At 44.3% G+C, this 288358-nt stretch overlaps 4 protein-coding genes and 2 long non-coding RNA genes across 11 annotated transcripts; 3 read left to right on the top strand and 3 right to left on the bottom strand.

Moving 5' to 3' along the window:
- Positions 1-1375: 1375 nt before the first annotated feature.
- WDR59 (WD repeat domain 59) lies at positions 1376-60475 on the bottom strand. Its single transcript, XM_069966275.1, has 26 exons — positions 60403-60475; positions 53417-53466; positions 50339-50474; positions 48156-48241; positions 47981-48061; positions 46535-46572; positions 45150-45238; positions 44843-44959; positions 41790-41867; positions 38625-38781; positions 35561-35640; positions 35267-35387; positions 30934-31058; positions 29663-29827; positions 26570-26665; positions 23523-23679; positions 23374-23443; positions 17093-17246; positions 10509-10642; positions 10143-10224; positions 7598-7710; positions 7369-7504; positions 7218-7290; positions 6411-6534; positions 5225-5367; positions 1376-3813 (listed from the first exon to the last, which is right to left on the bottom strand). The coding sequence occupies exons 1-26, from the start codon at positions 60454-60456 to the stop codon at positions 3578-3580; spliced, it is 2895 nt and encodes a 964-aa protein (XP_069822376.1). The 5' UTR covers positions 60457-60475; the 3' UTR covers positions 1376-3577.
- A 3887-nt stretch (positions 60476-64362) lies between these two features.
- ZNRF1 (zinc and ring finger 1) lies at positions 64363-96360 on the top strand. Its single transcript, XM_069968588.1, has 5 exons — positions 64363-65019; positions 90620-90715; positions 93076-93181; positions 93898-93987; positions 95565-96360. The coding sequence occupies exons 1-4, from the start codon at positions 64692-64694 to the stop codon at positions 93953-93955; spliced, it is 588 nt and encodes a 195-aa protein (XP_069824689.1). The 5' UTR covers positions 64363-64691; the 3' UTR covers positions 93956-93987; positions 95565-96360.
- Positions 96361-99164: 2804 nt separating this feature from the next.
- Positions 99165-116220, bottom strand: PLLP (plasmolipin). The gene is made up of 4 exons (XM_069966274.1): positions 115932-116220; positions 108079-108252; positions 104992-105111; positions 99165-100379 (listed from the first exon to the last, which is right to left on the bottom strand). The coding sequence occupies exons 1-4, from the start codon at positions 116064-116066 to the stop codon at positions 100281-100283; spliced, it is 528 nt and encodes a 175-aa protein (XP_069822375.1). The 5' UTR covers positions 116067-116220; the 3' UTR covers positions 99165-100280.
- A 114-nt stretch (positions 116221-116334) lies between these two features.
- Positions 116335-153257, top strand: LOC138788421 (uncharacterized). 2 transcript variants are annotated; one of them, XR_011362601.1, is made up of 3 exons: positions 116335-116438; positions 151950-152072; positions 152871-153257. It is a non-coding gene; the product is annotated as an uncharacterized lncRNA (long non-coding RNA). The 2 variants fall into 2 exon arrangements; XR_011362600.1 differs by lacking the exon at positions 116335-116438 and adding an exon at positions 150251-150340.
- Positions 125980-229149, bottom strand: FHOD1 (formin homology 2 domain containing 1). 5 transcript variants are annotated; one of them, XM_069966268.1, is made up of 26 exons: positions 228631-229149; positions 192303-192409; positions 167996-168060; positions 167593-167660; positions 167162-167267; positions 166939-167033; positions 166601-166712; positions 166152-166246; positions 162737-162760; positions 162436-162579; positions 159172-159539; positions 158579-158689; positions 153656-153679; positions 151890-151943; positions 146942-147117; positions 145893-146036; positions 142472-143343; positions 139741-139896; positions 139473-139655; positions 138573-138692; positions 135858-136019; positions 133191-133381; positions 131341-131533; positions 131071-131245; positions 129003-129179; positions 125980-128163 (listed from the first exon to the last, which is right to left on the bottom strand). In XM_069966268.1, the coding sequence occupies exons 1-26, from the start codon at positions 228793-228795 to the stop codon at positions 128081-128083; spliced, it is 4170 nt and encodes a 1389-aa protein (XP_069822369.1). In that variant the 5' UTR covers positions 228796-229149; the 3' UTR covers positions 125980-128080. The 5 variants fall into 5 exon arrangements, with proteins under 5 accessions (XP_069822369.1, XP_069822373.1, XP_069822370.1 ...); XM_069966272.1 differs by lacking the exon at positions 145893-146036; XM_069966269.1 differs by lacking the exon at positions 162737-162760 and having other exon boundaries at positions 228631-229148.
- LOC138788422 (uncharacterized) lies at positions 127764-131566 on the top strand. The gene is made up of 3 exons (XR_011362602.1): positions 127764-128187; positions 129440-129638; positions 131465-131566. It is a non-coding gene; the product is annotated as an uncharacterized lncRNA (long non-coding RNA).
- Positions 229150-288358: the final 59209 nt, after the last annotated feature.

Genomic DNA, 288358 nt, shown 5'->3' with positions numbered 1-288358 from the left:
TGCCAGTGTGTGTGTACCTAATGAGGCCGTACCACACCTGCATAATACTGCTACAGTGTGCATGAGTAAGGATGCCGCACCACACCTGCATAATACTGTCACAGTGTCTGTGCCTAAAGATACCGCACCACACCTGCATAATACTGCTACAGTGTGCATGAGTAAGGATGCCATACCATACCATACCTGCATAATACTGCCAAAGTGTGTACCTAATAATGCTGTACGACACCTGCATAATTTTGCCACAGTGTGTGCCTAATGATACCGTACCACACCTGCATAAAACTGCCAGGGTGTGTGCCTAATGATGCCACACTGTACATGCATAATACTGCCACAGTGTGTATGCCTAATGATGCCGCACTGCACCTGAATAATACTGCCACAGTGTGTGTGTGTGCCTAATGATGCCACACTGCATCTACATAATACTGCCACAGTGTGTGCGCCTGATGATGCCGCACCACACCTGCATAATACTGCCACAGTGTGTGTCCCTAATGATGCTGTACCACGCCTGAATAATACTGTTAGTGTGCGCCTGATGATACCGTACCACACCTGTATAAAACTGCCAGGGTGTGTGCATAATGATGCCACACTGAACCTGCTTAATACTGCCATAGTATGTGCCCCTAATGATGATGTTGCACTGCACCTGAATAATACTGCCAGTGTGTGCACCTAATGATGCCGCACTGCACCTGACTAATACTGCCAGTGTGTGCGCCTAATGATGCCGCACTGCACCTACATAATACTGCCAGTGTGTGCGCCTAATGATGCCGCACTGCACCTGAATAATACTGCCAGTGTGTGCGCCTAATGATGCCGCACTGCACCTGAATAATACTGCCAGTGTGTGCACCTAATGATGCCGCACTGCACCTGACTAATACTGCCAGTGTGTGCACCTAATGATGCCGCACTGCACCTGACTAATACTGCCAGTGTGTGTGCCTAATGATGCCGCACTGCACCTACATAATACTGCCAGTGTGTGCGCCTAATGATGTTGCACCACACCTACATAATATTGTCAGTGTGTGTGTGTCTAACGATGCCGCACCACACCTGCATATTACTGCTACAGTGTGCATGAGTAAAGAGGCCATACCACATACTGCTTGAGGCTGGGTTCACTGCTTGTGGTCCTCATATTGCAACCAAAACCAGGAGTGGATTAAAAACACAGAAAGGATCTAAAGCCGTTGTCTTAAAATAACAGCAAATATTTGCCATTAAATGACGGCCATCCACTCAATTTCAAAATTGTGTGAACAGAGCCTTTCTGTGTTTTTAATCCACTCCTGGTTTTGGTTGCAATATGAGGACCACAATACTGACTGAAATATACATAGTGTGAACCCAGCCTAAGTGTGTACCTAATGATGCTGTACCCCAGTGTGTGTGCCTAATACCATATCTCACCCAATAAATATAACACATAGTTTGCAAGCTTTGTATAAAGCAGTGAGGAGGAGGTTTATTTACCTACAGGCATCTGCAAGTTGGGTAACCTACAGAAGCTGTAATAAGGGCCATTTACGTTTCTAAGAAACAGATATAACTTAGCAGGACAGTAGTATTTTAGTATTACTAAAAAAGATGATGTCTTTGACCTTGGGTTACAAAATGCTACTGAAATATACAATAAAACATGTTTTAACTATTTTTCACAGAAATTTATTTAATTTTATTTATTAATCTATTATACAACATTCTCGCCTAATGAGGTGATGTATAATACAATGGCAGAAGCAATTGTTGTCATAGACAGTAAGGGACAAATCAGGAGTTAAAGGTCATATCTCCAGATGGGATTCGAAGTATCGACCCAGCCCATTTCTGAGAAACGCTTGTGGTTCTTTAGTTCCAAACCATTATGAGACAGCTATGACCAGTGACTCCAGCATCGTATGCTTTACACTGAAGCTGTACTCTATAAGGGCACAGTGATGATCAGTGACTCCATCTTCACTGCATTGTCTAATTACCTCTGAAGTAGTCAGAACAACACTTCCTATGTAATGAGAGGCTCAGGCTGCTGCTCTGTCCCACCCCCATACTTTACAATGCAGGTTGTGTTTTTCAGAGTGGCTGTTGTGTATAAGGAGGTCAGTGCATCGAGAGCAATGGCAGAATGACTACAAACTAAAAGCAACAAAACCACCAGTAAGAGAATAAAGATCGTCAAATAAAGACCATGCATATAATGAGGTGCAGGAAAGCATTAGGTAGTGCAATTTTGAAAACGGGACCTGTGACCACCTCAAAAAATGTTAGCCGACATGATCCACGTGCAGGTTAGTGGGACAGATTTGTGTTTCCCAACCCCCCTCTCTCCCCTCTAAGGGTTGGTTCATACTATGGAATCTGCACGGATAAGTTCCTGCGGATTCCGTCCTACATACCCCCTCATGGCCACGTGCGTCTCCGCCCATGCCATAGACACCATTCTGCCGAAAGAAGTGACATCAATTCTTTCGGCGGAATGTGAAATTCGCCCGTCCACAGAATTAGATTTATGGGACGGGCAGAGGTAAAGGCGACGGAACCCACCAAGTTATCAGCACTGCTAGCTTTGGCACTCAACATGCTAGTTAGGCCCCAGACTGCCAACTAGGCGGCCAGCACTGCTCAGCCCTTTATAGGGGAGAGCACTGTTGACGATTGAATAGTGGTGACCTTGACCATATATAAACATCTTTGCAGTCTACGGAGCAGTAACCTCTGCATAGCTGTCAATCAAGTGATGAAGAGAGTTAGGAATAATATAAAATGCCCATGAATTTGCAAAGCTTATGACATTATGATCACAAATTTGTTGATGCCACAGGACAGTAAGTTGCTTACTGTCATGGCCCCTGTTTTAGGACCTAACTATGCTCAGGAAAATGGCAGTATTTGAAAGAAAAAGTATGAAACATGGGAATGAGGTAGATGACAAAAAGCCAGGAAAAATGTGAGAAAGAAAAAAACATAACGTGAGATTGTCCACAGCAATTATTTACGACTGGTCACTAAGAAAAAAAAAATTGCCAGGAGATGTAGTTTTATAACACTGTCCCATGAAAGTCATTCAGATCATTAAAAAATATTCCAAGAAGCTTCAGCCAAAAACGGTGGATTAGTGCAAACCCATCAAACTAGGAGCAGCAAAGTCACATATATAAATTCATATAAAGTCCAAGGAAATAGATTCTAAAAGGAAACATTCTCTTAAAAATGTATGGTCATTGTTTTAGAGATCCTGTTTTTCTGACAATAGGTGTCCTTTAAGATGGCAGCCTTCATCTGTGTAGCTAAAGGGCACGACTGTGAAGCCAAGAAATCAGGGCATCCAATTTACTTACATGCAGTTATTGCAAAATGTATAGCTGTTCCCATTGTGATGTAAAATGTCCCAAGATAAAGGCCTTGTGAATGAGGTGAAGAAGTACATAGTCCAACACACGCTGATAATAAAAAGCCCTTGTAATGGTGGGCAGTTCTCAGTGTCACTATGATGACGCTTGGCGAGGATAAGATTTGTATGGAGCTGCTGTGATGGTTTATCCCTGTGGGAGAGATATTAGAAGGTGCTTTCCAAAAGGCAGTGGCAGCCGCAGCCCGTGGGACAGACCTCTTGTGAGCTAAACCATTCAAGCATGTGCGCTGTGTGGCCACCATGTCCACAACTCAAGCAAAAGTTAGAAGAGCCCCGAACAGCTACATGGCAAATGGCACACTGGAAGGTGAATCCCTTACAAATTGCACATTGTGTTCCCCGGACCTCACTGCGACAGTGACTGCAATACACTCCAAATTCTGATGGAAGGGAAAAAAAAGGATCATACAAAAACAAGGATATACAAAAAACATAGTAGGCTTCTAATATACAACCTAAAAAACAACAATGTCTACAGGGGGGGGAAGAACTATACAAATTACAGTAGTTATAATCTTGTACATGGGGGGCAGTACTACAGCAGTTATATTTTTACATAGGTAGCAGTATTATGGTAGATTATTGTACATAGGTAGCAGTATTGGGCTATGTTCACACTACGTAGAAAACACGGCCGTATTTGATAACAGCCGCTGTATTTGCACAAACAACGGCCGTTATTTTGCATATACCAGCCGTTGTTTGCGCAAATACGGCCGTTGTTATGAAATACGGCCACGTTTTTTACGTAGTGTGAACCCGGCCTTATAATAGATTATTGTACATAGGTAGCAGTATTAAAGTAGATTATAGTATATATGTAGTAGTATTATAGTAGATTATTGTACATAGGTAGCAGTATTAGGGTACAAACACACACACCGTATACGCAGCAGATACGCAACAAATACGCAGCAGATTTGATCGTGCAGATTTGATGCTGTGTTCAGTTATTTAGATCTAATCTGCTGCGTATTTGCTGCGTATCGCAGCAGTAAATACGCTGCGTATATGGTGTGTGGGTTTATACCCTTATGGTAGATTATTGTAAATATATAGCAGTATTAGGCTGGGTTCACACTACGTATATTTCAGTCAGTATTGTGGTCCTCATATTGCAACCAAAACCAGGAGTGGATTAAAAACACAGAAAGGATCTGTCCACACAATGTTGAAATTGAGTGGATGGCTGACAGTTAATGGCAAATATTTCCTGTTATTTTAAAACAACGGCTGTTGTATTGAAATAATGGCCGTTATTTACTGTTATATGGTGGCCATCCACTCAATTTCAACATTGTATGAACAGAGCCTTTCTGTGTTTTTAATCCACTCCTGGTTTTGGTTGCAATATGAGGACCACAATACTGACTGAAATATACGTAGTGTGAACGCAGCCTTAAAGTAGATTATTGTACATAGGTAGCATAATTATAGCAGATTTATTACTTTACATAGGGAAAGAGCTGTATTTGCCATTAGGCACACATGGTCCTGTGCTTAGCATTGTTGGGGGCAACAGTACGTTTCACTCCTTTTTGTGTATAGGGGTCAGATAAACAGTGAATCTGCCACATATACCAGTGATTTTTACTGCAGATTTATGACAGATCTGCAAGCAAAAAATTCTGATGTCTGTGGAATTGTCCTAATGGGTATATTCAGTTTTTTCTTTTACATAGGGAGCAGTATTAATTGTATATTTTTGGGAATATAGCAGGAATATTAAAAATATAGGTGGACATCAGTTGAGGCAACAACTCTAATATTGTGTACACTGTCACTACTCACCAATGCCTCGATGTGGCTCAGGAGGACAGGAGACAAATTTCAGAACTTCTGCTCGTTTCTCTTGAAGACCCCAGCGATATAGGATCTCTCCATAACACTTCTTAAAATCATCAAACTGCTGAGCATTTGCTGGGTCAAGGATCCTGTGCCAGCAACAAGATGGTAATATGCTAATTAAAGGAGAAGTCCAAGGAGTTTTAAAATCTGGCAGCCGGCAGAGACAGGGGGAGAATTTGATAACAAGTACCAACTTACCTCTCTCGTGTCCAGGGTGAGTGGCGGGACGGGCCTCCGGACCCCCAACAGGCTTTGGGATCTCCAAGTCAAAACCTAGCTGATGGACTGGCTGGTCAGCCAGTCAGTGACTGGGGCGGGACTTCACTCCAATCACTACCCGGCTGAAAAGCCAGTCCATTAGCCTGGACATATTCCCCCAGCCACCCAGGACCCCCCCCCCCCCACCCCCCACCCCACTTCCCTGAGTTGTGATGTCATCACAACTCAGGGGGGAAAGGGACTTCCAGTGGGGGTCCTGAGGCCAGTCCCACCACACGGGGAATGGAAAGTGGCTACTCGTTATCAGATGACCAGTATGTAATTAACAAGCATTGTGAATATGCACACTAGACTGGCTTATTCCTTTTCTGAGTTAAAACCATAACAACCATCTGATACTGAATAAAATGGTACATGCAGGAGTCACAGAGTAGCTCCCAATGCAAGTGCAAATTCAAAGGAATATTATATTCAATAAAATAACCTGACAATAAAACATTCACTAGAATGTTTAGAAGATGGAAGATATAAACTATAACTTGCTAAAGGCTGGAAACACACATGGAAGTTTTTTTTGCCAAAAGTGGATACAAAAGGGATGGAAGATATAAAGGGAGGACCTGCACTTATTTTTTCTGTTCGATCCTCATCTGGTTTTGCAGTGGCAGTTTTCAAAAAAAAAAAAAAAAAAAAAAAAACCTGCCAGGTGTGTTTCCAGCCAAAGGCTGGTGGTGATGAGGCCACAATTTGAGTTGTCCAGGTTTGACTAGAATAACTGTGTACTAGTGCCTAACAACATCTCCTGGAAACACAGCAAAGTAGCAACAAAACACAACTTGTCATAGTTGCACATAGTTTGACTCAATGCATTCTTATGGATCCCCATTGTTTTGGCCAGTATGGTAATCACCTCTTGTTCTTGTCATGTTGCTCTCTCTCACGTTCCCTGGGATCAACATAACTTAAATTACCGTAGCGGTATTCATCAGGTGATGCATCTCCCCAAGGAACACCATGATCTCCATCTTGACTGCCTGTCAAAAGGCAAATATGACAAAATACATAGCTGATTTTCTAGCGCACATGGATCAAAAGAGAACTTTATGGATGGTGTTATGTCATCCTTATCATAAAAAGCCTTAAGAAGTTTATATTATGGATGGGAAATAAGAAGGAACTGGTCAATCTTGTATAATACTTGAATTAATGCCACTGAGTTTTTTCTGAAATAACAGTATTTTTATTCATTTCCTGAATTTTTTAACAGTTTTAAAAGTACTTTGCTGCCTACTATTCCCTGCTATGGATTGAAGGGGTTTTGGCTTCCTAAAACATCACCTGACAGGTTCAGTGGGAGGGTCCAGTGTTTTCTTTGCAGTCCCCACACCCTCCGCAGGGGTCAAAAATGGTCAACAGTTCAGGAAAAGCAGTGGAAATTGCAGTGGCAGGGCACTGGCGTAAGCAAGTAATTTCTGTTTGTTATCTTCAAAAGGTCGCTGACATTTATTAAAAAAAAATGCCTTACTGGACTACCCCCTTTAAAGCCCTGTGGAAATCGATTGTTGCAAACATTGTTTAGCAGGCTTAAAGGGTTATCAACTAATACAAACAACTGAATCTATGTGTAAACTGTAAATTAAACCCATATGTGAGAAGAAACTTTAAGAAAGGAATGTAAAAGAAAAACTATACAATACAATATAATATGTTTTCTTACTGATGTTCCAACCACTATTGCTGAAGCCAGGGTCAGATATACTGGATCCAGAGCCAGAGGATGTAAAGCTTGGCTGTAAGTAGACAATGCACACTCATTAACACCATCTTTACATGCATATAGGACTGACAGAGTTATACCAGGGACTTACATAACGGCTGTGGGTGGAACGTGAAGGAAATGGGTGGCAGGACAGTCCATTGCTCTGTGGCTGCAGGGTGGCATCAAACACGCTACACAGCATGGCTAAGGTCTGAACATCGTGTAAGTGACAGTAATGGGCCAATCTATAGGTAGAGAGGATAGTGGTGGTGATGTGATGAGCTTAACAAAAACAGAAATAAGCAGAGAGGACAGAAGAAATAAGACTAGGAACATACAATGATTCCAGCAGCTGACGACCAAATGGGTGATGGGCCCAAGGAGTCTCTGTATCAGGGTCAGACTTAGGTGTGAGACAAATGTCATTAGCAGCAGCAGCCAGAGCCCAAACCTAAAAGAAGATTCAGCATCATTAGAGACATTTCAGAGGTTAACATGTAACAGGGTTAACAGGGTGCCAGTTGTTGCTGCTCCCAAAACGGTGTTGGTCCCCGCTGTCATCACTGCCTCTTTTCTGTCCCAACATGCACAAAATATCCACACAGACAATCTATAACCAAGACGTCACTGCTGTGGCCACAGATTGACTGAACTGACATTTTGTGTGTAAGCCCTGGGCCTTTTAAATGATAAAGTCATCATCCAAAATACACCTTTAAAATAGGCTTACCCTGCCACCCCCAACCAACTTCCACCATTGTAGTACAACCCTCACTATCTCTAAAATAAGCTTTCTGGCTTTATATAAGCTAGGGGCAAAGGGGTAAACATATTTAGGGTGCCTTCACACATAACAGATACGCAGCAGATTTCTCGCTGTGAATTGGCAGCGAGATCCGCTGCGGATCCCTGCTCTGTACACTCTATGGGCAGATAAACTCGCAGCAGGATGGACACCCCGCTGTGAGTTTGTCAGCAGCCCGCCCCGTTAACCCGCCGCCGCTGGAGCGTATACCTCATCTGAATAGCTGTGTGGGACGTGAAGAGGCCAGGAGCCCCGAAGCAAGCCGGAGCGGGGAGCAGCCGATGTATACGCTCCAGCGGCAGGGGGTTTAACTATTTATTTAACTAAATATTTGTGTTAATACAATTATTTAGCAAACATGCCTCCTTCTCCTGATATGCGGCTATTTTCTAGCTTTCCAACCACCACTCTAAAAGCAATGGTCTGGCTGGGATACGCAGATATAGTATACAGTATATATACACTATGGGGGAAATTTATCAAACATGGTGTAAAGTGAAACTGGCTCAGTTGCCCCTAGCAACCAATCAGATTCCACCTTTCATTCCTCACAGACTCTCTATAAGATGAAAGGTGCCTGTCAACAATGGGAGAAAAAGGGCGGCATATCAGGAGAAGGAGACAAGTTTGCGAAAACAAAGTATTTGCAAAAACTTTTAAAATTCGTGTCCTCTAAAATATTAACTATATTAGTTGAAATGGCAATACCCCTTAAATAATAAGAAATTTGGCTCAGCTAGTAGATATACGTTTATCATTTGTTCACAGTTTCCAAAGTTGCTGCTAGTGACTGGTAACATTCATGGTTTACATACACAGGGTGCACACCTGGCTTGATAATGTAATACTCTTAGGCCAGGTTAACACTGAGCAAAACTAGCGGAATTCCGCAGCGGAATGCCGTTAGCCTCCCTCTCATAATGGGAGTCTATGGGAGGCGCACGCTGCTGTTCTCACAGTGTCTCTCCGCGCTGAAGAATGAACATGTTCATTCTTCAGCGCGTACAGAGCAGGAGCACGTGCCTCCCGTAGACTCCCATTATGAGTGGGAGGCTAACGGCATTCCGCAGCGGACAATTCCGCCGCGGAATTCTGCTAGTTTTGCTCAGTGTGAACCCGGCCTTAGAGGAGCAGGACTTGTTACAGTGTAACAGATAACTTTCTGCTCCTGCACAACATGTTTTAATTCTCTGAAAGTAAACAAGAATACTTCCATTCACTCAAAGTAGAGAGATGTTTCATTCTCACAGGGGACTTGTGGGACCTCTGTTTTCATGTTTAATGGGGATCCCAGTGCTAAAACCACCACAAAGACTTTGCCTTACAGCACTAATCTAATAACAAGAGCAAAGTTCCAATGATTACCCTCCCAAGAATCAGTGTCATAATATAACTCTAGTTAGTACTCAAGATAATTCTTCTTTGTCTGGCATTGGACACAGGTGTAAACCCCTTACAATGTTGTCCATGTTGGCCAATTTACGTTAACAAAATCACAGCTTAAAGTGATACTTTCACCTCCCTTCTCTACACAGCTGTAAATCCTAAACTCAGCATTTTTCAAACCTTACTTTATTATAGATTTCTTGGTGCTTGGTCCAGTGAAGTGTGATTTTTATTGGTGGTGGTTTGTGCCACCTGGATGGAGCTTCAAGGCCACAGCGCCACTTGGATGCCACCCACATATGCACCATGGCCCGTCCCTCCATGGCGTCATTGTGTCTAGGCCATGCTCCCTCAGACCATTGGAATGGGCAGATCTAGAGAGGGTGGGGCCTAGACCTCTAGGGGAGCCCTTTCGAATTGCCGCCTAGGGGGAGGGCCTAGCATGCAATGAAGTCATTGAGAGGTTGACCCGCGCCCAGGTGGAACAAACCACCAACAATATAAAGAAGAAAAAAAAAAAAGCATTTTTCACTGACAAAGCAGCAAGAAATCTATAATAAAGTTATGAAAACTGCAGAATTTAAGGAGTACAGCTGTACAGAGAAGTCCTCATACAGAAAGGGGTGACAGTCTCACTTTAGGTAGAAAGGATATTTACCTTTATCACATATAAAGGCTTCCAGGGCACTGACCTGCACCAGATCTCTGCGGCCCACACTGAGAGCAGAAGCAGCATTCTTCTGACACATCTCTTGAAGGTCACCACGGTTTAATCTATTCAAATAAAAAAAAAAAATTAAGAAATCCAGGGACATGAAAAATAAAGATATGCACAGATAAGCATACAGTCATTAAAAGGGTGTTTTCATGTTTTCATGTTATAAAGTGATGGTATATCACTCTTGAGAGTCCAACCTCACACCAACCCATTACAATGAAGGAGCCAAAGTAAGGTATAAGGTACTACCTGCACAGTGACGTTTACCCCCTAAAAAACAAGAACTTCCACTGGGATGTTTAAAAATGAGTATTAAAAACACCACAGGCACAGCACTCACATGTACATTTCTCCCAGAGCCTTGTGCACGGACAGTAAACACGAGATGTCCTGAATGATCACTTTTCCGGCTGCTTTGATTGGCCGAGAGCTGGAGTCACTGCTCTCTCTTTTGGATTTCCATCTACGTGATTTCTAGGGGGACATATAAGTCACAGTCATTAAAAGAAATAATCAGAACACAAGTCATTGGGTTCACAACACGGGGTGGTCAGGGACTAAACAACTTGTATGCTGAGGGAGGGCTATAACATAGAACTCTGCTGCCCTCTAACATATGAGGATCTGTACTGCCAAGTTTATTATTGCTGCAAAAGTTCACGTACAGGCCCTTAAATACATTTTACCCTTTTCTGGACTAAATAAAATGCTGCATTTTGGCCCATTAGCTTGAGTCACCACTGAGGAAATGTGTCAGTGAATGATGCTACCGTTCCTAGGTTAATAATCAGACCATAGCATACTAAGGGCAATCAATAGAAGAGAAATCACGGGACTCCCCTATGTGCTTATCTTTAGTCTTTATTGTAGATTCATGGGGAAAGCATGCACAAGGGTGGAAGTAAAAATGCCACAGATGCTCTAAGCCGTTTTTACTCCCACCGTCACACGTTTTCCTCCGTCACACGTTTTCCTTATGAATCTACAAAAATGACTGAAGATAAGCACATAGGGGAGTGCCCTGATCTCTCTTCTAATGATTGTCTAAACATGTGGACTGATTCACATTGCTGAGTACCACTGTGTGTTGCCATCTGTATTATGCCCGGCAAGAGGCTTCATTCAACTCCTTTAATGCAGTGACGCTGTTCTATGAATAGTGCTGAGTGACTTATTTTATTGTGGTTGAGCCAACTAAGGGCAATGGTGAAAACATATAGTTACACCCAACCACAGTCAATGTTTCAATTCCTTGCCAATGGCAATGAAAAAATAAATCTAAGGGTAGCTTCACACTACTGGATCTGCAGCGGATTTGGCTGCAAACTCGCAGCATAAATTCCGCTGCGGATCCGGTACGTGTGAACGTACCCTTAGATAAATTCATGTTCAGGGTATTCAGGAATAAAAAGTGTGTGAAATTTCCCTATAATGAGGTTACAGGGTTTGGATGAACCTACAGCAGATTATTTGTTGCTGTTAAATCTATTGCTTTGAGTGGCTGCCCTTGTGGTCCTCTACAGTCAGTAGCTATGGCCCATGCTAGATGTATCTCTCGATTTCTAAGAAACGCAAGTGAGTTGTCATTCTTGGTCAGTCTAAAGTTAAATCAACTCAAGAAGCCAGAAAGCAGCAGAGCTGAACACAGGATCTGGACAATGAACCTGTTACAGCAGCAGGATAAGCCAACGTCAACCTGAAGCTGCCACATGTCAGATAAGTACAAATATGAACACTTACCTTATTATCGAAAGGAAGGGGGAAAAAAAGTTCAGGATTGATTTCCCAAAACACATTGAAAGCTAAACCCACCACAACGGTGACACATTTTAGACCCAATTAATGTTTTGTTATTAAGTCCTGGATCCCAAACAATGTGGCAATTAACCCCTTCAGTGCCTGCTTGATAAATTACGATAAAACCCATGAATCACCCAGTGATTGTAAGGCAGAGCCAGTCAGACACTTTACACACAAAGATCAGAGAAAAGAAAGAGTAGGACAGAGGGGTAAGCTGATATATTGCATGGTATAAAGAAGGAGGAGTTGGGGGGGGGGGGGGGTTGTAGCAAAATAGAGGTAGAGAGAGAGCGAGGACAAATGATAAACCAGAGCCAGAGAAGTGGACAAAGCATTTGGCATAAGTACACCAAAGCTCCACAGACCTAACACAGCAGAGGGGATAAGAAATAGCAGGAGGTACAACGCTCAAGCCCTTGTTAGAGGCAACATCAGACGGACATTCCCCACATTTATTTAGATTGTGCAGGTTAGACGGGGGTGCATTATTACTGGTAACCCTAAGAAGAAAGAAAATTCTGACTTCTGCAGCACACACTCTAGGAGATGCGGGACATAATGTTTCTCATGTCCTCAAAGTGTTCCAGTCATTTGACAACAGTTTTGACATGTGACAGAGATACGTCAAGGGTTTTGAATGGTCAGGGTCTGTGAACAAGCAAGGAGAAGTGTGTGGCTGTGTGCTTCATTCCCTGACTGGCGATCAATTACAAGTCTATGGAGTCCTTCTCTTACAACTGGACAACGATCGCTAAAGCCAGAGAGTAAAGCGCACAGCTGTGTGTTTCTTCCTGCTTGTTCTAATGATCAGTGTGGGTGTGACATGCCAAACGTTTTGTTACATGACAGGGATATTCATCAAAGCTTTGGTATAATCTATGCCTAATTCTGCACAAGAAAAAAATATCTGCCTTATTATTCTAACAAGCATAATAGCCATAACTGCATACTATGCCTTGCTCCCTTCTGCATAATATTCAGGGATATTTAGGTCTTTTATATCAAACTTACTGTATTTGGTGTAAATAATGCATCCCATGTAATGAAACAAAGCAATGCATGCCCCTTACAGAAACTGAAACAGCAGGTGACAAAGGTTACCATACACAGCATAGCAGATGGGATCCCCAGAAGTGTCTTTATAGTAAATGCAACACACAGAGTGGTAACAGAGTCTGAATTTTCCCTTATTCTCAGGATCCCTGTCAAACAACAGAGGTGAGCGGGCAGGAGCGGTGGTTACTTAGCAGAGGGCACTGTACCGGGAAGTCGTTAATCACTTGGATGGACCAGCGCCGGCGAGCAGACAGGGGGGACGTCTGCATATTAGAAGAGGAAAGGATGGAAAGTAAGAAGGAGAAAAAAGAGGGAAGAAAAAAAAAAAAAAAAAAAAAATCATCAAGAAAATAGGTAGAAATTGTCTGAACGGCCACTGAAACTTGTTGTAAATCCCTTCATCGCTGCCCCTTGTCAGGACAGGGAATAACATTCCAACATTCGATTTTGTGATTGCAATTTAAACAATTTTTTTTATATATCCATGAAAATATCTTCATGACAGAGCCACAACCAACCCTATCCTGTCATAGGGTGTATATGTACACACAACGCAAGCAGGGGACCATATAGTGTGGGCTAAGAAGGTAGGGCCCCTCCATACCCAGTGGCTGCAGTCTGCTTGGGCAGCTGACAGATGTGGTCAGAGACGCCAATGTAAGTTACAACCATTGCATCTAGGTGGTTAGAAGCCACACGCCAGTCATTTCCAGGGTCTCACAGCTATTCTGTGACATACTTACAGAGCACCAATCAGTTGTCAAATTCTATTACAGACTACCTATAGCAGGCTAAAACAGGATAGAAGTGGTTTGACAGTTCACTGCAATACTACACATGTATTTCAGTAAGCTGTACAAGTAATCAAGCAGTAACATCTTTTATGGTGACTAAAAAAAAAAGTTTTAAAATATTTAACCCCTTGCCTCTTCAGCCTGTTTTGGCCTTAAAGGAGAAGTCCAGTGAAATTTTTTATTGAAGTATTGTATTGCCCCCAAAAGTTATTCAAATCACCAATATACACTTATTACAGGAAATGCTTATAAAGTTATTTTTCCCTGCACTTACTACTGCATCAAGGCTTCACTTCCTGGATAACATGGTGATGTCACGACCCGACTCCCAGAGCTGTGCGAGCTGTGGCTGCTGGAGAGGATGATGGCAGAGGGATGCGCAGTGTCCCTCCAGTGCCCTGTGTCCCTCAGTGTCCCCCTGCCATCATCCTCTCCAGCAGCCACAGCCCGCACAGCTCTGGGAGTCGGGTCGTGACATCACCATTTTATCCAGGAAGTGAAGCCTTGATGCAGTAGTAAGTGCAGGGGGAAAAAAAGCACTTTATAAGCATTTTCTGTAATAAGTGTATATTGGAGTTTTGGGGGAGAAATACAATACTTTAATAAAAAATTTCACTGGACTTCTCCTTTAATGCCCAGGGCCTATTTTTCAAATCTGACCTGTCTCTTTTTATGTAGTGATAACTCTACGATGCTTTTAACTATCGCATGTCTCTTTTTATGTAGTGATAATGTGTTGCTTTTAACTATCGCAGTTATTCTGAAATTGTTTTTTTCGGGACATATTCCTCTTTTATGTTTCTGGTATATATTTTGGTTGATACACTCAGTAGTTTTTTGTAAAAAACACATTAGTGCAGAAATTTGTATACACTCAGTAGTTTTTTGTAAAAAACACATTTGTGCAGAAATTTGAAAAATTTACATTTCTTTATATTCAAAAGTCCTTTGGTGAACGTCCTTTTACTTGTTAGGATGTTAGAGGGCTTCGAAATTTTGCAGCGATTTTTCAAATTTTCATGAACATTTTAGCTCTGATTTTATTAGGGATCAGTTCAGTTCTGAAGTGTATTTGTGGGGCTTGTATGGTATTTACCACCATGAAACCCTCCACTGTAAAAACTGCACCCCTCAAAGTATTCAAAGTAACATTTCATAAGTTTATTAACCCTTTAGGTGTTTCGCAGAAATTTAAGCAAGTTGGACGAGAAATTAAAAATTTTCATTTTTTTGGCAGATATTCTATTTTAATAAATTTTTTCCTCTTACGCAGCAAATAGTAACTGAGAAATACCACTCACTATATATTCCCCTTATTCCATTGTTTCTACAAATTCCCCATATGTGGCTGCAGTGCGTCACCAGACTCAACCACAGGCCTCAGACATGACCGAGACCTGGTGAATTTTGGGGCCTTTTTTTATTTCAGGTTTTTTTTTTAGCCATTATACCATTTCACAGAGGTCTTGCATCGGTACCACTGGGGGGGGGGGGGGGGGGGGAAGACATGTGGCACCCTAATATTTTTTTATTAAATTTTTTATGAGGTGGTATGAATAAAAAACACAATTTAGCAGCTGTTTTTAACCTTTTTTTGTACACCGTTTACTATACGTCACATACGGACATGTTATCATGTAACATGTTATTTGTCAGGTCGGTACGATTACAGTGATATCTATTTTATATAGCTTTTGTTATAGTTTATGGCATTTATGCTATAAAAACTGTTTGTGTCTTGCATATTGTAAGAGCAGTAATATTTTTATTTTTTCACCAATGGAGTTATGTGAGGGCTTTTTTTTGCAGCATAAGCTCACGTTTTTAGAAGTACACCTTTTGGGTACATGTGACGTTTTGATAGCTTTTATCTATATTTTTATGGGGTGGGATTAACAAAAAAAATTACAGACGCGGCGATACCAAATATATGTATCTCATTGATAGGGGATCGTTTATAAAGGGGGATGGGGAATGTGTATATTTATTTAGATTTATTTATTTAATTTATTTTACTTATTTGTGTATTTATTTATTTGTGTATGTATGTATTTTTGTGTGCTTTTACTTTTACAGGTGTATATATAATACATTACAACACATGATCCCCCCCTCCCCCCAGAGCCGTGCGATCTCCCTTCGGCTGCCCCATAGACACTGCGGTCGCTTGAACCGCGGTGCTTATGGAGTTAACTGCCTGGAGGGGAGCGCGGCTCCGCTCCGGGCAGAGGCAGTGGGAGGAATCTTTGTGACACAGCCTCCTCCCGCTGCCTGATCGTTGTTAGGGACAGGGGGGGAGGCAGGGAGAGAATGACGCTCCGGTAACATCATTTTGCAGAAACTACCTGCATTACATGACGTTCCCGGAACGTCATTTTGCGGCAAGGATTTTTAAAAAAATTTCCTGTGCTAAAAAAATTTATATCACCCCCTTTTCCAATTTTTCAAATGAAAAACTCAAAGACTACACCACCACAGTAAACTTAAAGGGGTTGGCCACTTTATAGTAAAAAATTTTAGTATAAGTGTATTCACATTACTTACTGACAGCAGTTCCGTTTACCTCACAGAGCCAAAATCAGACTTCCCTTCTCTAGGCTGTGCTGTCCTACTCTGTGGCGAGTCTGTCCATAAGATGGCTGGCATGGAGGAACATGTGACCATGCCCTGCCTTCAGTGTCCTCCATAGGCATATTCAGGCACAATGATGGACACTGGGGGGCGGGGTATGGTATAGTACTATGAGGCACACAGGGAGCTGCTGTCAGTATATACAGCGAGTACACTTACTAATACTGTACACTAAACAATTTTACTATAAAGTGGCCAACCCGTTTAATGATGCCATTATAATGATGATGCACAACTGCTAAATTGTAGCCCTCATATATGGAAAATAAAAGACTAAGGTCTAGGTGAAAAAGAAACAAAAAAAAGTTCCCTAAAGACTTCCCTAAAACAATGCCATTTTGGGTGGGAAGGAAATAAATGCACTGGTCCAGTTTTTTAAAGGTTTTCAGGAAATCAGCAGGAGGGTGAAGAGTGATGTGGGGATGATATGCAGCCAGTCATGCACCATTCACAAGAAGCATGCTGCGGTGAATACAGCCCATTGGCCGAGAGGGAGGATCACAATAGGAACAGAGGCCTTTGCACCTTGCCTGAAGGTCATTTTAATGCAATGAGAGGTTAAGCAAGTGAAATTGTTATCGCCACCTTGGCGTACTTTGTTCAACCAGGGGAAATCTCTACTGATAAAGCAAGGCTCACATACCCTTTCCTTGTAGTAAAAAGAACTGATTGACACTTGCTCCTTTTCGCTACGTGTCGGACTGCCACTGTAAAGACGTAAGTTCCCTTGAGCCTCTGTGCGAATTTTCATGGGTGCTATTACCCCACTGTGATAGGCGGATAGGGCAGACAGAGATCTAAAGAGGAATCAGAAATCACACTTTAGTAGAAATAAAAAAATGCTTGTGTACACATACAGGTTGAGATTGGTCCAGCAGAGGACAGCAAAGTGCTACAGAAGTCCCAGGCCAACTCCACTACAAGATAATGACTTGCTGCAGGGATCAACTTCAAATTTTCCTGAAACATATTGTTAATTAATATTGATGATCTGAATACTCCATGCTGCCACCATGAGTGGCGCCACTAAGAGGCCTGAAGTTACACATACAACATTCTAGGTGGCAGTGGTCTTCTACATACCTCTATCTAATTAATGTAAAAACAATGCAGCTATAACATCAGGAAAGGCTAGAATTGTAAACCACATCACAGGGCAATTTATCAATGCTTGACATCAGAAAACTGTTGGGAAAAGGGCGCACATTTTTTTGCAACAATAGCACTTTTACACCGATCACTGATCACGTGACAGAGTCGGGAGAGGACTGTGCTGAATGCGGTCTTCTTCCAGTTTGTTCTCATGATAGGTATGGGTCAATTCAAAACTTGACGTTTGTTATGATGACAGTGACACTTCAAACAATCTTCCATTTAAGAGAAACAGCAGGTTAGAAGAATCTAACCTGCTGTTAGGTCCTCATAGCGCACAGAACGCTGAGAATGAAGGTGATTTTCTTGCCTTTATCCTTTCTGTGCAAAAAAGACGACAGGGCACTACTACTTAAATCAATTCAAAGAGTGAAGTATAAAGTAAGGGGTGCTCAACCCAAAATGACATAAAAAAGGCAACCAAATCAGGAAAAGAGGAAAAGTATGTCATATAAATATGGGTGGCACATCCAAGATGATAAATAACTATATCTCTCATAGATAAATGCAATATATCTTTATTAGTATATCAAAAAGCTACAAGTGCAAGACAAACATCTAAAAACATTTAAAAACAGAGAAAACTTCATTGGACCGGGCAAAATGGCCACAGTGCCAAAGCATCCCAACTGGGTGTGTAATCCCCCTCCTATGGATACAAATGATATGCAAGAATACAAAGAAAATAACAAATAAGTATAATTGTGCACAACTGTATCTCAATCTAGATCTGAGATGGACACAAAACCTAGGGTAACTCAGGAAAATAGAAAAAAATGCACATAGATATAACATAAGAGCAGATATCACCATAGGAGGGAGTCCATGTCGGTTTCCAGACTCCCTCCTATGGTGATATCTGCTCTTATGTTATATCTATGTGCATCTTTTTCTATTTTCCTGAGTTACCCTAGGTTTTGTGTCCATCTCAGATCTAGATTGAGATACAGTTGTGCACAATTATATTTATTTGTTATTTTCTTTGTATTCTTGCATATCATTTGTATCATTTGTATGCTTTGGCACTGTGGCCATTTTGCCCGGTCCAATGAAGTTTTCTCTGTTTTTAAATGTTTTTAGATGTTTGTCTTTCACTTGTAGCTTTTTGATATATTAATAAGGATATATTGTATTTATCTATGAGAGATATAGTTATTTATCATCTTGGATGTGCCACCCATATTTATATGACATACTTTTCCTCTTTTCTTGATTTGCTTGCCTTTATCCTTAGAACTGTTTTTCCTAAGGCTAGGTTTACACTGCATTTTGCTGTCCGTTTAACATATCCATTTTATGGATAAAAACAGATGCAAAAATGGATGGTAAAAATGGATGCAGTTGTATGTCATCTGTCAGGATGCATTGACTTACAGTATAAAAAAGGGCTTTTTTAATTATTATTATTATTATTATTATTATTATTATTTTTTTCTGTGGTACATTCACTTTAAGTTTTATTAAAATGTAAATTAGGCTGTTTGGTGCAGTAGGACAGGAGTAGCAACCTGAGTGCACCAATTCACCCCGCCTTATGGATAGTGAGGCAGCACTCTGCAGTGCACTTACCACTGCAATACCCCAGATGTATATTCATGGGAAAAGATGGGCCAGATTGGTACACTAAGTGTGCTAGTCCTGCCCCAAATTCACCAAACCGCTTAATAAACATATGTTCCATGCTCTACGGTAACATAAGGCTGGCTTCATACTTCCTTAAAGGGGTAGTGCGGCGCTTTACATTTACTCACTAAATAACACACATTACAAAGTTATACAACTTTGTAATGTGTGTTATTTAAGTCAATGGCCCCCTTCCAATGGCGGATGAGCAGCTGATAACGCGGCAGAGGGGGGGCGGCATGAGGGACGGCTGGAGCGGTTCGGCCGGCCTCCCAAAGATGACGTCGACCCAAAATGGTGGCCAGGGTCAGTGAGTATAATGCATCACACTTCCAGGGTAGGGGGAACACGGGGATGGGGGCCATTCACTTAAAGAGTCACTGTTGTGAAAATCTTTTTTGCAGAAATCAATAGTCCAGGCGATTTTAGGAAACTTTGTAATTGGGTTTATTAGGCAAATATGCTATTATCTGCACTTAAAAAGCCTTTTACCAGGCCCCCCCCTCCTCTCCTTTCTGTCATCCACTGCTCAGAATCAGGAAATCCCAAGCAGACGCGTCCTGTCTGTTCTATCAAAAGGGGAGGGGGGAAAAGAGACGGAGGAGAAATGTCAGCAGCAGAAAACAGAGAACAAAGGATTCCTCAGCTGGGAGCTATTCACAGTACTATTCAGAGGTCAAAGAGGTCTGTGGTGACATCAGAGGCGAGAGGAGAGGACAGAGGGTAATGTAGCTTTTAATTAACTCTTTGTTGTCCTGTTTTGGTTTCTCTTTTCCCTCTCTCCATAGGAGAAGAATGAAGACAGAGGGAGAGCTTCAAACTGCTTTTTCATGATAAAAAATTTTTTCGGCTAATAAACCCAATTACAAAGTTTCTTAAAATCGCCTGGACTATTGATTTCTGCAAAAAACTAATTTGACGACAGTGACTCTCACATTACAAAGTTGTATAACTTTGTAATGTGTGTTATTTAGTGAATAAATGTTAAACGTCGCACTACCCCTTTAAAATCCTAGACAAGGGAGAGAAAAAAGGCCAATCAACAGCGCCTCGTGTGATATCGTACAAACAGGTCAATAATGCAAGGAGCTGATGGGGTGCTCGCCTTCAAGCCCCTTGGGCTTTATGCATATAACCCAAATGGGTACTAGGTCTTCAGAAGATACCAGGATGCAGTGCTTTGGTAGAGAGTACAGGGCTGCAAGCCAACTCCCTGCTCACAGACTAGTCAGTGCAGTTGTACTACGTGACAGCTATATGGGGATTTCCCAGCCCCGCTCCTGACATGTTCCTGCTATTATTAAATGTCTGAATACAGCCCCTCATTGTACTAGCCACACAAACTCTAATATCTACAATGTATATATATATTTTTTATGATTATGTATGATAAACACTCTTTTGTTTGTTTGTGTATTTTAAAGGGGTAGTGCGGCGGTAAACAATTATTCACAGAATAACACACATTACAAAGTTATACAACTTTGTAATGTATGTTATGTCTGTGAATGGCCCCCTTCCCCGTGTCCCACCACCCCCACCCATATACCCGGAAGTGTGGTGCGCTATACATACCTGTCACGTGCCAACTCGTCTCCGATCTTCAGTTAGCGATGTCGTCTTCGGACGGCCGGGCCGAATCCCTCCGAGCGTCCTGAGTGCCGGCCGCCCTCTTCAGCGTCATCAAATGCTTAGCCGCGATTGGCTGAGCACAGTTATGCTCAGCCAATCGCGGCTGAGCAGCTGATGACGCGGCCGCGTCATCGGCTGCTCAGCCGCGATTGGCTGAGCACAGTTATGCTCAGCCAATCGCGGCTGAGCAGCCGATGACGCGGCAGAGGGCGGCCGGCACTCAGGACGGACGGAGGGATTCGGCCAAAGACGACATCGCTGACTGAAGATCGACACGTGACAGGTATGTATAGCTGCCTATTCACTACATTGTATGCACTACTATTCTGATGAAGAGGACCTATGTTCCTCGAAACGTGTAAACATTGTGCACTTCTAATAAATGTTTTAATTTTTATCTGCCTCTAACTGTTGGAGTCTTTTGGGCAGCGCTAACATTTGTGGATTAGCCACGCACCATTTTTGTACTTAGACTAGCCTTTAAAATCCTGTAAAAATGCCAAGAAAACCACAATGCAGAAACGCCAGTGGCCAGATGTCAGCTGGAAGTTTATGATTTGCCTTACACACATGGCATTTTTCTCCCATCTGGGGTTTTTGAGGCTCTGTGGCAGTTTTGTCAAAACGCAGCATTCTGACGCGTTTTTATTTGCAAACAGTGGTGTTTCTTCTCCCACAGACTTCAATGGGATTGTTTTGGTTGTCTCAAAAATGCCAATGTTGCGTTTTTTTCTGGCGTTTTTGTTACCTTTTGAGGTCCAGCAACTAAGTCATGTGATGGCAGAGGAAAAAAGTTCAGCACACAAAAACGCCTAACACAAAAACAAGAGTATACAAAAAGGTCAGTGGAGGCTCAGTTATGAGTTTCAAAACACGGGACTAGCCAGATATCCCTCCAGGGAAGGACCCAACAAAGAGATTACCCGTCGTCAGAGACCACCAAAACCACCATATTAAGTGGCCCCTTCAGTCAATATCGAAGAGAGACAAGCCTGATCAGTGATCTGTTTGCTGTATTGGTCTATTAGGCATTGCTACCCCTTAGCCAGAATCCTATTCCTCACTGATGAGGGGCAACAACCCAAAACAGCTGTATGTGGATGGATACCTGGCTTTGGTATTTCCCTGGTCTTATCATCAGACTTGAGTAAATAAGTTGGATATTGACTGAAGGGGCCACTTAATATGGTAGTTTTGGTGGTCTCCTAACAGGAGCCAGCCCTTGGCTGGGTCCTTCCCTGGAGGGATATCTGGCTATTCCTGTGTTTTCAGACTCTTAACTAAGGCTCTGCCAACCTTTTTGCATATTGATGTTTCCCAGGAGCCAATGCACTAAGGATTTCACTGTATTGAGCACTTTAACCAGCAGCCGACGCTTTGGCTGGTCTCCTCGAAATCAGTGATATGTTTGGAATAAACCACAAACAAGGTCATTCACACAAAGTCAAAAATCACTAGGAAAAAAATGCCAAAAAAGGGCACCCTAACAGAAGGTTAGAGTCTTCTAACCTGCGTTAGTTTTCCTTTAAGGGTGTGTTCACATGTACGTGATCTGCAGTGGATTTCACACTGCAAGTTCTGCCACTGTTTGGCTGAGCGGGACACCAGGGAGTCAGGAGCCTAAGAAGCAAGCGGGAGCACGGCCAGGTAACGTATTAGGGTTAAGTGGGGAGGAGCTTTACATTCTCGGAATGTAAAGCCATATAAAATGACAGTACACAGGATTGCAGCAGATTTCGCAGCATGAAATCCACTGCAGTTCCAATACGTGTGAACGAAACCTAACACTGAGAAATCTGCTTCTTTCTTTACTCTAGTGCCACCAAGTGGTGATGCTATGGCAGAAACTTTCGATTTACAGTTTATTTGGTGGAACGAAGAGGAGATAGGGATGTTTGGAAGTGTTCTCCACAACAGAGTTAATTTAACAGAGGCTGCATATACTCTTCACCCTAGTGAAACGACGTGCTCATTGGGAGGAGGTTTGGAAGGCCTTTAAGTGCATTTGTTAGAAATTACAGAGAATAAGAGATTCATTACAGAGCAATTTTACTTTGAGGAAGGAGAGAGCAAGACACTTCCTTGCAACAACTGCCAGATAACAAACAGATGTCTCATACACAGTTGTGCTGAAAACAGCAAGAGGATTTGGTGAAGGATACCAGGTTATGTTTAGTTCTGTGATTTCTTCTGCTGTTTGTTGTGATTTGCCAAACGCGGTTTTCTGCCATTGGTACAGATTTTTCTAAAATTGCTCAATTTTTTTACCCCAAATTTGAGGACAAAATTATGCATTTTTCCTGAGATTGGCGCAAATTTTTCAATAACAGATAATAGCAGAAATACTGTAGAGCCACTCGAGGGTACAAGATCAGCCAAAAGGTATGCCAAATTTTTTAAGGCTTCCCCTATATAGATATTATTGAGTTGCTATTGATGTGAAAAAAGACCTGCACAACCCCTTTGTTGAAAGACAAATAAAAGGGCAAGACAAAATTAGACCTGGACTACACTGACCTTGGGGTAGGCTCTGTGGGGGAGATGGCTCTGTGCATAGTCATGGGCCGGGTGAAGTAAACCAGATAACCTGGAGACACACGAAAAAAGTATGTTTTTTGTAATAATTTGTCCATCATTTATGCTCTTAATGTGGATCCTCATATTACCTGCTCCACAGAAGCGAGCACCAGAAGTACGAGGAAATGGGATGTTAGCATCTTGGTAAGACCCATAGGCATTGGTTACCCGGGCAAATGTTGGCAGTGGTGGAGTAACGGGGCTTTGCAGCGTGTAGGGATTACTCGATGGACTGGATTCCTGGTTCTAAAAGGAAAAAAAAAATAAAAAATTTTGATGCAAGACAGGTGTCACTAAAAGGCGAGCCACAACAGGATACCTAAATGACTTTAAGGTTACAAACCCACTTGCCGGATCTGCAGCGAGTCTCCTTGCTGCGTTTTTGCAGCGAGACTCGCTGCAGATCCCGGCCCTATACTTTCAATAGCAGAGAAACTCGCAGCAGGGATGTACATTCCTGCTGCGATTTTGTCTGCAGCCCGCCCCATTAACCCCCCGGCCGCCGGACATTATACATTACCGGGTCCCCGTTCCTGCTTGCTTCGGGGCTCCCGGTGTCTTCACGGCCCGCCCGGCCAATCAGTGCGCTGCGGCGGGGCAGCGCACTGATTGGCCAGGCGGAACGTGGCGGGAGCCGCTGAAGCAAGCAGGAGCCGGGATCAGGTAATGTATATCGCCCCCAGCCCCTGGCCGCATGATCGCCCCCAGCCCCCGGCCGCACGATCGCCCCAAGCCCCGCAGCCCCCGGCCGCACGATCGCCCCCAGCCCCGCAGCCCCCGGCCGCACGATCGCCCGCAGCCCCCCAGCCCCCGGCCGCACGATCCCCCCCAGCCCCATGATCGCCCCCGGCCGCATGATCCCCCCCAGCCCCCGGCCGCATGATCACCCCCGGCCGCACGATCGCCCCCAGCCCCCGGCCGCACGATCGCCCGCAGCCCCCGGCGGCACGATCGCCCCCAGCCCCGCAGCCCCCGGCGGCACGATCGCCCCCAGCGGGCGATCGTGCAGCCGGGGGCTGCGGGCGATCGTGCGGCCGGGGGCTGCGGGGCTGGGGGCGATCGTGCGGCCGGGGGCTGCGGGGCTGGGGGCGATCGTGCGGCCGGGGGCTGGGGGCTGCGGGGCTGGGGGCGATCGTGCGGCCGGGGGCTGCGGGGCTGGGGGCGATCGTGCGGCCGGGGGCTGCGGGGCTGGGGGCGATCGTGCGGCCGGGGGCGATCGTGCGGCCGGGGGCGATCGTGCGGCCGGGGGCGATCGTGCGGCCGGGGGCTGGGGGCGATCGGGGCTGCAGGGGGGCGGGCAGGATATACATTACCTGATCCCGGCTCCTGCTTGCTTCGGCGGCTCCCGGCACGTTCCGCCCGGCCAATCAGTGCGCTGCCCCGCCGCAGCGCACTGATTGGTCGGGCGGGCCGTGAAGACACCGGGAGCCCCGAAGCAAGCAGGAACGGGGACCCGGTAATGTATAATGTCCGGCGGCCGGGGGGTTAATGGGGCGGGCTGCAGACAAAATCGCAGCAGGGATGTACATCCCTGCTGCGAGTTTCTCTGCTATTGAAAGTATAGGGCCGGGATCTGCAGCGAGTCTCGCTGCAAAAACGCAGCAAGGAGACTCGCTGCAGATCCGGCAAGTGGGTTTGTAACCTAAGGGTAGCTTCACACGTACCGGATCCGCAGCGGATTTCACACTGCAAGTTTGCAGCTAAATCTGCTGCGGATCCTGGTAGTGTGAAGCTGAATAAGCCACGTACACGCAGCAGAATTTTCATTCCGTTGCCTGTATGTGACTCGGCCACTTTAACCTCCTGCATCCCCGGCTTGCAGCATACATTACCTACTCGGCGCTGTGGCTGTGTGAGGTTCCTGGCTGCCCCGGTCCCCATCAGCCAATCAGTGCAAGGCAACACTGATTGGCAGATGGGGACAGACGGGAGTCGGGAGCCTTACACAGCCGCAGCGCCAAGCAGGTAATGGATGCTTCAGGCCGGGGGCAGCCTTGGAGCATACATCACCTGCTTGCTTCGGAGCCTCTGGCATCTCCCGGCGGTCAGCCAATCAGTGTGCTGTGGTGGGGCAGTGCACTGATTGTCTGACCGCGGGGAGATGCTGGGAGGCCCTGAAGCAAGCAGGTGTCTGGAGCAGGTGATGTATGCTCCGGGCTGGGGCTGCGTGCTGCAGGGGGTTTAAAGGGCCGGGTTACATATCCGCAGCGGAATGAAAATTCTGTTGCGGATATGTAATCCCATAGACCTTCACAGTACCAGGATCCACCGCGGATTTCGCTGTAAACCCGCAGCTTAAAATCCGCTGCAGATCCAGTACGTGTGAAGGCACCCTAAAGAGTATTTGCAGCTTTATACCTTCCATATTAAAAACTTTTATTAAAAATGGTTTGTCTTGTAAAAAGGCAATGCCTTAAAAGGGGTAGTCCGGGCCAAATAGAAAACCTGACAGGCAAGGAGTGGTGGGAACATGACACTTAAAGTGTCACTGTCGTGAAAGTTTTTTTTTTTTGCAGAAATCAATAGTACAGGCGATTTTAAGAAACTTTGTAATTGAGTTTATTAGCCGAAAAATGCATTTTTATCATGAAAAAGCAGCTTAAAGCTCTCCCCCCGTCTTCATTGTTCTCCTATGGTGAGAGCTAAATAAAAGACCAAAACAGGACAACAAAGAGTTAATCTACAAGTCCCTCACCCTCTATCTCCTCTGACAGTCACCACTGACCTCTCTGAGCGCTGATTACAGCTGTCACCCAGCTCTGTGCCTGTAATCCTCTGTTATCTGCTCTCTGCTGTCGGCTAACTCCCTCCTCCCCCCTCCCCTCTCCCTAGAACAGACAGGGTTGTGTCTGATGCAGCAAGTCACATTTTCCTGATTTTTTGCAGAGAATGGAAAAGAGCAAGGAGGGGGGGGGGGGGGGACTGGGAAAAGGCTTTTTAAATGCAGATAATGGCATATTTGGCTAATAAACCCAATTACAAAGTTTCTTAAAATCGCCTGGACTATTGATTTCTGCAAAAAATAAATACGACAGTGACTCTTTAAGGATGTTTTCATCGCAACCTGAACTTTTTGTCGGCAGCCATGTCATGTCCAGGTACGATGATAGAGAAAAAGTATAGTTATTATACTCACTACAAAGCTCTCCAAGCAGGAGACCAGCTGCCGCAGACATGGCTCAAGACAGCTTTGATTTCGCTTGACTTTTTGAAAAGAAGTGTCTCTCAATATCTGAAAAAGATTAAATGTTAACTTGAGGGGGAAAAAAAGCAAAAAGTTCTTCTGTCAGCCTTAACAAACATCCCCTCCTTCCAAAGAAAATAAAGGAATCCTGCAGTGCAATGACAGATGTTCCTGCAAGCAGCAGCTGAAAGGCCTAAATTTAGTACAGGACATGATGACATCCTCCCATAATTAATGCATCTGAATTTACAAAAAAAGTTCAAGGAACATATTGCTAATTAATGCCACTTGGTTCTGTCATTCGCTGAGGAACTGTGAAATTTATGCATCATTGGACTTCTGGAAGGCATTAACCCCAGTATTTTTATCCAGCCTGCTAGTCCTTAGCAAAGTCTCAAGCATTTAGTGCTATCTACGGTACATGTATGGCATTGTAATGGTTCAGGGTAGTAGCCTGGGCCTTCTGCATTCTTTGGGTGGACTGCGGAATCTGCCTGACCATAGAATGATAGTAGATGTTTCTGCCCTGGGGCAGAAGAAATACCTTTATTTCCCCCAAAGGGATAAAACTTTTATTCATTAAAGGGGTTGTCCGGAATTTTTCAATAAACTAGCATTGCATTGAACTTTGTGGGTGTTGCATATTCTACATACACTTCTATTTATTTAGAGCGCTTACTGTGTTCTAAGGCTCAGTCACATGACCACTCTGCTTGTGTTTTCTTTACTTACTGTGAAATTCTGTTCCCTTCTGTTTCCTGTTCCTGCCAGTGAGGGAACAGTGAGTCATCAGGTGGGTGGGGTTATGCATATATTTCTTTAGCCACACCCCTAACATCTAACTGACATCTGAGCCCAGACGAAACTGCAGCAGTAAGGACAGCATGATACAATCTCTGTACAGCACTGCAGCGTAGGTTGGAGCTATAAACGGTAAATAAAGGAACTATGGGGTGATTTATCAAAATTTATGCAAGGAACAGGGAAGCAGTTGCCCATAGCCAGATTCAGCCAGCTAGTCAGATTCTAGGTTTCATTTTTAAAAATGAAAGAAGCAATCTGATTGGTCGCTATGGGTAACTGCTCCCCTGCACAGGCTTTGCTAAATCTTCACCTATATTGTTACTATTGTAGTGTAAAGATGTACAGTGTGAGGGCAGTGCTGCTGCTGCTGTGTGTAATATGGAGAGGAGAGATGCTGCTTCACCTCATGGCAGTCACCATGTCATCTATCAATTGCTGAGGTAAACTTGTAACAGAATGCTGCCTCATTGAGACCCCGCCCACCAGTAGGATGGCTACTGTAGTGTATATGTAATCCAAGACTACAACTCCTATCATGTACATGTGTGCTGGGGTTTGTAGTCCTACAACAGATAAAAGTGTGAAAAAACTAATTTATTTGATAACATAACTAATTGGCAGACAGTGAGCCACCATGCTGCTCAAAAGGACACTTGTTGTAATACAGACATTTCCTGCCTATGGGTAGAGTGGGTGGAGCTATAGGCTTGCAGAGCTGTGATGTCACTGCTGACCCCTGTGACCTGGAAATTCTTACAATTCATACAGTTTTGTGCATATCTCAGTTGGCTTATCCCACACTTACTATGCATGCAAACTTAATGGTAGCTTGTTCGGTGTAGCGATTATCCCTGAATGAATGAATGAATTGATTGCCTACTTTGATAAAGCCAGCGTTGTCTGGCGAAACTAGTCAGACTATAAGGTATGGTATTTTAACATAGCAGGTGTTAACTGGAAGAAAGTCCTATCTACTTTAGCAAACTAAACAGTAATAGCTATAGCTAGAAAAAAAATGAAATGTAGCCAAAATGACTTACTTCATTATTAGATCATAGCCTATCCTAGGTGCTATGATCTACAAAGTTGAGCACTGCCTTCCACGCTCTCAGAGACACATATCTTTGTAGCCAGTTAAAATAATGAGCCGACGGTGACCCACAACTATTAAAGAAGCCTTTTCCACTATTCTGTGCATGCATGACTTGCAACACTGGTAAGCTTTCAGACAAAGGGATAATCGCTAACCTGAATAAGCTACCATTAAGTTTGCATGCATAGTAAGTGTGGGATAAGCCAACTGAGATATGCACAAAACTGTAGGTACAGGGTAGCGTGTCACCACACTAGGGGTAATTGGCGCATGTTTTCAGCGAACCCCACTTATCTCGTACTTTGCATTCTATTGCCGTACCACCTCCCCATGGGGAGTGACATGCAATCGCACCAAGGGTAAACTACAAGCACCAGACTATTCTACAAAGTTAAACGTTGATTCTAGTCTGGTGAACGTACCAATACTACCAATATAGTAACTCCAGTTGCAATTTACATTACTCAGCCCTGAAAGTCAACTGTCTACTATAAAACTAAGGTTACTTACCAATCACTGTGCAGCATTCCCCACACATTTATGAGCATTGCAATATAGGATCGTTAGATTACGGTGGACTTAATGGAGGTGAAGTTAACCCCACGACTACCGTGACTCACAGATTGCAGATCCTTGTACAAATTGTCAAGCTACACAAAACATACTGAAAAGGACTAACCACGTTAGCGCTGCTATTTTTAATATAGCACTGTATATACATGTGCACTATGACAATATTAATAGTTAATGAATAAAAGTTAAGTTTTATCCCTTTGGGGAAATAAAGGTATTTCTTCTGCCTTAGGGCAGAAACATATACTGACACGCAAATACTTCCCAATAGGTGAAGGATCAATATCCACATCTGACCATAGAATGATAGCACAGGCCGAGAGTAAAGCGGGAGCACGCGGGGACGAGTGGAGAAATCCGCCGCAAGTCCTGTGTGTGTTTTCTTCAGTGTGCACCCAAAATCTTTCATCCAATGCAACATTTCATCATAGCTTGTCACCATGTATGAAGATAAAATACAGATCTGACTGCCTCCCACCAGTCAACATCACATCAGGACAATACATTCAGTATTCAAGTCTCATTGGCTCAATAACACATCTGTGTACATTAAAAAAAAAAAGACATTGACTTACTTTCAGCAACTTCCCTTTCATGGCAGATGTAATTGTTGTAGGAGTGACAAACTGGAAGGATGGAGCTGCGTTATTGGGATACTGGACAGGAAATGTGACAACCATCCGCACCCTGTGATTCCCACAATGGACAGACACTGTGCAGCTCCGGTTCATAGCATCCATCTGTAGGAAAAAGGGAATTTATATGGACACAATGAGGAGAGTCTACACACCAAAACCAGCAGCAGTTTGAAAGTAAATGGCAGCTCACAGATTCACTTAAAGTGACACTGTTACCCCCTTTGTGCATTCTGACTTCTCTACACGTGTAAAGGGTAAATTTAGCGTTTTTCATACCTTATTTCATATTGTACGTCATGGTGCTTGTTCAAGTAAAAAGTGTCCTTTTATCAACTGCAGATTGTATTAAGTGGCCGTTGGCCCCGCCCCCTTGACGCCCATTGGTTGGCCGACGTAAAGGGGGTGGGGTATAGACCTTTCGGCCAGCCTGTTCCAATGGCCGGCGACGGGGCCAACTGTGGCATGTGGACGGGGCTAAGTGGCACTAATGCTGCGAGGCCACGCCCACTTAACACAATCTGCAGTTGATAAAAGATGACTTTTTACTTGAACAAGCACCATGACGTTTGATATAAAATAAATTTACCCTTTACACCTGTGTAGAGATGTCAGAATGCAAAAAGGAGATGACAGTGTCACTTTAAAGAAAGCCAATCACTAGAAAAACATACCTCAAGCTAAAAGACAGTGCAATATAGCTCCCAGCACTGTTTCCAACCATATAAGTAATTGCTATCAGTGTTACTCATATGGCCTGAAAATGTACTCTGTAAATGTTCCACGCTATATCTACACCATAACCATGTAGGCATCGGGCGATCCTTAGGCTGCTAACTATTCATGGCTGGCAGGAAACATCCTGTGTAATCATGCCTCTAAGATTGTCGGTGCCTCTGGGATGCTGCAGGCTCCTATGGGCCGACACTCCAAGTAAGGCATGATTAGACAGGATGTTTCCTGCCAGCTGTGACTAGTTGACAGGCCAAGGACCGACGCGATCCCTACATAAGTAGGATTTACATACGGAGCAGGGCATTTACAAAGTACGTTTTGGTGCCATATAAGTAACGCTGATGTAATACTGCACTGCATTTTTAGCTGAAGGAACATTTTCCAGTGATTGGTCCCCTTTACAGCACTATGTAGTCAGATTAAAGTAAGCAAGTAGTTCACTTATTGCTTGCGGTTGTAGCCTGTTTCACACTTACCTCAATGTTGACATTGCGGATATGCACATTAATCAGTGAGAATTCTTGCTGTAATGTTTGTGGGAGACCGAGCTGCTCATTTCCCATCACTACAGGAGTTGAGGGAGACTCCTCATCAAATGCCACTGGGAGATAAACAGAAAGAAACAGACCTTAGAAATCATAGACAAGTGATCATTTCCACATGGTATATTATATTATTATTATTTTTTTTTACAAAACTGTTATTATTACAACCATCATAGCAATAGTCTAATAAAAAAAACTGACTTTGTAAATATACGCTTGAAATTTTTTCTAGTTTGATATGAATAAAACTTAAGGAGGTTTCCAGGCAAAGCAGACCGATGAGCTATCCTCAGGATAGTTAATCAGTCACTAATTGGCACTTGTACTATACAGTGACTGGGGCCAGAAGCAGCTGGCTCTGTTTATTGTGTATATGGCAATTTACCCCCTGGTTACCACCCTGCAACCTCCATGTCTGTGTTTATGTTCCTTATGCTAAGCTACAGTGTGGATGCAGAACAACAACTATACAGCTCACTGTAGCAAAACCTTCAGTAGTTCCCAGACCAGTAGTGAGCAGCCTGACTTGTGAATCCAATTTTTTCTCTGAGCAGAAAGCCTGCAAAGTTTTGTCTGCATTTCAGCTATTCCTGCTCACTTCTCCCCCTTGACTTCACCTCTTCCATAGGCTAGAATGAACAGTGCAAGCCTGTGCTCACTTAAAGGGGTATTATCATCTGAACTAAAATAGCCGTAGGACTTGTCAAGTTAAAGATTTATGCAAATACATTCATTAGCAAACTTGCCTCCTTCTCCTGATATTTTGCTCCCATTTCCGTTCAATTGTTGACAGCTCCTTGTCTAGGTTACAGACCACCACTCAGCACTAAAACAGTGGTCTGGCTGATGTATATGGAGCTATATGTATACGTAGCAATGTATTGTATGTATAATGTATAATAATAAATAAATACTATGGGGGAGATTTATCAAACATGGTGTAAAGTGAAACTGGCTCAGTTGCCCCTAGCAACCAATCAGATTCTGCCTTTTATTTCCCAAAGAGTCTGTGAGGAATGAAAAGTGGAATCTGATTGGTTGTTAGGGGAAGCTGAGCCAGTTTCACTTTACACCATGTCTGATAAATCTCCCCTATATCTTTATATACACACAGCAGCCAGTGGTGTCGTGCCACTTTAGACCCTGCCCACTCCCACTAAACTCTACTCATTTTTGTACCACTTTTCAAAACTTTAGAGTGGCAAGGAGAGTTGCCAATTTCTCTGCAAATCTGGAGTTTGCCATAACCTGCACATTTTTAATTCTATAAGACTGTGATAAATTTCCTGATAAATCCACCTACTTTGTGCATAGTAAGGAACCAAAAGACAAATATTGCTGCATTCTGTCAGTGATAAAAATAGCACTTTTATGGTAGATGCTACAAGGGATGCATAAGTAGTACTTGCACCCAGGCTCTGGTGCTTAGAGAGTATCCTAAACTATTTGGCTTTTGCTTGGAGGGGTTCACGGTCGCAGACCGGAATAGTGTTGTTTTTAGTGTAGGGACTCATGTGGGCCAGAAGGTACTCATGCACAAGGTACATGAGGCAATATGGTTTGATTAAATTATATACCAACATTCTGGCGTTGGTTTTTAAATGTAGCTGCGAGGCATTAGAATCAGCCATGGGTAAGCAGTGCAGCGACTTCTCTTTCTCTCTAGGTTTGCATGTATCCTAAACTAAGCAAGGTGCTTACAGGGGTATTTTAGTCATGCAGATCCAGTTCTCTTCTGTCCACTCCCCCAACCTCTCTCTTCTTCCTGCTTTAAGAGTGCAGGCTGCAGCAGTGTCCAGTCTGGGCCAGTGATTGGCTAAGCCAGCAGATCCTGCTACCAAGCACCCATCAAGAATAAAAGAGAGGATCGAGGGACCAGAAGCTACAGGCAGGGCCGTTTCTATAACCGGGCGGGCCGGGCCACCGCACGGGGCACCGAACGCTAGGGGGCGCACGGGAGGGCCCGACAAGCCACCCGGACTCACAGCATCATCAGCACCCCTGCCAACCCCCTTCCCTAAGGGCGATAAAACGGACCCCCCGGCGGCGCCCCCTCACCTCCCACATCTCCCCCCTCACCTCTAGGTGCCGCTTCTGCGGTCCTTGAGGAGGCGGCAGATTCTCAGGCAGTGTTCCTTTAAGCTGCGCGGTGTGCGGCCACACAGCTGAAAGGGAAGCCCTGCACACTGCCGCCGGCTGCCCGCTCAGCCGCTCAAAACTGTGAAAAGTAAGTGGCAATGCGTACAATGTACGCATTGCCACTCACTACAGTACAGGAGGAGCGAAATCCCTGCTCCTGTACGTACATTTCGTAGCTTATTACGTAATGTGCGTATAGAAGCAGGGACTCCCTGCTCCTGTACAGAAGAACGGCGCACGTCCTCTCCCGCGGGCCGTGCGTGATGACGTCATTTCATCATGCACCGCCTGTAGGAGAAGACCTGTAAGCCGCAGACTACAGGAGGATGAGGCCGATCAGGGCTGGAACGGAGAACAGGTGAGTGTTTTGGGTTTTTTTAAACGTAGACTTTGCGCATTACTGTGGAGACTGAGGGGTTAATGCAAGGGGTCCGAGGGGGGTAATTTAATATACATACAAGGGGGAGGTGGAGTTATACTGGGGGCAACCAAAGGGGAGTATGTATGGTGATATGGGGGCAGTACAGGAGGACATTACTACTATATGGAGACAATGCTGGGGGACATTACTACTATATGGAGACAATGCTGGGGGACATTACTACTATATGGGACAATGCTGGGGGACATTACTACTATATGGGGGCAATGCTGGGGGGCTTTACTACTATATGGGACAATGCTGGGGGACATTACTACTATAAGGGGGCAATGCTGGGGGGCATTACTACTATATGGGGGCAGTGCTGGGGGACATTACTACTATATGGAGACAATGCTGGGGGACATTACTACTATATGGGGGCAGTGCTGGGGGACATTACTACTATATGGAGACAATGCTGGGGGACATTACTACTACTATATGGAGACAATGCTGGGGGACATTACTACTATATGGGACAATGCTGGGGGACATTACTACTATATGGAGACAATGCTGGGGGACATTACTACTATATGGGACAATGCAGGGGACATTACTACTATATGGGACAATGCAGGGGGACATTACTAGTATATGGAGACAATGCAGGGGGACATTACTACTATATGGAGACAATGCTGGGGGACATTACTACTATATGGAGACAATGCTGGGGGACATTACTACTATATGGAGACAATGCTGGGGGACATTACTACTATATGGAGACAATGCAGGGGACATTACCAGTATATAGGGGCAATGCAGGGACATTACTACTATATGGGACAATGCTGGGGGGACATTACTACTATATGGGACAATGCAGGGGGACATTACTACTATATGGGACAATGCTGGGGGACATTACTACTATATGGGGCATTGCTGGAGGACATTACTACTATATGGAGACAATGCAGGAGGACATTACTACTATATGGAGACAATGCAGGGGGACATTACTACTATATGGAGACAATGTGGGGGGACATTACTACTATATGGGGCATTGCTGGGGGACATTACTACTATATGGAGACAATGCAGGGGGACATTACAAGTATATAGGGGCAATGCAGGGGACATTATTACTATATAGGAAGTGCAGGGGGACATATGGGGGGAGTGCAGGGGGGCATTACTACTATATAGGTTGAGTGCAGGGTGACATTATTACTATATGGTGGCACAGCATACAAAGGGTAACTCGCATACCTACTGACTTTACTGCACCAAACAGCACAATTATTACATTTTGAGACCCTATAAGTGGGAAAAGGGAAGAAAGTTGCTGAAGAAGTGCAAAGATTAAGATGTTTGTCTCGCAGGTTCTGAAGAGACGAATTCTAACTGCAAGAAATCATCATGAAGGTCCAGGCTAGAAGGAGAGGAAAACGAAAGTGACGCCTCAGATCAAGGAAGACTTCACCTGTGAGTCACTGAATGATGTTTTTCTATTCAGGAGAACATTATTTGTCAAGGGTGCAGAACTGCTCTATTCCATAATACACACACTGCTTCTTCCTATTAACCCGAATCTTGATAATAGCCCCCCTTTCTTCCCCAGGACTGAAGGGGGGGGGGGGGCGCTTTTATCAAGAGTCGCCCTGTTGCCAAAAAGACCTAGAAACTGCCCTGGCTACAGGGGAGCAGCAGGGGACAATATGTGTATATTTTTTTTTCCTATGGCCTTACCCTCTTCTTCTGAGTGAACAGAACTTTGCTCTTGGGGTTGTAGGGACTTTTCTTGTTCTGGCATCAAGGGTAATCCATCAATCAATTCATCAACTGGTTCCATGATATCATTAGCACACAGCTGGATTTCAGCATAAGAATTTAAGTTATTGAGGCATAATTAAATAACGAATAAGCATTTATTTACAAAATATAATTACAAGCAGTTTTAAAGGTGTAGATAGAAATAGAATAGAAAATAGATACTGTCGGACAAGATCTCTGTGCAACCGCCTTCTACTATCTTCAACTTACCCTTTGAAGCTGAGCATCCACCCTCCACATTCGCAATGTCTGGTCTCGTGACCAAGTCACCAATTGATAGTCTTTAAACCCTGGGAATGAAATAAATGTTCATAAATTAAAAAAAGATTATTATTAATTGATATTAATATCAAATTCCCAAAGAATACATAAAGCCATCTGTTCACCAGTTTACAGAAAATAAATGTGCACCTTTTACTTAAAAAAAAAGAAGCTATTGACAAGTTTTAGCAATGCAGCATGTACAGTGGTTCCTCAAGTTCACTAAGTTCATAATAGACTGGGACTGTCTGTAGCATTGTATGTGGAGTATGGTCTCAAGTTACAATATGTACAGGCATCCTGCCTATTTAGCAAATTAAAGCGGCACGGTCATTAAAAACAACCTTGCCTATTTGGACAGAGGCATCAATAGGTAACATATTTGTAATTCACTTCATTTAAAAAATATATATGTTTTCCGTGTGTAATAACACTAGCCACTAAGTGATACTGTTTCTGCTCATCTGTCGTCAATACATGTTTGTGTATGACAACTGAATGGCTTAGATGAAAATACAAGATGTGAGGGTAGGACATTCAGAGCTCTGTGCTTTCCTGTGCTTTCAATCACAGTGCAGTGAGCCCAGCAGCAGACTTCTTATAGAAGATCAGGTGACCAGCTATCAGGGATCACTGGAGATGAAGTGAACTACTAATGCATTAGATATTAATGCCTCTGTCAGAATACGCAAAGTTATTTTTAAAGACATTTAAAGGGGAACTCCAGGTAGAGGTAAAAAAAAAAAAAAAAAAAAAATTAACCTTCTGCAGAAGCAAATAGCATTACTTACCTATCTATCCCAGTTTTGAAACTACCAAAAATCCATTTGTTTGTTTTTTTTTTGTGGGGGGGGGGGGGGGGGGGGGGTTCTGTTTTGTGTGGTTGTACTTCCTGGTTGAGCAGTTGTACACAGTACTACAAATTCCAGAGTGCAATACTTTCCCTCAGCTGTTCATCACAGTTATCCACCCTGCCCATTCCCCAACCAGATCTGTTGCAGAACATCTAGGCTGTGTTCACACATTGCAGTTTCATTGTGTTACTGAAATATTTGCAGTACTTTATCATTTCATTATAGTCCCACCCACACAGCGCTGTATTCTCTACCTGTAACACCACACAGCACACTGTATTCTCTACCTGTAACACTACACAGCACGCTGTATTCTCTACCTGTAACACCACACAGCACGCTGTATTCTCTACCTGTAACACCACACAGCACGCTGTATTCTCTATCTGTAACACCACACAGCACGCTGTATTTTCTACCTGTAACACCACACAGCGTTGTATTCCCTACCTGTAACACCACACAGCACGCTGTATTCTCTACCTGTAACACCACACAGCACTGTATTCTCTACCTGTAACACCACACAGCACGCTGTATTCTCTACCTGTAACACCACACAGCACACTGTATTCTCTACCTGTAACACCACACAGCACGCTGTATTCTCTACCTGTAACACCACACAGCACGCTGTATTCTCTACCTGTAACACCACACAGCACACTGTATTCTCTACCTGTAACACCACACAGCAGGCTGTATTCTCTACCTGTAACACCACACACCACACTGTATTCTCTACCTGTAACACCACACAGCACGCTGTATTCTCTGTCTGTAACACCACACAGCACACTGTATTCTCTACCTGTAACACCACACAGCACACTGTATTCTCTACCTGTAACACCACACAGCAGGCTGTATTTTCTACCTGTAACACCGCACAGCACGCTGTATTCTCTACCTGTAACACCACACAGCACGCTGTTACTACCTGTAACGCTGATATTGGTATAAAGAACTTTTCGAATTTAATAAAAAAAAATAATAATTCTTTTCATCTCCATGCACATGTTATGATCAAGCATCTTTTATCTTTGAGGTTAAGCCCCACAATAAGGACTTTATCTAATATCATCTTACATGGGATACACTGTTTATGCCTCATTTTCGGACAGGTGGGATTGGCAGTGCCGGCTCTGATCCTCTCTGCCGTTTAGCCTCATTTAATTGTGTTACTGCATAATTTTTGTGAATATGATGCAGTACTGCAATGAAACTCCAACATGTGTGAACATAGCCCTAATTTTACTGCAGACTTTTGCACAATCAGTGAAGCAGGGGCGTAGCTAGGATTCACGGGGCCCAATAGCAAAAAATTTTAAGGGGCCCCCTCCCCTATGCACAACACAAAGCACTGTATGTATTATTTATATATATATATATATGCATATGCTTTACTGCTGGTGCACGGATATCCCCTGATCTCTGCACGAAGCTCTGCACATTTTCCTTTTCTATTTGATTGCAGCAGCTGGAGAACAGAGGTTATTAGAACAGTGAAGCAGAGATCTCTGTCTTCTGCTTGTTAACCCTTTTTTGTGTTGCAGCATGTAAGAAAACTTTTACACTGTAGTACATAAGGTGTTAAACAGAAGGACACACGCTCTTACCTTTTCACCCGGGGCCCCCCTCCTGCATGGGCCCCATAGCAACTGCCTAACCCTGCCTGTATGGTAGCTGCGCCACTGCAGTGAAGTTACAGCATCTGCTTCTGGCCGGTCTGAGATGGTGAATCAATCAGGGCATTGGGGGATCCAGCCAAGCCTCCTGTGACATTACCCCCTGCCCCCTGTCTGCATCATCAGCCTGCGCTCAGCAAACACAATGTGAGACAGAGGCATGGAATATTTGTCTCCTAAGGTGGGAGAGCAGTGGAACTAGGAGACAATGTGGATTGTCACAGAGGCCAGTTTTTTTCACTTCCTGGATTACAATCAGCTACCAGTGTGGCAGAACCGCACAGATATAGTAATACATTATATAGACACATGTATATAACTTTTAATGTACTTTTAATAGAAAACAAGTTTTCCTTATGTGCAATTCCACTTTAATGACCTTGTCGAAATTTTATTTTGCAATGAGTGTAAAGGGGTTTAAATTTACCATTACCACCATGAAATAATTATACATTATGCAGGACAACCAACCTTCCTTTTGTTTTCGCCACTGAAACTCGAGCACTACATCATCATGTCCCACAAAGATGTGCACTGGGGAATGAAGATCGTAAACATTCCATAGCAGAAGACTGTTTTCTCTCCGCAGCTGGGGAACCATGACTGTGACCAGGCCATTGCTGAAGGGCTGAGGGGTAAAAATAAATTAACAGATTGTGGGACGGCTGCTTGTCAGCTGCCTACACATGTCCATATGAAATTCTAGGATACAGTCATCGATCACAGTCACATTTCTGTAAAATGCTAAAAGTTTATAGAACAAGCCTTGATATAGGGCACAAGGTCCAGATAAATCTAACTGTACATGCAAGGAAAACTTCAGTTAATACAACCTCTGTTCATTTGCCCCATAAAAGGCACATGAAAATAATTGAAGAGAGATTCTGGGTTAGGGTATTTTCACACTAAGCAAAATTGGCGGAATTCCATGGCGGAGTGCTCAGTGTGAACTGGCCCTTATTAAGTAGAATGAGGGTGTTCAGTGCATTGAGGACGGTCCTTTAGCCCTCGCCACCACTAATCTGACCACACACACCAATTCCTGCAGAACACCTACTAATGAATATTTAGCTGGTGTTCTGCAGTAACGTCACTTTAGGCCACCATTCACTGCAGAGTGCTGGCTAAATATTCATTAGTACAGTCATGGCCAAAAGTTTTGAGAATGATACAAATATTATTTTTTAAAGTCTAATGCTTCAGATTTTAAAATGGCAATTTGCATATACTCCAGAATGTTATAAAGAGTGATCAGCTTAACAGCAATTACTTGCAAAGTCAATATTTGCCTAGAAAATGAACTTTATCCCCCAAAACAAATTTCAACCTCACTGCAGCCCTGCCTTAAAAGGACCAGCAAACATCGTTTCAGTGATTGCTCCATTAACACAGGTGTGGGTGTTGATGAGGACAGGGCTGGAGATCAATCTGTCATGATTAAGTAAGAATGACACCACTGGACATTTTAAAAGGAGGCTGGTGCTTGGCATCATTGTTTCTCTTCTGTTAACCATAGTTATCTCTAAAGAAACACGTGCAGTCATCATTGCACTGCACAAAAATGGCCTAACAGGGGAAAAGTATCGCAGCTGGAAAGATTGCACCTCAGTCAACAATCGCATCATCAAGATCTTCAAGGAGAGAGGTTCCATTGTTGCCAAAAAGGCTTCAGGGCGCCCAGGAAAGACCAGCAAGCGCCAGGACCATCTCTTAAAAGTGTTTCAGCTGCGGGATGGGGCTACCAGCAGTGCAGAGCTTGCTCAGGAATGGCAGCAGGCAGGTGTGAGTGCATCTGCATGCACTGTGAGGCAGAAACTCTTGGAGCAAGGCCTGGTCTCAAGGAGGGCAGCAAAGAAGCCATTTCTCTCCAGAAAAAAAACATCAGGGAGTGATTGATATTCTGCAAAAGGTACAGGGAGTGGACTGCTGAGGACTTAGGTAAAGTCATTTTCTCTGATGAATCCCCTTTTCGATTGTTTGGGACATCTGGAAAACAGCTTATTTGGAGAAGACGAAGTAAGCGCTACCACCTGTCTTGTCTCATGCCAACTGTAAAGCATCCTGAAACCATTCATGTGTGGGGTTGCTTCTCAGCCAAGGGAATTGGCTCTCTCACAATCTTGCCTAAAAACACAGCCATGAATAAAGAATGGTACCAGAACGTCCTCCAAAAGCAACTTCTCCCAACCGTCCAAGAGCAGTTTGGTGATCAACAATGCCTTTTCAAGCATGATGGAGCACCTTGCCATAAAGCAAAGGTGATAACTAAATGGCTCAGGGAACAAAACATAGAGGGTGCATGGCCATTTTGGGTCCATGGTCTGGAAACTGCCCAGATCTTAATCCCATTGAGAACTTGTGGTCAATCATCAAGAGACGGGTGGACAAACAAAAACCAACAAATTCTGACAAAATGCAAGCATTGATTGTGCAAGAATGGACTGCTATCAGTCAGGATTTGGTCCAGAATTTGATTGAGAGCATGCCAGAAAGAATTGCAGAGGTCCTGAAGAAGAAGGGTCAACACTGCAAATATTGACTTGCTGCATTAACTCATTCTAAATGGCAATATAAGCTTTTGTTACTCATAATATGATTACAATTATATTTCTGTATGTAATAAAAACATCTGACAAACACACATAAAAACCAGAGGGCAGAAGATCATGTGAAAATATAATATTTGTGTCATTCTCAAAACTTTTGCATATGACTGTAGGTGTTTTGCAGAAGGCAACGGGTGTGCAGATCGGTACACCGAATACCTTCATTTACAATTGTGTTTAACTTTTTTTTTTTTTTATTTACATAAAACAGAACAGTAACATACATTTAAAGAAAGCAAATTATGCAGCATAGTTAGTTGCTAACATGGCAAATCTTCATTTAAATATTTCATTTACAAAAGCTTATTCAAAACTATTGCAGTGCACCAACATAGTAAAGATACATGCAGCCTCCGTGTTTACTGCTCTATTAGAAATCAGCTGATTGATTCCCTTTAAAAGGAAAAGTCCAGCCAAAATTTATTTTTTATATGTTATTACTGATGGAAAGTTATACAATTTTCTAATGTACATTCAAAAATGTATTCAATCAAAAACACTGTATACTACATTTACATACACATCCATTGTAATTCCAATGGAGTGTCCAGCAGGGGGCGCACTATATATAGAAGTCAATGGTACTCATTGACTTCTATATATAGTGCGCCCCCTGCTGGACACTCCATAGGAATTACACCTTTCGTCGTGACGTCACTGCTTCAGAGATAATTCTAACACTTCCTGATACACTAAATTAAGGGAAATAGCAGTATATGAGCATTTCCCATAATTAATGTACATTAGAAAAATTGTATAACTTTCCATCAGTAATAACATATAAAAAATAAATTTTGGCCGGACTTCTCCTTTAAGGTTCCATGCGATAAAGAGGCCTCATCAGACAAAGGCCTCCTCTATATATTCCACATCTTACCACAAAAGGCCTTTACAAGAGCCAGTCTGAACAAGACAATTTTGGCAGCCTAGAAGCGAGTATAGCAAACAATGTTATTTCTTAACTCTGTGTTCTGATGTCACCACTTTGTATTATAATGGATTATGAAAAACTGACAGATAGTATACTTACTGTATAACGTGCTTTCCACACAGGCACTTGACAAGCTAAGACACTGAGACATTTCCGTGGTTGTCGTGAATCCCAGAACTGAAAAGGAGAAAAAAAAAAAATGGCATCAAAGCATTTGATGACCAAAAAGCTTACTGCAGGCCACATGGTCAAGACTAAATTCTGGATGGAAGCAACGGAATACACAAGTGGGCTATATTATAGCAACAGCTTAATAAAATGCTAATTCAACTTCCTTAAAGCGAAACGGTACCATCCCGACATCCCCCCCAAAAACAGTCAGTACTGTTTTACTGTACTATACTGTCACACGCATGTCCGGTCCCAGGGTCTGTCCTGGCTGGGGCGGGGAGACAAATTCACTTAAAATAAGTTTTCAGGGTACAAACCCACACACCGTATATGCAGCGTATTTACTACTGCGATACGCAGCAAATACGCAGCAAATTAGATCTAAATAACTGAACACAGCATCAAATCTTCACCATCACATCTGCTGCGTATTGGCTGCGTATTTGCTGCGTTTTTGCTGCGTATACGGTGTGTGGGTTTATACCCTAAAGGTACAACGGCCACATTCAACTGTGTCAGCATCTCCATGGGTTTTCAGAGTCTATCAATACCCCTGCAGCTGTTAGTGTTTGTCTCTCCTCTTCATTTCAATACAGATTGACCACCAATATGGTGCTCAGAAATATGCCTTTGGGGTCTAAGGAATCAGTGTAATTACTAAGCTGCTTTATCAGTAAGCCAAACTAAGGGCCAGTGTCACCACTGATGGTAACAGACAAAAAGCCTTTTCAGAATAATATATTACAGAGTATTTACATCATGGAGGCAAGTGTCACACATTGGAGACAGATGCTGAATTATTTTTTCTGATCTCTTTCTATTTTTTTATTGAAATTTTTTATTTGATATTTTTAAACATCATAGGAACGGCTTTTAAAACATATTTTTAAACATCATAGGTACCTATTACTTTGGGACCACAGCAGCATACACTGAAAAAATCCTGCCGGTTGGTGGTCTTATTATGACACGAGTGGGGTACAGAACTCAGAGAATAGCCGCTGATGCATTGTAATAAACACAAAGCCTCGCACTGCAGACTCCACTAGGAATCCCACCTGCCTCAGTGTGTGTCAATGCGATGCCTCACGCAGATCCACTCTCAGCCGCTCTCCGCTCAAAGAACTGACATGTCAATTCTTTGAGCGGAGCGCAACACATTACATTGACACACTGGGGCAAGCGGCATTCCGAGCAGAGTCTGCGGAATTTCACCTCTTTTACACAGTGTGAACAGACCCTTACAATACAGCCTACGCCACTTCTGGGAATTCTGTCCTTCACCTGCAAAAGTGGAGGACCACGCACCTTCAGGATTTTTTCAGCGTATCCTGCCGTGGTCCCAAAGTGATAGGTACACTTTAAAATCCTTCAAAGATATTATGTACAGCAGCCACATGGGCTGTAGGAAAAAATAGACAGGAATGACTATTGACCCATTTCTATTGAAGGTCTTCCTAGCAGGACAAGTCGAGCTGTGAACATCCCGTTTTGTGAATTATGTATTTGATTGTTATCTATACACAGGTGTCACCTTTTAGGCAGCGTTAACATTACCCTTGTGCCTTCTGAGGCACTGATATGTCAGCACCTTGTCAAAATCTAGGGCCGAGGTACCTGTGCGCAGACTGTTCTATGGCCTGATAGTGGTTAGCGTTGATTTTCTATCACACCCAACCCCGGCCGACATAAGGTGTATGGGGACCTTTAGTGACCTAGTCTGTATTTCAATACTTTCCCCTGTCAGCGTTTTTATCGGAGAAAAAAAATACTCTCTCTTCAATAGTCAGGCTCCTATCCAGCTCTGTGTGTGAACAAGTGAAAAAAGGCATTTTTTTTGGCAGAAACAGGTCATAAATAATGAGCATGTTCATTATTTCTACACGCATTTATCTCTACTGATGGTCAATTCCCTATAGACTTTAGTAGTAGACAGAGCACATTGAAAATATGGCCATATTGTTTACTCAAAATTGCAGCCATATTTTGCTTTTATTTTACTGTGTGTGAACATAGCCTCCTTCTGTAAAAACTGTACATCTTAAAATGTATGGAGAGGAGGTGGCAGAGTGGTTAGAGAAACAGAGACAGACACACAGAGAGGCTCCTGCAGCTTGTAATGAGTATACTGCACAGTAATGATCTATAATGCCATCCCTGCTGCTTCTGAGGGTGTGCTATAAAGACACACAGAAGCTGGATCCTTTTCTGTGTGTGTGTGTGTGTGTGTGTGTTTGTGTGTGTGTATAAAGTGTATAGAAGACATCATAACAGCTAGTCTCCATCCAAAAATACCATATTCAAGTTATAGAAACATCAAACTTTATTGAAATCCAGATAGGCAGTATCCAAAGCACTACCTTTATCACTACCTATTGTGACATAGTCAAAGAAATCGGTGAGATTCGTTTGACATGATCTGTGCTTATGTGCATCCATCAACTGTTTCCCTAATTTTTTTTTCCTATAACTATTACAGATGTCAAGCTAACTGGCCTGTAGTTACTAGCCTTTTCTCCACTACCCTTCCTTCTGTGGGCTATACTGTGGTTCCCCAATTTGTATAATATATTTTTCGATTGATTTCTTCTGATCACTGGTGGATGTGTATTATTACTAATATATATTATTAGCTCACAATGTGCTGTATACAATTATTGTCTGTGTGTCCTCTGACTGATCTGACTTTGAGTTGCACTGCTTTTGCTTCTTAAATTGTTTTAATATTTTTTCATATGATTATTGATAAAGTCCATAACAGATGGACAAATGTAACAGCAGAGCCAGAGTAGCTATTAAGTATCATAAAGGAAAATCACCACACATCATCAAATATAATGTGGGGACCTAACAAACACCTCCCCTACATCAGAGCTTTGAGAATGTGATACGCATTATGTAGTTGTACCTAATCACTGCTTTCCATTATTTACTGATATTTCGGTTTTCGGTGGCAAAGGCGGTTGATCCGGGAATATTACCTTAACAGAGTTGTCTTGGCTTGAAGTCGCTAGAACATATTCATTGTCTGGATGCCAGTCTAGTCCATGGATCTTATATAAGTGAGCGGCAATATACTCCACTGCAGTGCTGGGTTTCTACAATGATGGAACAGGATGCATTTAATTAGGATTGGATGCATTCCTCTGGCTACTTTTTATTTAAACACGATCAATAATAAAATGAAAGTCTGGATTCGGAGCCTGGTGAATTGCAGTGAGCCAACCTTTCACCCAACACCCACTGACTCCCAGGCTTCTACTTATTCAAGCTATGTGAAATACCAACCCTCCGATCCCAGATCCTCACATCCCCATCATGACTTGTGGCGAGACAGTTTGCATTCTTTTTGTTCCACTTAACCTGTGAGGCACCAGCTGTAAAAGGAAAAAAAAATATTATTATTATTGTTGTTGTTGTAGAATATAAACTGGGCCAAGTAATTTGTAGCAGAGCACTATTTATTCTTCCCTGCTAATGATGTCCGTACAGTCCTTGTTTTAAAAGGTGTAAGATAATAAAGATGTAGTTATTGTACCTGTCCACGCTCCCTCTGTGTCCTTTAGCCTTGTCTGTGGGATTTCCTGCTCACCGCAGACGCCACTGACACTTCTGATCTCACCAATCACTGACTGAAATAGGACAGTGCCACTGACAGTTATCTGCTGTGAGTGGGAATCCCACAGACAAGGCTGGAGGTTACTGGGGAGCATGGACAGGTAAGTACATCTTTACGATTTTCTATACCCAATCAGCCGTCAGCCAAGCATCAGCTATTACAAGGCCAATAGTGAAGCAAGGCCAATAGTTTTTTTTAAACATGTTGAAAGACAATGATCAGCTGCTGATCGAATCCTTGGCTGATCGTTGTCTTTAAAACATGAGGTGATAGCTGCCCAATTCTGCCTTTTAAGGCAGGTAATTGCCCCATGTAATAGGGTTCTTAAACAACTGACTACAAACTAAAGTTCTGTGCTATCGGCCTTTGTGGGCTGTGAATGTACTAATTTTACCTGCTAGTAACTATTGCAGGATGTGACTGTATGTATTAAATGAGTGAAAGGATGCATACAAACCAAACTGCGCTCCCACAGCCCCTCCCTCCACACACACATACATATACCTGTAATTTCTCAGAACTAGAAATATATAAGCTGAATACTGTAAGTTGTGTACATCCTGTCAGCATCTCTGTGGTTTAGCTTAGGTGTGTCTATTTATTAATCCCCAGCTCTATCTAAACTTTTAGGGCTAAAGAAAGCATGATGGTACAATTCAGATTGCAGAAAAAGGCTAAATTTGTAAAGGGGCTTGCTGGGACTCCTAAACTGATGGCTTAGCATTACAGTGACTGATTGTAGAAGTGTCTGGTACTGTAGTTTTGGTAGTGGCTGGTTTTGCTGTTCATTCTTATTCAATAGGAATGAGATACAGTGAACTGCTATAACAGGAACTACCAAACATACAGTGCTGAGGCTGGTAAACTAAGTACAGTGGTCCCACAAAGTACAATGGCCACTGGTCATCCTGGGACCAATAAATACTGCAACTGGATAACTGGCTATTTCAACCAGTTCATCAGCAGGTGGCCTAAAGGAAGGTCCCCACCAAACTGATATGGATTGTCCTAAACCACAATCCTCACTTGTGTGAACCAATGTTCCAATACTCACCTACTGCGGACAAGGAGACTGCTGGTTTTCTTGTGTCTCTGTTGAAAGGATGGGGAGAGAAATCACAGAGAAGTCAAAAATCTACATTTGAAAAGATAATTTAAGGGGTTGTAAGGTAAAGGGTCTTTTACACAGGTCGATTATCGTGCAAACAATTTGTTCAAACGTAACCAATAAGCTACTGGTGTAAACGCAGCAACAATCAAACTACGAATGAAAATTTGTCCGCATATCATTGATCACATCTTTTGAACTGACCTCTAATTTATTGTTAATCGTTCAAGTTTTCCAGTGCAAACACTCATGGTTTATAGTATATAGATAGGAACGCAATTACGATGATTCGCGGAATATATGCAAATGCAATTACGATCGCATTAAAGGGAACCTGTCACCCCACGAACGAAGATATCCTTGTCGGAAGCCCGGCGTGCGCTGCAGAGATGAGTCCCACGCCCAGAGAGAAGGACAGCTCTATTCTCTATGGACATGGGACTCATCTATGCAGCTAGCACCTGGCTTCTGACAAGGATATCTCTGTCCTGGGACTGGCTCCAGGAGCAGGACTTGGTGAGATAGGGTAAGTATCCGGGGCTCTAGAGGGGGGTCGGGCGGCCTTCACCCTGGCACGGGTGGGGGGGTGGGGGGGGGGTGCAGGGGCGGGGGTGACAGGTTCCCTTTAATGACTTTTAATAGCGATCTATCTTCGCATCTAAACACCTATCATTTAAAATAAAAAATCATTGCTTGTAGTTCACTAAAGGAGTGATAAATTACTTAATCTGTAAGTACATGTTATTTTTTTATGATGTTTTATTAGGGAGAAAATCCCTCAATGCAATGATTATCCCTGATCACTGGCAGGCATCTCAAGAATATTGAGGCTGGCTAATTTACATATAACTTTACCTGAAGGTTTTATGACAACTGCTTAGAGGGTGAAGGCCTAAAAATTACATTCATTTTCAGTGACCCTGGCATTATGGGACATAAAAGACATAGCGGACATAGGGGACATAAGAGTCTTCTACAGAGTTTTACAGGTAAATAGTAAACTTACTTTACTGCCTCCCCATGCACTGAAAAAATAAAAGAGTACATACATACCTCTGTAGTTCCATACCTCCGGTTGAACTCTCTCTCTACCAGCTTCCAATAATGTCCAAAGCTGTACAATTGTATGTGGGGGACATAATGTCATCAGAAGCCAGCAGAAGAGCAGCGCAGCCAGAAGATCTGACAGCAGGAGTAGTGGGGGTACGAGCAAGGTACAGCATCCATTTTCTGAAATTCTAGATCCCTTTAGAGACCAGCTAACTTAACAGTAGCCTAAAACAAGGCGCTAATTCTTATATCTACCTGCCATTTACACCTCAACTAGTATCATAGAAAGGATCATGACTCATATATATATATATGATAGACATTGCTGTAACATGTTCTTACTTGACATCCCAGATGTAAATATAGGTGTCGATAGAACTGGTGACTAGTATGTCTGGTTCATACACGGACCAGTCCAGGTCGCTGCAAAGGACAAAGACAATGCACTGTTATAGCAGGTGAGCTGAGTAGTAGTCCAGTCATGAAATTATCACTATGGCAAGAAAAACTGACTGACCTGATGACTCGTGTGTGTCCCTGCAAGGAGGCTGCAATGTCCCCACAGCTGTCCCTCCACTGATACAGGTCGACTCGCTGATTACTCTGCAACAAAGTATGGCAACAGGGATCAGATCACTTCTGACATCCCTACTAAAATGTACATCCAGTAGTGCAGACTACAAAAGGAGACAAGTGGCTGTCTCGCACCTCTGACATCCCATATCTCTAGAGGGAACATACAGTGATAGTCAGCGTTCTCTAGTGTTGTAACTGTCCAATATCCTTTTTTTTTTGGTCTTTTTTAAAGTGAAGGACAATTAAAAGGAGTCTGGGGGGGGAGAGTTAAAGGGAACCTGTCACCCCCCGTGCCGGGGTGACAGGCTCCCGACCCCCCGTTAGAGCCCCCTATACTCACCTAATCCCGCCGGGTCCTGCTTCTGGAGGTGGTCGGGTGACAGAGATCTCAGCTGCTGCAGCCCGTTGCGCGCGCTGAGAGATGAGTCCAACGCTCATAGAGAATGATGGAGCGCTGGACTCTCCTGTCATTCTCTATGGGTGTTGGACTCATCTTTTAGCGCGCGCGCCGGGCTGCAGCGGCTGATTCGGGATTAGGTGAGTATAGGGGGCTCTAACGGGGGGTCGGGAGCCTGTCACCCCGGCACGGGGGGTGACAGGTTCCCTTTAAGAGAAAAAAAAAAAAAAAAAAAAAAAAAAAAGACACTGCTTACCGCTCCCAGTGCTTGTCCTGCGCCACATCACAAAGCTTCCGGACCCCACTGCTGGCATTCTCTAACCCCAGACCTGGGTTTAACGTCACAGACGGGTGGGATTTGGTCCGCTCAGCCAATCAGTGTCCCGCCCCAGTTACTAACTGGCTGAGCAGGGCATCCGTCAGCTGGGTTGTGACATAGCCAGCAGGGAGCTCAGAAGAAGCAAGACGCAGCTCTGCGCGGGCAACGGGACAGGTAACTATTTGTAGCTTCTTTTTTATTTCCCCCACCCACTGCCCGTAATGGTCTTTTACTTCCCAGACAGACTTCTCCCATTACCGTTACAGACTTCCCCCATTACCGTTTTCTTTCTTTTGCTTTAACTGCTTGACATATAAGGTATAGTGGCAAACAGGGAGATGAGGGGAGGAGGCCTGAATGCTGCAGTTCGGCACAGCATCTATGACACTTAAAGCGTAACTGTTGTTTCAGGGCCATTTTTCTGAAAACATTAAATATCAACAGTTCAAGCGATTTTAAGAAACTCTATAATAGGTTTTATGTACTAAAAGAGTTTCCTTCTGTACTGAAAAAGCAATCTCCCAGCCTCCCCCCTCACATCAAATGAAGCAGGATTTCTGTCTCCATTATGTGGCTATGGAGAGGGGAGGGGCTGTTAGGAGTGACTGAGCACGGAGCAGTCCTGCACAGCACAACACCCTGCAATCTCTCTCAGTAAGTTCCTAGATAAGCACTGACCTTTCTGACCCCAGAATCCTGCGGTTTAGGTGCCCAGAGTCTACAAACAGCTGACCTTCATGTCACCTCTTCCTGCTCCCTCATCTCCCCCAGCCCCTCCCCCCTTCATAGGCTTACAATGGAGAGAGCAGAACCCGTCTTCACTGGCTTCTCTGTAATGAAGACGTGTTTGCCTGATAATGCACAGATAAGAAGTCAGGGGGGGGGGCTGGGAAATTGCTTCTTGAGGACAGAAGGAGGCTTTTCTGGCTGATGAAACCTATTACAGAGTTTCTTAAAATCGCTTATACTACTGATTTCTGCAATAAAAAAAACCATGACAGTTACGCTTTAAGCTTGAAAGGAAGATGCAATTTTATAACTGCAAACAGTCATGAGGTAAGAGGAAAACATCATTTATTTTACCTCCCAGCTATCATCTATCTACAGCTCTGAGCAGACTAATCAGAATAAGGCCTTTGTTAGGCTGCCATGGAAACAATTGGCACCCCACAATTGTATTGCTGGGTGCCAATGGTGTAACAGGAGATTTCTAGGGGAGAATGTTCTTTGATGCATTTATTAAACATCTACCTTTCATCATGTAAGAAAATTAAGACATACACTACATACTGCAATTTAGCCCAAGAAGCAGATGCTGGGTCCTTGGATTAGATTTTTCATATAAAGATAATCATTATTAATTGTTTCATCTTGGCTCTTACAGTTACCTAACATGCAGAAAACTTACAGAAGCAGCAAAGAAGTGTGTGTAACTCTCATGGGGATTCCACTGCACTGTGCCAATGTCCCACTTGCTTTGCCGAGCTATCTTCCTGGGGCCATCGTTGGGAGCCTCCAAGTTCACAATGTACAAGAAACGGCGTCTGTTACAGACAATATAAAGTGATATTATTACATTTACCGAAAATAGACATAGATCATCATATATGTACTTTCATATATAATATATCTCATGATTATGTCAACCAATGGTTGTTGTAGATGCTGGGAACTTCTGGGGGAACATTGTAACTGTAGTTGTACCAGAGTACTGCTGTGTACACAGGAGGTTCTGCAGCAGCCAAGGAATAAAGTCTCCTACAAATCATTAAGATTAATACAATATTTTTATCATTTACAACGCACATTGTGTATAGAGCATGGAGGATTATCCCACACATGCCAGTGTTCCCCGACCTGTGGCTTTCTGGCTATCGTAAAGCTGTTACACCCAAAATAACCCGACAACCGCAGGCTAATGAAACTTTGTGGAATAAAGGTCACCCTATACCTTTGCTTGACAGGCATCGATCCAATCCTTACCATACTCATGAACAATTGGCATGGCTGAACATTCCTGTGTTCTCTATGGGGAGGGATAAGCTGCAGCCAGACTGCTCTGGTTGTGACTTATCTCTTTGAGAACAAGATGTCTGTCCACTATCTCCTCTGACATGAGTTGGTAAATTGTCAGGAGACCCCCATACACCTTGTACAGATGGCTAAATCAGTCAACAAAACTATGGGGATCTATAAGGTTTAACCAGTCCAAGTATGTAAGGCTACCACCACCACAGACTGGGGGGTCATCCATCATTAGGAAAAGTAGACGGGATCCGAGATGCTTTGCATTAGCTCAGCAAAGTTTCTGAAGCATAGTCAGCACTGGCCTCCTCATCCTGCTGTACATTAAACTTATTACAGGCTCCTTGCTCCAGACCTGCTGCCCATGATGTGTAACAAAAAGCTGATTAAGAGCTTCAGGAACCAGACCAAAGCAGCAGAAGGATTGTAAAGTATCTACAGTCCTAATAAATTAGCTGTGGTTGTTAAGGAAACATTCTGAGAAGTCCAACATTGCCCCAGAGACATGCAATACATTGGCTCAGAAGACCGAATCACACATCACAGACTTAGATACAGTGATTTGGCAAGCAGTAACACACCTGACAGGATTAGATACAGCAACTCAGCAGACAGTATGGGACAGAATATTAGATACTGAGGCTCAGCAGACAGTATCACACATAACAGGCCTAGATATAGTGGCTCAAAACACAGTTCAACATAATATAGGATTAGATTCAGTGGCTCAGCAGGCAGCATTAAACACAATAGGATTAGATTCAGTGGCTCACCAGACAGCATTAAACACAATAGGATTAGATTCAGTGGCTCAGCAGGCAGCATTAAACACAATAGGATTAGATTCAGTGGCTCAGCAGGCAGCATTAAACACAATAGGATTAGATTCAGTGGCTCACCAGACAGCATTAAACACAATAGGATTAGATTCAGTGGCTCAGCAGGCAGCATTAAACATGATCTGGGGCTCATGATACAGTAACATACAGGATAGGCTTAAAAAGGGTCCTGTCGTGATGTTCCCTCACCTGGTCGGTGTGCAGTCCCTCCTGCTGCCAGCAAACTGCTCCAGCGTGCTCATATGAATAGAGCTGGAACGTGACTGTACCATCCGGCCCGGGCTGAAGCACAGGAGGCGGGCTGACCCACCCCCAGTGGGAGGAAACCCTAGCCCCTCTATGATGCGGTCCATTAGAATCAATGGATCCGTATCATAGAGGGGAGGGGGTTTCCTCCCACTGGGGGTAGGTCGGCCCGCCTCCTGTGCTTCAGCCCGGGCCTGATGGTACAGTCACTTTAAACATACAAATAGCAAAGTTCAAAAGTGTCAGCTCACCCACTCCTTCACTGAAACGCTCGGATCCACCTTCGGCTATGTGCTGCGACATCCAATAGAAAGGAAAAACGATCCAGCTCAATTCAGTAAAACCAGTACTTGCGCTTTATTGGAATTCTTTAAAAGTCAGGACATAATACAACATCGTGCTACACACTTCTAGGCTCTGCTGACATGTTTCGGACGCATGTGCCCTTGTTCACAGACAAGGGCAAGGGCACATGCTTCCGACACATGTCAGCAGAGCCTATGTCCTGTATTATGTCCTGACTTTTAAAGAATTCCAATAAAGCGCAAGTACTGGTTTTCCTGAATTGAGCTGGATCGTTTCTCCTTTCTATTGGACTTTAAACATACAGCCCCGTGCCAAACGGCCGTGGCCTAGAGTATCCGTGCCCTAACTTTGCCCCACCCCCTGTCCCTCCTTCTCACCCTCTTCATCATTAAGAATGCCACTGGCGGGATATTTCCTATTTCTCTGCAGTGAACAGTGCACAGGTGCCTTAACGATTCAGCCCATGTGCCGTGTTCTCATAGCTGATGAATAGGAGACAATCTGCCTGGAGCATTGCTAATGATGAAGAGGGCGGGGAGGAGGGACAGAGAGGGTGTGCCAGCCTAATGCACAGACACTCTAGGCCACGCCAGTTTGGCACAGGGCTGCAAGTTTTAAAGTTGTTTTTTAGGACAATAACTGCATCAAAAGCAGCTATCTGAAGGTACAAGCGGTTTGGAGAGGGGGCAGATTGTGGTTACAGTCTCTTTAATTTAAATAAAACCTGTGAGATCCTCAAGGCCTCACAAACTGGTCCTGAAACCTGACAGTTCAGTTTTCCAACAGTTTTCCTCAGCGCTTTGCAATTCGGCAGCATCAGAAAGCTGTTCTCCTGACTTTTCAGTGAAGCTCCAAGTTTGTACAGACAGTATCTCATAATATAGGCTTGAATACAGCAGCTGAGCTGACAGAACCGGGCATTAGAAGCACAGTGTCACATGATGGGCTTAGATAAAGCAGCTCAGCAAACAGTATCTCATACATTAGACAGAGGCTCAGTGCTAGAGGCTCAGCAGCACTGGAAGTGATCATTTGGCACTGGCACCTAGTAGCACTAATAAGAGACTCACCCAGAAAGCACTGCAAGCTGCCCCTGACAGTCCACCGACATCGCTGTTGCCTAAATTAAGCAATAACAAACATGAAAAGTTAAAGGTAAAAAAGTATCGATATTTTGGTGCATCACGCATCACTAGTACCACAGACACATAGTGGTAGTTGTAGAATGGAACACATATGCTGTTTTTAGTAAAGCAGCTTACTTCACTGTGCCATTTTTCTTCTCTATGCATCTGATTTGTTCCTGGTTTCCTCTTTGAACTGTGACCCTGCTATTGCTATGCCCCAATGCAGATACTTTCACACAATCCCCCTTGTTGCATATGAAGTGAAAACCACCTACAAGTACTAATCAGACAGATCATGTGACAGACAGATTAAACGGACTATGAACATTCAATGAAAGTGGATGCCTGGAGGGCCGTTACCAAGGGCAACAGGTTATGAAACTAAGAAGCAAATAAAGGGGAATAATGAGTCTATATCTTTCAAACAATTCATTTTAAGAAATGCTTGTAAATTTGGAATGTTAATTCAACATAATGTATCACTATAGACCTAGTTTTCTTCCTGACACAACTCTCAACTTCTTTGCTGCTGAACTCACACAGCTGTGACAGTACAGTGGCACAAAGTTTTAACCTTTTCTGAGCTCCCAGCATCATAATAAATCATAATGCTGAGAGTTCCATAAGAGGTCAAGAGTTCAGCCCGTGAGATATAGTCCACTTGCGGACTGTAAATCACAGACGTGTGCATGCCATCCACTTGCATCCGGCCCCTGAGACCTCCCGATGCGGCCCGTGGCTCCCCTGTGATGTGCACCACTCTGGTGGGGCAGGGGCCGGCATACACAGCATCCTCCGGTCTCTGTGACGGCTGCCAGACACAGGAGGATGCTGTGAGTGCCGTCCCCTTCCCCACCAGAACGGTGCACATCTTCCTTCTCCTGCGGGCCGCGCGTGAGACGTCATTGCGCCGCCTGCAGCAGAAGACGGGCACGGGCTATAGGGGAGAGAAGAGGACCTGGGCAGCGTGGGAGCGGACGAAAGGTGAGTGGGGGTTAACTAGGCTACCAGGGACATGACTGGGGGGGGGGTTAACTAGTCTACCAGGGACATGACTTGAGGGGGGTTAACTAGTCTACCAGGGACATGACTGGGGGTTTAACTAGGCTACCAGGGACATGACTGGGGGGGTTAACTAGGCTACCAGGGACATGACTGGGGGGGGTTAACTAGGCTACCAGGGACATGACTGGGGGGGTTAACTAGGCTACCAGGGACATGAGTGGGGGGGTTAACTAGGCTACCAGGGACATGACTGGGGGGGTTAACTAGGCTACCAGGGACATGACTGGGGGGGTTAACTAGGCTACCAGGGACATGACTGGGGGGGTTAACTAGGCTACCAGGGACATGACTGGGGGGGTTAACTAGGCTACCAGGGACATGACTGGGGGGGTTAACTAGGCTACCAGGGACATGACTGGGGGGGTTAACTAAGCTACCAGGGACATGACTGGGGGGGTTAACTAGGCTACCAGGGACATGACTGGGGGGGTTAACTAGGCTACCAGGGACATGACTGGGGGGGTTAACTAGGCTACCAGGGACATGACTGGGGGGGTTAACTAGGCTACCAGGGACATGACTGGGGGGATTAACTAGGCTACCAGGGACATGACTGGGGGGATTAACTAGGCTACCAGGGACATGACTGGGGGGATTAACTAGGCTACCAGGGACATGACTGGGGGGGGGGGTTAACTAGGCTACCAGGGACATGACTGGGGGGGTTAACTAGGCTACCAGGGACATGACTGGGGGGGGGTTAACTAGGCTACCAGGGACATGACTAGGGGGGGGGGTTAACTAGGCTACCAGGGACATGACTGGGGGGATTAACTAGGCTACCAGGGACATGACTGGGGGGGTTAACTAGGCTACCAGGGACATCACTGGGGGGGTTAACTAGGCTACCAGGGACATCACTGGGGGGAAGGGGGGCAGTTAAACTAGGCTACCCGAGGCATCACTGGGGGGGATAACTAGGCTACCAGAGCCATCACTGGGGGGGATAACTAGACTACACAGGGCATCACTGGGGGTTAACTACAATAGCAGGGGCACTAGGGGAACAATACTTTGCCTTGCCCCGGGTGTTGCAAACCCACGCTACTAACTGCTGTGCACAGTATGCGGCCCTCAAATGATTTTATTAATGCCCAACTGGCCCTCGACATGGAAAAGGTTCCCCACCCCTGCTATAGAGCCTAACTCCAGCAATAAAGGTGGGCATACACAATCAACAACTGTCAGTTATCTCTCTCATACTCCACATACACAGGAACGTTTGGCATGGCCAAGCGATCCTGTGTTCTCTATAAGGAGAGTAAGGGCCCTATTCCATGGGACGATTATCGTTTGCATAATCGTTAACGATAAACGATCCCAACAACCGCTATTACAAAAGACCTGAAATCGTTCACCCATTTACATGGAAAGATAATCGTTACTTATGATGGTTCTTGCGGCCGTCTTGTCGTCACTATTGCGTTCGTCACTACTGCGACTGACCGAACAACGTCTTATTCAATGCGAACGATTCGCGAACGAGCAAAGATAAAAATAGGTCCAGGTCTTATTAAACGATCAACGATTTCTCGTTCGGTCGTAAGTCGTTAACTGCTATTCAAACGAACGATTATCGTTTAGATTCGAAACGATTTGACGATAATCTGAACGATAATCGTCCAATGAAATAGGGCCCTTAAGCTGCAGTCACACAGCTCTGACTAGGCTTATCTCACCCAGAACAAAGGGGACGGGCAGTGATTTTCCATCATGCCTGACCTCTATCTCCACAGACATCAGTTGTCAGTAAGCGGTCGGGAGAGCTCCATACACTTTATACCCATGGCTGAGCCTGTGCCTAAGAATACGGTTATTCTTTATTTACAGCCATTATAATTTGGTTATAATGGTTCTGCATTACATAATAATGAAGCAGGTCACGTGAACTGCCAGCTTCACCAATCAATAGGTTGAGATGGCATTTCCGTCCCACACAACACATGAAAAGAAGATGACCACAGAAATGACCATAAGATTTGAAAGCAGAAAGGAAATCAAGGGAGGGATGAGTACAGCCTTATTGTTTTTACTGTGCCAGGAGTCAGATTATATACAAATTCTGGAGCTCATTAAAGGGGTTATCCAGCGCTACAAAAACATGGCCACTTTTCTCCCTACTGTTGTCTCCAGTTCATGTGCGGTTTGCAATTAAGCTCCATTTACTTCAATGGAACTGAGTTTCAAAACCCCACCCAATCTGGAGACAAAAAAGGGGGAAAAGTGGCCATGTTTTTGTAGCGCTGAATAACCCATTTAATTTACTATCAATGAAGAGAGATCTTGGGTATGGAATCAATATCTATTGGAAGGTTGCAGAGCTATTCCCCATGCACCGGTTTATTCTTTAGGTGATGACGGGCATCATGTTGTGTCACAGTTTTAAAGAGGATGTACCACCTGGTACATCCTCTTTAATCTAAATGCACGAATTGAACGGCGCCGGCACGGGGAAGCCGGTGTCGTGGTCCGTTTTTCGGACCAAGGCCCGGTTCCCGTGCACGCGCCGTTCTATGCACCAGAACCGGCCGGTGCTCAAGCACTGGAGGCCGGCCGGGCCGCCCCCAATGGGAGGGAATTCCCTCCCCTGTATGACGCGGCTCCCTTAGAATGAATGGAGCCGCGTCATACAGGGGAGGGAATTCCCCCCCACTGGGGGCGGCCCGGTCCGCCTCCAGTGCTTGAGCACCGGCCGGTTCCGGTGCATAGAACGGCGCCGTGCACGAGAACCGGGCCTCTGTCCGAAAAACGGACCGCAGCACTGGCTTCCCCGTGCCGGCGCTGTTCGATTCGTGCATTCAGATTAAAGAGGATGTACCAGGTGGTACATCCTCTTTAAGAACTGTACTTGGTTGTCATGATCTCTCAACAGTTGTCACTCGAAATCCTTACAATCTATGGATTGTCAATGACATACCTCCCAACTTTTTGGGACAGCCAAAGAGGGACACTTTTGGTTCACTCTAGGAAAAGTTTACAGACCTTTCTATACTTTTTAATTCAAGGATGCAGTCACACATACATGTAGAGATGTCCCAGAAGGGTCACAGGAACAACGAGAAACCCAGGAGGAGGGTCAGCGCAGGTAAACGTCCAGGATGTCGGCACAGTCACAGACATTTATCAAGCATCATGTTGCTTGATAAAGGTCCGTGACCCAATATACAGACTAAAACGCTTTGCAATAAATGGAATACTGAGTCACTTTACCGTGCAATGGTTTGATTTTGATCCTGGACGTCTACCTGCGCTGACCCTCCTTCTGGGTTTCTCGTGGTTCCTGTGACCCTTCTGGGACACATCTCTACATTTCTATACCCACCACTGGTGGTTGACTACCTGAGGGATGTCTGCAGTTCATGACATTACACGCCTACAGTAGAGTTGTGCCTATCTCTTGCACAACTCCACCAGGTGAGTGCGTCTATCTACTTTTTGATGAGACACCTATCCAACACCTTATTGCACTAGGAGGTGCCCCCCTCTTGCTTTATTTCTCCTTCAATCACAAATACAGGATCTGCTGCACATTGGTGCATTTAGTTACATTGATATCAGCAGATCCTGTATCTGCATCCTTACAGGAGAAGTCCGATTAAATTTTTTAAAATTATTGCATTGCCACAGCAGCCACAACCCGCACAGCTCTGGGAGTCGGGTTGTGACATCACCATGTTATCCAGGAAGTGAAGCCTTGATGCAGTAGTAAGTGCAGGGAAAAAAGCACTTTATAAGCATTTCCTGTAATAAGTGTATATTGGTGATTTGTATAACTTTTGGGGGGTAATACGATACTTTAATAAAAATTTTCTCCTTTAACCCTTTGAGGACCTAGCGCAAAATGACCCAGTGGACTGTGCAAATTTTCATTTTTTCCTCCTCCCCTTCTAAGAGCTCTAGCACTTTCAGTTTTCTATCTACAGGGCCATGTAAGGGCTTGGTTTTTACAGGAGTAGTTGTACTTTATAATGACATCTTTCATTCTACCATAACATGTATGACAGAACCACAAATTATATATGAAGATATAAATGGGTAAAAAAACAATGCAATATGGTAACTTTTGGGGGGTTCCTGTGTCTACGTAATGCACTATATGGTAAAAGCTACGTGATAACATTATTCTATAGGTCAGTCTGAACACAACCATATGCAGGTTTACACTGATTTTCTGTTTTATTTTTTTATGAAATCCTTTTTTTTTTGCAATTAATTATTAATAAAATGGGCCTATTGTGACGCTTATAACAGTTTTACATTTTCACCTACGGGGCTGTTTTTTATATATAATGTAACAAAAAAAAAACAAAAAACGGTAATCCTGGCACTTTTTTCCCTCTTTTTGTGTATGCCGTTCGCCGTGACAACTGTTATATTTTATTAGATCGGACAATTACGCACGCTATGGTATTATATGTTTATTTATTTTTATATGTTTTATTTATATAATGGGAAAGGGGGGTGATTTAAACTTTTATTGGGGGACGGCTTTGGGGCATTTATACAAACATATTGGGGGGATTTATCAAAGGGTGTAAAATTTAGACTGGTGCAAACTGCCCACAGCAACCAATCATAGCTCCTTTTTCCTTGCTGTGGCCAGTTTGCACCAGTCTAAATGTTACACCCTTTGATAAATCTCCCCCTTTGACTTTTTTTTTTTTTTTTTTTAAACACATTTTAAGTCCCCTTGGGGGACTTTTACATACAATTATCACATTATACACATCGATCATTGCTATGCCATAGGCATAGCATTGATCAGTGTAATAGGTGCTCTGCTGATTGAGCCTGCATGTGGCAGACAATCATCAGAGCGCCAATCTGACTGCACAGAGGAAGGTAAGAGACCTCCGGCGGTCCGTTAAAACGATCGGTAAGTGACAGGGGACCGCCCCTGTCACTTACACGCCGCGGTCATGCCAGAATCGCAGCGTTTAAGGAGTTAATGACACCCTGCAGCGCAATCGCTGCAGCCTGTCATTAACGGTGAGGTGCCGGTTATGAAGCGCGCTTCATAGAAAAGGACCTACCGGTCCTACCGGGGCATCTGGGAAAAGTAACCCATGGCGTACCGGTACGTCCAAAGTCATCTAATTACAGAACGATGGACAGGATTAGGGATGTGTGCCAGTAACTGTCCGTATTTGCAGGGGCCACGTAGGTGACATGGACCTATAATGGCGTAATCATTTTTTGTGGCACTGACCATGTCTCCAAAACAGACCCACAACTCCAGCTGTCTGTATAGGGCCAAAGAAAACAATCTGCATGTGTGACAGGGGTCATAATGTCACATGATTCATCTGAATAGAACAATGTTTAGGATCCAACTTTCACCACATGATGTAACTTTAGGTCTATTATACAGCAAGAAACCGGACACTTTCTAGAGCAACACAGAAAGTCTATTAATGTCAACCTCATTTCTAGGTCAAAACGAGGGACATGTAAGGGGCAAAGAGGGACTTGGATTAAAAGTAGGGACTGTGGCTCCAAAAGAGGGACCCTTGGGAGGCATGCTGACACTGGACCAGGACAGGAACAAGACGCTGCCAATAACTTGTGGAAAGTACAGCCATTCCTAAGGTTCACCCTAACACATGTCCTGTGCGGCTACAAGTCCAAGCTTAGGATTAAAGACTGCCATGCTGGGACCTGTAGTGGCTTAGCAGCTGAAGGAATTTTCCCGACATCCTCTACATTTCCTTCCCAATCCCATTGAACGAAGTATTGTGCTGCACATGCGCAGTGTGGCTTGAGTCAATCCTATCCTTATGATTAAAACACATGAACAATTCCCCACCGAAGTTCTCAAGCAACTCTCCGTAACGCATGCTTCTACTCTCCCACCGTCCACTGACCTGGGAGTCTCGGAACTCCACCACCACGTTCTCGCTGCTCCAGTGAGCCGCCATCTTTCCTTTCCCACCGGCCACCAGCAGCAACAACAACAAACGTTGTACGTCATCACGTAGCAATCGCCTAGCAACCTAGACACGCTTAGGCGCAAGGTGTTCTGGGAAGTTTGGTTCCCCCCCCCTTCTTTTTCTTATTGCAATAACCTAGTGTCACAGCTAGAGGTCAGGGAAGAGCAAGGCAGTGTTATACTGAGTTCTACAAACACTACCACATCTGTGTGTGTGTGTGTATATGTATATATATATATATATATATATATATATATATATATATATAAATATAAATATATATATATTATGTATTAGTATCTGAAAGATTTATCAGGGCAGGGTTTAATGAACAGAAGTTACTACATAAGTGTTAGCTACAAAAAAAATATGGAAAAATATGGATATGCATTGAAGCCAATGGCAACAAAGTCAAGTGCGACATGCGACCAAAACTCCATCAAGGATGGATTCTTTGCAACTGTTACATTACAGCTGCGCTGTTGTCATTGACAAATTGTGACGCCATTTACTAATGTGCAACATTGTTCGATCTTTGTGTCACATGACCAAAGTTGCAGCGTAGCCCCAGCCTTCACCCATACACCTGCATTCAATTTGGCTGTCAGTTATCTCTCCCACTCACTGTCCCCATACACAGGAATGTTTGGCACAACTGAGCATTCCTGGCCCTGGCTGCAGCTTATCTCTCCAGGAACAAAGGGTTTGAACAGTGATTTTCCATTACACCTGACCCCATTACCTCTGACATCACCTGTCGGTGCTTAATTGGTAAACTTCCTTAAACCTTATGGTGCGTTTACACAGACAGATTTATCTGACAGATTTTGGAAGCCAAAGGCTATGTGCACACTGAGGAAAAGGCGAGGAATTCAGCTTGAAATTCAGCTTGAAATTCCTCCTGTAAAATATGTACAGAGCAAAGTCCCATTGTGTTCGATGGGTTTTCTGCTCTGTTGTTCACACCGCAGAATTTCCGAGCAGAATTTTCTGCTGTAGATCTGCTAGAGGAATCCTATAGAAGCCAATGGGGGGCTTAAATTCTGCTTGAATTCTGCCTGAAAACTTTCCTCTACAATTCCTCGAGAATTCCTCAGTGTGCAAGGGCCCAAAGCCAGGAATGGATTTGAAAAGAGGAGAAATCTCAGTCTTTCCTTTATGAGCTGTTCAGTGGCGTAGCTACCATAGAGGCAGAGTAGGCAGTTGCTATGGGGCCCGTGCAGGAAAGGGTCCCGGGGGAGAAGGTAAGAGCGTGTGTCCTTCTGCTTAACCCCTTATGTACTGCAGTGTGTAAGTGACCCAATGTTTACTTACATGCGGCAACACAAAAAAGGGGTTAACAAGCAGAAGACAGAGATCTCTGCTTCATTGCTCTGATAACCTCTGACCTCTGTGGCAATCAAGTAGGAAAGGAAAATGTGCAGAGCCCCATGCAGAGTTCAGGGGTTATCAGGGCTGGAGCAGTAAAGCATATATATATATATATATATATATATATATATATATATATATATATATATACACACACACAAGCGCAGTGCTTTGTAGGGGAGGAGGGCCCCTTAAAATTTTTTGCTATGGGGCCCCATGAATCCTAGCTACGCCCCTGGACCTGTTCCCTGTTTATAGTCTGTTCCTGGCTTTGGCTTCAAATACTTGTCAGATAATTTTTCTGTGTAAATGGACCCTTATACTATCTGCTCAAATGAGCCCCGATAAGCAAAACTGGTGCTTGCTTGCAGTGCCTCTACACAGCACAATTAATCGAGAATCCAAGCTGCATGAACGATCACTGTATTGCTGTATTGTTTGTGCTGCCATTTAAATACATGTTTACACAGGGAGATGTATGGGCAGTAAACAATGATTTATAGGGCTGCTCATAAGATGCAACCAACCAATGAGCGGGTGTTTTCTCCCTCCAACAACGCTCATTGATGATAATCAGCCTGTGTAAAAGGGCCCTTACCCTAGGCCATCCATTTTAAAGAAGCAGATGACATCATGCTGTCTGCTAATCCACAGTGTCTATCTCTATTATGGCTTAGCCAATCCATCTCATTTCTCATGCTCCAAATGCCAGGAACATTGTGCCCAGCTGAGTTGGTTTCCTGATATGCCAGTCATCTGATAAACCTAATACATGGATTATAATGACACAACGTTATCAGCAAACAATGTCCAGGATGAATACAAACAGATTTACATCTCATAAATGATCACATATCCACAGGAACCCAGTCACATAGACATATCAAAAGTTTAATACTAATAGTAATTATACACTTCTGGGGGCACATACACAAGTATGAGACAATATAAAATGACACAATTAAGTATAAAGGTTCTGAGGCCGGAAGCCTGGCAGGGGTGGCACACAGCCACATGCTTCTCCCAGCTCTATCTAGCCAATGCTGGGGGTCACAGCGACGAGACCTCCACCCATCTAAGCATGTGACATGTTTGTGTGATGGTAAGGCCTAACCATGGGAAATCTTCTTTCCACCACACAGGATATTCCCAGCAGGCCCTTCTGGTTTCCTGGCAGCTATGACATCTATGGGCTATCTTCATCTCCTCCTAGTGTTCGGGCACCATGGGAATTGTGGTTGTGCAACAGTTGTCCAGTCACAGGTTGGGGCATAGGGTATGACCCCCTGATACTGACTGGTGGGAGCTCAACAACACGTGGACCTATCGTGGACTTATCATGTGGACCTGCTCTGACATTCACTCCCATAGGCCACTGGCACTTCATACCAGCAGCCTATGGGACGTTGGGACGTGACCTCTGCGGCAGGCGTGCTGATGTGACGTCATCACGCCTGCCGGAGGTCCAGTCCCCGCGGCTCACAAGATGGAGCCCGAAGAGAAGAAGAGCAGCCACACAGCCCGGATTATTTGAGTAGGATGTTTGTTTTTTTATGTATAGGTGGGGGCACAGCATGCAGGGGCCATTTATACTGAGGGGGCAGCATGGGAGAGAGGCAGAGCAGGGAGAGGGCACAGCATGGGCATTATTAATATATGGGGGGATACAGTATAGGCATTATTACCATATGGGGGTACAGCATGGGCATTATTACTATATGGGGAATACAGCAGGAGGCATTATTACTATACTGAGGGGCACAGCATGGGCATTATTACTATATGGAGGGCAAAGCATGGGCATTATTACTATGTGGGGAATACAGCAGGAGGCATTATTACTATACTGAGGGGCACAGCATGGGCATTATTACTATATGGAGGGCAAAGCATGGGCATTATTACTATATGGGGGATACAGCAGGAAACATGATCACTATATTGAGGGCACAGCATGGGCATTATTACTATATGGGGGTACAGCATGGGCATTATTACTATATAGGGGTACAGCAGGAGGCATGATCACTATATTGAGGACAAAGCATGGGCATTATTACTATATGGGGGGTACAGCATGGGCATTATTATATGGGGTACAGCATGGGCATTATTACTATATGGGGGGTACAGCAGGAGGCATCATGACTATATTGAGGGCACAGCATGGGCAGTTTGGGAGCCTATAGGAGGGAGAAAGAGAAGCAAGTTGCTAGAAATGTGCACAACCTAATATGTTTGTCTGGCAGGTTCTGAAGAGATGAAACGTAGCTGCAAGAAGTCGTCACTGAGGTCTGTACCAGATGGAGAGGAAACGGAGAGGAACATCTCGGATCAAAGAAGACGTCACCTGTGAGTCCCTGAATGGCGGTTTTTATATTGTGTAGAGCATTATTTAGTAGGGGTGCCCTGAGGTGGAAAAGGTTGGGAAGCACAGGCTTAGGGCACAGAACGTAAGGGAGTTAAAGGGTTAATGCACAGAGCAAGGGAAGGGGAGGAGCCGGCAGAGTCGCACATGCGCAGCTCTCCTCGCTATTGTTCCAACCCAGCAACAAGCAGCGAGTCAGACAGAAGCAGCGGATCTGTGTGATCGGGGATCGGAGCGCCAGGGACCCCCGCGGCCTCAGACAGTGGGGAGCTCGGCGATGGACACCCCAGGTCTGAACAGGTCTGATGGGCCCGTCACCCTGGAGACCTGAGTGAGAGAGCAGGCTCCTCACAGACAGAGAGCGCCGCCCGCAGGCCTCCCAGCCGCCCGCCGTGCCCCGGACACATGTGAGCTGAGGCCGGGCTCCTCCAGCTGTCCGTCACCCGCTCCTGTCCGCGCCCGCTCAGCCCTCAGCCGCCGCCCCATGGGGGGAAAGCAGAGCTCGGCCTCCCGCTCCCGGGCGCCGTTTCCCGGGGTGTCGTCAGATGACAGCGCCGTGCCCCCCACCTCACACTTTGGACATTACCGGCCAGGCGGTGCTATGGGGCTGAGGAGCCGCTCGGTCAGCTCGGTGTCCGGACTAGAGCCTCCAGCAGCCGGTCTCCCCTTCAGCCTGTACCGGGCCGGGCCTGAACCCGACAGAGGAGGCAGCTCCGGGGCCGAAGAGAGCAGGGGAGGCCTGTACCTGGGTCCCCGGGCCTCCCTCACCGACACCCTGCAGCTCACCCCGAGGTGGATCGGAGCGCAGAGTGGTGAGTGTACCCCGACACTGGTCCTCGCCCCCATAACTTACTGTGCTGCCCCCCCATATCTACTGTGCTGCCTGCCCCCCCATATCTACTGTGCTGCCCCCCCCCATATCTACTGTGCTGCCCCCCCCCATATCTACTGTGCTGCCTGCCCCCCCCATATCTACTGTGCTGCCTGCCCCCCCCATATCTACTGTGCTTCCTGCCCCCCCATATCTACTGTGCTGCCTGCCCCCCCATATCTACTGTGCTGCCTGCCCCCCCCCCATATCTACTGTGCTGCCTGCCCCCCCCCCATATCTACTGTGCTTCCTGCCCCCCATATCTACTGTGCTGCCTGCCCAGGCAGCACATATCTACTGTGCTGCCTGCCCCCCCATATCTACTGTGCTGCCCCCCCATATCTACTGTGCTGCCCCCCCATATCTACTGTGCTGCCTGCCCCCCCCATATCTACTGTGCTTCCTGCCCCCCATATCTACTGTGCTGCCTGCCCCATATCTACTGTGCTGCCTGCCCCCCCCCATATCTACTGTGCTGCCTGCCCCATATCTACTGTGCTGCCTGCCCCCCCCATATCTACTGTGCTGCCCCCCCATATCTACTGTGCTGCCTGCCCCCCCCCCATATCTACTGTGCTGCCTGCCCCATATCTACTGTGCTGCCTGCCCCCCCCATATCTACTGTGCTTCCTGCCCCCCATATCTACTGTGCTGCCTGCCCAGGCAGCACATATCTACTGTGCTGCCTGCCCCCCATATCTACTGTGCTGCCTGCCCCCCCCCATATCTACTGTGCTGCCCCCCCATATCTACTGTGCTGCCTGCCCCCCCCCCATATCTACTGTGCTGCCTGCCCCATATCTACTGTGCTGCCTGCCCCCCCCATATCTACTGTGCTTCCTGCCCCCCATATCTACTGTGCTGCCTGCCCAGGCAGCACATATCTACTGTGCTGCCTGCCCCCCATATCTACTGTGCTGCCTGCCCCCCCCATATCTACTGTGCTGCCTGCCCCCCATATCTACTGTGCTGCCTGCCCCCCCCATATCTACTGTGCTGCCTGCCCCCCCATATCTACTGTGCTGCCTGCCCCCCCCCATATCTACTGTGCTGCCTGCCCCCCCCATATCTACTGTGCTGCCTGCCCCCCCCCATATCTACTGTGCTGCCTGCCCCCCATATCTACTGTGCTGCCTGCCCCCCCCATATCTACTGTGCTGCCTGCCCCCCCCATATCTACTGTGCTGCCCCCCCCATATCTACTGTGCTGCCTGCCCCCCCATATCTACTGTGCTGCCTGCCCCCCCATATCTACTGTGCTGCCTGCCCCCCCATATCTACTGTGCTGCCTGCCCCCCCATATCTACTGTGCTGCCTGCCCCCCCATATCTACTGTGCTGCCTGCCCCCCCCATATCTACTGTGCTGCCTGCCCCCCCCCATATCTACTGTGCTGCCTGCCCCCCCCCCATATCTACTGTGCTGCCTGCCCCCCCCCCATATCTACTGTGCTGCCTGCCCCCCCCCCCATATCTACTGTGCTGCCTGCCCCCCCCATATCTACTGTGCTAACTGCCCCCCATATCTACTGTGCTAACTGCCCCCCATATCTACTGTGCTTCCTGCCCCCCCATATCTACTGTGCTTCCTGCCCCCCCATATCTACTGTGCTGCCTGCCCCCCCCCCCCCATCTACTGTGCTGCCTGCCCCCCCCCCCATATCTACTGTGCTGCCTGCCCCCCCCCCCCATATCTACTGTGGCCGCTTTTGGTTCCCATCCCTCTGTGCCTGCCTGCAGTATGTGACAGATGTCTACCTTGTACCGCATATAACGCCCTGATTGAGTGATTGTACTGATCCAGAGTTCTAGTCCTCTGGGGACGACCCCTTTCCTGCTCTTAGTATGCTGGCCACAGAGTCACAACAGAAGCCAGAGAATAGGTGTATGATCTAGGTGGCACGATGAGAGGCTTTCCTGTACAGTGTAGCTTCTGCATTGTGCTCATGCGTCACCATGTGTAGGAGCTCTGCTTGCTGTGAGTGAATGGGATTCCTAACCGACCTGACCTGCTGCTTCCCTCAGCTAAGGCTTTTGCTTCTGCTTTTACACAGTCCAGCCACCTGCACCGCTACATTGTAACAAAGTACCAGAACAAGTAGTAGCTGTAAATCTTGTCATCTGGGAGATGGCTCCTGTTCTGATGGTTTGCTGCCATGTATTACTGCAGGGAAATGTATCAGCCTCTAGTCCTAGTCTAATGCTGTGTTTACATGAAACGATTATCGTTAGAATTTTCACGATAACAATCGCATTTGAGCGATAATTGTACCGTGCAAACACAGCGACCGATCAAGCGACGAGCGAGAAATCATTCATTTTGATCTTTCAACATGTTCTCAAATCGTCATTGGTCGTTCGCTAAAAAATTCACAGATCGCTTCGTGTAAACAGTCTTTGAAAGATTCACCATATGTGTGAGATGGCCTTAAGTGATCTTAAAAACTATCGCAAAAACGATTTTTCTAACGATTTATTTGTCTAAACGCTGATCGTTATAAAAACCAAATTGTTGCTTCAAAATCATTAAACGATCGATTGGGTAAATTATCGCTCCGTGTAAACGGACCATAAGGGTGGTATTACATGGGACGATTTTTCAGCGATTAACAATAAACGAGCTCAAACGATCGCTATGACCAACGATCTTAATTGTTCACCCTATTACACAGGACAATGATTGTTACTTATGGTCATTCTTGCACTCGTCCTTTCCTGGCTGATTCCTGACTAGGGAATGAGCGAACAACGCCTTATTACACTGAACTATTTGTGAACGATTAACGTTAAAAATAGGTCTAGATTCTATCAAATGATCAACAATTTCTCGTTAGTCTTTTAATCGTTGCCTGCTATTACACGTTCGATCCGGACAATCTAACGATTTTTTGAACGATAATCATCCCGTGTAATAAGGGATGATCGGGTCATAAGGGTAAGCCAGAGATTTTGATTGATTGCAATTGTAGCAAACCCTCAGCTGTGAAAATTATAAGGTTTGCAGGGGTTATTTAGCCTCTTGCTGTTTGCAAAAAAATCATCGGTGGTCTTATAGTTGTAGAACTTTGTTCATTCTAAAGTGATGAAGCTTTATTGTCAGAAGTCATGACCCTGACCCTGTAATCCGTCACAGCATGCTCAGGGGTAACCAGTGCCAGGTTGATTGTTGTGGTTGTCACCTGGCAAGGCTTCATGAATGTTTAGCATGCCAGTCACCAGGAGGTGTCATGTCAACCCTCGGGTAAGTCACTGGTGGTCCTGTTTCCTGTTCCAGCTAAATAGACCTGCTGCCCTAGACCAGGACTGGCCCGTGCCTCTAGTTTCCTTGTAGTACCAGGCTTATGCTATATTGGTAGAAAGTTTTACTTGGTGGCATCATTCTTCTTACAGACTCTTACATTTGTCCAGAATGGCCCCCTCTCTGTGCTACATTATGCAGGGTCCTTGTAGAACCCAGTGACACCACCATATTGTAGGGATTTGTTATTATGGCTTCTGCTCTTGATTTTTGGCCTCAGATTAAATAAAATATGCCGTCACCCATGTGCCAGTGCTGCCTTTTATCATGCATTGCAAAGTACTGTATAGCCCTTACAGATGTCTTATAGGAGGTACAGCACTCCTACTCTTTGTGCCCCAGCTGTACATCTCTGTTGTTCCCTGTTATCAGCCATTTTTCTGCAGGTGTTCCTTTATCCTTGGTAGCAGGGTGGTTGCCCGCAGCCCTTGTGTGTTCTCTGATACCTGTGGTAATAGAGTAGTGTTGAGATGATGTGGTATGTTCATAGTACCTGTTAGGTTTCCTGTGGTCGGGGCATTGAGATATGTGCTCTGCGCTGTGGCTTCCTGGTAGTTTTGTGTACTGGGAACAGCTAATACCTTTTAGGACTCCCACACTTATAATAGTGCTTACAATAACAGTGGATAAAACAATGTGGGATTTTCCTTGTTGGGCCTGTGGCGTCCCCTGGAGGTGCCTGGCACCAGTAGATGTCGATTGCCACTTATATCCTTATTTATTGAAGAAACTTGAGTCGAGTTGTATAAAATATACCTGTGAATAGGGGGGGTTTGGGTGTGATAAGCTGACGGTGTTCTTGTTCTATAACTTCCACTGCTCATTTTACCAGCAGATTTCAGCTATGTGAACAGTTTGAGTGCAGATATCACAGTGTTTTGCAGGAAATCCCAGCATCTAACTCACTAGTTGGCAGACTATAAGCAGAGTCCTGCTTCTTTTATAAACCCCCCCCCCCCCCCCATCTCTTCATCACCTCCCACACACTGATGCTGCTTAATGTAAAACACCAGCATTACCATTTACATATATAAGGAACAGTAAATGTGCAACACCAGTGTATTTTGGAGTAAAGCATTATCCTTTGGATAGGTAATTTCTAGCTAGGTGAGCAACTGACCACCACCCTGGTCCCCTGTTCTCCCCAGCTGCAAGACTCTCAACAGGATTCCCAACATTCTGTAGGAATTATGGAGAGCACATCATTGTTTTTCTTCTCGGATTTGAGCACTGGATGGTACCACCATGCACCCAGCAATGTAGAAGAAACTAATTGTCCTGTGCATTAGGATAGGGTACCCTGGCAACTTTGGTCATGCAGTGTCCTGTGTAATGTTATATCACAATCACAATGTGACCATTCACTAGCCTGACTAGGATGCCACAGTTGCAAATAATTTTTGATCACCAGCCACCAGTTTGTTAATCCGGATTGTGAAGGGGAACTCTAGGTAGAGTTAAAAAAAAATATATATATATAAAACTTCTGCAGAAGTAAATAGCATTACTTACCTATCTATCCCAGTTTTGAAACTACAAAAAATCCATTTTTTTATTTTTTATTTTTTTTTTGGGGGGGGGGGGGGGTTCTGTATTGTGTTTCTGTACTTCCTGGTTGAGCAGTCATAAACAGTACTACAGGTTCCAGAGTTAATTGCTTTCCCTCAGTGGTTCATCAGTCCTCCACCATGCCCATTCCCCGCCCAAATCTGTTGCAGAACATCTAGGCTGTGTTCACACATTGCAGTTTCATTGTGCTACTAAATTATATGCAGTACTTTATCATTTCATTGTAGTCTCACCCACACAGCACACTGTATTGTCTACCTGTAACATCACACAGCATGCTGTATTGTCTACCTGTAACATCACACAGCACGCTGTATTCTCTACCTGTAACACCACACAGCACGCTGTATTCTCTACCTGTAACACCACACAGCACGCTGTATTGTCTACCTGTAACACCACACAGCACGCTGTATTGTCTACCTGTAACACCACACAGCACGCTGTATTGTCTACCTGTAACACCACACAGCACGCTGTATTCTCTACCTGTAACACCACACAGCACGCTGTATTCTCTACCTGTAACACCACACAGCACGCTGTATTCTCTACCTGTAACATCAAGCATCTTTTTATCTTTGAGGTTCAGCCCCACAATAAGGACTGTATCTGATATTATACTACATGGGATATACTGTTTATGCCTCGTTTTTTGTGCAGGTAGGATTGGCAGTGCCGGTTCTGATCCTCTCTGCCGTTTAGCATTATTTACTTGTGTTACTGCATCATTGTTGTAAAGACGCTGCAGTACTGCAATGAAACTCCAAAATGTGTGAACAGCCCTAATTGTGCAAAACTCTGCAGAGAAATCAGTGAAGTTGCAGTTGCTGCTTATGGCCGGTCTGAGATGGTGAATCATTCAGGGGATTGTGGGATACAGCCAGGCCTCCTGGGACATTACACCCTGCCCCCTGTCTGCATCATCAGCCTGATCTCAGCAAACACACACAATATGAGACCGAGGCATGGAAGATTTGTCTCCTAAGGTGGGAGAGCAGTGGGACTAGGAGACAATGTGAATTGGCCCAGAGGCCAGTTGTCTTCACTTTCTGGATATTAATCAGCTACCAGTGTGGCAGAACCGTGCAGATATGGTAATACATTGTATACACACATCTATTTCTTTTAATGTACTTTACATAGAAAACAAGTTTTCCTTATGTAGAGTTCCCCTTTAAATTATCAGATGCCAGAGGGGGAGGTAGACAGATTCTGTTCTGAAAATAATAGGACCTTCAGATGGATTTGACGGTGAAAGGGCTGTCTGTATTGTGTCTGCCCCAGGCCATGCAGTTTGTGGGTTTGTGTGAGGACTGTTAGGGTGGTATTACGCTGGCCAATGGGGGCCCGATAATACCTGTAAAAGAGCAGCGATCTGCTAGATCGTTGCTCGTTTACTGGACCCATTACACGGCCCGATAATCGTTAAACAAGGGCTACAGGGACATCGTTACCGATGTCCTTGCAGCCCTTGCTTAACTATATACATTACCTATCCACCTGCTGCTGCTGTGGTCTTCTCCCCGGGTCCCGCGTGCTCTAACTTCACAGTGGCCTGTCAGCTGACAGGCCGCTCAGCCAATCACAGGCCGGGACCGCCGCAGCCTGTCAGCTGACAGGCCACTCTGACGCTAGAGTGCGCAGGACCCGGGGAGAAGACCGCAGCAGCAGCCGCCCTGGAATGTGGATAGGTAATGTATATCGTCAGTCGCTGGCCGCGCACCGATATTACACGTAGCGGTGCGCGGTCGTCGCCCGACGAAAATAGGTCCACACCTATATCAACGATCGGCTGATCGTTGTATTTATTACATTACATTATTACATTATTTTCCAGTTTGTCTGTTTGTTTTTCCCTGCTATTTCTAAACTGTAGAAGACCTCTATGGATAACAGGAGTATAGTGCAAATACAATCTGGATTGTGGTGCATCCAAAAAGAGGTGCCACCTTACAGGTGATTTCAACATATGTGCCCCATACCTCCTCTCTTTGCTGTTTCCTTGATCTCTTTCCAGTCATGTGATTTCTTGTAGCAATAACAAGTGACCCACGATGTACAGACCTTCACTTTCCTGGTGGTGGTTGAAAGGCAGGCTGGTGAGGTATAGTTCACATGAATGGATGTTGCTGACGAGAAAACTTTCCAATAATCCCAGATGATGTCACTGAGTCTCGCAGCACATCCTGGAATTGACCAGCTCTGTCCAATTTCCACTGTTGCACAATAGAGGAAATACCAATGTCTCTGCATCGGAGGTGCAGTAATGATCATGAGGGCTAAGCAGGTTTCTACAACCTATTGAAGAACACACAAGTGTTAAATTTGCTTAACACTTTAACTGCACAGAATATAAGAATTTGGCTGTAAAGATGTCATCTAAAAGTTGGCATACACCTTCAATAACTGGCAGATGATAGTTATCTTTCCCATCCTCCCTATACACATTCACGTTTAGAAAGGTTGAATGTTCCTATGTTCTCTGGTGGTGGCTTATCCCTCTGAGATCAGATCAAAGGGGTCAGGTGAAATTGCACCATACCGAACCCCTATCTCCACTGACACCATCTGTTGGTGGAGTCTCGGGAGCCCCCCCTCATATAAACACCAGTGGTAGGTTCGCCGACATCACTATAAAGGAGACATTTAGCGTTCAGCACCATGGGGGTCTGCAGGGTGAGCCATCCGATAACTCTGATGGAAAGTAAACAAGCAGTGAATGGCATCCAACAGCTTGTATTGTTTTAAGGCTGTTGACAGCATGGTTTTAGAGCCAAGCTTGGGGTGTAAAACAGCTGTATTTTTTCCATTATATTAAAGGAGCAAAAAAGCTCTCTACACAGGAAAACATGGGTGTAAATAAGCCATCAACTGGATAGGACTATAGAGAATACAATTCTAGCCATGTTCTTATTTACACCCCTGTTTTTCTCAAGACACCTTAAATTTACAGCTGTAATTACCAGAAATGACTATCCAGCCGTTTACTTGTGAAAATACGTCTGTGTTTGACATGTGCTCCAACACATTTTGAGACTTCACGTATATAAAATTGCCATGTGTGGTTGTAGTGCATAGTGGGAATTTCTTACTTCAGACTACTGGCTTATATAAACACACTAGATGTCCTACATGCAAAACAGCAGTGTGTGCAACCTATACTAATACTGAAGCGGTACTAGGAGAAATATGAGAGTCTATAGCATAAGACTAATTTCTTTTCTGCGTTGCTGCTATAGCTTTCTCCACCAGTGACCTACTGGTTGGCACATCTCCCTTCCATCTCACAGACTGCTTGATAAGTATCCAGCAGGATGGAATGTTGGAGGTGTGTGATTTGTCTGATTTCCATAGTGTCGGAATAAATTCACCATTTGGATTACACATCACTTCGGGATTATGTTGCCCATTTTCTGTCTGACAAACGGTGGAGTGGATTTCTTATACTAAATATGCAGCTCTGGATGTGACTATAGATATCTGTCTAATAGTCAGATTGTCTTTGTTGCCCATAGCAACCAATAAAAAGCTTGGCTCTGGTAATAATAAAGCTGGGCTCCGACAAAGACAATCTGACTATAAAACTACTGGATTAATCTCCCCTATAATCTAAATCAAGATCAAAGCAAAATCAGTCCTTTTATTGCTGTCAATACTAATCCAGGATAAAGAGCTTGCTATCTGTGCCTGCCACCAACACCTCTGTAGTTGTCACCCACACCCACTGCTGCGGCAGGGAGCTGTTAGATGCTCCCCTTCCAAAAATAAGAGCTTCTAAAAATGATTCTAAAGGATTCCCTAAAGAAGGAGCTGTTTTTAGTGGAGTTTACCTTTATTTTAAAATAGTTACAAGGTAATATATACATCTATATAGATGTACAGTCACCATTTTAAATACAATTTCAGGATATCCATAGTGTGGATATGATGCAGCTTTTAGCTATTTATTTATAATTATTAAATCTGCAGTGTGGAATCTGTAATGAATCAAGTATGTGTGAACATGCCCTTAAAGGGGTTTTCCAGGGACCCGATAAGGACTTAACCTATTCTGCTTCTCTACTCATACATGTCTAGGAAATATACTTTCCAAGGCGAGAGGTGGCCAGTCCCAATCCTCTCATGTGGCCCAAACCTTTGCGTGTCACTGCGGTATTGTGCAGCTATTGGTCATCACGCGTGGGTATGGATTCGCCACAATGCAGTGTCGCAACTGGCAGCCATCTTCTGTAGTCTTTGAACGTATACTTCTGAGATGTGCAAAGGATGTCCGTGAGTGCCAGGGAGCAGAACAGGTAAGACGTGGACAACCTCTTTCATTGAAAAATGGAGCAGCAATGTTCTTGTCTTCCCTCTATATGTTGGTAATGAAAAGTTCTGCATTTTTGTAAATATGCTTTAAAAGGGTATAATTTCAGTGCCTTGGTGTTTCCAACATCTCATTTTCTATCATTGAATGAGGACAGAGGCTGAAACCCTTTCTCGTCATAATACCATACTACTTATTCTTCTAACATTCTAACAAATTTTCCTGTTCAATGACAACAAGAAGCTGTAGAAAATGTCAATTAAAACAGAATGTTTGTTACAAACTTCTGTAAGTTTCCTTTTTACTGTGCTTCCATGTAAATGAAGTGACTGCCTCCAGCGAGCCTTTTGGACAGTCAGAGGGGCTGAAAGGGTCTTGCGGATGAACAGAGCTCTGTTTATACACACACAAGACCTGCGTTGAGGGTGCAGTGGACCTAGGTCAGTACAGGGACAGATGTATGTTTCTAGGAGCCATAAGGTTTCCAGGAACCACAATAGACGTGTTTGGGTGACTGCAAAGGTCAAGTTGACATGCAAAGTGAGGAGTCAGGAATGGTGTATGGGGGGATGGTAAGATTGGCTTATAAATGAACAGGTGTCTTCTAGCTAATTATAACCCCTTTCCTTGACTGTTTCCATAAAGTAGAATCTGTATGCCATCCCTCATTCTGCCTTTTCTGTGCTGTGGTTGTCCAGACTAAAGGAAATGTCACCAGCTGAAGTCTGCCCCTTGTCAGACCACATTTGATTTATTAGCACAGCCAGTAAAGCCATAGATTGTACACTACGTATAGCGCTGTTTCACCCATATAAACTCTGCTGTTATCACACAATCCGTATAGCGGATGGGATGGACAAGGAGTTGGCGAGCAATAGTAAGGTAGAAAGCATACCATTTTGAAGGATTTTCTGCAGCTCCATTCAGTGAAAGCCTGAGACTCTCATCGAACCTCACACCACATGCTCTACTTACCAGGGAGAAGCGAGCCGAAACTAAGGGGCACAGCCCATTTCTTCATTTTGGCGATAAATGGGGGTCTCAGCACTTGGACCCCCACCCATCACAACTTCTCACATGTTAGAAGTTTACAGAAAACTTAAGTACTCTTTTTACGTTAACTGCTGTTTATCTTGCTATGGTATCAGGGTTCTTTTCCTATTTCATTAGTGGTGGTAGTGATGTATGTTGTCATCACCCCTGCCCTGCTGCTCTCTACCATGTCTGCTCCCTGCAGTGTTACATTATGAAGTTAAGGATGCTTATTTCCGTATCCTTTTTTCCAATTGTTTCCAGTTCATTTCTAGATGAGCTTCAGATGTACTCTGCACATACAAGTATAGAGCTTATTCAGTAGGACAGGTAAACCAAAGAAAGAGATGCTGAAAATACTATCGGCTACACACAACAGCCACCCACCTAGACTGACTAGTGGATGTGGCTGGAGCCTGGTCATCCCTCTCCTGTTAGTAGCCGGAGGCAGAGGGGTTGACCCTTGATCTGCTCCTCCTATCAAGACTTGTTAGGGGAAGTTCTGTTAAGCTGAGTAATTGTACAGAAGTAAGGATGTGATGAATTAGAAACTTTAGACATGGAGCACAACAGGAATCTGCCTCAGGGCAACACAGCAGAGAGATGGGGGGAGCAGGCAGAGCTGACACTGATCTGCTCAGTCACACTGCTCCATTTTCATGTGTTTGCTCATACGTTTCAGCTGCTCTCAGGCTGAGGGGTCAGGGGACTCTTTGTCCTGGTGCCAGTTAAAGGGACATTAAACCAGCCGTGTATCTTTAGCATTTGATTGGCAGCTGCAGTGTGATCCGTTGTTTCCTGCTATCTGCCATGGTGTGGTCACCTATAGTATAACTTGAGGGGAATGTATTCTCTGTAAAAACATCACAAAAATTTCTTAAGATATATTTAACATAAAAACTTAAAGGGGTTGTCCGGCGATAAAAAATTATTCACAGAATAACACACATTACAAAGTTATACAACTTTGTAATGTATGTTATGTCTGTGAATGGCCCCCTTCCCCGTGTTTCCCCCCACCCACGCTAGACCCGGAAGTGTGGTGCATTATACTCACCGCATCTCGTGTCGTCCACGGTCTCCGATCGTCAGCAGTGACGTCTTCGGCAGGCCGGCGGATCTTCCCGAGTGCCGGCCACCCTCTGCAGCGTCATCCGAAGCTCAGCCGCGATTGGCTGAGCATAACTGTGCTCAGCCAATCGCGGCTGAGCTTCGGATGACGCTGCAGAGGGCGGCCGGCACTCGGGAAGATCTGCTGGCCTCCCGAAGAAGACGTCACTGCTGAGGATCGGAGACCGTGGTCGGCACGTGACAGGTAATGTATAGCGCACCACACTTCCGGGTACACGGGTGGGGGTGGTGGGACACGGGGAAGGGGGCCATTTATAGACATAACATACATTACAAAGTTGTATAACTTTGTAATGTGTGTTATTCTGTGAATAATTTTTTATCGCCGGACAACCCCTTTAAACATTAGATCATTTTCTGATAAGTGCACTTTCTATGGGGATTTGCTACTGCTCTGCACAGTTCCTGTCAGGACATAGGTGGCAGCAGAGAGCACTGTGTCAGACTGGAAAGAATACGCCACTTCCTTCAGGACATACAGCAGCTGATAAGCACTGGGAGACTTGAGATTGTTTAAATAGAAGTAAATTACAAATCTATATAACTTTCTTAAAGTAGTTGATTTAAAAGAAAAAATTGCCGGAGCGCCCCTTTTACTAAGACAAAACTGTGACAATTGTAATGGTGAGATCTCCCTGCTGAAGCCATGTCTTTTAGCCAGCTTTCATCCAAAGTCTAATCTCCATCTGATGAATGCAGTTTATGGTCTCAGGCTAGGGAAAGGCTGGCTATATGATGTGTGTATTAATAAGAACCACCTCTCCTATTGTACTGTTATAGGCTGCCCAAAGTAATGGTTAGTGTCCCTTTAAGCATATAAAACGGGGCAGGAGTTGGGAGAGCATGTCTACCAGCTATAAGATGCCTGAAAATAGACACTGTGTGATGGGGCCAGGAATTTCGAGTTCCTCTGCTGAGCCTTCCACTGACACATGCTGTCTGATACTGAAATGCCTTGTCTTCTATCCTGTAGAAGCTTGCCTCCAATTATATTCATCTTCCTGACATACAGCTGGCAATGTGTGCATGTTTTTACAGCTTTTCAGAACAGTGCTAGGCAGCTTTACCCACCTTCCTCCATTAATGTGGAACTGTAAGTGCTAGCAGGCCCTTTTTCTGGTAGACTACTCCATAGGTATCCTGACCTTCAGACTATTGCAGATCTCCCCCACTGGCACTGCTTGGGGGACTTTCCCCTTAATACGCGTGTCATTCTCTTAAGTAATCTTTTTCTCATTGAAGGTCTAGTTTCCTGTACTTTAGAATCCTGTCCTTGCTTTTCATGCTGGATGGGTGGGATAGCTACCTCTAAACTCGACCACATTCTGTTCTAGAAGGCAGTTTAGGAACCAAGCAGTTTTTTCCCATAAGAAGTAATGAAAGTGTTTCATTTTATCCAGCATCAATCATTAACTATTGTACCTCTGTATTTAATTACAAAAATGTACAATTTAATCACTACAAGACAGTATTATTCACTTACACAAAACAGTGCACACAGGAACCCTAACATCCAATTTTGTATAAAGCAATAGAGCAGGCACATGGCATCAGCAGGAACTGGCCAGTACAGACAGTATAGTAGAGAAGGAATACTGGAGGATGAAGGCTCAGGCATGAGGCAAACAAGAGGAAACATGGAGCAGCTCAGCCCCACAGTGACAACAACAGCACCTGCACATATGTGGTGTGTTGCAGACTGTACATTGTTGAGCACTGAAACAAAGTTTTCCTCTAAAATAGTGGTTAAGAACCAAATTACTAGCATACTGAAGAACCACTATAATAAACAGCTCTAAAGGTATGTATTTTGCCACATGAATGCACCAGAACTGTCTTTATTAACTGCACTGTATTATAGCAAATAATAAATATATAGAAGTGATGTAGGTTTACATGTTAGCTTCCTTGCCAAAATCTTGGGCCAGATTGCTGCCAATGCAAGTGAATTTCTGCAACCCCATTCATATGCATCTGAAGATTTCCACACTGGCTTAAAGGGATACTCCGGCGCTGATAAGATAAAAAACAGTTTTTACACTTACCATCTTACCACTTACTTACTGAGTCTGTCCCCGTTTTAATTTCCCCCAGTTTGCAGGTCCCTGAAGCTCTAGTTGGTGGCTTCATTTTTTCTTTACTTCCTGGTTTGGGCTTTCCCATGATGCACTTTGTCTCCTGTGATATCTAACTGACTCTGTAAAACTGTTCCATGGCTTATATCTTGTTCAGCCAAATCAGCTGAGCAACCTGAGTTATCTGACAAAGAGAGGCTGGCTTAACAGGGCTTAGACTAGCCTCCCTCTTGATGATGTCACTGTCTCAAAATGGCTGCCACAGAGCAGCATGGGGTCAACAGTCATTTAAGTAAGAATGAGTTTACTTCACTTTCTGGTGGGGGATTGAGGGGGGAAAGATAGAGAAGGGGGCCAGATAGGTGATTGAAGCATATTACATAGTTATATAACTTTGTAATGTGTTTCGATTGCTGGAAAAAAGCTTTTCGCGGGAGTACCCCTTTAAGGTCGTATTACACTTCACAATGTTCCAGGGGAAGCAAGCAGGTTAGCACTCTGTTCTCCCTTCCCTGCTTGCTGCCTGTGCTATTACATTCACAGACCGCAAGATAGAGGGGAGGCCCGGATGATTCTTAGATCCTTTTACACGGAGCGACACGTTGCAGACGGTCACTGACAAAGTTGTGATCTTCGTGTTGAGAGGCCATGATCAGCCAACATTGTGCATGTCAGCTGATTGTTGCCTTTCAGCATTCACTGTTACGCTAAATAAATTATCAGCCTGGCTTGTAATCGTCCAAGTAATGGTGCGTTTACACTGAGAGATTTATCTGTCAGATCTTGGAAGCCAAAGCCAGAAACCTTGCTGTTTTTCTAATCTGTTCCTGGCTGTAACTTTTTATTTTGTACATTGTTAGGGCCCCGTCACACTATGGAATCCGCGCAGATAAGCTTCGGCAGATCGCGGAGGATCAGCTGCCAGTATGACAGCTGATCTCCCCCTTGAACTACACAGAGTGGCGAATCCTTCCCTCTGGGTAGTTTTAACCCGTTAAATGCCTCTGTCAAGTAATGACAGCGGCATGTTACTGGTTCCTGTGGCCGCGCGTCGAGGTCCGAAATGCTGGTAGTCTTCATGGTAATCCCTGGGGGCTTTTGAAGGCCCCCTGGATTACCATGCATATGCCTCTACAGAGGCATGGCTGTGTAAATTGCCTGTAAACTCAGTGTTGACATAGACAATACACTGCACTACTACTATAGTGCAGTGTATTGTATCTGTGCTCAGCAGAGCAGATCACTGATTAGTATACACTAGTGGAAAATAAAACTTAAATATATCCCTCATCCTTCCCCAATAATAAAAATGCTGTGTATTCCCACATATAATAAACAGTTATGTAACACACAAAACCTTTACATGTTTGGTATCACCACGTCTGTAACGACCCAATCCTTTTCCGAAAATACATGAAAGTCATATATATGTAAAACTTGGTATCACTAAAAACTACACATCAAAAAACTACACAGCAAAAATTCAGTCCAAAACTAGCTCCGTCACTTGAACGATAAGAACGCTATGGCTCTTTCCATGTGATGACAGTTTAATGTTTTTTTGTTTTTTTTTCTGGAAGTATACATTTTCCTGCAAAAAACAAGACCTCATGTTAGGGCTGGGCGGTATACCGCAAAAATACCGATACCGTCTCTGGCGTCGGTTAACCGACCTCAACTTGGGCAGGACGGTATCTGCGGTATTTTTGTATTTTTTTCTCCTGGTCTGAGCTGTCCGATCTGTTGGAGCGCCTCCTCCCCGCTCCAGTCCCGGCTTGTCAGTACCTTCCCCCTGTCAGAGCGTCCCCCAACATACACACACACGTGCGGCCCGGCGTGAGCGCTGCATGTTATGTGCAGGGACACCGGTATCAGAGCGGGAGGTGGAGGAGGAGCAGCAGTGGTGAGAGTGCCCCATCCTCCTGCACCCGGCCCACACAACCCCCCCCCCATTACCAATGCGCCTGCACCCGTCCCAGTATCCCCTCCCGGATCAGTACCGTACGAACGCCCCCGCCCCAGTCCCGTCCGAGCGCCCAACCCCCCCCCCCCCCCCCCCTGCATCAGTCCCGTACGAGCGATCTCACACCACACACACATGACCGGGAAGCGCTGCACCTGTTGTCCTGTGTGTGCAGGGAGGACACGGGCAGGATATGGAGGAGCAGCATTTGGGAGGCTGCCGTACTGTAGTTCCATCAGCATCATTAACAGTACAGTGCTGCAGCTTAGGAGGAATGAATGGGCTGCAGCACACAGCAATGTCTCCTATAAGTTATGTGTGTGGCATCCTGCCTGCTGCAGCCCATTCATTCCTCCTAAGCTGCAGCACTGTACTTCCCATACCCTCATCCCTATGTGCCCCTTATATAGTAATAAAGCCCTAATCGTCCCCCCTATAGTCATACACCCCTATCCACCATCTATCCCTTTGTGCCCCCTATATGGTCATACACCTCTATCAGCCCCCGTATAGTCATACACCCCTATCCGCCCCCCGTATAGCAATACACCCCTATCAGCCCCCCGTATAGTCATACACACCTATCCACCCCCGTATAGTAATACACCCCTATCAGCCCCCCGTTTAGTCATATACTGTTATCAGCCCCCGCTGTATAGACTTAAACTGCTATCAGCCCCCCATATAGACATACACTGCTATCAGCCCCCCTGTATAGTAATACACCCCATATCTGTCCCTCCCTTTAGTCATACACCCCTTTCCCTATGTAACCCCCTGTAGATACACGTCCAGGTCTCTGCTGAGACCCCCTAATAATGACGACATTACTTTTATTTTTTTTACTTTTTTAAATCAAAATATTGCTCGTTTGGCATAGCAAGTGGGTGTGGTTTGCAAAAAAGGGGCGTGTCATAATTATCGTTCAATTATCGTTACCGCAGCTACAACCGCGATATTGATTTAGGCCAATATCACCCAGCCCTACCTCAAGTGGCTATGTGGTCAAAAATAAAACAGTGCGACTCTTTGAAGGCAGCAAAGAAAGAGTATGAAAATAGCTCTGTCATTAAGGCCCAAAATAGGCTGGCCACTAAGGGGTTAAGGGCTCCATTACACACAGCCCAAACCACTGTGTAAACAAGTGCCGCCTTAAGCAATATATGTGCCCAATGACTTTACTATACTTAGCACGTGTCTGGAGGACAGGGTATACTCAACTCTGGAGTATAATACAGGATGCAAATCAGAAACCGCACAGGGCAAGTAATATATGTACACAGTGACTCAGGTCTTTATGTAAACTACTTGTATATGTAAACTGCTAAATGCTCCACTCTAGATGCAGCTGTGCTTCTCCTTATCACCATGCTGAATGATATCATAGATGGTGTCTCACATGCTTCCTGTGCTGCGGGGATTGGACGTCACACCGAAAATATGCAGTCACATGTGACATCCAGCATGAGTCAGGGACTGGTACTTAGTAATGGTTTAGGAAGTTTACCCCAACCCATGTTTTGGGTATGTGAATGATATCTGATTGGAGAAGGTCGAAATGGCTGACGACTTTAGGAGGTTGGGCTTTTTTGTTAAAAGTAAAATTAATGTAGGGTGAATTTATTGGGGCATTGACTTGAGTTAGTGAGATGAGCCTAAGGGTCCATTTACACAGATTATCTGCCAAAGATTTGAAGCCAAAGCCAGGAATGGATTTAAAAAGAGGAGAAATGTCAGGCTTACCTTTATGACCTGATCTTTGTTTATAGTCTGTTCCTGGCTTTGGCTTTAAATCTTTGGCAGATATGTCAGATAATCTCTGTGTAAATGGACCCATAGGCATGCAAGGGTGATTAGAGCTCCATTCCAGTCTCTCTCTTTTTTTTTTTAATTTTTTTTATTTTATGTCATGTCGTCTTTCCAGTCGATTTATACTCTGCACAGTGCGGTGGAGCTGCCACTTGCGTTGTTCATGGCTTGATCATCTCTCACCACACCCCTGACCTGCTTTAATGTATACAGTGCATACCAAAGATGAAGAGGTGTTGGAGTCTGGAATCAGAACCTATTTTTACCTCCGGCTATGTTTGCGCATGTATATTATACACTGTCATATAAATATTTAATCCAAAATGTTACTAGTTGGTTTCAGTTCTCTTGTCTTAGTCTCCATATTGTGTTAGAGGTGGAGTATACATCAGTAAATCTTTTTTTTTTTTTTTTTTTTTAAGTCCCCGTGGTGCACTCACCGAAGTAACTTGCTATTAAACGTCTGATTTTAAGAGGATGTGTATACAAAGAGCAAGTGTTTCGGCATTGTCTGTCCTCCTCCGCTGCCTAATACCACTGCAAACACTATCTCTTATGTAAGATAGGGTTCACAGTTGTATGAGGCAGCTGAAGAAGGCAGACAACGTCGAAACACGTCCGGTCTGTTTGTGTGCCCCTCCCCTTACAATCGGAATAAAGTTTACTTGAAAGTTACTTCAGTGGGTGCTGGGAAATTCTTATTCTACAATAGTAAAATATAAAACAAACCTATAATGCCATATTGAGGACAAAAAAAAAACCTTGCTTTTTTCAGGCCAAAAAATTGTTGCAAAATGTTTATCTAAATGAAGCCTTATTCATTTGTACAGGCCCATATGTACAGGCCCAATGTGATGAAAAAGTATGCACCAAGTTCCCTCGTGGTGGCTAAAGGCCATCAAATTTTAACATTTTTCTCTGTGCCATTGTATGACGGTAAATGAGTGGGCATTCCCTTTACAAAGTAGTATATAGGAGTGGGGACTTATCCACACCTCCTTGCTGTCATCAGTAATGTTGCCTGCAGCATCTAACTGTGTTTCATGAGCAGGTAAACAATAGTTCTATGGAAACTCTGATGCAGACTGTCAGGCTATTGTATTATGTCTCTGAACGCCATGATGAATGCTTGAGGTCAGAGCACCTGCACATGGAAGGACACAACATTCATGGTACCTGTCACAATGGCGAGTAGTGCAGATGGCGGATTATTTCCTTTTCCTTAATATGTCCCATGGCAGCTTGGTTTTATGCACAAGCCCCATTGTAACTAATAAGGCTCCTGCACAAAACTGTCTGCTTGGGACATATCCAGGGCTTTGCAATTTCCTGGCGTCGGCTTGACATTTTGCACTGTCCTTCATTGTGACAGGTATCCTTTAAAGCCATGGATTTTGTTAGCAATGTAGTGTTAAAGATGTCAAGACCCCATAGACACCTCTTTATTGATCACATAATCTCATTACTGCTATAATCCTTGTCTTGTATGTAAATTACTGAGACTTTTTGCCAAACCTATATATAAGTTGTGGGTTTCACAAATGTTCTGTATTACAGGATGCAGGTATGAAGTGAACAGCTTTCATTTGCCTTATGTGATTTCTGTTTTTTTTTTTTTTTTTTTTTTTTAGTTGAGGGAATTGGCACTTATGGAAGCTGCTTAGTGGACAGAGTTGTGTGTACTAGTTCACTTTAATCAGGCATTCTACAGATTCCCTAATTTAAAGGAAAACTGCCCTTGTAAGATCTACTTTTAAAAGAGAAAATAAGATCTTCTGCACTTACTGGTTATAAATAGAGCACTACCTGTCTCCTCCCTGGGGATTGTCGCAGCTGCTGCCACGGCTGAGACGCTATGGTTGACACTGCGGCTCTTCTGAGACTTCTTACTACTCTGCATTGTCTGTAATTATGGCCCCCAGCCCTTTATGCTATTTGGTGATTAATCCCTTTTATGTAACGGCAGATTCATCCCCACACCCTGTTCTGGCTTGTATCGGCCTAGTGACACCTATTGGGGCCCCTTGCTATTACATTGGCGCGTGTTTATAGGCCTGTTCCTGTCTGACAGAGCCTGATATGTCTAATATGTGAGTATTATTGCCCTGTATTCCCCCTGCCGTGTTCTATATCCTTTAGTGATTAGAGAGCCGCTTCCTGCAGCCGCTGTACATTGACATGATTTGCAGAGGACAGATAACAGCTGCATTGCACACAGTGTTTCCAATGAAACAGGATGTCAGTTAAAACCCCACAGAGACCACAGCTTCCTCAGCGTATTCCTGCGAAATATGTCAAGCCGACCGTGCCTGCTGCGGAGGCGCAGCTGCAAACTCTAGGTTTCTGGTGTAGGGGAGTTTCCCTTCCTTGTCCTTATTTATCACAAGGTAGAAACTAAAGGGACTACAGTAATTCAAGTTCTGGTTAGAGAATGAACTGGGGACATCTGTGATATAACCACCACCAAAAAAAAAAGGGGTCGATTTGTGTGTTGCTGTCTGCGGCTGTTCATACTGTATCTTTGGGGGCTTCTACTAAGTGTCATGGCTGTTGTAAATTAGGTCAGTTACAGGATTCATTTAAAGTGGCAGACCATGTTCCTTTTTTTTTTTCCTGCCTAATAGACTATATAGTGAATTTATGTGGAGTTTTTTTTCTGGTTTGCACTTTCTTTAGGATAAAATCACACAATGTTGGTGCATTGCAGTTGGCCATAAGCAGTAAGTACTTCTGAAATGCTGCTTAGAACCTGCCTGCAGGGCTGGCCTTAGGGTAGACGGCACCCTGTGCGAAACTTTTTTCGTCGCCCTACTTACCGCCCAACCCCACTCTCAGCTGCAGTGTTGCATGACCACAACCCCATCATACCCTATCTGGGTGCAAAAATCCAGTAATAGTAGCAAATCCTTGCACTACTTAAAGGACAAGTGCCATGAAAAACTTTTTCCCAGTAATTGAAGCACATTACAAAGTTATATAACTGTGTAATATGCTTCAATCACCTATCTGCCTTCCTTCCCTGTCTTTTCCCCCCTCCACCCCCCAGCAGGAAGTGTCCTGACTCACACAGACCTAATTACTGTCTTCACCGTCACTAAGCTCTTCTCTCAGCTCCTTCTTCTCCTGTTACACTAGCCTCCCCCCTCCCCTGCCTTGTCAGGTGACAGGCTTGCTCAGCTCCCATTGGCTAAACTGCAAGCCATCACTTGGACTGGGGAGGGGGAGGCTGCTGTAACAGGACCTAGAGCAGCCCTCCTGCTGATGACGCATCCTCACAAGAAGGAGCTGTGTGAGTTAGGACACTTCCTGGTGGGGGGTGGAGGGGGGAAAAGATAGGGAAGGGAGGCAGGTAGGTGATTGAAGCATATTACAGAGTTATATAACTTTGTAATGTGCTTCAATTACTGGGAAAAAGTTTTTCATGGCACTTGTCCTTTAACCTTGCCGGTCATCCAGCCAAGCGTACAGACCCTGGGGCACAGGAAGCTCATGCAGGTAAATGGTGGTATTACAGTGACACACAGCGGTGCTCAGTCCATAAGAGGTACTTACAAGAATACAACATAGAAATTAATTGCGAGATGACACTCACCGGATTCAGCTGGATGCTGTTTATTTTTAAGGCTACCTTGTATGCCATTGCATTTGTATTCAGTGATTTTTGCAAATAGCATCCAGCTGAATCCGGTGAGTGCCGTCTCGCTATTATTTTCTACATCATACCCTATCGGGATGATGGGGGCTGTGTTCATGTAACACTGCAGCTTTCAGGAGATGATGGGGGTTGTAGTCATATAACACTGCAGCTTTTAGGGTATGATGGGGGTTGTGGTCATGTAACACTGCAGCTATGAGGGTATGATGGGGGTTGTAGTCATGTAGCACACACCAGCTACCAGGGTATGATGGGGTTGTAGTCATGTAACACACACCAGCTATCAGGGTATAATGTGGGTTTGGGAAATACTACCAGCACTCAGCAGCCTGACAGACAACACATTTGATGATGACACTCCTGCTGCTCCTTTTCATAGTCCAGTCCCTGGTAGGAGGCCTCCAGCTGCCGCATCACTCCCCCTCCTCCCTTCTCACACACAGCAGGAGAGGGGGAGGGGCCGTCAGCAGCTCCGTGCAGCATGTGAGTGGGAGGAGAGAACCAGCCTGGGCCAGAGGCAGCATCCGGGGGCTGAGAGGGCCGCACTAGCCCGAGGGCGCTGTCAGGAAAGCAGGAGAGGGGAAAGGAACAAACCCCTGCGGAGGGAGGAGGGAGGCCAGCTGGGGGCAGGAGGGGGGCGCTCCTGCAGACAGAACATCTAACTTACAGCAGGAGCGCCCCCTAGCTGGCCGGGAGTGATGCTGCGCCCTGTGCGACCGCACTAGCTGCACACCCCTAAGGCCGGCCCTGTCTGCCTTTAACTCTTTAAAGGGGTTATACACCTAAGAATGAAAAAAAAGAAATGCTAGCTGGTCTTACTCACAGAGTCCCGCTAAGTATTTTGAGCCATCTCCTGTCTTTCTAGCTGCTGCCATTCCTGGGTTACAATTTTTTCTAAAAGCCGATCTATGTCCAAGATAGGAAACAACATTTCCCATCATGCATTTCCCTGATTGGTCTATTTGCATACTCACCCCTTAGCTTTCTTTCCTGCCCACTGCTGTCATTACTATTGCACACTAAACACGGGACTGTTTTTTTTCCGCTGATTTTGCATCACATCACCCCAGTATGTATTCCATACTAGCTGATGTAGCGGAGGTGACGTGCGCATGGTGTAAACTTTGCCTATTCCTGTGCTTCCGTAGCACCGCTTATTGGCGGAATCTGGGTACGTCAGGTATGCGGCTCTTCCGGCTGCAACGTCAAAGCCCAGCTGAGCGATTGCCCGCTCAGCTATTCAGTAACTGATGCGGTGTCATCCTTCAGAGCCTGTGGACCCTCTGACATTATGGGTCCACCCTGTTATGCGGACCTGGTACGTTATGGTTCCACCCTGCAACGCCTGATTGACATGTCTCTTTTCATACACACATAGTAAGAGACTTCTCAGTCAAGCTCAGCAGACAGCTGCCTCCTCAACTTAGAGATACTCCGGCGAAAATCTTTTTCCCAGTAATTGAAACAAAGTTATATAACTTTGGAATATGATTCAATCACCTATCTGCCCCCCCTTCCCTATTTTGCCCCCTTAACTCCCCACCAGGAAGTGAAGTAAACTCATTCTTACATAATGACTGACCCAAGGCTGCTCTGGGGTCAACAGCCATTTTGTGACAGTGACATCATCAAGAGGGAAACTGGTCTAAGCCCTGTTACGCCAACCTCCCTTTGTCAGGTTGCTCAGCTCTGATTGGCTGACCAAGATGTAAGCCATTTAACAGTTCTACAGAGTCAGGAAGTGAAGAAAAAAATGAAGACACCAACTGGAGCTTCAGTTCCATTTTTTTTTTTTTTTTTTTTTAAATAGTGATACGTGTCAGAGAGGTTTTCCCAAGGCCCTGATCTGCTGCAGGCTGGAATACCCCCTAACTACCCCTCCCTTACCTGACCTTGCTTGACTGACAATCGGCTGCAAACTCCTCACCTAGCAGGCATGGGAGTGGAGGATGGTTTACAACCCTCAAAAGATCAGACATGTTGAAAAGCCCCTCTGACACTTATTACTGGAAAATTAAAGTATTTTACTATGTTCTGGAAGCACAGCTGGATGTATGAAAGGTACCTAGTGCCTCACAGTGACATAACAGTTTTAGCAGTTTAAAAACTTAAATAACATCTGACGGATTTCCTTTAAAGGGGTAGTGCGGTGTTCAACATTTATTCACTAAGTAACACACATTACAAAGTCACACACATACAACTTTGTAATGTGTGTTATTTAAAGGGGTAGTGCGGCGCTAAGAAATTATTCACAAAATAACACACATTACAAAGTTATACAACTTTGTAATGTATGTTATTTATGTGAATGGCCCCGTGGACCCGGAAGTGTAGTGCATTATACATACCTGATTCATGTCGACCCCCGTATGCCGTCTTCTGACAGTGATCTAATCTTCGGGAGGCCGGCCGACCCGCTCATGCCGGCCCCCCTGTGCCGCGTTAGGGACTGCATGAGGGACGGCAGGAGCGGGTCGGCCGGCCTCCCAAAGATTACAGCACTGTCAGAAGACGGGGGTCGACACGAATCAGGTATGTATAATGCACTACACTTCCGGGTCTACGGGCGGGGAACACAGGGAAGGGGGCCATTCACATACATAACATACATTACAAAGTTGTATAACTTTGTAATGTGTGTTATTTTGTGAATAATTTCTTAGTGACGCACTACCCCTTTAAGTGAATTGCCCCCTTCCCCAGTTCCCCCCACCATCACTGTCTACCCTGGCCTCCATCTTGGGTCGAACACGTCATCTTCAGGAGGCCGGCCAGACCGCTCCAGCCCTCCCTCATGCCGGCCTCCTGAAGATGACGTGTTCGACCCAAGATGGCGGCCGGGGTTGACAGTGATTCGGTGAGTATACGGCATCACACTTCCGGGATGGGGGGAACTGGGGAAGGGGGCCATTCACTTAAATAACAGACATTACAAAGTTGTATAACTCTCCATGTCGGATTTTGTATTTTTCTCCCCTTTCTGGGCAGCTGGCACTCCCGTTTAAAAGACCCATGTGACCTAAGTCAGCAGAGCATATACCTGTGCTCACACGACCGTACCTCCATGTTTTTCCCATTCTGTCTGCAGCAGTTTTTGGTGAGTGTAATACCATATCCATACTTGTGTTGTTTGGGGGCAGCCTTCCTCGCCGGTGGTGCTGGCTGGGACTTTTTGGGGGGGCACTTTTGGGTCTGGTCCTGTGACATAAGGGTTGCAGGGCCATTCCATGGCCTCCCTTCCCTGCATGTGCACGCTTTGCGGGGGTGGCGGTCACTGACCGACACGGTGTGGAGTTAGCGTAGGGACCCGTGTGAACCAGAAGACCTGCACGTTGGTACACGGGGCGATATGGCTTGATCAATTTATATTCCAACATCCTGAAGTTGGTTTTTTTTAAAATTGGCCTAGCACCATTGGTATCAGCCATAGGTGTGATGTCCAGCCGCTCCTCTCTCTCAATGTCGGATTTTGTAATGTCTGTTATTTAGTGAATAAATGTTGAACACCGCACTACCGCTTTATGGGTAGCTTCACACGTAACTGATTTCACGCTGAGAGTTCACAGCGAAATCTTCTGCGATTCCCCGCCTTTCAGTTTCAATAGAATTACAGGCTTGTTCTGTGGCTCCTGGCGTCTGTACGTCCTGCTCAGCCAATCGTGGCCACAACTGCTAGTTAGAAGTTTGCGCTGAGAATGAAGGTCATTTTCTTACCTTGATTCTTCGCAAATAGATTTTCTGGAATCTATTCACTATGCAAATAGGCGCTGGGGTTGGCACTACCGCCCTCAATGTACCTCTCCGGCCCTCCCTAGTAATGAATATTCATTTTCTGCTCCGTAGTGACTGCAGAGCGCTGCCTCAGTATTCATTAGGAGAGGTGGGCAGGCGGGGCAGATCGGTGCACTGGGAGTGGTAGTCCCAACCCCAGTCCCTTACTTGCATAATGAATAAAGATTTTCAAAAAATGCCGCTAATAATGAAGGTAAAAAAATTGCCCTCTTTCTCTGCGCCTTGTGTGCTAAGGGAAAAGAACAGCAGGTTAAAGACTTTTAATATGCTGTTAGTTTCCCTTTAATACCCCATTTCTGGCTCTTTAAAACCGTGGGTTCTCAGAAATGCTGCAGCATTAAACAGTAAATCATAACCCATTGTAATAAGGGAGCCTGTGCCCTACTTTCAACTCTTTCAACTATTTTCAGTATGTCAGAGAGTTGTAAAACTCTACAGCGAAACTCACAACAGCATATATATACACCTTTGTGTTTTAGACACTTTCTGTGCCTCATTAGACAAGGGTCAATGTCTATATGAACAGTCTATATAACAGTCATAGCCTAGTGGGAGGAGGGCATGGCTGCAGATGCAACAGTATACGCCACCATTTCAGCATGAAATGTTGATATAAAGCCAGCCAACAAGTGAGTGGTATAAAGTTAGATGTAAAATGAGCATTACAAGTAAATAGCGCTGGCCTTAGGGTATCTAGCGATTGCTAGAACAATCTACAGCTGAATCCAGCATAGGAAACCATTGCCTAAAAAATCCTATATTCCTACAGTGAATGCACCCCCATCTTTTATCTATATTTTGTGTAAGCCTGTCAGTCATTGCCACTCACAATTGTTATACTCCTCAGTCCCTGATGTGTCTCTCTAGGTAACAATAGTCAAGGTATCTTTGTTCTTGTTCCTAGGTTTTCGCTGCCCGATATGCTCCAAGTCTGTAGCTTCTGATGAAATGGAGATGCATTTTATAATGTGTCTGAGCAAACCACGGCTATCCTATAATGGTATGTATCAAACATTCACGATTGTATGTGCTCCTTGTTCTAGCATGCTGTCCATCTTATGGAGAATGTGTGGCCCGCACCTCCCCACACCTTTTAACTTAGAATTGTGTGATGATACATCTGGTAGACATCTGTCAGTTGATATGGGTATAGAGGATAACTAATAACCAAATGCAAGACCGCTAGCTCCCCTCTTACCATTCCCAATGTCTCCGCTTGCTGTCAGTGAGAGACTCTTAAAGTGACTCTGTACCCACAATCTGACCCCCCCCAAACTGCTTGTACCTTCAGATAGCTACTTTTAATCCAAGATCTGTCCTGGGGTCTGTTGGACAGGTGATGCAGTTATCGTTCCAAAAAAAAAAAACCTTTTAAACTTGCAGCTCTGTGTCAAACTGGCGTGGCCTAGAGTGTCTGTGCATTAGGCCGGCACAACCTCTCTGTCCCTCCTCCCCGCCCTCTTCATCATTAGGAATGCCCCCAGGCAGGTATTCTATTCATCAGCTGTGTGAACACTGCACATGGGCTGGATAGTTAAGGCACCTGTGCAGTTTTAACTGCAGAGAAATAGGAAAAATCCTGCCAGTGGAATTCCTAATGATTAAGAGGGTGGGGAGGAGGGACGGAGAGGCGGTGCAAAAATAGGGCACAGATACTCTAGGCCACGCTAATTTGACACAGGGCTGCAAGTTTAAAAGTTGTCTTTTAGGACGATAACTGCATCACCTGCCTAACTGATACCAGGACAGATCTTGGATTAAAAGCAGCTATCCAAAGGTACAAGTGGTTGGGGGGGGGGGGGCGCAGACTGTGGGTACAGAGTTGCTTTAACATCAAGACACAAGAAAACTGTAGACTGCACGCAACTGTAACAAACCCTCAACTGTGTTTAGTTTTTTGGTTTTCAGCATTTAAATAATAACAAGCGGGTTCCTATTCACTGGTAGCAAGCAGAGGTTATGAAAAAATGAGGCTTTACAACTTAAAAAACAAAATAAAATTTGATGAATTTTACATATCTGCTAACTTTTTTCTTCCCCGGTATGTCCACAGTTCCTCTATTATAACATTATCCAAAGGGCTTATATGTATAGCCAACCTAATTCTAGATGGACCGTATCGGCCCACATGATTGCTCTGTGCAAATGGCGTTCAGATATTGTGTAGTGAATACAGACCACTAGTTATGTTTTGTAGAGTGGACACAACGTCATTGAGTAATCACCTCTGTAAGTATAATAACTTTGTGGTCTGGAAAGTTTTGGATTACCCAGATCACTGACATGGATCGGGCAGTCATGGTTTATAGCAGCAAGTAGTCTTCCGGTTGTGCCCACTGGTGCACTAGCTAGTTAGAGTCTAGTCTGATTCCTGCAGCAGCTGGTATCTATGTCACTCGTACTAGTTTTGTCTGCACAAGGGCTACAAATAGCTTGACTGACAAATGGGCTCCCAGCTACCACCTGCAGACTCACTGCTTCTCTCTACTGGAGACTAATGACCTAGTAACTCAGCCAGAAAAAGAGCCTCCCTCATACTCGCCATATTCGCTGAAGTGTGTCAGAGCACAGAGTGGCAGTTCCTGGCCACAGCTTGGTGTTACCCCCCCTTACCCTTTGTGCAGTTCTCTGAACCATACACAAGCTTAGATGTAGATAGATAGGGATATATATGTGTGTGTGTGTGTGTATGTGTGTGTGTGTGTGTGTGTGTATGTGTGTGTATATATATATATATAATATATATATATATATATATATATATATATATATATATATATATATATATATATATATATATATATATATATATATATAATTTATTCCTGAAAAAAAACAAGCCCTTACATGGCCCTGTAGATAGAAAACTGTAAGTGCTAGAGCTCTTAGAAAGGGGGGAGGAAAAAACACAGAAATGAAAACTGGCACGGTCCACTGTGTCATTTTGGGCTTGGTTTTCAAAGGGTTAATCATTTACATTCTCGGCATAGCGCCATTGTTCTTTTCAACTATTTAGTATAAATCTCCAGAATGTGTATTCTGGGAGATGTGGTTTCTGCAGAAGATTATATGGCTTTGTGTAATGTCTGCATCCCTGTCAGTATACTTTAGCTTGTACTAGGCACACTGGCTTATCACTCCTTGTCCTTAGTCACGGCTCATTTTGAGAAACTAAAGCTGAGCTATGATTGGTTGCTATCAGTCCCAGACAAAAGTGAGACGCATCCTTGTCTCTGATAAATCTGGGCCTGTGTGTCCAGCAGTGGGGAGACTACTACTCCCAGCTTTGCATCCTGGAAATTGCTTTGAAGTAAAAAGTGCAGTTGAGTTAGTCTTTATCTTGTTTTTCTTCCTTCCAAGATGATGTTTTAACAAGGGATGCCGGTGAATGTGTCATCTGCCTGGAAGAGCTCTCACAAGGGGATACAATAGCCAGACTCCCCTGTCTCTGCATTTACCACAAAAGGTAAGCGACCCTGCACCCCCATTAAACTTGCCACTTTGCACTTGTATTATGGGAACCTGACAGCTTCTTTTAAAGCATCACATGTTTCCTCCCAGTTTTATATTTTGAGCTCTTGCATCTGTTTTGGCCACCCCGAACTTCCTGATTCGGTAAACGCCATTGTGCTGGGTCCATAACCTGTTACCCTAGTAACCTGGCACCCATCCCAGCCTGGTGTGCGCTGGATGTTAGTGAAGTAACTTAGCTTGTACAGGCAGTCTCCTGTCAAATACACCTGCCTGGGGCTAATTACTTGTGAGTTATGACGCTCGCTGCTTAGTTCTTAACCCCTTAGTTCTTTTACTGTATTGGGCTGCTTCATCTTTATAACCAGAGACTTTTATTAAACCAGCTAGTTTGTATCTTAATCTTTTATCAATAAGATGCTGTTCACACCACTTTTATGGTTTGTTATAACAGCAGTGCCAGACCCATCAAATGATGGAAACCAGCAGCATCCAGTGGACTGGCTGATTTCCACCTTCCCTGCTGTTGGCACCATGACAGTCCAGTGTCAAGCTGAATCTAGTCTGACAGGTTGTAAAGCATACACTGCTTTGGAACCACAGTACATAAAGCTGGGCCAATGTCTTTTTAATGTGTCTTTTTTTGTCTGTCTATTCACTACTTAATTGGTTCTATGTTCTGTTTTTATGACATTTCTTTCCTTTTCTCAGCTGTATAGATTCCTGGTTTGAGGTGAACAGGTGTTGTCCAGAACACCCTTCTGATTGACCTGCGGCCATTCTGGCTGACTTTCTCTTAAGGTATGTTTGTATTTGACTCCTACCCCTACTCCTTCTCTTACATTGCACAAGTCTTCCCCTGAGGCTCCTAATCTCTGGCCAAGCACACAGGCAGTCGGTTCAGGCATGTATCGCCGGCTTATTGATGCTACATCTCAATAAGTCTCCATCTATATTGCCTTGGTGCAGTGTATTAAAACATTTTCGTTAGAGAGTCCTCTTCACCATTAGGCTTTTAAAGGACAACTCCCGCGGGACCCCCCCCCCCCCCAAAAAAAAAAAAAAAGTAAAAAAAAATAAAAAAACAGACACACACAGACACCATACTCACCATCCCTCCGGTGACGATTGACAGTGGGGGAGGGGGGCCAGACCGGGTATTTAACCACATTACAAAGTTATATAACTTTGTAATGTGTGTTAAATAAGCTAAAACAAAATTTTCGTGGGAGTTGTCCTCTAAGCTTGAGCTCTGCTTAGACTTTTTGTGGCATAACTGATTAATTTTGACCAGGGTGCGATAACTGCAGCTGTGTTGAATCTTTCTTCTTTTTTTTTTTTTTTTTTTTTATTGCCTTAAATGAATTGTAAACATGCAGTGTGAACCCATCCTTATTACTCAGTGGGGCAACATGTCTTGTATGATATTTTTTTTAAGTCAACACTTAGGGGGACATTAAGTCTGGCGTTTTCTGCGCCGGACTTAAAAATGTCCCTGCAACTCCCACAGTACGTAAATCCTGTGCGCACCAGTGTGTGCGCTGAGGAAATCCTGATCATTTTTCTGCAAGAAAAATGATGAATTAAGCGGACCATCTCGCCCCCTCAACGCCCCGACCCCTGGCGTAACAGGCAGAAAATGGCCATTTGTGAATAAATTTATTCGCATCTGGCCATTTTCCGACAAAAAAATAAGCCTTTTTGGCTTGATTTATGTCCCCCTTAGACACAAGGTTTTGTGGCTTAGAGAGTAATAATTGTTCCAATATTTTACCAATTAAGTAAGGCAGTATAATCACACTGCGTTTTTGCAATCCGTTTTTTCTCATCCGTTTTTGGGGGGGAAAAAAAAAACAGATTGCAAAAACTGATGAATTTGTGTGCATCCGTTTTGATCTGTTTTTCCATTGACTTCCATTATAAAAAAAAAAGGATCAAAACGGATCCGTTTTTTTTTTTTTTTTTTTGATGGACAGAAAAACGTTGCCGACACTATTTTTTGTCCGTTAAAAAAACCGGATTCATTAAACTTATGCTAAAAACGCAGTGTGAACCCAGCCTTAAACAGCCTGTTTCACTTGGTTTTGTTGCAGTTTTAAACTGTCTAGTATAAAACTATTACACAGTGTATTTGGACTGCAACTATAGCCAAACATTTAAAATGAATCTGTGCTGCAAAAATTCTCCTTGGTGCAGGGGTGTGAAACAGTTGACCACCTAGTTCTCCCAGGGATTGATGGATGGATCTGTGTGTGTTAGTTAATTGTCCATTTTTACTCCGTTGGCTTTCCTCTCCTAGATACCTGTATCATGTGACTTTTAACTTGGCTGCTGACTTCTTCTTTGCCCTCACCAGCGTCTTGTCTTTTTATTGGCAGAGCACTGGGTTTTACCCTCCTTAGGATCACAGAGACTGGAATCTGCGTCCTTCAAGGGTTGTCTAAACTGCTTTCCACACACGTCCCCTCCTTCATGCGCACCTTCAGTTATCCAAGACTGAAGATCTGGGGAATAACAAAAGCCAAACTGAAGACTCTTCCCATCATCATCTTTAAATGCTCGTGGGGAGAAGACATCTGGAAGGGAAGAAGGCAGAAGAGCCATGTCTTTTCCGAAGGCCCCTCCTACCAGGTCGACGATGCGGAGAGGTTCTGAGTCAATGCCACTTGTGCCCTTTATAGGTGGAGTTCATGGATGGGGGAGGGGGGAGAAGAGCAAGAAAGGTCAATGGAAAAGAAAAGGGATCCCCTCTTCAACCTTGGAGAACCCACCGGGGATGCGTCGTAACCTGATGCCATGAGATGAATATTTGTACTTTTACTTCCTGGCACTTTGCACTGAACGTTTCAAGAGTATAGAAAGGGCAGAACCATCTTGCTCAACGCCGGAAATGAAAAGGGGGAAGAAGTGGTGTTGGTGCGTTGGTTGGCTGTTCTGGTGTCTTATCTAAACCAGGGTTGTGTTTTATTTTATTTTTTTCTACCAGTGCTTCCCAGACAAAAGCTTTGTAGATGGCGAGCACTGATGGACTAGACTGGGCTGCCTTGCTGTAACGTCGTCTCCAGCGGAGTAAAGGTTTTTGCACACTATAAAGGACAATATAGGGTCCATTGTGACTATGCCGAAAGGAAGAGGGTTTAGGAAATACAGGGTGGTGTATTGTTTACCCCCCCCCAACAAATTGTTTTTTCCAACATCCCATCTTCTCCTGTAATAATATTATAGATAGTATAAATTAATTAATTTGTGCTGGAATAGGTCAAGAGTAGCATTTCGAGGGTTGTCTGCGTTTGCTGAAGTCTCTCCCACCAGACCCTCTTAATTTTAACCTCTGGGTGGCCAGTCCTGAGCCTTTTTATTGGTGGTCACTTTCAGTGTATGTTTTGGCAGTATAGCCTTTTCATGCTGCAGTTGCTGGATTAGAGAGATTGGTTGTCATAAAGTGACACCTAACATTTGTTAACCCCTTGAGCACCTAGAGGGTGCTTTGTTGATCATTTCTGATCACCATTTACTTGTGGGGCTAAAATGTGCACATGGACGTTATTTGTTAGGTAGTTATTCTTTGGTTTTAGAAGCTGGAATTGCTTTTGGCCACGTACCCTAATAGCCCTCTACATTCGGTGGGTCCTGAATATAGGGTTGAGAGCCTTGGTGGTTTATCAAGCCTTATGCTACAAAATCTATATATCAAACCCATAAAAGCTTTACACCTTTAACCCCACCTTCTTCTCTGCCCTTAAGCTTAGCCAAATAAAGTTGTGCACAGTTTCAGTTTGAAATTGGGACTTGAAACCTTATTACTGCAGAAATCCCGGCCCATGTTGGAACCCGGATGTTGTATTTATTTGAGGTCTCCTTTTTTTCTATACATATAAATAAATATATATATATATATACAGCAGCTTCCTCAATTGTAAAGATAATCTATATTTTATACACTTTCTGGCCTGGCCACTGTACTGTGCTGTAGATGTTGTATTGCCACCTAGTGGACAGTGCAGGTAGTGCAATCTTTGTTGTAGATAATGGTGTTTACACCTTGGAAAAGGGGGGTAGGGGAGGAGGTCTTTGTCAGAATTTAGAGAGCAATCTGGTGCCACATTAAACAAACTACTTTTTTTTTTTTTTATCAAATTAGAGCAAGTATGCACTTGTGTAATACAATATTTAGGAGGACTGTGGGAGAAAACTGCTTTTTAATGTATTTGCCCTATGAAATGGATGTTGAGCTATCTCCCTCTCTTTATTTGATCTCATGGACAGACATAATATATAGCTATTAGAGATGAGCGAACCGGGTGCGGGGTCGAGTCCATCCGAACCCGAACTATCGGCATTTGATTAGCTGGGGCTGCTGAACTTGGATAAAGCTCTAAGGTTGTCTGGAAAACATGGATACAGCCAATGACTATATCCATGTTTTCCAGATAGCCTTAGGGCTTTATCCAAGTTCAGCAGCCACCGCTACTCAAATGCCGAAAGTTCGGGTTCGGATGGACTCGAACCCGAACCCGGTTCGCTCATCTCTAATAGCTATTGCCAATTTAACTAGATCCACATTGATTCAGTTTGCATGTTTTTTTTTTTTTTCTTTTTTTTTATTTTATTTCAGCCCTAGTAACCTAGTTATAACTTATTAAAGTGACATAGCTGTTTTGCATCCCATCAGTGTTACATAAGGGGTAGGGGGAATGGATCTACTGTCAATTTTTGCTGGAATAGCCCCCTTTTTATATGTTGACCTGAAACAGAGGGGGACACTGTTTGGAGGGGTAATTCTCAGTGGCCAAATATTATTTGCCCTGTTGCGGCGTTCATATTTTTTTTTTTCTATTTTATTTTATAAAGTGGGAGGGAGGTGAGCTGCGGACTGTGTTGTATATCTGTTGTTATATAATAAAGGAATGGGTCTTTACAGAAGTCCTGACTATGACGTACTGAGCAGTGTGATTTATTCCCCCAAAAGTGGAAAGTAAATGAAAACACACATGACACAACACATTCCCTGATTTTATGAACCTCAGTGTTGCAGAACGCCATGTCCACACACAAGGTTTACGAATAATTCTGCCACCAACCAGTAAAACAGGAGAAACTGTCTATAGAGAGGCATGTTCTGCAGAGATTGAAATCAATTTATCAGTTGCAGAGATTGAAAGGAATTAATATCTTAAACACATTGTTGTAGCCACAGTCACTGGTGGGCCCTGGCTATTGAACAAAATAGTTGTGTTTCTAAAAATATAATTTTTAAAAGAATATTTCCATCTCAACTAACGTAGTTGCTTCTAGCACTGGTCAGGCTAAATGTTTTTGCAACTTGTCTCTCTCCTGATATGCTACTTTTTTTCTTTGTTGATAGCTTGTCTAGGCTACTGACCAATTTTTTGTATTTATACTTATGTATATTGTACAACAGCCAGACAATTGGAGCACAGTGGTGGTCGGTAACCCAGACAATGAGCTGTCAACTATGGGAAGAAAAGAGCTGACAAGTTTGCTAAATTTATGGATTTGCTAAATATTTGATGTGAAGAGCCCTATTTGGGATTGGATCCCATGTGAACAGCAAAGCTTTTCTTGTCTCAACAATATCTTCAGCTGTTAATGTATGGTCCATGTCCTGAGCTGTCATACATTCTGCTGTAGGCACTGACTTTGAAGCAGGTTTCCCATCTATATAAAGTGACATATTTTGATCCTTTATATGCCGGTTTATGCTTCAGATATGCTGCCCACTGAGTATATAACTGTTGACTTCATTGGGAACGTCCAAATCTGCATTTGTTGTGGATTTTGCTGCAGAAATGCTTTTACTTCTACAACATTAACATAATGCAGCATTTCTGCTCCATGTAAACATGACTTAAGCGAAGGCTATATTCAAACTGGTTCTGTGTTAGTCGAATTTAGAGTAGGGTATGAAGTGCATTGCTATTGTACTATTATCATAAAAAAGACAGACAGACTATAAGTCAATAGGAGCAGGGAGGATTTATTGGAATCTGTTTGAGAACTGGAAATGGTATGAAGAGATGCTGAAGCTAAATATATTGGTGGTACATCTTTATTGTCCTGATTTTTACAATGCATTAGAGTCCAAACTGTTCAGCTAACAGGATAGTCTAGATTGGACACATTGTAACAAACACTCCGCTGTGAGAAGTGGTAAGGTATGTTTACATGTACCATACTAGCAGCCATAGGCCCCTTTCACACATCAGTATATTGATTGTATAGTCATTGATTTCTATGGACCCTTTCCACATCTGTAGTTCCTAATGATTTGTAAAAGGGCTATGATCTGTGCAAAAAAATACTGGCAACTTATAATATGGGCCATATTTGCGGCACGGTTCCACTCACTTCAATAATCTGTCAGTGCAAATGTGGACAGTTAGAGATACACTTCGGTAATCCTGTCCGTAGTTGCGGGTCTTCTGTTACTGATGGGATTATTAATATAAAAGGGGCCATACTGTAAAAGTTCACATAGATACATTTGGTAAGTTTGGTGCCGGTTTATTAAAAGAAGCCATTTTAGAACATTTACTCAACCACTGCTGATATTGTCACTCATCCCAATAAAGAACACTACATTCAACATCTCCCAACATGCTATGACTGCAACACAACCACAGCTCCCAGCATGCCCTTATTTTGTGGAGGCTTTAAGAGCATGCAGGGAGCTGCAGTTTTGCAACAGATGAGGAGTCATACATTGTACTATGCCCTCATTGTTGGGCATTTATTTAGGTTGGATGAGGTGTGGCTGTTGCAGCACTTGTGCAGGAACTGGTGACTTCTCTACTCCAAGCCTTATGAATGGTCCATTGGTTTGCTTTAATCACTGCCCCTCCTCCTTGTCATATTACAAGTGCAGTTTGTCTGTAAATGTAGATGATTCCCCCAGTAGTCTCAGGTTCAGTGCATTTCATGTTCAGTGTGTAATTCACGTTGCTGTGAGTTTTGTGGATAGAACATCCAAGTGACTTATTCCAAGTTCATGTTTGGTAGGATCATGACAGTCAATGAAAAAAACAAAGAAAAAAAAAAACCAAAACCCACACAGCAAGATCTGCAGCAAGTTTTCAGGCCTGAGCTGATGCGTTACTTCTAGTGCCCCGCCATTCACCAAAACTGAAGAATGTACTTCCTCCATAGGCAACCATCACAAGGCCGGCAAAGAACTGCATGACATAAGGAAAAAGCTGTTATATGAATTGTACTGATACCACACATGCTGCCAGGTATAGATAGTCTATATTAGTATAGGTATAGCTGTGTGTACATTATACTTGGTATAGAGTTTGTCATTTACACTGATTATCCATAACATTAAAACTAATACAGGTAAAGTAAATAACATTGATTCTCTTATTATGTCAAGCGGTTAGATATATTAGGCAGCAGTCAGTACTTGATGTGTTGGAAGCAAGAAAATGGGCATGTGCCAAAATATGTCCGAGTGATAAGAGCTAAATTGAGATGACTGGGTCATTTTCAAAATGGCAGGTCTTGTGGGGTGTTCTAATTGGCATGGCAATTCTCTTAACTGAGGGCGCATGAGGCATCCTATTCAATGGATAGAACAGGCAGCGTGGCCTCCACTTGAAATTCCATGAGAATTACTCAATGTGAACCTGCCCCAACACAAATTGAGGAAAAAGTTATTGACTGCTATGATAAAAAGGTGTCAGAACACACAGTGCATCAGAGCTTTGTGTGGGGGGCATGGTCACATGCTCTGCTAACTTATGGACAGAATCGGCATTAAGCATACAGACCAGAATGGCGTATCCTAAAGGAGGGGTACCTGATATCTGCTCTGCAGGCCTAAACCATGACAGGTATGCTTTAAATCGAATAGAGCATCTGTGGGATGTGCTCAAAAAACAAGTCTGATTTATGCAACCCACACCACAACACGATTTACTTAAAGTGACCTTGTCAGCTGCAATTCATACATCTATCTTTAAGATGTATAAAAATAAGTATGTGATACACTGGTTATTTTGCAAGTTTTCCCACCTACAAAGAATGGAGAGGTCTGTAATTTTTACTGTACAGTCATGGCCAAAAGTTTTGAGAATGATACAAATATTAATTTTTACAAAGTCTACAGCTTCAGTTTTTAAATCGGCAATTTGCAATATTCCAATGTTATAAAGAGTGATCAGCTTAACAGCAATTACTTGCGGAGTCAATATTTACCTAGAAAATGAACTTTATCCCCCAAAACACATTTCAACATCACTGCAGCCCTGCCCTAAAAGGACCTGCTAACATCGTTTCAGTGATTGCTCCATTAACACAGGTGTGGGTGTTGATGAGGATAGGGCTGGAGATCAATCAAAAGGTACAGGGAATGGACTACTGAGGACTGGGGTAAAGTCATTTTCTCTGATGAATCCCCCTTTCTGATTGTTTGGGACATCTGGAAAACAGCTTATTCGGAGAAGACTAAGTAAGCGCTACCACCAGTCTTGTCTCATGCCAACTGTAAAGCATCCTGAAACCATTCATGTGTGGGGTTGCTTCTCAGCCAAGGGAATCGGCTCTCTCACAGTCTTGCCTAATAACACAGCCATAAAGAATGATACCAGAATGTCCTCCAAGAGCAACTTCTCCCAACCGTCCAAGCTCAGTTTGGCAATCAACAATGACTTTTCCAGCATGATAGAGCAACTTGCCATAAAGCAAAGGTGATAACTAACTGGCTCAGGAAACAAAACAATAGAGATTTTGGGTCCATGGCCTGGAAACTCCCCAGATCTTAATCCCATTGAAACTTGTGGTCAATCATCAAGAGACTGGTGGACAAACAAAAACCAACAAATTCTGACAAAATGCAGGCATTGATTGTGCAAGAATGGACTGCTATCAGTCAGGATTTGGTCCAGAAGTTGATTGAGAGCAGCCAGGGAGAATTGCAGAGGTCCTGAAGAAGAAGGGTCAACACTGCAAATATAGACTTGCTGCATTAACTCATTCTGTCAATATAAGCTTTTGTTACTCATAATATGATTGCAATTATATTTCTGTATGTGATAAAAACATCTGACAAACACACATAAAAACCAGAGGGCAGCAGATCATGTGAAAATATAATATTTGTGTCATTCTCAAAACTTTTGGCCATGACTGTAGATACACATCATCTGTGAGAGAGAGAGTCTATAAAAAAGAATTCCAGAATTACATTGTTTGATTGTTAAATATTTAGCATTTTATTACATAAGTATTTGATACAATAGAAAAACAGAACTTTGTAATTGCAAACAAAGGTTTCTGTACCAAATACTGAGGTCGGATGTTTCCTGTAGTTCTCAACCAGGTTTGCAGACACTGCAGCAGGAATTGTGTCCCGCTCTTCCATACAGTTCTATTCCAGATCTTTCCGGTTTCAAGGCTGTCACTGGGAAAACATTGAGTTTCAGCTCCCGCCAAAGATTTTCTACTGGATTCATGTCTACACCCTGGCTAGGCCACTCTAGGACCTTAAAATGCTGCTTATAGAGCCCTTCTTAGGGTCCATTTACACAAAAAGATTATCTGCCAAAGATTTGAAGCCAAAGCCAGAAACAGACAAGCAGAGATCAGGTCATAAAGGAAAGACTGATATTTCTCCTCTTTTCAAATCCATTCCTGGCTTTGGCTTCAAATCTTTGGCAGATAATCTCTCTGTGTAAATGGACCCTTAGTTGCCCTGGTTGTGTGTTCCAGGTCATTGTCATGCTGGAAGACCCGGCCACACATCTTCAATGCTCTTACTGAGAGAAGGAGGTTGTTGGCAACAATCTTGCAATACATGGCCCCATCCATCCTCCCTTCAATACGGTGCAGTCCTCCTATTCTCTTTGCAGAATAGAACCCCTAAAGTATGATGTTTCCACCTCCATGCTTCATGGTTTGGACTGTGTTCTTGAGGTTGTACTCATCCTCCTTCCTCCAAACACAGAAAGTGGAGTTGATACCATTGATGAAGTTCAAATAGGCCTGGTGGTGTGAGCATGGTGACCTTGCATGCCCTGCAGGATTTTAATCCATGATGGTGTAGTGCAGCGGTGGGGAACCTCAGGCCCGCGGGCTGATAATAAGAAAGAAAATACTAAAAGGGCAGACTAGATGGACCCAGTGGTCTTTTTCTGCCCACAATCTTCTATGTTTCTATGTATCCGGCCTCTGAGACCTCCCAATGCCGCTCCCCTGTGATGTGCGCCTCTCTGGTGGGGCAGGAGCCAGCATACACAGCATCTTCCTGTGTCTGTGACGGCTGCCAGACACGGGAGGGTGCTGTGAGTGCTGTCCCCTTCTGCACCAGAGCGGCGCACGTCTTCCTTCTCCTGTGTGCAGCGGGCGATGACATCTCATCGCGTGCCGCCTGCCGGAGAAGACCGGCACAGGCTAGAGGGGAGAGAAGAGGACCTGGGCACTGTGGGAGCGGAGTATAGTTCTGGGCTGATTCCTTTTTTCAGACTCATCCTTATCCCATTTGGTAAGATCTTGCATGGAGCCCCAAACCGAGGAAGATTTTCAATCATCTTGCGTTTCTTCCAGTTTCTAATAATTGCACCAACAATTGTCGACTTCTCACCAAGCTGCTTAACTATTGTCATGTAGCCCATCCCAGCCTTGTGCAGGTCTACAATTATGTCTCTAGTGTCCTCAGAAAGTTCTTTGGTCTTGGCCATGGTGAAGAGGTTGGAGTGTGATTGATTGTGTGGGCAGGTGTTTGTTTGTATATATATATATATATATATATATATATATATATATATATATGTTCAAACAGGTGCACTTATACAGATAATGAGTGCAGAGTAGGAGATGCTTATTGAAGAAAATCTAAAAGGTCTGTGAGAACCAGAATTCTTGCTGGTTGGTAGGAGATACTTATTAAATGCAATACAATGCAAAATAAATATTTAAAAATCCTACAATGGGATTTCCAGAATTTTTTTTTTATTCTGTCTCTCACAGTTGAAGTATACCCACAGTAAACATTACAGACCTCCTTTGTAGGTAGGACAATTTAGCACAATCAACAGTGTATTAAACTTCTCTTCTTTACATAACTATATGCTGACCAATATAAAGCAAAGACCAACAGAATTATTTCAGGAAGAAACTGTCTAGTCTTGAAATGCCTAATCAAGAATGTTCCCCTCTATTCTGCTATTAACCTATGTGCTGACTTCGAAACATACCTGAATATGGGATAGAGAAGCGTTTCGGTCTTAATAAATTATAAAATGCTGCCTGATTATGCTTTAATCTAATGGGAGCTGCATAAATAAGAAATAAGCACCATCTAGTGGTGACTGCAGGTAGTTATGACTGTTGTGACAAACTGGGAGGTTGTTCAAGGTAGGACACAGGAAGATATATTGTACTCCTTGTTGGTCGTGCTCCAGCTAGAGGAAGTGTTATACACTAGGATTTAGGATTCCCAGGGTTTTTTTAGTCCAAAGTGTCTCAAAAAACAAACAAAACAAAGAAACCTGTGATCAAGGCCTAACACAGGCTGAAACGCGTCTATGAAAAGGATGCGGTTTTTCTTGTGATCTGTTTTTATGGACTTACTCAACTTAATAAAGCATTGGATTTTATTAGATATTGCTGGTATGGTTTTCCTTTGAATATTTCGAAATGCCCAGCTGTCTGTGGGTAAGGATCCTTGCATCTCCGAGACCAGCTTTGAACCCAGGGAGAATGTAAGTTCCACATGTGTGAAGTTGCAGCAAATAATTCATTATTGAACTGCATCCTATAAGATAATGTAATGTAACGTTCTCTTACCGAAGCGGCTGCTCTTCTGTTGTATTCACCAGATGATGGTGCTCCTACCTGCACCGAAGCTGCACAGGTGATGAATCCGGTTATGTATAAGGCTGTGGCCACTGCGTGGTAGATAAATACCTATTGAGTGAGAAGTAAATGTCAGATCATTGAACTGAGGGTGAGATGTGATTAGTATGGGCAGCCACAGGGCTGAGTTCGTATATATTGGCACTGTGCCATATGGCACATTACCTATATTTAAAACACAGCCTTTCCCCTCCTTTACATGACTGTAATTGTTTTGCCAAATGAAAAAATGTGGATTGTTAGTCCACATTTTTTCTTTTTTATTGACGTTGCGTCAATATGCAATGGAATATGCCATGAAATTTCAAGTAAGTATTCAGAAAGATGCAGTCCGGCACCACTTTTTCGGTCTGAGCAGTCACCTGGTTTTCTGCGCACTTGACAAAGTGCTTGGAGGGCACAAACGGGCCATCGCTGCTAGATGTCCTTGCAGCAGCTCTCCCTCCCATGCAATGATTTTATGATTGAATAAAGGTAACTGAACACCAGAAGATGCAGTGAGTGTCACTTACTATTATTCTTTTTGTTTGATGCTATGGAATTTGTATGCAGTGCGCTTTTTTTTTATTTTTTATTTTTTTATAAACAGACCCATTGACTATATTGTTCAGTTGCCCTATAAAAATTTATGGGTTCTATGCAGTCCATTATTATGGATCAAAATATACAGTTGAGTGAAGGAGACCACAGGCTGGGGCTAAATAGCGATTCCAGGAGCCGTCTTGTCAAGAGTGTAGGAGTTGTGTGATCAGCTAGTGCGACACGAAGGCTGCTGGTCACGTGATCGGGAATCACTGTCTAGTCCAGCCTTAAAGTGACACTGTCACCTCCTTTTTGCATTCTGACATCTCTACACAGGTGTAAAGGGTAAATTTAGCGGTTTTCATACCTTATTTTATATCATACGTCATGGTGCTTGTTCAAGTAAAAAGTCTTCTTTTATCAACTGCAGATTGTGTTAAGTGGGCGGGGCCTTGCGGCATTAGCGCCACTTAGCCCCACCCACAACGCCACTGTTGGCCCCGCCCCCTCGCCGGCCATTGGAACAGGCTGGCCGAAAGGTCTAGACCCCACCCCCTTTATGTCGGCCAACCAATGGGCGTCAAGGGGGCGGGGCAAACGGTGCCCAATTAATACAATCTGCAGTTGATAAAAGGACACTTTTTACTTGAACAAGCGCCATGACGTATGATATGAAATAAGGTATGAAAACTGCTAAATTTACCCTTTACACCTGTGTAGAGATGTCAGAATGCACAAAGGGGGTGACAGTGTCACTTTAAGTAGAGTCCTTGCCTTGTAATCAAGCTGTTCCTAATGTAACAGAAGAGGTAAAGCGGCATTGTAATGTTGGGTTCACATGTAGTATTTTTGTCAGTATATTTATCCTAAACTAGCAGAGAGGCCAAAACATAGAATAAGATGCAAAACTTACTACTAAAGTGATCCTGTCAACCCCATTGGCAGAGGTGCAATTTGCAGCAACCGCCGTATTTCTTAGCAACGGTGTTTGTTATGAAATATGACCGCTGTTTTTACATAGTGTGAACATAGCCTAATAAGTAATGTCCTGTGCAGCTTTTAGGTTATAAAATGTGGAGCTTCTCAGCCGTTGAGACCTCTTCTCCTTGCCTTGGTCTGTAATCCAGCAAAACCCTGCGGCGTCAACTGGAGGGCGATCCTACTACTGCTGTACCGAGGCAGGGGAAAGGGGAGTCAACGGCCAAAAAGCCCGCCTTGGTGCCACAGTCTACCAACGATTAAAATCTGGCACTAGCAAAAAAAAAACACTGACAAACATAGATTTTATACTCACCATTTATCAATTGCCATTCTAAATTCTCGACAGCCGCAGCCCTCGTCAGCTCCGGTTGATATCTTCCGCTCTTCCTCGCTTCTGGGTTCCAGTGTAGGGGTGGGTTCACACTGAGGAATTCTAGCAGATAAATTCCACGGAATTCCGTCGCCTGTACGCGCGCACGGCCGCACGCCTTTCTGCCGGCTCCATAGACACCATTCTATGGGCCAGCTGATTCCGCATTCCGCTGAAAGAATTGACGTGGAATCTGACAGTGCATAGAATGGTGTCTATGGCACGGACGGAGAGGCGTGCGGCCATGCGCGCGCACAGGAGACGGAATTCCACGGAATTTATCAGTGAGAACTCCTCAGTGTGAACCCACCCTAATTATAGGGAGAGAAAAGGCTACTGGTGCACCTGCACATCAGCAGCCTTTTCATTGGCTGGATCGCATGGTGGCTCAGTGGTTAGCACTGTAGTCTTGCAGCGCTGGGGTCCTGGGTTCAAATCCCACCAAGGGCAACATCTGCAAAGAGTTTGAATGTTCTCTCCGTGTTTGTGTGGGTTTCCTCTGGGTACTCCTGTTTCCTCTCGCACCCAAAACATACAGATAGGTGAATTTAGATTGTGAGCCCTAATGGGGACAGGGAGCAATAATTGGCAAAACTATGTAAAGTGCTGCGGAATCTGTGTGTGCTATACAAATAAAAGCATTATTATTATCACATGGCTTCCAGCTTACTCAGCCAATCAGGAGCAAGTTGGAAGCCATGTCATGCATTCCAGCCAATGAAAAGGCTGCCGTTGCACAAGTGCGAATGACATGGAACAGCTGAATAACACACATTACAAAGTTATATAACTCTGTAATGTGTGTTAATAAAGGGGGGGAGGCGCCGCAGTTGTCCTTTAACCTAAAAGTTGCACAGGACATCACTTATAAAGGTCATTCTGCAATGTTCAGCAGCCACTGTTGCTGCTGCAAGCGTCACCTCTGTCAATGGCAGTGACAGTATCACTTTATGTTCTTCTCTGTGTTGGTTCCACTCCTATATTGGCAAAAATACTGACCAAAATACAATGTGTGAACCCAGTCAGTAAATTAGCCTGAGCCTTTTGACTACCCTCCCTTCTACAGACAATGCAGGATTTAGAGTACAAATATTTATTCAGTAGAGACATATACCAGTCTGTTTTTTAGTTGGCTATTGACTTACTGTTAAGGGCCAGGGAACAACAGGAATTCTCCTCTGCAATTGCAGAAAAATGAAGATGAAGAGGATGATGGTGAGCAGCCAACAGAAGAGCGCTACAAACATGACCCAGCCATATGCAGACACATAATAATAGCGAGTGTCAGCAATCAGTGCCCAAACCAGGAGGCCCAGGACCTGCAAATATAAGAGTTACAGTCAGCAACAGTGTATCACCAACACCTTGTACATACAGTGGTACCTTGGTTTAAGAGTAACTTGGATTAAGAGGGTTTTACAAGAAGACCTCACAGGTTTTTTTTTTAAATTGTAACTTGGTTTAAGAGCATTGCTTTGGTTTAAGAGCTCCCTGTACTGGTTGGGAGTGGGGGAGGGGCATGGCCTGCACAGGGTGGTCTACAGAACTGTACTCTGACCCAGGAAGACTCCCTCACCTTCCAAATCATGGCACATCCACTTCAGGCTGGGGCTTACATCAAGGGACAGGACTGTGGAGGTAATCTCCTTATAGCTGTAACCCCTCTCTCCCTGCACAGAGAGTGCTGCTATACTGTGCCCTGCTCATTCCTTCATACTCCCTGCAGTCTCTGTCAGCCCTTGTATTTCCCATCCTCTCCATTCCTGCTATAAAGTGCCTGCACTCACACTCAGCCATACACACTACTGCTATAATGTGCCTGCACTCACACTCAGCCATACACACTACTGCTATAATCTTCCTGCACTCACACTCAGCTATACACATATCTGCTATAATGTGCTTGTACTTACACTCAACCATTCACATTATGAATGTAAAAAGTTACTTTACCGCAGACTAGGCGTTCTTAGAGTAAGAATGTTCTTTGTTCATATAGCAACCAATTCACTTGTTCATGCGCTCTGGTAAAATAAAAGCTGAGCTGTGATTGGTTGCTATGGGCAACAAAGAACATTCCTGATGTAAGACTGCTTAGTCAGCTCACAAAAAGATACTTTTCTCCTCCCCTATGCCACCAGCCAATGTCCTCTCTCACAGTACCTCGGATCTTCTCCCTCACCCCAACCCCCCCCAGTGGGAAACACTCCGGATGTATAAGAGGTGGTAAGGAGATGATATAGGGGTGATTAGGGAAGTCCTGATATCTGCCAGTCACTCTGCAAGTCTACACCAACACAGTGTGTTGCCCTCCAGGGGCCCTGAATGCTGATCCTACTAGTTTTCCTGTGTTCCTGTTCACTAGCCATGTCGGGCTACCGCTATCTGGGGACAAAGACCTATCCATGCTGAAGGGGCGATCCTGATTTTTCAAGCCCTGCATTCTACAGGAGCTTCAGTCACCAGACAGCGGATTGGAGGAGAGCTTAATGGCCGACTTACCCTGCTGCAAGGTCAACTAGGCTAATACCCAGTGGCATAGCTATCATAAATGCAGACTACACCACTGCAATGAGGCCTGCCTGCTCCCTTATTGCCACAGCTCTGTGTCTCTAGTGTTCCACGTCAATGTGCCTGTGCAGTGGGGTGGGGCGGGCCATTGGGGTGTGGGGTCCAGCCCAGGGTGGACAGCCCAGGGTACATTTGATCTGCCACTGAGCACAGCTGAGACCTGACAGCTAACACCAGTCCCCACAAACCCCCTGCTAATACCGATGGCTGGCTTTCTCAGTACTGGGGCCTGAAGTACAGGTTGTTCTTTCACGCATATCGCCACTGACTCTCAAGTGGTTAGAGCCCCTACAACAGTACTGCACTAATTGGACGAGTTACTTCAGGTAGTCCACCTAGTCACTGAAGTCTAAACCTAACAAGCCACCCTCGAAAGAGACTTTGCCAAAAGCTTCACAATCTAATAAAACTCAGAATACCTGCTAACAGCAGTAATTCCACATATCTTAACAGGGACATCCTGACAAGCCATCTTCTCAAGCTAACAAACGCACCTTGTGGATAAGGACTTTGTTTTATCTGTGCTGCACCTTTAAGAAAACCTCAGATAAACTTCTTTTGCTGTTTAAGTTAACTAGGACTCTGTGGTCTTTCTATCCTGCACCACCATGCTACAGAAGCACAACCTTTTAACAGGCATGTTTTGGGACCTAGAGAAGGCGACTAATACTCCATGACAAGTGCCGTACCATTAGCCCTTACAAGAAACATCTAGCACCCCAGGGTCACCACATAAGTCCTTCCTTTGTATTTCTCATTCCTTTTAAATTGACTCTTAGTTTTGGTTCAAAAACTGAAACAAAAGTTTCCAAAAGAAACTGCAGTGTGTGGAAAGCAGCATAAACAGGACTAGTAGATATATTTGATAAGGGGATACTAAGAATTTGACACGCTTTTTGAAGAAATGAAATGTTTGGTGGAATCAATTGCTTAAATAAGAAGTACAGTACATATACCACTATTGACTGTGTTGTGGAAACACATGGCAGCACACACAGTACTGTGCTGCTTCTTTACGTACAGTATTGGGTGGCAGCAATTGTAAATATATATTGCTCAAATTTAATGTGCCAGGTGCACCACAATCTCCAAAAAGAAAAATATGCTTTGCTCAACAGGTAGGCATTACCTAAAATGCCATGCACCAAAATAGTTCTCCAAAATTTTTGGCGTATTACCTTGGTCAGAAGTAAGCTAACTAATAGTTGGTGTAAACTAAAGTTCAGTCCGTGATATACAACATATGGATCACATGTCATCTGTATATAACAGATGTGTGAGCACAGCCTTATTGTAGTAGTTGTGTCTTGGCGGTGGCATCTCTCTACTACAGGGGCGTAGCTAGGGGTTCAGCCTAGGGGGGGCGAGCAAGTCTGAGTGGGCCCCCAACCAATTATGTTACCCAAAGGGAACCTCACTTGACAACAATGCTTTCTAAATAATAAAGGGTATATTCTGCTCCATTACTCATAGTGAATTAAGATTAAGAGCAGTGTTAGAGGCTTCTACATTTACATATATAGACACATAAAATGAAAGAGGTTCTTCAGGATAAGAAAAACATGATTGCTCTCTTCTAGAAAAAAAACATCACCCCTGTCTTTATCGTGTGTGTGTGTGTGTGTGTGTGTGTGTGTGTGTGTGTGGGCTCCCCCTGTTTCCACATGTCCAGCTCCCCCAGTTTTCCACATGTCCAGCTCCCCCTGTTTCCACATGTTCAGCTCCCCCTGTTTCCACATGTCCAGCTCCCCCTGTTTCCACATGTCCAGCTCCCCCTGTTTCCACATGTCCAGCCCCCCCTGTTTCCACATGTCCAGCTCCCCCTGTTTCCACATGTCCAGCTCCCCGTTTCCACATGTCCAGCTCCCCCAGTTTTCCACATGTCCAGCTCCCCCCGTTTCCACATGTCCAGCTCCCCCTGTTTCCACATGTCCAGCTCCCCGTTTCCACATGTCCAGCTCCCCCTGTTTCCACATGTCCAGCTCCCCGTTTCCACATGTCCAGCTCCCCCTGTTTCCACATGTCCAGCTCCCCCTGTTTCCACATGTCCAGCTCCCCGTTTCCACATGTCCAGCTCCCTCTGTTTCCACATGTCCAGCTCCCCCTGTTTCCACATGTCCAGCACCTCCCCCCCCCCTGTTTTCCACATGTCCAGCACCTCCCCCCCCCTGTTTTCCACATGTCCAGGTCAGCCTTCCCCTGTTTACCAGATGGGTTGTCTGTCCCTGTGTGCAGCAGAAGCAGCAGTCATAGGCGGCCGTCCGGCATTGACCTGGTGCGAGCGCGGGAGACGGAACAGCGCGGCACCAGAGGTGATTGATAGGTGGGCGGGCCAGGGCGGCGCACGTACCCGCAGCGGTGCGCTGAGGCCGTACGCAACCTCAGTGCACCTGATCAGGTTAAGATGGTGGCGGGAGGGGGGAGGGAGGGGGCTGTGGCTGCACTCACCCATCCAATGGCGGGCAATGGCAGGCGGCGGCGGGCGGCGGGCAGCGGCGTCAAAAATCTCTGGAGATCACAGTGGGCCCCTGCCAGAGTGGGCCCTGGGGCGGCCGCCCCCCCCTGCCCCCATCAAATTTCGGCACTTATCTACTATTAGAATTAAGATATGATGTAAGTAGAGATGAGCGGATCTACAGTAATAAGGAATAAGGATGAGCAGATTGCAGATGACGAAGCGCTTTACTTCATTATCAGTGTAAATTTGCCCATCTCTAGTTGTAAGCACAGGTCAGCCATAGGGGATGGTATTGGCAGCGGATCTATCTGTGTTCACCTGGACAAGGAATCATGAACAACAGAGATTTATTCAAGGAACAATCCAACAAGTGACTACATATGAACTGTCAGCATTATCAGAATCTCAACATGTCCGCTTGTGTCTCATCTCCATGCTTGAAGAGCAGCAGCAGGAAACCCCCCCTGACACTCCCTGTCTCTCTCTGCACCTTTATTTTTAATCGCTTGCATGCTCCTCGTTCCCCACTCGCTGCCAGCGCTATTTCATGTGCCGTCAGCAAGTGGGTAAGTGCAGGGGGACGCAGGGAGCTGCAGGGAGATCGCTAGATCGTCCGGGCAGCCTATTGAAGACAGCGGTGGTCTGTTGCAGCTGCTCCTGTTAAGTCGACATTGTGCTTGACGGCTGATCGTTGTCTTCCATTACACAAAGCGATCATCGTCCGATATTGGCCAAATACGGACAATAATTGCTCCATGTAATAGAGCCTGAAGACGTTTTTGCTGTGTCCATTATAACCTTTGGAGGGGGGAGTGGGCTAAGGGGGGATGAGTGAGCAGGAAGAGGAGAGAACCAGCTCTGTTGTTTGGAGACTGTCTGGGCACATAAAATGCTGGATTCACAGGTCAGAAAGGAAAGTGCTTATCTGGAAACTTCATGAGATAAGTTTGCAGGATGTAATGTTTTGCAGGGCTGCCTTTTCTCCTCTCCAGACCCCCCTTAGCCCCTTCCCTACCCATAGATCATAATGGACACAGAAATCCTGCTTCTTTTGAAGTGAGGAGGGAGGCTGCAAAACAGCTTTTTGAGTACAGAAGGAAACTCTATTGCTTAATAAAACCTATTACAGAGTTTCTTAAAATTACTTGTACTATTAATATTTATTGATTTCTAAAAAGTGACTATTAACCCCATCATGATCAAAGGTCATTGATGGACGAAAGTCCAGGTTGAATTGAAGCAATGTTCATCCTTGCCATAGTGCTTTTATTCTTCTACCTACAGGGCTGGTTGGGGTGTCATTTTTTGCGCCATGATCTCTTTTTATTGGTATTATATTGGTGATGCTGTGGGGGTCCCAATCAGTCAGTGACAGGTCCTTGTCCTGTCACTGACTACCTTAAACGCTGCTTGCTTATATTAAGGTCATTATATCCAGGTCTGAGGACAGTAATGTGTGCAGGGCTGATCACATTAAAAAACGGCCCTGCACACATAAAAACCCCTTCAAAGTCAGGAACGTTTATATACATTCCTACTGCACGGGGTATGTGCAGCAGGGACTTATATAGTCGTGGTGGCTGACGTGAAGTGGTTAAATGACAGTTATGCTTTAACAAAGCTTTATCAACAAAATAACACCATGTCTGAATGGGCATACTGTGGCCCCTGGTTACTGTACATGTTTGAGGACCGGTTCTACGTTTGTTCTGAGCCAGGGATGGGGCGTGGAGCTGCTGTTGTGTAATAATATACCAGGAGTTACTGGTATTCACAACAAATCTACAACCCATGGAATTTAACACTTTGCTTACAGCTAATACAATTGTCATACACCTGACATAATCCATTACCTATAGCCCTGTTTTCATAGATTACCACCCCTCACAAGATTAGCACACTCATCTTCTGAAATACTCTGTACTGCACTAGATAACTTTGTTCCTTCTACTAGCTTACTGTGTCACTGCCCCTGTCACAGGCAGCAATGATCCACCAATATTGGCTCACTCCTGTAACCATCCCCATCATCATTAATTATAGGGTGTTATATGCTTCATATTCTCAGAACTGCATGAATTTATGAGGTAAAGTGAACTGCGGCACCAATGAAGTGCTTTGGCCATAGTTAGTATAGGTTCCCTTTAATTGCATGGCACCATGAATAAATGTCCAGCAGGGCACGTGATACTTGTTTCCTCTTATCTTCACTGTTTCACAATATATCACTGGCTGCAGAAATGACTAAAATCCCTGATGTCAGAGGTCTTGGGCACATGGAGTTCTCCAAAAATGAATGATAGAAATTCACATTGTCTAAAGACAATTAATCCTTTTGCGGTTTGTGTCCTTATATGTCTGAATAAATAATGTGGTTATTCTAGCTTTAGGGGTCACAGAGGCTGTATGGTGGCTCTGAATTATAGGTAGCATATAGTAATACAGCTCTAAGTATCCTGTTAGATTCTCGCCTATTCTTAATGCACAACATGTTTAAGACTTTGCCAGGTCACAAGAGGGAGAGCTGGGTGTAGGAAACCTATTTATCTGTCTCCTTTGAACAAGACTACTTGTGTGACCCTTGGACCTCAATGCCAATAATAAACCAAATTCCTGACCCACAAAGGTTAAAGGTGGTCCAAATTATGGAAATAACGCTAAATTATTTTACAGTGAATCATTTTACAACTTTCTGAAATACTTTGTGTTTTGGTACAAAATAGACTCCAGATTAGAGGTTCTGTTTAGTCCTCTTTATACACACCTTTTTATTTTTATTGTGCAAAACATTATGAATATCAAATAGCATTGGAGTTAGAGATGAGTGGAGCTCGAGCATGCTCAAGTCCAATCATATTTGAAAAAGTGGCTGAAGAAAGATGAAGAAGTTGGATGCAGCCCTAACGGCCCTATTACACCAACAGTTTATCTGACAGATTTTTTTGAGCAGATTGAGCAAAAATCTGACAGATTTTTTTTTTAATCGAATCAAGTTGAGGCCAACTCTAGTTGAATCGCATTTCACTTCACAGAAGACTATAAAGTAATAAATATCTGTCAGCAATTATTTCAGCAAAAGATTGAAGAAAAGATGGCTCAAAAATCAGTTGTTTAAAGGGACTGTCACCTCCAACCCAGCCTCCTCAAAACCCGAAACTAAAGTCATCTGTAAGCAGGATAAAGGATGCGGATTCCAAATCTGTAATTTGAAGCTGTCTGCCCCTTTGTATTTCCCTCTGTAAGCCTACAGACTGGGCATGTTGATGCATAGAGAGGACTACTTAGCTCAAGAATATAATGGAGAGGACAACTTAGACTCCTTCATTTGTGGCTATGCAAGAACATAAAAAGATAAAAATTGCAGATATAGAATCAGCGTTGTATACTCTACTGATATATAATGTGTTTTGGAGGTGACAGACTTCCATTTTTTGGGAGGTGGGGGGTGGGGACAAGTTTTTTTCAGCCAAAGCCGGCAGTGAGTCCAGCAGGAGGGATAAGCAGAAGTCCCTCCTTTACTGTTTTTCATTCCCTTGGGATCCACTTTTGACTTTGGCTCAAAAAACCGTGTTTATCCAAAAAAAACTGCTGTGTTTGGCACCAGCCTTGAGCTCTGAGTCTCCCGCTTTCTTGCCAGCGATGTGCCCAAGCTACAGGTATCCAGGCAGAAGACGCTTACACTAGTCTGTGGCTTTCCTCCCAAAGGCCCATAGGGGAGGGGAAAGATACACGGAACAAACAAAGACTGGGATTTAGGCGTTTGCACCTGTAAAATCCCTATAGATTTGGCCGTTACCCTCCAACTATCCAACCAGGAGGAGGGAAACCCCAGAGGGGGGGCGGATTTTTAAGGTCAAATTAGCCAAGTTTTGCTGGTTCCACCTGTTGGCACAGCCCAGATGGTGAGCAGCAAAAAAATTGATAGCCCTGATAGTCGCACATAGCCACTGGCAGGAGTCTGGTACTTACAATCTCCACAATCATAAGAATCCCAGGGATGGACCTTAAGAAGGTGATATCCGGTTTGGGACAGAATCCTCCTCCACCACTGGAAGCATCTGGGGTGCTGGTCTGGGTGCTGACTTTGGCAGGGAATTCGCTCATGGTGCTGGTGTCCCTGGCGTATGAGCGGTGACTGTCACTGTGCTAGATGTGTTTCTGTGGTAAGCAGGATGAGGCAAGTCATGCAGAGGACGATTAGCACACAATGGGATTCGCCTCTCGTTCTCTCTCTCCCAGTTAAGCAAAGGGTTCCCTACCTACGCCCGAGACACCAAGGTGCAGGGGGCGGGCACAGGCAGGTTAAACAGTAATAGGATCCTTGTACTGAACACATGGGGCAAAGTCTGGGACAATACAGTCTTACCTGTGCTTGCTGTAGTGTGAAAGTGCTCCGTGAAGCTTAACCCTCTGCCTGCCAGACCAGTGCTCCGGAAAGAATAAGATTATATGATGGAACGGTATCACAAATTATAGGTACAGAGGCGTAACAGTATCGATTGCTCAAAAATCTGCAACAATGTTACACAAAAACCGTTGATGAATTTACCTATAGTATATATGTTTAAGTATAGTGTACATATATTGTATAACATATATAAATATGAATACTACAGCTATACATACTGTACACCAGCCAGATCACTGCTTATAGAGCAGAGTGGTGGTCGGTAACCTAGACAATGAGCTGTCAACAACGGAAGGGAAAGAGCGGCATATTAGGAGAAGGAGGCAAGTTTGCTAAATGATTGTATTTACAGAAAGTAGGCTAAAACTTTATATTAAAAACAAGGACTTTTACATTTGTTAACTAAAATTGTATGTGCAAGGATCAAAATAGACAGCAGCCCAACCCCCAACCCGACATTGTAATGACATTTATCTATGTTAGTTGAGCTGGGAATACCTATTAATACAGAGGCTTTGCAGGCAGTATCACACCTGAAAGGCATAAATTCAGCAGCATTGGACAGTATTATACATGATAGGCTTAGATGCACCGTCCCTGGGAAGTTTCCACTCTTACAGTCGCGGGTGATACATCTTGTCACTGTTGTGTACATTTATATGGGTGATTTGCGCTGCTGGTGGGTGTTCGTTGAATGTGTTGGTTTTGGTACAGCGCTCACATCCACACCCTAGTGATTCATATGTGACCTCTTTAAATTGTTGACAGATTAGTTATAGGTGGTTGGCTCATGGATGCTGCTTTTAAAAGGAGCAATGGAAGCATATAACATAGGTTTATAGCTGACAGCTTTATTTACACCAGTAAACATACATGCATGTATATCTGAAGAATTATTAGTGTTATATTCACGTACAAAGGCAGACGGTATTATTATCTTTGTGTACATAGGAGGCAGTGTTATAGCAGTTATACCTTTGAAGTAACAAGGGCTTTATACCTGCCTTCTGTCCTTGCCTCCATACTGCGCACCATTACTTGAGCAAGTTCAGAGCCCTGATTTATTCTTTACTATCTAAAGTTTTAACTTAATTTTCATTTCTCAAAGACTGAAAGTTTTATTCAGCCATTTGTAACTTATATCTGTTTCTAGAAAAGTTTGGTGACGGGTTACGTTACGTGTGACAGAAGTTGTTACTTGATGTTTCTATGGAAGTACAGCCATTCTTAGCAAAGGTGTTGAGAATACCCTTGACTCTCCTGGCATTCCTCAAACCTTTTGGACAGCAAAAGAGGAACACTTACATTGTATGAGAGTTCCATTATATTAATAACATTTTGTTTTCATAGAAAGTTTATTAATGCAAATATATTTCCGAGGACAAAAAGAAGGACCTTTAAAGAGCAAATGATAGAAAGCCTTGGGTCAAAAGTAGGGACTGTTCAATTTCATTCAAAAGAGGGACACCAGGGTGGTATGCATTGGAGTTCTCTGTAATTGAATGGCACCAGTGTTGAGTGGACCTGTTAAACTGTTTGAGTTTAAGGGTGCGTTCACACGTAACGGATCCGCAGCGGATTTTTCACTGGGGCTACATGGTAATGTTCTTAATCCTTGATGTTTTTTTTTGTCACAGGTCACAAGTCACATGCGACTTTGCCACCACTCATTTCAGTGCAAGTTGCATGAGACTACGACTGCTTGTGAATTTTGTGTAATTTGGTTACAGTTTTTTTATTTATTTACAGCCAAATCTCTTCTCTAATATAGTTGTGCAACATCAAGTGGCAGCCAGGGTGCCCAAATTATTTTGGTCATGTGATTTTCTGTCACATGACCAAAGTCACTCAGGACCCCCAGCCTGAACCCTTTCATGACCACACCTGAGTATCACACAGTAGTAGTCTTACACCATCTTTTTGATTTGCATTTTCACAACAAATGAACAACAAAGCAGTGTGGACATAGAGAAGGCCACAATACAGCTGTAGCATTTAAAAATGACGAAGAGCTTAATAAAACCTGTAAAAAGGTAATAAGAGCAGCAACAAATCACAATGAAAGGCAAGTGGGCTAAAATAGCAAAAGAAAAAAAAAATCTTCAAGAAAAAAAAAGATCAAAGCATGTAGGACCCCTAAATAATGGTCACACGGAGTTAATAACTTTTAGAAAATCATCTGACAGATCATGTCACGTTGCAATGGTGGATGGTTCTCTCTAGCTTTATAGGCCCTACATTCCCTGGAGGGAGAAATTGAGTAAAAATAGCTGCAGAGCTGCACAATATTTCTATGGGTGTGTTTTTCAGTGTGCATCTCCATCTCACAAGTATCTCCTATATCTTTAGTGACTGGTCCTGTATGACTGAGCAATGGGCCGACAGTTGTGATCACAGGTCATCATGTACCTTGTCAATGTCATCCAGGCTCTAACTCTTCCTTGTATGTGGATTCACTGCAACTGATGTACAGTAATGCCCAATGTCTTTCAGGCTCCACTTTTTATCATCCAATTCTAAGAAATCTTCTCTACAGTCAGCATCCTGGCCAGAGGAAGGTGATATCGAGCACAGGCCTCCCATGCAGTGTGCAGAAAGAGAGGGTGCAAGGTTAATGTCGCCATCTTTGACCAATGCTGAATCCTTTAGTGTGCTGCATAGAGGAAAGAAACCTCTGAATGTTTGGTGTTTTGGGTTCAGAGGGGTCAGCACTCTTGTTGTTACATCTTCCTATTGCCATTTATGTTGTGTGGTCACCAATGCGTGCAGTCCGCGAATGGCTGAGGAGCTGTGCTCCTTTTCTTTAGATGTTTGTGATATTTCTAATGTATTTTTAAAATCCTTTGCAATAAAATAGGGTTAGCTTAAAAAGTATTAGGCTGCTTTCAGACAAACAGATGAAAGTCCCAGCCTGACTGTAGGTCTAATAGCTCGAACTGAGTGCATGACAGAGCCCTGCTCTCTGACCACAAATTGCATCTGTATTCTGCTCCACCGAAACCATATGAAAGAAAAGAAAACATCAGTTGTCTGGACTGATTTGACATTTAGGCCTCTGGAAAAGCTGGGTGACTCCTAGATTTCTACATGGTAAGATCAATTACTTAGGGTTGAACTCATTGTCACAGCTGTCATATTATTGCGTTGTTACCCAACATTTCTGCAGAACAAATTAGCTATAGAGTTAAATTAGTTAAAGGTGAGCACAGGAACCGGGGGAGGTATAGCTAAATAACCAGGCAGATGTGCCATTCAGGAGTCATAAAAAGCTACAAGCTTTAATGGAATCCATATTGGCTGCCATCTAGCTTTCTAGCTTAGAAGAGAATGATTGCAGGAAACATTTTATTAGGGGTAAGTTTTGGGGTAAAGCAGTTTCATATTCTCGGTTGTAAGTCTGATCTTGGGGTCCAGGGCAGAGCCCCCTCCTCTACGTCATAGCTGTCAGTGATTCATATCCGTATGACTTGTTATTGAGAGGCGTTGGCCATATAATGCAGTTACATCATCGCAACCTTCCTGACCTTTGTCAAAAGAAACTTCCTGGAAATAATTGTATCGCAGAGCAGCAATGTGACATAAGTGAAGTCAAAGTGTCTGTGTGAACTGCACCTCTTGATGAGCACTGCACCATCCAGCCTGAATCTAGAGCAGAAGAGCTAACACCATATCATTCCCTGGAAGGATTTCCCTGTAATGAGATGGTTGTATACATGATGGGGACATGGAGTCACATTCCATCATAATCATTTTATGAGTAGCTGATAGCCCGATATAGAACCTGGGATGAAGAGGAGGAAGGTATGAGTCTTACCTTCCTCCTCAGCGCCGGTCCCACGCTGTTAGTTGGGGTAAACTTTTGATCTATATGGCTGTGTGAGGTGTCATTTCTTGGGCCATTGGTAGCTTGCTTGCATATATGCAACTTTTTGATCACTTTTTATTAAAAATTTTCTGGATGTGACCAAAAATCATCAATTTTGCCAGTTTATTGCACTTATGCCACTTAAGGTGAAAGAACAGGGATCTGATAATGTAACGGTTCGGGCAAATGCAAAAGGTTTATTTTTTTATTTACTTTTTTACAAAATGGCAAAAGGGGGGTGATTTAAACTTTTTTTTTTAATTTATATATTAGAAAACTTTTTAAAGGGTCCTTAAAGGATACCTGTCACTCGGGAGAGCGGATTGGAACCCATCCTACCCCTTAATAGAGCACCCAATACTTTCCAATACATTCCAGCCGGTCCTGTAGCTGGGATTTTGCCACCGTTCCCCTTTTCACTCATTATACTAGTGAGCAGAGAGGAGTCCGATGTCCATAGGAAATCATAGGAAAGGGGTAAGTATCAGGCGCTTTATTAAGAGGTAGAGTGGGTTTGGCGGTTAACAGATTCCCTTTAAAGGGTTAATGTTTGTTTTTACGAAATTTTTGGGGTGATTTTACACTATTTTTAAAAGGGGTGTTTTTGGCTAAATAGACTGATAAACTATCCACAGGATAGAACAAGAACAAGAACACAAGACACAGCATTTGGCACCACTCCCCTCACTCTTAACACCGAGGTACGATCCCGACCAAATAACAGAGAATGCTCTTTAAAAAGTTCAGGTGGTGCAACCTTCTCCAACAGCGTAGGTATGTACAGTAACACTTCCAAAAGATACAATGACATGTCAATTCTTTGAGCAGAAAGTGGCGGGAGCCCTCTCATAGACAGGCTATGGCATACCGAGGCAGTCGGGATTCCGCCACGTTCACTCAGTGTGAACATACCCTAACAGTAAGTTGGCCCACTATTATGATATGCACTCCAGAGGCAAAAGCTGAAGGCATTGTGGCTGAAATGGGAATTGTGCTATAATACTACTGTATGGCTGCAGCCCATCCCTTTGTCATCATCTGTTTTGTAATGTTTGCTTGCTCATATAGTAGATAAGATATCTTCATCTGGTGGGTGGTGACAACCAGCAAACCTCCCCCATCCTCTACATTGCTACCTGATGTTATTTAATAGGACCCACTAAATGCCCTTAAGGTCATGTCTTCCACTAGAGCAGAATTTTACAGGATTATACATGTAATAATGTAAATAGTTTGCTTTACTAATTTTAACATATATTCACTAATGCCAATTACAGCATAAACCTAAACTTAGCAAGTGTAAAGGACTCATATACAATCGTGAAAAAAGTGAGCTAGAGTGACCAACTTTTTAGCGATGCGGTCCAAACCCGCTGCTGGCGCAGGGTTCGTCCATTAGTATAAAGTGCATAAGGGCCTGCTGAATCTGCAACAACAGATGATGGAATTTCACTGCCTGACCCTTTTGTTCTCAGAAAGATAATCCGCTGCCAGAGCAGTCTGGCCACAGCTTACCCCTCCCCATAGAGAACACAAAAACATTCATGTGTATGGGAAAGACAGGAGAGATAACTGTCAGTCAAACAATTGTTCAGCCGACAGTTGTTAAAGCTGTATAGGCATCAGATAAGGTGGGGGAAGGAAAAGATTGGCCATATTAGACTTCAAGTGTCTGATCTTTTCGTTGTCAGGGTGATGCTTGAAGTGTCTGGCAGCAGCTGTTTCCTTCAGAACACATCAAAGTTTGGCTAAGCATTCATTGTCAATCATGTGGAGTGGCATCACTAGAAGCTAGGGCTCAATACCCAATGTGTGCCAAGAGCAGCTGTGTGCTTGTACTTTGCCTGTTATATAATGATCTTTGAAAGATAGAGTCATGAGTTTTTAAAGGGGATTTCTGTGAATAAAATTAAATTCTTGTACATTAATAAACTTCCTCATCGTAGTGGGATATTATAACAGGGCTAATAACAGCTGGTGATGCACTGTTGCAATGCTTTTTTTTTATTCCTCTGGTCACATTACTGTAGATTTCCTGTATGGTACAGACTAGAGATATTTGTTCAGGGGAAGGGGACTGGATGACACTAGTGTCACAGGGGCAGAGTCCAGCGATACATGTGATAAGTAAAGTCACTTGACATGAATAATTAGTTTCCTGACTTTGCTTATAGCTTCCACATCCCGTGCTGGGAGTATGTAGTTGCCAGTATGTAGGATATGATTGCAAACAAGGATAAGGGCAACATGGTTGCTTGGTTGCACAAACTGAGGCCTTGAAGAGCTCACGTCTTAAAAAAAAAAGTGTAAGGTGAGGCCGCACAAACGATACACAGGGAGATGTGCAGCCGATAGATTTTAAAGCCCACACCAAAGCTGCAATCAGCCAAGGAGCGGGTGTTATCCTGCTCCTCAGTTGATCAACTGCAGTGAAGGATCCAAAAGACCCAAGGACCTCGGAATCCATGAACACAACGGGCGCAGGTAGAGTACGGAGATAGTGTCAATGCAGAGCATTCACCGTGGGACATACAAATGGGAACCAGTCCCACAGAATGGAAAATGCAGAATACGGTTTTATTTTGTGCAACGCGTTTCAGCCATCCAAATGAGAAATGGCCTATCTCAAGCTTGAGAAAGGTGACTTCTCATTTGGATGGCTGAAAGGCGTTGCCCCTTGGATATGCGTTACTTTTTCACTTTATATTTTAATATTTATCAGTACCAGTTTACCCATAAGAGATGCCTCGTGAGTCTAAGTTGCGTCGTCATTTATTGTGTTTTTACGCCGATCTATAGAGTACCATCTCTCCTTAGCGCATGCGCATATGTATAACATTAAGACTTATGATAAGATGGAAGGGATATATGTGTAGTTCCGATCAACCTTCGGCAAAGTTGAGGTGTTCGGTGCTATGCCATGTGATGAGTAATTTTCTCATGTGATTAGTGATGTATGTACAGTTCCGATTGACCTTCGGTACAGATCGGGTGCTCCGCACTATACCATGTGACCAGCAACCCTCTCAAGTGACCGGCGATGCACCGTGTGATCATCGCGTTGGTCATGTAATGCGTCACAACGGCACTTCCGCCTTGTGTTCCTCGGCGTGCATCTAGTGTGCGTTGAGTGGAGACATGGAGTTGGTGAGACCGTATAAATATTTATTATATCATTTCATGCCTTTCTCCAATACCGGTGCTTGGCGATTACCAGGCACTGATTACACAAGCTGCTTTTGGCTTATAAATAGTACATTGACCTCTAACCCCTGATGAAGTCTTGAGGAGAGAACGCATGGGGACTCTGCTCTATTTACCCCACTGAGAGCTGGGACATGACCATGTGGTTTATCTTTTTATATTTCCTCCTTTAGTGATTTATTTTTTGTTTGATTCGGATACTTTTCTTACACTGTTTGGTAGCACATTAGTATGTCATACCTTGTGATTTGTTGCCATGGTCAGGGTTAAACTTCTATAGAAGCTCTCAGTACCACCATTTTGGTTAGGAGGGGATGTGGTTGCACATTGAATCTTACCTGGTTCTGTGCTTGTCATATGTACAGTTTTAAGTGCTTTTAAATGTTTGTATTTAGCAGTTGTGTTTAATAAAATTAATTCTATGTAATTTTTTTATTTTGTGGTGTGCAGCCCTTTGGTCTCTAGCTTCTTCTTGTTTTGTTTCTGTGTCCTATAGTTTGAGCTAGTGGCTAGCACCCAGTTGCATTGTATTTTGTAGTGGTGCCCGCAAAGGTTTTTTGTTCAAAAGATAATCTGCTGTCAGGCACACATCGCTTGATGTAATAAGAGATGCCCGTCCATCAGCTGATTGATGGAAAGGGTTGCATGATTATCAAGCCGTGTTTGTAATAAGCTCATATGCGAGCACTAAACTAGCAGATCGTTGCTCGCTTACACAGCTGGTCAGGCAGTCTAGTATGGCTTTTATACTGTTAAGAACCTAGTTTAGACTTGCTACTTATCTAAAAAAAAAATATATACACTCACCGGCCACTTTATTAGGTACACCATGCTAGTAACGGGTTGGACCCCCTTTTACCTTCAGAACTGCCTCAATTCTTCGTGGCATAGATACAACAAGGTGCTGGAAGCATTCCTCAGAGATTTTGGTCCATATTGACATGATGGCATCACACAGTTGCCGCAGATTTGTCGGCTGCACATCCATGATGCGAATCTCCCGTTCCACCACATCCCAAAGATGCTCTATTGGATTGAGATCTGGTGACTGTGGAGGCCATTTGAGTACAGTGAACTCATTGTCATGTTCAAGAAACCAGTCTGAGATGATTCTAGCTTTATGACATGGCGCATTATCCTGCTGAAAGTAGCCATCAGATGTTGGGTACATTGTGGTCATAAAGGGATGGACATGGGCAGCAACAATACTCAGGTAGGCTGTGGCGTTGCAACGATGCTCAATTGGTACCAAGGGGCCCAAAGAGTGCCAAGAAAATATTCCCCACACCATGACACCACCACCACCAGCCTGAACCGTTGATACAAGGCAGGATGGATCCATGCTTTCATGTTGTTGACGCCAAATTCTGACCCTACCATCCGAATGTTGCAGCAGAAATCGAGACTCATCAGACCAGGCAATGTTTTTCCAATCTTCTACTGTCCAATTTCGATGAGCTTGTGCAAATTGTAGCCTTAGTTTCCTGTTCTTAGCTGAAAGGAGTGGCGCCCGGTGTGGTCTTCTGCTGCTGTAGCCCATCTGCCTCAAAGTTCGACATACTGTGCGTTCAGAGATGCTCTTCTGCCTACCTTGGTTGTAACGGTTGGCTATTTGAGTCACTGTTGCCTTTCTTTCAGTCTGCCCATTCTCCTCTGACATCAACAAGGCATTTCCGCCCACAGAACTGCCGCTCACTGGATGTTTTTTCTTTTTCGGACCATTCTCTGTAAACCCTAGAGATGGTTGTGCGTGAAAATCCCAGTGGATCAGCAGTTTCTGAAATACTCAGACCAGCCCTTCTGGCACCAACAACCATGCCATGTTCAAAGGCACTCAAATCACCTTTCTTCCCCATACTGATGCTCGGTTTGAACTGCAGGAGATTGTCTTGACCATGTCTACATGCCTAAATGCACTGAGTTGCCGCCATGTGATTGGCTGATTAGAAATTAAGTGGTAATGTGCAGTTGGACAGGTGTACCTAATAAAGTGGCCGGTGAGTGTAAATATATAGTTGTAGACAGGATCTACAACTAGATCTAGTTTAGATCTAGTTTAAGTCACAGTTGTCCACAGCTCAAATTGTGGTCTATGACGACAGAGTCACATGCGACTTGCAACCAAAATTTCTGCAGGTTTGGCATCGGCTGTATCACTTATTAGTGTTTTTGTCTAGGCTTTGGTGTACAATTCTCTCAAATATGTGAGCAATCACTAATTTGCTCAATTTAATTTTTCTACTTTTCCTGTGGTCTGACTCCTAGATATCAGCTTATTGAAGGTGACACAGCACATCACTGTGGCCTCTTCGACGCTTACAAGGCTTATTCCTACACTGTATTTGGTAGTGGCTGTACTTGGTATTGCAAACAGTCCCATTGAAGTGAATGGGAGGCCTCTACAAAATGTACAGTGCTATGCCTGGTAAGTAATAAAGTAATAAATAGCCTACAGCACTTTGAAAAGCGCCGCAGACCCTTTAGTCAGCTGATCAACACAATGCTGTTAATTATTTTTATATTCACCTCAAACTAAAATATTCACATTTTAAAAACAAGATTTGTATTCAATTTTATTGAAGAAACAAAAACAATGTTTACAAGAAATTACATTCCCTATGCGGTGAATTTACAGACAGTGGTACAATGACTTTATAATACTGTTCAGAACTTGTGCATCACTCTCTGTGAACGGCACAAAATGACTGCGTGTTGCTAAAGACGACTCGGATGTCAGTGTGGAGAGTGATCGCTGCATGACGTGAGTCGCTCTGCACATTTCAGAACCCACTTTCTTCATTACAAAATTCCCCGATATCTACTCTAAAAAGACCATGAGTGGCCATTTTCCACAGATCAAGGCACTAAAATTTCTCCTGACTAAAGCTCTTTAAAAAATAAATATATAGGTGACTGTTAAAATACATTAAATATAAACTATGATCCCGCATTCCTAGTGTGTTAACCCTTTATGTGCAGCATGTGGCATTATGAGTGGTAAGAGGCACAATCCAGAAGATGGTCTTGAGGTGAAAAATTAGAACAGCAGAGTTAGGAAAAGAGATTTTGCACTGACACTTGTCAGACAGCATTCCACTCTCATTGGAGTTGGGCCGTTCATTGGAGTCTGCCTATTCAAAGTGACAATAGTGGTGTTTAGGGATCCAGAGAAATACTGAAGTGCAGATTATTAAAACTGCAGCTGTAGTGATGGATTGGACAAAGATGTCTGGATCCCCAAGTAATAAGGGGTAATAACACCTTACAACCTTCTCCCGATTTATCTGCTCTTTAAAGAACTCTCCATTTTACCAAGACGCTACACCGCCCCAACTGCCCTGTTCATGGCTTTTTAAATAGTTAGGATGTACCCACGCAGACTAAACCATTCTTGATGCACCTTCTACACAGCAGCTGCATGTTCATTAATTACAAATCACAACCACAATGGAGAGGGATCAGTGGTTTTAAGGGCCACTATATAGGCCATGAGCACAGGGGAAGGCAGGAGGGGGAAGCTCTCGGCAGAGGTTAAGGAAGACATGGCACAGATAAATATACCAGACCATGTGAGCAGGTTTATAATAGCCGCGCTGATTCATCCAGTCACAGCAAGGAAAATAAGCAGTATTTTTGGAGGGAGGAGACTGGGTGGCCTCTGCTGCCCATGTAATGACAGTGTCACCAGTTATTAGATGGTAAAAATAGGATGGGACCTGACCTCCTATGCATATGAAATGTCTTATTCCATGTTTTGAGAAGGAATAGTCAGCACAGAAGCTGTAACTGCAAGCATAGTGCTGGGGTGCATATATTAAAGACAGGGAATATTTATTTTCCAGTGCAAATTTGGAAAAAAAATATTGAACAAATTTGTCTTACCTTAAGGAGACTAAATGCGACCATATGTGCCTGGCCATTTTCTATACACAAGCCGCTAATGGATGACCGCACTTACCACAGAAACAGCTTATCAAGAATGGGATGTGCAAACCACTAGGTGGTGCCAAATGTTACGTACATCATAGGCATAGTGTATAGTGTGACTGTGGGAAGTGTACATAGGCTTTACATGTATGTAATCCAGACCCGAAACCTGATTTAATGCTGCCATATAGGACCTGACTGCACACAGCCAAACCTACTTTGCAGTTAGTTGTTGGACATTTGTGAACTTTATATTCTGACATCTCTTACAGTCACTGCTGGTGAGGGATATATAAAGTTCATGATACTTTGTGCTATTTGAAGCCACACCTGTAAACGGAAAGCAGATCTGTATGCACAGTATGAAATGTGCCTGCCCTCCCCAGTAGTGCCAGAAGCCAGAGATCCCAATGATCCTCCAGCTCATATGTGTTTACTGCTATTGTACAGTATTGATTCCAGCAATGTAGACTGCAGATCTCCTTGCGGATGGACTGACACTGCCTGTAACGTAACATTGATTTCTTCCCAGGAAAAAGTCTCAGGCTACAGCGGACAGTAAAGTGATGCAGTTCCATTTAGTGCCGTTTACTGCTCTATTCATTGCATTGTCCAGTTGTACCATGCAATTAGGACCCTTACTGTGGGCTGCCATTCCATATCCCACCACAGGGGGCAGCGGACTAGTACTTAAGCAGTCTATGAAGATGCCAATTACACCACCACCTCTGAAGATTTGGAAAGTCCCAGCGCCTGAACAAGATCATCACTCAAGCCACTCTTCAGAGTTCTTCTCACTGTAAGAAAGGAACCAACGTGAGGTACAAATTTGCTCCAGTGTGTTTGTAATAAATGTTGTGCATTATGGACTTGCTATATATCTCTTTCCTTTCCCAATATTTTCAGGACAAACATGACTGTAAAAAGATGTATCCATTCATAGTGATACTATAAATACATATTTATTTAGACAAAATTTTATAAACTGTGTTTTTTTCTATGAACTAAGAATCTTTGTCTAAGGGTAGCTTCACACATACTGTATCGCAGCGGATTTTCTGCAGCGGATCCACAGCAGATCTGACTAAATGAATGAACACAGGATTAAATCCGCACTGACAAATCCGCTGCGGATCCACAGCAGATTTGATGGTGCAGACTTGATGCTGTGTTGATTCATTTAGTCAAATCTGCTGTGGATCCGCTGCAGAAAATCCGCTGCGATATGGAACGCGTGAAGCTACCCTAAATGTAAAGATGGTTGTGTGTGAGCCCTATTCATGTCCTCCTGGAAGAATTGTTATAGTTTTCTAATGCTAAGCACACCATTCATGTGCAGTTGCTATGTACTCCATGCAGCACTCCATCATGTCTACAGCCATCCTGAAGGGATTTTCCCTTTATAGATAAATAGGATATGGCTTCCTAGCGTCTGCAGAATAGTTTCCTATCTCCCAGTTTTAGTTGGGAGGTGATTATGTTTGACTGTGTACTTTCATTATAAGGAATAGTGAAAACTGGAATGGAATTATTTAATATCATGTGGGGTAGTCCCAGCAGTTAAAACGTCACTAATAGCCTAAGATGGGAATACAGGAATACCCCATTTCACTGGAGCAGACTGTAAAATACTCACAGGATTTCCTGTTAGCTCTTGACCTCTTTCGTTCTTTGGGGGCTGCTATTCTTGGGTTTGGATTCTGGGTCACAGACTGCACCAGTCTGTCCATGATCTCGTCAGAAGCATCTACAGGGGCTCCTCCTTGCTCCTCTTTATTTCCTGATAGGTCTGGAGGGCTGGCTCGGCCTAAACCTGAAATTATAAATAAAAAGTGTGTCAGGCTGAAAAAGATCAAACTTTCCCAAACAAATCAAAATCCTTAAATCTAATGTGCCCTTTATACTGAAAAACATTCTAATAAATTAAACAATGAATCAATCTGGTACCACAAGCTGAAAATCACAAGCTGAAGCACAAATACTAAAAGTGTATAACTAAATGTAGGGGTCTGGAATATTAATTTATTCAGGGGGTCTGCAGTATAAAATTATTTGTGTTGCTATAATCTTTAGGGATGAATTCAGAAGTGAGGGGCCAAAAATGTCTTGGCAGCAATCTCTGTAGTCATGTTGGTCTGGGCCAGATGGCGAGAAAGTGAATAACTCAGATCAGAAAAGACACCCCCTGTGAATCACTGGATGCAACTGGACTGTAATCACTTATACGGAACCTGTGTAGAAATTTTATCTATCACTATACCACAATATGGAGGTAATATCCAGTCACTCTTTGTTGGTAATATGTAGTAAAGATGTAGCAGCTTTACTTGTCCCATGTATAATGTATAATTGTATAATTGTAATATATATAGTGGTATATTTTCCTTGTATACTGGCATTTAGTAATTGTATGGCTATTATTTAGAATTATAGAGTATTATTATATGTTGTCTAATAGCTGTATTGTCTTTTGTTACCCAGAGCTGCATTTATGACACCCTAAGACTATGATACCTGTAAGTGCAGCATTGCATTTACCAGTATAATTTATTAACCCTAAGGCTACAAGAACATAGTCTAAGAATCATAGACTATGACTGTAGAAACAAAAAATTTGAATAGAGGCTTACAGTCCATAAAATGGCACTAACACATTTCAGTAGGGTAAGTGCTTTACTCATAGCATGAGCAAAAGTGGTCCCCTGCTTGAAACACTGTCTAAGACCCTTGGTAACCTTAATCCACTACTTTTTACTGTCTTATTGTATTATCTGTATAGGAGTATGTTGCCAATTATTTACTTTCCCAATTCTATCCCTTTGCAAAAAACAATATGACAAAATAAGCCAACCTGGCTAGTGGGGGGGGGGGGGGCACTATATTCACATAGGCTCACAGGTGGCATCTTTAGCTCAGCTAAAGAAAATAAAAAAATGACAACTACGTGAATATGAATGATCAGAAATTGTTTTGCACCTTGTTCCAATTATTTTGTTAGTAATGCACTGTACAGCACTACTGAGGTACTGAATACCTAAAGGGTACCTATCATTTAAACAAACTTCTGATATGTCATAGCGACATGTCAGATGTTTTTATCAATCAGGCTCCGGGTACTGAGACCCCCACCGATCGGTAGAATGATGGGGCAGACACACGCGCTCTGCCTCTTCATCTCCGTCTCACTGCTAAAAAAGCAGTCAACGCAATTACAATGACGCCCTATGGAAGTTCCGGTAATTGCTGTACTGGAAGTTCCATAGGGCTCCATTATAATTCAGTCAACTGCTACTTCAGCAGTGAGACGGAGATTAAGAGGCAGAGCTCTTGAGCCTGTCCTATACGTGGCAAGTGCTAGTTGTATAGAACAACCGACACAAGTCTGCAACTACTGGGAGATAACTTGAATTCTATCCCAACAGTTTATCCCTCTACATGCCACAATCTAATGACTGCGGCATGCAGAGTGTAAATTGACAGGTGCTGAACCTGTCAGGGGCCCGATTATGACCACACACACACACACACACACACATTTCTGAAGGCCATTGTAGCTGCCATGATAAATTTGCTCATACAGTTTGCATTAAGCCAGAGTACCAATGTGTGTCTACTATAATGATATTGTGTGTGTCTACGGCTACTATAATGATACTAATCTCCAGGTTAACAGAAGCGCACAGATTGCGATTTAAGGCTCTTACTTCGGACTCCGCGGCTCCTGCGGTTATTGGGCTCCCCAGATGAGATCAGTATATTGGTCATATTTTCATGCCCCTCCTCAGATGACTGGGTCTGTAGCCTGTTGCTGGTTAATGTTATGTTATTCTCGGTCACGGTTGTTGCGGCTGTTGTAGCAGCACTAGAGAACTTTGCAGTCTGTGAATATAACGCTTTAAAGTCAGTTCACAGAGTAATACATGAAAAGTAAGTGTCTGCACACATACATATCAATTCGATAATCAGGCGCCTACCTCTGTGATCATCCTCCCTCGTGTCTTGTTCCGCTCTCTATATGCAGCTCTCTTCTGTTTCTGCTGTAGCACTCTCTCACGCGCTGTTCTGTACTCTAAAGCAAATTCACTGATTATTCTGCAGAATCGAGTTATCTTCATGTCTCTGGCAGATGAGTAGGAATAACCCAGATACAGCAAGAAGGACCGAAACCTGTCAACAGGACAAAACAGCAGTCAATATCTCATGTAAATCTAAGCATGTTCTATATATACACTGAATATACAAATAAAAGTTCCATGTGCATGGCCAGCTATTGTATTTACAGGAGCTCTGTGCTTGTTTTGTATTCTTCTTAATTGTAAAAAGGGGTTTCTAATTTCTGGACTAATTTCAATACTAAATTAATCTTTATTAGCTAAATTATAAGCAGTGGTGTGTTGTACTGGCATGTATGTGTAAACACAGCAAACGATCAAGCGACAAGTAAGAAATCGTTCACTTTGATCTTTCAACATGTTCTCAAATCGTTGTTCGCTAAAAATTCGCAGATCGCTTCGTGTAAACAGTCTTTCAAAAATTCACCCTATGTGAAAGATGGGCTTAAGAGATCTTAAAAACTATCACAATAACGATTTTTCTTACGAATTTTCTAACAATTTAATTATCTAAACGCTAATTGTTATAAAAACCAAATCGTCACTTTAAAATAGTTAAAGAGTCACTGTCGTATTTTTTTTTTTTGCAGAAATCAATAGTCCAGGCGATTTTAAGAAACTTTGTAATTGGGTTTATTAGCCAAATCTGCCATTATCTGCATGTAAAAAGCCTTTTCCCAGGTCCCCCCCTCCTTCCTCTTTTTCATCCACTCTGAAAAATCTGAAAATTGTGACTTGTTGCAGGAGTCGTACCCTGTCTGCTCTAGGGAGAGGGGAGGGGGGAGGAGGAAGGAGGGAGTTAGCCGGCAGCAGAAAGCAGATAACAGAGGATTACAGGCACGGAGCTGGGTGACAGCTGTAATCCGAGCTCAGACAGGTCACTGGTGACTGTCACAGGAGATGTCCCGAGGGATTTGTAGATTAACTCTTTGTTGTCCTGTTTTGGTCTTTTCTTTAGCTCTCTCCATAGGAGAACAATGAAGACAGGGGGGAGAGCTTCAAACTGCTTTTTCATGATAAAAATGCATTTTTCTGATAATAAACCCAATTACAAAGTTTCTTAAAATCGCCTGGACTATTGATTTCTGCAAAAAAAAAATTCACGACAGTGACACTTTAAACGATCGATTGGGCGAATTATCGCTTCGTGTAAACGCAGCATAAGGCATTTTTTTCTGTGTTCCAGATGGGGGAGTGGCTGCCTCTACTTGGCCGTGCACTCCAACCATCCCACCCAGGTGGTGTAATTACTCTTGCTGGTATTAGACGGATCTTGCAGGCCCAGAGCATAGGCGTATTTCATGCCATGGAGAGGCCATAGTACAGTGTAGGACTGTCCCGAGCATGAGGCCACCGTAACGTGGTGGAGCAGTTTATACCATTTTCTAGTGGTAACCAAGAGTCTCATTATTTTTGTGGAAGTTTTTTTGGCAGTTGGGGGGGGGGGGCTGCTTTTAACTATTTTCATGTCTGTAGTGGGTCTGTATATTGCCATTGCGGTGAGCTGTTGCATTTTTCTGTGTTTTTGTGTGTTTGCAACTTCAGCCATAGCAACGTACTCCTGCCTAGTGTGAACGGTGTTCTAGGAGAGCTGACCAAATTTGTCCTTTTTTTTCTGTGTTCCAGATAAGGCATCCTAGGCAATCAACAAATGTCCACTTGAATAAACACACCTTGCCATATTCACACACCTTTAATTTTTCCCCTCTTACCTGTTAAGAATCCTCCTGTGCACGATTTTCAGGATGACTATTTTATCGGTGCTGCTCTTTAGGAAGTCGGTCATTTTGTTCTTTAATCCTGGTTTTGTCTCATGTTTAGAGATTACTTTAAGGCTCTCCCATGATTCCCGACACCTCTTCTCCAGCTGCACTAGACTGTCTGCCAGTTCATCAAAATCTATCTATTTAGCAAAGAAACAGCTGGATCAGAACCAATCTAGATATGAAAAGGTTTTCATTTAATCTAAACTGAGCTGCAAGAGACAAACAGTATGTAAAATGAGTTTCTCTTTTTCAGATATACTTTTTGCTTTAGCTCCTCATCATGTACAACAGACTGCCTGTTGTCAGTGAATGGGAACATTTTTGCATTCTGAGACTGAAAATGTATTGCACAGGAGAACTACTGGATTCATTTTTGGGTTAAAGGAGAAGTCCGTCTCTCTGACAGCCACAGGCACTCATTTTAGCCGACTTCCTAGTGCTCTCCTATGCCACCTCTGTCCATGACAGGAACTTTCCAGATCAGCAACAAAGCCCCATAGAAAATCTTTCATGCTTTGGACAGTTCCTGCCACGGACAGAGGGGGCAGCAGAGAGGACCGCGCCAGACTGGAAAGAAAACATTACTTCCTGCAAAGTACTTGAAATTTTGAGATTTTTAAATAGAAGTAATTTACAAATCTTATCACTTTTTGACACTAGTTGATTATGCACAAAAAGGGGTCAGTGGAGCCTCAGTTACGAGGCTCAAAACACAGGAATAGCCAAATATCCCTCCCAGGAAAGAAAACCTCCTCCTAGTGAGGAGATCACCAAACCACTCTGATACATAGCCCATTAAGTCCCACTCATTTGCCAGTATTGAGACACAAATAGGGAAATATCAGAGTGGCCCCTTTTACCTCAAAGTCTAACTTAAGTATTGCCATATGACAAGGGGAATACCAAAACCAGGCATCCATCCACAGACAGCTGGTCTACTATTCATTGCCCCAATTAGCCAGAATCCTACTCCACACTGATGAGGGGCAACACCCCGAAACAGCTGTCTGTGGATACCTGGCTTAGTTAATTCCCTTGTCATGTTGCAATACCCGCAGTTAGACTTTGATGTAAAAGGGGCCTGGTATTTCCCAATGAGTCAAACTTAAGGGGCTACATATCAGGGTGGTTTGGTGTTATCCAAACTGGAAGGCACCCCTTAGCAAAGGGTTTTCTTTCCAGGAGAGATATCTGGCTATTCCTGTGTTTTGAGACTCATAACTGAGGCTTCATGGACCCCCTTTTCTGCATAAGTTTTTTTTAGGTGGCAATGTATCAATGGAAATTACTGAATTTATTTTTTTGGTGATCTCCCAGAGCTCAGTGATTGTTGTGTTTTGCTGACACTAGTTGAATTGAAAACATATTTTCCCTCTGGAGTACCCCTTTAACCCAAAAATTTATCCAGTCATTATCCTGTGCATAGTGATGCTACATACGTGTGCAATGTATATCGCTATAGCACCAAAATAAAAGGCCCAGGTTTAGCTTTAAATGTATCCCTATCCCTTAGTTTTAGATGCAGCCTTTGTACATAGGTGAAAATTTTCCAGGTACAGGAGCTTTAAAAAAAATTGCAAAAGTAGATAAGGGAAGAAAAAACTTAAATTGTCAGCTGAGAATGATAACTTTATTTTTGAAGTAACGTACATTCTGCTATAACTGTGTTTCTTTTGCCCTTGTGAAAGGTGTTTGCGTCATGCAGGATGTCTGAACGTCTCAGATTGGTGTATGTGCAGTTCACAGCATGTGCACTCTTTCGCTTTTTTATTTTATTTTTTTCTAATTTAATTTTATTTATTTTACCTTATTTATTTTTTCTTTACTATGGGTGCACAAGATAGCACCAAACACATTTTCTGTGTATTCCCTTCTATACAGATGACTGATAACAGCCCATTAGAACAAGGTTACCAGTGATCTGTATAGACAGGCAGAGAGAAGACACAGATCAAATTTTTTCTGCATGCCTCCAGATGCGCTTTGCTGAGAGTAGCCCAGTACAGTACTCAATAAGTGCTGTGCTATTGGATTTTTAGTGACAGAATGGATCAATTCAGTCCCCTTTCACAGTACAGCAAAACTCACTAGTATATTAACAGGTTACAGACAAAAAGATCAGCTCTGCATCCTGTTAATCTCATAACAATGAGCCCAGGTAAATTAAAGGAGTATTGTCATCTGAGCTTGTTATGCCCGATCACAGGTTAGGGGGAACAACAAGCTGATCGCTGCGGTCGGACCCGGACGCAAATGCCTTGCAATAAATGTAGTACCTGTGATTTGTTTGTTCTCTATGGATAGGGGATAACAAGCTCAGATGAAAATACCCCTTTAGGTAAAATCCATACTAACAATACATGGATTTTACTTTATATGAGGTATATGTATGAAAGGTCATGAAAGTATGGTCGGAATTAGGCAGGAATCAGCCTATCCTAGTACCAAAAGGCTCAGGCAGGTTTGTAAAAAGAGCAGAGCTAAATAAGTTAGGGGACAGTGAGGAAGAGATTTGAAAAAGAACAAAGACAGATTGCTTTGTATTAGTGGCCAGCAAAGTTTATGGTAGCCTGTATGGTAGAAACTGTGGCACAGAAATCACTGAACACTTACCTTGGATGATCGAGTGATGGCTGCGATTTCAGAATACAGATCAGAGGTGTCAGGGAACTTTTCAATCACTATGTTACACATGTGGTGCAGGAGTGTTTGTCTGTGAACTGTGTCCTTCACCTCCGAGACCTTCTCCAAGTAAGTAAGATCAAAGCCCTTTGCCTGAAAGCAAGGAGAAAAAAACCATCTCACTGACTGGAACAGTGCTACTGATGTTCCTGTTATGTGAATAAAACGACTATCTATGGTCTGGTAATTTGCCTGTGCAAAAGATGTTGGAAATACTAAGCTCTATAAGCATTCTGCACGGTTAGGGACCGTTCACACTGAGCAAAAGTGGAGGAGCCAAGCCCGCACCATGGACATGGACATGGAATTTCTCGTGTGCCTCAGCTCTTGACCCAAAGAAATAACATGTCAATTCTTTAGGCAGAAAGCAGAGGCACGCGAGAAATCCCACTGAATCAATGGGATGGGCGGAATTTTAAGCGCCGCCCGCAGCACAGTCTCCGCTAGGGAATCCACCACTTTTGCTTAGTGTAAACGGGCCCTTAGAGAAATCTAACATCTAAAAACTGAAAACGTTTTTCATTGTATCTGCTGCGCTGACAGTGAGTAAAAACAAATACCTCTCCTGACCTGTTTGTTACAATGTATTATTCTGCAGTCCAGGCTGTTTACTTCACAACCTTAAAGCGTAACTGTCATATTTTTTTTCATTGCAGAAATCAGTAGTATAAGCGTTTTTAAGAAACTCTGTAATAGGTTTTATCAGCCAAAAAAGCCTCCTTCTGTACACAAGAAGCAATCTCCCAGCCTCCCCCCCCCTGACTTCTTATCTGTGCATTATCAGGCAAACACGTCTTCATTACAGAGAAGCCAGTGAAGACGGGTTCTGCTCTCTCCATTCTATCCTTTTGGAGGGGTGAGGGGCCGAGGGAGATGAGGGAGCAGGAAGAGGTGACATGAAGGTCAGCTGTTTGTAGAGTCTCTGGGCACCTAAAACGCAGGATTCTGGGGTCAGAAAGGTCAGTGCTTATCTATGAACTTACTGAGAGAAGATTGCAGGGTGTTGTACTGTGCAAGACTGCTCCATGCTCAGTCACTCCTAACAGCCCCTCCCCTCTCCATAGCCACATAATGGAGACAGAAATCTTGCAGCTTCTGAAGTTAGGGGGGAGGCTGGGAGATTGCTTTTTCAGTACAGAAGGAAACTCTTTTGGTTTATAAAACCTATTACAGAGTTTCTTAAAATCGCTTGTACTATTGATATTTAATGTTTTCAAAAAATGACCCTGAAATGAGAGTTACACTTTAAGTTGTGAGAAGTAGTAGTAATTAGGTAAGGAAGGAATTTCAGCCTCTGGCTGCTATCAGAAATAATCTGGAAAACTTTGGTACTGAAAAAGTCTATGAGAAAGTTTCAGAAATTTTCATTATACAGTGGTTACGTATTATATGAGATTTGGCAGCCTCTTTATAAATATAAAGTATCATTACCATGTGACACCTCAGCTGAGTAGTTTCTGCCATAAACACACAAGGTAACATCTACAAAAACAGCAAGTGCCTTCTGCCAACCAGGGCTGTGGAGTTGGTAAGAGTTTTATCACGGACCAACTCCAGCTCCTTCATAAATGGCCAGTCAGACACCAGGGGAGTTATTTATCACACTGGTATATAGTAGATCTGGCTCAGCAGCTTCTTCCTAATGTCCTACATGATCTTGGGACGACTTCTGAGGGAATAGGGCAAAGATATAAAGCAGATTCTCCTCTTTGCGTGTACAGTGGATGCAGCTGGTCTCAAGCCATCATGTCCTGAAGAACTAACAACTAATTATTTACCATACACAAAGGAAAACCACTAACAATGTAATACCTGTGATATAGGAGGTTAGACATAGGCCCATATTTATCAGCTGTCAGCATCCACACTCCTGAATCATTGCGGCCCCACAGGAACTACTTGCTCAGCCAGTAAGTGACTGCAGCTGTGTCCCGCCTCACTCACTGATTGGCTGAGCGGGCATTTCTAAGTGTGAACTGTGATTCTGCACTGCAGTAGTACAGGGATGGGTAAATAGGACTTCTTTATTATGATCCCACCACCCCCTGTCCCCCCTGGATTTTTCACTGTTGTCTAAACTACCCCTTTAACTTCTTTCACTGTTGTCCAAACTACCCCTTTAACTTCTGCCTCTCTCTCTAACACACACTCACTCTGCAGCCATAGCACACACACACAAAATTTTCTCACAGAGTTTACTACTACATTACTTAGGGCTTCTTCTCTTCTTTCTCTATATTACACAGGATATCTTCATATTACACTGCTGCTCATTTACAGTCATCCAGCATCCAGGAAGAGAACAGCACAGATCTCCCCCCCACACAATGGACCAGCTCAGAAACAAACTGTCAAATAGTGACCGACAATATCTCCCCAACCACCCTTATCTAATAGGACCAATGCTTTATTACTGATGTAGGGAGGAAATGCTTAACCCTACACCCGATTTTAACTAAATGTATGTGAACAATTCATATGAAAACTCAATTATAAGATTATGAAAGATTCTTTTAAAGCTGCAGTCGGAGTCGGTACATTTTTCCCAGCTAAAACTAGTTCCGACTCCACAGTCCTGCTGCCAACTGCTTCTGGAGAACAGAGATGCATAAAGTGATTGAGTAAGAGGGAATCACACCCACTTACATTTGACCCATTCAGGAAGTTCCCTACTGCCAGGAGAGAGGACAGGATCACTTTAAACGTCTTATTCTTCGACAATTGCTCCATTCCCAGCTTCAAGTCAAATAGTGGCTCAGCAATTTCCTATAAGAACAACCATCATCATTAGGTAGTATTTACAGTAACATGAAAGACCTGCAACACAACTTCAGCCTTTTACCAACAGTCTAATGTACAGAGAAATTACTCTAATCTAGCATTTCCTTATCTAGAACCTGTTATCTAATTAACTATTTAGTATATACCTGTGTTACATTGTATTCGCGTAAGTGTGCCATTTCTTATCAGCCCTTCTCCAATATTGAGATTAAAGGGGAACTAACAGCAAGTTAGACAAATCTGCTCCCTATTGCTAAGAATAAAGGTATGTCTCATATTCTCATCCTCTGCGCCGTTTCTGTGCAGTTCTAATGTAGTGCTCTGTGCAGTAAGGTCATTTGAAACACTGTCCCACCCCCAAAGCACTGATCCATCCCTGGCTGACCCACCTCTACTAATGATTATGAATGAAGCAGGCCACCTGGGGACGGGGCAGTGCTCCAAATGGCCTAACAGTACAGAGCACTACAATAAAACTGAGGTACAGAGGATGAAGGTAAGAAACATACCTTCATCCTCAGCCCCCGTGTGCAGTAGGGACATATCAGCAGGTAAGAGTTGTCTAACCTGTTCATAGTTCCCTTTAAAATAAATAAAAAGAGTGTAGAAATACAACTTCTTGTAAACATAGTGTGTGTGTGTGTGTGTGCACTAAATTATACACATGCTGCACAAAAACCTGCGGGTATTAAAATTAGACTAAACAGTCTACAGAGACTTCAATTTTATCACAGATAACCAATCAAAACAAAATGCAGCATCTACCTTCTCCATGGTCTCATAATCCAACTTAAAGGCCCAGAGCTGGAGTCGAGATGTTAGCCCACTAATAGAGGACAAGGTAAGAAGAAACTGTTCTGCTGATCCTAAGGGGACATCAGGGTTTGCAATCTGAGCCTCCTGAATTTTCTGCTTTTCCTCTTCTGTTGGAACCATTGTGAGGATTTTCTGTAGGGAGACATGAACACACATTGTATACAGTGTAATGCAGCAGAGTCACGTGGTGCGTGATCTATAGCTGAAGATTGCTTACCTCGATCCCCTCTTTGCTGATGGCGTACTCATCAAAGTTTAAGATGGCTGTCTTGATAATGTGGACTGTGGGTAGAACCGTGAGGCCAATGTTGATAGCGTTACTTCTCTTGGGGTCTAACACAACCAGAGCTTGTTTCTTTATATCTCCCCCTTTCTGTTTAAAAAAAAAAAGTTTATAAATCATTAATGATTTATCTGACGGATTTTTGAAGCCAAAGCCAGGAACAAGCTATAAACAGGGAACAGGACATAAAGGAAAGACTAAGATTTCTCCTCTTTCCACACCTTTCCTGGCTTTGGCTTCATAAATCTGTCAGATAAATCTTTCTGTGCAAAGGCACCCTTAGACTGGTGCCTAGTAGAAATAAATACAAATACACAAAAATGGTCACTAAAAATGGCCTGAATAATGCCTTAGTTTTACCAAATGTCAAAAAGAAAACAGAATACCTTTAATGTGATGGGTAACAAAAAACACATTAAATTTGAAATTTGTTGAGGAAATGAGTGTTAATGGGTATTGTAAGGTGGTTTAATATTTATCAGACCATATGATGGAGGATTACCCTATAAAAAACACTCTCCAGATAATTATTCAGAAACAGTCTATCATTCCTTCAGTAGCCACTAGAGGTCAGCATAGGCTTATTGATCAACTGTAAATGTTGGTACATCATAACAGTGTACTAATAAGTCAATAGACTGCTCCGCTTAGTTCTCTCCATTACATTTTAGGTAAACCTAGGTAAAACTAAGGCATTATTCGGGACATTTTTAGTGACCCTTTTTGTGTATTTGTATTGATAGATCTTATAAGTGTCTGCCCACATTTTTTGATTTAGTAGAAACAAATAGGCACAGCACCCAGTTAAGTACTTTTGCCCACTCCTTTTAGTGGAGGTCTCAGCACCTGGACCTCCACCAATAAAAACCTCTGACATGGCAGACTTTTTTCAAAGTGATAAGTACCTTTTAAACTACAGTCAAATAGGGTTAAGACAAAAGAGAAATTTTAGATTTGTGGAGGTCTGGCCTCTGGGTCATGAACCCATTTGATCCTCATCAAAACAGCTGCAATGTATGTATGCGGCAGTGACAGATCATACATGGTGATTAGTTACTGGTGGGAAAACACATTTAAAGGGGTAGTTCACCCTCAAAAAATTTCTTTCAAATCAACTGGTGGCAGAAAGTGACAGAGATTTGTAATTTACTTCTATTAAAAATGTCAAGTCTTCCAGTACTTTTCAGCTGCTGTATGTCCTGCAGGAAGTGAGGTATTCTTTCCAGTCTGACACAGGGCTCTCTACTGACACCTCTGTTCATGTCAGGAGCTGTCTAGAACAGAAGCAAACCCCATAGAAAACATCTCCTGTTCTTCAGACTGGAAAGAAAACCATTTCCTGCAGGACATACAGCAGCTGATAAGTACTGGATGACTTAAGATTTTTTTTTTTTATAGAAATAAATTACAAATCTCTGGCACCAGTTGATTTGATTAGAAAAAATTGTGAACTACCTCTTTAAACGATGAAACCTCTGCAATTCTCTGGTATACAGAGAATAGTGTGTAACTCTCATGGATATTTGAATAGGAAAGTCAAAATCCACAATAAATTACCTTTGGATCTGCAATAAAAACAGCAACTGAGGAGTTTAAAGGAGATCTATCAGCAGGTAAGGGCATCCTAACCTGCTGATAAATACTTACAGATGACCTTTATGGCCGTTATTATTATTATGACCTTTATTATGACACTCTGGTGCTCCACCCCTGCTGCGTCAAACCACCTAATTTGCATTTTGATAAAACAGTTTATTCATTAAAATGGTGCACTAGAGCACCACATTAAAAGCGCCAGATGCCTCTGTAAGATCCCCTATAAGGATCTATTAACAGGTTAGATGCCTTAATTTGCTGAAAGATTTAAATAAATAAATAGTTGCTTCCCTTAAAGTGTACCTGCCACCAAAAAAACTTTTGAAGTCAGGGAGAAAGAACAAAAAATGGAGATCCAACAGCTCCATAAAATGAAGTCTGTAACCACAGCTCGAATAGGTGGATGCACACTGGAAAGCATACAGAGTAGAGATGAGCGAACCTCGAGTCCATCCGAACCCAAGCGTTCGGTATTTGATTAGCGGTGGCTGCTGAAGTTGGATAAAGCTCTAAGGTTGTCTGGAAAACATGGATACAGCCAATGACTATATCCATGATTTCCACATAGCCTTAGGGCTTTATCCAACTTCAGCAGCCACCGCTAATCAAATGTCGAACGATCGGGTTCGGATGGACTCAAGCATGCTCGAGGTTCGCTCATCTCTAATACAGAGCTTGATAAAGACCTCTACAGGTCGAAACCTCACTGTTGTACCATGGTCATGCAAAAAAAAAAAACGTTGGTGTTTCGCCTCAAAACCGGATGCTGTTTGATTCCATAATTTGTCAAAGGTTTTTATCAGTCAGGGTCAGAACATTGACTGATCAATAGAACGAGTGAGGGAGACGACCGTGCTCCTGCAGTGAGAAAAGACGTCCCCCATAGATTTTCAGAGGCCGTCTTGTCACGTGATACAGAGCAGAGAGAGGAATGTGGATTCTCCCGGCTTATTCTCATGATCAGTCAGGGTCTGAACACTCTTTCAGGCATCTCTAATGCCCCTATTCCACGAGTCGTTTGGAGGAGCAAACGAGCGCTATTATGAAGACTTTATGAAGACATATTCACCTTGGAAGAAATTAGTTCTTTGGCTTTAGACTCAAAAAGATGTTCAAGTTTTTCAGTATCGACAGTGATCTTGTCAAGTGACTCCCACAAAGTGCCTTTGCCAAACTTCCCCCGACTGTTGCAGTCGGTCTCCTTCACCTCCTTCCAGAACAACTTTACAGTCTTCCTTTTCTTATTTAGAGTTGTGTTAAGAGAGTCCTGTGGGACAGGGCAAAAACTTGGGGGTGCAGGAGGGGGTGGTGGGAAATTGGGGCTTCTTCCCAGTGGGGGTGGAGGACACACTGGAGGTGGAGGGATGGGTGATGGAAACCCAGGACAACTGCCAAATGGTGGTGGTGGTGGAGGGGGTGGAAGGGGAAGCCCTGAAATGGATGGTGGAGAATGATTTACATTGGATAATCGGGAAGGTGCAACAGTTTCTGAGGCCTCAAAATCAAGGACATCAAAATCCTCCTCCTCACACAAGTCCGTAAAGTCCAAGTCTTTAATTTTCAGGTCCATCTGTGGAGGTTGTGGCGTTTGCTCCCACAGAGTCTCGACAGGTTTTTTGAAGGGGGTCATGAGGGTCTTCTCCAGGTTCTTGGCATTGGTTTCAGCTTCAATGCTGTACTGGGCCCTCACCCCTTTCCTGGAATCTGACACATTTTCTGTGGGCACTTTGATGGGAGAAGATTCCTGCTCATAGATTTCTGCCCTGGCTACCAGAGATCTTGTGTCTCTTGGTGGTTTCCCTGGGTCGACAGAAGCAGCACTCTTAGCATTGGGAATTTCTGTATCCGCGTCATTCTCTTTTTTAGAATAAAACATGTCCAGCATAAATTTCTTAGAGCTGCTACGGTCTGTGGGTGGGGGAGGGGTGCTACCAGGACTTGCTGGAGGGAAAAGAAAAAGGTAATGAGTAACATGAATAATGTCTGTAAGTCTACAGAATCAATTTATAAGGTACACCAGACATGAGTGAGGCCATGTCCCTGGGATCTCACCACTGGAGTTCCCCTATACATGTCAGTATATACAAATCATAAGGCCAAGCTACCTGTATGGTGATATACATGGACAACTGGTGGCCTTCAATAAGTGACATATTTATATATCTGGTGATACAAAGTCAGACTAAATGAAATGTTATGAAATATAAGTGGTGATCCTACATCTAGGTGACCACAAAATATGTATTAAAGGGTAACTATCAGCAAGTTAGACAAATTTAACCTGCTGTTAGCTACTTATAGTACACAGGGAGCTGAGGATGAAGATCGTCATTTCCGTGCAGTTTGTAGTTTAATCCTGCTTCTAATAAAGAGGTATTCCGGGCTGGGGTCCTTTTCTATGTACAGCCGGGGAGGGGGTGGATATAGAAGGCGCCGGTCACTTACCTCCCCGGTTAAGGCGCCGGATCCCGGATCGTGCCGCCCTGTTCTTCCGTCCTGCAACCGCTTACTGGTCTTAGCTGCACGAGTTTACACGTACGATTTTCCGCTCCCACCACTCCACAGAAACTGCCCTCACCAAAGTGGCTAATGACCTGCTGACTGCCAAAACCTCGCGCCACTACTCTGTGCTCCTTCTCCTTGACCTATCTTCTGCCTTCGACACAGTTGACCATTTTCTCCTCTTACAAATCCTCTCATCCCTTGGTGTCACTAGCCTAGCTCTCTCCTGGATCTCCTCTTACCTCTCCAACCGCACTTTTAGTGTCTCCCACTCCCACACCACCTCCTCTCCTCGTCCCCTTACTGTTGGTGTTCCCCAAGGCTCTGTACTCAGGCCTCTTCTCTTCTCCATCTACACCTCTGGCCTGGGACATATCATAGAATCCCATGGCTTCAGGTACCATCTTTATGCCGATGACACTCAGATCTACCTCTCTGGTCCGGATGTCACCTCTTTGCTATCCAGGATTCCAGAGTGTCTATCGGCCATATCCTCCTTCTTCTCCTCCCGCTTTCTAAAACTCAACATGGACAAAACAGAACTTATCATCTTTCCCCCATCTCGCTCCACCCCGCCTTCTAATCTGTCAATCACTATCAATGGCTGTACTCTGTCCCCTGTCCCCCAAGTCCGCTGCCTTGGCGTCACCTTTGACTCTGCCCTGTCCTTTAAACGACATATTCAGGCCCTGACCACCTCCTGCCGCCTTCACCTCAAAAACATTTCCAGAATCCGCTCTTTCCTCACCCCTGACTCCACCAAACTGCTGGTCCATGCTCTCATTATCTCCCGCTTGGACTACTGTAACATCCTCCTCTCTGGCCTTCCAGCTAACTCCCTTGATCCCCTCCAGTCTATCCTTAACTCTGCTGCCCGACTAATCCACCTTTCCCCTCGCTTTGCCTCAGCCTCTCCCCTCTGCCAATCCCTTCACTGGCTCCCCATTGCCCAACGTATTGACTTTAAATTGTTGACCATGACGTACAAGGCAATCCGCAACCTGTCCCCTCCGTACATCTCTGACCTGATATCCCGCTACCGTCCCTCACGCAACCTTCGATCCTCCAGTGACCTCCGTCTCCGCTCCCCCCTTGTTCGTACCTCGCACAACCGCCTCCAAGACTTTGCCGAGCCTCCCCCATACTCTGGAACTCGCTACCCCGACACATCCGTCTCTCATCCACCATCAAGTCCTTCAAAAGTAACCTGAAAACCCATCTCTTCAAACTAGGCTACAACCTACAATAACTCTGCATCACACTTGAATGGCTGCACTTTACCTCCTGTTTCTCTCCCTATACCCCAAAGATTGTGAGTCCACGCGGGCAGGGTCCTCTTCCCCCATGTACCAGTCTGTCATTTGCCTTCATGTAATGTTTTCTGATCTTGTATTGTTCCTGCCTGTTGCCTATCTATTGTATAGCGCTCTGGAACTAAGGGCGCTTTATAAATAAATAATAATAATAATTATCGTTCGAATTCGATCGTTATTGCGAAAATTCGCCCGATAATTGTTCCGTGTAAACGTAGCATAAGAGCCTTTCTTCTATCTTATACACAGAGCAGGTGTGGGCCTCTTTCTCCTCATTCTAGCAATTGGTTGAGATCTGAACACTCAGATCCCCACTAATCACAACTTTTAATATGTCTCTACCACATAAGTATTTTTTTTTAAATGACAGGTACACTTTAAATCAAGTTTTAAACAAACAAACAAACAAAAATGTTTACCTAGTCCATTATACCCCGTTTGTTAAATGTATAGAAACCATCACTCATGTAAACAGGACAAGGTCTATACAGGTTGTAGCCTCTGGATGTAAACCAGAATATTTGAGATATTACACATAAAGAGAAAAATAATATTAGAAAGTTGCTGAACTTTCATTGTGTAATGATTAGGCTCTATATACACAAACTAAGGGCCTGATCCTCATAATTTCTGGCAGGAGACTCAGAGCCTCGTGTATGCAATAGGTTGTCTTGCCTGGTTCTGATTCAGGCTCCTCTCGGTCTCCTTTTTCCTCTCTCTCCAATGTGCTGCTGGCAGAGGAATCGCTGGACCCCGAGCACAATTCTTTCTCATTCACACTGTCATTCTTTTCTTCCTTCTCACTCAGATCCCCTTTTCCTGTGTCCAACAGAGGGGTCGGCTGTTAAACATATCTACCCAGGCACACAGAAGCCCCATGCTTACAAATGGAGAACAGCACACATGCATGTGTATGGATACACAAAAGGCTACACATGTATGTATATTACATGCATGAGCAGAAGTGGGTTAGTATTATCACTGGCAGAACTAAATATGTGGGTTATCATGCAGATGGAAGCAGTTACAGAAATGATATGATAATGCGACGCCAGTCACATTTCAGCCAAGCTCACCACAAAGCTATATATTTTCTATCCATGCAAAAAAAAAAAAAAAATATATGAATAAATGTAATGAACTGGTAAACCCATGACTCTCTCATTCTCGTATTATGCTTTAGGGAAACAATCTGCAATAATACATCCTGAAATAAATTCCCCTGGAGATGCCTGCTATACTGGAATCTGTTTTGGGGGCAATTCCATTTATACACAGGCTTTCTACATCCTAGATCAGCCCACACAATAGATGTAAAGGAACAGATTGATTTAAATGTGTCATGTGAATATTATTGGGATTGTCCCATCAGGATCCACTTATACCCCAGTAGTGAACTTCTTGTAGAAGTTGCTCTCACTATGCAGCACATAGTCACCTATTTAGGGTGTAGTGTAATACTACATTGTCCCTGCAGTATTCCCTGAGAACTGATATTTGCCGGATATTTTCTGAGACAAATTCACACTAAGCAGGGGTGTTACACTGTGTGAACAGAAAGCCATGCCTCATTCTCCATTAAATTTGGAAGTGATGTTAGTGGCATTCAGCATTGAGTGAAACACCCATTCTACTCCAGCAGTTTCTCCAGTGGGTTATTTCATTATAACAGATAGTTCCCTTTAATGAGCATTTACTTCTTGGCCATGCACGTAACAACTTACCATCCTCCTGGCTGCTAAGCTCATCCACCACAGCTGTGTCCGCATGCTGCTCTGGGGAACCTTCTTCATCAAGTCCCCCATTACGTACGGCTTCTGCCAGCACTTCTTGTCTACCTTTGGATAAGGCTGACATCTTCTCCAGCTCTGTGGCAGCCAGATTCTCCAGAAATCGGTTTCTGAAATGATAAATAAGTATCACATTTGTTAATGAATTTATACGTTCTGCCACTATCATTACTAATCCATAAATAGTTCCACATATTCCAGCATCAAGGAAATTCAGTTTAACATAGAGTGGTTAAAAAAATTATAACCAGAGGTTGAAAACCTATACAGATCAAGTTTCATAAATATCATAGATATTTCATAAAGGCAGCCTAGATCCCAGACTGATACCAGTTAGGGCTATACATTGGGATACCAGAAAAAAGGTATGCAGATAAACAAATGGGCATGCTACTGTATACGTTAGCACACCTTTTTGCCCGTATCCCGAACCAAGCCTAAAGTGCACTGAGATTTGTGCTTTCGATGCATTTCCCTTTACAGAAGATTGTTTAGGCTGAATACAACTGTAACAATAATTGGCATAACTATGTAAAGTGCTGCGGAATCTGTGTGCGCTATACAAATAAAAGCATTCTTCTTCTTCTTCTTATTATTATTATTATTAACAAAACCATGAGATGACAGTTAGCAAAGATCTTGTAAGTGGTGACTAATTTAAAAGTCGTTTATACAATGATTAGGCCTTATAACATAGGACATATTTACATATGACTGGACACTCACCCTTTAAAATGAACCTGTCATTAAAAAAAACAAACGTTTGAGATGTCAAAGATCAGAGCTTCCAACATACCAACTGTTACTGTATGGAAACTGGTGTAATTTTCCCACATCAACCAATCACAGCTCAGCTTTTATATCTTACAGGGCCCTGGTGAAAGAGTAGTGACTGCTTGTTATGGGGAAAGGACACCACTTTTGATTTTATGGGCTGTACACGCTCTGTTGTACTATGTTCTATTATATTTCAGTATGTTTGGAATCCCGATGGTTTTAGGAGTGCTCTGCTACATACTGTCAGCGTCGGTCTTGGCATTTCTGGGGCCCCAAGCGAAGTTATGTCTGCCCCCCCCCTCGACACGCGTTTCAAAACAATAGACCGCTGTGTGTTGCCCCCAGTAGTATATACCCCTTGTGCGCTACCGCCAGTAATATATACTCCTTGTGTGCTGCCCCCAATAGTATATACCCCTTGTGTCCTGCCCCCAGTAGTATATACCCCTTGTTTGCTTCCCCCAGTAGTATATAGACCCCTGTGTGTTCCCCCAGTGATATATAGCCCCGTGTGCTCCCCCAGTTGTATATAGACCTCCTGTGTGCTGCCCCCAGTTGTATATACCTCCTGTGTGCTCCCCCACTTGGATATAGACCCCTGTGTGCTCCTCCAGTAGTATATAAACCCCCTGTGTGGTTCCCCCAGTAGTATATAGCTCCCCTGTGTGCCTCACCAGTATTATATAGACCCCTTGTGTGCTGCCCCAGTATTATACAGACCCCTGTGTGCTCCCCCAGTTATATATAGACCACCTGTGTGCCTCACAAGTAGTATATAGACCCCCTGTATGTTCCCCCAGTAGTATATAGACCCCCTGTGTGCCCCACCAGTAGTATATAGACCCCTGTGTGCTCCCCCAGTAGTATATATCCCCCCTGTGTGCTCCCCCACTTGGATATAGACGTCCTGTGTGCTCTCCAAGTTGTATATAGACCCCATTCTGCTGCCCCAAGTAGTATATAGACCCCCTGTGTGCTGCCCCCAGTAGTATATAGACCCCTCTGTGAAGCCCCAGTAGTCTATAGCCCCCCTGTGTGCTCCCCGTTATATAGCCCGTGTGCTCCCCCCATTTATATAGACCCCCAATGTGCGCTCCCCCAGTTAAACAGATTCCTGTGTGCTCCGCCTCCCATATAGTATATAACACAATAAAACAAACCCTTATACTTACCTGGGTCTGGGCGTCTCCTCTTCTCTTCACTCTTGTGGCCGCAGGAAGGGTTTCCCCTGCGATCACAAGAGGCCGCACTCCCCTTGTCCTGGCGCCGATGCTCCAGTGATGTCACTGGAGCGCAGGCACCACAAGGACAAAGCTGCCACTTGTGACCGCAGGGAAAACCTTTCCTGCGGCCACAAGAGTGACTGACAGGAAGGGGGCCAATGTCTCCCGCCCTGCCAGTGCTGCTGCATGTAACTATAAGCGCTCATTACGAGTGCTCATAGTTACAGTTCCGATGGCAGCAGTGAGCGGGGCAGCGACCCTGTCCAGCGGTCTTGAGCACAAGAGAGGGGCGTGGGGGCCCGCCTGGATGTTGGGGGCCCCAAGCGATCGCCTGGGGTGCTTGGTGCCTAAGACCACCACTGCATACTGTATGACTCCATGTTTGTGATTTTGCTTTTTAAAGTGTCACTGTCGTTTGTAAACACTTTTGACATGTCATATTTTTATCCTAGGATACATATGTTTATCTTAGGTGTTTACTTACTGTGGATTTACCAACCACATGTGGTGGAACGTCTTATTATGGTACAAAAAACGTATTTCTCCTCTGGTCTTTGTAAAAAAAAAAATGACTTACTTATGCTTGTAAAACATCTACAGTGTGCTGTATGAGTTCTATTTTTTCTCTCTATTTGTACATAGTGATTATTTTAGACAGACCTCCTTGTATCTGCTCTCCTCTATATCTTTAAGCTGGGTTCACACTACGTACATTTCAGGCAGTATTTGGTCCTCAAGTCAGGTCCTCATAGCAACCAAAACCAGGAGTGGATTGAAAACACAGAAAGGCTCTGTTCACACAATGTTGAAATTGAGTGGATGGCCGCCATATAACGGTAAATAATGGCCATTATTTCAATACAACAGCCGTTGTTTTAAAATAACAGCAAATATTTGCCATTAAATGACGGCCATCCACTCAATTACAACATTATGTGAACAGAGCCTTTCTGTGTTTTCAATCTACTCCTTGTTTTGGTTGCTATACAGCCTCAAAAATACAGCCTCAAATATACGTAGTGTGAACCCAGCCTTAGGGTGTGTGAGCTTCCCTCTGTGGTTTCTCTCCCTACTATCCAATATATGAGCCTGGTGAGTAATGCCATTCCTGCTGTTATCGCTAACACAGACAGAAGAAAGCCATCTGATGGATTTATCTTTCTCTGAGCAGTAGCTAAATGGTAGGACATTTTTAATAAAGACTGTTCAGAAAGTTGCTTCATTTTTCATTTAGGAAACAGAAAAAACCTGTGCAAAGGCCTCCATAGTCTCTTGGCACCAGAGGATAAAAGCATTGTTCTAAGTTATGGAAGCACAGACAGATATATAAAAGGTATCATGTGTCTTCTTGGCTTAAAAGCTGTCAAACAGTGTCTGCAATTTGGAATGTGAATTGAAGTTGGCAGATTCCCTTTAAGCTATGTACACACAATGTAAAAATAAGTGTAAATAGCAGCTGCTATTAATATTCAAGTTAATTAATAACAGCCGTGTTTTGAACTCATTTTTAGCCTTAGGGTATATTCACAGGTATATAATACTCAGCAGATTTTGGGCTGCTTATTTAAACATATATAGCTGAAGGCTGCAGCTTTTAACAAACAGACGAGTAAGTATGTGTAAACATGCTCTTGAAGGGGTACTTCGGAAGGAAGATGTTAATATATGCCCCAGGAAAGGTAGTTCGGAAAAAAATATTAAAAAAGACAATATAGATTTTTTCCTTTACATTTTTAACATAAAAGAACAGCTGTGACCGCCTCCCAGTGTAGATTGCTATTTTGCAAGCCAAAAAGCTATGTCTAGTTAGTGCTTCAAATGAGTGATAATGGTCTTGCAAATGAGTGATAATGGTCTTGCAATTTTGTAGGTAACTGCTGTTTACCTGCAAAACCAATTGGCCATTATTAATCAGTTTGAAATCCTCACTGATTTGTGGTAAACCCATGTTTTCGTCACACCTTGAATCCAGTCTTAATTTTACTACTAAGGGTTCTATTACACAGAGTGATAACCTGACGAACCAGGCAGATTCGGCAGATCATCTCTCCGTGTAATAAAAACAACGATCGGCCGATGACAACGATCATTGGCTAATCGTGTCTATAAGTCATCGGCCACCGGGTGTGACTTGCTACATGTAATATTGATGCACAGCCAACAGCTGATGAATCTGTAGATAAAATAATAAAGTTAATACATTATTTTTCCCACTCCCCAGTGTTTTTTCCACTTCTCCCCACAGCCTCCATGTGCGAGGAGTGAGGAGTGAAGAGAACACTGGGGAGCGTAGAGAAGTTAAGTAAGAACTTTTATTTTACAAAGTTAGGCTGCAGGACATCCCTACTGATCTCCATGAAGCACTTGCTGAGCGATAATCAAGCCGTGTAATAGGCTAAGTAAAATAATCTAGTAGACTGGCGCTCATTTACTACAATGATCGGCCCGTCTAATACAAGCCTAACTGGCTGAATGTCACTGATCATTGGAGCACTAACTAGAAATGGATTTTTGGCATGCAAAACAGCGTCCTACACCACAAGAAGGCCACATCTGTGTTTTATGGAGGAAAATGAAGAGAGGAAAAAAAAGAGGGGGCTCTAGTGTCTCGGTATAAAATAGTGGGCTATTTCAGCATCAAAGTAAACCTGGAGCATCAAAGGAGAGGCTCAAAGAACTAAATCTGTATAATCTGTGGAGGGAATATGATCAAAATTTAATGTTAGAAAAACCTTACATCACAGCTGTGACATGTAAACCCAGCCAAAGCACTGCTGGAGGCATACAGTCTGTTGATCATGGCTATCCCTTTCCTGTACAGGCGCTGCTACATGTTATTAAATTATTTGAATGTTTAGTCTTGTTTTTGTGTTTTTACTTACTGGAACTTTTTCAGGATGGGTTTGTCCCCATACACATGATTATTCTTGTCCTCCCTGCAGGAAGAATTGGTTATGAGGAAGTAATAGACAGGTGACATATGGCATGCCACACGTGGTGTTATGGGATCAGTAACTTGAACATGCGCTTTCACATTAACAATGGAGACATCTTCAACATTGAAGGTAATATTTTAGAAGTGACATTTGGCCTTTATATTGCACAGTTTTGTTTTTTTAAATAGACGTAATAGCTTATATTATTAGACGTGGATAATGTCAACTCCAGCATCTTTTCTGATGTACTGAATAGCAGTAAACAGGAGAAAAACTAACAGAGAAAATACAAGTTCAGGATGTTTATGTGTGAGAACAGTTCTCTCTACACTGGTGGTCTCCAACCCATGGTTCTCCAAGGGTTATCGGGGCATGCTAATGACTTTAGTTTTCCAACTGATTTTTTAAAAAGTAAAAAAAAGCCCACATAGTCAGTCTGGAAACTATCCTTAACTGTCTGGTGTGTGATGGATAGAGCTACAGACTGTTCATACTGGGTTCTACGGCAATATAATATAAGGCTCTGTTCACACTACCATGCTATTCTTCTAATTAAAACAAGAGACACCATATCAGAACCGAATGGGCTTGTGAAATGCGGTTTCAGTTCACTATTTATTGGGTCCAGCACTGCCCCATCACTTCTGCTCTAATGGAAGCTGTAACAGCTGTGTGTACAGAGCCAAAGGGGTTGTGGAAGACTGGGTGAGGACCCCTTTAGAAGCTGTGATGGTAGCCATAATGGTTGTTACCAGCCTTCACAGAAACTGTTTAACAGAATTTCATACTATTTGAAAAGAGTGAACTGAAGAGGAAACACTACAGTGAAGAAGGTTGAGGGAGTTATTGGTCATCAGAAAAATTGTTTTGTTTATTACATGTAAAATAAGAGAACTCTCTAATATCTTTTTTTGTTCAACTCTACAGTGATATCCCAGTTTCAGCACTCCTCTCCTTTCGTGCTTCCAGGGTCTCCACAGAGAAAAAGCTACTTTTCGTTCTCAGAGCAGGTGACATGATGAAGAGGACTGGCTGCCTGGCTCAATTTAATAGCTAAGCCAGTCAGCTTCCTTGTCACAACTGATTCAGAAACAGAGAAGGGGGCTGGCGTAGCTAGTGAAGTGAACCAGATAGTCTGCCCCACCGCATCACATCACTGACACAGAGGGCAGGAGAAGCTCTCTGCTTGTGTTGGAATAAATGCAGAAATGGCAATGCTGGGATAAAGATGGTGCTGAAAGCAGGACATACCTGTAAAATTTAACTAAGTATAAGTAAATTTACTGATTTTACATGTAACAAAAAATAAAAAATACTGCCGCTGATCAACACCTTAAATGATTAGGTAGCTTAGTTCTCACTACTGTCCTCTTCTATCAAGCATTTCAGGATGGGAAGGGAAGATTCCTTGTAGTTCTCGTGTGGAAGATGAAAGACTGGACAGAAAAGGATTAATGCAGGGAAGACAAAGAAGTAGGACACAACAGCAGTCCATACAAACACATCAGAAAGTGACTCAGGTTATATTCACCGACACAGAATTATTGTGTCATTGTCACACACATCACCAGTTCCATTTTTAGAACACAGCAAAATGAGCCTTTAAGGTCTTATGGTCAATTAAGGCTGCTAGTACGGGAACAGATAACGGCAATGCAACAGTTAAGGTGGGGGTAGGGGCACTCACTGTCCGTGCAGCATCTAACACTTACCAAACAGGCTCTGTTTGGTTCATTCTGGAGAGAAAAGGTTTAAGAGTTAAGAAAGACAAAAGAGAGTCATATAGACCACCAGACCCCAATACGCATTTTTTATGTAAACAAAACTTACGTAATACTTGTATAGTGAGAAGCTCTAAAGCTTGCAATCTAGACCATATTCACATGCTTCCAGCGGATGAGAACATTACCATTTACATTCAGAAAACCAGTCGTGACCTTGCTGCAAATGTATCCAGTCTACTCAATCCTCCATGATTCCAGATTTTTACAATACATAATTGCAAAGTATGGACTGTCTAGACTGGAAAGACTTGTAGCAAACCTGCAGCTGTGTAAGCAGGACGAGGCCAGGAGGAGTTTGGCCTATGGCTGTAAACAAAGATATTCTAACTCGCAGGCACGAAGCAGAATTGTTGAAAATGGGGAAAGAACTTGAAAGTGGCAGAACTTTCTATTTTACAAAGAGTAAAACTTTATTCACAAAAAATGTAGAAAAGAAGAGACTTACAGGGTTATCCCATTTTAAAAGGACGCCTCAATTGCTGAGTGGGACCACCAGGACGCCCATTAATGTAGACTCTAAGAGGTGGCTGTGTTCACTGCTCACTCTATTCTATACTGTATGGGAAATATGGATACAAATAGCAGCCATCTCTTTAATAGTAACAGTGGACTGGGTATCCTCATTCTTTAGTGCTGCCCACCCAGGGAGAGCTGCATGTACACCCCCCACCTCCTCACACTACTCCCATGCTCTGCTCTCCTAGACTTGTTCTTTTTTGTTCTGTGGGATTTCAGCACAATGGCCATTGATCTGCACTTGTAATCCCAGAGTGGGGAACAGTGCTGCACCCCTCTACATGGACGTTGCTCCTATTCTATGACTTCTTGCCAGCTCCTGAGCTTTACGTGATCAGGAGCTCATCTCACCCTAAACGTAGCAGGACTCACCTTCACATCATGTCTGCAGGAACAGGACGAGGTCCTGAATAGAGAGGCCTGCGGAGAAAGCCCCGTCCACTACTATGGTAACAAGTGCAAGACAAAAGGCTTCCCCCTTCACTCCCTGCCCCCTTTCTGGGAACTATACAAGAGCCGACAGCAAGCAGTTTACTGCCTTACAAGACATTAGGATCCAAGGTTCCCATCAGCTGTCAGTAACAGGAGAGACATTACACTGCTGCATAGTAGACTAGAGAATGGCAAATCTCTATAGCTTCCTATGTCTCTTTTCACCTTATAACAGTACAAAGACCTTGCAATGCATATGAAGAAAAACGGAAATACGTCTCAATGGCAAACAATTTCTCATCCTTATCACAAAACTAGAATCAGACAGTAGTTCCTGAGAATTAATACAGTGGTCCCTCAAGTCACAACATTACCGTAATTGGTTCCAGGACGACCATTGTATGTTGTACATACTGTATTTTGAGGAAAACTGATAACTGGCTCTGAAATACCCCAAAAATTGGGACAAAAAGGATAATAAGCAGTTACCTGAACCCCCTGTGGACCAAACTGTGCTCCTTTACGGGGTGGGGGTGGGGGTGGGGGGGTACAGCCACTGATGATGGGGCAGTTTATTTGAAGAAGCAGAGCCTGGCAGTATCTCGAAGATCGAAGACATCGGTGGTGAGTATAAATAGGGCTCTCCTTCTCTTCCCCAGCACTGTACCCATCCCAGCAAGGAAGGGGGGCAATTAACCTCTTCCTTGTTGGGATGGGTACATTGTGACATCATTTTGGTCCCCATGGGGTTAATTGAGGATGCCATGCATCCTTACTTAACCCCCTAGGGGCCACATTGTTCAGTCTGGCATACAAGGGATTAAGTACGGATGCCATGCATCAATACTTAACCCCTTGTGTGCAAAACTGTAAGCAGCATCTGCAAAGATGCTGCCTACTGTAAGGTGCAAAATATCTGTCACAATGATGGGTGTTCTGCTCCTGGCCTTTTTCTGGTGTTTTTTTCACTTTTGTTTTTCACATATCGGTATCCTGTGGATTACGTTGGATTCGTTGGACTAAGTCGATAACCAGCCTTGTTTTTTTTTTTTTAATAAAATGGTCAACGAGGGGTGTGCTTTTTTAAATAAAATACTTTTCTCTATTGTGTTGTGTTTTATTTATCTTTACTTTCAGACATAGTGGTGAAAGCTGTCTGATAGACGGCATCCATTACTAAGTTGGGGCCTAGTGTTAGCCGATATAAAATGGCTAAAGCTAACCCCCCAATATTACCCCAGTACCCAATGCCACCAGGGGTACAGAGAAGAGCTGGGTACCAGTAGTCCCGGAGCGCCAAATTTGGAGCTCCTGGACTGGGCGGTAGCAGGCTAGTATTATTAGGCTGGGAAGGGCCTAAAAAAATGGCCTTTCGCCACCCTGATAATACTAGGCAGCTGCTGTTTGGTTTTTTTAACCTGGCTGGTTATGGAAATAGGGGAAATTCTATGCAATTTTTTCTCATAAATAAATAATTAGAAAAACAAAACATAAAGTTTCCCCTATTTCTATAACCAGCCAGGTTAAAAAACCAAACAGCAGCAGCCTAGTAATACCAGGGTGGGGGGGGGGCATTTTTTAGGCCCTTCCAAGCCTCATAATACTAGCCTGCTACCACTCAGTCCAGGAGCACCAAATTTGACCCTCCTGGACCACTGGTACCCGGCTCTTCCCAGTACCCCTGGTGGCATTGGGTACTGGGGTAATATTGGGGGGGGTTAGTGTAAGCCATTTTATATCAGCTAACACTAGGCCCTGACTTAGTAATGGATGCCTTCTATCAGATAGCTTCCACTACTAAGTCTGAAATTAAATATAAATAAAAAAACAATAGAGAAAAGTAAGTATATTATTTTAAAAAGCACACCCACACACCCCTCGTTGACCATTTCATTAAAAAAAAACAAACAAAGCTGGTCATCAATGTAGTCCAACGAATCCGACGTAATCCACAGGATACCAATATGTGAAAAACATATCCCTTGTATGTCAGACTGAACAATGTGGCCCCCAGGGGGTTAAATAAGGATGCATGACATCCTCAAATAACCCCATGGGGACCACAATGATGTCACAATGTACCCATCCCAACAAGGAAGGGGTAATTGCCCCACTTCCTTGCTGGGATGGGTACAGTGCTGGGGAAGAGAAGGGGATCCCTATTTATACTCACCACCGATGTCTTCGATCTTTGAGATACTGCCAGGCTCTGCTTCTTCAAATAATCTGCCCCATCATCAGTGGCTGCAGCAGGAACGCTGTTCAGTCAATCAGTGGCTGAAGCAGCGTTCCTGCTGCAGCCTTTCTGGAGCGGGTGCATTCAGGTCGGCATTTTGACCCGTGTTTCGGGGAAAACCGCCGACCCGAAAAAATGCCCAAAGTCTCAAAGAGACTAGGGCCAAAAATGTGGCTAAAACGCCAGAAAAACGGCATTCACCGCATTGGTGTTTTTTTGTGGCATAAAAAACGCCACAAAAAACCTGTATGTGAGGGCACCCTTAGAGGTATAATGGTAGGTGTAGGAGAACAAAAAATAGCCCTGTTTTTAGATAAAATACAAACTCTCAGATCCACTAAAATCGGTCCTTATTGTTATGAACTTGTTACAAAGGTTCTCCCTGATCTCATATTTTAAACTTAATATTACTTAATATGTATGGCATTAGGGATGAACCTGTCTATAGACTCTATAAATCAAATAAAAACATATTACCATTTTTAGTGGCTTAGCCAAGGAATCTCTACCTAGCAATAACATTAGGTTTCCCTACTCAAAAATTACAACAGATAAATAAAATAAAAATGAAAACAACTTTACATCAAAATATAAAGGATTTTTCACACTACCCAGCATTATGGGCAGGAAGGAATAGCCATAACAAAGTGATGATGCTCCCAAAAATTCTATAATATTTTCAAAATATTCCCTTAAAAATACCTGATAAGCATCTCAAAGAAAACCAACAAATTCTTCTAGCTTTTATTAGGAGAAAAAAAAACACCAAAGGATAGCAGCAAATTATTACTTAAAAAAAGCGGAAGAGGGAGGGATGGTCTGTCCCAATATAGTTAAATTATAAAACCGCAATATTTGAAAAGAGGAGATTATGGTGGATACAGGACCAAAATAGCCAGTGGGTTCAAATGGAGTTTGTCCTTATCTCTGAGGATCTATTAAGTGTCACCCTCTTGTGGTCCCCCAAATTAGCTAGTAAATTAGAAACCATAAAACTCTACCAAGCTATTGAAAACGGTCTTAGGCTATGTTCACACAACGTATATTTTGTAATTTGCCACAACACACATGATTTATACAAAACACACAATGTATGGGATTGAATGGGATCCTTTCCGGAGCGTATACACTCTGGCTGGGATTCTAACCGGCCTTACGAAAAACTGACATGTCAGTTGTCTGCGGCTGCTATTCATTGAATCACATAATGGAGCATGCGGCCATTGTGTGCAGCAATGAATTGGTATGCGGGCACACAATTATGCGCCCGCATCCCAATTCATCAGAAATTAAGATCATCTGGCTGGGATGATCTTCAGTAACACCGGGTCACAGATCAGCCGGTGTTTTACTATGTGTGAACATCGCCTTTGAGTATGGAAGGAGATGAGAGAAAAACATCTACCAGAGCTTAAAAAGTTATTTCCACTTTTCTAGCTGAGAAAATGTCCCACACTGCTTACACGGTTACATACAGGTAGCTATGTAAGCAGTGGGCTACCATACCTTTATTGTAGTTGTGTGAGGCATCAATTACCAAAAAAATGCTTCTAATGTTTGCTTGGAAGTGCAATAGAGGTGTGACCAAGACACTGAAGACACAATGTCTTATTAAAACTACACAGAGAAGTGGTGCAGCGGGTATGTTACAGTCAAAGGTTACTTACTTAAATATACTCCGGTCACTGACTACAGGAACCTTGTCTACATCCGATGCACATCTGGATAGGGAGACATTGGCAGCACTGCTATGTACAACACTGTTCTCAGGGCTTAACCTATAGAACAAGAACAGGTTTAGTTGTAAAGACCTGTCAAGTAGACACAATACTCAGCATGAAACAATACGCAGTACAATTGCCGAATGTAAATGTATCCAACATAAACATACAGTGTGTGTGAATTTAAATTATTGTAGAGAACTTAAAACAATTCTATAATGTTAAAACCCACTAAACAGATGGAAAGCTCATATTACCACTAGGGGGCAGCATAGCGGCACACATCACACAATCTATTAATTCCTCTGTTATGATGAACGTATTGTACAGCAAGGGGGCCTTACTGCAAAATTGGCACCAGGGCTCCTAAACAATGCCGGGCCACTGCTTCCCTCTTATGAGGTAGAGTGGCCTTTAGGCTTCCTCAGGTGAAAGGGCCCAGGCACACATATAACCCATGCATCTCCACAGTTACATTCTTACTGCATCTCCAATCAGTGTTTGCTGCTCTAATGAGTTTGTTGCAGATTTGCACTTACGTCTTGGTTGGTGTCGTCACTTCAGGGGTTGTTGGTTCCACATTCTGTTCCATGTTACAGCTTGGAGGGCTGGGAGGCCGTATTTTCTCTAATGGCGGCTGTTTTGGCGGCGAAGGGGGCACAATGCATACGGAAGGCTTCTGCACTGCGCATGGTTTGGCAGCATTCTGCAGGCTTATACTGTTCTCAGTGGGGGGCTTTACTGTTGTTGTGGTGGTGGTTGTGTTGTTGTTTATCTTTGCCCAAACTTCTGCACTGTTGCCAAGGGAGCGTCTTGAGCGTCGAACCTCATCTACCCCAAGGGAGTTTTTTCTGCGATCCTTACGAGAGGACTCCTCATTGTCACCATCCTCCAGTCTTAAAGCACTCTGCACCAAACACAAGAGGCCCCCCATAACTATTAATAAACATATGTCAGAAGCTGCACATAATAACTGTAAAGGTGTAAAATAAAGAGTGGGAGCAAAGACATGGGTGGAGTTTGTGTATTCTCCCTGGGTTTGCATCTGAGTACCCACACCTCCCACACTCCAAAGACATACTGATGATTTATTGGGGATTAGATTGTAAGCACCATTGGGAAAAGAGACTGTGTACATTGCTGCAGAATATATTGTCCCTATGTAAAGAAAAAGACATCTATTCCAATACTTATAGACATAAGTTCTTGTAATTAGTATTATTAGCAACAGAAACCGCTTCAGGGCCAAGATGGCACTGATACACTGCAGCTGTGAGAGCAGGACTTAGGGCCCTATTCCACAGTAATGATAATCGGCCCCATTTGGCCCGATTCGGCCGATTATCGTTCGGTGAAATAGAGAGAACGATCAGCCGATGATCGTGTCATCGGCTGATCATTCATTTAGGGCCAGACCTAAAATCACCGTTCCCTTACCGCGCATCGCTACGGTTGAATAGTGGTGCGCGGCGGGCGGGCGACCGACGATTTCACAAGAAGCAGCAGCATACATTACCTGTCCAGGCTTCTTCTCCGCGCTGTCTTCATCCGCAGGTCCTGCGCGCTCTATCTTTAGAATGGCCGGTCAGCTGACGGAGCTCCGCGGGGGCCTCCGCGGCCTGTGATTGGCTGAGTGTGGCCTGTCAGCTGACTGGCCATTCTGAAGATAGAGCGTGCGGGACAGGGGATGAAGACAGCGCGGAGAAGAAGCCCGGACAGGTAATGTATGATGCTGCAAGGGCTGCAAGGACATCGGTAACGATGCCCTTGCAGCCCTCGCTCAACGATCATCAGGCCGTGGAATAGGTCCAGTAAACGAGTGGCGATCTAGCAGATCGCCGCTCGTTTACATCGTTGATCGGGCCCTCCTCGGCCCGTGGAATAGGACCCTTAGCCAATGAAAAAGTGAAACAAAATGGAGGAATTTAGTTCTATGAGAGGCCATTCCCATCTGTGTCGGTGGCATGATGGCCAGATCACTATGCTGTACTTCTGTTCAGGATGTGCTGTTAGCTTCAGCCATGATAAAACGTCACTACATGATGAAACATCTGCCATTTATATTACATCATTGTCTCCCATCCAGTGTCACAGAGGATGTGCACTCAAGGTAAACAGTATGCAACATTACTAATGAAATATACCCACGTGTGACAAGGGGAAGTGACCATCTCACAGTGAGTCACAAGGCACAGCTCACTTTGATAGCCTGCAGCATACACATATCCACCAGGCATGCACTGAAGGCAAGCATGCCAGGATTCATGATGCATATTATAAGATGTTATCCAGGATTAGAAAAAAAACAGCTACTTTTGTGCAAAAACAACATCACACATGTTCCCAGGTTGTGTGTAGTATTGCAATTCAGAGATATTCACTTGAATGGAAATGAGCTGCAAAACCACACCCAAACTAAGGGCAGGAGAGATGCTGGAAAGATGTAGCCATGTTTTTCTAAGCCTAGGTAACCCTTTAACTTCTGTGTTATCTAAATAGTAATCACTAATAAGAGACAATTTGGGTAAGGGTCCTTTTATAGGCTCGACATGGGACCGTGCAAGGATGTAAACCAGTGTCGATCAGCGAGATTGGGGCTTGTTTGCAGTGCCATTTACATAGCACAATAATTGAGCAGCAGGGCCACATAAGTGGTCCTTGTATCCATCATGTGGTGATGGAAGCCGACAGCACATATATGCATATATCCATGCTGTCAGTTTCCAGATCACATAACTAGTGCATGCATACATACCTTTTATGCTGCTGTGTGATCCGGCATCCTGCTCACCATCTCTCCCGTCTCGCCGCTGTTTCTTCAGGCAGACCTGTCTCCTCCAGTTGTCAGTCATTCTAGAGGAGGTGGTGGCCTGAAGTTACAGCAGCTGCTGCAGCTGAATGGGTAGGGAGGATGTCGGAAAATTTTAAAACAGGCTCCAAAGATGCCGTAAGATATCAACCAAAGGAGCATTTCTACATCTGCTTACCTGAGCACCCAGTATGTGTATAGGAATAGGTAATTTAGTTTTTCTTACATCACAGAACTGTAAAACGCCTGGTATAAAGATAAATGTCCCCAGAAAGCAAATCATCAAAGCAAATTCTGTGGAGGTACTGAACAAGGAAAGAATGGCTAAGAGATTCCGATTTTAAAAACTGCACACACTGTACAGTGCTAAACTTTGCTTGACACAGGACCCTCTTAAGCCAATGGCAAAGAAAAGAGGGGTCTTTCCATCACAAATGATGTCGGTGGAGAAAGGGGGAGAAATGCTCGGCCATGCTGTATGTTCCTGTTTATGAGGAAAATGGGGATAAGACGGGAGAGACAACTAAAGGTCAATAACTGAAGGTGTATGGACACGTTTAGGGGTGACTGCATAAGGGACTCGCTAAAACAGCAGTTCCTTAATGTTAATTACAGCATCAGGGTTACTCCTATGAGATGTGGGAGCTGTCAGAGAGGTTATTCCCATATTTTCCCAGAATTTCTGTCAACTAATCACTCTATAGTGACGTTAGACTTTAATGTCTGTCATGACAATGTCTGGGGAGGGTGTTTCTAAAAAGCATGTTAGGAATGCAGTGTCAGTAAGAAGATAGTGATGGCTCCCATCATTGAGAGGTGCAGCGGGATTTCCTTCTCGGTAACAGCTCATCACTAACAACCCTGATAGCTGATATAGCAGGAGACGTCTCCTGGGGTTGTGATGAGTAAGCAGTAGATGTAACATCTCTCATGTCACTCAGAAGACATTACACTGCAGCCTGCGGCGACACATTTCAGAGCTCCACTGACTAACCTCATACAGAGCTAGCCGCTGCTTAAGGTCTGGGTCTGTTCCCTTGTTGTTCATGTGCCGCTGGATGAGCTTCTCCATTCCCTGCTGCTCCAGACAGTCGGTTACGTCGTAGAAGGAGTCTTGATCCGGGAGAGCTCCCAGTGTCTGTGCAAACAAAAACATAATCTGTGAGGCACTGGCCCACTATCAAATGTGCTAGCCACCATCAACATTACTCTACTCTAAAGGGATATATCAACAGTCCCTTCGGCACATCAACAGAGGTTCATTCAGTAAGGGCTCCACTGCGGGACAGACTCACCTGCTTTCCTGAAAATTGGATTTGCTAAAAAAAACAACAGCTGGATTAGAGGCTCTTGGGAACAGAACATTATTGAGCACATTTCACATTCATGCTTAGTGCCACAGCACACACAGCAGCAAGCGCATTCTGGTCCGGTCATCGGCACGTTTTAGGATTAGAGGAATTCCCTGCACATTTCAAGTATTAATAAGGAGGTTCTGTCCACCGACCTGTACAAGTACTGAAAATTGTTGCTATAGTATTTCATGGTAATATGGCCACTGTGGGGCACTATTTTCTCTGAATCTATGGCTAATTTTGTATGGTAGCTGGATTAGGGAGGGAAATTGTAGGCAAATGGAATATAGTATATTCATTTATTTCAGCTTCACTCATGAAAATACCATATAAACAGAAGTCTAAATTAAATTATAGTTCCTCTTCTGGTCATCATTTAAAGGGGCTTTGCGGGCAAATCTAATAGCTGGGTATATGACAATCACTGGGCAAAGCAGGCAATGTCACCAGAAGGAAAGATAACAGGACCAAAGCGGGGACCACAAGATCTTATAGCTGAAGTAGCAGGGGAGGTGAGTATTCTAGCTTTTATTGTTTTACTGCACAGACTAATTAATTTGCCTGGAAAACCCCTTTAAATCTAGCAATACACTGCAATACCCAGCAGGGGCAAGAGTAAACTCTGAGATATTCTTTTCCACTGCCTTTGGATTAGGAACACCTTCCGGAGCTATGATGAAGGGAAATTCGGGGTTCACAATGACAAGAGGAATGTTTTCTATTGCAGTGATATTTGCTGTTACTGCTTTTTAAATATTAGAAGAGATTTTCCTTTAAATTCTGCTCATTTCCTATGTTTGGTATTCTGCATCTTGGATGTTATTTTATCGTGTTGGCTGCAGATGATGGATATCATCCCAGCTCCGCAGACTGAAGATGTAAAATACAATAGGGTGAGAGGGCGGACTCTGATGAGGTGACTGTTCTGCTATAAAACATATGGTGAACGCAGCGTATCTGTCACATGACACAGTGACAAAGTCTGATTTTGTCATTTATTCTGTCTATACTAATTTACCAGACAAAAGGCTGAGAAATGTGGCTAAGAGTTATGAGATGTGAATAAACACTCTGCTGCACAATGGACGTTGGCTATTTTTGTACTTTTGTAGCTTTGGTAGATATAGAAGATCTCCTTAAATTGATAGTAAGAGGGGTATTCCTATGTTATAAAGTGATGGCATATTACTATTATTATTACTGATTTATGGATGCCCAGGCTGGCTTCACATGGACATATTTTTGCTGAATATACAAGCCCTTATCATAGACAGAAGTTCTGGCCTGGTCAGGCTGGGACTTGTGTCCTAAAGACAGACGTATTTAAGTTGCTGGAATATGCCCAAGTGAAGCCAGCTTAGGGCCCATTCACACTGAGTAAAAGCGGCGGAATTCCAATTGGACGCTGCACCGCAGACGTCACTTGAAATTTGCTTGTCACATTGATTCAATACGATGCCTCCCGAGCCTCTCCTCAAAGAATTGACATGACCGTCCAAGAGCGGAGGCATGTGAGGCATCGCAGTGAATCAATGTAACAGGCGTCCGCTTGAAATTTTGCCTCTTTTACTCAGTGTGAATGGGCCCTTAGGATGAGGGGGCCACGATGTTGATGCACTGAAGGCAGAGAAAATGGAACACAGCACAGAGACAACCCCCCCCCCCCCCCCCATTTATAGAGCATGTAGGAATGTCAGTGGTCAAATTTCCACCAATCAAAACAAAGGCAAATCATAATATGCCATCACTTGACAAGATGGGAATACCCAATAAAAGAGGTTTTCCAATTACTTGTGAAGGCAGCTTGTTGCATATAGAAAAGTTCTCTTTAGTATTCCTTTGTGGTTACTTCCCCACCTTTTTCAAGGATGCTTGATGTCAAGGAGGAAATGTAAATCTGCACAAACTGGATATATCTCACAGCTGAGGGTTTGCTACAGAGCAAGTCCCTCCCCTGTTCAAATAATCTGTTCAAATGTATCAGTGTAGGTAAAAAGTATGAGAGTTTGTACCTGTTCAGCTCACTGAGGACTGTGTATATGTGATGCAACTATTACAAACACTAAGCTACCACAAGTCTTATCTCCCCAGTGTTAAAAGATCTGGGTTGGATATGGAAAACAAGATACAGTATTTCCCAGCTCCATCATAATGATAATAAATGCTGTCATGCTTATTGTCTACCACGTGCCGGGTTGTCTGGATTGACAACAAAGTGGAAGAATTGTTTCACAAATAGGGCAGTGTTTCATGTATTGCCAAATATAAGAGGCTTACTCAGTGGGGGTCTGCAGCACATTACACATTAGTGGTGGACTGCAGTGTAGTCTTAGTATAATACAGCAGCTAAACTCCAATGGACAGCTTGCTGCATCCAAGATAGACAGCTGCTCGGAATCTATACAATATACCAAAGGGTCAGGATAGAAATGTATATTAAAACATCAGATCTGGATTATCAGTCTTCTAGAGGGCTGTCTGCAGCTATCACTAGGGGCAGCTAACCGAAGACTTTCAGTGGGAGATGCATAAAGGTCCTCCCATCAATATAAAGTGTATGGGGGTTCAACTAAGACTCCACTAACTGATGGTGTCAGTGAACATAGGGATTAGGCATGATGGAATACCACTGCCCAATGCCTTTGTCCTCAGAAAGTAAAGCCACTGTCAGAGATGTCTGGCTGTGGCTTACCCCTCCCCCTCCCATAAAATACACAGGAAAATCATGTATATAAGGATGAAAGGAGAAATAACTGTTGGCTGAACAATTTTTCCGATCATTACTGAAGGTGTTGTAAACATAAGTTGTCAATATAGGCATGTACAGACAGGCATGGGCCCCATTCATTTCAGCGGCTGTGTTCGGGGAATTTGTTGTATGGTGTGCTGCACTTCTGAGTCTGAGATAAAACACTTATATGCTATGAAAATGACCTAAACATACTCACTGGCTGACTACATTTAGGCCACTGAAATGAATGATGCCCAAGACTGTCCCTATGTGGCTTTACGTCACGATACATCTTTGTGTTGCACAAATACCATGACATACCGTCACAATAGGATACCAGAGGGTGATAAGCATTTTAAGGAAGTTCTCATTCCCATGCAGAAGTTGGGTGTAAGCTCTCAGGGCCTGGCATTAAAAAGGGGTACAGCCAGTGTCAGGGCAGGCAAGAGAAATGGCCTAGGGGGTAGCGCATACTGTTTACTTTGGCACATAAGACTATTGAGAAAGCAGTTTCAGCAATAACCCTGGGGTGAGCACATTCACAGCTGCCATGTCAATGCTTGTGCCAGTCATTTGCTAGTGGCGCCATACGTGCTCTGCGCAGGACCAACCCTTCAGGCTTACCTTGTTGATGAGTGTCATGGCATACACCAGCAGCTCTGAATCTGCCCCATTTTTCTCTTCCAGGATATCGATGAGGTTTGACCATGGGTTGGTACCTAGATACAAGGTGTAAAATAATAGATTGTAACTTTGATAATGTAATATACAGTGACTGACAAATGGGCTCTTCTTCAAACACAATGTTTTATATGTGATCTTTCTTGGCCCTTTAAGTGGCTAAATAAAGAGCATATAGAGGTGCAGGAAGACTCTGTACACCCTATAACGGAGCGGACATTTACTAGATTTGTGGGGTTAAGAGAGGACGAAGCAACGTAAACAGCAGATGTGAGGATCTGGGCAGCCTTGGATGTCCTGCTTGCACCTGACACAGTATGAGCCAGACATGAGTCCTGCAGATGTTAGCGTGTGCAATAATCGGAGCTGCCAAGGTATAAAAGAAGACTTACCTCGGTTCTGATCCACAGTATTTACGGCTCTGATAAGGAGAGGGGCATTGGATTCTGTGTACTCTACAAATACAATCAGCAGTTTCAGGGCTGTCTTTACCACCAGGCGGTACTGCAGGGGCAGAGAAGGAGAGTTAGGACTTCGCTTTTCAAGATCTGCTTTATTTCATAGCTTGTTGAGTTAAATTTTATGGGAAACAGAAACAAGGTGAAGTGTAAAGTATTGCTGGCACCATCTATGGGGACGTCTGTACAGGAAATAAAGAAAAACAAATTGTTCTAGAACAATCTGTAAAGTAAAATCAAGTGTCTGGTGACTGCTGGATACGGTAACTTACCGGACTGCCGCAGAGCGTGTACAACCACTGAACCGTCTCATTGTGATTTATCACTCCATTCATACCATCCACAAAGAGCATGATCTGACTCAAAGCTGCAATCAAACACAAAACGTATATTAAACTTTATTTAATTTTATACAAAGAGCGGATATTTTCTTCAAACTGTGCAGTAAGAGGACATCATGGAGAGCCTCTGGCTGGTTGCACACTGGATACTTACCCCTAAGGATGTAGTTTTGGTAGTTCTGGTCAGCCTCAGCTCCGACTTTAATTAGACATGTTAGTCCCTCTGAATTCACAAATTCTGGAACCAGATCTTTGTCTTCCTATGAAAGGAATGAAGTCGTAAGTGTATTAAGTAACAATAAATCATGAGGGGTTATAAATGTGCATGCTGGAGCTTTTAGTGCCACAATCTAAAGTCAATGTGCTCTATGTGGTATTTTTACATGGAACTTTTAGAGAATGAGGGTACTAGCCTATGATTCACATTCTTGGGGTAGCAGGACTAACACAGCGACCTTTAGGGGTCCTCACTGTACTGATTTAGTGACCAAGCGGTAACTAAAAGTGGTGATGGATTCCTTAAGCATCTGGTTTGCGCAACGAATCCCCCTCCCCCATCCAAGACATCCAGCAAAGAATTCTTACCTGGAAAAGCTGCTTAAGAGAAAAGAGTGACCTCCGTAACTCCGGACCATTGGAGTTGTATAATTTTTCTGTGAAGTTAGAAGGAAAAAAAGTAAGTGGCGTGTCACAGATTCCATGCTGCACCAAGATCTTCACATCCTAACTCCACCCTCGGGTTATTCTCCCACAATAATGGAATCTGGGAGCAGCGGTACTAATATTAGAGGATCATAAGTAGGCGTTTCTATCCTAAGCGGCTGCTCCACATCTCCCTCCAAAAGTCTGGAATGACAAAGCTGCTCACTGAGCCTTACTAAGAGAGAGACCTGGGCTGCTGCTCAGCAGAACATCTGTATATACTAATCCATCTGTGATCTGCAAGACTGCCAAGTCTCTGTCCAGTAATATTTAATGGGCGACTTACCTAGAATCGAATGGACTCTCACTGACAGCTGCGTCCGGATGATCAGCGTCGGTCGTCTGCCTTTGCTGAGGGAAAAAAAAATAGGATTCATGCAATAAAAGCCATATATTTTATAAAAGATACTCAGAATTACTCAACACAGATAATAAGACAGCTACTGAAGAACTACAGGTCTCTGTCCATCTTTGATCTTTTTTAGCCTTGACTGCATAAAGGTATTTGCGCTTTTTGAGGATCAGGTGATAATAATAAAATAATTTATACAGAGGCGCAGCCTACTCTGGCATGTCTTTCTTTTTCTCTCTACAGTATTACATGAAACTATATGTATTTGTATTTATCACATGGCAAGAACCCACTGTTTTTGCTAATTTTAGGGTAATGACTGTGATTTTACAGGAAACGCACAACTGGTAACGTGACAAAATAAATTTTACATCTAGTGAGTCACAGTAATATCTTGCTGCAGTGCACAGTATGGCCAGAAGAGGCACTCTTGAGCTGTAATCATTTATGGACTACACGTGTACCCACTACACTACATACCATGTTGTTATGCTGGGATCTTTAGTCCGCTGACTTCTAAGGCACAGTAAGAGTTTTCATTCCAGGAAGCAAATCAAAACAATATGAAAACAATAGCTTTAATAACAGGAAGCCGGCAATTGTCCGGAAGGGTCATATGTGTGAGCTAAAGAGGTCTGTAGAATGTGCTAACAGTTCTGTACTCCGCCAGAGGGGGAAGCAATGTCACAAACAGTCAGTTATGGGTTAAATAACTCTTCTATGGAAGATTAGGCTACCCTGTATCCTATAAACATTAAACCGGTCCCCTAATCATTTGTATTCTTATAATTGTACAAATGGGGTAAAATACTGTAGGCTGGGTAGCGAGCCCAAATGGCTGCCATTACACATCTTACAGAGGGTGTCACCCAGATTTATAATAATGCAAATTTACAGTCTATACCTCTGCGTACATGTGTGTCAGTCTTCACTACAGCTGCGATATTCTATTCCTGAACCAGAAGGAACAGGATGAACGAGCTACAGGTCTATCCCAGACAGCCTACGGATGTCTAACAGATTATCTGACAGATTTTTTTCAGCCAGGAACAGACTATAAACAGAGAGCAGGTCATAAAGGAAAGACTGAGATTTTACCCCTTTTCAAACCCATTCCTGGCCTTGGATGTAAAAATCTGTCAGATATCTGCTGGTGTAATAGGCCCTTAAGGCTATGTTCACACACATCATCAAAATCACGGCCATTTTTAATGGGGGGGTTGTCATTAAAAGTCCAATAACGGCCGTTATTTTAAAACGACCATTTTTAAAACAGTCATTATTTGGTGTCAAACGACGGCTGTCTAATAAAATGGGCTGTGATTTTGACGGTGTGTAAAAACAGCCTTAGGTTATGTTCACACATAGTATTTCCGTCAGTCTTTTTCAACCAAAACCAGAATTGGGTTTAAAACTTTTTCCAAATTTTCCATTATAATTTTGCCCTGTTCCACCAAAAGACTGACGGAAATACTATGTATGAACTTTGGGTAATACTGCAGAGCCTGCAGCTGTCAGGACATGCTGGAAGTTGTAGTTTGCCAACAGCTGAGAAGCCTGAGTTACCCCCGCACCTGATCCATCTACCCCTCCCTGTGATGTCGAGCTGAATTAAAGCCGTTGATATACAAGAACCTTTTATCGGTGAGTGCTTTGATATTTATCTCCTTTCATTCATTTGATCCTCTCCTCTACCGGAGCACCACCGACAAGGCAATATATATGTATCCGAAGTTCCACCATTGTTCCATGTAGCTGTGTTTAGTGGTTACTACATAGTGTCAGTTAGTGCCGGCTACTATATCTCTGTCTCTGGAGTATAATGTATATGCTGCCCACCGATGTGTAATTATAATGGATGCTGAGGAATCTGGGTACCATATGCCAGCAATTAAATCTAAATCAAGCCATGCCAGTCTGAACTCCGGCTGCAGGTCACCTGAGGTCTCCTCTACCTTCCCTGTACATTCCTACTATTTCAAGAGCCCAAATTCTTTCCCATTAGTTAGGAGGAGCGATTCTGTTGCTATGCAACCCACCAACAAATGGAGGCGCAGACGGCGATGATGTGACCGGGGGCAACAGGAAACAGGATTAAGACTAGAGAGCAGATGTCATCCCGGCTGCTCAGCGGTAAAGACCTCAGTTTTTCCAAGCAGACGCTGTTTATTATAGTCGGTCCTGCACTTATCCTGATGAGCAGAGGGAAATTCACCTCTGTGTAAACAACAGAACCCAGGACTCGCATATTCCATCCAGGAGGCCACCAAGAATGGCAACTGCACCCTGCACACAGCCACCACTAGGGGGAGGAGTCCTAGAAATCATATACTCCTATGCAAGAAGCAGCATGGTTGGATCCATGAGACAGGGGTTAAAGGGTTAAATTCCCTAACCATTGACGTAGAAGGCTCTGGAAGCAATTGTTATAAGGTTGCCTTCATAAGCAGGTTTTGTTGACTTTACACTCATTTAACTGTAAGCTCTTACATAGGAAACCTACTTTAAATTTTATACAAATATGGAAACTGGCTCTTGGGGGTGACAGGACAGAGACACACTGGCTCTTGGGGGGGGGGCAGGACAGAGACACACTGGCTCTTGGGGGTGACAAGACAGTGATGTACTGGCTCTTGGGGGTGACAGGACAGAGACACACTGGCTCTTGGGGGTGACAGGACAGAGACACACTGGCTCTTGGGGGGGGGTGCAGGACAGTGACACTAATATTAAGGGGTTACTGAACACCACATGCTACAAGGATTAAGACATTTCCTGACTATGGGCAGTATACCCTCTAGTCATGTCTATTTCCTCTCATCTATTATTGCTGACTGCACTAGTAGGCTATATTTATCAACATAACCAACAAGACAAGATGCTGGAGCTGCTGCTACAAGTCATCTCCTGGTGTCAGACAGCTGGGTCCTCTTGTAATTCAAGTGATAAGGTGGCATGTGGGCAAACTCCTTACTATACCACCTGCTAGGAAACTGGACACCCACCATAATGCCATAATGTTGCTCATCTGAGACACTACAAGAAGAGTTGCACAGCAGCACAGAATATTTCAGAAGAAGAATTGCTCACAGTATCAGGAGTAATGCTTTTAAGACCCCTTAAGAAATAGGAAAACACACAAGTATTAAATGGAATAACCATCAAACATATACTTAGCTGTATTTTCTGATTGTACATTCTTTTATATAATTTTTTTTCTACATTATGGAGGAGGCCATCTTGCTAGAGCTGATTTCAACAGAATTTTAGAGATATGCTTTGGGGGGGGATATGAATTTAAGTAGTGAAGGACTGGTACGATTTAGCATTTACAGTCATCTGGATGATTATTCTATGTCAGTTATAATTGTTTAGTACCAGTGCTACTGTTAGGTATAAGTTTGTACTTTGGTATTGTATTGTTCCTTAATATGCAGTTGCCCTTGTATGTGACGAGGTCACTGCATTTTGTACTTGGTTTTATGTACAGATAAGATGATCAAAATTAAAGAGTTAAAAAAAATAAAGAGATATGCTTTACAACAAGCCCCATGGACATACACACAATAGACAATAGAGGGACAAGACCAGGCATGGGGAACCTTCGGCCCTCCAGCTGCTCAAAAACTACAATTTCCATCATGTCTGGGTAGCTGAAGCTTTAGTTTCGGCTGCCCAGGCATGATGGGAATTGTAGTTTTGCAACAGTTGGAGGGCCGAAAGTTCACAACAATTAAAGTGTTTTCTGAGCATGCTCTATGACCTGTGTAAGGGTCATTCTGCAGGGAGAGGGGAGCAGAGCGCTAAGCTACAGTTACTGTACATGGTGTCACTGTACTCCTGTATGTAATTATAAAGTGGTTACTGCTAGAAAGGGATCTGTAAAGAACAGAAAGTATCTGCTTAGTGCTCAGAATAAAAGCTGCAAGATTTCAGGACTTTTGAAATATGGAAATTTAGAAAAATCATCACCACAAACTGTTAAACTTGATATAAACAATAGGTCATATTCCGATGGCACATTCCCTTTAAAGAGTCCATAGACTAGTCAAGTGAGTCAGCCATTTTATTTACCAAGTCAGTTATGGATAAGAACAGTGACTCATGATGCTCTGTTATCACAAGTACCCTACTAAGTTGACAAACTCACATGGATGACTCAACCCTGTGTCAGGCAAAGGAAGACATGACTCTTATCTTGGATCCTCAAGAAAAATTAAAGTTCACATTTATAGTCAAGAATTCACATCCATAAACTGTGCACCTTTAAATAGTCTCCGTCTGCATAAATCAGTGACTTTGTAACATATGTAATCAGAAATAAATGCCTCTTAATCAACTTTCTTCCTCCCATCTCCACTTTGACAATCTTGGGAGAGAAGACCAAGTAAAAGCTTGCTGAGGGATCAAGTTACAGCTGTCTAAAGAAATCTACAAAGAAGGGAGTGACAGGAGAGAGTCAGAGGCACATGGGAGACTGCAGAGAGACAGGCGCTAGAAGCTAGACATAGTGCTAGAAGCTAGTGTCAACCCACTAGGTCAGGGACAACTGAAAACTAGAATTGGATCCTGCAGAGTAGGAATATATGTTATGTATTGACCAGAAATAGTGCCACTCCTCCGCTTATCCTATAGCAAATAAATGGTTACTGTTAGGCCTCATTCACACAGCTGTAAAATCTGCCTGTAATTGAGGATGAATTTAGACCCCAATAGTTTCTAAGTGCCTATATACACTTCTGCACGGATCTGCAAAAAAAACAAAAAAAAAACAAAAGCCCTACTGCAGACCATAATTGCAGCATACACACACCAACAGAAGTGTATGGGTACGGCATCCACACTTTGTGCGGGCATTATAGATGTTATCTCCATAACGTCCGCAAACAATATGAGTACACAAAAACATACTGATGTGTGAATGTGTGAATAAAACCCAATATTGCTTTATTAAAACTGTCTATTATGAAAAGTGCCTATGAAACAATTTAAACTCCATGATAATATGCAGCGTTAGCTGTGTGGAGTGACAGCGTCAGCTGTAGGGACATTACCTGATATATAGCATGTGCTCAAGCAGAGTGCAGGAACTCGAACCTCTGCTGTCATACAGGAAAGCAAACACTTGCCAAACCTCTGTTTACTTTGGCCTGGTGTATAAGCAATAGCTCTAGAACATTAGAACGGCTGGGTGTATCTTGTTTATTTGCTAGGAGATCACTATCTTTTGGCCCAGAGCTTATCCAATGTCTAGAGCAAATATGATAGTGTTAAAAAACTTCAGCTATTCTTAGCTATGCCCAAACAATGGTACAATTATGGCTCATTGGGCCAGCCGGGAAGGAAATGGGGGTCAGCTTTACCTCGGGGATAAGTTTCCCAAATCAAACTTTACCAAACTGCTTATGAGATTTTATATATATATATATATATATATATATATATATATATATATATACACACTCACCGGCCACTTTATTAGGTACACCATGCTAGTAATGGGTTGGACCCCCTTTTGCCTTCAGAACTGCCTCAATTCTTGGTGGCATAGATACAACAAGGTGCTGGAAGCATTCCTCAGAGATTTTGGTCCATATTGACATGATGGCATCACACAGTTGCCGCAGATTTGTTGGCTGCACATCCATGATGCCAATCTCCCGTTCCACCACATCCCAAAGATGCTCTATTGGATTGAGATCTGGTGACTGTGGAGGCCATTTGAGTACAGTGAACTCATTGTCATGTTTAAGAAACCAGTCTGAGATGATTCTAGATTTATGACATGGCGCATTATCCTGCTGAAAGTAGCCATCAGATGTTGGGTACATTGTGGTCATAAAGGGAAGAACATGGTCAGCAACAATACTCAGGTAGGCTGTGGCGTTGCAACGATGCTCAATTGGTACCAAGGGGCCCAAAGAGTGCCAAGAAAATATTCCCCTTACCATGACACCACCACCACCAGCCTGAACCGTTGATACAAGGCAGGATGGATCCATGCTTTCATGTTGTTGACGCCAAACTCTGACCCTACCATCCGAATGTTGCAGCAAAAAACGAGACTCATCAGACCAGGCAACGTTTTTCCAATCTTCTACTGTCCAATTTCGATGAGCTTGTGCAAATTGTAGCCTCAGTTTCCTGTTCTTAGCTGAAAGGAGTGGCACCCGGTGTTGGTCTTCTGCTGCTGTAGCCCATCTGCCTCAAAGTTGGACGTACTGTGCGTTCAGAGATGCTCTTCTGCCTACCTTGGTTGTAGCGGTTGGCTATTTGAGTCACTGTTGCCTTTCTATCAGCTCGAACCAGTCTGCCCATTCTCCTCTGACCTCTGGCATCAACAAGGCATTTCCGCCCACAGAACTGCCGCTCACTGGATGTTTTTTCTTTTTCGGACCATTCTCTGTAAACCCTAAAGATGGTTGTGCGTGAAAATCCCAGTAGATCAGCAGTTTCTGAAATACTCAGACCAGCCCTTCTGGCACCAACAACCATGCCACGTTCAAAGGCCCTCAAATCACCTTTCTTCCCCATACTGATGCTCAGTTTGAACTGCAGGAGATTGTCTTGACCATGTCTACATGCCTAAATGCACTGAGTTGCCGCCATGTGATTTGCTGATTAGAAATTAAGTGGTAACGTGCAGTTGGACAGGTGTACCTAATAAAGTGGCCAGTGAATGAATGTATATATATGTATATATATATATATATATATATATATATATATATATATATATATATAGATAGATAGAGAGAGAGAGAGAGAGAAAGACTGTGTAATGGGAAAATAACTCATAAATCGTACACATACATGCAACTAATTTTTACAAAAATGTGACTTTGTATATACTAGAAACTTTATTTGCACAGATTCCACCCACTATCCTACTTGTTATGAGAAGAAATAGCAAACTCGTTGTCAGGCCTCCTAACAGTTTATCGAAACTTCTAACGTAGCGGATATTACCTACATTTGACTACTATGCATTGTGTGGTGTAGAGATGACAATTCCCAAATGCAAATCAATACAGCAATCTTTGTGCACTGCAGACCCTGAACAAGCAGGAGATACTGCAAGATTTCAGCTCTGAATCCTGCAGAATGATAGATAATATTACAGGCTACAATGCAGGATTGCTAGAAGATAAGTAATGTCTGTACACAATGATTCCACAAGCAGAATTACCTGTGCAGTTTTGGGCTGGGTTCACACTACGTATATTTCAGTCAGTATTGTGGTCCTCATATTGCAACCAAAACCAGGAGTGGATTGAAAACACAGAAAGGCTCTGTTCACACAATGGTGAAATTGAGTGGATGGCCGCCATATACAGTAAATAACTGCCATTATTTCAATATAACAGCCGTTGTTTTAAAATAACAGCAAATATTTGCCATTATATGGCGGCCATCCACTCAATTTCAACATTGTGTGAACAGATCCTTTCTGTGTTTTCAATCCACTCCTGGTTTTGGTTGCAATATGAGGACCACAATACTGACTGAAATATACATAGTGTGAACCCAGCCTTGAAGTATAACACAGGATGTAATTTTGGATTAGTACATGATATAAATGCAGCTCTATAGTATAACACAGGATGTAATTTTGGATTAGTACATGATATAAATGCAGCTCTATAGTATAATACTGGATGTAACATAGTGTGCGCATACAATGACTGCGCTTTTTTGCAGAGTTTATCTGCAGTTTATCTGTTCTGCATTTCACAAAATGAATAACTGGAATACCAGGAAAATCCAGGCACCAGGCTAACACCTCTTTACTTTGTCAATCCAATGGCAAGGATTCAACTCAGGGACCATCATCCACCAGTGAAATGGGACTTTATTTCCTATTTACGCTTTACCATCACAATGAAGGGAAATGATTATAACATATCTGAAGCATCAGGAAAATAAAAACAAATATGATATAAACAGTATGGGAGTATTTACTATGGTGTGTAGCTATTACTAAACAATAATGCCTGTAAAAGTTGTTTTGCACAATGGACTCTATGCAACATCAGTATGAACACTGGGGGAGTTTTTGTAGCAGCTTTTTCTGTATTTTCTGGTCACTTTAATAAAGGGTAATATGGTTGTATATATCCACCGCTCCACTGTGATTTGACAGACCAACCATGAATAGGCTTACTGGAGAGGTTTTAAATTCGCAGCCCGCCAGTGGTTGCAAAACTACAATCCCTATCGTGCCTGGACAGGCAAACCTAAAGATGTCCAGGCATAAAGGGAATTGTAGTTTGGCGACAGCTGGAGGGCCGCAGTTTGAGGCCTGCGCCCTAATGATCAGCAGTAGGCTAGCCCCTTAAAGCTTTTCTTGCTTTTCTTCTACTGGGAAATGGTTGGAAAGGCTACTAGCTAGCTTAATGTTTTGTAAGGTAGGGGCTATACAGAGTTTTGTGAGCATGGTGCTGTGGCTTTAAGACATGCTGTCCAGTTGTTTCTGTCCCCTTATCCATCACATGTCCGCTCTTGGCATTGTCTCCGGGGATCGCGGCTTCCCACAGTGACTCAAGTCTTCTAAGAATACCACTAGTTACAAGAGAGAAAGATGACTCATGGCGCAGGAAAAGTACAAGTTCAATGTTCTCTTGTGGGGTAGGTGGACTTTCTTAGGAATGTCCTATACATACATCAGATGAGATTATGGAAGGATAAGGACAAACCCCAAAGGATGATATATCACAAACGCTGTGTGTTCAGGATTAAGCATCTCAGGCGAGAGTCTAGCCCTTATGTAAGGGAATACAATCCCCTATGGGTGCTCTGACACCCATAGTGAGAAGGTCCCTACAAAGGAGGCATTAACTTGCATAGCACTCCTATAGAAACTCCCATAAGTAACTGCATGGAAAGGACAAACAATTACTGGACTCCCCATCTAAGCATATGGAGATTTGGTGGACAGTGAGGAGTGGGCCCCCTATCTTGGCTTATCGTGTGAACCATGGGCTCCAGGATCTATCCCGCACAGCTAGAAATTTGCTGATGGTGCCTAACTTTGTGACATTTGTGGGACCTACGGTGAGATTTTAATCTGCCTGATGATGCGGGGTATCTAAATAGAAGACTGCGGGCTTGTGTGAACAGAAAACTCAGCGGTGACTCCCAGAAGCTTTTGAATATTTCCCACACAGCTAGTGATGGAAAGACACAATGATACCTATAATTATCTCTGCATACACTGCTGCCATTGTATTCCTCACACACAATCAAAACTAACCTGGCAGAGTGTGCCACACACTGGTGTGTATTGGGAAGACGTATTCCACTACTAGTTTCATTAACCGTGGGAGCAGAAAGGAGCATAATACCACCACCAAGGGTCACCTCTTACCTGCATACAGTATATGAGGATCTGGTCATTAAAACGTTTTTGTTATTCCTACCTGTTCTATTGAGTGTGTACATAGAGAGGACACAGGACATTTAGTTCTACCCCCCGCATGTATTAAATTACAACATGTAAGACATTCATTTGGACGTAAAGTTGGCACGATACCAGAATCTGGACTATGATACCAATACTACCTCCATATGTTTCCATTACAGAGTATGCTCAGAAATTTTAAGAGGAGGCCACGTGGCCACGTGGCGGCTCAACCCGCCGTCCACCCAAACGATTTACATCGGTGGACTGAGCATGAGACAGGTGGAACTTGGGACAGGCCGAACATCATGCAGCAACATGTGCCGGGCTGCCACAGATGGGGAATAGGAGGCAATTTGCCTGGAGCATTCCTAATGATGAGGAGGGTGGGGAGGAGGGATAGAGAGGTTGTGCCAGCCTGAGGCATACACAATCTAGGCCACTCCCGTTGGGCAGGGGGCTGCCAGTTTAAAAGTTGTTTTTTAGGATAATAACTGCATCACCTGCCGAATGGACCCCAGGACAGATCTTGCATTAAAAGCAGCTATTCGAAGGTACAAGTGGTTTGGGGGGGGTCAGATAGTGGGTACAGAGTCGCTTTAAAGGGGTTGTATCTTTAGAAATACATTCAACTCTGTGATCAGCAGATGGCTATAGCTCCTGCTTCATAAATTCCCAGAGATCTGTATTCAATGCTGGGAGAAGCTGCGGCCAGCTAGGCACTTTCTGCACAGTATCTGCTGCCGTATTTTATATTACATGGTGGTCTTCCAGATAGGGTTGCACAAAGGCTTTGTTTTTGTCAATACAACTTTTGATACTAAATGGGTACAAGCGGTTTAGGGGGGGGGGGTCAGATTGTGGCTACAGAGTCGCTTTAATAAGTAATATAATTCTATTCAAAAGCTATGTCTATTTTTCTTTGTGAAGACTACACAGCGTTTTCTTTTGAAGCGTGATCATTCTAGCTGCCCAGCAACCACTTGCCTAAATATCTGGGTTACCACCAATATTGTATATGTGGCTATATGTGCTCAAATTCTATCTGTTCTACAAGATTCTTGCTTTTCATCCTACACAAACTTGCTTTAGGTGCAAGGACCACTGGTGGGTAAATGAGGATACTTTCACTTTTCATAGATCAGCCGCTAACTTTCCATTTGATGGACTTACACAGGCTCATTCCCTTGTAGAAAACAAAAACATGGCTACCATGGGTGTTTTCTACCTGTTTACCAGATCCATGTAGGAGATTATTGGACAATATCCAGCAAAGACAAGGAATGATTCCCACATGTCACTGTAACGCGTCTCCCTGTATTATATCATAGATAAACAAAGTACACAAAGACTTTCTTCAGTCATGTGGATGGGGAGGTGTCGCTCTACTCCAGGCTGAAAGGTGGAAGACAGACAAGGATTGGGCACATGGGATCGTGTAACTAGCACGTGCAAGTTTCCTTTTTACACATTGGGCAGGAGATCAGCCTGCCTACAGATTTTGTCCATTGTAATATTAGTAATCCTTTTCTACTTTCCACCTAGGGACATTGCGAGCTACAGTGTTCATTGTGGTGACAATCACACTAAAGACCACAAGTCACCAAGGCACATGGAGCCCACCCCTATTATATACTCAGCACTATGGGACATCAGGATTTCTGGACACTGGTCAGTCGCTTCCACAATAACAGAGCCTTCCATTTAGCACTTCTGCCTCCAAACATTGTACAGTAGATGATGCAGATAAACCTCAGTACATGATCGCAGTCAGTGCTGGCTTGGGGCCATGCAGAATAGATTGAGTAGAAGATAAAATAACTCATTTCAATGATTTCTCCTGTCATCAGTACAGAGCCATCCAATTACACATGACACGCTTAACACATGTACAAGATAACGGATTCCATGTGGCGTTTCAGAAAGAATTCTACCTTGAACTTGAAGTGACCCTTACTCTGAATTTCCCCTGAAATAAGCCATGCTGCTGTAGACGACAAACGTCACATGTGCCAGGGCCTAATCATTCCCAGGGCAGGATCTTACTCTGATACTAAGGGGTTTGTATTACACCCTATTGCCAATGCCAATGGCTGTATATGCAAATTAAACATGCAAATCTGCAAACTCCAACTTTATGTGAATAAAAATAACTTTGTAAAATACCACATGTTTAATTCCTCACCATTCTGGGAAGAAATGATATGCAAAATAGCTTATTCATACCACCTTGAGAATATGGTGTTCATTTCAGGTCAGTGTGTCACTTTAACTAGAAGTCTTAGAACAGTGACTAGGGGTGGAATGGCTTTACCATATGAAGATCTTTTTACATATGAAGATCTTCAGCAGCCCACGGGCGCAAACATTTTGAGACCAGTGAGATCAGCATTCGTTTGCAGTGTCTTTAGATTGAACAGCAAATCAAGCAGCCGGGCCGCTAAAACGATCACTATATCGTTTGTGTGGCCTTTTAAATCTATTGCTATCAATACTGAACACACATCCTGTTTACACCAGAAGATGTGCGTCCGACAGTGATATATTACGATAGATTTGAAAGCCGACACAAAAGATGCAATCACTCAAGGATCGGTGTTTACCTGCTGCTCAGCTTATCGCTGTTACTATTACAAAGGGAAATTATTGGCCAAAAGGAGCATTTCTGGCAACGCTCCTGAACAATAATCGGCCTGTGTAAAAGGGCCTTAGGTCTCCACACATCTTTAAGGCTCTCCTCAGGGAGAATTAGTATCCCTTTAATTTCACCTATTCTTAGATCTTTGGTTGCTGTCAGTGAATGAAAAAGTTAGTGAAACTGACACAACTCTGCGATAATCCCAGTAACCTCACATGATCAAGACATGGATGTAAACAATTAAAACTTCATTTCAATAACAGCATGCAGAGATTTTAATTGTATGTAAACGGAATAATATTCACCACTTCAATGGTTTATAGGTACCATCTGTTTTTACTAAGCACCCATGTGGCTGTGCAAAGATACATTTTTCCATCTGCCTCCACTCCATGCAGTCTGGAGGCAAATTACCCGTAAACTTTCACTGAAATGACAGATGATCTCACTTTTCTAACACTGAAGTTGTTTTGAAGCCTTGGGCCACACATGACATCCCCAAAAGCTGACAAAACCTGTATACATACATTACACACGTGTACTTATAACAGAGATGTTAAGACCAACTAACACTTCTACAAAAAGCCCAGTCCCAGTACACAGCAGAGATAGCTCCAAGCATGTCCCCCCAGCTGGTACATGGTGACAGAACACAGACTACGCCGACACTGTATACAAATGGAAACGCTAAAAACTCCCCCCCCTCAATTTCAGATGCACGTAGGACTTCAAGCCATTACTCATAAAGCTAAAATTAAGAGCTGCAGCATGCCAAAATATTTAGTAACATGAAGCCGTCCATCCTTTTTGCAGGCCACAAGGGATTTCCTGAGTTTTCTTCATATGGAAGTAATGTAGGTTGTGATGGAAGACAAAAATTCAGATATTGCACATAAAGAACACAATGTTCGCTGAGCTGAGGAGGGTATGTGGGGGGATCACACAGTTGCTGACATTTGTCATGACGCAGCGATGAAGAGGACATGGCTAGGACAGGTAATCTGTGCAGAATGCTGCTGTGTAATGGGATGACCTGGCTCCCTGTCGACCACAAAATAAGGACAGCTCAGCAGCGGGTAACCCTGCAATTAAACCCCCCAAAAGCCCCTGTCCTGCACGCTATATGATTATTACTTAGCTCTGGAAAGGCACAGAGCCTGTAATTTGGGAAATGCTACAAGGCTAATTTCTTCACAGGGTCCTCCAGGAGTATAACATCTATGAAGGAAAGGGAAATTCTGCACTAAAGCGAATTATAAACAGCAAAATGGCAACTGTCCACGTAACGTTATAAGGCAAAAAAAAACTACCAGCCCTTCTACTGTACTGGGCACTTACTGCTGTGCCTATTGTTTATAATACATGGTAGCTCAATGTGGGTAGGACTGCAGTGTGATTGACAGAATTGGTAGTAAGGCCACTGCACTCTTGAATAATAAGGACCTTCCCCAGGCCATGAGGTCTCTGACATGCAGTAAGGAAAGAAAAGAAGAGCCAGTGGGAAGAGGTGTGCAGCACCGATCTACAGACTGCAATGTGATTGACAGCTCGCAGACCAAGTACTTATCTATATAGCATAGGTTGTGGCCTCTAACAATGTTTAGGTAGGTGGTACATGTCAATTTAACATCCCCATAAACACCAGGACCCAAGTGCCCAAAGCATTTCATTGCCTCCTTCCCATAGCACATCCTGGAGCCATCTCTTCCACAGCTAAGCGACACACACATAGCCAGCCATCCAGATCATGTACGAGAAAATGTGATTCATCTGGCCCTGGCCACACTCATGATCCAGTTGTGATGCACATGTGCCCGCTTGTGGGGACTTTTTCTGGTAGACAGGAGTGAGTAAAGGCAGACTCATCAGTCTGTGGCTCTGCAGCAAGCTGGGATGCACTGTGTGTTCTCACACCTTTATATCACAGCCAGGGCTCCAGATGGCGACCAAAATGGTCGCCAATGCGACTAACATCTTGCAAATGGCGCCCAGATTTATTAATCTGGGCGCCATTTGCGACTGGCCCCGGCGGCGCGCTGTCTCTTTAAGGACTTCCGCCTTCCGCATGCTGTGCCGAATCACGTGGCGCCTCTGCGGCCGTCCGTCCAATGAATGACGGACGTGCTGGATGACGTGTGCGGGGACACGCTTCTCCAGTGACGTCATCCAGCACGTCCGTCATTCATTGGACGGACTGCCGCAGAGGCGCCACACTCCTCCAGCGCTTCTCTCCCGCCTCTCCTCACCCGGCGCTGCGGTTCTTCAAGTTCACCCCAGCGGCACCAAGATTGTGGATAGTGTGTGAGACTGAGTACAACCGGAGGGACGGCAGGGGTGGCGGCCGGCCAGTAATGTGTGTGGGGGGACCGCGGCCTGGGCGGGGGATTGGTAGTGTGTCTGTTGTGATGGCGGCCAGGTGCGGTAGTCAGTGCGTGTGGGGTGCGAGGGTGGGGGGGGGGGGGGTATGTATAGACTGCACAGTACCACTTCCCTCAGTGTGTATGTATAGACTGCACAGTACCACTTCCCTCAGTGTGTATGTATAGACTGCACAGTACCACTTCCCTCAGTGTCTGTATGTATATACACTGCACAGTACCACTTCCCTCAGTGTCTGTATGTATAGTCACAGTACCACTTCCCTCAGTGTCTGTATATATAGACTGCACAGTACCACTTCCCTCAGTGTCTGTATGTATAGTCACAGTACCACTTCCCTCAGTGTCTGTATGTATATACACTGCACAGTACCACTTCCCTCAGTGTCTGTATGTATAGTCACAGTACCACTTCCCTCAGTGTCTGTATATATAGACTGCACAGTACCACTTCCCTCAGTGTCTGTATGTATATAGACTGCACAGTACCACTTCCCTCAGTGTCTGTATGTATATAGACTGCACAGTACCACTTCCCTCAGTGTCTGTATGTATATACACTGCACAGTACCACTTCCCTCAGTGTCTGTATGTATATAGACTGCACAGTACCACTTCCCTCAGTGTCTGTATGTATATACACTGCACAGTACCACTTCCCTCAGTGTCTGTATGTATATACACTGCACAGTACCACTTCCCTCAGTGTCTGTATGTATATACACTGCACAGTAACACTTCCCTCAGTGTCTGTATGTATATACACTGCACAGTACCACTTCCCTCAGTGTCTGTATGTATATACACTACATAGTACCACTTCCCTCAGTGTGTGTGTATGTATACACTGCACAATACCACTTCCCATATACATTGCCACAGGGGCTATATGTCATCGGCTGCCGGGGGCTATATATATATATATATATATATATATATATATAGTAGATCATTGCCGGTAAGATGGCAGCTGGCTGAGGGAACACACCGGCAGCAGGGGGGTATATGGTTGTCAAGTTGCAAGTTTCCATGTTGAACGTTTTCAAACTAAGAAAAGAAAGAATCTAAAGGAGGAGGATGCTGCCGTGGCCTCTGCACACAGTAAGTCCCATTTAACATAACATTAATTTTACATGTTTTAAAATGTTGGCGACCAAATATTCTATTTGGCGCCTAAATTTTTCAGGTTAGGAGCCAATGGCTCCTAGGTAAATTTTTTAGTCTGGAGCCCTGACAGCTCACATTGGCTTTTTTTAGCAATTTCTTTCAGTAGCTTTTCTGTGGGACTTGACCAGATGGGCCAGCCTTTGCCTCGCATGAGTAAACTTTGGGCACCCAAGAGCTTGTACCAATATCAGGAGAAGACAATGGGCGAGATTTTTTAAAGATTTATCACAGCTCAGCTTTCAGCTCTGGTAAAATGGAAGCTGAGCTGTGATTGGTGATATGGGCTTTTTACACCAGTGATAAGGAAAAGGGAACAGCCCCCACCCCCATTCTCCACAACTTTACTATGGTCTGATGTGTTGATCTGCATTAGATAAACGTATAAACTCTACCAATGACACCAAAATATCCACCTATTCTCATATATAGGCTCTGATACCCTGTGGTATGAAACATGGGGCAAAACAGAAAAATATCCCCTCCAGGTCCAGAACTGAAATACTGCATTCCTAAAGCCTGGAGCACTGGCACTGTCATGGGAAGTACAGCTAAGTATTCCTAAAGCCTGGAGCACTGGCACTGTCATGGGAAGTACAGCTAAGTATTCCTAAAGCCTGGAGCACTGGCACTGTCATGGGAAGTATGGCTAAGTATTCCTAAAGCCTGGAGCACTGGCACTGTCATGGGAAGTATGGCTAAGTATTCCTAAAGCCTGGAGCACTGGCACTGTCATGGGAAGTACAGCTAAGTATTCCTAAAGCCTGGAGCACTGGCACTGTCATGGGAAGTATGGCTTAGTATTCCTAAAGCCTGGAGCACTGGCACTGTCATGGGAAGTATGGCTAAGTATTCCTAAAGCCTGGAGCACTGGCACTGTCATGGGAAGTACGGCTAAGTATTCCTAAAGCCTGGAGCACTGGCACTGTCATGGGAAGTATGGCTTAGTATTCCTAAAGCCTGGAGCACTGGCACTGTCATGGGAAGTATGGCTAAGTATTCCCATGACAGTGCCAGTGCTCCAGGATTTAGGAATACTTAGCCATACTTCCCATGACAGTACCAGTGCTCCAGGCTTTAGGAAGTATGGCTTAGTATTCCTAAAGCCTGGAGCACTGGCACTCTGATGGAAAGTATGGCTTAGTATTCCTAAAGCCTGGAGCACTGGCACTCTGATGGGAAGTATGGCTTAGTATTCCTAAAGCCTGGAGCACTGGCACTGTCATGGGAAGTATGGCTTCCGGGGCAGAAGGCTAAACAAATATTGAGATAAGGATTTGCTAAAGTTTATTTCATACCCATTAAAGTAGTAGTGAGAATTTGGCTGTCTCCCATCTCCTGAGCACTGGATACTCAGCAGCCATGGAATATTATAACCCTGGAGCCCATAAACTCTCTGCAGTTGGTAGGAACTAAACGTAAACTACTTTAAAAGGTTTTGTGGATAGGAACAGTCATCAGGGACAACACTTCTTAAGTGAAGTCTTTGGCCTATAAAACAATCTTGAGCTGTCGTCTCGAAACACAGAACATCATCGACTGATGGAAAGGAAAATTTTTGCCTGCCTAACAACAGGTGCAGCATACAGCAACTAACAAAACCCATACTAAGCTGAGGACAGGCTATAAAAGGTTGGGTCACTCTATACCTACACAACATCCCTTATCCTGCCATAGCTCCTGTCGGGAGTGGGGTAAATCAGGCAAGGAAATGAACAGGAAGTTGATATGTTGGAAGCAAGAAAATGGGCAAGTGCATGGATCTGAGCGACTCCAGAAAGTCTTCAAAACTGCAAGTCTTGTAAGGTGTTCCCCATGTGTAGTGCTCAGCACCTACCAAGAGGTCCAAGAAAGGAAAACCGGTAAGGGTCCCTTTACACACACAGATTATCTGACAGATAGCTGACAGATTTTTGCAGCCAAAGCCAGGAATGGATTTGAAAAGAAGAGAAATCTCAGTCTTTCCTTTATGACCTGTTCCCTTTTTATAGTATGTTCCAGGCTTTGGCTGCAAAAATCTGCCAGATATCTGTCAGATAATCTGTGTGTGTAAAGGGACCCTGACCAAGTCACAGATGCCCAAGACTTATTGACATGAGTGGGCTGGGAGCGCTAGCCTTTCCGGTCTAAGTGTGGCAGCCATTGCCCTTGATGATGCTCCACATACAAAACACTTAAAGAGTTTCTCCAGCGAAAATCTTTTTCTTTCAAGTCAACTGGTTTGAGAACGTTATATAGATTTGTAATTTACTTTAATTAATTAATTTAATTTAAAAATGTAAGTCTTCCTATAATTATCAGCTGCCATATGTCCTGCAGGAAGTGGTGTTTTCTTTTTTAGTCTGACACAGTGCTCTCTGCTGACATCTCTGTCAGAGACAGGAACTGTCCAGAGCAGCAGCAAATCCCCATAGAAAACCTCTGCTGCTCTGGACAGTTCCTGTCTCTGACAGAGATGTCATCAGAGAGGGTTGTGTCAGACTAAAAAAGAAAACACCACTTCCTGCAGGACATACAGCAGCTGATAAGTAAGATTTTTAAATAGAGGTAAATTACAAATCTATAGAACACTTTCTAAAACCAGTTGATTTAAAAGAAAAAGATTTTCGCTGGAATACCCCTTTAATGCTGGCTATGATACAAAGGTGTCACTGTCTGTGTGCAGGCTGTATGTCCCAATGGAACACCAAGTTTATAGTTGTAAAGCTTTATCTTTGTCCCACACGTACCCTTTCACCGACTATAGAAGGGGGTCCCACTAGGTTATCCATACTGGATGCCAAATAGACTAGATGAACATGAAATTGCCCAGAAACTACAATCCAAGTGTTTTATGCATCGCCTCTATACAAAGTTAACATGGCAGAGTGATTTTGCATGGTGTTCATATAAAGTTCAACCGAGTTTGGGGACCACATTAAATAAAGTATGTATAGTCAGGAAGAATACTTTACAGACTTTGCTGTTTTTGTACATATATCAAAAGAACTTTGAGACTTAGAGGTTCTGATAGCAATGGGTTCACACACCAAGTGACAAAGCGAGAAAAGTATGCACATGAAGTAATAAAAAGCCAAGAGGGGTTATTTACTACCCTGGAGAGACCCCCTATTACTGGACATCATTCCTACAAGTTGCTATACATACACCAGTCAGGCACTGACAGCACTGAAAATAACTGAGAGCCTGAAGCAGATGGGCGGTAATGTACAGCAATGTGTCAATGTATTTCACTGTGATGGACAAGGACAGAGCTCGCACTAGTGTCCTATACAGTTGTAGGGGGAAGAGGAGTCAGTCATAAAACAGACACCACTTCAGGCCTATGGCTGCACTATACTGGGTGTCCTATTCTAGTCAGATCAAGGGAGGGATCAAACAAAGGGGATTTCAGGATAAAATGTTATCGTTATACTAGGGGATATTTGTAGTCAAGGAATAGAAGCATTGTTTACAGAACATCTTTTTAGCTTAAAGTTTATAAAATGGTATGCTAAGTGATCTAAGGCTCTGTTCACACTGTTGCCATGGTGTAAAAACTGTCAAATCTGACAGAATTACCAGTGGAGCCTCTGATGGAAGTGAGAACACAGCTCCAAAAGCCTGAACTGCAAAGTGATACACTGGAGAGCACACTGTTGGGGGGGGAGGATACACATCAGTGCTGCCAATGGACTTGGCCAACAGGAATCGTATGGCTTCCAGACAAACAGAGAACATCTTCAGCAGTGAGACATTTTGGGTCCGTACAGGTTTTCAGCCTCTAGGAAAAGTGTTTTCATCCAACCAATTCACCATATGTAACACATGAAAATTCACCTTCATCACTCTAAAACATTCTATGAAATTCCAGAATATACACCAGGATCCGGAGATGATACAAGACAAGGAGAACTTACCACCTTCTCTGTGTCATAGTTCCAGCAATGATCGGCCTCTACTACTCCACATCCTCCCCAGGACACAGACTGAGCTCGTATCAACACAGCCTGTTCTCCCCACATGTCACACTCCTTCACAGTCTGCATTTCCTGTGGGATAAACTCCTGGCACATTTCATGACAAGTCCCCCAGAAACAGTTGTCTGGCATCTTACTGCTAGAGATGTGTGCAACTCAACCAAGTCCAAATACCGGTGGCTGAGGATGTTGGATCCCTAGGAAGTCCTAAAAGTCATAGGCTCTATCTAGCCATAGGCTCTATCTACTGTGTTTTCCCAACTTCTTCAGCCCCCGGTATCAAAATGCCCAACGATTAAACTCGAGTTGCGTTCATCTGTAAGAACTGTATTTTAGATTATAGGTCCCAGAATAAGTCTGATTGTAATATGAAGATTCATAGCTTTGGAGCCCACCACAGAAGGGTGACTAGTAATGCCCCTTTCTTATGTTTAGATTAACTGGTCACTTTCAGTTCATGAACCAGGAGCCTCAGGATGAACACCAATAAAGACCAATCTAGATGCATTGTATGTTTGTAGTTTGTGTCCTGCAGCAATTCCGTCTCCCTACTGTTTCTCTACTACTGATAAAGCTGTAGATGCAGTTATCATATTCATGAACCAGGAGGCTCAGGATGAACACCACTAAAGTGAAATCTAGATGCTGCATGCCTACAGTCATTTATTCTCTCTGGCATCTCTACTACTGCAGCACCTATGCAGTATGCAGCTCTGGCATTCATGAACCATGAGGCTGGAGAGGAATCAATACTAGGCTTAGCAAGCTTTATATACCATGTTGCAGTTCATAGAATTACAGGAAGACACGATGGGGGCTATAGTTCCACAACAGCTGGAGATTCTTGCTGTACAGGGCCTAGCAGACATATTCCCCAGTGCTGATGCTAGATCTCCCTCAGCTATGATGTATGACACAGTCAGCCAGCCTGGTGAGGATTTGTGAATGAACATCTTAAGAGGGGGTGAGGTACAGATGTGCCACATCAAGGGGAACACCAGTGCTGAACAAGTCCTGTACCTCCCAGAGACTGAATTAAAGCCCCCACTTCCTCTGTGCTCTGCAATTACAGCCCCACCCGCAGGCACTAGTTCCATCCTGCATGTATCAGCCCAAACCACAAACTATAGGTCAGCTCTCCTCTCCTGCAGATCTAGTCAGTGCAGCACCTTCCTCTGGAACCGACAGACCGCACAGAAGGATTGGGCACTGCAGGAAGTCTTTCACTCAGTATGGACAGCACACTGCATAACTTGAACAAATACATTAAAGCACATAACCCACTTATTTGCATAAAACAGGAACCCGCCCTATACGGGACTTCAAGTCTATGAACAGGTTATGATGTATCACTTCCTGGGTGCATGTTACAGTATGAGAGTCTTGTCCTGTATCACTTCATTACAAGAAACCAGAACCTGAAGGATCAGGAGAATGCAGAAAGTCCATTTCTTGCTGTCAGGGTATAGGAAAAGAGTAGTCAGGCACCACCTGTTCCTTGTCAGGCTAGGGACACATGTTGCAGATATACTGCATAAAATGCATGGTCCTAGGCTCTCAGGATATCTGCAGAAAGAAGCGGGTGATGTGTGACAACAGCCTGTGACCGGCAAGGGTGGTAAAACCCAGAGGTAAGGACCCTGGAAACATTTATGACAATGTACAGAGACGTCCTGTGTGATGGCAAGACAGGGAATGTTTGCTCAGACCATGAAAAGGAGCTGTAATCCATGTTTCAAACTGCTGACACCATTAGACAGCTGTTTATGACAAGGAGACACATGGTACCTTTCATATATCTGTAGAATTCTGTTTTCCAGGATGTAGGAAAACACTTTTATTCTCTAGTACAAAGAGGCTTTTCCAAGCTCCTGAAAAGCTGCAAGCTGGAATGTCTCCTCCCCACCTTTCTGCCCTTCAGCAGCTCAGGAAAGCCTCTTTGACTTTTCTTACTGTATAATAAAAGCATTTTTCTACATTCTGAAATCACAGACAGATATATAAAAGGTACCGGGTATCTCCTTGTCCTAACAGCATCCAACAGTTTCAGCAGTTTGGATTGTGAATTGTAGCTGACAGATTCCCTTTAAAGTGGACCACACAGTGTGGCAGCCAGAGCACAATAACCATACTGTACATGGTACATGATTCTGTAACCTATCACTGTCAGCCAAGGATGAGGGAGGTCATGGTTCAACATTACGAGAGGAATGTGTTGTGCACAGTTGTCCTTTAAATGACAAGATGAAACATTTACTAGAAAGTGAAGGATTCTGGCACCTGGAGGGGAGAGGAGTGTGGCAGCCATTGCCCTTGCTGGTGCTCCACATACAAAACACTTAAATCTCAAAGGAATCCTCCCCGCAGGTCAATGTTGATAATGACTGTAAGCGGGAATAGCTATCATAAGCCCAGATGATTAGAAGCCACAGCAACAAAACAACAATCTGCACGCTAGAAGGATGGCGCTTACATAAGCTCTGTGCCAAAGATGCCAGGCAACCACTTTGCTTCCATACCCCTACCAACAAAACAGGTCTCTCCCTGACACATTCCTGGGGATTGCTGATGTAAAGGTCTGCCAATAGGGGGAGAGCCCAGGGGCAGGCGGAAAACATTTCACCTTTAATGACTGCATTTAAAAGACACAAAAAAACATCTGCAGAAATGACTCAAAGAGCATTATAATGTTATTTTCAGAGTTAGGCTCAGTAGCAAGAGTGGGCTTTCTTCTAACTGCTGAGTGCTCATGTGTATGGGCAGGACAGGAGCGACGACTGTCAGACTAAGGCAGCATGCACACGACTATAATATACGCTCCGCAGGCTGACTGTATACCACAGACTTCACTCTTGACGTCTTATTGAACTTTCACCATCATAATTTAATATGATGTCAGGAGCTTCAAAACAGGTACAGCTCCATGCCCCTGTATTGACACAGCCCTGTCAGTTCAGCAACATAGAACTTTAGCTGTTTTGGAGCTCCTGGCATCATAACAAATTATGATACTGAGAGTTCCATAAGAGGTCAAGAGTAAAGTCTGTGGTATACAGGCAGCTTGTGGACCGAATATTAAGGACGGGTGCATGCCGACTAACGGTTTTTTAAAATCCACCAGATCAATTGCTATCCTGTCTCTAAACTTTACAGGCAATTTTTCCTCCTCAGGGCCCGTTCACACTAAGTAAAACAGGCGGAAATTCTGAGCGGAACCCCCACCGCAGACTCAGCATCTCAAGGTCTCAATGTAATGTGTTGCGCGTCACTGTTAATATGTAACAGTCAGGTGACCTGATTATTCACCCTACAAAAGATTGTTAAAACTGGATACAATTGTGTGAAACCCAGAGCTATACAGGTAGTAACAGGTCTGAATGGGTTTTCATCCTGTGGATGTAAGTAAGATTTTTCCTACTCACTGACGGACGACACTCTTAAGGGTACAAACCCACTTGACGGGTCTGCAGCGAGTCTCCTTGCTGCGTTTTTGCAGCGAGACCCGCTGTAGATCCCAGCCCTATACTTTCATTAACAGAGAAACTCGCAGCAGGGATGTACATTTTGTCTGCAGCCCGCCCCATTAACCCCCTAGCCGCCGGACATTATACATTACCGGGTCCCCATTCCTGCTTGCTTCGGGGCTCCCAGTGTCTTCACGGCTCGCCCGGCCAATCAGTGCGCTGCGGCGGGGCAGCACACTGATTGGCCGAGCGGAACGTGCCGGGAGCCGCCGAAGCAAGCAGGAGCGGGGACCTGGTAATGTATATCCTGCCCGCCCCCCCTGCAGCCCCGATCGCCCCCAGCCGCATGATCGCCCCCTGCACCCCCGGCCGCATGATCGCCCCCCGCACCCCCCGGCCGTACGATCGCCCCCCGCAGCCCCCGGCCGCACGATCGCCCCCCGCAGCCGCCGGCCACACGATCGCCCCCGCAGCACGATTGCCCCCCGCAGCCCCCGGCCGCACGATCGCCCCCCGTCGCTAGATTGTTGCTATAGACAACCTCCGTGTTAATAATAAACGCACAACTCCCGTTGTTTCTGAACCCTGGCATTGGTCTAGTTATTGGTGCCTTGACTAAGGGCAACAAAGAATTGTCCTGGGGTCCCGCTTGCTCAAGTTCCCGTGGTCTAGCCCTGCACCCTCGTGCCAATACCGTGACCATGACATCTAACAGTGGCAGCCCGGGTATCGCTAACATCTACCTCCCCAGCGGGTTACTCCATGTGCAGGGACTGGCATGGACCCCACTTACCTCTATGGTTTGAACATAGACAGCTAGTGTCTATGTCATCAGCTGCTCAGCCGCGATTGGCTGAGCATAACTGTGCTCAGCCAATCGCGGCTGAGCACAGTTATGACGCGGCAGGGGGGGGCTGGCATGAGGGACGGCAGGAGCGGGTCGGCCGGCCTCCCGAAGATGACGTATTTGACAAGATTACAGACGGGGTTGGTCGACACGGATCAGGTATGTATACTGCACTACTCTTCCGGGTACACAGGGGGGGAACATGGGAAGGGGACCATTCACATACATAACATACATTACAAAGTTGTATAACTTTGTAATGTGTGCTATTTTGTGAATTATTTCTTAGCGCCGCACTACCCCTTTAAATTTCAGTAACCATATTTATCATATAAGGACAACTCCGAGTCACAGCAAGCTCAATAATAAAAGTAAAAACTACTGTTGGTACCTTATGTCTTCAAAGAAGGCTTCCAGATAGTCTCGCTGCTCAGCCAGGGATAGCTCTATGTCCAGGTAGTTTCCATTGGTGGATAACTGTAGGGTGCAATCTTCCAGCTAGGAGAGAAAGAGACAGGAGATTAAACCTGCCCACAGCATGGAGCACAAGCAACCTGCACACAGCATGGAGTACAAGCAACCTGCACACAGCATGGAGCACAAGCAACCTGCACACAGCATGGAGCACAAGCAACCTGCACAAAGCATGGAGCCCAGCAACCTGCACAAAGCATGGAGCACAAGCAACCTGCACAAAGCATGGAGCACAAGCAACCTGCACAAAGCATGGAGCCCAGCAACCTGCACAAAGCATGGAGCACAAGCAACCTGCACAAAGCATGGAGCACAAGCAACCTGCACAAAGCATGGAGCACAAGCAACCTGCACAAAGCATGGAGCACAAGCAACCTGCACAAAGCATGGAGCACAAGCAACCTGCACAAAGCATGGAGCCCAGCAACCTGCACACAGCATGGAGCACAAGCAACCTGCACAAAGCATGGAGCACAAGCAACCTGCACACAGCATTGGAGCCCAGCAACCTGTGCAGAGAGTCACCTTGTCATAGGAAGTGGATATCCCACGTCTCCTGCTCTAACCACGGGTCATATCCCCTCCTCCTTAACTGGGTAATAAACGCTGTGCGTACGATCACGAGGACTACGACATTATTCACAGGGAAGACGATCGTTCTAACCAGTCAGCCATTACAGACCTCAGGGTCTTTTCTCTGCACTGAACTATTTTAACCGATCATCTCATATTGTTTTACCTTGGCAAATCCTGGCTAGAAACTACTGCTATGGTTACCACCCAAGCGTTAACTGATAGCAGAACAACAAGGGGCACGAGCAGTCCGTACAGCACAACACTTGTAGAATACAATAGAACTGCACTGTGTCCCTTTATTCTACTGATGAACGGGGGAAGATCAGGGACCTGTTGGAGCAATTCATATTCTCATACAGCTATTATTCAGTGTACACTGCCATAATCCCAAAGGTGAGAAATAGCACAGTGCTTATCATATCTAATCTTCCTATGACAGCACACCTAGGGTGTTATTACATGGGCCAATGGGGGCACGATAATAACTGTAAACGAGCGCTGATCTGCTAGATCGGCATTAGTCTACTGGGCCTATTACACGGCCCGATAATTGTTTAACAAGAGCTGCATGGACATCGTTACCGATGTCCTTGCAGCCCTTGTTTAAACTTTATACATTACCTATCCAGGCTGCAAGGCTCCTCTTGCGGCCTTCTTCTCCCCGGGTCCTGCGCACTCCAGCTACAGAGCCCAGTGTCTCAGCTGACAGGCCGCTCAGCCAACCACTGGCCACGGTGGTCCCGGCCTGTGATTGGCTGAGCGGCCTGTCAGCTCAGACAGGTTGCTCTGAAGCTGGAGCGCGCGGAATCTGGGGAGAACAAGATCGCAAGAGGAGCATGGATAGGTAATGTAAATCTTCAGTCACCGGCCGCGCACCGCACGTAGCAATGCGCAGTCGGTGCTCGACAATTATAGTTTTAAACCTATATCAACGATCAGCCGATGATCGTTTTCATCGGCTGATCGTTGTATTTATTACACGGAGCGATAATTATTGTTCTGTGGAATAGGCACCCTATACAATATTGTCTTGTATGCAGGGTGCAAGCAAGAACTTCAGGGGCAACATGACCCAGCATCAGTATGAAAACAAACATGGGTTAGTAAGTAAAGGCCATGTTAATGTAATATGTCAATTTGTCATTGTCAAAAAAAAATATAAAAAAAAAATGGCCTGGCGGGCAGACGGATAGAAAAAGCCATGCAACAACATTTCCACAGTCGCTTTCAATGTCCGTACTGCCAGATCCTGAGGCATTGCTGGCGCAGTCCACATGTCAGTGAAATTATGTTTATGAGAAATTTTGTTCCATTACGTAATTGACCCAACACCGTGAACGAATACAAGCAAAACATCTAAAAAAACACAGCGACCATTCCAGAAGGAGTCACCCCACAGGCAGAAGACAAAAATCCAGCAGACATACTGTCTCACAATATGGTTGCCCCTACACTACAAAGTAGTTACTGGTGGCAAGAAATCTAAAATTTAAAGGGGCTGTAACTCTGTCCCACAAAAATATTGTGCGTATTTTAACAGTATGTATAAAAATAAACATCTCATTCTTAGAAACCAAGTAAGAATTCTGTTTCCGTTATAAGATATTTTAATTTGAGGTCAGTGGTAGCGCCCCCTGCTGTGTGAATGTACCCAAAGGTATTTTCCAGAATTTTTAATATTAATGCCCTTTTTTCAAAGAGACTATTAAGGTATTTTGGTGGGACTTTCTGGAGCATATTGATTTACACAAGCACAGTACTATGTTCGCATAGCTGTGCCCCAATATTGCAGTGTAGTCTTAGTTGAGTAAATGCAACAGAGCTGCAATACCAGAAAAAGCCACACTTGGATGTACGGTGCTGTGTCAACAACAAGCAACACATGGCACTCACAGTTCATTCTGTTGACCCTGCAGTCAGATCTCACTGATATGTATACATATGTATCCGTATATGACTAATGCAAGATGAAGTAAGGGGCTGCCCCTTTAAGGCCCTCTCTTTTTACAGTGGTATCTATAAGCTGTATACAGACAGCAGCTGAACATCCTCTCATACATCTGATGTTGTTCAAAATAATCAACCACAAAAATTCAAGATGGTCACTCGCTTTTCCCCTGAGGTCCTGCCACCAATATTAGACACTGTAGAAGTATTCCAGCAAAAATGTTATCAAAGCTGAGGATTGTAGAGCAATCCAGCTACTGGCAGTAATAATTGTTCGATGTGTATGGCGGTGTATATGGTTTTATTGCTAGAAGGCAGATTATTTCTTGCGCATTTTCACGAGTCTGAGAAGCTTCACTGTGTATCTTTTCATCACTCCGCACCTTGGCCGACCATCAGAAAATTAAAGAAAACTGCTCAAGCTGAACAAATACCGATAATTGTTTTATAGCTCTGGAGAGCTGCAGGGCACGGATCTGTAGCCAGAGATGGAAAGGATTAGGGGAGGCCGTGTAGACTGGGGAGCGTCACGGGTTCATCCTGAGATGATCTGTCATTCCTTACAGATTAAGAAAAATCTTTACATGAAACAGGGGAGAAAAAAAGCCTGATAGGAAAAGCAGCTGACAGGAGGAGCAGACTTTATTTTAACCTGTTTAATTCCTAATGCAATAGTACTTCTTAAACGAGAGCCGGTCCCGGGATGAAGATATCAGCGTCCGAAGCCGTGCGTGTGTGATGCAGAAATGGGTCTGATGCCCATAAAGAATGACAGCTCCATTCATTCTCTATGGGCATTGGAATCATCTCGGGTCATCCGCAAACAGCGGCGCTTTGGGCGCTGATAACTTTGTCTTGGGACCGGCTCCAGGAACGGGACTGGCCGAAAAAGGGTAAGTATCCGGGGCTGCACCGGGGGGTTGGGCTGGCTCTGTGCCCGCGTCCATGGTGACAGGTTTCCTTTAAAGTGACACTGTGATGCCCTTTTTTGCATTATGACTTCTCTACACAGGCGTAAAGGATACATCTAGCAGTTTTTCCTACCTTATTTTATATCATACGTCATGGTGCTTGTTCCAGTAAAAAGTGATGGATGGAAGTGTGGGCGGGGTTTCACAGCTGCAGCGCCACTTAGCCTAGTCCACATCGCCACTGTAGGTCCCATCCCTCCGTAATGTTATCTGCACATAGGCCCTAGACCTTTAAACCAGCCTGTTTGAATGGCTACCGAGAGGGCGGGGCCTATGTGTCGATCACGCCACAGAGGGGTGGGGCCTACTGTGTTGATGTGGGCAGGGCTAAGTGGCACTGTGGCCGTGAAGCCCCACCATCCACAGATGATAAAAGATCACTTTTTACTGGAAAAACCACCTTGACATATTATATAAAATAAGGTTTGAAAACTGCAAAGTTTACCTTTTACACCTATGTAGAAAAGTCATAATGCAAAAAGGGGGTGACAGTGTCACTTTAAGCCTCATTCACATGTCCACAAAATTTGTCCGTAGTTGCAGATCCGTAATTAAGGACATTTCTATATCTCTATGGTCGAGGTCCTTGCATTGCAGACAACTACAGAAGCACTGTTGTGCGGTGAGTGCATTGTGAACGTGTGTATGAGACCTTAGTGTGGTAATCTGCAACCTCATGTGAAACTACAAGTCCCAGCAGATCATGAAAGCTGTTTGTATGGCCTTATGTTGTAGACAGCCCTGTCTGCTGTCAGTGAATGGAAACCTTCACAGGCAAAAAGTGAAGTCATTGTAAGGACGCTATGGACCACTGCAGAAGTAAACAGTTCTTAAAAGATTTCTGGCCCATTCAGACACAAGAGATTGTTCCACACTGCAAAAAGACATCACATGTGAAGGGGAGTTTAAAGCTCTGGATGCAAGAGGCCTTCATATTGTGGAAATGAAATACAATATACTTTAATAAAGTTTACTGACTCAGTACTGGAGAATCCCTTTAAGAGTTCCTTTAGACTGTAAATGGAAAGGTGCAAATAAACATGAGCTGCCAGCAGCTACTCTGCAGAGAAAAAGATGGCTGCCACCGCCACACGTTGCAGTGATGATCAACACGTGGTGCCATGCAGTGTAACTGGTGACTGGCCACTGACGTTAGATAACTTCTGAAGATTGTTCTGCCAGGAAAAGCAAATGATAAAAAAACAGCTGATCTTGAAGGAAATTACTTCAAGAAAATGCTAAAATATCTCATCTTTCAAAATATAGCGTGGTGGATGTATCCTGCCCTCTAGCTTGCCAACATGGCTGCCTGTCCATCGCTCAGACTGCTGGATAACAAATCTGAGAGGTTATGTAACATTCTTTGCTCCTATATTACTAGGCAGATTTGATGTTCTGGCTTCTTGAAAAGTTGGGTGACTATTTGCAATCATGGGGCTAATCCAGTCACGTGCATTGTATTATGGCGCCAGTGCTCACCTGTACAGGGGCTATGTGTGCGCTAGCTAGGTAGTGATCTGATTAGTTGCTAGGAGCAACACTAAGCCTGGATGTAATTGGCCAATAAAGCTCTACTCTCATTTATAATGGCCCAGTCACAGAATGGCTCCCCGGCAGTGTGCTCATATGGAGCCCTGAGGCAGTGCAAAACAGGACACATAATCAGAAGGAACAATCGTGCTAAATACTTTTTCCAAACTCTGCAAGACTATAGAATTTAACCATATCCATGTGAAAGCCTAGAAGGCCGCGGGATAAGGTTCACTGGAAATCACCATTACTCACAATGAAGAAAATACTAAACTCGTTTATTCCCCTATAATCCATTGAAATTCCTAGCTGGCCAGTCCGTATTTTCATTGTACTCTCCAAATGCAAACGGCAATGTTCCTTACAGTTACCGGGACGTCATTACTATACATTGAATTATAATGCAGCAGTCTCTATAATGTGTATGGCCATGTTCACCCATTATGGCATCCTTTCCAATCTGAACAGAGTCCACTGACATTTTAGTACATTACACCAGATTCATATGCTCGTGAAAAAATCTGGGTGCTATAATGTGGTAGAAATCCATGGCATGTCCATTGTTGCTGCAGACCCCACATGTAAGGGCTACACACACAAACCCCATCAAATCACAATCTGAATGCAGTTCTGCTGGTCAACCTGTGGCTTTGAATCCTGATGATCCACAAAGATTTTTTCCTATGGTAAATCTGCGCCATGCAGACAGAAGGGAGATATATATTTACCACTAATTTGGCTATATATCTGTATGTGTTGCAAGGTGAACACAAGGTGAATCTGCACTGCATTTCTAATTCATGTGGGAGGGGAGGGGGTTGATACTTTCAAGATTTTTTGGATTCTTCTACTACTTCTAAGTGGACGTTGAAAATGACACTACATTTAACAATCTAAAGTCACGTAAGCTTTGTGTACAATAGGCCATGACCCTAGAATCCAGCTTATCCAGCACAGGAAATTCTGTATCAAAGATCTTCTAGACCAGCGCTTCTCGAGCTGTGAGGCGCAGCTTACAGTTCGGTAAGCCGCGAGGTCTGGTGCGCAGGACGACACCGATACAGCTGGGGCTGCTGCTGTGTGCTGCAGTGCCCGGGCTGTAACTGCTCTCTGAGGAACCCAGTCCCCTCCAGTGCGGTCACACATACTACTGACCCTGTCTGTAGGGGGTGCCGAGGAGGCGCTGCCGGGTGTACTAGGGGAACATGGGGTGCTCTCCCAGCAGGACCTGCTACTCCACCTGTCACCAGCCTTGGTTCCAGATTAGCAGTGAAATCCACCGCTAATCCAAAAGTTCGGGTCTCCATGGAGACGCGAACTTTTGGATTTGGGGTGGATGTCGCCGCGAATCCGGAAGTGCGGCAGGTACCAGGTGCACTGTTAGCTGCAGGCAGACATGTATCTCCCCAAGACACCCGAGACCAGGACATGGCAGAGCTGCTGAAGGCCGGGGAGCACTGGAAGGCGCTGGGCAGGAGCGACTCCGGTATAGATTCACCTAAAGCACTGACTGTGCTGGCATGCCATACCATGGGGGTGGGGGTGAAGGGGAGTATTATATGCTGGTGTTGGTGGGTCAGAGAGGTTTAATTGAATGCATTGGGGGTGGAGGGGGTTAATAACAGGCAGAGGGCTAACATTATTACTATTGGTGCATAGCAGGGGACATTATTACCAAATGGGGCGATACAGCAGGGGACATTATTACCAAATGGGGGGATACAGCAGGAGGCATTATTACCAAATGGGGGGATACAGCAGGAGGCATTATTACCAAATGGGGGGATACAGCAGGGGGCATTATTACCAAATGGGGGGATGCAGCAGGGGACATTATTACCAAATGGGGCGATACAGCAGGGGACATTATTACCAAATGGGGGGATACAGCAGGGGACATTATTACCAAATGGGGGGATACAGCAGGAGGCATTATTACCAAATGGGGGATTACAGCAGGAGGCATTATTACCAAATGGGGGGGATACAGCAGGAGGCATTATTACCAAATGGGGGGATACAGCAGGGGGCATTATTACCAAATGGGGGGATACAGCAGGAGGCATTATTACCAAATGGGGGGATACAGCAGGAGGCATTATTACCAAATGGGGGGATACAGCAGGGGGCATTATTACCAAATGGGGGGATGCAGCAGGGGACATTATTACCAAATGGGGCGATACAGCAGGAGGCATTATTACCAAATGGGGCGATACAGCAGGAGGCATTATTACCAAATGGGGGGATACAGCAGGAGGCATTATTACCAAATGGGGGGATACAGCAGGAGGCATTATTACCAAATGGGGGGATACAGCAGGAGGCATTATTACCAAATGGGGGGATACAGCAGGGGGCATTATTACCAAATGGGGGGATGCAGCAGGGGACATTATTACCAAATGGGGCGATACAGCAGGAGGCATTATTACCAAATGGGGGGATACAGCAGGAGGCATTATTACCAAATGGGGGGATACAGCAGGAGGCATTATTACCAAATGGGGGGATACAGCAGGGGACATTATTACCAAATGGGGGGGATACAGCAGGGGGCATTATTACCAAATAGGGGGATACAGCAGGAGGCATTATTACCAAATGGGGCGATACAGCAGGGGACATAATTACCAAATGGGGCGATACAGCAGGGGACATAATTACCAAATGGGGCGATACAGCAGGAGGCATTATTACCAAATGGGGGGGGGGATACAGCAGGGGGCATTATTACCAAATGGGGCGATACAGCAGGAGGCATTATTACCAAATGGGGGGATACAGCAGGAGGCATTATTACCAAATGGGGCGATACAGCAGGAGGCATTATTACCAAATGGGGGGATACAGCAGGGGACATTATTACCAAATGGGGGATACAGCAGGGGGCATTATTACCAAATGGGGGGGATACAGAAGGAGGCATTATTACCAAATGGGGGGGATACAGCAGGGGGCATTATTACTAAATGGGGGGACACGGCAGGGGGCATTATTACTATAAGCAAGAGTCTAACCCTGTCATGATGCCAGGGTTCTGTCGGCAATTGAATGTGCAGGTTATTCTGTAACTATTTGGCACTGGTGGGGGAATTAAGGATGTGTGAGGCTCTATATGGCGATATTTGATAATGCATAGTAGTATGTGTTTGTCGGTGAGGCCCGACCATCAATATGGAGCCCCAAGTGAGGCCTGAGAACAAAAAGTTTGAGAAGCACTGTTCTAGACTATGGGAAAGACTTGCCGCCCGTCACTGGACAGCCTCTCCTCCTATGGCCAGCGGCTTTCCCCATGTTCTTTCCTCACAGAAAATATCAAGGTTTACACCAGTCTGATGGTGACACATATGATATCAAACACAGCAGAGGGCGGAGACCGCAGCCTTTTCTCAGATACTCCAAGTCCTGGGCCAAAAATAGCACAACAAGCCACAGAAGACTATGGGGCTGTGTAATATATGTGTATAGAACAACCGAGGCCTGGATACAGCTAGATACGATTCACTTCCCAGTTACTGACACTGCAAGGGTATCAGAACAAAATATAAAATACACCACACACAAATTAAAGAAGCAAAAACATAATAAACCATACATGGCTGCCTTTTGGGACCTTGGGAGCAGTTGTCACTGGCCTTTCCCCACACAGAAACAAAGGGAGAGGAGGCAGAAGACCTGCCCAGGCTTGAAGCTGTATGAATCCCGCTCTTAGCCCCAAGGCATCATGGCCCTGGATTTCAAAACCTCAAAAACACAATTTTGGGGTTATTTATTAAGACTCTTTCCTGGCACTATTTCTATACTAGGGATGCTGATACCATACCTACATAGAAACTTACAATAGATGAATGGACATTTCAATCATAAATGAATGAGCCAATGTGTCCTGTGTCATGACTGCAGGCCCCATGAATGAACGTATACAGAACGACCCGTGTATCCAACAAGTATGACTGTTTATATTTCTGTAGCACAGAAAGGCTCAGAGCCCTCTATTATATAAGACGGATGATATCATAAGAGGGCCACGGCGTGATACAAGCCCCCCAGCTCCACAATGTCTCATCAATGTTCTTTAGACTTTACAATAAAAGTCTATTAGAAAGAAAAAAAAATACATGGTTATTAAACATGACACCGCTTTATGCAGACAATAAACTGGTTTATCCTGTCTAAGTGGGAAGATAATATGTGCGCTCCAGGGCAGAAATAAAGTAACAATAGAGCATCTCAACTGCTTGAGAAAACTCATTGTCCTGCCTAACACACAATAATATAAAGGATCTCACTATTGGTTCTTAGAGGTGAGTGATCTCTAATATGGCTGCCTCTACTGTATACAAGGTTACCCTGCTGTCCCATACTTCTGAATGGCTCCTGTGTCTAGTAATGCAGTGATGGAACACTCACTGATATGTATCTGTATACCTTGTCGTTTTCTAGACATTGGTCACCCAACTTTTCCAGAATAATAAAAGGTCAATGCTTTGTAGTTATGCACTAATACTAGCTTACCACAAGGTATACCACTATGGCAGGCATATCCAAAGTCCGGCCCGCGTTCCGAACTTTTACGGCCCCCCAGGTATCCGGCAGCAACACGCCACTCTAGTGCACAGAAAAGGAAAGCCGAAATCTCGCAATGTCCGAGATTTCGGCTTTCCTTTCCCGTGCACTAGAGCAGTGTTTTCCAACCAGTGTGCCGCGGGCGCCGTCCCCCTCACCTACTGGCCCGGACGTGCTCCTCCAATCAGGGAAGACCAGGAGCGTGGTGTGCCACGCACCACGCTCCCGGTCTCCCCTGATTGGAGGAGCACGTCCGGGCCAGTAGGTGAGGGAGACGGCGCCCGCGGCGAGCATCTCAAGGAAGGTGAGCAGGGATGGGGGAGAAACAGGAGAGAAGCAGGGGGGAGAGAAACATGGGGGAGAGAAACATGGGGATGGGGGAGAAGCAGAAGGGAGAGAAACATGGGGATGGGGGAGAAGCAGGGGGAGAGAAACATGGGGATGGTGGAGAAGCAGGGGGGAGAGAAACATGGGGATGGTGGAGAAGCAGGGGGGAGAGAAACATGGGGATGGGGGAGAAGCAGGGGGGAGAGAAACATGGGGATGGGGGAGAAGCAGGGGGGAGAGAAACATGGGGATGGGGGAGAAGCAGGGGAAAGAGAAACATGAGGATGGGGGAGAAGCAGGGGGGAGAGAAACATGAGGATGGGGGAGAAGCAGGGGGGAGAGAAACATGGGGAGGAGGGAGAAGCAGGGGGGAGAGAAACATGGGGATGGGGGAGAAGCAGGGGGGAGAGAAACATGGGGATGGGGGAGAAGCAGGGGGGAGAGAAACATGGGGATGGGGGAGAAGCAGAGGGGAGAGAAACATGGGGAGGAGGGAGAAGCAGGGGGGAGAGAAACATGGGGATGGGGGAGAAGCAGGGGGGAGAGAAACATGGGGATGGGGGAGAAGCAGGGGGGAGAGAAACATGGGGATGGGGGAGAAGCAGGGGGGGAGAGAAACACATGGGGAGGGGGGAGAGAAACATGGGGATGGGGGAGAGAAACAGGGATATCCCTTTTGTGTTTAATCGAAACAGGCCCAGGTTTCACACTGAGTGAGTATAAATACATTTAGAATCTATATTATTAACTATATGTATAATATGTACTGTTTTAGTGTCATTTTGTGCCATTTTGGTTGGTGGTGTGCCCCGGGATTTTTTAAGTATAAAAAGTATGCTGTTTTCAATAAACTTTGTAAAAAAAAGTTTATTTGCATTCATTTTAATGGTCCAAAGAATGTCAAGCAAAATGGTCGGCCCCCGCACATGTTCACTTCATCAAATTTGGCACTCTTCGAAAACAGTTTGGACATGCCTGCACTATGGTGAGGTTATATTGGTGGCCATACTGGCAATCATCAAGCTTTTAATAATACAGTATAGAATTACCTACAACCTGAGAAAACGGAATGACATGTTTAACTAAACTATAAGAATCCCAATGTATTGAGAAGAAAGACAAAGTATCAGTAAGGCTAGGTTCACACTGCGTTTTCAGCATCCGTTTAACGGATCCGTTTTTTTTAACGTCCAGAAAAATAGGGTCAGCAACGTTTTTTGGTCCGTTTTGGTCCGCCAAAAAAAACGGATCCGTTTTTTTTATAATGGAAGTCAATGGAAAAACGGATGCACACAAATGAATCCGTTTTTTGCAATCCGTTTTTCATGCGTTTTTTGCAAAAAACGGATGCGTTAAACGGATGCTGAAAACGCAGTGTGAACCTAGCCTAAGTATTTATCTAGTCCTGATCACAAAGCAGGGGATTTAGTGCATAGGTAGAGGACATTAAGAGTTGGCCATATCAGCTGTTTCCTGCAGGTTTCATGGATGAACCACTGATGAAATTGGCTGTCTATAAGATAGAGTGTCAGGCAGGAGGGAACTTTGTGTTGCATCTGTAAAACTTAGCAGCAAAGACTGGATGCAATTGTAACAAAACATTCCCTGTGTTGTATTCATTCTTTATGAGTTGTTATGGCTTGCATTTATTCAAGAGAATTCACATTAAAAGGGGGGTTTCCAGCAAAGGGGGGATCCTTTAAATTAACTAGTTTAAGAAAGTTATATAGATTTGTAATTTACTACTATTAATAAATCTCCAGTCTTCCAGTACCTATCAGATGCTGTATGTCCTGCAGAAAGTGTCAGACTAGACAGACAACAGTACTTCCTGTAGGGCATATAGCATCTGATAAGTACTGGAAGACTTGAGATCTGAGAGGTGTAAGAAGTACATGCATTAAAGTGGTCTTCTGGGATTTTTGTCTTGAATTGAGCAGTATCTGATCGTTTGGATTGCCAACCCCTGTTACCCCACTGATCAGCTGTCTGCCAAAGCAATACACAGTGATCAGAGCCCTAATTAGACAACTTCATCCACTGTGTAGTATATGCAGTGATTTTGTATCTATTGTTTTGCACCCTATTGCCTAGTACAAATTATTTTTCTTTACTGTTAAATGGTTTCTTAAAGGTGTCACTAAAGATAAAAGCAAATTTGCATTTTATTTCTACCTTAAAAGGGGTTGTCCAGCGAAAATCTTTTTCTTTCAAATCAACTGGTGTCAAAAACTTATATAGATTTGTAATTTACTTCTATTAAAAATCTCAAGTCTTCCCATACTTATCAGCCGCTGTATGTCATGCAGGAAATGTTTTATTTTCAGTCTGACACAGTGCTCTCTGCTGACATTTCTGGCCGAGACAGCGACGGTCCAGAGCAAGAGAGGTTTCCTATCGGGATTCATATAGAGATGTCAGCAGAGCACTGTGTCAGACTGAAAATAAAACATTTCCTGCATGACATACAGCAGTTAATAAGTATGGGAAGAATTGAGATTTTTTAATAGAAGTATATTACAAATCTATATAACTTTCTGACATCAGTTGATTTGAAAGAAAAATATTTTTGCTGGATTAACCCTTTTAACTACAGACACAGATCCTTTGGCAAGCACCCTTTAAGAAAACATAGAGGAGCAGTTGTCATGACTCCTCCCTCTTTCGTTAGTCTTTATAGATATTACCCAGTGGTCACTGAACGGTTGCCAGGGGAAACCACACAAACCCTTTCTACACAGATGAACGCCACTGACGCAACACAACAAAGTGGCTTCTTGGCCAATGAGAACACACTTATGTGGTGACAATAAATAATTTTCTACACACCTTAGCCCCAGGAATGCTGGGAATGCGGCACAAGGCAAATGGTAGCTGATAGCCCGGCCCTCCATTACTTATTACACCAGATACACTGCAGACATTATAAACACGTATAATAGACAAGGATGTGTATTTGGCCCCTCCAGATAGCGCAAATCAATCATTTACAGGCTGGCGGAAACTCAGACACCAGAGTGGAGAACAGGAACTTCTTAAGGAGACAGCACTATTTGCTCAGCTTAATCCTGCTGTCTGCAGCCCCTTTCAATCCCTCTTTACTGTTCACACTTGACAAAGCTAGACAAGAGAAATTACAGAGCACGCGACTGAACCTTTAATACAAAGTTCACCTAGAGAGGATGTGTCCATGACATGTAATAATCAGAGCAATGTAAAAGCCTGGGGCTGCTATGATTCACTCTGCATACTGCTATAATCTGAAAAACATACACGGCCCTGGAAAAAGAGGGAAGGCAGCAAGCAAATAGGATTTCTATAAAATGGATACTTTAGCGTCTTCCATGTGTATGAAATATATAGCACAATGGCCAACTGTATTGGGGCTACTGGAACCATGCACCCCTCCATACAACAGGTGCTTCTATGTGCTCTGCAGGTGTGGTGTAGCTGGCACTAAGGCTTCCATCACAAGGGCGGATATAATAGCAGGATCTTCTAACCTCTGACCCCTTTCACCAGCTATCCTCCAGTCGCGGGGAGTGGTAATCCGAAGATTGTCACTCTCAGGTATGAGCAGCTTTTTATTACCAATATTCAAAAAAATATTTTGTATTGACGCCAAATGCTAAACAAAGCAGCCATTATCTCTGATTGATATGATCAGCAATGCCAAACCCTGCAACCAGAGTCCAGAGAGCATGGTGAGGCAATAAATGCAATCCAACACTATACGAACATGTACAGAGCATTGGATACAAGGCCCTGACTGGCTCAGCCTTTTATGTAAATCTTATAAAAGGTTTAGTCTTTCTCTGCATCTGGGACAGCTGGGTGATCAACATTATAGACACCATTATATATATTGCAGGAGGTGCCACATGGTTCTTTATGGCTGGGCTGATTTATTACTCAGGATCTGGGGAAAGCAGGGTGACATCAAGGCAGCAATACTTGCTGTTATACAGAATTACCACATATGGATACAACAAAGACTAGAATCTTTAGGATGTTGGAGAAACTGGATATTGGTTAGCTTACATGGCTTCCCTTGTCCAAGTTGTCATGGCGGCCAGAATGGTTGTATTTTCTGTTAAAGCTGGATGACAGGCAACATTACTGCCATGACAGCATTCTAGGTGTCAAATTGTCCTTTTTACGTAGCGATAACAGATCAGGTTGTATTGCTGAATAATAAAAAGGCATATGTGCCATTGAGGGTTCTAGGACAGCTGGGTAATTTTCCAGTAAGAAATATTAACTAAAAATATATTGATAAGTCATGTACTTGGATTTGTTTGGACCTTGGAAGTAGGGATGTAGGAATCCTTTTCAGGCGCTGCCGGGCCATTGTTTTCCTGCCAAGATAAAACTAAGATTTCTTGCTGTGATTTCCCAATTATGTCACCGCGCCAGGGACCCTATCCTCAAAATTCAGATGCCAGAATCTGCTCTCAAAAAGTTCTCTCCATGCCAGAGAGCAACTAAAAATGGGAACTTCCAGAGGGGGGAAAAAGCCCATAACCTATACCAGATGTGGCTGCCCAGAGCGAGCAATGCTGCAAACACAGCAGATGACTAATATGCTCAGAGAAGGGGAAGATGAGACACTGGGTCGGACTTCACATGCTTTGGAGGGGGAGGGAGCAGATCGGACCAAAATAAATATAAGACAAGCAAAACAACAAAAACACATTCCTAAGGGACACAGAGACCACTGTATAAAACGGAAGATGTCCTTACACCAGCAGATATCAGCATCATCAAGATCTATGGCACTGCATGATGGAAAGTTCTGCAACTTTGTGCTTTCGCTTCATCTTCAAGATCTTTGCTTGCTGTCTGAGAATGGGAAAAGTATATTCTCATTCCCAGACAGCAAGCAAAGATCAAATGATCTGTGACAACTGTATACATTGACACGTTCAGTAGTTTTTCAGGAGTATATACGATGTCTGCAATAGTCGCCATCTGCAAAAAAATCTGTCAGTAATGCATTCGTAATCCGTATTTTTTTGGCAATCAGCAAAAAACGGAGGTGATAGTTAAATAAGTGAGAATGCTTTAAATGATTACTTGCGCATATTTTTTTTTTTACAGATTTGTGGACGTTACATCTGTAAAAATTACAGAAGCTCCTATAGATTTCTAAGGTATAATATGTGCTGCAGTTACAGATTGTACTAGAGCTTGTCATAAACAGACCCTACTAGAGCTTGCCAGTAATGTTTTGTTGTGTGATGATATCTGGAAAGGATATGTATAAGCCATGTTCACACAACATTAAAATAAGGGCAAAATACGGCCATACTTGGATAAATACAGCCTGAAATAGAGAACATGATCATTATTTCAGGCCTAAAATCATTCTACAGATCCATTTCATGTTTTTATTTGGGGGGGGGGGAAACATTCACAGTTTTAACATATAAATGGATTTACTGACAATTGTATTTATATCCATATATATAATGCACAGTACAGTAATACCTCGTTTCCTGAACAATTCACCCTGAAGTTTTCTTCAGTACTCAAACATTGTTCGGTACCTCCTTTTAATATTCTGTAAGCTCATGCACGTGAGCAGGGCCTTCACTCCTCATGGATGGATAATTATATGTATATCTCTGTAATGTCTGATTTTTATCTATGTATGTATCCCCCAGAACTGTAAAGTGCTGCGGAATCTGCAGGCGCTATATAAATAAAAATTATTATCATCCGAACAAAATCAGGGGAAATAACGGTCAGCTGAACTATTGGTCAGCAGAACTATTGTTCAGCTGATAGTTAATGAGGTGTTCAGGAACACCAAGGTCACAGGAGTGGGTATTCCCCTCATAATGAGGGGAATCCCTGCTCTAAATGGGTGTTCCCTACAGCGGAGGCAGAGAGAGGCAGGAGCGGGAAGCTGAACCTGTCACTCCCCACTGCACGGAATAGCTCCTCCAGCCTGCCCCAGCTCTCTAGACCCCTTTCCAGGTGGCCCTGAGAAGCACGGCACCGGCAGGTCTGAAAATAGATGCCAACACCTGGGGCAGGCTGGAGGAGTTGTTCCCCGCAGAGGGGAGAAGCAAGGCCGGCATGGCAAGTTCAAACAGCCGTCCGCTCCTGCCTCTCTCTCTGCCTCCACTGTGGCCAGGGAACACACTGTAAAGGAGCAAGGATTTCCGTCAATATGATGGGAATACAATATACACGATAAATGTGAAGGAAAAGTGATTCTCTCACCAAACAGCCGCAATCTTCGGGTAATGAAACCCACTGTACTCCAATGCTATGGAGCACTTATACTCACAGAGTCGACTTGACTTCAAAATTCTTTTTTTATTTTCTTGTATAGATAGATGCAGCATACAAAACATAACATGCTCACAGCTGATGTGTCTCTCACATCCGGACGCCCAACTACGTCCTCCTCGCGGACGTTTCGGAGGATACAGACTCCTCCTTCCTCATGCGCATAGCATTGGAGTACAGTGGGTTTCATTACCCGAAGATTGCGGCTGTTTGGTGAGAGAATCACTTTTCCTTCACATTTATCGTGTATATTGGATTGCTTTACCGGACTGGTGGAGTTTGGAAGTGTGGAGGGTGCTCATAAGTATTATAGTGCGTGACTACTTGGTTGAACAATATGATGGGAATACCCACTCTAAATGGGTGTTCCCCACAGTCATTTAGAGTGGGGATTTCTGTCATTATGACGGAAATCCCTGCTCTATACACTAAGTAGGGGTACAAGGTGCCTCCCCTTCCCTGCTGTGGTTTGATGAACAATAAAACTCTCCCTCTTGTCCTGACAGTTTGTTAAATCAACTCTTTATTTCTCAGCCAAATGTCAAGAAGGCGGAGCTGAGTTGCTCAAGTGCCATAGCCTGGCATGCCTCCTCACCTTCTGGTCTTCCTTGACTGATACACTAGTACAAAGCTCTGAATGTCAATCATGGAGAGGGGGTAAAGGTAAGTGAGGAGGCATGCCAGGCTATGGCACTTAAGCAGCTCCGCTCCACCTCTATAGTTAGCTAAAAAGAAAACAGCCCTATACCCTAACAGCTATCCAATTATGTCTGCACCTCTTAACAGCAAATACTGCTGACTGTATTCCCTTTAGAGTGATACTGCTCCCCCCCCCCATTACTCTATTTGTGGTACTTCTTCATCCACAAGCTTAGATGCTACACGTTTGATATATATGCACAGCTGTTAGGCCTAATAAAAAAGGGTCCACTAAGAGCATACAAATGTATTATATCATGCCTTTACGTCTTACACTGCTAAACAGCTTTCCCATGAAGGTGCTGTAGTTCTGCAGTGTGGCTGACAGCTCAGCTTTTCAATCCCTGTTATGTTACAGTCCTGTGTCGGGGATGACTACACAGTAACATAGTACTGTGGGGGGGGGGGGGGGGGGGGAAAGACACACGCCCAAATAAACATATTCTACCTGACAATGACAACAGATCCTTTATCGAGCACCCCACCATATATGTAAAAGTGGGTGCATTCATTTAACTCAAGTCAACTCATCCTGGTAAGTGCAAAACATTACACATGAGAATACTAAAGACAAAAGCAATACAGGGATCATATGACGTCAATAGTTCAGAATGACAACAAACAGTAACACAGCACAAGAAACAGGAGCAGCATGCAGTCAGTTAGCGCCGAGGGGGAGTCAAACACAACCCCTGACCTCTCCCAGTAACAATCCAATACCTTGCTGGAGGGTTAGGTTCTCAGCATTGTTAGGAGGATGTGGGGTTATGCAAAGTCACCTCTCATAATTGTAAAGAATGTCAAAGTTGCAGCACCTACCTGTAAGAAGCCAGAGAAATGACAGTCCGTCTATAAGTACAGCATGCGGTTGTAACCAACCAACCCTGTTGTCATCTTATTATATATCAGTAGAAATATTTAAAAACAGTAATGGGGTAGTGGATCCAATAATTTGTGATTCTGCACTATAGAATGAGCTAAGAGTGGCAGAAGCAGACTAGAATGACAGCCACAATAGGATCCCTCTGCAGCAACTAGCCGGCAGGCAGGAAAAGATCAGTAAAAGCACAAATGGTAAAGACTTATTACAAAGATATGGACCTGTAAGGCCAACTGGCAAAATGAGACAGTGTCTACACCGCTTAGTTTTTCTCTGGTTGGCAACTATGGCACTGATCATTCTAATCTTCTTAAATGGGCTTAAACCAAACAAAAAAATGTCCATTACATTCCAAAAAAAAGTTGTCATTTTTATATGCATCATCTTACGCACCACCTCTCCTTCCCTCATCTGCAATCAAGTCCCTCTACATACTAAGGCTGGGTTCACACACAGTATATTTCAGGCAGTATTTGGTCCTCATTGCAACCTCAACCAGGAGTGGATGAAAAACAACAGAAATGATCTGTTCACACACAGTTTAAATTGAGTGGATGGCCGCCATATAACGGTAAATAACTGCCATTATTTCAATATAACAGCTGTTGTTTTAAGATAACAGCAAATATTTGCCATTAAATGGCGGCCATCCACTCACTTTCAACATTGTGTGAACAGATCCTTTCTGTGTTTTCAATCCACTCCTGGTTTTGGTTGCTATGAGGACCTGACATGAGGACCAAATACTGCCTGAAATATGCTGTGTGTGAACCCAGCCTAAAGAGTTAAAAAACAGAAGTGATTAGCATTCCTGGGAGATTAAGTACACCATTAAAGGTGAGCTACATAGGAAGACCTGCACAGCCAGATCTCTCAAGGAAGACCAGGTTCACACAAGTGTAGAACAGGCAGAGTTCTGTGTCCGTATCACCATCAATGACCAGACCAGATAGGCATGTAAATAGGCACATACATTAAAACCGCAGCATGTGCTACTTTCATCTGTTCTGTGAAAGAAATACGCCCACTGAAGTCTATGGAGAGTCATTTACAATACAGATCCTTGTTTAATCCATATTGCACCACTATTTCATCAGTATTTTTATCCCTCTACTTCAATTTCCTGTCTATAAAGACCACTATCTGTATTTACTATATATGGATGGATTACTGCAAATATTTTATCTAAAATACGTCTGTGTTACACATCCATATCAAGGACATATTCACATTCACTCTTGAGAAGCCGGACATTTTTTTTTTACTGTTTAGTTGCATACAGAAATGTGAGTGTTGTCTAATCTGTTTCTGTTTTCTGACAATTTTTTTTGTTATTGTGATGATATTATGGGACAGCCATCTTGTCATGGACATAGATGACAAAGTACAGGACCTACCACATTGACATGAATGGGAAACATTACTGTCAATCTACAGGAAGGGGGAGGCTGAGCTGTGAGCTTCCACTATCAGTTTACACCAGCCTCCTGCTTAACATCAGAGACACAACTCAGTTTGGTTTTAGGCCTAGTGGTGGGAATGAAAACTACTAGATTTCAGGGTTATAATATAGATAGTAAAATGGAACAGCAGCAGATTAGCGTACATGTGAATGTATCCTTCTGTCTGTAAAAATGTCACATTACACGTCAGCTTTGTCATTCCATTTATGAACCAGAAGGCTCAGGATGATCATAGAGATTAGCCTCTGCAGGTTATGAACAAAATTGTGTCAGAGCAAGGGGAGGGGAGTGATAGGGGAATAGGGGTCATGTCAACATGCTTTTGATTATATATAACAGAGAGAGAGAGAGAGAGAGAGAGAGAGAGAGAGAGCGCAAGTGTGGGACTATATGTTGTTTTTTTTTTTTTTTTAACATGGGATGAATTTTTAACCCAACATTACCACAGGGTTTATGTCTGGAAGGGCAGTTGTCACTAGGACAGACAAGTGGGGTATCATCCTAGGAGTTATTCCTGTGTGAATCAATGACAATGAAGATTGCAGCAGCTCCAGCTTTTAAAGTGACAAGCTATGAGGACATTGCAATCCTCCCTGGGTATAGGCACTGCAATACTGTGAGAAGAACAATGAGATGTTCATATTAATAGGCAGTAAACATGCAGGAGCCAGGGCAGAGATAAGGTCTCTGTATGGAAGCAATCATGCATAAGAAGTGTACAGTCCGAGCTGGTGTGAAGGAACAGATAGCACAGAGAGGCCCTAGGATAAGGGGGCACGCTGTAATCTCACCCCGGCAGGACAATGCAATCTACTACTCACCACAATATGAATTCAAGACCTAGCCTAGGTTTACATGACTGTCTATAAGTTAGGGCCCTATTACACCAACAGATATCTGACAGATTTTTGCAACCAAAGTCAGGAACAGACTATAAACGGAGATCAAGTCATAAAGACTACATTTCTCCTCTTTTCTAATCTATTCCTGGCTTTGGCTTCAATAATCTGTCAGATATCTGTTGGTGTAATAGGGCCCTTACACAATATACTAACAGTTCAATTTTACAGGGAGCAACACCGAGTAATGACTTGGGCCCAGTGCTTCACGACAGCGGCAGCCAGGTGCTGGCCACTGCACTGACATGTGGTCCAATGAGACAAAACTTGGCTATTAGTAGTCATAGTCATATGGCACTGGACACCATGTGATCAGAACAATGAACAAAGGGGCTCTAGCCCCCCACAGAGGAGAAACGGCACCAAGATTGTCAACTGCTTGACCGCAACATCTAATGGTTTAAATTACTAGCGCATTTTTCCTTAAATTCTCCCTTTGTATTTCATTTCCTCATAATTTCCTGCTTACTTTTTTGTAAACAGTAATGTAGTTTAGGCTACATTAGTGTATGACCCTGCCTTCTAAAGCAGATGCATGGCTCATCACATGACAGCTACTCCACTGACAGGCCATGCAGCTGGGACTGCTGGATATGGTCAGGACATGGTTTTAGCCTCGACCGTTAACACAAAGGGTCACTTGTCTGATCAATTAAACATAAAAAGGCACTAATGCAGGTAATATGCATACAAGGCTGGGGTCACATATCTGATTTGTTGTGATTTTGATACAAACCAGGTGAAATCACGAAAATTAGAAATGTTGCCAACATTGCAGCAAAAACACATCAGATGTCATATGTGAACACAGCCTTAGGGAATTGCTGTCAGGCTGCGCTATGCAGTTTTGTAGCAGCTTTTGAAGCCAAAACCAGTTGTGAATCATAATGATTTAGGTAATAAAAAGAACAGATGCTACTTCTACCTCTATTTTCTTTTGGAATCCATTACACACAAGGTGTGTGAGTATAAGGCTTCATTCACACACACGTATGTTTTTGAAGACTATGTTTTGAGTCCGCAATCTGCAAAGAAAAAGGTCTGTAATGCACATCCGTATAAATGTGTAAAGTGCTAGTTAATAAAATATGTACTAGCTTTCCCCACCCCTAAAAAAGTTTGGCTCCTGGTAGTCATTTTGGCTCGACTAATACTGGTTCATTTTGCTGCTAGGAGGAGCTTAAACAGTGATGTTACAGTTTGTGGATCTGCAAAAATCTCCGGATCCTATGGAGTTCTATTGAACCCAATGGGTTATATTGCAGACAAATTTAGCGAAGGTGTGAATGAGGCCTAAGGCTGTGTTCCCACATTCACAGTATTGTTGCAGTTCTTTGTTTAATGTGAGCTCTGCTGTTCTGTCCAAAGGCCAGTGAAGTGTTTTTTATACAAATTTCTGACATATTGACTAGAGGTGTCAAAAGTTGAGATCACACTGGATCAGTCCTATACCTGGGAAAAGTGAATCAGTCAGACCAGGCAACTAGCTGGGGAGTGAAGCATGCTCCCACATGCTTCCCCAGATATAACTCGCAATTGCAGTGGGTCTCCGGACTAAAACCCACTGCAGTTTGAACTCCTGGCATGAACATATGAAAACATTATACCAATAAAAATACAACATTAGGCTATGTTCACACAAAGTATTTCTGTCAGTATTTTTTCAACCAAAACCAGAATTGGGTTGAAAACAAAGAAACTGAAAATTTTCCATTATAATTTTGCTCTGTCAGTTCCACTCCTGATTTTGGTTGAAAAAAGATTGATGGACATACTATGTGTGAACATAGTCTTAAAAGTGTCCCTGACACTTTAGAAACATGTTGACACGTCATAAGTTTGGATCAGTCAGCTATACGCTTCCCTCACCTGCTCACTGCAATCAGGAAACTGATCACAGAGAGGTAGTGAAGCACTGATGGTCCTTTTACACAAAGCGATAAATCAATCGCTTGTTTAATGATTTTGACGAAGCGTCAATTTCTTTTTTTATGCTGATCAGAGTTTAGATGAGATAAATCCTTTGAAAAAAAATCTTTTTTACGATCATTTTAAGATCACTTAAGGCCATCTCGCACACTAAGGTGAATCTGAGAAAGACTGTTTAGACGAAGCGATCTGCAAATTATCAGCAAGGGACCAGCGATGATTTGAGAACATGTTAAAAGACCAAGATGAACAGTTCCTTGCTCATCGTTTAATCGTTAGCTGTATTTACACGAGCCGATTATCGCTCAAATGTGATCATTATTGCATAGATTTGAATGATAATCACTCCGTGTAAAAGGGCCATAAGCCGAGAACTAACTAATAACCGGTTAGGGCCTGCACAAGCCAGTCCCACTGATCAAATCTTTTGACAAGTCTCACATCTAATCAATTTACTTGCAGAAAACTTCTACAATGTAAAAACTTTTCATCCACTCTGTTGGCACTGCTGTTATTCTGCTTTCCTGCAGATTTTCTGTCCACAAATCCAGATGCAAAATCTACGGCGAATCTGCATAGTAACAGAAGAAACATGCTTTGAGTCTCTTTCCAATTTGCACACGATCAAAGTGATTGCTTCACTGTAAAGTGAGCAACATAGATTACGAAATGCCTAAATGATGATGTGAAAAAAATGTAAACCTTCTGAAGATACATAAGCAGAATGTATCATCAGACAGTGACCACAACCCGCAGGACTCCCCTAATGGCACTAATTACTGCAAGTAAATCCTAATGGCGGCCAACACATAATATAAATACAGTGGTACCTTGGTTTAAGAGCGTTTTGGTTTAACAGCTCACAGTTTTTCAAAATTATGACTTGGTTTAAGAGCATTGCTATGGTTTAAGAGCTCTCTGTACTGGGTGGGAGGGCGAGTGTGTGTGTGTGTGTGTGGGGGGGGGGGGGCATGGCCTGCACAGGGTGGTCTACAGCCCTGTACTCTGGCCCAGGAAGTCTCCCTCACCTTCCAAATCATAGCAGATCCACTCCAGGCTGGGGCTTGCATCAGGGGAGAGGACTGTGGAGGTAATCTCTCCATAGCTGTAACCCCTCTCTCCCCAGACAGAGAGTGCTGCATGTATGTGCCCACACATGTCCTGCTCATTCCTTCATGCTCCCTGCAGTCTGTCAGCCCTTGTGTTTCCCATCCTCTCCACTACTGTACTTAGTTACTCATAATATCACATATTCTGCTGTTTCTGAATGTTTGTTTCATCTGTTTTACATGTTATTCAGAATAAAAAAATCATTATTTTTGGGGTGTAGAACCAATTGTTTGCATATTAGCAGAAAATTTGCTTTGGTTTAAGAATGGATTTGGATTACAAGCACAGTCCCGGAACGAGTTATGCTCGTAATCCAAGGCACTACTGTATTACTTGTTTCCAGCAGAACAGTTGTAATAAAAATTGTGTAAATACATATACAAAAAATTTTAACAATGTAAAATTGCTGGAAAAGATGATGAAGTGCCATATTCCTGGAAATTACAGACTAATGGACATAGATAGCAACCCTTTACCCCAAAGGTACAACAAACAGATCCCCAGACCTGATTTCCGCATGTGATCAAATTCAGTCTAACCAATGCAGGCCTAATGCACTATACACAGATAATATCCTGTTAATCCAGACAGGGGCAGCCTTGCATTCAGTCAAAAGGGGGTGCCAGCACACGGCGAACCCTGGCAGGTGTCGGAGCTACGTCGACCCCTTTAACTATAAGTATGTCTAATGACGTGATTAAAGTTTAATAGGGCACCCTGACTGACACAGTGAGAAGCCATTGGCTCCTTGCACTCACTCACTCTTGTGACTCCAGCCAGCAGTTACAAGAGGCCGCTCTGGGGCAGGCGGTTCTTCAGCCACATGTGCATACACATACTTGCACAAACGCACTCCTAGAAAGAATGCCCAAACCTGGGCACTCCGGGTGCCAGCACCGGAAGCTAGGAGATCACTTGGGACTCACAGAGAGAAGAGCTGTGGGGAGCATGTGAGAGGGTGAGTAGGTGTTTTTTGTTTTGTTTTACTCTCACTATGGGGGCAGCAGGCAGGAGATCTATACTACTGGGGCTGCACACTGTATGGTGGCTGCACACAAGGGGCCTGATACTATATTGGGACTGCACACAAGGGGCCTGACACTATAAGGGGGCTGCACACAAGGGGCCTGATACCATATGGGGACTGCACATGTGTCTGGAGAGAGGATTCACAGCAAAGAGAAGGCTTAAAGGGGTACTCCGGCCCGGGGGTAATTTTCTGTTATGGACGGGGATGGGGTGGTTATGGACGGCGGAGGTCACTTACCTACCCTGTTCCAGTGCCAGGTCCCGGATCACGCCGCCCGGTATACCCGTCCCGCAGCTGCCTTCTGGTGTGAGCTGCCGCATGAGACGTGACGTCTCAAGTCAGCTAAGCCATTCAGCGGCCGAGGTGGGGCTTTGCTACGGCCGCAGAATGGCTGAACTGCCTTGAGACGTCACGTCTCATGCGACAGCTCACACCAGGAAGCGGCAGCGGGACGGGTGTACTGGGCAGCGCGATCCGGGACCCGGCGCAGGAACGGGTAGGTGGGTGACCTTCACCGTCCATAACAACCCCATCCCCATCCATTACTGAATAATACCACCGGGCCGGAGTACCCTTTTAAAGATGTCCTGGGCAGAATGGAAAAAAAAAGAAAAAGTGATCAGAAAAGGCCCTTGCTATGAGTCACTGGAAATTACTGTACTCTCTTACAGGGTCTGCAGTGATAGTGGTCATGGTGTGGTGGTATTATTTAGGTATTATGTACTGATACCATTGGTAAAATCTTTCTGTTTTGTTTTGAGCAGTATGGAAGCAATATGTAATTACTGTATGGTGGGAACAGTGTTATAAGATAATTGTATTGGAGCTCTTGATACTATGTGTGGGCACTTTGAGGACATAATACTGTGTGTGGAGCCCTGATTCTGATAATGCTGTGTTCGGGTGGGGGATGCCAATTCTGCACAGGGTGCCATCTACCCTAAGGCTGGCCCCAAATCCAGAATGTACCTATAAACTGAGTTTACTAAAGATGCATTGAAGGTAAAATTAGCACTTGGCTGCCACAGTCAGAGAGCAGGCTTCCTGTACTGACTCAGGCACTTGGCTGCCTCAGTCAAAATACAACTCCCAGCATGGCTCAACAACCATTTCAACCTGATAACCAGCTACCCTTCCTATGGTAAGTCAGTGGATCTGAAACATCTTCTTTAAATGGCATGAAACTACAATTCCCAGCATGTCCTATCAGCCAAAGGCCGCTATAATAAAAGCCAATTCCAAAGAAGAATGTGTGGGGAGAAGCACCAGAAATCACTTAAATAACATACAATCTCAGAGGATCTCAAGTTACGCAATAACCTGAAGGAAAAAAAAAAACAAATCTTCCTTGTAAACGTCAAAAATGAGTAAAATGTTACAAGCAGCCGAGGAGCAGGATGTTCTACAGTCACAATAGGAAGTGAGTCGTGGACTCCTACAGAGCTGCCGAGGACAAGGAAGACCTAATACCGGCAAAAAGGAGCCATGAAGCAAGAATGATGTCACCTCTATACACCATAGAAAGGGCGCAATCCCACAATGCACCTCTGCAGTGACCTACCCCAATTAATGAATAATGAATATATAGCTCCAGCAGCAAATCTCTCTCTTGTCCTGGTAGGTTGCTACAATGTATCAGTCTTCAGTTTAGGATATTTATTGAGGTCTGACTACACTGATACATTGTAACAAAGCCCCAGCTGCAATCTGCAGTAAGTCAATTAGATCATTAGGTAAGTAATGTTTCCATTTACAGAAGGCATGCATAGATTCTTCAAAACAAAGAGTAAGGAGCATTCACATGTTCGCAAATTTTGCGGACCTATGGACGGTGAACGCCTGTCCTGGATGGCTTCGCTACCCGGCATGATATTGTTACAAAGCTGCGCAGCTCTGTCATTACAGTGCCACGGAAAACAGTTTCCCCGCTGCCGGCATGATGTTGATATATTACCATCCATAGGTCCGCAAAACATACAGATGTGTGAATGCAGCCTAACAAAAAGCTAAAGCTTCCTTAATATAAAACTGGAAAATCCCCGTAACGAAAGGGGGGGGGGGGGTTGATATCAAGTGTCTATTGCAGACTCACGTGCAAATCAACATAAATCACAAGACTGCAGAGCATGATCAAGCCAAAGAGGAGCCTTTTGTCCCTCGCCTTTTCTGCACTCCAATAAGGTACAATGCTAGGCCAGAATAAAGGATCTGCAGGACAGCCTCACAGCACTGCGGCAACTGACAGGTAGATAAGGCAGAGTTATTGTCAGCCACATGACAGCCAGGGGAAAAACAGATGCATTACCGCCTATACAGTATTACAGGCCTCACCTTCCCCCATCAGAGCTGGCACCAAGACAAGGATTAAGTCAGCCCATGAGTGTGTGATCCAGAGGAAAGCACTGGAGATCCCAACCCCATACTGTGCACTCATGTTATAGAGGAATGGGACATCAGTGGAATATATGTGGTAAGATACACATACTCTTATCATGCAGTCCGTGACAGCAGAGAGACTTGAACATTAGGGCCCTTTTATACAAGCCGGCAACAAGCAATGCTGCAAATACTCATTCGGTCTGTGTAAAAGTGTCAGCGATGAGCCAAGGAGCGAGAAAACGCACAAACGCGTAAACAGCTGAAAGGCTGCAGTTTCCCCATCCCTGGTCTAATGCTGGGTTTACACAGAAAGATTATCTGACAGATTATCTGCCAAAGATTTGAAGCCAAAGCCAGGAATGGATTTTAAAAGATCTGTGATATCCAATACACAACAGATAGAGACGGCACCCGGCAGACCCCACTACCTTAAAATAGGGCCTGGGTATCCATTGTTTTCATGTGAAGAAAGAGACACAGCCTGCAGTGCTATTTTTATGGCAAGTATGATAAAATCTGCAACAGAGACATCTGTACAGAATTTTTGCCTCTGGATATAGAAAGTTGCAGACTTTACTTCCCCACTAGCAGACAGCTTTCCCGAAGCAAGCACCAATTTGATCAGTGCTTGCAGAATACTTTCCGAATGCGGGGATGTGGCTTTGGCCACATATGGAACATATTCTGAACGCAAATATAGGAACACAGCCCTAAGAACCACTTAGGTGGCCCTTCTGTTAGGGTCCGTTGACACAGAAAGAATATTTGACAGAAGCCAAAGCCAGGAATGTATTTGAAAAGAGGAGAAATCTCAGGCTTTTCTTCATAGCCTGATCTCTGTTTATAGTCTGTTCCTGGCTTTGGCTTCAAATCTTTGGCAGATAATCTGTCAGATAATCTTTCTGTGTAAATGGACCCTTATGCTACGTTTACACGAAACGATTATCGGGTGAATTTTCGCGATAACGATCGTATTCGAACGATAATCGTAAGTGTAAACGTGGCGAACGATTGAAAAATCGTTCATTTTGATCTTTTAACATGTTCATAAATCGTCGTTCGCCGATGGCAAAAAATTCGCCGATCGTTCTGTGTAAACAGTCGTCGCGCGATAGTCCGGCCACGCGCCGCCCACCTCCCGGCCCTCATTCGCAGCCCGGAGCGCCAACTCGATCGCCGCCCCCGCCGCGACCATACGTTACCTGCTCCGCGTCACAGGTCTTCGACATCCCCGGATCCGCTCTTCAGTGCACTGATTGGCTTAAGAGGGGCGTCGGGAATTTCAAACGGCTCCTCTTCAGCCAATCAGTGCTGAAGAGGAGCACTGATTGGCTGAAGAGGAGCCATTTGAAATTCCCGGCTCCCCTCTTCAGCCAATCAGTGCACTGATGAGCAGAGTCGGGGATGTCGAAGACCTGCGACGCGGAGCAGGTAACGTATGCTCGGGGCAGGGGCAGGGGCGATCGGAGTGGCGGCGGCAGGGGGGGGGGCGATCGGAGCGGCGGGGGTGGGGGCGGGTGGCGATCGGAGCGGCCGGGGTGGCAATCGGAGCAGCAAGGGTGGCGATCGGGGCGGCGCAGGGGGCTGCGGTTGACCGTGGGGCCGGGCTGCGGATGAGCAATACAAATCATTAATCGTGCGATCGGGCCAATTATCGCTCTGTGTAAACTTAGCATTAGGAATAGTCAACAGTACCAATAATTGCTTGATTGTAGCTAATTAATTTTATTATCCTCAGCGCCACAGCCCGTTTTCATGGAGATATGTGCTGTTGTCAAATTATGGATTTTTATACCTGTACAATGCATGGATTCAGCATACAGTTAAGGAGACAGGCGACGTTTGCTCATTTGTTGGCTGATCCCTGGTCCTGTTACACAGGGCAATAATCAGGGGGTTCACCTTATAATTGCATCAGAGAGTAATAAATCCAGCACAAAGGGGTTCTTCCAAGGATAAAACTTCCCTTTTATATAACAATATAAAAAAAAATCCAATTTACTCTACATGGGCAAAGCAAGGGATTCATAAATCTTTCCCACCGAATAAACATAACACAGAGATGATTTCTTACAAAGCTATGTAATTTAGTGCTCCCATCTAGAGATGAGCGAACCGGGTTCGGGTTTGAGTCCATCCGAACCCGAACGTTCAGCATTTGATTAGTGGCGGCTCCTGAACTTGGATAAAGCTCTAAGGTTGTCTGGAAAACATGGATACAGCCAATGACTATATCCATATTTTTCACATAGCCTTAGGGCTTTATCCATCTTCAGCAGCCACCGCTAATCAAATGCCGAAAGTTCGAGTTCGGATGGACTCGAGCATGCTGGAGGTTTGCTCATCTCTACTCCCATCGCTTTCACCTGATGAATGGGATCTCACTCTCTATAAATGCATACCAAGTCCAAGCTCTACAAGGGGACATATCACCTGGCTATATAAATCCTTACTTCCAGATCATGGGTTATGCAAAAATGGTCCAGCCCGATGGTCCAACAACATCCCAGATCTAGATACTAAAACTATACTAACATACTTTGGAATATGCATATAAGGTGTTGCCCTCTGCCAGATACCAAGAGATAACCCTGAAAATACTACATACGGCATACATTTTCCCACAAAGGGGATACCTAACAGGCATTTATTCTACAGATTCATGCTTTAAATGCGGTGAACCTCAGGCAGACACATATCGACATGTCAATTCTTTGAGCAGATAGGCACGGAGAGTGGAGGCACGCAAGCCCTCCCATTCAAACAGATAGAAGACAGGATTCAGTGCTAAGTCCACGCGTGGGGAGGGGGGTTTGCACAGAATTTCGGTGCTGATTTCATAGTGTGAACAGGTCCTAGTTGTTACCTTATTTGTTATGCAAAAACTTCTTTTAAAAAAAAATCTGAAAAAAATAACAAATCCACTGGAAACGAAACGGTCTCTGAGTATTTGGTTATGCAGCCTTAATCTTAGATAAAACTAACATGCGGATGACAAATTAAAAAGCTATGCATACAAGTCACATGATCATGCTTGATCATTTAACCAATTAGCTTATGTGCACCCTATAATTACCATGAATAAGAATGTGTTTCTACAATTGGGTCCAGAATTTGTTCAGAACGTGGTCAAAACCACGCCTCTATTTCTTAACCAATAGCTGCAAAATGCTGCTGGGATTTCCAAACGCAAATGTGAAAACACAGGCTTTATTTGTCTATACCTTTGCAGGACATCAATCTCATTGTTCATACAACAAAGAACTGAGCACCAGGTGTGGAGATGGAAGGATCCAGAGAGCAACATCAAAAGAAGCCAGGGAGTAATAAGACAATAATGTATGTACCGTAAGGAGCCTCTGACTGAACGGTTACTCAGTAGTACCAGAAAGCATCATGAGTCACGGCGACCTCTTATAACACACGCTCATACATTCCAGACTTTCCTTTACTTCTGAGACATTAGCATAACAATCAGATCCACGACACGTGTGACCAAACAGGTTCTGCGGTAAAGCCCCAAGGTGGGTTGTATGGTGCTTAACTCATTGCTATATCTGCCGGATCATAGACCAGTAGTAGATGATATGATGCCTCTAGTAACATACCAGACTGTACGGAAATCTGACAGACACATAAGTCAATGGGGTCCGCTACGGAAATCTGACAGACTCATAAGTCAATGGGATCCGCTACGGAAATCTGACAGACTCATAAGTCAATGGGATCCATCACAGCTATCATGTTAATAACAGAAGCTATGACGCTTAAGTCAACAAGACCTCTATGATACATCTCACCACCAGGATACCACAACATCCCAGATTTAGGTCCATTTCAGATCACCATAATCCAGCTGCATTTTAGAGTTCACCTCCAACTAAAGGACAGAACATACACCAGCACACCTCAGGTTTTCCAAATTTATACAAAAAGTTAACGTAAGTAAGAACAGGTCAGTGGTAAATTTGCAAAATTTCTTCAATGTCAACGTCACCTTGGGGGTGCAGGTATATGGACTACAGACAGGAATAGGAAAGCCTGCAAAGAGATCTTCATGTGTCACCCCTGTCATCTATACTGAATATAAACAGATACACTGACCCAGATTTATCAATCTAACTGCAACTATAGGCCCCATTACACCCAACGATTATCGACTGTACTTGGCCGATTACCAGCCAATAATCGTTCGGTGTAATAGTGTTAAAAGACCACGATCAGCCAACATGGACGATGTTGGCTGATCGCGGTCTATCAACATGTTGGAAAATCCTGATCACGTCAGCGATGGTCTGCTGTGTGTCGCCCTGTGTAATGGGAGCAGCGACATCAGATCACCGCTGACTACAAGGGGCCACCTAAACAATTTAGGGATTGTTGGGCAGCCCCTCCAGCTGTTCCCCGCTCGCTACCTGTACATGTAATAGCACAGGCAGCGAGCAGGGAACAAGGGGGATGCAAGCACTAAACTGATCGGTCAGGTCGCTTTTCCCTCATTATCGTGCTGTGTAATATGGCCTTAAAACTAGGGCCGATTCCAGGTTGTCTGCCACCTGAGGCAAACCTCAGGGAGCCGCCCCTTCACAGGACCTCAGATGCCCGTCCCTGCAGCATGCTAACTACCCCCCCCCCCATCCACCTTTCCGGGCCAGAATCTAACCGCCTGCTCGATCACCAATGCCCCCCGCTGCAACCCCTGCCCTCTGGGTACTCACCAAGGAGTAGAAGCGAGCGATGCGGGTGACATCACGACAGGACCTTGCGGGACATGTGGACGTCAGTGAGCATGGGTGGCGGGACGGCCGGGATAGAGTTGAGTGGCTGCTCAGCAGGGCTGTGGCCACTGTCATTTTTGTTAAATTAAACTTAACAAAAATAACAGCAGCAGGGAAGACTTTGCCGTCCCCTCAGGGAACGCAGAATCTGCCGCCTGAGGCGGAATACTCATTCCGCCTCATGGCAGAAGTGGTCCTGATTAAAACTGTCTAGTTTTGCAACAGCAACCAATTAAAGCTCAGCTTTCATTTTACCAGAGCTCATTTAGACACAACACCTGAGTTGGTCGATATAAGCCAAACCAGGCAGTTTTGGCTTTAGGAAGATCGATAAATCAGGGCCACTGGAAACTTTATATGAGGCCTCTAACAGGTTAAGCCGCCCATAGAGATTAGATAGCCATCGACCAAACATTAGTTCGGATGACAGCTGTCCCTACCAACTCTCCTGTACACATGTGCGCTTGGCTACACCAAATATACTTGTGATTTTAATGGGGAACGGGAAATGTTCCACATATAACTGTACTTATGAGTACTTGAGTGTGGCTTCATATACTAGTGCAAATATATGCATTTTTTCCTGTTGGTAACACTGCGGCACTGCCTTTCTATGACCGTCACTTTTTTTTTTCTCCACCACAGATTTCAATTCCACACAATATCTCTGTTGTATGAATAGAAACACAGATTTCCTATCTATCTGTCAGAGATCAGTGAAATCTGCTTGAAACATATCCTAATGAACATAGACTTTTTTGGTAAAGAATTATTCTCCTAAAGTTGTAAGTTCTGCGGCTTTTGAATACACCGTTTTCCAATTCTTTATTAAAGATCTAATTTTACAGTCAGTGAATGGGAACATTGCTGTTTGCAGCAAGAAACTGAAAAACGTGCTCATCATTTTCAAGATCTCTGCTTGCTGGGTTCATTCTTTCTACATCCAGCTGCTAAAAACCTCATTCACGAGTATCGGAACTGTAGACGGCACTATGGACCCATCCTTTCAACTGGCCCCGTTTACATGTTCCGTAGGCGTCATGAGGTCGCTATCCATGCCGCAAAAAACAAACAAAAAACAAGCAGGTTCTGGTACGCAATTGTGGCATGGATCACTTTTCAAACAGATAATCCAATTCTTAATTAGGTTCAGCACTCCGTTTAGGGTGGTGCACGCAGCAGGGAGCAAATCCCACGTAGAATATCCTATGTAAATCACGGCACTCACCATGTGAATTTTCTTGTATTATTTATTGCATCTAAAAATTTAAACATAAATGATACAGGACGCGTTTTGGCTCACGCCTTTGTCAACTGCCTGACAGTCGAGAGGCGTCCTGTATCATTTATGTGAGAAGCAATAAATACTATGAGAAAATTCGAATGGTGAGTGCCTAGATTTTCATTAGACACTTTCAAACAGGTCTGTGTACTGTAGACAACCTACGGAACACCAAAAAGCAGGGAAAACTGCTACTAGTTTTTTGCGTGTTTTTACAGCCCAAAAAAACACTATGCAAAATTTGTGACTGTGGGAAGCCTAGCAGCCATAATACTTCTCAATGGTTTGTTACAATTGTATGCAGTCTAGACAGTCCTGTGCAAGCAAAAATATTTTGGGGCATCCCATGTTATGATTGGATTCACCTGAAGCCACAAGTAGACTACTTTAATCTAATAGGGTCTATGGTGGAGTGGCAGGAACACCATGGTATACAATGAAATACCTTTCTGAAGGCGTCACAACAGGAGGTGAAGGAACCCCAAAATGTTTTGTAAATGGGTCACTGACTAATATATAATATATAGGCTGGACATAATATAATAATAATAATATTAATAATAATAATAATATAATATATGAGAGGTATGAGGTCTCTTCAGCCTCTGGATGTAAACAATGTTTCCTTTCACTGAAAGCAAGCAGAAAATGACTGAAAAATAAAACAAAGTATGATAAAAAAGTGTGGAGCTTTATAATGATTGGGTTTTATTGATCCAAGACTGGACAACCTCTTACAGCTATAGCAAATAGCAGCCAGGCATCTCCAGCCTCACTCCTGAGACATTAACATAATGTTCTACATTACAACCAGCTCCAAAGCAAATATCCTCCTAACAATACCCCACGGTTGGTTGTAGAGAACACTGCCAGTAACTAAGGTAGCCCGGCTGTACAGCGGTGTGCAGGTGGGTCAGGGTCTGCTCCTCACAGACACTGTTATGCCATTTAGGAGTCAATAGGCATCTAAGTAAAAGAAGAGAGGAGGGATGAAACGGGTCATGGAGAGAGGTATGTTCCACCGCGCCAGCAGACTGCGCCATGCCTGCCAACAGTTACTTCAGCTAAATTTGGGATAGACACATATATGGTAGAAGGGCGTGATCACATCTTCCCAGACACACGGATTAACCCTTTCACCTGGCAGGAGCCTGTTCTACCATCCACAGGATTAGCTGTGAAACGGATTAGAAAAAATATTCAAATGCAAGGAAGGCGAAGGCTATAACAACACAAAGAACCTGCAAAGCCACTTGTGTACAACTGCCTTGGCTTCTTTTAAGACATAGAGGTACAAAAGTCTCTACGCTGTCCACACAGCCCCTCTATTTTGTCCCACACAGGACAGGGTGGTAACTTTCAGGGCTAGAGGGACAGTCGGTCTGCAGATCACTGTAACAAGAGGCTTTCACAGCCAGCAGAGGATTATTATAGGGATTGAAGGTGGAAGGGTCACCATGGGGCATTAGTGGAAAACATAACCGCTTCAAGAAGTGACTTGTAGAGCCATAAATAACCCTTGAGGGGGCTAGAACGAGGTGGAGCAACTACTGCAGTAGAAAAGATGCCAAGGATGAGCCACAGGACAGAGGCTAGTGTGCAGGAGGAAGATCCCTTGTATATACTTGGGGTGTCCAGATGATCCCCCTCCCCCCCCAGTACAGGAGCATCAGCATAGGTGACAACTTTTGCATCACATCAATCACCATAGAGAAGCCACACAATACAAACAACAATACACCCAGACGGTAATGTAGCCCACCGCAGCGACAGGCGCTCAGTGCAGATATGCATGGCCGTCAGGTACGGAGGAAGTTAGGGGACATCTCTGCTGAATTCTAGGATTGTAGAGAGAAAGCTACAAAACCAAAGGGTGTGAAACAGCATCGCATGACTGGAGACATGGGGAAAAGATGTAGTGATGTCCAACAAATATATGGTGGTATCCAAATAATAATACAAGGGTCACCCTAAATCTGTAGCTTACGCTCAACCCAGTGCCCAATACTGCAGTGTGACCCACAGAGCTTACACTCATCCCAGCGCCCAATACTGCAGTGTGACCCACAGAGCTTACACTCATCTCATACCAATACTGCAGTGTGACCCACAGAGCTTACACTCATCCCAGCGCCCAATACTGCACTGTGACCCACAGAGCTTACACTCATCTCATACCAATACTGCAGTGTGACCCACAGAGCTTACACTCATCTCATACCAATACTGCAGTGTGACCCACAGAGCTTACACTCATCTCATACAATACAGTGAGACCCACAGAGCTTACACTCATCTCATACAATACACTACAGTGTGACCCACAGAGCTTACACTCATCTCACACCAATACTGCAGTGTGACCCACAGAGCTTACACTCATCTCATCACCTAATACACTGCAGTGTGACCCACAGAGCTTACACTCATCTCATCACCTAATACACTGCAGTGTGACCCACAGAGCTTACACTCATCTCATACCAATACACTACAGTGTGACCCACAGAGCTTACACTCATCTCCTACCAATACACTACAGTGTGACCCACAGAGCTTACACTCATCTCATCACCTAATACACTACAGTGTGACCCACAGAGCTTACACTCATCTCATCACCAAATACACTGCAGTGTGACCCACAGAGCTTACACTCATCTCACACCAATACTGCAGTGTGACCCACAGAGCTTACACTCATCTCATCACCTAATACACTGCAGTGTGACCCACAGAGCTTACACTCATCTCACACCAATACTGCAGTGTGACCCACAGAGCTTACACTCATCTCACCTCCAATACACTACAGTGTGACCCACAGAGCTTACACTCATCTCATACAATACACTACAGTGTGACCCACAGAGCTTACACTCATCTCACACCAATACTGCAGTGTGACCCACAGAGCTTACACTCATCTCACCTCCAATACACTACAGTGTGACCCACAGAGCTTACACTCATCTCATCACCTAATACACTACAGTGTGACCCACAGAGCTTACACTCATCTCATCACCTAATACACTGCAGTGTGACCCACAGAGCTTACACTCATCTCATACCAATACTGCAGTGTGACCCACAGAGCTTACACTCATCTCACACCAATACTGCAGTGTGACCCACAGAGCTTACACTCATCTCATCACCTAATACACTGCAGTGTGACCCACAGAGCTTACACTCATCTCACCTCCAATACACTACAGTGTGACCCACAGAGCTTACACTCATCTCATCACCTAATACACTACAGTGTGACCCACAGAGCTTACACTCATCTCACCTCCAATACTGCAGTGTGACCCACAGAGCTTACACTCATCTCACCTCCAATACACTACAGTGTGACCCACAGAGCTTACACTCATCTCATACAATACACTACAGTGTGACCCACAGAGCTTACACTCATCTCATCACCTAATACACTACAGTGTGACCCACAGAGCTTACACTCATCTCATCACCTAATACACTGCAGTGTGACCCACAGAGCTTACACTCATCTCACACCAATACAGCAGTGTGACCCCCACAATCTCCCCCCGGTCCCCCCCATACCTTGATCGGGGCCTCCAGCAGTTTGTGCAGTGCGGGCAGCTGATCGATCAGCGGGGCGGTCTCCGGGAAATTATACACCGGGGGTCTCCGCGGCTCCGGGAAGTTAGTGCAGACAAAAGGATCCATGTCGTCCAGATACTGTACCCGACACGGGATGAACGCCATGGCGGCGGCTGCGACCGATCACTGGCCCGGCTCCCCAGTCACTGCTCACACATACAGCCCGCAGACTAGGTCCGCCGCTCACCGGGAGCCGGGACGGGGCGGGCCGGGCTGTGGCGTCACATGGGCGGGGACTGCAGACTATAAAGAAGGAGAAACTACAGCGTGACGGAGACTGGCCGGATAGACGGAGGGTACGGCAGGGGGCGAGACACAACCGAGACCGAGGAGGGAAAGAGACGGCCACCGAGTGAGAGGGACTGTGACTAAAGAGAGATGGAGGTGGACTGTCAGTGTGACTGAAGACAGAGACTGTCACTGTGTGTGTGAGGAGAGAGAGAGAGACTGTCACTGTGTGTGTGAGGAGAGAGAGAGAGACTGTCACTGTGTGAGTGAGGAGAGAGAGACTCACTGTGTGAGTGAGGAGAGAGAGACTGTCACTGTGTGAGTGAGGAGAGAGAGACTGTCACTGTGTGAGTGAGGAGAGAGAGAGAGACTCACTGTGTGAGTGAGGAGAGACAGACTGTCACTGTGTGAGTGAGGAGAGAGAGAGAGAGAGACTGTCACTGTGTGAGTGAGGAGAGAGAGACTGTCACTGTGTGAGTGAGGAGAGAGAGAGAGACTGTCACTGTGTGTGTGAGGAGAGAGAGAGACTGTCACTGTGTGTGTGAGGAGAGAGAGAGAGACTGTCACTGTGTGAGTGAGGAGAGAGAGACTCACTGTGTGAGTGAGGAGAGAGAGACTGTCACTGTGTGAGTGAGGAGAGAGAGACTGTCACTGTGTGAGTGAGGAGAGAGAGACTGTCACTGTGTGAGTGAGGAGAGAGAGACTGTCACTGTGTGAGTGAGGAGAGAGAGAGAGACTCACTGTGTGAGTGAGGAGAGAGAGAGAGAGACTCACTGTGTGAGTGAGGAGAGAGAGAGAGAGACTGTCACTGTGTGAGTGAAGAGAGAGAGAGAGACTGTCACTGTGTGAGTGAAGAGAGAGAGAGAGACTGTCACTGTGTGAGTGAAGAGAGAGAGAGAGACTGTCACTGTGTGAGTGAAGAGAGAGAGAGAGACTGTCACTGTGTGAGTGAAGAGAGAGAGAGAGACTGTCACTGTGTGAGTGAAGAGAGAGAGAGAGACTGTCACTGTGAGTGAAGAGAGAGAGAGAGACTGTCACTGTGTGAGTGAAGAGAGAGAGAGACTGTCACTGTGTGAGTGAAGAGAGAGAGAGACTGTCACTGTGTGAGTGAAGAGAGAGAGAGACTGTCACTGTGTGAGTGAAGAGAGAGAGAGAGAGAGACTGTCACTGTGTGAGTGAAGAGAGAGAGAGACTGTCACTGTGTGAGTGAAGAGAGAGAGAGACTGTCACTGTGTGAGTGAAGAGAGAGAGAGAGACTGTCACTGTGTGAGTGAAGAGAGAGAGAGACTGTCACTGTGTGAGTGAAGAGAGAGAGAGACTGTCACTGTGTGAGTGAAGAGAGAGAGAGACTGTCACTGTGTGAGTGAAGAGAGAGAGAGAGACTGTCACTGTGTGAGTGAAGAGAGAGAGAGACTGTCACTGTGTGAGTGAAGAGAGAGAGAGACTGTCACTGTGTGAGTGAAGAGAGAGAGAGAGACTGTCACTGTGTGAGTGAAGAGAGAGAGAGACTGTCACTGTGTGAGTGAAGAGAGAGAGAGACTGTCACTGTGTGAGTGAAGAGAGAGAGAGACTGTCACTGTGTGAGTGAAGAGAGAGAGAGAGAGAGACTGTCACTGTGTGAGTGAAGAGAGAGAGAGACTGTCACTGTGTGAGTGAAGAGAGAGAGAGAGAGACTGTCACTGTGTGAGTGAAGAGAGAGAGAGAGACTGTCACTGTGTGAGTGAAGAGAGAGAGAGAGAGAGACTGTCACTGTGTGAGTGAAGAGAGAGAGAGAGACTGTCACTGTGTGAGTGAAGAGAGAGAGAGAGACTGTCACTGTGTGAGTGAAGAGAGAGAGAGAGACTGTCACTGTGTGAGTGAAGAGAGAGAGAGAGAGACTGTCACTGTGTGAGTGAAGAGAGAGAGAGAGAGAGACTGTCACTGTGTGAGTGAAGAGAGAGAGAGAGAGAGACTGTCACTGTGTGAGTGAAGAGAGAGAGAGAGAGAGACTGTCACTGTGTGAGTGAGGAGAGAGAGAGACTGTCACTGTGTGAGTGAGGAGAGAGAGAGACTGTCACTGTGTGAGTGAGGAGAGAGAGAGACTGTCACTGTGTGAGTGAGGAGAGAGAGAGACTGTCACTGTGTGAGTGAGGAGAGAGAGAGACTGTCACTGTGTGAGTGAGGAGAGAGAGAGAGAGAGACTGTCACTGTGTGAGTGAGGAGAGAGAGAGAGAGACTGTCACTGTGTGAGTGAAGAGAGAGAGAGAGACTGTCACTGTGTGAGTGAAGAGAGAGAGAGAGACTGTCACTGTGTGAGTGAAGAGAGAGAGAGACTCACTGTGTGAGTGAAGAGAGAGAGAGACTGTCACTGTGTGAGTGAAGAGAGAGAGAGAGACTGTCACTGTGTGAGTGAAGAGAGAGAGAGAGACTGTCACTGTGTGAGTGAAGAGAGAGAGAGAGACTGTCACTGTGTGAGTGAAGAGAGAGAGAGAGACTGTCACTGTGTGAGTGAAGAGAGAGAGACTGTCACTGTGTGAGTGAAGAGAGAGAGAGAGACTGTCACTGTGTGAGTGAAGAGAGAGAGAGAGAGACTGTCACTGTGTGAGTGAAGAGAGAGAGAGAGACTGTCACTGTGTGAGTGAAGAGAGAGAGAGAGACTGTCACTGTGTGAGTGAAGAGAGAGAGAGAGACTGTCACTGTGTGAGTGAAGAGAGAGAGAGAGAGACTGTCACTGTGTGAGTGAAGAGAGAGAGAGAGAGACTGTCACTGTGTGAGTGAGGAGAGAGAGAGACTATCACTGTGTCAGTGGAGAGAGTGACTGCCTGAAGAGACAGTGCCTAGAGTGTGGCAGTGTTATTGCTGGTGTCTCCCCTGGTGTGCCAGTGACCCCCCCACCACCTATGGGCCCACAGTCTGCCGCCATGATGTGTTGCTGTCCATGTTGGTGGAGCAGGCCCTGGCTATATGCTGTAATGTCACACAGTATATAGAGACTCTATAGGAGATACATACAGGGCCTCACTGGGGTTATATGGACGGCCCAGTGTGGGTCAAAGAGGGAAAGAACTTGCAATAGTGAAACCAGTGACTGACCTAATGAAATGCAGAGGACCCTCATTTTCTGGCAGTGGGGACTTACCATTGCTAGAAGAGTTCTTTTTCCGAGCACCAAAAACTTGTAGATGCTTCTAGATGTAGTGAATGGTCAGGCCTTACAGGGCCCATACCCAGAAGATGAGATGCCAGAGGACTATTCCTTAGGAATCTTTCCACAATTCCTTCCTCATGATGATATTTTCTGTGTTGCAGTCACGCTGCGGTTGAGTAGGATTTGAATGATGACTCTTTAATTATACATGGACCTAATATTGGATATTCACATCTTCTAGCACTCTTGTTTCCCTCCGCACCTGTCGTCCTCTAGGCATCCATGGTTGCCTCAATCAGCCCCCCCACCCCCAGTCCCCTCTCTAGGAGACGTCATTACATATTTTCAGTTTCAATTATCACATGTCTGCTGATGTCAAGCAAATCCGCTTCTTAACCTCAGACCTCTCTGCTGCAGTTCAGCGTAACCTAATATCCAACAGAGACTGTAGTTTGGAGGTGACTCTGTAATGTGTCAGACGGAAAACCTCCACTTTCCCTAATATTACAGACCTTTACCACAAGCTGCACGACCTGTCGCCAATAGAGAGGATGGGAACCAGTGAATTTCAGGTTTAATGATGAAGGGATCTTTTGAATCCCGAAAGCTCACAGCTCTAACAATAAGGTTTAATGCTAGAATTTCTCCACATCGTCTCCTATTTAGACCCTGTACAGTCCATTAATACAGTTCCTAAAGGAAATGTTAAATTCACGGCCTCTGTGTAGTCATAGGGTGACATTTATCATTTGCACCTTTTTTTGCGAATATTTTTAGCACTGTGCACTGGCTTATATGTTTGCAGCCTAGTAAGGTATTTATGAACATTCACATGTTGGTTCATAAATCACCTGCTATAGCTTCCCTGGCGCTGTGCATTTTACTGCAGGTATTCATGAATTGACCCTGGTTAAAAAAGTTCCGCTACCCTGGGACTGGAGTACAGATGTGAACGAAAATGCGAAAAATTCAAAATTCTCACATGATAAATCCCGGCTGAGAATATTCTTACGGATAACCACGCCCACAAATGTCAAGAAGGCAAAAAACTGGAGTAAGCTGTCATATTCACACATACACCGAGCTACACTGTTTAGTAAATCTGACGAAGGGCTGTGCACATCACACTTACGCCAAAAAATACTAAGGAGCACAAGGTACACTGCTTGATACATGTCCCCCATAGAGTTCTTGTTTCTAATGAAGGGCTCATGCACTTTACCATATTACAGCGCCATACAACTCCCTTACATGTACAGGACTTTCTTAAGCCTTTGGTTTAATACAGAGGTATATAATTGACATGTTATTACACCCCCATCTCCTTTGTTGGACGCTGTTTGCCTTTGATGGGTAACTGACTTTGCAGACTTTGCTCCAGTGACTTAAGCATCGGATGATCTGGCAACCATCAATGTAAAGGAATTTTACTGTCTGTTTTCTTGCCTATCATCAAAGGTTCAAACCAGAGAAATTGAATTACTCTCCTGATTTTTAGTGTTTTCTTTTTACCTCTGTGCCTCCTGTTTTACGATGACTGACGGGAAAACCTTCCTTATTTTTAACTCTTTAAATTTCTCTTCTATGAAATCTGAGAATCTGTGAAAAAAGCAAAAGCCCACTGTGAAATGTCTCCCCATGTCCACCTAGATGTTTTTACATTCTCCAGGACCCTTTAACTGCGACCTTTGGTTGTGTTGCCAATTTTGCTATTACTAAATGGCTCCCATCTGTGTTAGGAGGGGGTAAGGCATGTGAAGCAATCAGGGGTGGATCGAGGATACAAATGATCCTGTTTTTGTGTCTTCATGCAGTAGCTTTTGTCACTCCCTCAGGGCAAAAGATCTTTTTCTACTTATATCATTTTATCAGCTTCGTGCATACTTGAAGAAAACGGGTAAACAAAACAATACTATCGTAAAGAATGCAACTCCTGTCACAACAGCCTCACCTCGACAACCAGCAATCTAGGGTTGAGAAATAGCCATGTCAGGTATATCATTAGCATGTTCTTGAAGGAGGCCTAACTAGGGTCCTTTTACACGGCCGTGCCAGGACACCAGCGAGATGCTTTTTTGCAGTGCTTTTAGAAGGCATGATTAATCGTGTGGTCGGGCTGCACGAACATTCACTGTATTGTTCGTGCAGGCATTAATATATAATTCTTTTGGCCGCAAATCCCTTGTATACATCGGGAGATGTGCAGCCACTAGCGATAAATTTTACCACCCACATAAAATTTGCTTTCAGCTGCCGAGCAGGCATTTCTCTGCTTCTCATCTGATCGCTGACACTTTTACATGAGCCAGTTATCGGCTGGTGTAAAAGGGCCTTAGAGTCAAATCCGCTCACCTGCTTAGGGTACAAACACACACACCGTATACGCAGCAGATCTGCAGCAGATTTGATGGTGCAGATTGGATGCGGTGTTCAGTCATTTAGATCTAATCTGCGTATTTGTTGCGTATTTGCTGCGTATCACAGCAGTAAATACGCTGCATATACGGTGTGTGTGTGTTTATACCCTTATTAGGGTAGGAAGAAGCCCTTGTCTTATCTGTGGTCAATGAACACGTGTAGCCAGTTTGAACAATTGTAACAGCCAATATGGCTTAAAGGGGTATTGCACTAAAATGACATTTTCAATATGTTGCTGTCTTGGTGCAGAACATAATGAACAGCTTATTGTTACCTTTCTGTGCTTCCATGGTGTCCTCCTGCGTAATTTGGTGTAATCTGGTCCAGGCCAAACTATCTTGCCTCCACTTTTTAAGGGGGACGTATCTTGGCAGTGACAGCCCACTCAGCAAACTGTGCCGTGCGGGCTGTGGCTGCTGGAGAGGATGATGGTAGAGGGATGCTCAGTGTCCCTCCAGTGCCCTGTGTCCCCCTGCCATCATCCTCTCCAGCAGCCACAGCCCGCACAGCTCTGGGAGTCGGGTCGTGACATCACCATTTTATCCAGGAAGTAAAGCCTTGATGCAGTAGTAAGTACAGGGAAAAAAGCTGTTTTTCCTATAATAAGTGTATATTGGTGATTTTTTATAACTTTTGAGGGGCAATTTCTCCTTTAAAAGAGAAGAGTATTGGGCATGATGGATTTCAACTGCCAAAAGCCACTTAAATAGGTATCTGGGGGGGGTAAACTAAATGACACAATGACTCTATAGATACAAAAATTAATTGTTTTTAGTGGCAGAATCTTATGGGAGGTTAAAATGTCAGTGCATGTTGTGAATGGTAAGATTAAATGTCGGCAGCTTGAGGTGTCTTAATAAAACCCGATGAGGACTCCTTAGAATCATCATCCATTTATATTTAGATTGGCGTCCTGCTAAACATGCACTCTCAGAATATGTCATGAAGTTGATTCTTTGTTCATGCTTTTCTACGAAATAATAATCTATTAAAAGATTGCCCAGTTAAGTATGATAACTTTTGACGCTATGATGACATGTACAGTTTGTCACAAATTTATAAAAAGCCGATGCTTATTAGGGGTGCCTTCACACGTAACGACTCGCAGCTGACATATCGCTGCGAGTTTTGCATCGAGACCTGCTACACGTCAAGATCCTGGCAGGTCCCAGTAACTACATACTCAAGCACTTTCAGACCGCTGCGAGTATGTAATGCAGCCGCCCCCTTAACCCCTTCATCCGCTCCTGCTCCGCTGCGTGTATACATTACCTCTCTCTTGCTGCACGGGGGCCCGGCGTTCTGCTCTGCCACCCAGCCAATCAGTGGCTGCAGCAGAGCAGGACACCATGACCCCGTGCAGCAAGGAGAGCTAATGTATACACGCAGCGGAGTGGGGGCCGGGCAGGAGCAGATGAAGGGGGTGGCTGCATTACATACTCGCAGCGGTCTTTCAGACCGCTGCAAGGATGTAGTTATTTGGACCTGCCAGGACCTTGGCTCGTAGTGGGTCTCTCTGCAAAACTTGCAGCGAGATTTCAGTTGCGAGTCGTTACGTGTGAAGGCACCCTAATGGTAAACAAAAGCTATGCCTACTTTGAGTAAGGGCCCTATTACACGGGACGATTACCGTGTGAAAAATCGTTATATCGTTTGAATTTAAACGATAATCGTTCTGTGTAATTGCAGGCAACGATTGAGTACCGTTCGTATGTCGTTGATTGTTGATTTAGATCTGAACCTAAAACATAGTCAAAGTTTGCTCATCTCCAGCTGTCAGATGGGTGCTAGGCTTTGGCCTTGGAATTCTTTAGATCAGATTTTAGCCTAGAATTATGATACTACAATTTATTTATTTTTTGTGTACATAAAGAATACCATTGGAATTTATAAAATTCTTGAAGTAAATATAATTACAAAGACATTTTTGAAAAGGTATAGTTTTCACTCTCGCAGCTCGAGCACTCACAATAGACAGCACCCTGTTTTCTGAAGCTCAGTTTTCACCTGTATTGTGCAGTCTTGGATGTGTGGAGGGAGGAGTTACAATGGCAGGTGACGGCTCTATTGTACTAAAGACTGTTCGAACCATGCCCAGACTATACAGCTGTGGTGTACAGTTTTAAAAAAGGGCTGCATATTTTATGTACTCGGTATGTTTAAAGCGACTCTGTACCCACAATCTGACCCCCCAACCACTTGTACCTTCGGATAGCTGCTTTTAATCCATGATCTGTCCTGGGGTCCGTTTGGCAGGTGATGAAGTTATTGTCCTAAAAATAACTTTTAAACTTTCAGCCCCATGCCCAACAGCCGGGGCTTAGAATATCTGTGCCCTAACTTTGCACCATCCCTCCTCCCCACCCTTTTCATAATTAGAAATGCCACTGGAACATTTTCTTCTGTCTGAACATTGCACAGGTGCCTTAACAATCCAGCCCATGTGCCGTGCTGACACATGTGAGGAATAGGAGACAATCTGCCTGGAGCATTCCTAATGATGAGTAGGGACAGAGAGGTGGTGCCAGCCTAATTCATAGACATTCTAACCCCCGGCCGTTGTGCACGGGCTGTAAGTTTAAAAGTTGTTTTTTAGGACAATAACTGCATCACCTGTCAAATGGACCCCAGGACAGATCTTGGATTAAAAGCAGCATCTGAAGGTACAAGTGGTTTTGGGGGGGGGGGGGGGGGGGGTCAGATTGTGGGTACAGAGGCGCTTTAATACTCCCCCACCTTTTCTTTCTTTGAAGGGAATTCTTGTGTTTTTTTTTCTTTTCAGACAGGTTGAAAATACTAAACTATGATATAGGTTATGTAGAAGACAACAGGTGTGGACCTGCTGCGCAACCCAACTGGTTTGGCTTAAGGGCTTTGTCATAGTAGCCCACCTGGTTTTCTATTTTTAACCTCCGTACAGGGATGTGAATTTCACTGCGGGTTGCTACCTATGAAAGTGATCCCGGTATTGGTGGCAGCCAGACTGAGAGGCAAGCATCGGAGAGGTAAACTAAATGTAAAAGCTCAGGAGTAGAGATGGGAAAATTTACAGTAAGTTAAGTTGAACCTAAATGCTTGGCATTTAACGCCCTGTGGCAGGTTAGTCAGGAAGCAAGCAGAGGTTTTACATTGAATAATCCACCTGCAGTGAACCACCTTCAATAGAACCTTTGACCACACATGCTCATTTATATGGAGGGATCAAGAGAAAATGAGAGTTTAACAGCACTGATTTACAACAATCTAAAGCTGTCCTTTCCAGCTTGTACTATACAAGATGACTGTCCCAATTTAAAAAATAATTAAAAAAATATTTATAGATCCTTTTTGGAAACAATGTAAAGAAAAAAGTGATACATCTGCTCTAAAGTTGAGAATTTGCTAACTTTATATTTTTCTCCTGCTTAAAGAAAAGAAAAATATAGGATCATGTACTGTGCTGCCCTGAGGCCTACATACAATTGATGTAGATTGCTTTAACAATACACATGTAGCTGTAATTTTGGTGACTGTCAATGCTGAATAGGAAGAAGAATGCTAAAAGCTTCTAATTGTCTTGTCAGTCGCTAATAATACATGTGAGCTAAGCTTTCCTGGTTACAAACACAATGGTAAAATAGTGTACCTCAAGTAAAATAAACAGACCCTGGGAGGTAAGTGTAGAGGACAGCCGATGTGTCATCCATTCCACCATTGTTTGCAAATGTTCAAGGTGTACCTGTCATTTCCGGAGACTTTCAGGATAAGCAGCCGTGTGTGTACATGAGGAGCAGCACCACATCTGCAATTATATATCTTACATCTGCCATTTTTCTTCAGATTTCTGCTCTGCAAGCTACATTTTTATTTTCAGTGCTCCCACTACTGGTGCGCAGAGCCTAACATCTATAGTGTCAGCCATACATGCCACACACACAGGAGTTCCCGGGCTTTGGTGTCTTTGTGCACAGCCAAAGAGCAGCAGCAGCATGGAAGGCATGGCAAAGCTGTAATGAGAAGTACAACCTGTGTATAAAGCAATGGGGAGAGAGCTCTTAGGGTGGTATTACATGGGCCGATGGGGGCTCGATAATACCTGTAAACGAGCAGCGATCTGCTAGATCGTCGCTCGTTTACTGGACCTATTACACGGCCCGATAATCGTTAACCAAGGGCTGCAGGGACATCGTTACCGATGTCCTTGGAGCCCTTGCTTAACTATATACATTACCTATCCCCGTTCCAGGGCTGCTGCTGTGGTCTTCTTCTCGACAGGTCCCGCGCGCTCTACCTTCAACTGTGATTGGCTGAGCGACCTGTCAACTGCCAGGCCACTCTAAAGTTAGAGCACGCGGGACCCGTGGAGAAGAAGACCGCAGCAGCAGCCCTGGAACTTGGATAGGCAATGTATATCGTCAGTCACCGGCTGCGTACCGCTATTACAAGTAGCGGTGCGCGGTCGGCGCCCGACGAAAATAGCTCCAAACCTATATCAACGATCAGCCGATGATCGTTGTACTTGGGGATGGGTGCTTGATATCAGAAGAAGAAAGCATTTTTTGTCTGATAAGAAATATTACTTTGCTTTTGATCTGCAAAGTTTACTGAAATGATTGTGCCTATTTTTAAAAGTTGCACAAACAAACAAAAACAAAGCATTGCTGCAACAATACCTGATGCAGGGTTTCACACATTGGGTGTGATTTTAGGTGGCTGTTTAAAAAAAAAGAAAGAAGAAGAAGCATACTCTTGCTATGCCATTGTTTTAGTTTGTGATTTTTTTTTTTTACAATTTCACCTGCCATTAATACTAGGGCTACATAACAATTCGGTCACATGTCCAATGGATTTATTTGTGACTGCAGAGGGGATATATCAGCTGAACCTTTCCCAGACAAATTTTAACCTCTTCAATATCTGCTAAGAAGAACATTTCCCATAGTAATTCATCAGAAATGATTTTTATGTAGTGGTAGTAGTAATAGTATTTTGTTTGCTGTTAGAAGACATGCCTGGGCACTGCTCTCTGTGTGTTTAACAGAGAATCTGCTCCAAATAACCCATGAGGGTCTTAAAGGGGAATTCCACATAAGGAAAAGTTGTTTAAACTCTAATAGAGGAAAACTATTAAAAGTACATTAAAAGTTATATGGCTGTGTCTATATAATGTATTACCATATCTATACAGTTCTGCCACACTGGCAGCGGTTTGAAATCCAGGAAGTGAAGAAAAATTTTCTCCTGCTCCCTCTGCTCTCCCACCTTAGACAAATCTTCCATGCCTCTGTCTCACATTGTGTGTGTTTGCTGAGCACAGGCTGATAATGCAGATAGGGGGCAGGGCGTGAAATCCCAGGAGGCTTGGCTGGATCCCCCAATCCCCTAAATAATTCACCATCTCTGACCAGCCAGAAGCAGCTGCTGCACTGATTTCACTGATTGTGCAAAAGTCTGCAGTGAAATTAGGGCTCTGTTCACACATGTTGGAGTTTCATTGCAGTACTGCAGCGTATTCACAAAAATGATGCATTAACACAAGTAAATGATGGTAAACGGCAGAGAGGATCAGAGCCGGCACTGCCAATCCCACCTGGAGAAAAAATGAGGCATAAACAGTATATCCCATGTAAGATAATATCGGATAAAGCCCTTATTGTGGGAATCAACTTCAAGATAAAAGATGCTTGATCATAATATGTGCATGGAAATGAAAAGAAAAAAATATATAATTCAAAAAGTTCTTTACTTTATTCTAATATCAGCGGTACAGGTAGAGAATACAGCGTACTGTGTGGTGTTACAGGTAGAGAATACAGCGTGCTGTGTGGCGTTACAGGTAGAAAATACAGCATACTGTGTGGTTTAACAGGTAGAAAATACAGCGTGCTGTGTGGTGTTACAGGTAGAGAATACAGCGTGCTGTGTGGTACAGGTAGAAAATACAGTGTGCAGTGTGGTGTTACAGGTAGAGAATACAGTGTGCTGTGGGGTGTTACAGGTAGACAATACAGTGTGCTGTGTGGTGTTACAGGTAGAGAATACAGCGTGCTGTGTGGTGTTACAGGTAGAGAATACAGCGTGCTGTGTGGTGTTACAGGTAGAGAATACAGCGTACTGTGTGGTGTTACAGGTAGAGAATACAGCGCACTGTGTGGTGTCACAGGTAGAGAATACAGCGTGCTGTATGGTGTTACAGGTAGAGAATACAGAGTGCTATGTGGTGTTACAGGTAGAGAATACAGCGTGCTAAGTGGTGTTACAGGTAGAGAATACAGTGTACTGTGTGGTGTTACAGGTAGAGAATACAGCGTATGTGTGGTACAGGTAGAGAATACAGTGTGCTGTGTGGTGTTACAGGTAGAGAATACAGTGTGCTAAGCGGTGTTACAGGTAGAGAATACAGTGTGGTGTTACAGGTAGAGACTACAGCGTGCTGTGTGGTGTTACAGGTAGAGAATACAGTGTGCTGTGTGGTGTTACAGGTAGTAACTGTGTGCTGTGTGGTGTTATAGGTAGAGAATACAGTGTTCTGTGTTGTGTTACAGGTAGAGAATACAGTGCTGTGTGGTGTTACAGGTAGAGTATACAGCGTGTTGTGTGGTGTTACAGGTAGAGAATACAGTGTACTGTGTGGTGTTACAGGTAGAGAATACAGTGTGCTGTGTGGTGTTACAGGTAGAGAATACAGCGTATGTGTGGTACAGGTAGAGAATACAGTGTGCTGTGTGGTGTTACAGGTAGAGAATACAGTGTGCTAAGCGGTGTTACAGGTAGAGAATACAGTGTGGTGTTACAGGTAGAGACTACAGCGTGCTGTGTGGTGTTACAGGTAGAGAATACAGTGTGCTGTGTGGTGTTACAGGTAGTAACTGTGTGCTGTGTGGTGTTATAGGTAGAGAATACAGTGTTCTGTGTTGTGTTACAGGTAGAGAATACAGTGCTGTGTGGTGTTACAGGTAGAGAATACAGCGTGTTGTGTGGTGTTACAGGTAGAGAATACAGCGTGCTGTGTGATGTTACAGGTAGAGAATACAGTGTGCTGTGACGTGTTACAGGTAGAGAATACAGCGTGCTGTGTGGTGTTACAGGTAGAGAATACAGCGTGCTGTGTGGTGTTACAGGTAGAGAATACAGCGTATGTGTGGTACAGGTAGAGAATACCGTGTGCTGTGTGGTGTTACAGGTAGAGAATACAGCGTGCTGTGTGGTGTTACAGGTAGTAACTGTGTGCTGTGTGGTGTTATAGGTAGAGAATACAGTGTTCTGTGTTGTGTTACAGGTAGAGAATACAGTGCGCTGTGTTGTGTTACAGGTAGAGAATACAGTGTGCTGTGTGATGTTACAGGTAGACAATACAGTGTGCTGTGTGGTGTTACAGGTAGAAAATACAGCGTGCTGTGTGGTGATACAGGTAGAGAATACAGGGCGCTGTGTGGTGTTACAGGTAGAGAATACAGTGCTGTGTGGTGTTACAGGTAGAGAATACAGCGTGTTGTGTGGTGTTACAGGTAGAGAATACAGCGTGCTGTGTGATGTTACAGGTAGAGAATACAGTGTGCTGTGACGTGTTACAGGTAGAGAATACAGCGTGCTGTGTGGTGTTACAGGTAGAGAATACAGCGTGCTGTGTGGTGTTACAGGTAGAGAATACAGCGTATGTGTGGTACAGGTAGAGAATACCGTGTGCTGTGTGGTGTTACAGGTAGAGAATACAGCGTGCTGTGTGGTGTTACAGGTAGAGAATACAGCGTATGTGTGGTACAGGTAGAGAATACAGTGTGCTGTGTGGTGTTACAGGTAGAGAATACAGTGTGCTGTGTGGTGTTACAGGTAGAGAATACAGCGTGCTGTGTGGTGTTACAGGTAGTAACTGTGTGCTGTGTGGGTCGGACTACAATGAAATGATAAAGTACTGCAAATAATTTAGTAACACAATGAAACGTCAATGTGTGAACACAGCCTAGATGTTCTGCAACAGATTTGGGCGGGGAATCGGCAGGGTGGAGGACTGTGGAAGGCACCTGACTGGATATGAAGGGTGCATACTGACTGCACATGCACTCTCTTCTATTTCCTCCTAAAACCTGATCGTTAGCAGCTGCCAGGAAAGGGTTAATTACCTGCTAAGCAGGCGTGTTGGGTTAGTAAGGCGGACTTGCATGGCAGGAGTCTGTCGCCCGGCATACCCCTTTAAACCCCTCGGTCTAAGAGTTCGGCACTACGTGCCCGGTTATTGGTTTGGTTTGTGAAATAATTAAAAGCTGTGGCTGATCACCACCCAGCAAAAATTATATCGGTGTCTGTGTCTTTATTCCTGGCAGCTATGTTTATTAATTATGGTTGCACTTTGCTTTAGGTCTATGTGCAGTCTTATGAACAGTTGAGGTAAAGAATTGCATTTTGGAACCAGTACTGCATCCTGGGAACTGCTCAACCAGGAAGTACAGAAACACAATACAGAACCCCCCAAAACAAATGGATTTTTGGTAGTTTCACAACTGAGATAGATAGGTAAGCAATGCTATATGCTTTTGCAGAAGTTGTTTTTTTTTTTTTAATCTCTACCTGGAGTTCCCCTTTAAAGGGGAACTTTGAGCAGGTTACACGTGCTAATAGCCCCTTATAGGGACACTGAGGAGGAAGTTATGTCTCTTACCTCCCACCCTGTTAGCGTAGTCTTCCCTCTGGTGCACTGTTAGGAGCAATGCCTCTTCATTCAACCTGCCCACTCCATTAATTATCATTAGAAGGAGTGGGCTGATGATGCGGCAGTGCTCCTAACAATGCACTGGAGCGAGGATTACACCGACTAACAGCGCAGGACCTGCGCCAGGAAAGTAAGAGACATATCTTCCTCCTCAGCGTCCCAAGCAATATAAGGGACTATCAGCAGGTTAGATTCGTCTAACCTGCTGATAGTTCCCCTTTAATGCCTCTGGCCATAGTACAACTGAACTCTAAAAAAAAAACCTGTAGTGCTTTCACTTGATCTTCCCGCTTCATGAAGACATAGCATAATGGCCAGTGTAGTAGGAGGGAAGGATAAAGGTGTAGGATGTAGCTCTCTATGAGGCTGGATTCACACGTCCCGTGTTTGCTCAGTGAAGCACGGACATGGAATTCTTGTACTGGAGTGTTCCCCGCATGGCATGATGTATTAATATCAGGCCGAGAGAGGGGAAACAGTTTGAATGATTGCGCCGCTGCAATGACAGAAACGCGCGGCTCTGTCATTACAGCGGCGTAATGATTCAGTTTTTCTCTCAGCCTGATATTAATACATCATGCCATGCGGGGAACACTCCAGTACAAGAATTCCATGTCCGTGCTTCACTGAGCAAACACGGGACATGTGAAGAGTTATATGCCCTTCAGCCTGTGTGAAAAGCTGGGTGACCTATGTACAAAGTTGGAAAAAAATTTTTCTCATATATATATATATATATATATATATATATATATATATATATATATATATATATACTAGAAAATGTACCCGGCGCTGCCCGGGTATAAAGTGTCAGTGTGTTAATTAGATTTGTTCTAAGGTGCCCAGGAGGCCAAGCTAAAGGTATTGTTTCATCTGAGTTAATTAGTGGAATTAGTGTATACCTGTAGTGCATAGTTGGAGGGGTTCTGTATACCCACAATGTATAGTTTTTAGGGGTCTCGCATATCTGTAGTGCATAGTTGGGGGGGGGCTGTATACCTATAGTGTATAGTTGAGGGAGGTCCTGTATACCTGCAGTGCACAGTTGGTGAAGGTCCTGTATACCTGTACTGTATAGTTCGGGGGTCCTGTATACCTGTAGTATATAGTTGGTGCTGTATACCTGTAATGTATAGTTGGTGGAGGTCTTGTATACCTGTAGTTTATAGTTTGAGGGTCCTGGATACCTGTAGTGTATAATTGGTGGAGGTCTTGTATACCTGTAGTATATAGTTCGGGGGTCCTGTATACCTGTAGTAAATAGTTTGAGGGTCCTGTATAACTATAGTATAGAGTTGGTGGAGGTCCTGTATACCTGTAGTGTATAGTTTGGGGTCCTATATACCTGTAGTATATAGCTGGTGGAGTTCCTGTATACCTGTAGTATATTTGGGGTCCTGTATACTTGTAGTATAGAGTTGGTGAAGGTGCTGTATACCTGTATTATAGAGTTGGTGTAGGTCCTGTATACCTGTAGTGTATGGTTTTGAGGTCCTGTATACCTGTAGTGTATAGTTTGGGGTCCTATATACCTGTAGTATATAGTTGGTGGAGTTCCTGTATACCTGTAGTGTATAGTTTTGGGGTCCTATATACCTGTAGTGTATAGTTTGGGGTCCTGTTTACCTGTAGTATATAGTTGGTGGAGGTCCTGTATACCTGAAGTATATAGTTGGTGGAGGTCCTGTATACCTGTAGTATATAGTTTTGGGGTCCTGTTTACCTGTAGTGTAAAGTTTGGGGTCCTGTATACCTGTAGTATATAGTTTTGTGGAGGTCCCGTGCACTTGTAGTGTATAGTTTTGGGGCCCTGTATACCTGTAGTGTCCTGTATACCTGCAGGGTTGTATTTACCTGTATGGCAGTGTTATTCAGTCACAGTGTGTCGGTATTGGTCATGTCTGGTATGGGGGTGTTATCCAGTCACAGTATGGCGGTATTGGTCAGGTCTGGTATGGCAGTGTTATCCAGTCACGGTATGGTGGTATTGGTCAGGTCTGGTATAGCGGTGTTATCCAGTCACAGTATGGCAGTATTGGTCAGGTCTGATATGATGGTGTTATCCAGTCACAGTATGGTGGTATTGCTCAGGACTGGTGTGGCGGTATTACCCAGTCACAGTTTGCCGGTATTGGTCAGGTCTGGTATGGCAGTGTTATCCAGTCACAGTATGGCGGTATTGGTCAGGTCTGGTATGACAGTGTTATCCAGCACAGTATGGCGGTATTGGTCAGGTCTGTTATGGCAGTGTTATCCAGTCACAGTATGGCAGTATTGGTCAGGTCTGGTATGACAGTGTTATCCAGCACAGTATAGCGGTATTGGTCAGGTCTGGTGTGGCGGTGTTATCCATTCACAGTATGGCGGTATTGGTCAGGTCTTATATGACAGTGTTATCCAGTCACAGTATGGCGGTATTGGTCAGGTCTGGTATGACAGTGTTATCCAGTCACAGTATGGTGGTATTGGTCAGGTCTGGTGTGGCAGTGTTATCCAGTCACAGTATGGCGGTATTGGTCAGGTCTGGTGTGGCAGTGTTATCCAGTCACAGTATGGCGGTATTGGTCAGGTCTGGTGTGGCGGTGTTACCCAGTCACAGTATGGCGGTATTGGTCAGGTCTGGTATGGAGGTGTTATCCAGTCACAGTATGGCGGTATTGGTCAGGTCTAGTATGGAGGTGTTATCCAGTCACAGTATGGCGGTATTGGTCAGGTCTGGCAGTGTTATCCAGTCACAGTATGGTGGTATTGGTCAGGTCTGGTATGGCAGTGTTGTCCAGCACAGTATGGCGGTATTGGTCAGGTCTGGTATGACAGTGTTATCCAGCACAGTATGGCGGTATTGGTCAGGTCTGGTGTAGCAGTGTTACCCAGTCACAGTTTGGTATACCTGTTGTGCCCTGTATATACATGTACTGTATGGATGGAGTAGGGGGTCCTGTATATACATGTACTGTATAGATGGAGTAGGGGGTCCTGTATATACATGTACTGTATAGATGGAGTAGGGGGTCCTGTATATACATGTACTGTATGGATGGAGTAGGGGGTCCTGTATATACATGTACTGTATAGATGGAGTAGGGGGTCCTGTATATACATGTACTGTATAGATGGAGTAGGGGGTCTACCAGTTATTACTGTGGATGTTGTGAGGCAGCTTCCCTAGCAACCATTGCTCCCTGTGAAAAGGAAAGCAGTAATCCTATTGGTTGCTAAGGCTCCAACTGCCATGTCTGCTGCAGCTAATTATATCACCTGTGTTTGCAGTGAGGAGATTTTCCCATTCATCTCTATGAGGCGCCTCTCTTTCCCCTCCCCCTCCCCTCCTGTACATCTGGCGGGGACGGGACCTTCGCAATAACCTTCCCGGGCACCCAATGTATCTGTGTGCCAAATTTGGGGTCAAACGGTTCAGGCGTTTGGAAGTCTATAGAGGACAGACAGACAGACAGACAGAAGGACAGAAGGACAGACAGACAGACAGACAGACTTTTATTTTTATGATATAGATATATCTATGGTAGTTTAATTATAAACAATTTGTGAGTATATTAGTCCATAAGACACTCTATATTGAGAATTTCTCACTAACTGTGGAGACATTTCACAGGTACTTGGCAGTATGACTGCATGACATTCTTAAGGGCTTGCCCATATTTTATATGTCCCTGTGAATGATCTTTAACCCCTTAAGGTCAAAGCCTATTTTCGTTTTTGCGCTTTTGCTTATTCCATTTTAAGTTTAAAAGTCCATAGCGCTTGCATTTTTTCACCTAGAGACGTATATGAGCGCTTATTTTTTGCGAAACCAATTGTACTTTGCAATGACAGGCATTATTTTTCCATAACATATGCTGCGAAACCGGAAAAAAATCATTTGCACTGTCAAATTGAAAAAAAAACGAATTTGTTTTGATTTCGGGGAGTTTTGCATTTACGCCGTCCGTCCTATGGTAAAACTGACTTGTTATGCATGTTCCTCAAGTCGTTACAATTACTATGATATATAACATGTATAACTTATATTGTATCGGATGGCCTGTAAAAAATTCAAACCATTGTTAACAAATATACGTTCCTTAAAATCGCTCCATTCCCAGGCTTATAGCGCTTTTATCCTTTGGTCTATGGGGCTGTGTGAGGTGTCAGTTTTTGCGCCATGATGTGTTCTTTCTATCGGTACCTTGATTGTGCATATACGACTTTTTGATCGTTTTTTATTACATTTTTTCTGGATTTGATGCGACCAAAAATGCGCAATTTTGCACTTTGGAATTTTTTTGCGCTGACGCCGTTTACCGTGCGAGATCAGGAATGTGATTAATTAATAGTTCGGGCGATAACGCGCGCGGCGATACTAAATATGTTTATTTATTTATTAATTTAGATTTATAAAATGGGAAAAGGGGGGTGATTTGGACTTTTATTAGGGGAGGGGATTTTTTATTAATAAAAACACTTTTTGACTTTTTTTTTTTACTGTAACTAGAAGCCCCCCTGGGGGACTTGTATATAGACAGCACTGATCTCTCATAGAGATCAATGCTGTGTATATACACAGCAAAGATCGATTAGATCGGTCATAGATTACTATGGCCTGCTGCAGGCCATAGCAATCTATTGCCGAGCCGGGATCAGCGTCATTCCGACGCTGAGGCCCGGCACGGGCAGAAGAACGGATCTCCCCCCGCGATCGCATCGCGGGGGGGAGATCCGTCCCACTAGACACCAGGGATGTGTTTACCTAAGCCTCTAAGTGCAGCTGTCAGGTTTGACAGCTGCACTTAGAGGCTTAATTAGCCGGCGCGGCAACGGGACCCGCGCCGGCTAATAGAGGCACTGCCCGGCTGCACGTGTCAGCCGGGATCAGCGCCGTTCAGAGCGGGGTCTCGGCGGGACCCCGCTCTGAACACCCCGAGTGGCACCATGACGTATCAGATACGTCATGGGTCGCTAAGGGGTTAAAAAACAAAACTCTACATCTTGCAGTAAGACAGTTCATCCCATTATGGCTGTTATTAGAAACAAGCAAAGCTACAGTAAATTCTGTTTCGCAAAATGCCTTATTCTCAGCATTTGACTCTCGGTGGCTGGAGAAGATGGATGTAGTCCTAGGGCTGCCTGGAGAACTTGAATACAGCCTTTGGCTATGTTCACACACAGTGTATTTCAGTCAGAATTTTGGTCAGTATTTTACAACCAAAACCAGAAGTGGATTGAAATCACAGAAAGACTATGTTCACACACTGTGGAAATTTAGGGAATGGCCGTCATTTAACAGCAAATAATTGTTGTTATTTTAACACAAAGGCCGTTATTTGCCATTAAATGACGGCCTTCAACTAAATTTCAGCAGTGTGTGAACATAGCCTTTCTGTGTTTTAAATCCCCTTCTGGTTTTGGTTGCAAAATTCTGAGCAAAAATACTGTGTGGGAACATGGCCTTAGACTGTATCCATTATGTAAATAAAGGTTCAGCAATGTGCTCAAATACTGTATGATGTCTACTCAGTTCCTATTTTACAGACCTCTGTGGATAGGAAAACAACTGTGCATCCACTATGCTCTGTGAGGGTATATGCACACTACAGAATTCGGGGCCGAATTTGAGACCGAAAGTCCCATAGTCCCAATGATATTCTAAAGTTCAATCCGTCCGCAAAAAGAATTGACATGTCAATTGATATTTTGAAGCTCAATATGCGTCCGCCCAGAAAACTGACATGAGTCTATGGGACAGGTGGGGCTTCAAGTGGAGACTGCTGCATGGACTCCGCTTGAAATGTCCACCCAAATTCCGTAGTATGCACATACCCTTAGGGTGCGTTTACACATACACGATCTGCAGGAGATCTGCAGTAGATTTGATGGTGCAGATTTGAATCTGCAGCAGATCAGCAGCAGATTTCATGGTCTGTCTTGGATTTGCCTTGAATCTGCAACTTCAAATCTGCACCATCAAATCTGCTGCAGATCTGCTGCAGATCCTGTACATGTGAATGCACCCTTAGGCTATAATCACACTATGTAAAATAACAGCCGTTGTTTTCAACGGCCGTTATTTTGAGGCCGTTAATTTTGAATCCTAGCATGATTATAAACGGGATGAAACAGGTCATTTACTTTAAATACTGCGCCCAGCAAGAGAAACCACTCAGAAAATTTTTTACATCAAAATCAAGTTTAATTCGGCAGATATAAGTTTTATGTTCGCGGCCGCATTGAAATCCACGGCCGTTGTTGCAGTATTACAGGCCGGAAATAATTGACATGTTCATTTTTCACGGGGCCGTATAAACAACGGCCGTTATCTGATACGTAGTGTTAATTCAACGGTCGTAGTTAAATTGCATTGCAGTCATTATGGGGAACCTCAAAACAATGGCCGTAGTTTTGCGGCGCGGACAACGGCTGTTATTTTACGTAGTGTGAACATAGCCTTAGGGTGTGTTCACACCTACAGGATCCGCAGCAGATCTGCAACAGATCCGCAGCAGATTTGATGGTGCAGATTTGATGCTGTGTTCAGTTATTTAAATGAAATTTGCTGCGGATCCGCAGAAAATCAGCTGCGGATCCGCAGCAGAAAATCAGCTGTGGATCCGGTAAGTGTGAACATACCCTAAGGCTATGTTCACATTTGGTAAGAGACTGGCCGTTCCGTGACCTGCCGGATGATCTTTAGCGCCGCTGAGTTCTGATGCACAGATGTACAGAACTCCTGCATTAGAACTCCCCACTGCACACAATGGAGCATGTGGCTGGAGCTGCACGCTCCATTGTGTGAACTGACAGGGTTTTCTGCGGCCGCTATTTATTGAATAGCAGCCGCAGAAAACTGACATGTCAGTTTCTCACTGCACCACTAGGGATCCTGGCCGGAGTGTATACTATGGGGGACATTTATTAAGTCCGACGTTTTTTACGCCGGACTTAAAAATGTCCCCGCATCTCTGGCGCTACGGGGATTTATGTAGAGGCGGACTGCCTCTACATAAATCCTGTGCGCTCCGGTGCGCACAGCCGAAAGGTGGAGTAGGTTTTCGGCGTATATTTTGGCGGAATGGATGGTGAATCGCGCGGACTCCGTTCCGCCCCCTTCACACCCCCTCCCTGCCCCCCGGCGTACCCGGCAGAAAGTGCCGATTTGCGAATATTTTATTCGCAAATCAGCCATTTGCGAATAAAATAATATGCAAATCGGCACTTTCCGCCAAAAAAACCCTGTACGCCCGTTGAAATATGTCCCCCTATGTATATACACTCCGTCGGGGATTCCTCAGAAGGCACCACTACATAAGTGCCATAGAAATCACGGCCATTGTTACAACGGCCGTGATTACTACAGAATTTACGTAATGTGACTGTAGCCTAAAAGAATGACTGCATGCGAGGTGATCTAGGTTTAGAATAACCTAGCTGCTTTCTTCCAAAAACTAAACCACACCTTGTACTGAACCGTTTTTTTTAAGGACTCTCTGCTGCTGGACTCTCTGCTGCTGGACTGCTGATGGCGCCTGTTGTGCCATATTTCCAATACAATACATTTGTTAGATCCTTTTCTATGATGTACATTTTTAATAAAACCGAGTTTAAAAAAAACAACTAAACCACACCTTTTCTCAGATATAGGCAAGGAAGCAAGTTTGCTAAATTAATGTATTTACAAAAATAGTTAACTTCATGTACCCTACATGTTTTAAGCAAATCTATCACCAACTTTGTTCACCTGCCTTTTTTAGCAGCGTCTGATCACTGCTGCCACAATAAATCTAGTGGTGCGCTTTTCCAAATTCATTGCACCATTCCTAGGATATGCCTGTTATTCTGTATACACAAATGAGTAAAGCCCCTATTACATGGGGCGACTGAGAGGAGCAAATGAGCACTGTCAGCGTTCGCTTGCTCCTCGTTCCCTGCTCGTTGCGTCGGCAGTGAGTGGGTGAGTACAGGGGGGGGGAGCGCCGGTAGCTGCGGGGGGGGCTGCCCGGGTGATCGCTTGATCGCCCAGGCAGCCCATAGCAGATAGCAGCGGTCTGCTGCCGCCGCTCCTGTTCATCGGGGCGATGGCAGCAAATTGAACATGTTGAAAGACAACTGACAGCAAGAATCAGCCGATATCGGTCATATTGGCTGATCATTGCTTTCTATTAAGGCGGTTATCGGCCGATAATCGTCTTGTGTAATAGGGCCTTAAGTCTGGAGCACCAGTGGCAGGCCCGCTGTCCCCAGTGCGCCTCTTTGCCTTCCCATCGACGATCTGCCTAATTTATATTCTTGGTACAGGAGAATAGGGTTGCTGGCCCGGATAGATCCCGTAGAGTCGCAGTATGTACAGTGTAACAGTGTAACCAGCTTGGTGATTCACTTTAAACATATTAGTTGAGATGAGAATATTCCTTTAAATACAAAGTCTACTAGAAAGTTTTGGACATTTTCAGATTGCACAGCTTATTTATATAACACTGGGCAACATATCATTTCAATCAGTTCAGTATTCCTAGTGATTTTCCTTTCAGCACGTCCCTGCTTCTCACAAAATCATCCTGAAACGATCCCAGCGTCCTTCTCTGCCTACTAGCAGCACACATCTGTTTTACTCTTTAATGATACAGTCATCCAAAATCCTTCGATTTATGTGCAGGTTTAGTAGATATTTCTGTGCTATTAGATAAGATTTGAAAAACCAGAAGATGATTTTACATTTCATACTTTTGTTTAGATTTGTTTGTAGAAATGGCATAAAAGTCAGAATGTTGGGAATCAAAAGATTTCAACATGGCTCTCTAGCTGTCTATTTTCTACCATATTTCGTCTAGCTAGTCTTTGGTAAAATAAAGGCCTCATGTAATGGTGCAACTGTAAATAGTGATGAAGTGGAACAAGAAGTATAAGGCTGCATTCACACGTTCCGGGAAGTTGTCCATACTCACGGATTCCTGCCCACGGACAATTTTACAGCCCATTGCTTTCTATTGGGCTATTCAGACGTTCCGTGATTTCACGGATCCGTTCCGTTTGAAAATAGGACACGTCATAACTTGGAACTGAAGCACGGAATGGATTCCCTATAGAAATCAATGAGATCCGTGTTTTTCACAGATGTACATGAATGTGACATCCGTGTTCATCCGTGAAAAACACGGATGTGATGTAATCAATGTAATTTAAAATGCTGTAAAACAGATCCGTGAAAAAAACGGACATGGATGCAAAACGGATGAAAAACTGACTGTTTTGCACGGATCGCGGAGGTAGCTACCGGACCACAATCACAGACCAGGAAAATCACTGAACGTGTGAATGCAGCCTAAGTGAAAAACCAGGAAAACTCTCCATTCTCTTCAGGCAAATGGGCCGACAGTTTCATCCCATTTGCATAAAGAGTGTATGGAGTGGACTCAGGCCCCGAGCCCACTCGATATCTTGCAACTCCTGGTTATTTAGAGAGGTATTCCCACACGTCTCCTGACTCCATATACAAATCCCTGCCCGTTAAATTACTGTTAGCAGTGATCAGGGTAGTAAGGCATGGAGAGAAAAAGCAAAGTGCCTCTGGGGCAGACTCTACTGACAAATTTAACCATAATAATCAATGGGCTGCAGGCACAAGGACCAGTCATCCTGGGGACACCCCAGTGGAACCCTATGGATCTTTTAATGAATTAGATTGAAAAAAAAGAGGGAGGTAGGGAAGAAAGAAAACAGACAACAGGATAGCAAATCGTGATGTAAACGTGCCTGTACTTCTATGGTAAAATCTATAGTCATCAATAACAATCACTATCTATCTATCTCAGGTGGATGGTAGAGGAGGCCACACTTCCAAAACCAATGTTGCGGTTGCTTGAGGTAGTAAGTAACTTGGCAGGGGATCCTAGGTAGCTAGCAGCGAAGACTCCACAGCACACCAGCGTAAATGAAGCAGTGGTAATTTATTCCATGAAGTGCAAAGAACAAAACAAGGTGCACGTTTCGATTCTCTCACAGAACCGTTATCAACCATGCTAGATAATGGTCCTGTGAGAGAACCGAAACATCGCACCCTGTTTTGTCTTTTGCACTTTATGGAATAAACTACCACTGCTTTATTTATGCTGGTGTGCTGTGGACTCTTCGCTGCTATCTCTCTCTCAGTCTATACATAATTATTATTTTCATCCTTCTTTACTTCTGTAATGGCAACCGATTCGGTATCCATTTCCATAAAATGTGAATAGTACTAATTTGCATAGATTTGATTCATGGTTTTTGTGGATGTCACACATGTGACATCGATGACCATAAAAAATGTGGATCCCATAAACTTCTATTGGTAATTCATACCGCAATCACAATCCACACTAGGACATGTCCTTTTTTGTTACGGAACAGATTACGGATCAAAATTAACACGGACTGTGTAAATAGCCCTATATAAATCAATGTGCTCTAAGTTGAATCATGATTACGGATCCACAATTACGGGATGTGTGAATAAGGCCTACCTCTGTCATGAAAAACATACCAGACATCACTTTACAAAAATGAACAGGCCAAGTGTATGCTATGGCATCTTCTGGGCCTGCTGGTAAAATGCCCTTATGCCCTTTGCACAGCTCCCAACAGCCAAGATTTACAGGGTTAATGATCTCCTACACACGCTCATTCCATCGCTAACCCTGTTTCCCATCAAGATGATAAACAAAGGAAGGAACAGCTGAAAAGATACTTTAATTTGCAAAAATAAAGCCAAGGGCATTCTTCTGAGTGATAATTAACAGGAAATGTTTTCCTCAGCTTTGTGCTTGTGAGGGAGAGAGACGTCAGGAAGTTATCATTAAACTGAGGGTTTCTCTTTATGATCAATAGACAGGCAGCCATAGACATGAGATTGTTAATGGAGGATGTTGGTGAGATCTGTCGATAAGCTTGTGTCTATGTGTTTAAGTGGTATTATGAACTGTACTTTGTTTATATTCTGCTGGGGATAGGGTTACAAAAAATTAACTAAAGGCCATATTACACGGAACGATTATCGGCTGTATTCGGCCCCGTGTAATAGAAGGCAGCGATCAGCCGACATGAACGATGTCGGCTGATCGTTGCTGTTTGTCTTTCAACATGTTGAAAGACAAACGACAATCATACCAGCAATCTGTGGAATAGGAGCAGCATCACACCGCCGCTATCCTCTATGGGCTGCCCAGACGATCTAGCAATCTAGCGGAAGTTTGGGTCTCCATGGCTACAAACATACATAAGACCGTAATGCTTACAACAACCATTCTGAACCAATGGGGGGGAGGGTGGGGGGTGCACTATGGTATGCATTAGCCATGGAGAACCAAACTTCAGCCGCAGCAGCAAGTTTACTGCTGATGCAACAGCGGTCCTCATGACCGATACACTTTAAGGCCATGTTTACACTCAGTGAAACACCGGCCGTTCTGTGACCAGGTTGTAAATGATTTTCACAAAATAGGCCATCAATACACTTGGTACCCCTGCTGTTAAGTTGATTCGCACAAAGACGTAAATAAAATCCTCAGAATAGGCCGGCAAGTGTCAACAATTGATGACCTATCCTTTTTCTTTTAGATAGATATGGTATCACAGTGTACCTATGCTGACCTAAAACTAATGCACCATTTCCCTACATGACCTGGTCGGTACTGGCTCGCAGATCCCAGTGGTGCCATCCATTTTTCAAAACAACTGCCTGTTTCCCACCATCTATGCAGGCAAATAGGGCTGCTCAGTGCACCGATATCCTCTCCCCTCAATGATGTAGCCAGATTTAATTCTGAATGAGGCACGTCATAGAGGGGAGGAAATAATGGTGCACTGGGGGTGCCGGGCCCTCTACATTGCACCCAGCAGCCATATTTGCATATAAACGGGCACAGATGGTGGTAAATGGGTGAAGATTTAAAGAATGGACAGCGCCACTGGGATTTTGTAGGGAAGTGGTACATTTGCTTTATTGTAGTCTAGTGACTGCATTTGGTCCATAGCTAAACATATACAGGGTTTTTTATTTTTTTGTTGGACTCAAAGATGCAGACACCTGTATCCTGCAAAAAAACTGTTCACACTTGAAAATGGATCTTACATACTGACTAGTTGATATTATGCTCATTTAAAGTATTCGGCCCAGTAAGAGCACACAGTAAGTAGCAGCTGGCTCCGTATGCATGAGGCTGCATAACTGTATAGAGAAAAAAACCACACTGACCCCTGTCCGCTGTTCAGTGTAACTGCAGCAGGCACGTGTGAACTACAGCTAGACTAGAAAACTGTGGAAGAAGGTAGCTTGGCCTGATGAATCATGTTTTCTCTTACATCATGTGTATCACCAGATGCACTATGGGAAGAAGGCAAGCCTGTAGAAGCAATGTAATGTACTGGGCAACGTTCTTGGAAAACCTTGGGTCCTGGTATTCATGTGGATATTACTTTGCCTACGTAAACATTGCTGTACAACAAGTATGCACCTACATGGTAACAATATTCCCTAATGGCAGATGTCTCTTTCAGCAGGATAATATACATTGAAAATTGTTGAGTATCTGGAGGATCTCCTAGAAAAACGGATATATGGAGCCCTCACCTCACAACTTACAGGCCATAAAACATAACTGGTTTTTTTTTCAGGCAATTTTTCAGGACAAGCTGTTGTGTGTGTACATGAGGATCAACCCTATTTCTAGTCTTTATATATCTTCTGCTCTGTAAGGTCAATCTCTTATTCTCTGTTGTCCCTTTGCTACCGGGTAAAACCTGACCTTTATGATATTTCCCATACACATAGAGGGACATTTACTAAGGAGTATAATAAGTGCAACTATTCTAATGGGGATTGGTGTATCTAATATCTTGTGACTGATTAATTAAAATATAGCACTGCCATAGTAAATGCATCTATATAAAAAGGCGCAACTATGAAAAAATTGCACAGTTTTATTCACCTGGTTCTGACCAGACGTAAGCTTGCACCTGTATATGCGACTTTTTAAAAGGTTGCAAATGATAAATTGGGCGCTAATCCCAGATAATGCGAACTTTTGGGTGAATACTTAAAACAGACAGATTTTTAAAAAAGTCACATCTAAAAATATTCACCTGTCGAATACTGGTTCATAAATAGAACTTAGACCAAAAATTGGTGCAAAATGCAATTATTCACCAAAAAATAGGCGCAAACCCCTTGATAAATGTTCCCCATACTCTTTATATTATACTCTTACAAACAGCAGCAGCATGGAGGTATTAAAGCGACTCTGTACCCACAATATGACCCCCCCCCAAACCACTTGTACCTGTAGCTGCTTTTCATCCAAGATCTTTCCTGGGGTCGGTTCAGCAGGTGATGCAGTTATTGTTCTAAAAAACAACTTCTAAACTTGCATCCCCGTGCCCAACCGGAGTATCTGTGCCCTAACTTTGCACCACCCCTCCGTCCCTTCTCCTCTCCCTCTTCATCATTAGGAATGCCACTGGAACATTTTCTTCATGCTGAAAATTGCACAGGTGCCTTAACGATCCAGCCCATTATCAGTATTCACACAGCTGACGAATAGGAGGCAATCTGCCTGTAGCATTCCTAATGATGAGGAGGGCTGGGAGGAGAGACAGAGAGGGTGTGCCAGCCTAATGCATAAACATTCTGAACCCCGGCCATTAGGCATGGGGCTGACAGTTTAAAAGTTGTTTTTAAAGGGCAACTCCGGCGTTTTTTTTTTTATAGCTTATTTAGCAGACATTACAAAGTTATGTAACTTTGTAATATGTCTAAATAACCTATCTGGCTCCGATTCCCCCCTTTCCGACCCCCGATCCCCCCGGAAGTTAAATAAAATATACATACCCGATTATGGTCGACCCTGTCCTCTTCTCCCGGGCGCTATTTTGTGACGATTTCGTCACAGCAGGGGGCAGGCCTGGTCTTCATCCTCTTCGGCATCTTCTGCTGAAGTGAATGGGACATGAAAAGGCTGCTGGTGCACTTGCGCACCAGCAGCCTTTTCATTGGCTGGACCGCATCACATGGCTCCCAGCTTGCTTAGCCCTGATTGGCTGAGCTTGCTGGAAGCCATGTGATGCGCTCCAGCCAATGAAAAGGCTGCCGATGCGCATGTGCACTGGCAGCCTTTTTTCTCCTATTCACTTCACACAGACCCGGAAGTTCAGAAGACTGGGGCCGGAGGTAATGGAGTCGCGGGCGGAGGGGGATTCAAGTGCTGATCGTCACCTGAGGGATGGTGAGTATGATCTGTGTGTGTGTCTGTGTTTTTTTTTTTCCGTCCCACCGGAGTAGTCCTTTTAGGGCAATAACTGCATCACCTGCCGAACGGACCCCATGACAGATTTTGAATTAAAAACAGCTATCCGAAGGTACAAGCGTTTTGGGGGGGTCAGATTGTGGGTACAGAGTCGCTTTAAGGAGCAGAAGTAGACAGTCTAAGGGCCATATTACAAGGAACGATTATCGTGCGAAAAATCATTACATAATTTGAATTTAACTAATAATCATTAAGGGCGAACGCAGGCAAAGATGGAGAAATCATCCGTGTAACGTTGATCGCATCTTTTGAACTGGACCTAAAATTATTGTTATTCATTCGCTATAATTCCTCATTCATTCGTTAATCGTTCACTAATCACTTAGTGTACTTCCACATTGTTCGTTCATTTGCTGGGATCAGATGGAGTAAACGATTGCAGTAATGATCATAATTAATAACTATCGTTCTGTGTAATACGGTGATCAATGTCAAGTAGCTCTTGTTTGCGATCATTTATCGTAAAAAATTGCTTAGTCTAATACAGGGGTGGAGAACCTTTTCCATGTCGAGGGCCGGTCGGGCATTAATAAAATCATTCGAGGGCCGCATACTGTGCGCGGCAGTTAGTAGCGTGGGTTTGCAGCACATGGGGCAAGGCAAAGTATTGTTCCCCCAGTGCCCCTGCTATTGTAGTTAACCTCCAGTGATGCCCCTTGTAGTCTAGTTAACCCCCAAGTTATGTCCCTGGTAGCCTAGTTAACCCCCCCAGTGATGCCTCTGGTAGCCTAGTTAACCCCCATCAGGCATGTCCCTTGTAGCCTAGTTATCACCCCCATCAGTCTTGTCCCTGGTAGCCTAGTTATCACCCCCATCAGTCTTGTCCCTGGTAGCCTAGTTATCACCCCCATCAGTCTTGTCCCTGGTAGCCTAGTTATCACCCCCATCAGGCATGTCCCTGGTAGCCTAGTTATCACCCCCATCAGTCTTGTCCCTGGTAGCCTAGTTATCACTCCCATCAGTCTTGTCCCTGGTAGCCTAGTTATCACCCCCATCAGGCATGTCTCTGGTAGCCTAGTTATCACCCCCATCAGGCATGTCTCTGGTAGCCTAGTTATCACCCCCATCAGGCATGTCCCTGGTAGCCTAGTTATCCCCCCCATCAGGCATGTCCCTGGTGGCCTAGTTATCCCCCCCATCAGGCATGTCCCTGGTGGCCTAGTTATCCCCCCCATCAGGCATGTCCCTGGTAGCCTAGTTATCCCCCCCATCAGGCATGTCCCTGGTAGCCTAGTTATCCCACCCATCAGGCATGTCCCTGGTGGCCTAGTTATCCCCCCCATCAGGCATGTCCCTGGTAGCCTAGTTATCCCCCCCATCAGGCATGTCCCTGGTAGCCTAGTTATCCCCCCCATCAGGCATGTCCCTGGTAGCCTAGTTATCCCCCCCATCAGGCATGTCCCTGGTGGCCTAGTTATCCCCCCCATCAGGCATGTCCCTGGTGGCCTAGTTATCACCCCCATCAGTCTTGTCCCTGGCAGCCTAGTTATCACCCCCATCAGTCTTGTCCCTAGCAGCCTAGTTAACCCCCAAATAAAAAAAAAAATAAACATCCCTCTCACCTTATCTCCGCTCCCACGCTGTCCAGGTCCTCTTCTGTCCCAGGTCCTGTGTGCCGGTCTTCTCCTGCAGGCGGCACGCGATGAAATGACGTCAGGAGACTGAAGACACGCGCCGCTCTGCTGGGGAAGAAGCCGGCACAGACAGCATCCTCCTGTGTCCGGCAGCTGTCACAGACATCGGAGGATGCTGTGTGCGCCGGCTCCTTCCTCCTCCAGAGCGGCGCGCATCACAGGGGAGCCGCGGGCCGGAGGTTCCCCACCCCTGGTCTAATAGGACCCTAAGCTGTGACTCAAGCTCTGGGGCGAGATCTAATACTCTTTTTGCAGCCTTCCTATGTGTCTTCCTCTGCCTCTGCAAAAAATAACTTTTGCCATGTCATCAGGCATGTGAAAAGTTATTGATCATAGTGGGCCGCTCACTAATTTACTCACTAAATCAAATAATATAGCCTTATAGACTTACATTGTCGGAATTGGTTGTTATCGAGATATGGTCGAAGAGTGCATTGCGCTACTGCCACACTCTCTCTCCCGGCTATATCTCACCCGCAGTGATCGATAACTTTTGACATGCCTGATGACATGTCAAAAGTTATTAATATTCTTTTTGGTTTTCACAGAAATAAACAGTAACAGATAATAAACATTTAAAAATAGAGAAATTGCTGCAGTGTCCACAACAAGACCCTAGCCGTTGGTTCACAGGTTGAGGCATAAAAGGATACATAAAGTCTGACATCAATGGCCCACCCATAGCTTCACATATTGGTCAAAGCAATTAATTATGTGTTCTGCACCCTTTTTGCGCTTTTTATGACTCATCCCCTCTGGATGCAAAAAATTAGCTAAACAGAGTCCATTCCGTTGATTACGTGTTCTTTGTCTCTTCAGTGGGCTGGGTTAGCGATTATAACCCTGCTCACTGAAGAGACAGAGGACACATGACCCACTGACATCACATTCATTGGGCCGTGCCTCAAATAAGCTGAGCAGTGGGTTTTTGTGACTAAATGTTTACTGTTTCTGCAGTGTTCCAAGTTGTAATGTAACTCGGCCCACTGCAGAGATGTGAAAAACATAATCATTGTGGATCATCATTTCTCTGTGCTTCTATCTATGCCCCTTATCTTCATATCCCCTTTCCCTTCTATTCTGCTGCCCATGAGCACTCTGTGTGTCCCCCTCTGTCTCCCTCCACCTTCACCTCGTTCCCCCCCCCTTCCCCTCCCTGCACTCTGATTCGCCCCGCTTTGCATGTCAGGAAAAGCTGGACCCAGTCCTGGGAAACTAGAAGAAATTCCCCAGGACTGGATCCAGCTTTTCCAGCCACTCAAAGCGGCGCTGAGTTCAAAGGCATCCGGCTGATAAGCCGACTGCCGAGCTAACAAATTGATTTGCTTTGTTAATAGTGTAAATTCGCTCATCTCTAATTATAATGATCATATTTTTGTCATTTATTTCTCTGCTTGAGGGTACATAGGTGTATAATGTGTATATATTCCCTCCAGCTAAATAATTTTGGAAGTTAGTCAAGTGCTTCTGAATTGTAGGTGTTTACATTATTTTTAACTTTGACTTGTTGACAAGTGCTAATAACATTATAAGGCTTTAACTTATCCAAGTGCTTCATAATTTTGTGTACTTTTTTTTTTTTGGGTTAAAATATTGAGCATTTATTTGTGGAAAAACTGTTCACTGTGCATTGGTGTAACTGCAGCTCCCATTCAAGTGAACAGGAGCTGAACTGAAGTTAAAGGTTTCCACTGCTATACAGTGAATGTAAACAACTGCTTCCACACTCATTCACTGTGTAGTTGGGGTGTGAAGAGCTGATCAGCGGGGGTGCTGGGTGTCTATACCCTGCTGATCAGTGATTAATGAACTATTCTGTGGATAGCTCATCAGTCCATTTTGTCCGGAAACCCCCTTTAAAGAGTGTATGTTATAAAATAAAGCTTTTGACATGTCACACAGACATGCCAAAAGTTACGACCAGTGGAGGTGTCATTACTGAGAGCCTGACTGATTGGAAGAAGGAGCCAGGAGAGGTGTACAGTATTGCATTTCAATCCAGCTCACAGTGATCTCCCTGGATGTACATAACATGAAACTCCTTGCTTGTTTTCCTAAGATTACCGCCAATCCAAACTTTTGACATGTCCTTGAGATATATTAATTTTTTTTTTTAATGACAGACCCTCTACCAGTTTACTTTTTGTTATCTAGCTACTGGGAGAGGCATTCTATGAATAATAAAACCAGCAGTGCCACCTACAGGTATGTATGTGATAGCTCCGCAGATCATCACACCATCACATGGCCTCTATGATTGTGGCCTAAAAATAAAATAGCAACTCCCCCCCCCCCCCTTTTACAAAATTCTCGATTTTTTTCCCTCCATTTTCAGTTTTGCTAAACAAACTACAAAATATATAGATATGAATATGATGCTTTTACATGGTGTTCCACAATATATGCCTTTTATTAGAATGGTCCCTTAGGTTACATGAGTATATAAAATAGATATTTCTGGAAAACATACCTTGTAGAATAGATGTATTATTTAAAAGAATGGGGCCCATTGTGATATAATAAGAGGAGAGAGAGACTCCTCTATTTCCACCACATTTATTCCATGCAACTCAGGGGTGGGAGATTTAAACAAGCAGCTGATTCTCTATAGCTGCCGGTGATAGTTTTGGTTTCATCCTTTATTCTTATATCCTGTGTACCAGACCTCTGCTAGTGTTTCCTGACCTTGCCTTGTATCCTGATTTTGTACCTTGCTTCTAACTGTGCTTCTGACCTCGGCTTGTTATATACTATTCTATTTGGTTTTGTACTGCATTGCTCTCTGTTTTTACCCCTGGCTTGTATTGGACTTTGAATTATGGTTCTAAATTGTGGCTTATACATTCCTGGCTGGTTTGACGTGGACTTCTGACTACTTTCACCACCTGACAGCCCCAGCACTTAGCAGTGTAGGCACTGTTGCCCAGTTGTCAACTGCGGCTTAGTTCAATTCCGGCAAATACACAGGGAGAGAGGTTCTGGGGTCAGATCAGGGCTTACTCCATCACCCTGATGTGACATTACCTAGAGTTGGCTGCCCAGATGTCTTGAGATCTTTGACCTTTTATTGTAACTATGCCATCGTGACCCAAAAGCCAGTTATTGGCTGCAAGGTATACAGACACATCATCTCTGAAGGTAAGTAAAAAAAAAACGTTGAGAAGAGGACTGGAGGTGAGTAAAAAGTAATTACACCACTGAGCCTTAACTAATTTTTTTGCAATACTTTCCCCCTATAAATAAATTATTTTTTTGCCACAGCCACCTATTTTAGGCCTTATTAACACATTTCTTAAATTTGTCCATAATTTCGGATCCACCATTAGAGACAAATTTAGGGCCCATTGATTACTATTGGGCTATTCACACTATCCAAACGTGCAGTTTTTGCACGTTTGGCATTTCATATTTAGAGGATTACTTATTCAACAGATCATTGATTATCGTCAGGGCTTGGTACTTATTCGAGTATTAAGGTACTCGAAGGTGCTCAATGCTCGGACGAGCATCTCGCGATACTCGAGAAGATGGCATCATCCTTTTCCTGCAAGTTTGGGCGCAATTTCTCAGCCAATTAACATGCAGGAGACTCTTTGGTACATCATGCGATGACGTGGGACCCATACATGTCCATAGCAGCGATTGGTTGGCCAGATCAGATGACCCTGCCATATAAAAATCTGGGTCGGCGGTGCTTGCCTCGTATGCATGGTGGAAGAGATTAGGAACAGAGCTGCTGATTGTCAGAGAGAGTGTTAGGGAGGGAATTAGCATTCATGTAGGCAGGGATACTAGTCAAAGAACCCAACAGCCCTTCTAAGTACTTGCAGTGCAGCTACCATGATCTTAGCTGCACCCTGTGGTGATTGACTGCTGGCAGAAAGGGGACAGCAGGTGGTGCATACAGACCCCAAAGAAGTCCTCAGTACTATTATTTTTTTGTGTGGCTGGTGGTGCTGCTGTTGTACATTTTATTGCTGTGATTTGTAGTACAGCTGCATAGAACCTCACTGCTCATTGTCCTGTGTAAGAGGTGGCATACACCATATAGCACCACTTACACACAGACTCTAAACAACAACCTCCAAAAACTAGTCTGACCAGTACCTGTTGTCATCTGCAGCCAGTCTACAGGGTTGCTTTCTTTTTTAGTGTAGCCATATCCAACCTCACTGCTCATTGTCCTGTGTAAGAGGTGGCATACACCATATAGCACCACTTACACACAGACTCTATACGACAACCTCCAAAAACTAGTCTGACCAGTATCAGTTGTCATCTGCAGCCAGTCTACAGAGTTGCTTTCTTTTTTAGTGCAGCCATATCCAACCTCACTGCTCATTGTCCTGTGTAAAAGGAGGCATACACCATATAGCACCACTTACACACAGACTCTGTACAACAACCTCCAAAAACTAGTCTGACCAGTATCTTTTGTCATCTGCAGCTAGTTGACCACCTGCAGCCAGTTGCCCAGAATTTGGCATAATGTTGCGATTAGGCAGCCTCAGAGGCATCCATACATGCTGCCCCTGATGTTTCCTGTCATTTTCTGAGGTTGACAGGTTTTCACACAACCTTCCCTGGGCTGAGCTTGGGTCCCCTGCAAAAATGCTCGAGTTTCCCATTGACTTCAATGGGGTTCGTTACTCAAAACGAGCACCCGAGCATCGGGAAATATTTGTCTCGAGTACCGAGCACCCGAGCATTTTAGTACTCGCTCATCTCTATTGATTATGCTTCCAGTATTTATTGTTTAGTGATTTTTATTAAACAAATGCTTTTCTTCCCTCCTCTATAAAATAACAGCATTTTCTAGTTCTATGGCCTTTTAAAAAACGTCTATGACAATAAAACACTAGACTACGGATGGCAGCGGCCCACATTTCTGCCCGACCCATAGACTCTATTCTATGGTCGGGAAATTTCCGCTGTCCTCTGAAATAATTTACATGTCAATTCTTTTGGCGGACGGCGGAATTCCCCCCACCATAGAATCAAGTCAATGGGACGGGTGGAAATGCGCGGCGCCACAAGTGGGGGCGAGCGACGGAAGCCGCGGGAACTTCTCAGCCCGAATTCCTCAGTATGAACCCACCCTTATAGACATAAACAATCTTTCAAAGAGCACTCAAAAGCACTCGTTTCAAGATGACACTGCAAATTGATTAACAATGTGATCATAGTCCAAACCCTTGAAATATTACACTCAATGTTTAACAGAAAAAGAAGTCTAAAATTTCCTGTCCAATCAAGAACATGTCAGTTATTTGCGGCGCCGCACGGATCCCGGCCGGAGCGTATACTATGTGTATACGCTCCGGCCGGGATCCCATTGAAAATAAGGCATTGTTCCACCCTGCAAAAAGTACGGCCGTTGTTGCCAATGGCAACAACGGCCGTGCTTTTACGTAGTGTGAACATGGCCTAAAACAGAAGGCATGCAAGAGAGTCCATTTTGTGGATATCAGCACTCCATCCGGCTGCATGGCATATGCCAAAGACTTCACTTGAGAAACACATTTAGTAGTACCAGTTATCATCAAGTTCAGTATTTGTGCATAGCACCAAGTATGCACTGAATTACAGGACATGGCTCTTACATGGACCTGGAAACAACTGTAAGCTCCATTCACTCATATGTGCACCCCCATCAAAAGAACAACCAATATTATTGGTAATATTGGAAAATTTAAGTCATTGTTCCTTCCAGACTGACAAAAGCTTATGCCCAGTTGTGCTACTGACATTAATTACAGTATTTCATTGTTTTCTTACATAACACAAAATTGTGCTGCACTGTTTTTGAGCACAATTGTTTTTGTGCTGTCTATGTCCACACTAAACTTGACTGTATCTTTCACATCCTGGTTTATTTTCTCTTTCACCATATTTCCCGTTTAAACAAATGTCACCAAGCCACCACATCCTTTGGTCTGTGGGTTTACTTTTTTTTAATCTCACTAATTGCCGTAACCTCTTTAACATGTCTTTTCAGTGTACTATCATTTTTTAGCAGACTATATGCTGTTGCAGATGCCTGATGCTGGATTGTTTTATCATGTTCACTCATGCAGGCATATGCTTGTGTTTTATCACCATTCTAGTCCCTAATGAAATGGCTTCGCCATTGGAACAAAACAGTAAGACAACCATTTTCTTTGAGTGGCACTGCCACCAAGCACTGGTCAAAAGTAAACTTTATGTTCTTGGAATGGCAGTGTCTGGGTAGCATCATATACTGGTTGAAGGGTGTTCTTTCATAAAGTTGAGCTGAGCAGCAAAACCGGACATTGCATCTGTAGCTTTAAAATCAATGCATACTGTATAAAAGGCGCTGAAGACATACTAGTATATGTCACTGACAGAATTTTCTGAATCTGCGTCATTTCCTTTCCCCTCTATGGATTCCTGTTCAGTTGTACGTGATGTGGATGGCTCTCCAGCTTCAGAGCTTGAGGCCAATGGCAGCTCAAGACTGTGTGGCAGAACCTCCTTGTTGCCATAATCTTTGCAGTACTAAACCTGCTTTGACCAGCCATTTTCTTAATATTTCTAATCTCTTTTCTGTGCCAGATTTATACTGTTTCTTCAGATTTGTCTTTTGAATCTGAAATTCTTTGACACTGTACTGTCTTCTTCCTGTAGACAAAAATGTAATGAAAGTGTCAGCTCATTAAAGCTAGTGCATACAGTATACTAGAATTAATGACTACAGATTTATATAAGGGCCTGTGTACCTGGCATTACCATGTCAAACCTGTATGGTAGCACACAGACCTCCTACAGTCTCATATGGAAGAACTGTCTCTCTTTGTGCCACTATATAAGGCATTTCATGGATTCTATGAAAAATTGTGTTTGGGGACACACCTTTTATGCAGAAATAATGTTTAAGCCCAGCTGTCAATTTATTCTTACATTTCCAGCAGGAAACATAGAGGATTGTCATCAGAAAAAGACCATCTGGTCCATCTAGTCTAGTTTTGAGTTCTTCAGGACATGGTGGTTGGAGACTGGCTGCATCCACTGCACACACACAAAGGAGAGTCTGCTTTATATCTTTGTTTTATTTACGCAGATGTCGCTCCAGGATCATGTAGGACATGGTCTGATGGTAACACCCAGTTAACTTATTTTTATCTTCTTAGGAGGAATGGTACAACACAGAGTTCTAAGAAAAGATGCTCTGGAATTATTTAACCCCTTAGCGACCCATGACGTATCTAATACGTCATGGCGCCGCGGGGGGTGTTCAGAGCGGGGTCCCGCCGGGACCCCGCTCTGAACGGCGCTGATCCCGGCTGACACGTGCAGCCGGGCAGTGCCTCTGTTAGCCGGCGCGGGTCCCGTTGCCGCGCCGGCTAATTAAGCACTTCAATGCAGCTGTCAAACCTGACAGCTGCATTGAAGGGCTTCAGACATCACATCCCTGGTGTCTAGTGGGTCGGATCTCCCCCCCGCGATACGATCGCGGGGGGGAGATCCGTTCTTTTGGCCGTGCCGGGCCTCAGCGTCGGAATGACGCTGATCCCGACTCGGCAGTAGATTGCTATGGCCTGCAGCAGGCCATAGCAATCAATGACCGATCTCATGGATCTTTGCTGTGTATATACACAGCATTGATCTCTATGAGAGATCAGTGCTGTCTATATACAAGTCCCCCAGGGGGGCTTCTAGTCCATGTAAAAAAAAAAGTAAAAAAGTGTTTTTATTAATAAAAAATCCCCTCCCCTAATAAAAGTCCAAATCACCCCCCTTTTCCCATTTTATAAATATAAATTAATAAATAAATAAATAAATAAACATATTTAGTATCGCCGCACGCGTAATCGCCTGAACTATTAATTAATCACATTCCTGATCTCGCACGGTAAACGGCGTAAGCGCAAAAAAATCCCAAAGTGCAAAATTGCGCATTTTTGGTCGCATCAAATCCAGAAAAAATGTAATAAAAAGCGATCAAAAAGTCGTATATGCGCAATCAAGGTACCGGTAGAAAGAACGCATCATGGCGCACAAACTGACACCTCACACAGCCCCATAGACCAAAGGATAAAAGCGCTATAAGCCTGGGAATGGAGCGATTTTAAGTGACATATATTTGTTAACAATGGTTTGAATTTTTTACAGGCCATCCGATACAATATAAGTTATACATGTTATATATCATAGTAATCGTAACGACTTGAGGAACATGCATAACAAGTCAGTTTTACCATAGGGCGAACGGCGTAAATGCAAAACTCCCCGAAATCAAAACAAAATTCGTTTTTTTTTCAATTTGACAGCGCAAATGATTTTTTTCCGGTTTCACAACATATTTTATGGAAAAATTATGCCTGTAATTGCAAAGTACAATTGGTTTCGCAAAAAATAAGCACTCATATAAGTCTCTAGGTGAAAAAATGCAAGCGCTATGGACTTTTAAACATAAAATGGAAAAAGCAAAAGCGCAAAAACGAAAATTGGCTTGGACCTTAAGGGGTTAATGTAGAATACTACTACTTCATGAAGTACATGAACTATTACCAAAAGGCAGGTCAGGAGAGCTGACAGATACCCTTTAATTGTTCGGCAATCTGCCAGTGACTATGTCTGATCATTGCTGTTTTCTCTCGTACAATCTGCAGTGCCATGATAAACTACTTGCCTATGTGAACATGGTCCCTGTATGGTGGTAGAATTGCTTATATTAATGCTTGTTTAAAAAAAACTTGTGTGCTGTTCCCTTTGTACTTTTACTTTTACAGTATTTTCCTTCTTGTGTTTATGATGTGGTTTTCAATAATAAGAGTTCAACTTATAATAATACAAGTTACCACCAGAGGGCAGTAACAGGCCACCCACTTTGTTTTCTCAACTCTGTGCATTATGCCGAAGAGGAAAACTGTATTTCCACAGTAAAAACTGAGCTTCTCATACTCCTCATAGTAAAACACTGCGGGGGACATTTATAAAGGGTGGCGTACGAGTTTGCTTGTCTTAAAACCCCGTCCCCTTTTCCCCAGCTGGATTTACTGAGAGGCGCGCGCCTCTTAGTAAACCTGGCCGGCCCTGCGACAGGTGCAGGCTCTGCACAAAAGATCTACACCAGCTTTTAGCATGTGTAGATTTGGAATATGATTTTCGCTTGCAAGCAGTGATAAATCATGACAAATCAGGTGCAGGAGAAGGCTCTGCCTCCTCTCCGCCTTGCTGCATCCCCCACCAGGCAAGTGGCGGATACAGCTTGTGTAGGCCAGGGAGAAGGGGAGATTTTGCGCCTCCTCCCCGTCGTACGGCCCGGTTGCAGCCTTTATAAATTTTCCCCTGTATTAATATTTTATTACTTCATCACTCAAACGTGTGATGCAATCATGGCAAACAAAGAATTGTGCAACTTGTTCAGATGGTTCAGCCTGCTTCAACTGAACCACCCAAGAGACAAAGGCCCTAAGATTGACGGGTTTTCAAAAACCTTATATATCAGGGTTTTAGTTTCCTAAACTGACAGATTTATTAAAGGGAACCTGTCAGCAGGGCAAAGCTATCTATCAGCATTATGTTATAGAGCAGGAAGAGCTGAGTAGATTGATATATATCTTTATGGGTAAAGATTCTGTATAACTTGTAACCTGTTGATCCCTGCTCTGACAGGTACACTAGAGCAGTGATTTTCAACCAGTGTGCCAAACTATGGTGCCCCTGCGTTTTGTTCCCCGGCAAGGCGCAGCGATCAGTGGCAGATTATAATGTGGGCGGTTGCGTGGTGCACTGCGGCGGGCCGTGATGCACGCATCCAATCAACGTGTGCACTACGGCCCGCCGCAGCGCACCACGCTTTCGGTCTCCGCTGATTGGAGGAGCACGTTCGGGCCCTACGGGCCATCTCGGAGTAGGTGAAGAGGAAGGGGGGGAGAGAAACCTGGGGATGGGGGAGAGAAACAGCAGAGAGAAGCAGGGAGGAGAGAAGTATGGGGGAGAGAAGCACAGGAGAGAAGCATGGGGGAGAGAAGCACATGAGAGAAGCATGGGGGAGAGAAGCACAGGAAAGAAGCATGGGGGAGAAGTATGGTGGAGAGAAGCACAGGAGAGAAGCAGGGGGGAGAAGTATGGTGGAGAGAAGCAGGGCCGGACTGGGACTTAGGATCAGCCCTGGCAATCAGACCCCAGCAGCCCACATACCATATCATGGATAGCGGTGTAAAATACGAGCTGTAGCAAATTCTGCTTCATTTAGCTGTGTCCCACTACTCCCTTAAACATGTGAACCCCACCATCAGCACACAAAAATAATGCTATAACATAATCTGCTGTGGATTTGATACAGCATATTTATGTATTCATTTCAACTGATTATATCAGAAGCATCCAAACCGCATTGGATTAGGTATGAACGTGCCCTTAAAGGGAACCTGTGGGGTCTATAGCAGGTGCACAGCTGTAGATCCCAGCGTACAGGTCAGGGACTGGATCTTTAGTCCAGTGTAAACCTTTATAATCATTATTTTCTTTACCAGCTGAAGTGTCACAGAGGTGGAGCCACAGCAGCACCTTCTGCCCCCGCCCCTTCCTGCTCTGGCTGATGGACATATAGGGTGCTGCTGCCGCTGCTGTAGTGAAACTTTAGTTGGTAATGAAAAGGACAATTATAAAAGTTTACAATGGACTTAAGGTCCTGTCATTGATATCTCCCTCACAACTGTCTGCTGAGATCTACAGCCCTAGACCTGGTATGGACCTCATAGATTCCCTTTGAAGAAGAAAACATGGCCACCTTCTTCCAGAAACAGCACCACACTCTTCTTCAGTTTGTGTGAGGTATTGCAGCTCAGTTCCATTGAAGTGAATAGAGCCAAGTTGTAATACCACACACAGTCTGAGGACAGGGGTGGTGCTGTTTTTGGAGAAAAGTTACTATATTTTTTAAATCTCTTTTATTCTGACTATGTCTGCACTCCATATAATGGCGGTATAAACAGTAAGGTTTTATTTATTAAAATGTGTCTGCTGGTTGTGATCTCATGTGTAATCAAAGATACATAATGAGGTGCTAGATAGCTATTTCCTACTGGATATCTATCTATCTATCTATCTAGAAAAAGGAGAAAGCCGCACTTTCGAATCCAAGTAGCGGGTGCTGTACGGAGTAAGTCTCTTGGCACGGGATCCCAACAAATACAAAAGAAAATCCGTAGCACACCAGCGTCAGGTGAAAAAGAAGTGGTATTTATTGCTTGTAGCAAGAAACACAAAAAGGGATGCAACATTTCTGTCTACTCCAAGACCATTATCAAGCATAATGAGGAGGTGCACATGGCCTCCTTAAATAGCAGTGCTGATTAGTGACATCATCACCTCATTAGAATATGTACACAAGTGATACAAGATATAAGATACATATAAATACATAAAAATCAACAGTGAATATAAACATCTCCATATATTTGGAAATATAGTGACACATGTGATCCGTGTACAGTGAAACAGATTGTGTTGTGGCGATGCTTGATCATAAACAAGCTTTACAAAGTTCATAATATGAGTTGAGGTCGCGGGATCCACTCACCACATTGATCAGGTAATGAAAAGAGTAATGTCTGAAGGAGGTATTCAGCAAGCTGCTTTATGATGATCCAGATGGCTAACTGAAAGGTAATGGTGCCGGGCGGCATGGAGTGAAACTGTCTGCGCATGTGCAGGGAACTCGTCCCTCATTGGATATAGCATTGTTTACCGTTCCCAGGCAACCAACTGAATGAATGGGATCCTGAGAGCTGCCGGTTAAGCCAGGTCCCGCAGTGGTATGCGGATCAGAGCCGCAGGTCAGATCAAAATGACCCAGCTGCAGTTCACACCGCTGCTACTCCTCCCACAGGACTGCAGGAGACAGAAGCTCACCTGATGCGGGTTGCTCTGCTTGGCTGCTCTTCTGTGGAACCCAGTAAGTGAAGGGTGAATCGGCCATCTTGGAAACAATAGGGGTTAATCCGCCATATGAACCTTTTTTCTGCGGTTTCAAAAATGTCTGTTTTAATTTAGTTTTGGTAGACATGTCATTCTTAACCAGTCTGTCTTTAATATTTCTGTCTCTTTTGTAGCTCATCAGTGGAGGATTGGTCAGTTCAGGAATGTTTGGGTAACTGTCACGGATGATGTTCCAGTGTTGTTTCAGGATCTGAGAGACATAGCCTGCAACATGATGGTAAGTAGTTACAAATGGTACACGTTCCATGGATTGTCTAGATTTTGCTGAATTTAACAAGTGTTGTCTGTTTAAATGGGTTACTGTATCTTTATGTTTCTCTATTAGACTTGTAGGATAACCTCTGTCAATGATTTTTTTTGCAATCATCTCTAGGTCTGGAGTGACATTAGTGGGTTCACTAACTATTCTCCGGGCTCTAAGCATCTGGCTGTAGGGAAGATATTTAACCATTGGTCGAGGGTGACTACTCCTATAGTGCAGTAATGTGTTGCAGTCTGTTGTCTTAGTGTAAAGATCAGTTGTCAATCTACCTTCTTGTATCGTCACAAGTGTGTCCAGAAATTGTACTGATTTGTCAGAAGATGTCATGGTGAATTGGATGTCTGGATCAAAAGAGTTCAATTGTGTGTGAAAATCAATCAGATCTTGTTGTGTACCCTGCCAAATTAAGAACACGTCATCTATGTATCTCCACCACCCCAGCACACTGCTAAAGTGGTGGGACACATAGATCAACGTTTCCTTCATGCCTGCAACAAAAATGTTGGCATACGTAGGTGCCACATTGGTACCCATTGCCGTACCTTTTAATTGGATGTAATAGGTCTCATTAAATTCAAAATAATTACAAGTCAGGACTATCTGTAGCAAGGATAAAAGAAAAGTAATTTTTTCTGAAGAGAATGTGGAATTCTGAAGTGCTTTCTCTACCGCTGCCATCCCTTTTGCATGTGAGATAGACGTGTAGAAACTACAGATGTCGAATGACGCAATTAAGCAATCTGGTGGAATATGTAAGTCCTGTATTTTAAGAAGGAAATCGCTGGTGTCCCGAATATGTGATTTGGCACCTGTTGCATAGTGTCGCAAGACCCGGTCTAGAAAAATAGAGATTTGGCTGGTGATTGATCCCCGACCTGATACAATCGGTCGACCTGGTGGGTTTGTGATGCACTTGGGGATTTTAGGTAAACGATAGAGTAAAGGTGTCACTGGAAAAATTACTGTCAGAAAGGATTTTAAGTCTAGATCTATGACTTTCTCATTGTATGCTGATTCCAGACAAACAGTAATTTTCTTTATTATTTCCCATTTAGGATCATGGGACATTGCCTTGTATACTGAGGTATCTGACAGCTGTCTCTCTGCTTCACCCTGGTAAGTACTGCGGTCCATCACCACTATTGCACCCCCTTTGTCAGCTGGCTTTATAACTAAATTAGAATTATTTGATAATTCCTCAAGGGCTTTGATTTCGTCAGTGGTCAGATTTGGATGGCAAATGTTAGAGAATTTGGCTTTTAAAGATGTTATGTCCTTATGTACAAGATTATCAAAAGTGTCAATGGCAGAAGATTCAACATGCGGAGTGAAGTCGCTGGGCAGTCTCAGTCCACAGTCCCCTAGGGAAAGTGGCTTTGGCTGTGCAGCGCCCCCAATCGCTCTCTTAGGTTGAGCAGAAAAATGTACCTTCAGTTTGATCCTTCTTATAAACTGTTGCAGGTCTAATTCTAAGTTAAACCAATTCATTTTCTGGCTAGGACAGAAACTTAAGCCTTTACTTAACAACTGAGTCTGATTTTCATTTAGTATCACAGATGAAATATTTACCACGCTTTGTTTTTCCCTTTCAGAGGATTTTTCGTGGTTTTGTTCTTCTGGTTGTTCTGGCTGCGAGTTCTGCCGATATCTGCGTTGTCGTCTGCCTCCCCTCCTGGTGTGGATACGAAGGCGTTTGGTGTTTCTGAAAAAAACAGTATTAGAGGTAAAGGATGTCCTAGTACTTGCATCCCCCTTAGAGGTTAGGCTCACACCTGTAAAGTCATTAGAGGCAGTATAGTCTGGGTTCTTCCTGGGTTTTTTAAGGGTATTCACAACAGTCCAGGAATAAACTTTCCCTGTTTCATAGTCCTGGGCATCTCTATGCCATTTTAAACGCTTAGTTTCCTCTAATTCCGCTTTCATTTTATCCAAAAAGGCAGTCTGTTTGGAAAAGAATTTTATGTACTCATCCTCCAGTAGCATGTCCTTGATTCTGGATTCCAAATCCGCTACTTTCGCTTTGGTGTTCTTGATGTCTCTCTGTAGAAACTCAATATTGAGAAGTATAAGATTCAAAGCAAATTGATTACAAATTATTTCATATTTAGAACGATAGTCTGAATCATGTGTATACATGCTTTGTTGTGGTTTTATCCGCATGCCCCTAGGTATGCGCTCAGCTTTGAAATATTCTCCGAGGGTTGATAGATGTAGTCGTATGTTCAAAAGTCGTTTTCAGTCTCAAATCTACGCTGAAGATCTATACGTGATGGTCTGTGTAAATATGTAGTGTCATCCTCCAAATCCCCCATCATGCGTGTGATCTCTGAAGTTGAATAAGAGTATGCTATAGGGGGTGATTGTTCAGACCTACCAGAGTCCATGTTTGAACAGTCCTCAAATTGTCCAGTAAAGGGAGTGCTCGCTCTAATGCAATGTTTGTAGAAAAATGAGAAAGCCGCACTTCCGAATCCAAGTAGCGGATGCTGTATTTTGAATTTAATGAGACCTATTACATCCAATTAAAAGGTATGGCAATGGGTACCAATGTGGCACCTACGTATGCCAACATTTTTGTTGCAGACATGGAGGAAACGTTGATCTATGTGTCCCACCACTTTAGCAGTGTGCTGGGGTGGTGGAGATACATAGATGACGTGTTCTTAATTTGGCAGGGTACACAACAAGATCTGATTGATTTTCACACACAATTGAACTCTTTTGATCCAGACATCCAATTCACCATGACATCTTCTGACAAATCAGTACAATTTCTGGACACACTTGTGACGATACAAGAAGGTAGATTGACAACTGATCTTTACACTAAGACAACAGACTGCAACACATTACTGCACTATAGGAGTAGTCACCCTCGACCAATGGTTAAATATCTTCCCTACAGCCAGATGCTTAGAGCCCGGAGAATAGTTAGTGAACCCACTAATGTCACTCCAGCCCTAGAGATGATTGCAAAAAAATTCATTGACAGAGGTTATCCTACAAGTCTAATAGAGAAACATAAAGATACAGTAACCCATTTAAACAGACAACACTTGTTAAATTCATCAAAATCTAGACAATCCATGGAACGTGTACCATTTGTAACTACTTACCATCATGTTGCAGGCTATGTCTCTCAGATCCTGAAACAACACTGGAACATCATCCGTGACAGTTACCCAAACATTCCTGAACTGACCAATCCTCCACTGATGAGCTACAAAAGAGACAGAAATATTAAAGACAGACTGGTTAAGAATGACATGTCTACCAAAACTAAATTAAAACAGACATTTTTGAAACCGCAGAAAAAAAGGTTCATTCCCCTGTTGCACGTGCATTAATTGCCCACTCATGAGTAAAGGCTCTACCTTCACACATCCAAATACGCAACGGACATATACATTGAAACACTACTTAACATGCAACTCCGAATACGTAGTTTATGTCCTATGGTGTCCATGTCTCTTACTATATGTGGGAGAAACAAAATGTGATTTTAAAACACGCATCACACACCACCGATACACCATACATAAAAAAAGACAAGATCTTCCTGTCTCTAGTCACTTTTTTGAGAAGGGACATTCAGAGCGTGACTTAAAATTCATGCTCATTGATCATGTTCCACCTCTTAAAAGAGGTGGCGATCGCCTAAGCATTCTTATGAAAAAGGAACTATTCTGGATCCATGAACTCCAGACTCTCAAACCTAGAGGGCTGAATGTAGAATTTAAGGTAAACCCTAAAATATGTAAATAGAGTGTTTTACCTTCTCCTCCTAATGCCTGATTTTTGTATATATGTATATATGTAAATAATAACGTTGTATATCTTTGTCTATTAGATACTGAGGCCGCCGGAACACTCACCCATCAGATTCTACACTACACAGTCTTTATGGAGGCGCAAGAAAGGATTTACTCTCCTTTTGCCAAATCCAATATGGCGGATTAACCCCTATTGTTTCCAAGATTGCCGATTCACCCTTCACTTACTGGGTTCCACAGAAGAGCAGCCAAGCCGAGCAACCCGCATCAGGTGAGGTCCTGTCTCCTGCAGTCCTGTGGGAGGAGTAGCAGCGGTGTGAACTGCAGCTGGGTCATTTTGATCTGACCTGCGGCCCTGATCCGCATACCACTGCGGGACCTGGCTTAACCGGCAGCTCTCAGGATCCCATTCATTCAGTTGGTTGCCTGGGAACGGTAAACAATGCCATATCCAATGAGGAACGAGTTCCCTGCACATGCGCAGACAGTTTCACTCCACGCCGCCCGGCACCATTACCTTTCAGTTAGCCATCTGGATCATCATACAGCCGCTTGCTGAATACCTCCTTCAGACATTACTCTTTTCATTATGTAACGCCTGGAGTAGTGGATCCACTGGACCGTCACCAGCGATAGCACTGACCTCACCAGGGAGCGGAATCTAAGGGGCCGCTGGTTTTCACCAGAGCCCGCCGCAAGGCGGGATGGACTTGCTGCGGCAGGCGACCCCCAGGTCGCTACCCCTGGCTTGGTTGCTAGTGACGGCAGGCGAGGCGTGACAGGAGCAGTAGGCAGGAGATAGTACAGGCGGAGGATAGTATATGCGCTAGCAGGTGGCGGACAAGACTCAGGAACGATGGAAAGGCAGCGGGCAAGGACTAGGGACTAGGACTGAGGACAGGAACAAGGGACAAGGACTAAGGTCAGGAACAACAGGGAGCTGGGCCAAACGCTATGGGAAGCATATAGAGGCTCCAACACAAGGGACAGGGCATGCTGGGATTTATAGGGAGTGATTGGTGCAACTAACCAATTAAGGGCGGACTGGCCCTTTAAATGTGAGACAGCCGGCGCGCGCGCGCCCTAGGAGGCGGGGACGCACGCGCCGGCCGGCACAGACGGAGACAGGAGCGGAGGAGAGGTGAGGCGCCCCCAGGGGCCGAACTAGCAGCAGCGCCGGGTCCCTGCACAAGGACCCGGGCGGCTGCATGGGGCAGGAGGAGGTCGCGGCGGCCCGGAACACGGGCCGCCGCGGCGGCCGTGACACATTACCTGATCAATGTGGTGAGTGGATCCCGCGACCTCAACTCATATTATGAACTTTGTAAAGCTTGTTTATGATCAAGCATCGCCACAACACAATCTGTTTCACTGTACACGGATCACGTGTCACTATATTTCCAAATATATGGAGATGTTTATATTCACTGTTGATTTTTATGTATTTATATGTATCTTATATCTTGTATCACTTGTGTACATATTCTAATGAGGTGATGATGTCACTAATCAGCACTGCTATTTAAGGAGGCCATGTGCACCTCCTCATTATGCTTGATAATGGTCTTGGAGTAGACAGAAATGTTGCATCCCTTTTTGTGTTTTCTTTTGTATCTATCTATCTATCTATCTATCTATCTATCTATCTATCTATCTATCTCCTATCTATCCATCTATCTCCTATCTATCCATCTATCTCCTATCCATCTATCCGTCTATCTCCCATCTATCTATCTATCTATCTAGCAAATAGATAATCCACGGCACTCACGGGGTTAAACGGTGAAAAAAGTAAGTGATTTATTGCAGCATTCCAAAACAAGACAGTGTCTTGTTTTGGAATGCTGCAATAAATCACTTACTTTTTTCACCGTTTAACCCCCTGAGTGCCGTGGATTATCTATTTGCTATTTGGGAACGATCTGTGGTCAGGATCCAGGACCGCTGGCACCCGAATATTTTTGAGCAGTGCTGCTTAGATTTTCTGTTACATATCTATCTATCTATCTATCTATCTATCTATCTCCTATTATCTATCTTCTATTATCTATCTATCTATCTATCTATCTATCTATCTGTCTATCTCCTATCTATTATCTATCTATCTATCTATCTATCTATCTATCTATCTATCTATCTATCTATCTATCTATCTATCTATCTCCTATTATCTATCTTCTATTATCTATCTATCTATCTATCTATCTATCTATCTATCTATCTATCTATCTATCTATCTATCTATCTATATGCAGAGAATCCACAGCACTCCAGCGTAGTGAAAAAGCTCTATAAGTTGTGTTTATTCAGTCAATTCATAGTGCAACACTCCAAACGCAACGTTTCAGTGACTCTCTGTCACCATTTTCAAGCGTCACTGAAACGTTGCGTTTGGAGTGTTGCACTATGAATTGACTGAATAAACACAACTTATAGAGCTTTTTCACTACGCTGAAGTGCTGTGGATTCTCTGCATATATATTCACTACGATCTTTGGTCTGGATCAAGATCCCTGGCACCACCAATACTACATTAAAGCAGTGCTGCTTCTTCTCTTTTACTATCTATCTATCTATCTATCTATCTATCTATCTATCTATCTATCTGTCTATCCGTCTATCTATCTCCTATCTATCTATCTATCTATCTATCTATCTATCTATCTCTTATCTATCTATCTCCTATTATCTATCTATCTTCTATTATCTATCTTCTATTATCTATCTATCTATCTATCTATCTATCTATCTCAGGTATATGTAGGGCCCCAGGAAAAATTTAAGTATATATAATGGTAACATAGGTAAGAATTTTCTGTGCATGATAATACTGTCATAGTTAATAACACCAGTAAGCAAATATCCCTATACTGTACACGTTTCTGCCATACTGTTACTAAGCAAACCCACCAATATTCCAACACTACCAGTATACAAATAATATCACCACACCATGAGCACTGCCATTACCACCACACCATGACTAACACCACTACACACTGTGACTGAATACAATCCACTATATAAAACATTAATATTACCAATAATAGCAGAATACACAGGACGAGTAATACCATCACACCATGCCCACTACTCTCAACATACGGTGACTGCATAATACCACTATACTGTCAACAAATAACAACCACTATATAAAGGCTAATATTCTCCCAAAGCAGTGACCATAGAACACAGGTGTCACACTCTGTCCCTCCAGCTGTTACAAAACAACAAATCCCATCATGCCTGGACAGCTAAAGCATGATGGGAATTGTAGTTTTGCAACACCTGGAGGGCCTGAGTTTGACACCCCTGATACAGAGGTAGATCCAAGCTGTATAAAGGTTCTGCAAAACTTATAAGTGATTATAGTGCAGTTACATCCATTGACTCACAGTAGAAGTCTTCTCTGCATGAAGAGACGTCCACTTTTCCTTTTCTTCTCCATCTGGCTCCGGCCATCATGAAGGCTTCTCTGCACATGACTCCTCCTCTCCACGGGATCTGCCAGACAGACATTTTAGGCTTCTTGCTCCAGCAACATTCTCATCTATACATCCCTCCATATAGAAGAGCCCAATCACCCGCCCCCCTGAAACACCTCTCCATTTAGAATAGCCCCCCCTGCTGTACATCCCCCCATACATCATAGCCCCCCGTGTACATCCCTCCATATAGAATAGCCCCCCTCCTCTACATAAACATCCCCCCATATAGAATAGCCCCCCTGCTGTACATCTCTCCATATAGAATAGCCCACCTTCTCTACATAAACATCTCCCCATATAAAATAGCCCCCCTGCTGTACATCCCCCCATATAGAATAGCCCCCCTGCTGTACATCCCTCCATATAGAATAGCCCCCTCCTCTACATTAACATCCCCCCATATAGAATAGCCCCCCTGCTGTACATCCCCCCATATAGAATAGCCCCCTGCTGTACATCCCTCCATATAGAATAGCCCCCCTCCTTTACATGTACATCCCCCCATATAGAATAGCCCCCTTGCTGTACATCCTTCCATATAGAATAGCCCCCCTGCATCCCCACATATAGAATAGCCCCCCTGCTGTACATCCCCCCATATAGAATAGCCCCCCTGCTGTGCATCCCCCCATGTAGAATAGCCCCCCTGCTGTGCATCCCCCATGTAGAATAGCCCCCCTGCTGTACATCCTCCCATACAGAATAGCCCCCCTGCATCCCCCATACAGAATAGCCCCCCTGCATCCCCCATATAGAATAGCCCCCCTGCATCCCCCCATATAGAATAGCCCCCCTGCTGTGCATCCCCATATAGAATAGCCCCCCTGCATCCCCCCATATAGAATAGCCCCCCGTGCATCCCCCATATAGAATAGCCCCCTGTGCATCCCCCCATATAGAATAGCCCCCTGCTGTACATCCCTCCATATAGAATAGCCCCCCTCCTTTACATGTACATCCCCCCATATAGAATAGCCCCCTTGCTGTACATCCTTCCATATAGAATAGCCCCCCTGCATCCCCACATATAGAATAGCCCCCCTGCTGTACATCCCCCCATGTAGAATAGCCCCCCTGCTGTACATCCTCCCATACAGAATAGCCCCCCTGCATCCCCCATATAGAATAGCCCCCCTGCATCCCCACATATAGAATAGCCCCCCTGCTGTACATCCCCCCATGTAGAATAGCCCCCCTGCTGTACATCCTCCCATACAGAATAGCCCCCCTGCATCCCCCATATAGAATAGCCCCCCTGCATCCCCCATATAGAATAGCCCCCCTGCTGTGCATCCCCAAATAGAATAGCCCCCCTGCATCCCCCCATATAGAATAGCCCCCCGTGCATCCCCCCATATAGAATAGCCCCCCGTGCATCCCCCCATATAGAATAGCCCCCGTGCATCCCCCCATATAGAATAGCCCCTGCTGTACATCCCCCATATAGAATAGCCCCCGCTGTACATCCCCCATATAGAATAGCCCCATGCATCCCCCCATATAGAATAGCCCCCCTGCATCCCCCCATATAGAATAGCCCCCCCGTACATCCCCCCATATAGAATAGCCCCCCGTGCATCCCCCATATAGAATAGCCCCCCTGATGTACATCCCCCCATATAGAATAGCCCCCCTGCTGTACATCCCTCCATATAGAATAGCCCCCGCTGTACATCCCCCATATAGAATAGCCCCCGCTGTACATCCCCCATATAGAATAGCCCCATGCATCCCCCCATATAGAATAGCCCCCCTGCATCCCCCCATATAGAATAGCCCCCCCGTACATCCCCCCATATAGAATAGCCCCCTGTGCATCCCCCATATAGAATAGCCCCCCTGATGTACATCCCTCCATATAGAATAGCCTCCCTCCTCTACATAAACATCCCCCCATATAGAATAGCCCCCCTGCTGTACATCCCCCCATATAGAATAGCCCCCCTGCTGTACATCCCTCCATATAGAATAGCCCCCTCCTCTACATGTACATCCCCCATATAGAATAGCCCCCTTGCTGTACATCCAGGGGCGGTCTTGGCATTTCTGGGGCCCCAAGCGAAGTTATGTCTGGGCCCCCCCCCCTCGACACGCATTCCAAAACAATAGACCGCTGTGTGTTGCCCCCAGTAGTATATAGACCTCTCTGTGAAGCCCCTGTAGTCTACAGCCCCCCTGTGTGTTCCCCCTGTTATATAGCCCCCCTGTGTGCTCCCCCCATTTATATAGACCCCCGATGTGCGCTCCCCCAGTTAAACAGACCCCTGTGTGCTCCCCCTCCCATATAGTATATAACACAATAAAACAAACACTTATACTCACCTGGGTCCGGGCGTCTCCTCTTCTCTTCACTCTTGTGGCCGCAGGAAGGGTTTTCCCTGCGGTCACAAAAGGCCGCACTCCCCTTGTCCTGGCGCCGATGCTCCAGTGATGTCACTGGAGCGCCAGCACCACAAGGACAAAGCTGCCACTTGTGACCGCAGGGAAAACCCTTCCTGCAGCCACAAGAGTGAAGAGAAGAGGAGACGCCCGGACCCAGGTGAGTATAAGTGTTTGTTTTATTGTGTTATATACTATATGGGAGGGGGAGCACACAGTGGTCTGTTTAACTGGGGGAGCGCACAAGAGTGACTGACAGGAAGGGAGCCAATGTCTCCCGCCCTGTCAGTGCTGATGCATGTAACTATGAGCGCTCATTACGAGTGCTCATAGTTACAGTTCAGATGGCAGCAGTGAGCAGAGCAGCGGCCCTGTCCAGCGGTCTTGAGCACAAGAGCGGGGCGTGGGGGCCCCCCTGGATGTTGGGGGCCCCAAGCGATCGCTTGGTGTGCTTGGTGCCAAAGACCGCCACTGTGTACATCCCCTCTATAGAATAGCTCCCTGCATCCCCCCGATATAGAATAGCCCCCGCTGTACATCCCCCATATAGAATAGCCCTCTGCATCCCCCCATATAGAATAGCCCCCTCCATCCCCCAATATAGAATAGCCCCCCCTGCATCCCTCCATATAGAATAGCCCCCCTGCTGTACATCCCCCCATATAGAATAGCCCCCCTGCATCCCCCATATAGAATAGACCCACCCTGTGCATCCCCATATAGAGCCCGAGACCCCCCCGTGCATCCCCATTTACAGCCCCAGACCCCACCTCCCCGTGCATCCCCATATAGAGCCCCAGACCCCCCCGCCAAGTGCATCCCCATATACAGCCCCAGACCCCCCCCAAATGCATCCCCATATATAGGCCCAGACCCCCCCAAGTGCATCCCCATATACAGCCCCTGACCCCCCCCCAAGTGCATCCCCATATACAGCTCAGACCCCCCCACCAAGTACATACCCATATAGAGGCCCAGACCCCCCCAAGTGCATCCCCATATACAGCCCCAGACCCCCCCGCCAAGTGCATCCCCATATACAGCCCCAGACCCCCCCCAAGTGCATCCCCATATACAGCCCCAGCCCCCCCAAGTGCATCCCCATATACAGCCCCAGACCCACCCCCTAAGTGCATTCCCATATACAGCCCCAGACCCCCCCAAGTGCATCCCCATATACAGCCCCAGACCCACCCCCTAAGTGCATCCCCATATACAGCCCCAGACCCCCCCCCCAAGTGCATCCCCATATACAGCCCCAGACCCACCCCCTAAGTGCATCCCCATATACAGCCCCAGACCCCCCCCCCAAGTGCATCCCCATATAGAGGCCCAGACCCCCCCAAGTGCATCCCCATATACAGCCCCTGACCCCCCCCCCCAAGTGCATCCCCATATAGAGCCCCAGACCCCCCCGCCAAGTGCATCCCCATATAGAGGCCCAGACCCCCCCAAGTGCATCCCCATATATAGCCCCAGACCCCCCCGCCAAGTGCATCCCCATATACAGCCCCAGACCCCCCCAAGTGCATCCCCATATACAGCCCCAGCCCCCCCCCAAGTGCATCCCCATATACAGCCCCAGACCCACCCCCTAAGTGCATTCCCATATACAGCCCCAGACCCCCCCAAGTGCATCCCCATATACAGCCCCAGACCCACCCCCCAAGTGCATCCCCATATAGAGCCCCAGACCCCCCCGCCAAGTGCATCCCCATATAGAGCCCCAGACCCCCCCCAAGTGCATCCCCATATAGAGCCCCTGATCCCCCCCCCCCCAAGTGTATCCCCATATACAGCCCCTGACCCCCCCCAAGTGCATCCCCATATACAGCCCCTGACCCCCCCAAGTGCATCCCCATATACAGCCCCTGACCCCCCCCCAAGTGCATCCCCATATAGAGCCCCAGACCCCCTCCAAGTGCATCCCCATATAGAGCCCCAGACCCCCCCGCCAAGTGCATCCCCATATAGAGCCCCAGACCCCCCCCCCCAAGTGCATCCCCATATAGAGGCCCAGACCCCGCCAAGTGCATCCCCATATAGGGCCCCAGACCCCCCCCCCCCAAGTGCATCCCCATATAGAGGCCCAGACCCTGCCAAGTGCATCCCCATATAGAGCCCCAGCCGCTGGGGGCCTGGCAGAGGTGCCTGCAGACGTGCCTGCGCGCGGCACGTCTGCGACCCCGGGCCAGCCCTGACAACTTTCAGCCGCAAAGACCGGCCTGGGGTCACATGCCCGCCCCTGCATCCGGCCACAAGAGGGACTGGCAGGGGCGGGGGCCAATGGCTTCCTGGCTCTGCCAGTCAGAACGCGGCCGCTGCAAGCTGTGAGCGTTCATCTTGAACGCTCACAGTTAAAGGGCCAGGGCACCGGCCCTCTGCAGACAGAGGCTGAATGAATAGAGCAGCGGCCGGCTGTGCTATTCTTGCAGCCCAGCTGAGGGCCGCTGCAAATGGGTGCCAGGACTGGCGGCTCCCGGATTGGTAATCCTGGCAGCCCAGCGGGCATTTGCCCGCTTTGCCAGATTACCAATCCGGGCCTGGAGAGAAGCATGGGGGAGAGAAGCACAGGAGAGAAGCAGGGGGGAGAGAAGCACAGGAGAGAAGCAGGGGGGAGAAGTATGGTGAAGAGAAGCACAGGAGAGAAGCATGGGGGACAGAAACACAGGAGAGAAGCAGGGGGGAGAAGCATGGGGGAGAGAAGCACAGGAGAGAAGCAGGGGCGGGAAGTATGGTGGAGAGAAGCACAGGAGAGAAGCATGGGGGAGAGAAGCACAGGAGAGAAGCAGGGGGGAGAAGTATAGTGGAGAGAAGCACAGGAGAGAAGCAGGGGGGAGAAGTATGGTGGAGAGAAGCACAGGAGAGAAGCAGGGGGGAGAAGCATGGGGGAGAGAAGCACAGGAGAGAAGCAGGGGGGGAAGTATGGTGGAGAGAAGCACAGGAGAGAAGCATAGGGGAGAGAAGCACAGGAGAGAAGCAGGGGGGAGAAGTATAGTGGAGAGAAGCACAGGAGAGAAGCAGGGGGGAGAAGTATGGTGGAGAGAAGCACAGGAGAGAAGCATGGGGGAAAGAAGCATAGGAGAGAAGCAGGGGGGAGAAGTATGGTGGAGAGAAGCATGGGGGAGAGAAGCACAGGAGAGAAGCATGGGGGAGAGAAGCACAGGAGAGAAGCAGGGGGGAGAAACAAGGGGGAGAGAAGCACAGAAGAGAAGCATGGGGAGAGAAGCACAGGAGAGAAGCATGGGGGAGAGAAGCACAGGAGAGAAGCAGGGGGGAGAAGTATGGTGGAGAGAAGCACAGGTGAGAAGCAGGGGGGGAAGTATGGTGGAGAGAATCACAGGAGAGAAGCATGGGGGAGAGAAGCACAGGAGAGAAGCAGGGGGGAGAAGTATGGTGGAGACAAGCACAGGAGAGAAGCATGGGGGAGAGAAGCAGGGGGGAGAAGTATGGTGGAGAGAAGCAGGGGGGAGAAGTATGGCGGAGAGAAGCATGGGGGAGAGAAGCACAGGAGAGAAGCATGGGGGAGAGAAGCACAGGAGAGAAGCATGGGGGAGAGAAGGAGGAGGGAGAAGTGTGGTGGAGAGAAGCACAGGAGAGAAGCATGGGGGAGAGAAGCACAGGAGAGAAGCAGGGGGGAGAAGTATGGTGGAGACAAGCACAGGAGAGAAGACAGGGGGAAAAGTATGGTGGAGAGAAGCATGGGGGAGAGAAGCACAGGAGAGAAGCAGGGGGGAGAAGTATGGTGGAGAGAAGCGCAGGAGAGAAGCATGGGGGAGAGAAGCACAGGAGAGGAGCAGGGGGGAGAAGTATGGTGGAGAGAAGCACAGGAGAGAAGTAGGGGGGAGAAGTGTGGTGGAGAGGAGCACAGGAGGGAAGCACAGGGGGGAGAAGAAAACAGGCCCAGGTTTCACACTGAGTGAGTGTAAATACATTTAGAATCTATATTATTAACTATATGTATAATATGTACTGTTTTAGTGTCATTTTGTGCCATTTTGGTTGGTGGTGTGCCCCGGGATTTTTTAAGTATAAAAAGTGTGCCGCGGCTCAAAAAAGGTTGAAAATCACTGCACTAGAGAATGGATGCAGCACAGGCCGTTTGGACACACTCCATTCATTGACACCCGATTGGTGGGGGTCCTAATGATCCGACCCCCATTGATCAGCTTGTTATTCTCTGGGTTAAGCACTTAGACCTGCAGCATGAAGACATCGTTTGGTGACTGGTTCACCCCCCTTACCTGCACTGCCTTATTTATGAAGATGGCCGCACCATTGTAACTATAAGCACTTTGCCTTTCTGCCTTTTGTCTCCAACCCTTTTCTCATAGTCTGTAAGTTCTTCCAAGCAGGGTCCTCATTCCTCATGTATGGTTTGATAATTTCATGTGTATCTCTGTAACGTCTGATATTTGTCTAAGTATGTCCCCCCAGAATTGTAAAGTGCTGCAGAATCTGTTTGCGCTATATAAATAAAAATTATTATTATGGTTAGGGGATAACAAGCTCAGTCCAAATAAAAATGGCGTAGACAGTCAGAATGGAGTCAATAGGTATATATTAAAGGGGTACTCCGGGCATTTATATATTTTTTAAATTCTTTACAACATAAGAAATATCCTATTCTTGCCAAACCATGCTCCCATGGGGTCCTTCTGTCACAGTCAACAGACTATTTTAAGGAGTAAAGGTCCGTGCACACTGCAGAATTCGAGTGGGTAACCCGCCAGGGATCCACCTCTCGCATCTCCCTCATCTAATTGGGTTATTGGCAGGCCATGTGTGTCCTTAGATAGGTCGAATAGAGCAGTGCTTCTCAAAGTGTGAGGCGGGCCTCACCAGTGAGGAGCCCCCTAGTTGTTGGTGAGGCCCAGCTGGGGAGGCAGTTTTCACAAAATAACTATGATCGGCACAGTCCTTTTGCTGTTTGCAGAAATCACAATTTTGGCAACATTATTAATTTATTTTGTACTTAATATATTAGTATATAGAGCTTGGGAGACGGGTGAAAGGTAGCCCTAGCATTATTTTCAGCTTTTAAATGGACCTTTACCACAGATAGTGAGGCCCCGGCACCCTCTTGGTCAGTCTAGTGAGGCCCAGGCATTGCCTTGGTCTGTTGGGTGAGGCTCCAGAAGAAAAAGTTTGAGAAGCACTGGAATAGAGTACTCTTAGAGACATTTACCTGAAAGCCCGAGCAGATTCCGAAGTCATCCAAGGAATCGAATATCACCTTAATATCCCTACGTGGGTGCTCCAGAAATATTAAGTCATCCGCAAACAACGCGGTTTTGACAGGGATGCCCCCCACCCCCTCTATGTCAGGGTAGGCAGCCAGGACCCTCAACAGAGACTCTATGGCAATATTAAAAAGCTGTGGCGATAGGGGCAGGGTCGTATTAACAGCTGCTGCCGCCGCCCTAGGCTCTGGACCTGAAAAGGCCCCATCTTCACTTACCAATTAACATCATGATTTTCTAGTTTCTGATCATCATATTGATAGCTGATCAGTCTTATGCGGCATTCCCACATTTACTGTACGTCACCACATGCAGCCGAAACCAGAGCCTCATGTAGTAACCAAATAGGCGTAGGGTCAATAATCCTGGTAACAGAGCATGATTACTGGGGAAGAAATGGGAGAGTGGTTTCACCGTCATACCAGATATGATCAAAACCGCCATACTGTGACTGGATAACACCGCCACACTAGACCAGAACAACACCGCCAAACTGTGACTGGATAACACAGCCACACCAGACCTAAACAATACCGCTATACTGTGCCTGGATAACACCGCCACACCAGACCTGACCAATAACACCAGACCTGACTAATACCACCATACTGAGACTGGGTAACACTGTCATACCAGACCTGACCAATACTGCGATATTGTGACTGGTTAACACCATTATACCAGACCTGACCAATACCGGCACACTGTGACTGGATAACACTGCCACACCAGACCAGAACGACGACGTCATATAGGTAGGAGAATAAAAAAAGTTGTTTCCTTCCCCCTGCTCCCTGTTGCTGCCCCAGGCACCAGACCACTGGTGCCTAGTGGTAAATACAGCCCTGGATAGGGGCACCCCTGCCTTGTTCCCTTCTGTAAAGCATAGGGGAGGGAAAACCTCGAGTACTTATCTGTGCCATGGGGGATGTATATAGTACACTGAAATAGACCATACACGAGCCCCCCAAAGACCATCTTATTTAATACTGCCCACTCCCACCACACATTATTGAAAGCTTTTTAGCAAGCTACCTTTCGTAGGTTGGTCACTGCCGATCCACCCTGCACAAACCCCACCTGGTTATGGGATATGAGTTTAATTGAGCAATAAACTGGCTTGGCGATCAGCCATAGTTTTAGACACAATCTTCAAGATTTATTAGAGAGATTGGTCGGTAACCCCCTTGGGTTGTAAGATCTTTCAGTTCCCTATAGAAGGGATGTCCCCTCAGAAACTACCACTCCCTGCATACACTGAAAAGAGGGAACCAATCACCTGAAAAAAGTCTATTATGTTGTGGAAATGTGCAGTAGCAGCACCCAGCACAGTTCCCAGAAATGCTTTTACACCCCCGTCCCTGTAATGTACAACCTGCAAACCTACGTTATAAACTTGGCACACTGTATGTATATTATCCCCAAGCAGTCATCTGGCCGGTGAGCCGCCACATAGTCACTGTCCCCTGGGCGTGATTCAAACTGCATAACTGCTTTGACATTATTCAGGGGTGCACCGCCACTCACGTCACTGTGCCTATGTTTTTACTACAGTACAGCGGGTACGATCTGTGCTGTACTGTGCAGGTGGATTCTGCACCTGCGCAGTACAGCACAGATTGGACCCGCTGTACTGTGCATGTGCAGCGTAGTAAAAACGTAGGCACGCTGACGTGAGGGAAGGCATGCCCCTGAATGATGTCACAGATACTGTGCAGTTTGAATCGCGCCCAGAGGGGTGTGATTACCGTGCAGGAACACCTAGGGGACAGTGACTACTTGGTGGCGGCTCACCGCCCAGATGACTGCTTGGGGACAATTTACATACAGCGTGCCAAGTTTTAAAGTGACACTGTCACCCCCTATTTGCATGTTGACTGCTCTCCACAGGTGTAAAGGGTAAATGTTACAGCTTTCATTATTTATTTTATATCACACCTCATGGTGCTTGTTCTGGTAAAAAGTTGTTTTTATCACCTGTGGATTGGTATATGTGGGCGGGGCCTCACAACCTTTGTGCCACATCACTCCGCCCCTAGCACCACTTAGTCCCGCCCCCATCCGTGATGTCATTGCCGCCTAGGCCCCGACCCCTCAGCAGTCATTGGTAGGGCCAGCCTAAATCTCTAG

The sequence above is a fragment of the Dendropsophus ebraccatus genome, chromosome 4 (genome assembly GCF_027789765.1).
Source record: "Dendropsophus ebraccatus isolate aDenEbr1 chromosome 4, aDenEbr1.pat, whole genome shotgun sequence".
Classification (NCBI taxonomy): Eukaryota; Metazoa; Chordata; class Amphibia; order Anura; family Hylidae; genus Dendropsophus; species Dendropsophus ebraccatus.
This window is presented reverse-complemented; position numbering and strand designations above follow the sequence as displayed.

What these genes read in the sequence shown, in the direction of transcription:
- WDR59 (XM_069966275.1), bottom strand. Translation starts at nt 60,456, where the DNA reads ATGGCGGCTCACTGGAGCAGCGAGAACGTGGTGGTGGAGTTCCGAGAC. An exon ending in TGCTCGCTTCTGTGGAGCAG is followed by an intron (nt 23,444 to 23,522) that starts GTAATATGAGGA and finishes GTGTGTCTCCAG; the next exon opens with GTTATCTGGTTTACTTCACC. An exon ending in GCCGCAGAGATCTGGTGCAG is followed by an intron (nt 7,711 to 10,142) that starts GTCAGTGCCCTG and finishes ATCTTCTTTTAG; the next exon opens with GTTTGGGCTCTGGCTGCTGC.
- ZNRF1 (XM_069968588.1), top strand. Translation starts at nt 64,692, where the DNA reads ATGGGGGGAAAGCAGAGCTCGGCCTCCCGCTCCCGGGCGCCGTTTCCC. An exon ending in GTGGATCGGAGCGCAGAGTG is followed by an intron (nt 65,020 to 90,619) that starts GTGAGTGTACCC and finishes TCTTGTTCCTAG; the next exon opens with GTTTTCGCTGCCCGATATGC. An exon ending in CTCTGCATTTACCACAAAAG is followed by an intron (nt 93,182 to 93,897) that starts GTAAGCGACCCT and finishes TCCTTTTCTCAG; the next exon opens with CTGTATAGATTCCTGGTTTG.
- FHOD1 (XM_069966268.1), bottom strand. Translation starts at nt 228,795, where the DNA reads ATGGCGTTCATCCCGTGTCGGGTACAGTATCTGGACGACATGGATCCT. An exon ending in GAGGGAGGATGATCACAGAG is followed by an intron (nt 131,246 to 131,340) that starts GTAGGCGCCTGA and finishes TTATATTCACAG; the next exon opens with ACTGCAAAGTTCTCTAGTGC. An exon ending in AAGAGCTAACAGGAAATCCT is followed by an intron (nt 128,164 to 129,002) that starts GTGAGTATTTTA and finishes CCTTTCTTACAG; the next exon opens with TGAGAAGAACTCTGAAGAGT.
- PLLP (XM_069966274.1), bottom strand. Translation starts at nt 116,066, where the DNA reads ATGAGCGAATTCCCTGCCAAAGTCAGCACCCAGACCAGCACCCCAGAT. An exon ending in TTCTTATGATTGTGGAGATT is followed by an intron (nt 108,253 to 115,931) that starts GTAAGTACCAGA and finishes TTATATTTGCAG; the next exon opens with GTCCTGGGCCTCCTGGTTTG. An exon ending in TTGTTCCCTGGCCCTTAACA is followed by an intron (nt 105,112 to 108,078) that starts GTAAGTCAATAG and finishes CTCACTCAATAG; the next exon opens with GTATTTATCTACCACGCAGT.